The 288,358-nt window shown below is 40.6% G+C and overlaps 1 protein-coding gene, 2 long non-coding RNA genes and 1 pseudogene across 6 annotated transcripts; 3 read left to right on the forward strand and 1 right to left on the reverse strand.

Moving 5' to 3' along the window:
* Positions 1 to 10,485: 10,485 nt before the first annotated feature.
* On the forward strand, positions 10,486 to 14,691 carry LOC146443274 (uncharacterized). The gene is made up of 2 exons (XR_014846677.1): positions 10,486 to 10,694; positions 14,567 to 14,691. It is a non-coding gene; the product is annotated as an uncharacterized LOC146443274 (long non-coding RNA).
* On the reverse strand, positions 11,133 to 183,233 carry PLXNB2 (plexin B2). 2 transcript variants are annotated; one of them, XM_085041794.1, is made up of 37 exons: positions 183,062 to 183,233; positions 126,731 to 126,797; positions 88,872 to 89,982; positions 87,003 to 87,185; positions 85,678 to 85,800; positions 81,866 to 81,966; positions 79,629 to 79,755; positions 78,028 to 78,178; positions 75,380 to 75,494; positions 74,609 to 74,711; positions 74,045 to 74,146; positions 68,573 to 68,665; positions 67,290 to 67,371; positions 61,901 to 62,073; positions 60,345 to 60,493; positions 57,252 to 57,366; positions 44,443 to 44,579; positions 43,627 to 43,794; positions 41,880 to 41,988; positions 39,943 to 40,170; positions 39,278 to 39,454; positions 38,677 to 38,816; positions 37,279 to 37,379; positions 34,849 to 35,078; positions 33,647 to 33,828; positions 32,823 to 32,889; positions 32,562 to 32,708; positions 29,902 to 30,058; positions 28,778 to 28,878; positions 27,630 to 27,714; positions 21,835 to 21,989; positions 20,034 to 20,194; positions 19,298 to 19,445; positions 18,734 to 18,798; positions 17,961 to 18,036; positions 15,862 to 15,936; positions 11,133 to 13,031 (listed from the first exon to the last, which is right to left on the reverse strand). In XM_085041794.1, coding segments are annotated over exons 2-37 (5,544 nt in total). In that variant the 5' UTR covers positions 126,733 to 126,797; positions 183,062 to 183,233; the 3' UTR covers positions 11,133 to 12,926. The 2 variants fall into 2 exon arrangements, with proteins under 2 accessions (XP_084897920.1, XP_084897928.1); XM_085041802.1 differs by lacking the exons at positions 126,731 to 126,797; positions 183,062 to 183,233.
* Positions 183,234 to 214,218: 30,985 nt separating this feature from the next.
* LOC146443276 (uncharacterized) lies at positions 214,219 to 221,667 on the forward strand. 3 transcript variants are annotated; one of them, XR_014846673.1, is made up of 4 exons: positions 214,219 to 214,377; positions 216,194 to 216,316; positions 217,643 to 217,773; positions 218,341 to 221,667. It is a non-coding gene; the product is annotated as an uncharacterized LOC146443276 (long non-coding RNA). The 3 variants fall into 3 exon arrangements; XR_014846675.1 differs by having other exon boundaries at positions 217,646 to 217,773; XR_014846674.1 differs by lacking the exon at positions 216,194 to 216,316.
* A 43,978-nt stretch (positions 221,668 to 265,645) lies between these two features.
* Positions 265,646 to 270,372, forward strand: LOC146443277 (uncharacterized; annotated as a pseudogene).
* Positions 270,373 to 288,358: the final 17,986 nt, after the last annotated feature.

The raw sequence follows: 288,358 nt of genomic DNA on the forward strand, positions 1-288,358 counted from the left end.
TTTATTTTACTCTTTGGGACAAACAGACCAGGCACAGTACTTTAGGTGAGGTCCAACAACTTCTAAGTAGGGGGAGGTAATGCCTTCCTGAAGTCCTTTCCATTATGAATTTTTACATGATCCAATGAAATGATTGGCTAGCAGGGTCTAAAGGTATAAGGTAGTAAGGCTGCAGGAGGTAAACAGATTTTATATGAGTGTAGGTGGGCTGTGTAGGGTGATTGGGTGGCTGAAGGTGAAAAGATGAGGGATGTTAAAGGAGAGAAGCTGTTGTTGAGGCAGCAAGGGAAAAGTCAAAATAAACAATGCTAGAACAACTCACCTCCAGAAGTTCAGTAAAAGGATCCAAGGTTTTACTAGAAATCATGGAAATCTAAAAATGGAGCTGATGAAGTGATTAACCTTGGAATAAAATTCCTGAAACAGAGCCTGGTGATTTTAAGGCGTAAGATAGTGTAAGAACTTGAGATCTCTTTTCTATCGTTATTACTTAATTGCTCATTAAAACACTGAGAAGAAATGGATGCAAGAATGCCTTTAGACTCCTTTATTTCTGGGCATTCTTTAGTGTGGCAGTACATGGCAAAAACTTTTCCTCTTCTCTTGGCTGAAAAGGGAACATGAGATTGCAAAGGGGAGGGCAACAAGTGAAACCATCCTGCTCCTCTGAGCTGGAGATCAAGTTTGTCACATCAGACTGCATCCTAAGACTCAGGATATTTTATGTTTTCCAAAAGCTTCAGTTTCTAGAATTGAGAAGTGAGCCTTTACGATTTTAGTGAACGCCTAGGAAAAATAAAGGACATTTCAAAGTTTAGGGCCTAGAGAGCAAATACTGCCAAACACTCTGTTTCATAGTTTCCTCTTCTTTTTATTCCTTGCTCCTGGAGTAGTTAGTCAAACTGGCCACCATAACTGCACCTCTACCTCCTAGGACACTAATGATGGAATTTGCAGTTTGGAAAAACCTGTGGTGAATGTGGGACATGTTGTCTCCTGGTTTTAAACTCTCTTTTTACCTGGTGACAGTGAGGAGCTGTGGACACATGTTTGTGCATTACTCTTCTAGGAACTTATCCCTGAGAAGATGAGAAACGTGACGTGTTGCAGCTCTGAAGGATTGTTAGTGCAGCAACCTCCATGTACTGATTTCAATGACGAACATGTTAGATTTGAGTAATAGAAAATCTGCTTTAAAAATTCATATTTCCTTTTTCCTCCTGTTCCCAGTGGCTCAGTATGCTCTTTGAAAAATGACTCACTTCTCTCCAAGACCACTTGATATTCAAACAGCTAAACTACTGCTTTTAACCAATGGTTTATTGAAAGATTCCCCCTGGCCTTGCCAGCTCTTTTGGGCAAACACCTTTTCTGCCTTGCCTTGCAGATGAATTTATGTGTTCCATCAAAGAGCCCAAGCGAAAGGTTTTGAGATAATTCTTGTCAAGCAGCAGAGGTGAACTTTAGTTTGACATCAAAGTCAGGCCAGGAAGCGAAAGCCCTGGTGTGCAGAAGGTGAGGTGTCCTGGGCCAGCCCAAGCACGGTGCAGCTGTCTTTGCGCCACGTGTGCAGGAAAATCACCCAGCTAAAGAGAAGGCATGCTGATACAGGACAGCTAACGGCACTGGAGGGGCTGGGTATTTTTGCTCCTTGAGTTACATTGTTGTTTTTAATAGATGTGTAGGCAAATTTTATATTCTAAACAATGATAGGTGGAGACAAAAAGCTGTTATATGTCTGAGAGCTAGTGTGAAAAAGCTGTGATACACAAAGAGAATTTTATACCTTGTTACTCCCTAGAACAGTTAGGAGTGGACAAGGTTTATGCTGATCACAGATATCCATGGATTTTGCTGTTTTTCCTGCAATATCACTATCTACATTTGCTTCTGGAAATTATTCTGGATGCATGACAGGGAGGTTAAATTTTAACAAAGCTCTTTCTTTCATGATATAGCTGTTCTCTTTCTCATTTATGTCTTGAGTAAGTGTTGATAAATGTTCACATTTGCAGTAAAATTCAGAGGCAAAGACAGTTTCATCTTGGTTTTGCAGTGACCATATCTGAGCAGAGACTATTAATATTGATCATCACAATCTAATTCAAAGCAGAGAGCAAAACGCAGGGATGTTAAAGCCTTGGGCAATTGTCATAATTTACTGTTATGGAGAAAATTTTATGGTTAGCTGCCTGGATTAAAAATCCCTGAGAGTTTTCCACAGGAAAGTTTTATTAAAGGCATGTGGTGTAGTTAAATGTGGTTATACAACACTCCCTCCTCACATATATAGTTACATGTATATTTATGTATCTGTAAAATCAAATTTCCTTGCTTCTGTTAAACAACATTTTAGATAATTTGAAAAATGAAAAATCTTTAAATACCATATAGTTCTTTGTATCACTTACGCTGTTTTTTATAACATCAAATATTTTCTTCAACTCAACCAAATGCTTTGTCCTCCCAAAAATTCCCCCAAACCAAATCCAGAAGAACCAGTCAGCTTCACTCACTCCTGTCATCCTGTCTGCACAGAAACATTTATCCAATCATAACTAGTTTGCACCATGGCAATATTTAACTCAGCTTGAGAAAACCAGTTTGGTGTTCTCAAACACCAGTTTGGTGCTGTGAGCTGAGGTGAGGCTGCCCTTGCTGCCTGGATATCTCTCTTTGGTGCAGGCTGGCCCATGAAACAGGGACTGTCTCAGGAGAAGGAGCACAGGTTTCTCTGCTACCACATCCTAAAGCATGGCAGTGCTCAGGCTGGACAGTGGTGTGTGGTGATGAGTTTTGTCAGGGCAATGCAAGCTGGAGCACCAACCCAGTGAGCCTGAACCCTGTAAATGGGTCTGGGAGAACATAGATCACCCTTGCCAGGGAGGTTTTTCTTGTCTCAACCTTGTGTCTGAATTTTTTTTCTCTACAAACTCATGGAAAATTGTAACATGGGGATAGAAATTTAGCTGGATAAATTTTAATTTTTCTGTACTTAGCACTGCCAGCAGCTTAGATTTTGGGTCCAAGGATCTGGAATCTCAAGTTTTATTCCCAACTATGCAATTGACTTTTGCTCCTGATGCCTTTTTCTCTGGTCCTAGAATTATGAGCCAGACACAGTTAAGGGGATAAAAAGGGGTATACATTTCTAAGGATCCATAGGTGCAGAATTTGTCAAGGTTGAAAATACCAAAGATGCACACACGGCCTGATGCATATACAGTTTTTATAGACTTTGCAAATTAGCATATCTGACAAACATTCCGCAATAAGAAGCTTAATAGATGAAGTAACATGCCCCTATTCTGGCAGCTTCTAAAGTCTCACCCCTCAGATGAGGCTTGAACCCTGATTACAAAAATATGTCTCAGAGAGCTGATTTCAACCTTGATTTCTATGGAGAACCTAGATAGCATAGGGGCTTCAGGCCAGAAACTGGGAGACTTTTAGAATATTTTGTCTTGCTGCCTAGAAAGATACTGGAACTAAGTTACAATGTTAGGCTACAAAAACTATAAATATGTGTGCGAAGAATACAGAGAATATATAAAAGGTATATAAAAGAAAAGGCAAAAAAAATCACTCTAACTTAAGGCAAGCTGTTTTAGCCTTAATTTTTTTTCTTTTTTTTTGTTCCATCAACAGGAACAGGATGCAGTGCCATAGAGCTTAATTAGCATTTCTAAAACATGTCAAGGTTTTTGGATGAAGACAGGAGTCATTCCATATGATTATCATGATGTCTAATGGCCAGGCTCAGGGAATGCCAACCTTCTGTGTGCAGAGCAGGCACTTGGACAATTGTATCAACCTTATAAACGGCCTGCTTGGCTCCCTCCTCTCCTTACCTCAGCCACCTGCGTCAACCTCCAGTTTCCTCTCTGGTGTTGATCATGTTAAGGCACTAGCTGTATTGACTTTAGAGCAAATACAATTGATTTTAGAGTTTATCTCCTAGAGATTGCAGTAGAGATTCAGAGTCCATTTAAATCACTAGGGACCCCTGATATGCTTCATTAGATCCAGGGTGATCAGGGGCAACATCTGCAGCATAGTAATAACCAGATCAAAGCTCCAGCTTTATTAATAATAAGGCCATATTGAAAAGAGAATGCAGATGGACCTGATCCCATCCATTCACCAGCTTCTTTATTGCTTAGTAATTTGGGTGTATTTGTTTTCTCATAACAGGCATGGGTGATATGGTTGATAGCTATGTTGTGTGATATGACAGCTGTGTTTGTGTCACATTCTTGGATCTTAGATCCAAGCCAAACACCCAGTAGTTTGAATGAAAATATAATTCAACTCCATTTGCAGGGATAAAATACTCAGGGTTGCAAGGCTAGAATGTTCTTAGTAATTTCCTGTAGTGAAAAAAAACCCCAACAAACCAAAAAGAGTCATGGAGAAGTGACCCAAAAAATTAAAGTATCTGGGTTTGTTATCAAGGACTGCAGATGTCTGGGATTTTTTTTGTTCAGATAGCCCATAACAGAACCCAGCTATACACTGCTGGAATAACAGATGTGTCTACATCAGCCTCTGTGGAGAAACTTGTTAACAGAGGAGAGTCACTGGGAATTTTGGAAAAAATAACCATAACATTCAGCTCTTGTGGAGCATAGTATGACTGTGAATGTGATATAGCTCTGTGGTGCAGCCATTCATCGGTGAAGCTAAAAAGGTCTCATAGCTCTAGGAAAAGAAGAGAAAAAGGACAGGAAGCATATTTCCTTAAAATTTTAACATGTCCTTTTTCAATATTTCTGCAACACAATGGTAAAAGCTTTAAAAGATACTTCACAGATGATCCACTTATGTGCCACAGACTTTCTAATACAGTTCTTGACATACAGGCTAGTGTTTCCCAGAGCTGTTGGTAACCGCAAAAACTAGGTGTGAACTGGGTTGTTTCTAAAAGGCCTTTTAGATTAGGTTCTGTTTATACCTCCAGAGTTCAGAGCTTACTCTGAGCTTTGAGGTTTCTTTCTTCCTCTTAGCATTGTTTTGCATTGTTCTGATTTTCTGTACTCCAAATTAGCATTTCAACAACCTGTGTTTCATCTGGATGCTCCTAGGAACTGGACCTGTAAGCCACTCATGTCTCTAGACCCATCCCCAGGAGCTGAGAGCACTGTGAGGGGTGTCTGGGCATGGCAGTGACACTTGGTGGCAGTTGTACTGCGCAGCACTGGACATAGAGAGCGGGACCATGCTTGACCAAGGTCTCCTTATTGTGCCATGTGCATGACCAGCCATACAGATGCAGTTTTGCTGTGTCAGTGCTGCAGAAAACTCAGTGGAATAATGCTGTCCACACCAGGCCCTGGTGCAGTTCATATCAGCCTCAGATCCTTGGCAATTGAAAAAAAGATGGAGATCTTGAAGGCATCTAATGACTGTCCCTCCTGAGAGTCAGCCTGCCTTATGGCTTCCTTTCATGGCAGCAAGGCAGAAAATGGTGCATTCACAGTGATCCCAACTGAGGAGAGCATCCTGCAGGTTACTCTTGCAGCAGCCAGTGTTCAGAGCAGCTCCTGGTCCTGAGGGCTACATGCCTGTCAAGGCAACTCAAAGCTTGGCAAGGCTCAGAGATCTGATCCACTCCCTGGTCTTTTGGTTCAGGCTTCATAGTGAATTTACTTGTCTTTGGATTTGCCACTTGCTGGCAAGAGGCTAAAATTAGCATCCTTTCCCAGCAGATAGTTAACAGAAAGTTTCTGGATGTGGACATGCCACTTGGGTCATCAGTAGTGGAGCAAATACTTTGATGAGACTCTTAAATCACCTGTCAGAGAGCAATTTGACTTAAACAAGAGCTAACCAAATCGCAGCATGGAATTTGTTAGACTCAATCAGTTGCCTAGAAAGCCACAAGAGCCATTAGCACAAATAGTTCCCAGCCCTTAGCTGGCCCAGCAAGTGGGGAAAAGGCTGTGGCTGACAGACCAGGGCAAGGGCATTGTGTGCAGGGCAGAGCCTCCAGCCCCACTGGCAATCCCCATCTTACCCCAAGCAGCACATAGGTGCAGGCCCACAAGGAGAAATTGGTTAAAAGTTTAAAATTAATAATTCAGCACTCCTTTGATTTGACTACTGCAGAATGTGTGTCCTGCCATATTACTTCAACCTTGGAATGAAGTACAAATAGATGTGATTCAGACTCTAAATATTTAAAGCTAGAATCTAATCTTAGATACATTGTGTATGCTGTCATCTCAAAAATCCGCTAAAGAGAGGCAATGATGGACAGCACAGATTGAAATTAAATTGAAGCTCTGTATTAAAAAACTTGGCCTGCTAATTCACATGAATGATTTACCACAAAGAAACTTATGTCTGCCAGTGACAGCAGTGCTGAAGTGTTCTTTGTCGTCACTGTCTTGGTTAACTTCAGAAAAGAATAGTCCAAAACCACCTCACAGGGAAAGGATGTCACCTCCCCTTTCTCCCTATTTTCGTGCAGAAATGCAGTAAAACTATTAAAATTTTCCAGTTAAATGGCAAACAAAACACTTCTAATCTTCCTTTCACTGAAAAGAGATAAAATCACAACCGTAACTTAAATCAAAAGCTAGAATAGTACTCGGGCAGTTACAGGCTCTTACTATAGTTGGGCAGGTCAAAGCAATCAGCATATGAATCTTCACACACAGCGAGCAAAGCCATAACTTGACACAGCTCTCTATCCAATATTATTGTAAGAGGAGTAAGCACACCAGGGCATGACCCTATGAAATACCAAACCTGTAGCTCCAAAACAGCACAAAACCTAGATGGATGATCTCATTTCCAGCCATAATGTGCCAGAATACAATAGAGGATTGTCACTGCTTCAAGTGCACAAGGAAACAAAATAAGACCATGTTAAAATAAAGGGTGGAATATACATTGACAGCTGAGCGGAAGAAGAACCTGCTGCTGCTGAAAGTGATGGTGATATTTCTGTTCCCTTTGCTGGACATTAAGGCCTCATTATGGGACTTCTGGATATCATAACCATACAACAGCCTCACAAGACAAAATTTAGTCCATTTAAAGAAGCAATGAGACTAAACATCCACACCAAGTAAGTGAGCTGTGGGTATTTAGCCTTATCTAAAGGCTAAATCATGTCAATAACTGTGTCACTTTCTAGTTTAGGGCTAGCATAGTGCAGCCACCAGTGAAGGGTATAGTGCTGCAGACTTTAGGAGGAGTTCAGGTCAACTAAGAAGGGCCATTCATGCGTCAGATGTGAATGTATGTGCATCAGGTATGAATAGTAATGTACATGTATTTTGTTTATTAACAAAACAAATGCGTCTTACCTTAGACAGATGGAAATGTTCTATGTTTCAGTAAGGCTGTCTGCTCAAGCACAAAAAAATCCACTTCTATAATTTTCCAGTGAGCTGAGCCTGGGAGGGTCTGAGTGCCCATGGGGTGCTTTGGGGATGAAAAGTGCATGACTAATCCAGGCAGTGATTGTTTCCTTCCTTGGGCTTTCAGAGGAATGTAGTGCTGTGGTTGGGAAAGTGGCACAGAGACACAAGGTGAAAACCCACACGAAGAAGGATCACATGAAGGAAGATGAAGAAAGCAGCCAGACCCACGATAATAAAATTCCACATAACATCCTGGAGGCAGTTTTACAATTGTGAGCATTGCCATGGACCTGGATGTAGCTGCAGGGAACATGGATTTGGGTTTGTTTTAAATCCCATGGGTTGGCATCCAGGCTCTGCAGCTAGCGAGTATGATCTCTTACTGAATAGAAGCATAGCCACAGGAGAGGAAAGATTAAGGGTATCAAAGGAATACATTTTTTCATTTCACTCCTTTCTTATTACAGTAGATTAAAAGAAAAAAGTGAGTTTTGTTCAACATTCAATTTTGAGGACAATTAAATAAGCCAAAAACATTGTTCAGAATTAGAGCACTGAATAAAGGATTTCAAAAACACAGTGTGGGGTTCATGGTGGGATTTTTATTTCCTTTTAAGATGAGCCATATACAGCTGTATGAGATCTATTGTGCTCTGCCCCACTGTAGAAATAGTTTCTTTCTGAAGCATCCAATCTGTTAAGACACATAGGTGCTTTAAAAGCTTAAAAAAAGAAGGAAAGCACTCAAACTCTCTTCTGGTTCAAATGGCAATTATCTGAGAAGCAGCAAAGAAACAGGAACACATGGGTAAATGAAATAGCTTTTGATTGCCTGGCTACGAATGATAGTAGGATTTGTCCTCTTTGGTAATGACATGCAGCAGCAAGCAGTATGCACTGGAAAGACAGAAGTCAGCGCTGACTGTCTGGTACAACAGCAGTGATCTTTCACAGCATAGATGGTTATTACAAGCCTTCATGGGGAAGCCACTTTCTTCTCTAATGGATGATGGAGAAATGTTCTTTGATGCTGAGGCAAAAGAGGACATGATTTCAAGAAAACAAAACCTTTGAAAACTTCATTGTAACCCTGGGTCTGGAAAGTCTCTTTTCCTCCTGTTCTGCAGGAACTGTCAAACAGCAAGAATTCCACCATCACTTTTGGGCCCCATCAAGACAAAGGCTAACAAAAGACATAGGCTAAAAGACAAACTCTAGTTTATAATTCCACCTTTCAAACTCATCATTCATCAACTGAAGGAGGGTTTCTTAAAATAAAAAAAACACAGACTAGGTATGTAGAGTCTGAGAAAAAAATCACTGATCATTGTAGTTTGTGTGTTGCTGTCATTCATTCTCCAGGGAATCCTGTGCTCCAGGCAGATCTGGAAAGACAGACTACTAAGAGAGGAACTTTTATGATGGAGAACCTGGAAAGCTTCAGGTGCAGAGTTTGACTGTATAGAGCTTGGAATGAGGGATGAAAGGAAGTCATAAAGACAATGGTGCTTACATTTCCAGTGCATTAACTCTAGTGACTTGAAGTGCCAAATTTCAACTCCTCTGAGTGTAAAGCTGAATAACACAAGACTCAAGTCAGTGGAGGCAGACATCTTCCTTTAAACGTCTGAAGTTGACTGTCCCACTGCTCTGAAGGGTATCCCTAGACAGATAAAAAAGGAAAAAAACCCAAACAACTTCCCCTGTAAGTTTTTCCTAAGAGAAGACAACAGACTTGGGAAAAGTTTTAAGCAATCTTTGCTCAAGATCAAATTCTTTAGAAAGGAACTCCTTAGAGAACTGTTACACCACATGCTTAGGTGCAAATGGAAAACCTGACCAGAACTATTTTCAGGATAAATAGAGGTGTTGCAACCCTTTGAAGCATCTAAAAGAGGGGTTTCCTTATCATATTCAGAGATTGGGGTTTTTTAGGACATGTAGGTACATACCATCAAGGGCTTACTATGGCTGAAAATGGTTCTGTTACTAATAAGGCTGGAGAACCTACAACGGTACAAGGACTGGCCACAAAATCGCATCAGTGCTGGTTAGTCAGGGACAGCTGCATTTCAAGCTCAGAGCCATTTTAAGTTTTTATGCAGCTGGCTAAAAATCCTCCCATGTTATGACAGTTTGTGAATTTGGGAATTCCAGTTTGAATTTCTGAATTCCCTGTATGGTTTTGTTTATAGTGATGGCTCTGTTTATTTTCAAAAGGTTACCAGAAAGGCCAGCTTTAGAGAGTGCATGTAAAAATACAGCTCAGACTCAGCAGGCTGAGAAATGTGTCCAACACAGCAGGGTGCAGTAGGGGGAGGCTCGAGTAAGCAGTAACAGACTGATCAGAGGAGTCATCTTGAGAAGACATTATGAATGCCTCACATATGTGAGCTACCCATCACCTATAACCCCTTGCTTATAAATCTATAGCATATAGAGAGCAGCAAAAAGATCAAGTAAGGTGTCGGGGGAAACCTGGCACTACAGAATAGAGTGGCCTGAGTGTCCTGGCCAGAGACAAAATACCCCATTCCCATTCAGCTGGGTGAGTTATCAAACAAGCAGGTGCAGGGACTGTGTCCCATCGTATGATATCTCTACTTGTGTGTTTGCTGGTGAGGAGGCAAGCAAACCCTTGGGGAGGCTGCTGTCAGCAATGGAATTCAGACCTGCTGGTGGTGGTTGAATGCCTGTACCAGCCTCCAATCTGTATCTGGGAGATATCCAAGCAAGGGAACTTTGCTCACAGCTGCTGCTATGGAGTAAAGTGGATCCTATTATGCAGAGAGAAGGTTCTTGTGGTTAAAGAACTGCCCCTTAAAGGGGTTGCACAAGGGGTGAAAAGGACGGAGACCCCCAGTGAGCTTTTTCCTTTTATCTTGTAGATGAACCAGATGGCAGGAGTAGCAGAAACCAAAGGAAGAACATGAAGGTTCTAAGAATCAGATTGCTAAAATGTAATGAAAACTGAAGCCAAAAACTAGGCCTGGACAAAACAGAGCACCAGAGTGGAAAAACAATCACTGGAGGAGCTTAGCCAAAAGGGGAAATAATAAAATAAATGAGCTCAGTTCTTCAATTCAAATTCCAACTCTCTGCTTTCAGGACAGGAGACTTGGAAAAAGTGAAGAACTGGCATTAAGTCTCCTCTGTAGCTGCAGCTGCTCACAGTTATCTGCCTCTGTGTTCCCTGGCAGGCAACACTGCAGCACCGATAGCCTGCAAATTTCCCAGGATGTGAGAAAAGGGCACCAAAAATGACTAAAGGATCCATCATGAGCTCGCACATGCCAGCAGACAAACATGCCTATCTTACAGGTAAGATCCAGCTAGAGCACTGCTGCATCCCACAGCTGCAGACTGAAGCTGCTCTGTGTCGAGCCACTGGTGATGGGGGACATATAATGTTCCCTCTGAATGCCCTACTTGCTCGAGCAGAGCTTTCTGGTCTCTCTGGAGAGATGCTGCTGAGCCTGTGTTTTAATTGGCTTTCAGGTCCCAAGATGGATCAGGCAAGAATGCCTCACTCTGGGATGTTGCACTACGTCCTTGCTTCTCCAGAGTGCTGTCATTTTTCAGAGCAAATGCCGATAAAAAGGGTATGATGTCAGGCATTCCATCTGCAGGATGAGCTGTGCTCCTCTGTTTCCAACCACAGACTGATGGACACTGCTGCTCCATCACCCCCAGAGGATGCATTACAAATTCTTTCAACACCCATCCTCCCAATTTCAGTAAAGATCCACTGACACTTGGTGGAAAAAACAACATTGTATTTGATTTACAATTAACAGGATTTACAAATAATGAAAAAGAAAGAGATTAGCCATGAAATTAGGATGCCTTTGTTCATGAAAGAGTAACTGGCAAAACACCTTCCTGTAGAAGTCATAATAGCTCAGTCCTAAACAGTATAAAATAACTTACAGCCCAGGCAGGTTCAGGAATGATTATAGACAAATGCAAGAAGTTGAGTACAAAACAAACGAACAACTGCTCACAGCCTACTAGGCAGGAAACCAGTTCTGATGAGGCTTTTGATTTTCAAAAACTGACAGAAAGGCCCACTGACAAATACTAGGAAATTTTCAAAATGGGAGAAAAAAAAAATAAAAATCAACAGATAGTAAAAGTCAGTGTGTGACAACCTACCAGGCAGGGAGAGCAGGCAGCAGACACTGCATTAGCTTGCTGAGAGTCAGCAGAGTCCGGGTGCTTGGCAGGACAATGAACGAAGGAGTACAGATGGCAGCACTTCATTAAAATGCTACTTTACTGCCAAAAACTTGCAAGACAAAGAGAAGTAAAGTTCTCTGATGTGCAATACAGCAATTTAAGAAGACGTACCTAACTTTTTGATTTGTATGGAGCTTACCTATATTGTAAACACACACTTTCTGACAAGTTATTTCAATTTTCTTTGCTATGGATTATAGTGTGTATTCAATCAAATGCAGCATTCCAAGGCTCAAAACTGACCGAGTGGTTTTCAATAGACGGGTATATGATTTTTCCAATATCATACTAGTATTTTACATCACAGATACAATAAAAACAAGTGATGGTATTTCTAGGACAGTTCCAAGATTCAAATAAAAAATCATCAGAACCATTCTAAAATAGGATATTATACATAATCAAATCATGTTAAACAGCACACTCTCGGCAAGCAGCTAATTACAAGCATTCTGCTGGTCATGTTTTTCACACAAAAGTCATTCAATAGCACATAAATACTTATTTTTCTGATCTGCTTCTTTTTACAAAACCATTCATCAGATTCACAGAATTAGTACAAGTAAGGCACATTAGCATATATCATAAAACTCACAATAATAACAGAGAGTTTTAAAGTTTTAAGGACTAATTCCTTCTTTGCGGTGATTTCTGAACTGAACAAGACTTCATCAGACTCTCCTACACTGACATTTCTTGTATTTCTCTCACAGCCAACTGTGGTGGGTGCAATACTGTGCATCACCATTGAGATAAATAATTAAATTTAGAACCGTTTGTGGTAGCAAATCCCATTTTTAGATCTTGCAGAGAAATCGGACACTTTGTTCACTAAGTTCATTATGAGCACAGAGCAAGTTTTAGAGCTCTGTGGAAGTCGATTTCCAGTTATCAAAAATAAAAGGGGATATTGCATGTGTCTCTGAGTATGTTATTGTTTTCCTAGTACAAATATTGCTTAAGGTAGAAAGGATGCTATAGTATTGAATTTACTTGTGTAATGAATCCTAAATGCTGATGTCTCAGATTCTACTAAGTCAAATGAACTATAGGTTTTTCTTCTTCCACCCCCCACCCTGCTCCCAACCAAAGGACTCTCTTTCCCACAGAAGATTCATTTACACACAACACAGCTTTTAATTAGAAGCATAATTTACAGTAAAAATTCTTTACATTACACCTCTGCTATCAAAAAACCATGAAATCTTTCATTTAAAGTTGTAATTATACATTAAAAAATAGAACACTATTTCCTTAACAGGAAGAATGAATTTGAACATCTTCAGATCAGATTTCTTTATTGCGGCTTTTGAGTCAAAGGTCAGTCACTTTATTCTCTAGCGCAGCTGCTATTTGCTGTAAACGGAAGGCAAGCTGCATTTTTTGTGCAGCTGGATCCTCTTCAAGTGCATTTATAATCTGGAAGATATAAACACAGAAAGTTTAGAATCATTTAGTTTAAAATATATGACATAGTTCCGAGACCAAGTGTTTGATACTACTTTGGTTAAAAAGAGTCTTTTGCATTCACTCTGTACCAAAGTCCATCTATTAGGCTACATGTTCTATTTTTACACAAAGACAGCAAAAATAATTGTTTCTGTTACTTTATCTAACTTGCTGTAATGTTTCCCATTATGTTGAGATACAAGCAAATTAATAGATAGTACTTTATCTTGTAAAATATTACATTCCAAGGTGGAGCAGGCAGGGGAAAAATTTCTTTAGAGCTATTTAAGAAACAATGCTTTTACTTACAGTGCACCCTACAAGGCTTAAGGGTCATTTACCATCAATAATTACATCCCATCCCCATGAGCTTTAGTTATGAGAAGCTCCTGGGTGGTCCATGCCCAGGCATATGGTAGGACAACGCAAGGTCTCCTGTGTCTGTAGGCAATATGAGGAATAAAGCCAGCAGCTCCCCTTTGGCTCTTGCCAAGAAGTACTGAGACTGACCCAGCACCACAATATTCAGGAAAGCAAAGAGCTCGTCAGAGGAGCCCCCAGCATCCTACAGCCTCTGCTGTACAGAATATATATAAGAGGATATGACTCTTAAGACACAAGGGATTTGAAAACAAGAACTAGAAAAGGTCAGCTGTTATGAGAAGGCTTTTCTTCAAATAGAGTTTTTTAGGGCTTCCCAGATCAAATTCAAAAGGTTTCAAAAGGTTTTCATTTGCAACGTCCTTTAGGAAAACTTTCCCACCAGCTATTAGATTTCTCCATTAGAAGAATGTGTTACATGACAAAACCATTCCTTTTCTAGAACTGGCTTTATTAATATAAGTCTGACAGTGTAATCAAGCAGAAACCTTTAGCACTGTTTAAATACTATATAAACTTGCAAGTACAAGGACTGGAAAAATGGAGTTTGCCTGCCACTACCTGTGGTTCTTATTACTTCTTGAACACCACTGACAAGAGAGATTAATGCAGTCAGAATCAATCTAGCTGATAATTTCACTTTGAAGGGCTGGTATAGAATTTGCGTTTCCAACATTGGAGCAAATTTGTTTAGAAATAATTATTTTAATGAATTCGTTTTTAAAGTGTGAAAATATTTTTACAAGACAGACTTAATAAACACTTATTGCAGTATTTAAACTGGGCCTAGTTTAATTTGATATTGTTCCCTTAATTTAAACAATTACGTCTAGCTGTAACTCCTCAAATCTAGACTAAATAATTCATGATTATCTCTACTGGTGAATATATCCGTCATATAAATGTGGACAATTAGAATGTACCCACTTAGTCATTGTCAAGCCCTGCAGAGATGCAGAAGGTACAGCACATGCTGGGAACCACTGTGTCAGTAATAAAGACAAGGGCAGCTGCAAAATGTTCCAATTTATGCAAATTAAAACATTTTCATGGAAAATAAATAAGCTTGATTAATTTTACTGAATGGTCCTTGACAGATTATCTCCACAATTCTGAATTAGCAGCCTTTTCATCAGATGCACCTCATTGTTACACAATGATGTACATGGAAGGGAAGAGCTGCAGCTACATACTGGGGTGTGCTGGCCTGCCACTGATGAAATCCCAGAGGCTGGTGACTCTGCCTGAGGTATGGATGAATCAGGGATTTACAGTTCATCTGTCATTCAGGGTCCCTGAGTGTTTTTGTAAGAGGTCAAACTACAGACACATTTGGGAAGGTGCTGAAAGCCAGCTTAGCACTGGGGATGAGGGGTGAGGGAATGCCATCAGGCTGGCCTACATTCCTCCGTCTGCTTCCCCCACTGACCATCACTGCAAGACTTCTCAGGGTGATTTGATTCTCCCTGCTTGCATCTGTTTAAAAGCTGTGACAGGCTGACTGCTCCTGTAAAAAGCAGCTGCAGTGAAGGATGAGACTCACTGTCGGTAGTGCTAAATATAAGTGAAAACATGAACTGTGTTGAGGTGCAAGACTAACCGAATAGAACTCACATGTGCTGTGCTCCTTTTTTGATTCAGCATCTGTTCTTCCTTGCTTTGATTCTGAGTGTTTTCTGGAGGCATTCATTTCCATGGAAACCTTTGAATAAAAGTTTCCTTCTCTCTTTTTGTTTTCAGATTAAGTTTGGAGAGCCATAGCCACAGCCCAGCTACACTGGGATATTCTTTGTCCCCCTTTCCACAGGGTGTGAAAAACCTCAGAAACTTTTTAAACTGAAGCTGTGAGCCTGCTTTTGAATCAGGCTACATTCAACAGTTATACTACTTTGGTTTACCTTAGGCAGGCACTCACTTGGCATGGCAAAACAGGGATGGTACCATGCATGGAAGTTTCAATCACATTTTAACTAGTAAAAAGGATATGGCTCCAGTTCCTACAAGCAAAACAAGTTTAATGGATTGTTCCTAACAAAGAGGCACACTGTCTTGAAACCTGATATAACTCTGATGACCTTTCACTTGGTGACATTCTTATAAACTTATTAGGATGGCAGAACTGAAGAAAAATGATTTTTAAATCTATTTCTCTTTCAGATCTTGTTAAACTATCAGTTAAACTATGCTTTAAACTATCTGTACCAAAACCATATAGCCCATAATGAAATTGTTCATTTATAAGGACTTTCCCTTGATCAGTGTAATTGCCAAGCAGGGTATATAACTGCAAGGTTTTTGTTCAGCATTGCTTTTACCTGATTATTCAGTGAACTCCAGAAGTCACCCCTTTGGACTAACGTTAGCCTTCATAACATTTTACCATTGATATTAAAGCATTAAAACAAAAGCCGTAACTTACCTCATCATAGTATTTGTTAGTGTACTGGTAGAGTTGGTGTAGAGCCACAAGCGTGTTTAAGGAATCAGTATGTGCCTGTTAACAGAAGCAGGCAGCAAACATGTCAAAATAGGATCACACAGCTGAAAGTTATGCACATGCACAACTGTTGGGTACAACTGACAAGATTTCCAAACGCAAGCTCTGGATTTAACTTTTGTTAAATGACACTTGGGGCAGAGAAAAGGAGTGAGAAAACTTTTGTTTGGTGATTTTCAGATCAAGATTTTCCATCTGGTATTTTTCCAGCCTGCCCACAACTCTTAACATTGGAAGTGGAAAATATTTTGAACTCTGAACGTCAAACCACAGGTTACAGCTCAAGCATCTGTTAGCAGCATGGATATAAAAAGCTAAAGCATTTACTCAGTACAATCTACAAATTGTTGAGATATTAAGCACTGGTTCTGACATAGTCATGGTTGTTTGAAAACCTTTCTCCAGCTCATTTTATATCTTGGAAATTATTCACACTTCACTAAAGCAAAGGTGTAACTCATCAGTATCATGAGCACATGTACATTTGGAAAAAAGCTACCTGAATCATGAAGATAGAAAAGAGAGAAAAGAGAGTGGTGAGAAGAGAGAGAGAGAGAGAGAGAGAGAGAAAGGGCTTTAAATGAAGCAGGAAATAACCCTTCCATTATCTCATCTTCCTCCCACCCCCCACACATATAACTTATTTAGTGAATGTGCTCTGAAGAGATGAACCTGTCTGAACAGATGTTCTTCATTCAAATGTGTAGGATTCAAGTCTCTAGCTATGCCTTTAGTTTTTTAACGTTAGTTAAGAAAATGAAGAATTGCAAAATATTGCTACTGGCATAAATGATTACCCAAGGGATAAAGCAGCAGAGAAACATCCATCTTTCCTTGCTCTATAAAAGTCATTTTTAGAGCTGGTCAAAATTTGCAGTGTTCAATCTCTCCTTCCATATTAATTTTTATCATAATTTATAATGAAAATAGAAAGGAACAACATATTCTGCTGATGTTAAAACACTATATTGAATTTACTTTTAATCACCAAACGTTTTAATTTTATATACATCTCAATTTATGCAATAAATAAAATGAACTGTAAAATGAAATGTCACTGCAGATGAGTTTTGTAGTGAATGACTGAAAATAGAAATGCTCTCATGAGGATGTTGATCTGCAAAATGTTAGGTCCTCAGGGCACTGAAATAAACAAACCGCAAAAAATTCCCCAAACATCCTCCTTACGCTAGAACTCTTCAACTAAATTAAGCAAATGAGCAAACCAGCCGGTAAGTACACTGCCTGCTTGCTCAGGCTAAACAACATCTTAACACTGGCGAGGGACTCTCCTGGTTTCCAAGTTAAACTGAGTGCTTCAGAGGCAAGAGCCTGCTCTAGCTGAGCTGAGCTGCAGAGCAGACAGGCTCTTTCAAGATTGAAGCAGGTTTTGCAATGTCTTTGCTCCACCAGTCTCCAACCAAAGTCCCAGACAGCAACCACCCTTCTCTGCTCTTCTCCATGTGAGGTAACCCAACCAACCTAAAATGCAAAGAGTGCCACTGAGCAAGCACATGATGAACTTCTCACATGTAGCATAAAGCAGAAGCCTTGCCCCTGTATAGACAGTTCTAAAATATGCTATACTTAATGTGCATGCTTCTTCTTTAATTTCTGGAGTCTAATTTTTGCTGTGGTGGCACTGTGAATTCAGTCACTACTTGTTATCAGTGTGATCAATGCTAAAAATCCTCTATATGGTGCAGAGAGAAAACACAATTTAGAGTGCTATAATTTTTCCACAATGGAAGTGAAAAATCCAAACACTGTGGTCTAGCCCCTGCATAACTCAGATAGATCAGTGACAATAAAGATTCTTCATTGCATTCAATAATCAACATTTCAAAGGTCTAACAGGCATGACTACTATAAACAGGAACGTTTCAGAGATTTATAAAATTGCTCATCTGATAATTGCACATACAAAAACTCCCATTTGTTGAGATAGAAAGAGAAGACAACAAAAAACAGTTCTACACTTGGGTCTAATTTCAGTACAAGAAAATGGATTATATTCTCACCCTAGAAATCTCTGCTAGATGGGTATTCATGTCTTGGTCACTCACTGGCACCATCTGACGAATACCTTTGTAGTAACTGCAAAAGATTAAAAAATATTTTCAGTTAGGTGAAATAAACTATCTTTCTGGAATTCTGTCTTTAAATTTTGCCATTATTTCAAACATGCTTCCTTACTAACACAGGAGATACTCTACCACAACAGACCAATGATTCCTTTAGTAATCCTGCCTTCCAACCTCTGCAGAAGAGGCAAATCATACCTGATTGTACAGGAACCTACTGCAGGGAAAAAAATCTATAATTGCAGATAATGATTATTTTATGTCTTAAAACTGGCAAGGGTTTTGTTCTGTGGCAGATCTTCCATGATATTAACAGAATTTCCCATTAGTAAATTAATAAAGTCAGAGACAGAATAGAAAAAAAATGTTTCTGAAAATGTTTTCAGCATTTGGTCTCTCCTGAGTTATGGAAGTGCAGCTTTTGTTAGACAGATCGTGTGGGTAACAACTATAACTGCAGAAAACAGTCACAGTTTTTTTTTTCTGAATAAATCTATTAATCTGACTGTACAGACAAGAATATGCACTGGCTCATAATGGAGCTCCATTTCCACCCTGCCAATGCCATCACCAAGGGGATGTTTAAACATTTGGGTATAAAATTTTTAATATTTGACAGTTGACTTTGACTATATCAGAATTCCCTTTTCCTCTTACGCAGGCTTAAAAATCCTAACAACCAAATAAGCATGAAAGGGATTGATACTTACTCTTCCACCATTTTCTTATAGTTAGAGATTTCTTTCGCATAAAGTAATTTATTACTCGGAGAATCCTGAAAAATTTAGAATACAGAAAAATGTGGTTGATTTATGAACATTTCTAGAAAGCAAAAGAAAGTCAAGAATGTAAGACTGAGCCTTAATATTCACATACATTTGAGCTTTACGGATATTAACATTTGGATACTTATTAACATTTGTGGGATTATTTAATAGAAAGATGAAGTTTACACATGGCATTACTGCTAAGTTTTACAAGTATATCAGTGCAAGGTGATAACAAATTATTGGTGGACCTGAAATAATCAATTCTTAATTGTGCTTGTTATAAAAGGAGTTGCTATTTTCTCTTTTTTCTAAGTATCAATTGGCAGACTATACAGTAATACTGACAGTTCACCAACCTGTTAAGTGGTGAAATGTTAACTTCATTATAAAACTAAAAAGAAACGATCAAGGCTGCATCTCCTCAGAGAATGGGTATTGTCTGTGAGGATGCCCTTTGTCTCGTCAGGCATGAGCTAGTCAGGATGTAGAATGCAAATCACTTACTCTGCTTAATTTGTGCTCTGTTCTTGTGCAAGCATCCATGAAAGTCTGTGCAATGACTGACAAGGAAGCATCCACTACTTCATGAACATGAACATCAAAGATGAAATGGGGATTTTTCAATATGTTTACCCAGAATCTAAGAGGCAGGCTGCAAAGCAAGGAAGAGGATAAATAATCCTTTTTACACAATAAATATTCTACAACAAGAAAATCACATTAAATTAAGTACAGGCTTTGCATTTTGATCTCCTCACAACAGTGATGTTTAATTTTATATTTCAATGTTTATACAAACTGGTCTGGTTTCTATGTCTGAAAACCAAGTCTTTACATCTCTCACAGAAAAACTCATACGAGAAGGATCTTGAGTGCCCCAAAACAGCAAGTGATGATGTCTGCTTGGTCAGAGAAACTATCAAGTACTGTGTATTAGATTTTGTGATTTCACAGGTAAATCTAGTCCCATTTGCCTCTTGCTTTCCTTTTCTCTGAGGAAAGACCACAAGCAAAATATGGTAAATCTGCCGACAATCCCATAGATAAGCTGGTTTCATTTTTTGCAGCTTCTAGGTTTACAGGGAATCTTTTTAATCATACAAACATATTATCTCAATTGAAACGATTCTGAGGATTATAAATGAAATTTACTTTGATTTGTGTTAAGAGTGCTAGTGTATACCAGGGAATTATACTCTTATTTCTCTGCAATACAAGTATGACTCTGTTCATACCGTACCTGTTTGTTTTCCAGATGTGAATTGTATCTTCATCCTTGATATCATGTTTTTCTGCTTGCTCATCAAGAAAGTCAAAGAAGTACTTCACAGCTGGTGGCACCACATGGTTTGAGTTGAGCACACTGTGGAAGAAGTCATCTACAAACTGCTGAAGTGTCCCCTAAAAGCAAATTTTAAAAAATCAGTTACATTTGTGTTACAAGCTGAATTCAGCCTCTTTCATTCCTAGCATCTTTCATTCCTATTGACACTAAGAGCCCATAATCCAGTTGCTGTCACTGGTGGCCTTCATCCTGAGCTCTAAGAGCGACAAAAAGCATGCGACTTCTTAGAGCAGTGACTTTGTGAACTGCAAACACAGTAAAGACCTTCTGGAGCACAATTTTATGTTCTGAAAGGTTGTTACTTCACCAGAGAGCCTATGGTTTGCACAGAAAGGTATGCCTTCTGCTTGACAGAAGAAGCAAAAACTGGTTGTTACATTTGCACTTCAGGGTTGTTGTGCCCATAAAATAATTTTTAGCCACTTTTTAATGGTTTTGCAGCTTTCCACATCCAGTTTCTCTGACACCACAGCACCATGCAATTTGCAGAAATAGACTGAGAGGAAAAAATACCAGTGAGCATTTGCCCTTTTTGTTTAAGGGCAAGCACTTGGGCCTTATCAGACACCCAGTCTGACTCAGCTCCATGAGATCCACTGAGCCCAAGGAGTGAAGTGTTCAGAAGGGCTGTGTTCTCAGTTGGACTCCTGCATCTGCCTGGATCTTGGTAATGGCAACCTCAGAAACTGTCCCCTTGTTTTACAGATGACCCTGCTGAGGCCTCATTGAGTTCATCCCCAGTCAGCTGACTGGCCCTACGGATACCTTTGAAGGGCTGCATCCTCTTTCCAAGCATGACTCCAGCTGACAGCCTCCAAACAGGGCAGGGACCCAGATGAAAAGGAGCCCTAAGACATTCTACTGTCAGCAAGAACACATTGACAGTTTCTAGGTACTAGGGGTAGCTGTGATCCCAGCCATAACATCTCACCAACACTTTATGTGTCAGTAAAGCTCCAGATTGGTAATAATCTATAAACTGGCTATTGGGAATATAAAAGCAGTGGTTTTATTAACAGAAAAAGGGGATACAAGCATCTTTCTGGCTCTTTGTCCCGAGTCTATGTCATATATCCACAGACTTTCCTTCATATCCACTTCCACACTTGGACAAGTAGCCTTAGCTGGAGCCAGACTGCCTTAATTTTCACAAAAGGAGCCTGGCTTTGTGGTCATTAAACATAATATTCTAAATCCTTTCTCCAAGGAGAAATGTTTAAAAAAATTATTTTGCTCATGATCAATTCTGCACTATAGGCATAAAAAATATTCTAAAAGGACTATTATTTGGAATTTTTTTTTTAGGTTTTACTGCAGCATTGATCACATACAAGAACAGGGAAATATAAGGTTCTGTAGGAGTTTATAAAGCAGTCCATTCAGAAGAAAACCCAACAAAATATTTTCTAAACAGGTGGCACAGAGCAGAATATCCATCTTGGTCTTGCAAGGAAAATCCTTATTTAACGATCATGTAATCATGGTTCTCAGCTTTTATGAAGATGTGCTTTATCTCTTTCCCAGTAATGTTCCTCAGGGCATATTAACCACTTGAAACCTTGAACACCAGCTTGTATGTACATGACACATATTCCAAACTGCAGCCAAAGACATGAGTAACATTTGCATCTTTTTCTTCAGTTGTATCTCAAAAGCTGTAAAAGTAAGGTGTAACTATAGCACATCTGAGCCCTACCTTCACAGAAAGAAGTCTGGTCAGGTAGATTTCTGTAATAGCTTTGGTCCTCTCTTTTTCTTTCACGCTGCCCCGCTTTGATTTACCTTCATCCATTTCATCCACTGGCCGGACTAGATGCCAGACCTTATTTTCATCTTCCAGTAGTGCATGCCCTAGAAACAGTAATTGCAATAATTATAAAAAACACCCAACCCCAAAATAGCAACCAAAAATACACATATGTATGTACACATTCCCTATCCTTAACATACCTGTTCTCTTGCCAAGGGGATCTAGATTACTTTGTTCCTGTCCAACATATACAATTCAAGTACTAAATATTGAGTGACACAGAGCTGAAAAAGCTTGCTTTTGTCAAGACCAAAAGGAGAGGAAGGAATCACACAATAAGAAAAACTCCTGTTTGGTCATTGTTCTGGTTCAACCCAGGACAGGGATAATTATTGCAGGAGGGGTCATGGCTCAACTCATGATTTTTACATTTTGTACCTCCAATTGTCTTCTCCATCCTGCTGCAGGGAAGGGAGAGCTGGAGGGGGAAGTGAGCAAATGGTGTATGGCTTGGCGTGGTAGAAGACTAACCTGGAGAATACCATTCCTAAATAATGACAGTCATGTAAACACAGTATGTGCAATTTTTCAGGTCTACACAATCAAGTTCCCTACTTCTCTGTGAATTCTCAAATACATGATCAAGTTATAGAATCTTTGCTAGATCTGACCCCATAGCCACCACAGAAATACCAATTGCAGCCTGCTCCTGGGACAACCTTTTTTCTAGGTAACACCATTGCAATTCACATCTTTACCCAAATTGCTGAGGTCGAAGTACGGTGCCTCAATTCAAACCTTCCTTTTACCAGCATTTGATAAGCACCACTTCACTTTGTAGCTGAGTGGAGGAAAAATGCATCCCGTCACTGAGGTGACATGAACTCCAGCAAGCAGAGATTGCTGAAGGAAACTGAAGGAAATTCATATCCATTATAATAAGATTTAAAATTTTTTTTTGTCAGTTTTCATAGTTTAAACCAGAGGGAGAGACTCATATCAGGTCTGTTACAATAAAGCAGAAACAGGAGTGAGCACTTGGATGCTAATGACAGCTGGTCTGGTTACAGTGCCTCAGTGTGCTACCCTGGGCTTGGCCATGCAACGATTACACATCACATAAAAGCAGATTTGCATTTCAGCATCAATATTACTGTTCAGACAAACTCTATGCCTGAGAATCTTCTGTTACAAACAGTTCTAAAAGAGATTATAAAATTGTTTTAGCTTGCAATTAATATTCCTTGAAAAGAGTTTCTGTGTCACTTTCAAATCTTCTGGTTTTGTTTGTAGTTCCTTTAATTCCTGAACTTTTGTATCTACTTGGCATAGTCCCTAAAATCAATGGCACTTTTCCAGTGGAAGTTATTGAATCAGTACATTTAAAATCATTGGCATCTTAAAAAGACGAAAGTTACTCTTCCCATAGAAATTGTAATTCAGCCCCAGTGTACAAATTATTTTGCATTCTGCTGTTTTATGCTTTAATATATATCTCTAATATAACTGAATCCCAGTTACAGCACAGTTTTTAATTGCATTAACTTTGACCGTAATAGTTTATTTACTAAGTTCCTCAACAGCTACATTGAATTTCCCAGCTTGCATGTACATTCAATATTTTTCATCACAGGGGAAAATAACATTTATGTGTAATCTGGCTAAGCCAACACTTTTGCTTGAATCTACTTTATATATCCTCATGAAATGCATTAGTTATGCAGTCTTCTGGGACGTTTACTTCTTTTTAACAAGGTAGGGAAAAAATATAAATCCCACATTAAATCACATTGTCCTTTGAGAGTCCTTAATTCAACTCGGAAGTTCATGTGAATGAAGCCAGCAAAAAGAATAGCTATCACTTCATTTTGAAGCAGTTGTGATTTCACAATTGATGCCGATCACGGCAATCATTTGCCAGAACAGTAAGAACCATTGCTGGGCATGACGTATGGAATTTCTTTTGCAATCCCTGTTATTTACTTTTGGAAATTAACAGATTAAATCATGCAGTTAGAGCAGAAACTATATTCCAGCCTTATGTCAGTTGTTTGGTACACTCCTATTCCTCCTCTGATTCAAAGGAATTTATTCTCTCTTTGCCCTCCTGATGGTATATGGTCCAGTTTAACTTGGAGAGATGAGGAAACAACTAAAGGAGTTTCCACTGAGATTACTGGCTCTCACATGCAGCTGAGTTTGTTCCTGTGTTTGTTTAGCAACAGCAGAATTGGCCACTAGTGGAAGAGTAGTTATTTCATAGGAAAGTAAGGATTAAGAGACTACAGCTCAACCAGATGAACTTTTGCAACACAAAGATCTCACTTCATTGCTATAAATGGCAGGAAGAAAGAGACAGAAAAATTCAAAACATGGAGCAACAAAATATGTTAGCAATATGGTTGCTAAGAGAAAATAACAGTTCTATGAGATTATATTTTCCTCAGTGTGAAAGTAGGAAATGAAGAAAATAAAAGATAGGGGGACATACCTCCTTTTTATCTCCATAGCCACACTATGCATTAAGCTGTAAGCAGGGAGAAGATTGTGTCCAGGGGGTCAAATGCTTCCCCCTGAGCTCTTTGTCTTGGCCCTTGGGCATTCTTTTGCCAATAGAAAATAATTCAGGGTGGGTTAATGGCAAAAATATACTGCACTGACTAATTATAGTGGTAGGAGCCATGATGTAAACATCAGGCAATGCAGCCCCTTTCCCCTTGTGCGACCTGCAGCAAATTATCTTCCTTCCAGTCTCCCCCACCCCATGAACACTGCTCCATGGAGATGAAAGAAGAGCTATCCTGGAAGATCTGCTAATTAGTATTTCTGATCTGCAACCCTGTGTCTATTTTATTCAGAATTTAAAAAGGGGAAAAACCCAACAAAACAAAATCAAATATCAGAAAAAACACCTAAAATAACAGAATGTGTTGTTTTGGTTTATAGTTCAGTTCAGAAATACTAGCCTGAAATCACTGAAACCATTCTCCTTCTTGGTACAAATTAGTAATTGCATTTATTGTCTCCAGAAGCAAAAGATGCTGCATTTAATTTGTCACAATCTCCAGCTTCTAATGTCTTCCTGTTAGGAGCTGTGAATAAAAGCAGCAAGGAAGCAAAGCCAGGTTTTAGAGCAACATCTCTGAACATGGTTTTACATTTTCTGTCTATGGAAAGCCTCCTACTTTGGCCGACAGTCAATGGCTTCAGCTGACACTTCTCAATGCAGAAGGTGCAAGTTAATGAGACTCTGAATAAAAGAAAATCCACTTCGTCACAAGCCTCATTCATAGTCAGGATAGGATTTCTGTTTATTCCAACCCTGTAAATCCCTGTGTTTTATAAATGTGAATGTGTGGGAGGGGAAGCCTCTGATCCTCTCCTCTCCCTTTTATACACAGTGTCTCACAAATCACAGTCACGGCAGGCTCTCACTTTGTACCAGCTTTGTAACATTTTATAGCTTTCCAACAGAACAAGCTGGCACCAGATAGCTCGGAGGACCTTTCGGTGCTAAACAAAGCAGGGTAGCTTGGCATGAAACATGGTCGTCCCAAATTTGTTCACTACCATGGTGCAAGACAAGGTGTGGAGAAGAAACATGGTGGAAGCTGTTTTCACTTGAGACTTTGGGATCTGAATTCTCTGCAGACTTTTCTCTCATGTACAAGCCCTCTCATGTGACAGCACTGTCCCCAGAAGTCTGCTTTTCCTTTACAATTTAGTATGCCACACAGATAAGTAAGGGATTCACTTTGCAGTACAAATCATGCTTGTTCAAAGAGCTTCATCATAGCTAATGATATAATTGCAGAGAAGGAGGAAAGGAAAAAAACCTAACCCAAGGAGAAAAAAACCAAAACCATGTGATCTGGTCCTCTACTGCCTGCCACAAGGGTAGAGAGGTGAGGAGGATGAATACTGGGAGTCTGGAACAGAAGGCTGACCACTATTCTACATTAAGAAAGCAAAGCAAGTTAAGGGCACCATCAGGCTCCATTCACAGTCCACTCCACTGCTTTAGAGGTGAGGTGGCTATAGCCCCAGCCATCAGTGCAACCAAACTGACCAGGGACTAGGAAACAGCTCCTTGCGTGGCTGCACTCCACTGCCTTCTACATTAAACTGGATGGCTTTTTAAGTTAACATGCTGGGTTGGCTCCTGCTGTGACAGAACAGTCACTGCTTGGCCAGCTGTGCCAGGCACTTGCAGTAAAGGCATGAGAGGATAGCAGCAGCGATGTAGACATGACCATTAGAAGACTCCTCTTTCTGCTGGAAAAAGTCCCAAAAGAAAGAATACAGGGGGACAGAGTAAAAAGTAAACAACAAGTAATTCTGCCCATCTTGATTTTCTGTCCACCACTCAAAACAAATGAAATGAAAGTCTGAACATTTCTGCTAAATAGCGATATATGACAGAGCTATCAACTGAGACCCATTTTCTTGAAAAATGTACATTTCTAGCATATTATTTCCAACCTGTTTGATTGCCCAGCCCTTGAAACCTATTAAATCTGGGATCAGTAAATGTGTTTAAAGGAGTGAAACTATTAGGTGAAGTAATGGCCTTTGCAATCAGTGCTAGACAGAAAAGCATATCAAACGAGTTCATGGGAGGAAGAATGATCTCAACAATATTGTTCCATAAATCTAACTTCTACCTCATATAAAATAACTGAATATAAGGATAAAAAAACACCAGGGAAACCGAACACCTAAAGTCAGCAAAGGAAATCCATGTGACAAAGAACATACTTTCACAAGTAAATATTTTCATAAAAATCTGAATGCATTCAAGGCTGTAATGGATATTGTGTCTCAAGATATTTTGAGACAGAGAAAAGTGGTCTAGACTGAACACTAACGTGTAAAATAAAAGCTTTTAAGATGGGTTGCAAGCTAACAGGTTGTCTCCTGTGTTGCGAAGTCAAGCATAATGTAGCAGTTAGCAATACAAGAATTATGCAGCAGATGCTATTAGTGATATGAAAGAGAAGAAAATTTACAAGGAAATGCCTGACATTAACTTAAAGAGGATTGCAAACCTCAAAAAGAACAAAGGCATTGTGAAAAATGCTGCATCTAGAGAGACAAAATGGAACAAACAAAACCAACTAAAAAGCCCTGGGAAAAGACAAGTTAGCATAGCTGGAGAAACATCACTCAAAGGGAGGGAAACACAAAATCAGAGATTGTGTACAGAGATGAGTTTGCAAGGCAACACAGTTGTAAGAAATGCTATAAAAAATTATATCAGTTTTATTATGTCACAGAGAGGGGAGCTAGTCTCCACCATGGTTAATCTAGAACACTGAATTTAATTCTCAGTCTAATAAGAAGTGAAAGAAATTTGAAGAGGAAAATGTGTAAAGGCTGGAGAAAGGGAAAAAAAGACATAAAGCTCTGGGAAGATGAAATGTACAGTTTGCTATAGATGGAGTGTGATTAAAAAACAAAATATGGAAGGAAATGTTTAATAAGAGTGCTTCCTATTAAGTTTGGGTATGGATTCACAGCAATTATGGTTAAAGTATCAACATTTAAGACTTTTACAATGAAGGCAAAGAAAACCATTGCAAGTGTACAGTGAGTAACACACAATAAATAAACCCTATATAGTCTGGTGGGGACTATCTAGCTCCATGGAAGTGCTTGATAAACAAAATCAAGACAGCAGCATCACTGTGGGTTTTGACTTCTAGTCATCTTGGGAGGTAAGGAAGCCACAAGATACTCACTTTCCCCTGGGACATCTTGCTGATTATCCTCTGGCTGCTGGGAAATTCCCATTTTTGATAAGATGAGTGTGGCACCATCTCGAACCTTTGAAAATACAAACACAGAGATATTCTTCAAAAGAACCATGCACTACTGAACCTCTTTCTTAAACCGTAAACTGCTGTTTCTGTAATCTGTTGCAGGGAATCTATGACAAATGCTAACCCTCCAAGGCTTTGACAACATGGCTCTGCAATTCAGAACAGACTTTCCCCCCCTCTGTTAGTAAGGGATCCCATCAACACCTCCTCTGAGATTACTGAAATATTAGGAGCATCTTCAAGGCTTAAGTGGTTGCTCAGTCTGGTGTGGGTGCCCTTTGGACAAAAATGGGGTTTATAATGAAGAATCAGACCTGTCTGCTTTCTGAGGGAAAACTAACCAGCTTTTCTCTTTTCTAATCAGGATTAACTGTTGTTACACAGCAATAAATAGCATAAAAAGGAAAGATGAGGGGATTGCAAGTGTGTGGTAGAATGCACAGTATGAAACCTAAAACATACGGCACAAAAACATCAACATATGCTCTCTTGACTGGGCTGTTGAACAAACCAGGCCAGCTCAAAATCTATTTAGCAGCACAGAAAGGACAAAAACAATTCTCAGGGGTAGGAAGTGGTGGAGAAAAGAAAAGATGAATATGAGACCTGGCAAAAAGAGCTTTCGAATGTTCTAAGTGGAATTTGGATTTGGATACTTCAGTGATGAGGAAGCCAAAGCACTGGCATTTAGGTTTTTTGTTTCTACATAAGATGTTTACGCAGTATGTCTAGACCCTGCCTTTCACAGTCCAAAGCTTTTACTGACTAGAGTCAGATCCCATGTGTTTCTTTTGATTCTTCATCATAGGATCATAGAATGGTTTGGGTTGGAAGGGACCTTCAAGATCATCTATTTCCAATTCCCCTGCCATGGGCAGGGACACCTTCCACTAGACCAGGTTTCTCAGAGCCCCATCTAGCCTGGCCTTGAACACTGCCAGGGATGGGGCATCCACAACTTCTCTGGGCAACCTGCATGTAGCACTGAAGTTTCTCTAAAAACAAAAATTTTGTTTATTACAAGAAAACAGATAACAGGCACGAAAAACTGTTTTGAAACACCTTACATTATAATGCATTAGGGTGTTGATACGTTTCCATCTGCCATCTCTTTGGGATGTTAAATCCAAGTCTGAGAGGATCTGTGCAGTAGAACCTGGACGCCACTCTAAGAGGTAATTAAAGTGAGAACAAATAGTTTTTAACCATGTGCAGAAATAACTACTCCAAGAATGTTTTATAGACCCACTGACACATTGTGGAACATCAAAAGAAGTAATGTAGCACATGCCCCAGTGTATGTTTTTTATTGCCTAATCATCAGGTCTTTATTACAGAAGTTTGCATGAACTATTCCTGACCATGCATATGACTTCTTCCATATTCCATAAAAAGTTAAATTCCTTCACATAGAATTTGACAAATATACATGAGAACTGCTATTGGTTCAATCTAGAGTAAGATTTCATGGAATAGAAAATACATTTTTAGGTGATTTACTAGGATATTCTGAAGAGCAAGAATTTCATCTTCTACTTTCACATTAATACAGTAATGAAAATACTGAAAAAAAAATATTAATTGGAACTTTTATTCTGAGATTATTAGGCCTTTTAAGGAACACCACTCTTTTTTTTTGTCAAGAAGAGAATAGCTCTTTTAAAAGTCTTCAAAGGAGGATAATTTTCAGAGACTAGGTGGTACATCATCTAAAAGTGCAGTTCCTATAAGTTATAACTCTTTTGAATAACCATTAGAAAGGCAACTAAAAATCAGTACCAGTTTCTGAAATTGCATCATTACTTCTCCATCAGTTAATTATCCATGCTGTCATTATCACATTAATTAGTACCTGAGATACTGACTCTGTCAGACATGAATTCATTTCTGCTAACAGCCATTAACAGGTTCTTGCAATGCTAATGACAGTATACCAAAATTTAAGAGTCAAGAAAACCAACTCTGTAAGAAAACATTAATTTTTAAGGCATATTAAGAATGCTGCAAAATGCTCTATTTTTGCATTTAGCTGAACATGAATTCAGCTTTTTTGAAAAAATCCAAACTCATCAAACAAACAGCAAACCAACCATAAACAAGCAATAAAATCCTCTCATAGACTTTTTTTGAGAAAATAGAGTCACACAACATGTGTTGTCTGTTCAACATAGTATCAGAAAAAGCTACATACCAAGAACTACACTGTCAGCTTTTGGCCACTGAGAACATGGCAGATTTCGATAGACTTGGTCTATTATCTTTTCCTTTACTTGTGATATAGTATCACAGTTCAGCACTTTCACAGGTATGGAATCGTTTCCTCCCTCTTGCACATACACATTAACTGTCTGTGAAGAAAAGAATGTACAAGGTTATTAAGGCAAATCAGTGCTGAATTACCTCTGAATCTGTTTTTCTGGGTGATTTAAATGCAAACAGTATCTGAAATTCACCATGCAATGATTATTGCACAGCAACATATATTTGCAATGGGAGTATGGATTATTTGAGGGATTATTTGAAGGATCCTTTGCTGTTATGCAGCCAACCAGCTATCATAAATTCCAGTTAATTTCACCCACAATGACAAAACAGAAAAGATACGGAATAGATTTAGTCATGTCTAATATGCTAATATTATTGTGTCTTGGGAGTTTATTAAAAGAAACCCAGAAGAACAAAGCAGCTGGACCACTGACTCGTTACATGCTTCTCATTTAACCTGATAATCCTAAACATAAAAAAGCCCAACTATTGCAGTGTCCAAATTTCATGAGTTCCCAATAATTATTTGAACTGCAATTCATTGAACTGCTATAATATTATGTGCTTTTGCCTTCCTTTATGCTGTCTTCATGTCTGTGGCTTTAAAGATGAGCAGACTACTTCTGTACATATGGAGATTTAACATGGCTTAACTGATGAACAGTGAGTTGTTCAGCTCTCCAAACGTTACCTTCTGTGACCAGCTGTTCACCAAATATGCACACACATACACATATATATGTACATAGAAAAGTAATTTCTATAATCTTATGTGTTTGAAAACCTCATTTACTGCTTACTATTGTCATAATGACTCTAATAGCTCCAGGGAATACACCTAAGTAGCTTATGCTAGTTCTAAAATATTACTGTTTTCTGATACTATTGATGTGGTTTTTTTTAATGTTAAAGAAAATTTCTTGAAAGCCTGTAATTTGCTAAATCTAGAGTGATTTTTCTGAAAGTAGCTTTGCTATGTAAGTGTCAGTTTCAATATAGACAAAATCAAATAAGAAAACCGTGGTGAGAAAACCCCCCCGGGGGAAAGAAAAAAAAAATTAAAAACTCCAAATAGATATTATGAAAAGCCTCTTTCTTTCACTAGCTGAATCAGTACAACAGCTCAGAGCCCTCGTGGATCTTCTGCCAGTCAGGTAACTTAGGAGGCCAGGCACATGTGAAGCACTGCAGCTCTCAGATACATATGGTCCTGCCAACCACAGTGCCTGAATTTATTACATCAGACCTCAGAAATAAACTTGCATAGCTGGTATTTTTAAGCAGTGAAGAAAAGCTGTGCCATACGGCAGTCAAATTAAACATGATTGCACTGTCCCTTGACAGAACTCTCAAACTAATCATGAGATTTCACCTTCCTTTTCCTATTAGCTTTATGGTAATTAGACATGATTTTGCTGCTGGTTCAGTATGCAGCACGTCAGTGTAACCAGTGATGCAAAACAGATTCATCTTTTAAATAAGAACAATTAGAGAGCAGACAACTCTTCTATGCTGTACATACCCACCTTGTCTCACATTCAGGCAGAAGTGAAGGAATTAGCTCATGCTTTAACCTACATTGGTGCACGAATGCTCCCTAACTGTTCAGAGTTATCACAACATCATCATTGTGCCAAAGGTCTCAAAAACTTATGGCAATAGTACCCCCTTCCTAATCTTTTATCACACATATATACACATATACATATATCTCATCAACTTCCACGCATGCACACACATAAAATATTTGTTGGATACTTGCAGATATCTGTAACTCTGGACCAAATACTGCTCCTGTACAATCTTATAATGGTTAATATCTAGCTAATATGCGTGTGGTGCCCACATCTGATTGCATATGCAAATTTTCTGCTTTCACACTGATTCATTTAGCTTAATTGCAGGCATTTTTTTAAATGAAAAGAAACAGACTGAATAAAGAATTACTGCCTTTAAGTCCTACATGATGTACAGTGCAAATAAATTTTGTTCTCCATACACAACAGAAATTATAGTCAGCATTGCCAATCAGTGTGTTTTCTGTGGGTGGCACCTTTGGCTCAGATACAAACATGGTAACTCAACTAATCCCCCAAATATCTGTTGAGCATAAAATGTTTCTTCTGGCCCAGCACACTTCCTCCAGGCACTCTAGGTCACAGTCTGGTGACTCTGTGAGTGAAAATCCTACAGCACTCTCCCCAAATCAGCCCTCCCATCAGCATCACTCGAGAATACATAAAATTGTGATTTTTTCCTCCCAAACTGGGACTTAAACTGGATGGGAAAAGGGGAGGAGCCAAACATCTTGACCACTTTTCAGACAGACTGAAAATTATGAAAGGGATTTACTGAAATGGATTCCACAGTGTCAGGATTTGAATTTCATCTTAGAAGATACTTTATAATTCTGTTTTCCTGCTTGGAGACTTGTTTTGGTCAAACTGCTGACAATCCTGCCCACAACCAGAATTTCTATGCAGTTCACAGTCGTCTAGAAAAAGTGTGCAGACTTAACGCTATAACAATTTATTTTAAAATTTAAAAAAAAAGGATTTTATTATCTATTTATCATGCTTCGCTTACCAACTGTGTGTACTCTACATCATCTCCCAGCAAGCCAGTGTCATTCAATGTATATTTGGCTTTCTTTAGTACAGCATCCACTGGGCCTTTTTCTACCTGGTGTTTGATAGCCTTGAACAATTTATAAAGAGGCTCCCCAGCATTGTCCTATGTAAAGGAAAGGAAATCAAATAAAGCAAAACCGAAAGACATACTCAGTGCAGCTTTTTAAAGTATTACTGATTAAAAGAAAGCCCACAGGCAACAGACTTCAACTCTTACCTTGAGGTACTGATATAAACAAATAGACATCCAGTTAGACAACATTCTCTCAACAACCGTTTCAGATCTGAAAAAAAAACCAACCCCGAATCTGGTAAGGGCACTTAATGACAAGGTTTTAAAGAAAAACATTGCTTGCTTGAAATATAATATTTTTACATGCTTAACTGCATGCAGTCTCCTAATGCAATGATTTCCCTATAGAGTCTTGAAAGCATAGACTTGCTTTAGGATAAGTGCTTTGTATTGCTCATCATTCCTGGGTAGGAACCTTCATCTCATTGCTGAAAAGCACACATCCTTTATTCAAAATCTTAAATTGGGTCTACACTGTGAGAGCTAAAAAATTAACCCAGTTGTGCAGTTACTGGGAAACAACCTACAGATTACAGAGCTACAACATATACAGAACAAGGTAATAAATCGTAATGTATTGGGGACAACAGCTGGGTTAAAACACTAGTGCAAGCCCTCACTGAATGCACAATGCAGCTGATTATGTGTGCTCATTATGGAGGTGATGTGTGGTATAAATGCTAGATCATTTGGAATAAAGTTAGATTAAAAAGTAAATGAAATGTTCAGAGTGGTATTTTGAAGAAAGGTAGGTGTTTCTACACCACAGTATTTGAATAAGCAGACCTGCCCAATAGTCCTGCATGTGCCTCCCACAGCTGCTCCAGGTGGGCTTGCCTGGCTAACATGCTTGGGCCAAGCTATTTCTGACTTTTATGGATAGCTGGCATTTCAATACAGTCACATTGCAAAAGAAACTCATTTACAGAAAGCCAGAGACATACAGAAAATATGACAATCATTCAAACCTTCTTAGCATCAGCTTTGGGTTTTTGGCCACAACATATTGCTCCATCAGTTCTAAGAACAGCGTCCTCATGATGTCAGTGTAGTATTCTAGTTTTCCATGTAAAGCGACTGTCAGTAAAGATGCAAAATACACTTTAGCTCGAGCAGAGAACTCCCTTTGGTTTTCCAGCGTGTGAATAAACTGAAAGAGAAGACAAATGTAAAGTCAAGTCAGATGACAGGTTTCTGAGGAACCTCAACACTTGTCTGCACTAAGAAGACAAGCAATATTATTTTAATATTAAATCTCCTGAGGACAGAATCAAAACGTTTTCAGGAGTTTGAAAAAACTTCTTATAAGAAAATGTTGCCTAAAATTTGGTTTTAGATACACACACAGTGTACTGGACTGACCCAAAGAATGCTTATATACTTAACTAAAACCTGATCTAAAAAGGATGTTTTAATTAAATGTGAAACAGTGCTCAGTGACAATTTTAAAGGAGAAAATCAACTCCCCTCCCTCCCAAATTCCCAGTCCTTTCACATCAAATTACAGACACTAATGTAAGTACACCTGCAAATGTGCTCTCATCTGCCATAAACTTTAATACTAGCATTAACTAGCTCAGCTCTGGATTCTCATTAGTAAAAAAAAATTAAAAAAAAAAAAAAAGATAAAAAGCTAGAAGCCTAAATCTATATTTAGGAGTCTGACAATGAGCCTCAGCTTTTGAGAGTGAACAATTATAAGTCTCTTCAGAGCAGCTGTGAGCACTCATCAGTCTTGATGAATAGGCCACTTGAGGAGCCTCTGCCGTCGCTGGGGCACAGATTCTGGTAGATGGCTGTCTGCAGGTGACTCCTGTGAGGAGCCAGGATGGAATCAACACTCTCTGATCACATTTCTTAAAAAGCTAAACCAAACTTGTAACACCAGTTTTTATGCCAGATTGGGCAACACCTGCTTTTTACAGCCACTGCAGTGTTGACTAACTCCATATTACATCACCTGGCAGAGAAATAGAATTTTGCCTATCTGTCCCACCAGAAAGCTCTGGCTGTAATGCCACATATATGCAGTGGTTACTGTGAAATCAGAACCATAAGCAAATAATTTATATTTATTAATTTTGGTTCAGTTGTGCTTGCAAAATCTCTTGCACACATACACACAGGGACGCTTAGCTAAGAGACAAGGTGAATCTACTTCAGTACTCACATTAATGAGGAAGGATTTGCTATTGAGGAGGTTGGAGAATTGGTACAAAGCCTGCTCCACAGTCTGGCGCCTGGCCTCAGGAATATCCAGCTTTCCTGTAATCATCACATCTTTCTCTCCATCTTTGGAGGGCAAGAAGAAGACTCTGTCCGTGTATGTTTTGTAGTCCAGCACTGGAATTCCAGCTTCATTGATATCATTTGTCTGATCCTCCATCTCTATCATTAGATCTGCAATATGCAATTTAGTTCAAAGGTTCCGTTTAAAAAGTCTGCAGGTTTTTTAGGCAACACAAGCTCTTTGAATGCCATGTAAGAGTGAAAAAGCAACTCAGCAGCAAAACTTTTTATTTCATCTCACATTTTCTCTTGCTATTTTTAACAATTATCCTATTAACTATAACCACAGCTAATCCTATGGTGACATGAGGATAACTGCCTTTAGCACTGATGATTTCCTTGTTATTGCCTATCTGTAAAAGGGCCTTTATGGCATCTGAGTTCATGTATACAAATGCAGGATTATAGTACAGAACCAAAAAAAGACATTGCAATATTTTTTGGTTTGGTTTGGTTTGGTTTTATTTCTCCTTTTTCCCAATCCACGTTCTATACCCTCTGAGTCTAGTAAGTAAGGAAAGTTCCTTTAAAAACATAGCAATCCAGGAAAGAGAGGTTTAAAGTGTAAAGCAAGCTAATATAATTGGAAGGAAGGGGATGGCAGGAAGGAAGAAGGTTAAATGGTTCACTGAAATTGATGGAAACATTTCTGTGGGACTAAAAAGCTCTGAAGTTTTTAAAAGGGACAAAAATTAGGGAATCATCCTTTGGAGCAGCTACTACAGCTGAAGGCTTTTCAATTACCCAGTATTGCTGATTGACTAGAATACCATGTTAATTAATATTGTGACCTATTGTCTCAGAGTTTTAGTGCTCTTACACCTTAATTTACCTCTTTATTTTATAGTATTCATCAAAGCTGAGCGAGAAAGAATCTCCTGATTTCCCTTTCTGTGGTATTAGTTCTTCCTTCCTGCTGTCCCTTTCCCTGGCTGTCTTTGGTCCCATGTATTGTATATTGTCTGCACTCTGTGCTGTTGACGTGACAGTTTCATACCATGGAACCAGAAAGTGTTTTGACTTCAGTGTTTCATTTAATAGTAAGTCAAGGTGGATGTAGTTTAGGAATTGGATTCCTTGGATGTGCATTCTACTTCCCCAGTGCTTGTACTTTGTGGAGCAGAGTGGAAACCTTCAACCCAATAGGCAGCAGGAATCTGTAACCCTGTACTCTTGCCCCAGTAAGAGAAATGGGTATGAAGTGCCCTGGGAGAGGTGGAGAGAGAGAGAGAGGAGCTTGAAAGATCCTCTCACACTTCAAAATGCAGTTTGAAATGAAGCCCATTTGGGATGGATACAAATATTTGCTTCTAGTTGTGTTCAGAACCTGGAAGGAGTTGGTTTTCCAGAGAAAGAAAGCTAGTACAAGAGAAGAACATCCAGTCCCAGAAATGCCAAAAAAACCCCAAGACTGAGGGAGGCTTCCAGCATGGCTGAAATCTTTGAAATATCCTGAGCTTCTCAAATTGATTTCAAACTCTAACCTGAAACTGCTGTTTTATTCAATCCTGCTTTTTAGCCACTGTCAACATGAAACAAGGATTTCTCTTTACCAATAAAGCATGGGGGTATTTTATTTTAATAGAGATTATTTCAACATGACCCAACAGCAAGTATAATTCAGATAATGAGGTGGCATTTCATGGTAATCATTTAGGCCAATATTTGCAATGTTTGCACTCAGATGCCTAATTTAAGCACTGCAATGAGTAGTTCAACATGTAAAAATGCTGAGCCTTCACACCTCCTGCTGCCTTCCCCAGGATGATGCCTCTACATTTACACAGAACAATTAGCTAGCTCCACTAATCAAGCTTAAGATTTTCCCACGATAAACAGGGTAGAATGCTATTTCTTTCCTGTGAGCTTATAAAATTATCCTTTTGTATGCTGATGGCTGCAAATAATTTTGCAGCTCTGAAAACAGTTTTTAATGTGCATGCATCGCACATTAAAAATATTAAGTGCACTGTTAGTCACTCTAAAACATTCTTATGTTTGTGTTAATGGCCAATCACATTAATGGCTATAAGTAACCCCAATACCAATAAGTTTCTACTTCCAGTTTCTAACTCTGTGCTTCCTTTAGACTAAAATTATCCATTTCTTTTAAAAACCTCAGCTACCTATTTTATTTACTTGTCTCATATATAATAGCAAAATTTCTGCTCTATGTCAATATCAGTAATGAAGACAACTAAGATGTATTGATTATTTGTTCCCAGAAGACAGTTTTAGTGAGCTAGCACCATTCCTCCAGCCTGTCTCGATTGCTCAAGAGGACTCACAGCAGTGAAAATATCTGTCATACCTGTGAATTCCTTCTTGCACCGGTCTCTGACACTCTCCTCCAGCCCTTCAAGCTGTGATTTAATTTTTTCATACTCTCGCTCTGCTTGCTGGCTCTTGCGTCTTTATGGAACAGAAGCAAGATTTAAAAAAAAGTTATAAATTACAAAAGTAAAGAATTTGCAACAGCTCTGAGAGGGAAGTCCAAGGACTGAAATAAATTTTCCTGGCTTTGATTTTTTAAAATACAGCAGAAAAAGAATGCAGAAAAACAGAAACAGTGGCCAAAATCTTCATTCTGTGTAAAGCAACTTGGCACCATCATGGGCTGGTGTGGCTAGCACAGGTTTTTCCCATGAGAAATTTTCTTGTGTTTTATAAATAAAGATAAAGTTTGGATGTTGTTGGAACAGTGTCCCAGAACTTGGGCAGTGCAGGCCTGGCCAATCAGGCCTGGGGGAAGGCTTCTGACTGACCAATCTGGGTGACTTTTGAGAACTCTATATATGTGATGAAATCAAAACAATAAAGGTCATTCCTTCTTGCCACTAAGAACTGATGCCTTCATTACTCTGCTAGCTGCTCAACAGCGACAGGCTGGTTGCGTCCAAGCAGACTTGGGCCAGTAATTTAAAATCCAGTAAGAAGTAGCTACAAATGCTTTTAATCATATATCAAGTACAGAAATTCAGTTTGTATGTCTGAGCAGGATTGCTTGCAACATGTCCTGTACTTGCTCTAAACAACCCAGGAGTGTGTCTGGGATCAAACTCAGAAGGTTGATGGAGGTTCACAAGAACATATGGGCTGTACAGCACATGCTTCAGCTGTACTGATATGTACCATAACAGTGAAATCCACCCCTTCCTGAGGGACAGTATGAGGCCCTCATTACTAAACTTAAAATTGGACTAAGTAGGTTTTAAATGAAATACAGACATATATTCTGGCCCTTTATGAAGCATGAATTCCAACATTAACCATGCAGTTTGTGTGTAACTTAGCTGAAAAGACAAAAATTACTCCTTATCCAAATCCATCCAGCTCAGACTTACAGTGCTGACTGAGGCAGCATATATGCTGATGGGTATGTACACAGAACAAGTTATCTACTTCACAGGTGCCACCTTAGCTGCCATTTCAAAAGAGTATGTGTGCAACTTAGTCTGCAATTGTTTACTTGGGAAGCCTGGTGTTGTGTTTATATATAATGGGGGGACTGGGCTGACTGACACCAAGGAATTTGGTGTGTGTGAGAGGAATAAATCGGTGCTCATACGTATTTCCAGCTGTAACTCCTTTTCTTAACTCTGCAGCTCATAAAAAACATGAATATAGTTTCTGTAGACTGAGCTGAAAACAATCAGGTAATACCTTGAAAGCTTTAGGAAAACAAAAGCACCAAATTAGAAGAACTTACCTGTAACAGATGACAGAAATGATGATGATGACTATCATAGGAATAAGTACCAGTGGCAAAATAAGACTCAGTGGGATATCAGTCACACGGGTATCATATTCCACCCTTCCAAGGATCCATTCCCGGAGTCCAAATTTCACCTAATTAGATAAAAACAGACATTTGTCTCAACAAGTGCAAATGTAAGGTGGTCAGCTTCTCAGTTGCACTCTAAATTCTTAGTAATTTCTACAAGTGAATTTCTAACTCAAACTGCCAAACAAAGGAAATGCTTCTGAATATTTCAAACTGAATTGGGTCACTGGCACTTTATTCCATGAAGTAATTTAATTTTGCTCAGCAGAGGAAGAAAAATCCCCAGTCTGTCTAGCGAGAGTTTTACAGTCCTATGTAATGAAGGTAGAAGGCATTTGGCAGCTTGGAACTGCTCTTTACATGTGACATCTTTTATGCAGCAAACAGAAGCTGGAGGAAGAAAGAACTGCAAGGAGTTTCTTTCACAGTACTACAATAACTCTGGAGAACAAATTACTTCAGTTAAGAGTCACTGTATCAGCATTATTGACACATGATACTAAATTCTACAGAAAAAGTAACCTACAATGAATTCAGGAAGGTTATTGATGGTATCTCTCTTCTGCCGTTTCTTTGGTTGAGGCTGTACTTCTGGTGGCTCACAGTATAAGTCCGTTTCAGTTAGAGTTTTTATGTTGCAAGGCTCATCACCCACAAAAGCCTGGGCCTCATCTATCGTCATGGCTTTGTTCAGGTTACTGCCCTAGACAGAAAATAAAAGGCTAAGTTATCACTGCAAAGTCTTGGGACACAAGAAACCCTGAGTTGCAACTTTCCATTTGGATCACTTTTAGCAGCAGATGTGATTTGCACTGCAGCCTACAGAACAGCAAAGTGATTGGGAATGATGTGATTCCTCTCCTTTCCTTCCTGATGTGAGATGAGAGGTCCCTTCCAGTTCCTGGGAGCTCTACTGGGAGAGGGCATTTCCAAATGCAAATGCCAGGCTCAGCAGGAGGGGGCATCCTCGGCAAACCCAAAGTATGGCTGGAAAGATAGGAACTCTCTCTGAAAAGGGGTGTAGGCAGGAAAGGGGAGCTGTCAACGTTCATCATCTAGCAGAGGTCAGGCACTCTACCAAGCATTTGGGGTATGGCACCAAACATCTATTAAGGCTTTGAGAAAGGAAGGGAAAATTCCATACATGCTTCAAGGACAAAATGAGCAACCACCAATTCTTGACAAGTTTACCTTTGCATTAATAAGTTTGTTGACTTGTTTTTTGATGCCATCTGTGAAGTTTTCAAAGGTTGGGTCTGCAACATAGGCAAAGGAGTGGCTCTCATTTTTTACAACCAACTTATGATGATCCATTAGAATAATAGTGGTAATGTTATAGTTTTCTGGGTCTTCCAGTATTGGTGGAGAAGAAAAAATCACTGTGGTTTCATTAAGTCTTGTAACAAGCTTTCCATAAAACTGTAAGAAACAAGACAAGAAGAAGAACATGCGCATTTTAGAGTCTGACTCCTTTCTGAACATAACTGTTGATAACTTTAGACCATAGAAATAAAACCATGGAATTTATATCCTATCCATACAGCAGAAATACCATAGTATGAGAAAATGAAATAAATTTGTTGATGGGAATAAATCATCAATTCACTATATTCTAGCAGTTGCCTGCAGAAAAAGCTTGGGCTATGGATCAGTTTCCATTGTCTCCAATTTTGACAGCTCTTTACCACTGGACTGATACTATCAAGTTCCTTTCAGGTTAGGAAACTAACATTTCACCCTTAATCTTGATCATCTTATGTACCATTGAGTAGCTTGGGTCAATTCTTTTCTGCTCACACGATAAAATCACTTATTGAAATTCAATACAATTATTAAGTGAAACTGTGGACTAAAATTCAACAGTTGTCACTCAACTACTCAAGGTAACAACTCAGTTCACCTGTCCCCCATCCCCAATTCAACAAATTATTTTACTGCAACACTTTCAGTCATTCAGTAACATCAACCACAGGCAACAACACTAATAGGAACCCTCAACATTTATTCTATCACCACCTGTTTCTCACTTCACAATACCATGCAATTTGGTAGCTTCTCCCCAACATTTCTGATATTGTCCTCTAAGTGAAAGCGAACCAAAAAATTAGAAAAGCTCTTAGTCTTAAGGAAGAATGTGTGCAATATGTAATGCTGACTTAAGCTAACATGTTGAGTGTACATAAGAGAAGGTGTAAGAAATGTTGATAAACATTGTCAAGAATGCTAAATAGACTTTTAGATTGTCCAGGAGTCAAGGTTATCAAGACAATTACTTGTTGCAGTTCATGGCCTAACAAATGTAGGAAGCTTTCCCCTCAAAAATCTTTAGGGATGGGGCTCTAATGGATCGAAATCCAGCTGGCTTTGACATACTCAAAAAGTTGAATCATGCATATAATACAAAGCATGAACATTACCAAATCTTTATGGATCACAAGAAAGTCTTAAACTGAAGAGCCAGCCTTTGAAAAAGTCTTACAATATTCTTACTGGAAGATCACTTTTAAGTCTAAATCTTGTCATTAAATTGTGATCTTCACAATAAGAATGGAAAATTGAGACTATTGGTAATGTCAGTTCCTTTTAACAGGAGGTGCAAGAAGGGTTTTATTTTAATGTTATTTTTCACAACTTTACAAGTTTTTGTGACCTGTTACAGGTGGAATATTAATATATACAGATGGAAGCAAGAAAGAAAAGAAGACTTGGTTCATTAAGATGTGAGTAAATAAAAGGCACTGATGGTGCAAAGCTGAGTAGTTTGCACTGTCTAGATTTAGATCCTGTTTCAGGCAAATCACTAATGCTTGCAGGGAGAGAAGAATGAGAAAGATAAAGAAAAAACAAACAATTCCAAATTCTGTAATACATCTTTTATCCTTATTGATATTGAATAAAATAAATTTTAAAGCAGAAGATGGCAAAGTACAAGTGAATGTAAGTCAAGGTGGTAGGAAAATCAAGATCTTCTTCCACTGGAAAACCCTGAGCAGACCCAGAAATCTGTTCAAATCTTATTTCAGTCCAAACTCAGTGAAGTCCAGTGGGAAAGCTTATGTGCAGTTTTTGAACAGATTATATGTTGTGCACTCACTGTTATGCCTTTGGGAGAAAAGAAAGAAAATTACCCTTTTTTGATTAATCTTCCCTGCTTCTGGACGCTCTGCATATACCACCAATGAGAAAGTCTGGATGAGCTCAAAACCGGTTCCAGTTACTGTAATATTTCTCCCTCCACTGCAAGGTAGAATTAAAAAAGAAGTCAAGTCATTGGCAGACTACCACAACTATACACTGCTGCATCCTGCACTGCTATTGCTTCAACTGAAAAAACCCTGTGTACAATGCATACATGCCAATTAGATGCCCTGCCAAAAGAACTTCTGTTAAAGCTACTGATGACCAAAGCATTTAAAAACATCAATGTTTTAACTTAAAACTCGTTCTAAAACAGCAGAATTAAAAGAAGTACCAATTGCTTTGCCAGAATTCTTGGCTGTTCATTGATGCCAATCTTTGTGTGCTTTACTTCCCCATTGTTATTATTAAAATCACTCTGCCTAAAATACACACATAGAGACACAGAGACAAAAGTGAGAGTGTATTTTCCACAGGTCTGTAGGGACCTGGCTTCTCTATTCCCTTTTATTTGCAGCACATTGTTTACAAAATAATACATTCACATGAGAAGAAGAATGCATGCAAGTTTCAGTGGGAATTAGAGTCATTGACGTAGCATGGATTTAGAGTGATAGTAAACCTCAAAGCAATCCATAAAAGTAGGCTTTAGTTTATATAAAAGAAAAAAGAAGTAATTTAAATTCAATGGGGTAAATCATTATTGATCTACCAAAGAAAAACTTGAGGTCCTAAAATCACCCAAACCAAAAATGAAAAGGAAACATTAAAAACAAATCCTATTTTATACAAGTGATTACTCAATATTCAAGGACATAGATACTGATATCTCCAAGAGAAGTCACAGCCAAATTTATTTTCAATGTTCTCTGTGTTAGGTCCTGATGTTACACTTTTTACCTGACCTCCCTCTGCCAGCTGTACCCCACTATGCAGAAAGACCAGAATATTGGGTAACAGCAGACACCAACATGAATCAGGGTCGTGTTTGTCCCTGTATTGGCCACAGAATGACTTTCAAAACCAGAGATATGCTACAAGGGCTTTTATACAATGACTTCCCATATTGCTACATATATAAGAGTGGCATACATTTCTTTGCTTTCCCAGTTGGTACTGGGTGAGCTTTTTTCCAGGAGGAACAGCTACCAGATGGGGTGGTAGTGAGTACCACCAGAGAACAGACCATACCTTCTAAAAGCATTATTGAACCCTGGTCTAGATTTTCTATAAAGGTACTTTTTTTCCTCATGAGACAAAGAAAGAGATGACAAGACACAACTTTTCCTCTGTTTCCAGCATACTTATTAAAAGCTGAATAGAAGAAGGGTTAGAAACCTCTCCATTAGAAAATTTTTATATTGGTTATCCTAGTAGCATAAAGATTTGTAAGTAATGCAAAGATCATGTTGTCTGGCATCATGATGAACTTCTTCCAACCTCTTTGAGACATCTCCATTTAAAAAAAGCTTTTTGCCTTTTCTGGCTTCAGGACTGACCTTTAAAATGGGATGAAAATTTGGAAGTAAACAGAATACTTTCAAACATCAGTTTGAAAGTTAAGACATCAAAGTTAAACATCAGTTTGAAGTTAAGACCACAAACACTATGTACCTAAATGTGTGATTTGCTAGACTACAGGAGTTTATTTGAAAGAGTTCTATATGTAATATTTTTATCACATATTACACATATTTAAATCAGTTGTAAAAAAAGTTATGACAAACATTTCATTACCTGCTGAAGCTATTTACCGGCAGGAATTTGGTGACAGTAGGATTCTCACTGTATGTAAACTGCTGTGGTACAGTAATTGTTGTGCCCCCATAGTTCATTATGACTTGAACAGGTTCAACCTTGTTATTACGTCCTGTAATGCAAATGATCTCGTCTCCAAATTCAGTACTAGATTGGAGAAGAAAAACAAGAGGAAACATCTTCTGTTACAAACATTATGGAGTTTTGTATTCTTTTAGTGTATACTACAGAACAACAAAACCAGGACTCTATTTTTCCAGGGCACCAAGTGGTTATGAGAGGAGATAATACTTTCTTCAGATCACTTAAGCTTTTTAAAAAAAGACACATAGGATATAACAATGAGCAGGGTACAAACACAGGAACAATGCAATGTCAGCACACTTAGGGTCCTTCCTTTATTTTGAGAAAAGAGAAGGGCAGCAACTGATAAAAGGAAAAAAAAGGGAGAAGAACAAGCCATGGGGGACTAGAAGATTAATATTTTACACAGATCCACTGAGGAGATACTGAATGAAAGCATGGGTGGGTTTGAAGCAGCCAGTCTAGGAGAGAAAGCCAAAATTGGAGAAATCTTTGGATATCTAAATTCTCCCACTTAAGGTGTTTTTACAGCTGTTCCTTCCAGCTGAAACCTCTGAGTGAGTTTCTGTCTGAATGTTACATGCAGAACTCCATTGCATGGGAGGAGTCACACAGACATAGACAATGGATTTGTTTAATTTATAAAGGGCAGAAAATGTTGGTGCTTTTTTAGGACACAGCTCTGTATTGTTAGTTACTCAGGCTACGTACACATTGCAAGGCTGGCTACCAACAAAAACTTGAACATCCTTCTTGGAACCAGTGGCCAGGTTTATACCAGAGATGGTAAGTGAGGTTCCACCTGCTTGTGGACCACTGTCAGGTCTTATTCGGGAAGGATGAGGTTCCTGCAAAGAGAAGATGGTCAAACTAAGTGAGAAAATTAAAACAAAATTTATTCCAGTATTATTTGGTTTAACAGGTAATAGAAGTTTAATATTACTACCTGAAAAAGAAAAAAATTAAAGCAATGACAGACAAATCTTCTAAAATAAGAAAAAAATCTTTTACCATCCATGCTGAAAGAAGTAACAGGTAATGCGAATGCACTTTTCTCCTTTAGTGTATTTTATGAGGCTTTATACAACTTTCAATTCCCTATCACAAAATGTAGAGTTAGCCGACATTAAGTTTGTGAGAGCTTACTGTTGGATTTCCTGGTTTCATACTTATTTTAAGATTTGTCTCTTCTTTATGGCTGAGTCTACCTTCATCTTTCCTTACCCTTTCCTACTTTCTTTGTCAGCTACAGGAGACAAAGAACAAGGTTTTCAAAACTTACACTAAACAGAAAGAATATAAAGATTCCCTTTATCTCATAAGGCTCTTAACTGTGGTAAAACTGTCCCCCTATTCTTGACCAATAAACTTGCAAAGGGTAAAACTGTTACCCTATCCTTGAGCAATAAACTTGCAAAGAAAGAAAATCAGAAATTCTCAAACTGTCTCCATGTACCTAGAACCTTGGAGCAGGTTCCTTAAAACCAATTAAATCAAGGAGATATGCTTCAAAGTGTTATAGAATTTGTTTGATATTTAAATTTCTCAAGAAGTTCCCTCCTTTTGTTCTCAATTCAGTCTTTGTTTCCATGATTGTGTTCTGGGAGCTCCAACAAATACCATAAATTAACAGTGAGGGCTTTTCATGAGCTGTGTGACTTAATTACTTCGTCTCTAAGTAGTTTGTGCTTCCAGTTGAGAAAAGCATCCTTATTCAGGAGCAAGCTGAAGCTGCTGGATCGAGAGGATGACCGAAGCCGAGCGAGCCGCGTGACACGGGCTGCCAGCCGGCTCCGGGTGACACTGCCTGCTGACCCCACGCCTCACCACGCCTGCAGACGTGCCACAGCCCTCGTGCCCGTGGGGCTGCAGCTGCTGTGCCTGCAGCCAGCACCATACCCTTGGCTGGCAGCTCCGTGGTCACTGGGCTGGCAGCATTGTGGTCCCAGGGCTGGCAGAACTGTGGCCCCTGGGCTGGCAGAACCGTGGTCCCTGGGCTGGCAGCATTGTGGTCCCTGGGCTGGCAGAACCGTGGTCCCTGGGCTGGCAGCATTGTGGTCCCTGGGCTGGCAGAACTGTGGCCTCTGGGCTGGCAGCATTGTGGTCTCTGGGCAGGTAACACCATGGATGCTGCACACACAGACAGGATGCCAGGTCTAAGCGTGTGGCTGGGGCTGCCATTAGAGCATTGCTACGAGGGATCCTGATCCTGCATTTTCTGAAGCATACTAGATTAAGACCTTAAGGGAAGCTGTGAATAGGTGATGCCTTTTCTGATGTGTAACTCTGCTGCTTCATCCATATTGAAACACAGGCTTTACTTAAATGAGTCAAAAAAATAAGAAGCGTATTTCCCAGACTTATGTATATTTTTTAATGACAGCTGTTCTCCTCTTGCATAATCTTGCTAAAATGGTTGACTGATAATAAAGTCTAGGCTTGGGGCTATTCCATATGAAGCACACGCAAATAAAGAAAAACCAAAGAAGTTTGAAAACTTCCCTTTCTGATGAGGATTTCCCTGATCACCCTCACACAGCACTGATCTGCCACTTGAAGGAGGAAAAGCCCTTCTCAGAAACAAAGAGCAACATGGCCACCTCTTCCTAGTCATGCAACAAACCCCTTTCTGTCACATCATTGTGCTCAGGCACAGACCATCTCTGTGACAGCCTACGGCTACGAACCAAGGGCCCACAGTGGCAGGGAGGAAGGGACTGTTATACTGCTTTTCAGTTCAAAGCCTGGTAAGTCATCAACAGGTTTTTAACAAGCAGCAGGAATCCATAAAAATGCATCCAGTTGACTTCATGGTTACTTTAAAAATTTGTTTTATTGAAGCTCAGATATTATAGAAGCATGGAGAACTCTTACGTGCTCTGCTTGTTTTATACTTTCATGTCTAAGCAACTTCCCTCTGAAGGAATGCATCATGGTTCAGCACACTTCACAAATCCACAATGACAACTGTAATTTGCTCTCGAGTCATTGAGCTTTAGGAATATGCTTTAACTAATTGGGTGTCAATTGCTTTTCTTCCCTGAGAGAAATCTGTTTGTAAACCCTTCACTCCTCAAGAGCGAGCATATGACTGCTCTCATGCACTAACCTTTGATTTAGCTTTAATTTAATACATCACTCAGGTTACAAGATTTTATATAGGGAAGTCACTCAAAGTAATTTTAAAGCATTTTAAAAGCTCATTTAGGACTATATAACCCTGTCTGTGCATCCTCACATTTGGATTTAATTGCTTGCTGATTAAAGATAGATTGAAACAAGTCACACCAGGATAAATAAAAAGTTTTAGGGGGTCAGTTTTTAAAATCACATTTGAAGTTTAAATTAGAATAAGTCTAGGTGTACACTTTATAGGAAAATGTAATTTGGGATTTTTTATAACAATTTTGTTACTAAAAAGATTACAATCAAAACTGTATATAAAATACACAGTCAATAAATATTTCATAAAAATGGGTCAAATACTTTAAGCACAACCTTACCACATGGACAGAAAGCCATATCTTTGATTAACTTCAAATTAAATCTTAATTGCTATAAATTGTTAATCATGCTGGACTTCTGTATTATTCACAGTAATGGATAATACTAAGCTGCATAGCATGCTTAGGATAGCTTTCAGATTAAAGTATTCCTTAAGAACCACTAAAGAATCAGTATGGACAAATTCTTTCTTCCTGAACCTCTGAAAAAATCTATTTAAAATTTGTAGCCTTTTCCCCAAATATTACCTCCCTTGGAAGGCTAGGTTCCAAGGACAGGCTTAGGAAGGAAATGAACAAGAAACCACATAAAGCAAGCCTTTAAACATAGACTTAGGAAACAAAAAAGAAAAGGTTTCTGAAGCATCACACACACTATTCTCTGTGACCTCAGCATAACAAATGAAAGGAAGCTCACTAAGAACTCCAGCTAGACAGCCATATTCCTTTCCCTTAGCAAAAATGTGAAATAATTGCCCTGTTACAACTCTGTCTGGTTACCTGATGGGTCCCTTTGGCAGGGCTCAGCTGTCTGTTGCCAACAATCAGTAAATACAGAGTGAGCCACAAACCTGAAGTTGAACCACTCAGCATCATTGTCTTTGGGGACCTCTTAGTGGTGGCCTACATCTGTCTCCCTAGGAATAGGGATGTAGGGGTAACCATCTAGCAAAGTTATCTCTGAAAAACACAGCTCTAGGGGGGAAGTGAAACAAGTATCTCTTCTGTTTTCCACAGAAACTGTTTTCTTCCCTTTTTTTCTTAGAACGACTCCACCTCTTGGAATTAAAGCCCAGCTACACCAGACAGGAGAACTCACCACCCACTCCTCGTGCATCCATTGCGCAGACACATCTCAGCTGCACTTCAGGCTGAATGGAAAACTGGGGCCAAGAAGCACTCTGGGAGCTAACACAGGGAGCAGCCAAAGAGGAGGTGGAATGGTTACAGTTAACCCTTATTTTGTCTTTAATTGCTGATCTTACAGCTGTCCCTCAAAGGACTATTTTTAAAGCACTTAAAATATTCATATTTAACGCATTTAAAGTAATTCTGCAAATATCAGGAGCTCTCCAGAGAACAAATAATGTGGACGCCTCATAAAGATGATCTAATAAGGAGAAGCTGAATGATGTTTTGTGTGCAGAGGAATTCTTCAGCATGACTGCTAACACTTTGTTACCGTAAACTTGGCAGGAATATTATTTGATTAATTTTAACTTGCTATTTGCTGTTTCACATTTTCCCTCTTTCCCTTCCTCTTAAGGATGTGCCAGAGAAAATAAACTGATAGAGTAAATAATCAAGAATTTTAATAATTTTAATAATAATTTTATTGCAAAACCAATGTGCTGTGAGTAAGTTTTATTGCTCCTCTAAAATATTCATGGATGGCTGAAAGACCAAAGCTCCATTGGCCCACCTAGCCTTCTCAAGAATACCAATAAAGAAAAAAAGTTGGGTCCGACAAATGCTCAACCAGAAAGCAATTTTCAAAACTGCAATTAGGTAGATAGGATCAGGAGGAGAACGATATTTCACTGAATGCCAGGGTAAATTGAAAAAGTGCCATCAGTGGTGATACAAGACTTTAACAAGAACTGTGTTAGCTTAGGAGAAGGTAGCCCTTGCTATAGTACTCACCAGTCAGACAGACACATACAGACCCTTCAAGTGCCAGGTCTGGTCTTATCTTATCTTGCACAGTGCGGCAAAGCTGCACCTGACCCACAGCTCTATGTTGCTTACTAAAGTCCTACATGAGATTCCTTCTCCTTGCAGGGGAAAATGAAGGGGAGATGGTAAACCAGTCAGTGCAAATCTTGTTTGAGGGATAATAAAAGTGCTGCTTTAACCAAAAGGCAAAGCCCTTTAATTTGAACTCAACCCTGAGCAATACCAAATGTTCAGGTGTTACAAATGGGACTGATAAGCCCCCAACCTCAAGTGCTGCAGTATCAGTGATGCTATTTTTTTCCAAATCCCCTCAAGGATTTCTTCTCTCTTCTTTCTGCCCTTTTGTCATTTCAATCTCTGAATCAGTAGTACACCTGCTGTCATGATAAATACTCTTCTTTCTTTTTCAGCCCTCTGCACCTTGAGATCTTTGTTGGCTCTGTCAGAAGACACCCGGGGGAACTCACACTTTCTATAGCATAGCTATAACATCACACTGCAGTGCTCAGTGCACTTATGATGTTAAACAGAACATTTGATAATGTGTCCTGTATGGAATTTGTAGCAGTCCTGTAATAACTCTTCTGGAAAACACCAGCCCTTGTGAGGACTTGGCAATACTTCATTTCTCATAGACGTAGTAAAATTTAAACAACCCTGCAAATGCTGATTTAACCCTTGTTTTTTAATTCTTTAAAGTGCAGAGAATAATTCAAACATATTTCAGGTTTTTTTTAAATTTTGCTTGAAATAGAGGAATGTTCTTTCATGTCTATACTTCTTTTGTCACCTTTGTGGGAGTATATTGTTCATGTCTTCCAGGTAGATTAATATTTGAGCATAAACACTTTCTGCAATAACAGGCTACCTCGTTATGTGGGCTTTTTGATACTCTAGTTTGAAAAAGCCTATTCCAATGTGTGTCAGCTGTTCAGTGGCCTGGTTTTTGCTGAGTCTGGTAAGCCATCTCCCAGCAGAGGGACTTTGTGCCACCAGGACTCCCCACTGCCTTTCACTCTCACGATCATGCCCTGTGTTTGTAGAAAGTGGATTTGCAGTTTTCATAAAACCTATGCAAATCCACAACTATGCTATTCAGAATAAAACTCAATACAATAGCTCAGTTGGGAGTGATCTTCAATCGTCTTTTAGTCCAACTTGTCACCAGGTGTAACTTGCTCCCTACTGCACAATTTAGACTGAAAAAATAATTTAATCTGGACATGATTTCTTGCTTGTAGGTTCGAGCAGACTGTAGCCTGTTTGTCATGGGAAATTTGAACACTTTACATACTTTCCACATAAACCTTCCTTAAATCCTACCTAGATGCAATAATGTTCAGTTAAAGATCCCAAAGTCCACCTGCAACCCAACTTCTCCATGTTGTACCAGACTACTCGATAAGTATTCCTGAACTGATAAATGGTTTTCCCAATGCTTTGATAACAACAAGGCATCTTTGTTGGAGGGATAATAATGCTACAAATAAGTCACCTGTGGTTAGCACCCATCCTGTTGCTATGGTTTACCTGAAAGCAGTGGTTATCTGCTCCAAGCAGTGAGACACAACACTTGTACATTGCTTTTGGTACCTAATGTTCAAATAATGTTAGTATGTTTAGTATCAAATTCATTTTTTCTCTTTGTAATACCAATGTAATACTTATGTGGCATTTGCATTCCTGTGCACCACTGTCTTATCTTTGCTTCATCAGCGCGGAAGTACTGCAAAAAACCCCAAAGAAAAATATTGACAAAAAAACTCCAACTGGCCCAAGTATGTATATGACTTCACATTCAGGCCATTTTCCAGAGTCCTGTTTTCTTCATCACAGCCAGAAATCTCTTCTTTGCTTCCTTTGTTTGTATCTTTTACCCCCTACTTAAAAATCTGTTCACAGAAATGCGGCTATATTTTTCATTGTCGTTTCGTGCTTTCTGTGTGCTAGAGGGTAAATTATCTCCATGTCTGTTCCACTTATAATCACATTTAGACATGAACTTGCTTATTAGCAGTGTACATGACTGCTGCTCTTACACAGCTACTGTAGATGTTTTGAGCATTCACATTTAGCTCTTACATTTTTCATCCTGTTTATTAATCTAGAATGAACTTTTTTATCTTTAATACTTTATGAGTAGCAATTAGTCTTTTTGCAGAGTTAGGAAGGTGATATCTTATTTCTTCAGTTTTTTAAACTTATATTTTAGTAAAAATAGTACCTTTTGTAGTCTGAAAATTCTTTCAGAGATCTCCTAGCATTTTAGAGCTCTATGGTCTGCTGGTGTCAAATCAAAGCCCAGCTTTTACCTGGCTGGCAGTGAGGTTATTCCTATTCTTTTTTTTTTTTTCTCTTTCCTCGTTCTTCACAATTTTCTTTGCATATAAAAAGATAAGGAGGTGTAAAAGAGAACCATTCCCCCAACCTCTTTTTCACTCACCCATCTTACATCTGGGATTGGATGTTCAGATGGATTCATGTTTTTTTCACTCATTTTGTTTGCTCTGCAGTTTTCCTGGTTTGCACTGTCATGTCCAGCCAACTCACTTCTGAGCCCTTGCACAGTATCCAAGAATAAGAGGAGTGCACACCCATGGAGCATCACCAAAATTCTGCATGTCTTTTTTTCCATTTCTGTAGTTTTCCATTTGTCTGTCATGAAGCACAACCCTACCTATACAAAGTTTCCTTTTCCCAGAAGAATTCCTGGACATGACTCTGTAAATAAGGATACTATCCACTATAGCATCCATCTGTGGTAAGCAGTTTCTAGCCCATGAACTATACCACTGAGATAAAATTGGTTGCCCTTTATCCTTCACTAATGCAGAAAATCAGAGAGAAACAATGAACCACCTAGGAGGCTAGTGGTGGACCACAGGAGGGGCCAGAAATTCAAGAACAGTTGGACAGCAACAGAGGAGAGGAGCCTAACAGAGATGCATGGAAACCTTGGCATGAAGTTTATGCTTCAGAGGGGGATGCTGGAAAAAACCTCAACTGTGCCAGATCACAAGCAGAGAGACAACTGGGAAGGGAAAGGAGGATGGTGTCAGAGTACATCCCCATGATGCTGTGAGAGGTGCCAGCTGCAGCACGAGGGGAAGCCAGCAACAGATGGATGTGTTCAAACAGACATGATGGGCAGCAAATGGCAAAGCCACCTAAGCTCTCTTCTGTTGGCTCCTGTAGACACTGACCTCCAGTTGGGGGTTTGCCTTTGATGCAAGTGCACTTCTCCACAAGTAGGAATGGGCTCCTGTGTTTCCACACAAGCAGAGAACAGAGATGCTGTTTCAAAGACCTGATGACCGTGCACACTGATGTGGATAAGATTTTCACAAATATACAGGCCACGTTGTTGCTCTGCCTTTATCACATCCATCTTTCCTTCACTAAGGAAAGTCTTCCCTCTCCTCATCCCGGTTCCAGCTGCAGTAAGTTCTGGCTCTTGAAGCAGAAGTAATTTTTTACCAAAATTATCTGAAATTATCTGCCTCACACTGAAAGCCAAATTATTCTGCCAACTCTTGCATATTATGCACATGAAAATGAAAGGCATAGCCCATGAAGTGCTGGAGACACCAGCCAGCCTCTTGGAGGTCAGAATGTCATTTCATGGACTGCAAAGGTAACCACAGGAGCTATATTAAACCTCTGAACAGGGAACTCAAGCCATTAGGAACTGTTCTTTCCCCCTCCGCTTCCCTCTTGTCTCAGACTCAAGGGAGCCTGTTTCTTGTTTTTTCAGACAAGCCACCCACTCACAGGATATTCAACCAAAGAATTTCCACTGTGCATTCTTGGCAGCCTGGTGTTCACCGCAGTGGCTGACCTAACCCACCAGCTCATCTTGTCACAGCATCCATAACACAAGTCAGTTCCTGGCTTATTTCTGCAACAGCAGAGAAATAGACTGAGTCCTGCCTTTCTGGGGCTGCTTTGTCCAACCTCACCTCATGTAAGCTGATCAAACACTTCCAGACACTCCAGGTGCCCAGGCAGGACATTTGCCTGGCAATGCACATTGTGTGTTGGCTGCTGTGGATGGGACACTTATGCAAAGGGCTGGTATGTTAAACAACTTATTTTTTGGAATGAAAGTAGCATCTTTTTATCTTGAGGCATGCACCACATGATTTTCTGAAAAGAGCTTTGCTGACAGGTTTGTTGGAGAAATGGAAGTGTGCATGGCTGGAAAGTCTGCACTATCATACATCCAGTGTTTACTGGCAGCTCTTGAGCAGAATCATGAGCACTGGATGGTGGGATATGTATTTCAATGCATGGCTCAGATGATAGAGAGTTAAGACTAATAATATCCCCATAAGGGTCAAGTTCACTAAAACTCTCAGCCATCCAGGAGTTCCCCTGTCTCCTGTGCAGACTGACACAAAAACATGATGTACTGCAGGACTTAAGAATAAAATAAGATCCTCTGGAAGCAATTCCAGAGTTCTGCGGATGTGTGGTTTATCACAATCAATCATAATGGCAACAAGCATATAATTTCCCCCACAAAAAACCCCACCCAAAGCCCCCAGCTACAGTGTAAAATGAATGTATTGAGGCAAAGACTTAGAGGGAAAAATTAAGGACTGAGCTGAAACCCTCCACAAAATCCTTGAGGCATTGATCTGGTTAGAGCTCTCAGAGCAATTGCTTCAACCATCAAGAAGAAAAACAGAGGATGGATGCAGGTAAGACGAAACTCCCAAGTTTGGGAGTGGATTAAGGTGGGAGAGTGCACCTTGTTAAATGTAACTGTGCTGTTCATTTCACATTCAAACTTCCAGTATGGTGAACAGTCATGTTCATGTTTGTTTTCAGGTCAGACTACATTATCCTCCCTTCCTCATCTTTTTGGTTACTCATCTTGTTTAGGTAAACAGACTCCCTGGTTTACAAGCAGTCAGTTTTATGACTGTTCCCAAATTACCTTCAGTATCTCAGAAATGTATTACACTTTTGCAAAATTCTACCACTAACTTCACTATCTTGGATTTATTTGAGCTTTCTGAAATAATATAGAATTTTTAACCTGCACAGCCTAAAACTCACAAAATCGTTCTGCCAAACAGATGCTGGAGATGCCAGAACCAGCTGCAATTTCTCATCCTGGTGCCTTGAGTCTAAAGAAGAGGTTTTCTGAGAAAGGAATCGGCACTTATGTGGGATCAGCAATTCTGAGCCATAAACTTTGGAAAAGCTTAACTCCTTCCTTTGAGACTGCTTCTCACTGCCATAGTAACAAGCAAATCAGATAAAGTTAACAACAAATTAAAAAGCAGGACTGGCCTTTAGCCATGTTACTGCTCCACCTGCTCAGAGACCAGCCAAGCTGTCAGTGCTCCAGATGTACTGCATAGCTGGATATTAAAATTTAGCATAAGTTTATTTCTATTTCACTAAACAGGAGAATGGTTATTGCCTGATCCTGCTTATAGGGAAACAATAGAAATATCAGCAGAAGATGACTGGGTTATCAGAATTTAATTTCACTGGGACTGTACTTGACCTGCACTCAGGTTGCATAGAGAAATTGTGATGAGTATGGAGACATAAAGCTTTCTTCTCCAGCAAATATAAGTATTTACTGCACAGCACAGACACTCATGGACTAGGGACTTTTTGTTCAGAAATAACTTTAAACTGAAACCATGGCTTCCCTTTTAACTGGATTTTTGACCCATTTCATGGAGGTCTCATGCATTTGTCAGTTCTGAAATGCTCTGTGCTGGCAGATAGAGAAGAAACATGAGTCTGAGCCCCAAGTTGTTCTGACTATTGATTCTCATCAATCCACCTTTAAAAATAAATCACACTGTTCACACTGGGTGTCAACAAGAGACAAAAATAGTACAACTTATAGAATCACTGAATGGTTTGGGATGGAAGGCACCTTCAGTGCTCACCTAGTCCAACCCCTCTGCCATAGGCAGGGACAACGTTTGATCAGGTTGTTCAAAGCCCCATCCAACCTGGCCTTCAACATTTTCAATAATGGGGCAGATACAGCTTTTCTGGGCAACTTCTCTTAGTGACTTACCACTCTCATCACATGAAAAGTTCTTCCCTATATCTGATCTACTTGACAAGTTACTATGTGCTTTTGGGGGTAGATCCTAATCACACGTACAGGGCTGAGACAGTGGGGCATGTGGTGATACCTCTAGTGTACACAGACACACCAGCATGAGCATCTCCAGTGTCTCCTTGTGCACTTCTGCACCATGATGCCACACACTGCATTTAGAGCAGCCACTGCTACAGCTGAAGCTATTCTGCTTCAAATGGTCAGAGCTCACAGTAAGAACAGTGGTAGTTACCAGCAGAAGGGTAGCCATCCAATGTGCCAAAGAAATGGGGAAATACATCAGAGAAAATTTATTTTAGAAGGGCTCTTGGAAAGAAGATCATTTTCATTCCTTTGTATATACTCAGTAGAAGAGGTTTTACACAAAGCACAGATTTTGCATGTCTGCTGAAAGAAGTCACCAATGAACTGTCTGAAAACAGCACTGAAACAAGATTGCAGCTTTTAAGCCAACATTAGCTGATGCAACTGTCTGCTTTGATTTGCTCTGACTGTCTGTTCTCACCCCAAAACATTTGTGTCACACTTGCAGAGGTGCGTATCAATGTGATGCCCCTGTACTGACTTCAATCTTACTGCAATCCAAAGTTGGCTTCATTTTCTTGTGGAATAAAGAGAAATAAAACTAGAAACCAGTATCACCAGTCTTAAGGTGAGAATTGTATTACTTGCTCTTCATATTGTAAATAGGGTCTGCATGGAACAATTTTTGCAGTAAATAAAAATGCTCTTCATCACCAGTTGGCTTAGGCATCTGATTTTTCAGTAACCTTAATGCAGGCAGAGACTGACAGACAGGGAGTCTTGGACTTGCAGGAAAACATCCACTTGGCTGATGCTTATGCATAGCTACTTCTCCTAGCACCTCACTGATAGGCAATTGAGAATCTTTCCCTGAAGTGGCCAAAACTAGTGGATCCTTATGTCCCTCTCAGATGGGCTGAGAAGGGAATCACACCAAAACAAGTCCACAGACAGGCTTTGAAACCTACATGGTTCAGGTCACATTTCAGCCCACTCCGTAATAGCTTCATGTACTTTTCATAAAAATCGTCTTTATACACAGAAGGATCAGAGAACTGGTGCAAAACACATCCAACAGATTCATGTCAAAATCTCGTGTAGGGCTTACTGTCATAGTCTCTGTCCTAGAGACCACAAACACATGCATGGCAGATTATGTCGTTGTTCTCTGGTTAAGATCATAACCTACATTTCCACAAAGGAACAGATGACATATTCAAGCAAAAAGGGTAGGGTTTTTTTGCAGATGTATCACCAGAGAGAGGAGGTATTTGCTTGGAAATTATAGGAAACCCACTTCTAACCTGTTTTGTGAAAACAAGAATATCCTCTTCTCAGTTAAATGTCATTCTTGACTTATTCCACTGCCTACTGCTGACTCCTTTCCTTCTCACAAGGCATCAAGAATTAATGAGACAGAAGTTTAAATAAGGGAGAAGATAAAAGCCCAACACATAAGTTATGTTTTATAGTTTTATAGTTTATAGGTGTAATTTTAAGTATCAGTGTGGGGACTGATATTATTTAAACCTCTCAACTATGACGTGATCTTATAAAATTTGAAGACCTCATAGATACACATAAAGCTACTTGCTGCTAAAACCACAGGCTAGGCCAGCTATAAGCTAGGGCCACATTTAGAGCAAAGTAATTAAGACAGAAATGAAATTCTCTTTCATAGTCACACTGAAAACAAAGCACATAAGTAATATGAACACACGTCATGCTGTCTGTGGCTCTGCATGCCATACTTTTGAATGAAATAAATTATTAAAGAAATTAATGTACCTTCATTACTTATTCTTCAGCTGCTCTGCATCCATTCTTCTAATTAAGAATATTGCCTAGACTAAATATCATGATTAAAATAGTGCTCCGTGTGTCTAGAGAATACCTAATTTTTTGCAGTACTGACTTTTATTTTATTCAGGAGTGATACTTAAGAGATATTATATCACAAGTGGGTAAGTTTATTCCAGTTGCTTTCCCACCACAGCTTTTTAACTTGAATGGCAAACAACATAATCCGATTTTAAGACTCTGGATCTATTGATCAGAATTGATTTTCAGTACAGAAATGCTGAAGTTAAGTGTTCACTAACATTCTTGCATGGCAGTGCTATTGGTGAAACAGTAACACAAACACAACCAATTTGGTGCTTAACTTTAAGTCATGCACAAAGCACAAAACAGGTCTCAGAAAAAAATGCACTTACCTGGTATGTGAACAACACTTCACTTGGTGATCTACCTAATTTTCCATTGATGTTAACTTCAATTTGACCTTGCTGTGGTCCAACTTCATTCATTGGTCCAACTTGACACACAATCCTAAAAAGAAAGAATGTAAGCTTATCTTTTAGAAGTGACAGCTGCCGTACCAATGCAATGTATGTGACCTACCACACACACTGCCAGCAAAAGTAACAGCTCTGCTTTATCCTATACAATGTAATCCAATGCTGACTCAGATTCCCAGCAAAACCACCCAAGAATAGTTTGTTCTATGTAAAGGCTGGTAAAACTGAAACCTGAGCACTGTACACAGCAGCTACTTTAGCAGTGTGTTAGTAGAAGTGCCTTCTACAGAAGACTCACATTCAGCCCTTAAGTCAGGTGAAACTGCAACCCAACACAAGGTTTACAGTGCATTTTGTGATGTCAAAAAAAAGCACAAAAACCCACAAAGGAGCCCCTACCTCCTTGATGCAAACACCAGATCATTAGCTATCTTATAATTTAGTGTGTTTTAGCTGCCAATAATTTTGTTGTGCACCTTGCTATCTTTCAGCTTCAAACTACTGCCTTTTCACACCTATGATCAAAATCCCGTCAGAATTACTGTTCTCTGAAAATAAATTCACAGATAACACATGCAAAATCAGAGTTCAAGGAAGACTGGCTGACAGAACACTGCCTTAGAACTAACAGTGCTGCTGAGTGATAGCTAGGATGTTTAAACTTTTATTTCAAACAGGTAAACCACAGAACAAAAGCATGAAAAGGCAATAAGGATTCGACACACTCGAAAACTGGGACAAATGCTTAATGGAGAGCTGATAATACAGCTAGATAAGGAGGTATATAGTGCCTGCAGCCTGCTCAGTCAGACAGTCTCATATAGGACACACCCTGAGGATCACTGCTCATTTGTGTTGCTCTTTCCCTCCGGGATTATTGCTATTTTTCCTTAAGCAGTGCACAACTGCTTAAAAAATCCCAAAGTAGAAAAAAATCCTCAATGACTCCAAATTACTGGGTATTATGTACTTAAACTGGGACTTATAATAAAAGGATTGTCAAGTCCCTCTGCAGATCACTCCAGACTTTTTTTCTGGGTACTGGCAAATGGACAAAATTCTCTGAATTCTTGCATGCCCTGGCATGTGTATGGCTGCCTGAGCCTGTTCCTCATCATCTCTCTACTGTAGTCTTGGAAGTTGTATCTTCATGTCAGGGAGAAACAGGAAACAGTGCCTTTGGAGGAATTTTTACCATATGTCAAGCAAGGGAAAGCAGTCAGGGCCAGGGGCCAGGGGGGTGTGGGGGGAAACACCGTAGCAGGGATTTTAATTGGAAAAGTTCCCTCCCCTCCCCAGCACTGGCACTGCCTCCCTTCCCCCACTTTACTAATGGAAAACTACAAAGAATGAGAACAGACTTCTCAAAGGCCAACAATTAAATCACCACAGAGCCAGAAAGCACCCTTAAGTGTCTTAAATCTTGCTGTGCATGGGAGCAGCTGTCTCCTAAAAACACCAGCTTTTAACTGCAGAAGGTTAGGGGAGCAAGGAAAGGCACTCTCTATTATTTTTTAATTAAATTTTATAAAAGGAAGTAATAATAAAACAAAAGAATGGAGGAAGACAAAGACAGAAAATTATAGATATCTCTTTGAAGATTTTGATAACTTCTTTTTAAATGCTTCCCTAGTGGAGAACATCCTTTAAAACCCACTAATTTGTTGATAAATGACATGATGCAAGTTGCATTTGTTCTCACCCATTACTATGCTGCCAGAACTTAGGAAACCAGTAATGTTGCTATGATACAAGGAACCAGTCATCTCAGTTCTGGCTCCTTTCCATGCATTTAAAAATATCAAAAAGCTTTAGAAAAAGCCAAGAGGATGGGGAAATTCTTGCAAGGCTATGTTGCAATCCAGTGCAGCTTTTGCAAACACTGAAAATAGGGAATGGGAAAAGATAACTGTAAAAAAGTTTGTAATTCTGCGGATAGTAAGTACATGTAAATGCAGGAGTGATGTCAATAAAATTGGGATGCAGTAAGAAATAAACAGCTATTCTTTACCTTCTTCAGTCCTAGAGGCCTGGGAAGCTTCTAAATGCCTGATCCACAAATTCAGTAAAGCTAAATATTTTTCAAAAGCTAAAAAAAATAATTCAGGTATCTTCAAAATCCTTTTCAAAACATGCCATAGGAATAGCAAAAAGTTGCTGTGTTACATTTTAAATGATAGGAAGGGAAAGAAAGCCAAGGTTTCAATTGCAACTTCAAAAGTGAATGAAAGAAAAATCACACCGCTTAAAATATGTCATTATTCTTAATATTACTACTGAACTTTCCTGCTTTTATTAGCTTTTCATTAGCTAATATCAGAAGGGTATTTCCCTCTTGAAATTAGACACTTGATATAACCTGTAATAAACACCTAGATACCTACCTAGAAGAATTTAGGCACTCTGTTTTAATTTTTGGCACTGCTTAAGAGTGTGACAAGTAATCCACAAAACATCTACCAACCTGCTTAGGCAATTCAGCACCCATGGACTTGTTGGTTTTGAGATGAAAATTAGTCATCTACAGCTAAACCTAAACTCTGGGCTCCCTCCCTGCCCCCAGGAAAGAAACTCTGTGGCTGGACTAAAAAGATTTAAGCTTCCTCTTGCTTTGCCTACTTTCCCATAAATCGCATATGCTTGGCTTCACTGTGCTTCAGATTTAGCAACATTTTAATGGCTAGGTGCATATGCAGAATGCCTTTAATTTAAAAACAAATAGTCTTGATGTATCTGCAGTAATAGTCTATGAAAGCTTTTGAAGCAAGTAAGAAAAAAAATTCTGTCAGAAGCAGGATGGTAGCACTCCATTGTAAATTTGTTGCTGTATTATAATCTACAACACTTTTAAATACAGAGTCAAACGTTACTCTGAAATATTGCAGGTATATATCACACTAGTTCTTTCTTCTAATGGCAACCTTTTGTAACAACAAGATATCTTTTCTTGAAAATGCACAGAAGTTCCTTTTTTCTTCTAAAATCTTGTGGAAAACATCCATCAATTACCTTGTGGAAACAGAGTAGAACTCCTCTTTAAAAAGACATTCCTTGTCTGCCACCGTTATATTTTTTACATCTTCTGCTTTTATTCCCAAATTAGATCCCATTATGGTCAAAAGAATTCCTCCACTTAGTGGTCCAGTTTTTGGCTCAATCTGTGTTTATGAGGGACAGGGAAAAAAAAAAAAAAGCAAAATTAAATACTGCAGTGACTATGTTGCTCTTCTATATTATTTAAAGCTACTTTTACTTACCCACATTTGAAATGCAGATGTTTCTTGTAGGACATACACAAAAACATGCTATGCAACTTTTGAATGTTAATTAATCATCTGTTAGCTCAGAATTGGTAATCATCAGCTGCAGATTTCATGTCTCCTGTGGCAGACCGTTATGTACAAAATTCTTGCCTGGTGTTTGTTCTAAGTTTTCTTCCTCCACTAAAGTACTGTGATTTTGAAAAGCAAATGGATTGCAGTCTTCTCACAATCCTTCCATAGAGCTTTTCCAGGATTTTGTTGTTGTGATTTTATCCCTTTAGGTTTACATCAGAGCAGTGCACCTTCCTAACACACACCACTGCCCCACACAGCGTCTTCAAAAGTTCCTCCAGTCCCTTGATTTTCCTAACTGCATCGCACAGTAGGGTGCTGCAGCACATGGGCTGATGCTAATTGAGTAATTTGCAAATAAAATGAGGACAGAGAAGATCTTGCAGTTGCAGTGGACTCCTCTGACTGAAATATGGCCCTAACAGGCACTTAAATTCGGAGTATTTGTTGGGAGGCTAACCTTTTTTCCTACATACTGCTTGGAGCACCTCCAGCAAGACCTTTTCAGGTCTTCAGCTCTGGAGGGTTGCAAATTTGCCATCAAGAGAGGGAGGTTGCCCTTCAATGTCTGCTCCATCAAAATCAGTCTCAGGTGCAAGCTAGTCTGAGCAGAGACATGGCTGCCTCTGCTGGCTGCCTAGCCAGCTCTAGAATCACTTGCTCCATTTTCCCACTGGTTCAACTTCCTAGAACTTCTGCCCACTGGCTGTCCATCTGCACTCAACCCATAAACAAACCAGCTGAAAAATTACTCAACTGTTTGTCTAGATATTTCCAAATATTATATTCATATCTAAAGCCAACGTAAGCTCTGAATGCCCAATATATTTTAGTATCTTGCATTTAATATCCAATAATGTAGAAGCAGTATTCCAGATGGAACCTTTCTTACAGACTCATTTCAGGTAGAAAGGACTTCAGGAAAGAAAAATCCATGCTAAGAATGTAAGAATCAAGTGCCATGTCTTAAGCATGCATTGCTAGGCTAGCTTCTGACACAGCAGGGACAAAGCTTGAAAAACAAGGAGGCTCAAAGACTCCATTCAGTCCCTTATTTTGAGTCTTTACAAATCTCTCACACACATCACTACTGACATTACTTCTTTTCAGCTATTTCAGAGGCGTATTTAACACCCCAGGAAAAAAAACCTGCATTTCAGTACGAGCTTGCTTGCTTGCTTTCTCCTGAAAAATATTACACTGGTAGGGAGAGAAAAAAAGCAATCTTACGCGAGTGATTTCTGGAGGAGGACACGTGTCGGTGGGGGGAGTGTGACAGAGTTTTTCATAAACGCACTTGCTGGGCTTGCCATCTTCTTCACACCAGACACACTTATAGTCAGGAGGGGCAGCAAGGCATAAACTGCAGTCACTTCGTCCGTAGGAGCAGTTGTACAGAGTCACTGAAAAATGAACGGCAAACCCACTTAGATATTTCTCTCTGTTTTAAGGATATTCAGTGTTCTTTAGGAAGAAAAACTTACCCTGTGTATAAAGTTTTGTGGAGTCATGTGAGTCATATGTGCAGTCTGTACTTAACCTCTAACTGATGCTGAGAGAAAAATGTATTTTTCCTCTATGGAAAAACCTGACATGTATCCATGTGCAGAGTATGAATAATATCAAGTAAGCCCCAAATATATTTTTGTCACTCAGGCACTGTCAAAACATTCAAATATGAAGTCTTTACTTTGGCTAACCTCAATAACATATACAACTGTTCAAAGATTAATTAAAAAATCAGGTCCTCCTGGAACATCTCAAGTCAGATATGGAAGGTATAGACCCTGCATGGGTGTCCACAGGGGCAGACATCAGCTGGCATGGGACCTCTGCCAGCTGCAGAATTAAAGGAAGAGAGCTGCCTTTGTAGTCCATTCAAGGGACATTTGGGACTTTCCATAATCATCACTAATGCCTGAACCAAATAGAAAGTAAACATTTAATGAAGTGTTAACCTTTGTTCAAGTTAATAGCTCTGCATTTCTTCATTCTTCTCTGTTTTCTTGCTTTTGTTTTCCCTTTGGTCTTGAGCTGTCATCCTGATGTATTCCTTATTCCTTCTGTGGTGGGGTTTAGCTCTAGCTTTTCTGAGCCAAGAAATCACATCTGACAGTCATGCCTCTCTTACTGATGAAGCAGAGACCAACCGTCCCAGACACTAAGCTTGTTTTGGCCCACATCAATCCCTAGCATGATGCACAGTCACTGAATAAAATTAATAGATGCAAAGCCTTGAGACACAGCTCGGTGGTTCAACACCATACGGAGAGCCTGGGCTTGCAAAAAAACATGGAGATGCACTCGAGAACCAGCCCAGAAGAAAACAGACTGAAAAGATGCCACATCTTCTCTAGGGAAAGTGTGTAAGTTGCACAGATTACCCAGCATGTGGGTACTGTGCCTCCCTGGACAGGTGAGATGATTATTGCAAACAGAAAAATATCTTGCTCCCTACTTTTCTGCTCCTTCTTTTTTCCCTGCTTCTCTACTTTTTGCTGCTCTGTATTTCTGGCCACACAGCCTCTCACCCCCTGCCACTGATGCTCTGGCACTTTTTGTGAGTCTTGTAAATCAACTTAACTTACCAGAACAGCGGAAAGCTTTTCAGGTTTCCTCCTGTGATCTTTCAAGAGTTAAATGTGCTTACAGATGGGAATGGGGTATACAAGACAGAGACTCAACATCTTCCCTTTCCCCTTCCCTTCATTAAGTCTCAAGAAACTGTAGCCTTAGCGACACTGGATTTTTTTCAAATGAGGTTCATACTTAAAGATGCAGGAAATAAAGGAAAGTAAACAGATATGGACAAGGGTAAATCCCTTTGAGATGCATATGGTAGAGGCCATTTAAAAAGTCTATTTAAAACAAGCTTTTACTCTCAGAGGAGCAGGACTGGTAAAACCACCTTCCAGTCACTAACATTTCAATACACTTGGTATCTGCCTAGATAACAGCAGCAGCAGTATGAAATCTAATTCCAGGAGACTACCATGTCAGATTTCTACTGAAATTAAAAAGTAAATGGGAATGCTAGCTTTCCATTATTTTTTTCAGGGGTGGCCTTATTCCTCTGCTAGGCATGAACAATATTGCAGATGCCCAAATCTTGGATAGTCTCTGCCACTTGCAGGAGAACATGTAACCTTATACAGGCATTTTTTCTCTAAATGCTGTATATTTAAAACCCTCAGCATTCAGTTTCACAGCTAGTCTTTAATATAATAACAGGCTTTCATTCTTTCCCTTACAATGAAGAGTTAATGCAATGATAAACCCTGATTTTAACCCTTCCTACCTCTAGTCAACATATCCACTTGATTTGAAGTACCTTTACCAGCACAAAAACAGCTGAAGTACTATTAGAGGTGCATGCAAAACTGAGGGACTTTGGCATTTGTAATAAAGAATCAATGGGAAAGAGCATCCATTTGATTCAATCTCTATCTTGAATTTCCAAGGGATTGATGAGCACAAAGCAGAAGTAGCATCATTTGCTTCACAAACTGAGCATATCAATATGGAAGTCACAGAGCAACAAACATAAACCAAGCAATATTTCCTGCAGTCTGTGTGTCAGCTATCCACTCTGTATGTCGGATGTAGGCATAGTGCTGGGGAAAAGCACCAGACTGACAGCCCTGGTATGCTGCTCTTTGCTTTGTGGAAATTTGCTGTGTGCAAATTGCTTTTGTAGGAATCAGATTGCTTTCTTATTCCAGCACTCTGAAAGATTGCTTCTGCACAGACAGTTGAACAGGAAATATTGTTGAGCAAATCTTCCCCTTGGCTTCCTAAACCTGGCATTTCCCACCCACACCACCACATGGCCACCAGGTACAGCATGGGAATATATTTACTGAACTACTTTATTATCCTTCATTGGCTGCACAGGGATTCTTACTCCATCCCTCAGTAAACAATGCCAGCACTGCAAAGTCTTGATGTCTGCCACATCCAGTTGCATAAATGCAGTGGAGAAAGCCATGGCCTTAAAGCACTAACCATTCCCCTTCTTCACTGATCAGCTCATTATATGTACCAGCAGCAAGCCACTCATTAGATTCAGACTCTTATCCATCACCTTGAGATACCAGCTGTGATATCATTGATAAAAAGGACAAAGGATAAAAGGGATATATTGGATTTCACACTGTTCAGAACCCCTGATGGCTTGAGATGTAAAACACTGTCATAACTTAGTATTCACTAAGTGTTATACAAAGAAAGGGTTCTTTTACTGGCAGGTTCAAAGGTGCTTCTCAGCAGCATCCATATACCCAAAGCCAAATCTTTTCAAGATGCATAAAAACACATTACGCTCTGGATTTCATACCGCAAGGGAGTCTGAAAGTCAGAAAGAATTTTGATTTTATAAAATCCCTTTTATACAAAAAAGAGACATTTGTTGATAATTTTTCAATTCCGCTCTTGCAAGGGTTCTATATTTCAATTTGAATGATAACAGTTCTTTAATAATTTAGCTAACTTTTTTTTTTTTTAATGTTTTCCCCTGACTTGGAAAAAAGACATTGGGAATATTTGGTCAAAATTTTGCAGTTTTAAACATGACAGCCTCTGGAAGGGAAATTAAAGACAGTGTGAGATTGTAATACGACCTCCCTGTAACATTCATGCCAGGTACTCTTTTAAGTCTTTTAACACTGCACACAGAGCCATAAGGAAAATCTTCTAAAAACATAGTTCATACTGCCAGTATGAAAGGGAATAAATTTAAATATTGTACAGTAGGAAAAATAGGGTCTGCAGATTTAATCTGCGGAGGAAATTACTTGGGGTACTAGTATTTTCCTGACGTTGACTCATCATGCAAGTAACAAGAGGGTTGCCTCATAATTTTTGCAATATTCTGCCTTAAATTTCGGTCCAAAGAAGTGTAAGATAGGTCTCAGCTCCTGGATACTGCTCCATTGATTGTGAAGGAGTTTCCTTACCTCAGCTCAAAACTAGACTTACAGACATAATTGCTGCATTACTGTATGTTGAAAGAGATGAAATTTATAGTCATAAAGAGATTTTTATCAGAGATCAAATATTTATGCTACAATTTAAAATTTATTTTTAATAGAAATAAATGAATACAGTAATGAGCTGAAAACATTCTGAATGCTTCTGTGTATTGCTGATTGCCAGTAGACATTGAGACTACAGAAGCTGTCTGAACTGAGACACAGCTAAAATTTGAGATTTCAGGTGAAGTCTGTTATGAGTGGCTGTGAGAAGGATCCTCTTTCTGCTGCTTGATGAGGAAAGTTCATGGAGGAAAGGAAAAGATCATTGAAAAAAATAATCATCGAAATACTTTAAGTTTGAACTGTGAAGCTTTGCTATTAGGATTGTTCTTCAGAGCAAAAGCAATCTTTAAAATCACAGAATCATAGAGTCAGAATAGTTTGGGTTGGACGAGACCTTTAAAGGTCATCTAGTCCAAATCTCTGCAATGAGCATGGACATCTTCAACTAGATCAAGTGATTTTTGAGATTGTCCTGTGTACAGCCAGGAGTTGGCCTTGATCATCCTTGTGGGTCCCTTACAACTCAGGATATTCTATGATTCTGTGATTCTACACAGAGGCCCATCCAGCCTGAACCTCAATGTTTCCAGGCATGGGGCATCTACTGTCTGTCTGGTACACAAAACATAGACCCACAGTAGCCACTGTGAAGAAAATTAACTCTACCCTGGCTGAAACCAGCACAGCAGCCTGAGCCGGAGTTTGACCGGCCTCATTGTAAAAACGTTCTTCCTTTTTTAGTCTAAATCTGCCCTCTTTCAGTGTAAAAACATTACCCTTTGTCTTATCACAACAGTCTCTGGAAAATGTTTTTCCCATCCATTTTATAAGCCACCTTTAAGTACTGAAAGGCTGTAATAAGGCCTCCCTGGAACCTTCTCTTCTTCAAGCTGAATAACCCCAACTCTCTCAGCCATTTGCCATAAGAGAGGTGCTCCAGCCCTCTGATCATCTTTGTGGCTCTCCCTACTCTGTACTCATTTCAACACGTCACAACCTTCTTATGTGGCAGGCCCAGAGCTGGATGCAGCACTCCAGATGGGGTGCCATGAGAGTGCAGTAGAGGGAGAGAATCCCCTCCCTTACCCTGCTGGCCATGCTGCTTTTGATCCACCCCAGGATCAAAATTGGCTTTCTGGGCTGCACCCACACTTTGCTGGGTCCAGCTTTTCACCCCAAGTCCTGCTCTGCAACATTGCTCTCAATCCCTTCATATCCCAGCTTCCATTTCTTTTTGGGATTTCCCCAACCCGTGTGCAGGACCCTGAACTTGGCCTTGTTGATTCTCATGAGGGTTGCACAGCCCCACCTTTCATGCCCATCAAAGTCTCTCTGGATGCCATCCCTTCCCTCCAGCATGCCAGCTGCACCACACAGCTTGGTGTCACTTGGCAAACTTGCTGACAGCTCAGATGTTTAATGCATTAGTTTAGTATTAATAACTTTTGATCTGTCAGATTTAATTGTTTTACCCAAACCAATAAAACCTACAAACATTCTTTTTAACAAGACTCCAAATTATGAAGGAACAGATTTTTGTTTACTGTAATTAATCTCCCTTTTATATCATATTTCATACTTACCCATCAGTTTGCTGTCAATCTTGACCTTATCTGTTTTTATGGATAAGTTAAGTTGTAGGGTCTCATTTGAACTATAGGAGAACTGGAAAAGATGACATAATAGAGATATTTATACCTTCATTTGGCAAGGGTAATTTCATGCATTTTCTATGATTCTCAGTAATCAGACCTGTGAAGGTTTTAGACTCTCCCAAGCCTTATGGCCTTTTTTTCATCTTGGCCAAATACCTTTATAGAAAAATGTTTTAATGAACCTAATCCTTCACAATCAGAATTTTCAAGTACCAAGGGATAGGAATATCTGAATACTTGCTTTTCATTAATTTAATTTACATTTGGTTGTAAGTATCAAAGCAGCAAAAGTACTGTTCAGAGGCAGTAAGTATAGCTGCTGACCCTGCTGAGTTCTTCCTTCCCACACCATCTGGCCCCATTACTTCTGTGGGCACAGCAGACTCACACCGCATGGAGGGGAAATCTCTTGCATCTTTTGCAGTGCAACCTCCTCATTTTACAGCCAAATCACGAGGTTCACATGCTCCAAGACATGAGCTTCTGCTCATGCTGAAAGACAGCAGCAATGAGAATTGTTGGGAAACAAGAAGAGCAAATAAAAATATGGAGGCTTTATAAAGCAAATGCTTTGTGCTAGGCACAGATGATGCATAAATGCTCATTAATTCTAAAAACTACTGTTAGTGAGCTTGTAAGACATACAATTTAAAGTCAGCATAACATTTGTGAGTCAAACTTTGAGCTTAGAAAAGACTATTTTTTGAATATTATTTTCTTTCTCAGTAAAACAAGCCAGAATGAAAGAAGCGTAACTACTAGGTAGCCAAGCAACAACGTATTGGTACCATTCTTACCATTCCCATTTTTACAGATGCAAAATGGGAAAGATAATGAATTTGAATGTGGAGAGGGAGAGCACAGAAATTCTTGCATTTTATCTGCAATGATTTCACTAGATTGCATAAAAAGTGAAGAATAAAACAGTAATGGTCTTGAACTCCTCCAAAGACAGTTCAATAATTCCATGGGTTACATGGGTAGAGAAATCAAGGAGAAAGATTGAGGGCTTTGAGAGGAGACTTCAGGAGCTCTGAGCCAAAACTGTTGACTTTGACTACTACTGCCAAAGGAGAATCTCCATCAGAGGTGCTTTCCTTTTCTGAGGGAAACACATATTACCTGTATGATTCTGGACACATGTAGCTACTGGGACAGTTTAGAAGAAGAACTGAGAGTATTTGGTAGGTGAATCATATTTTCACATTTACCTCTTTACTCACGAATGAAAATTTTCCTTCATCTGACTCATCAACAGAGGCTTCGAATTCAAATTGGCTGTTTCCAACCACAAATTTTTTACCCTGAGGATGAGAAAGTTTCAGTTTAGAATTTGTATAGCATCACCAAGCTAGTAAAATATCACCAGGCGATATCCTGTTTAGCACTGGAAGTAATTTCATCCAAATGCAGAAGGCTAACCAGTCGCAGTCATCTTCTAAAGCAGTACTAGTGAAACAGTGAGCCAGAGCAATCTGCAACTTTGCTGCACTCCTCCAACATTCATTCATGGTAGGCACACCAAGGAGTTCAAGGACAGCAAGATCATACATAGCACTCTGTTTTAGGGACCAATAAAAAGCTAAGAGATGTGAATACTGGATGGCTTCACACATCAGATGTGTTACTAACAGAGCTGTGTGAGTTCTGCCCTTAAAAGTTTTCTCCATAGGGATTACGGGCAGAGCATCAAATGCCTCCTAGACATCTTCTTCCCCTCTCTTCTCCCTAGATTCTAAATCTATTAATTCTTGTCTTAAGGCCATAGCACACACTGACCTTCACTGCCCTGACAAGACTCTCAGCTTGGCCGTTCTGTGATTCAGTAGAACTTAGTTGGCTAAAAACCTCACCCCATGACACTGTTTCTGTGCTGGGTCACTTTCCTGCCCATAGGACAGATGTGCAAACAGCTTTGCCAGAAGAATATTAGAAAGAAATGAGCAGCAAGGATATTTTCAGACAGTTATGTTGGTAAAGACTAATGAAATGAGAACTCACTGGGGGACAAGACAACCTTCACCTTTACAGAATCAGAAAATGGTTTGGGTTGGAAGTGACCTTCAAAGATCATCTAGTCCAACCACCCTGACACAGGGAGGGACATCTTTCCCTAGACCAGGTTGTTCAAAGCCCCATCCAACCACACAAGTTTCTTGGGCAACCTGTTCCAGTCCCTCATCATCCTGACTGAAAAAGATTTCTTCCCTATCTATCTAAACCTACCCTCTTTCAGTTTAAAAAGTGTTGCCCCTTTTTCTGACCCTACAGGCCCTGGAAAAATGTCTCTCTCCATCTTTCTTATAAGCCCCCTTTATACACTGAAAGTCCATAAAAATGTCTCTCAGGAGCCTGCTCCAGGCTGAATCACCTCAAGTCCTTCAGTTTTTCTTCACAGGAGAGGTGCTCCAGCTCTCACCCTGTCTCTGATCATTTCCGTATCTCTTCTCTGGACCCATTCCAACAGGCCCACATCTTTCTTGTATTGGGAACTCCAGAGCTGGATGCTGTACTCCATCTGAGGTTTCAGGAGAGTGGATTGGAGGAAGATAAATCACTTTAAAACTGCTAGCCTCACTTCTTTTGATCTAGCCCAGGATACCACTGGTTTTTTGGGCTGCAAGTGCACATTGCCAGCTCACATCGAATGTTTCATTCCCAAGTCCTTCTCCACAGGGCTACTCTCAATCCACTCAACCCCCACTTTGCATTGATATTGGGGATTACCCTGACCCAGCTGCAGGACCTTGTCAGTGGCCATGCTGGACTTCATGACAACTTTACATCCATTTTGGATGTAAAGGACTAGTCCCTGGTTTTGACCAGACCCATTTGAGTCTTAGAGCACATGGCAACAAAATAATGGTCATCCCATTCCTCTCTTCTGCTCCAAAGGTTAAGTACATTGTCTCCTGCTATCAACAAAGTTTTGTGTATGAGTATCTTATCCCTTTTACTTGTAACTACTTCTTCAATGTTGGAACCACAGGTAACTCATGGGTCACTAGGTTTATCTAATTAGTGTAGTGGAAAGCTTTCCTACTGCACCTTCCCTGGGACAGGTTGGGCAGTGGACATGAGCCCACCAAGGTTTGGGGCTGAGGAGGACAGCATGTTTTGTCCAGGTAAAGGACCTGACTCGAGTCTTTGGGTGGTTATGTTATAGAAGGAAACAAACCTTTTACTTCTTTCTTCTAGAAGCTACATATAGAAAATAAGCTATGGACTGAGCTCTGAAAAGCCTTGGCTGAGACTTTTACAGCTCATTCTGCCTTACAGAAAACATATACATAGTCCAAGTTTTAAAGCATCTCCTTACAAATATTTTTTTTAGGAATGCTGCCTTGTTTTCCCTGCTCCACATATTTTAATATAACATGTATTTTTCAAAATTCTGCTGCTGCTGTGTAAGGCTTTCCCACAAGTTTAACAGCAGGCTGTGGGTGAGGAGGGGAGCTTCCATGTGTGTGACAGCTGATACCTGGAGTGCATTGAAATCAGGAGCTGCTATACCAGGCTCTTGAGCAGAAGGCCACAGAGCTCACAGTCAGTAGTTTTGGTGTAAAAGATGTGTAGCAAACACTAGGAAGCAGGTTACACATCAGACACATATGACAAAGACAAATCCAAATGGGAAATTACTTTTAACGAAAATCTTTGGCGGGCTAATAAGGTTATCTTGATGCTGGTACATCTGTCTCTCCTACTGTGCCAATCTTTCAAGGACTCAGCTGGAGAATTCCTCTTAGAAATTGCATGCAATATGACTAAACTTCCCTCCCTCTGCCTGTCTTGGATGGGGCTATTCCCAGAAGAACAACAGCTTGGATTTATCTCTCCTTCCCACTAAAATTCTTTCAGTGGAAGGAGGGGCAGAAAAACAGTCAACAGCTTCTCCTCTTTAGTTTATTTCCCTCCAGTGGAAGCTATTATGAGGTGATCGTTCCTTGTGCTTTAAGCATTTGCAAGTTAAGAGACGCATACAAAATGTGTCAGTGAGCTTATACTTCCACCCCCAGTGGAAGTACAAAAGTTTCTATACTTCCAGTATAGAAATAGTTCTGGATATAGTTCTGCAATCTCAGTTTTTTAAGCCATTTACCTCTCCTACTCACTAGGTAAGGCCTCACTCTTCGTCTCCACCTAGAAATGAAGATGCTTATACACACAATGTTAGATAGTGCACTTAATCACCCATGGTAAGGCTGAGTGGGCATTGCCCTTTTAACTAAAGCACAGATTAAACCAAGATAATAGAACTAGTAATTCAAAGTGACAACAAAACATTAACTTTTTTTTTCTTTTTCTAAGCAAGAATTTAGGCAAGGAAAATGGATGTATCAGTGTTCTAATCAATAAAGATGTTAAATGTGCTCATAGCTGCATGACTACTAGCTTCAAAGATGCTGTAATGCCCATCATATCTTGTGGCAAAATTGTTCCACATGAGAAGACAGATGCTATTTTGCATTTGGGCTGTGGGCCAACCCCTACAAAATATCGTTCCATGGATTCTCCTGAGCTATCCTGTTTTCCATGAGATGTTTACCAAAGGCTGAGTGTAAGTTATGCCCTTACTCAAATGAACTCTTTCAGTCATCAAAGTTACTGCTTCTAATAGCACAATTCCACAGGCATGAGTGCCTGTATGATTACAACTATTTCATGCCTTATTTGTCTGTTATCACATATATTAGAGATCTGTGCATACAGCTGTAGTTACTCTGTGTGTCTATTCAAGTCCTGTCACTGAAGGCATTTTCGTTTTGACTTAAAAACACCTGGCAACTCTGTACCAGGAAACATGGACCTGAACCCATGACAGAGATGACATTTTCACATGGTTCTCACCCAAGAAAAATTACTCTGACATTATTTGACACTCATTGCTTTCCAGCATCTTTCCAGTTTTGGGACTCTGCATTCACCTTGACTTCTTACAGAGACTTGAACTCCTCATAAGCCTTCCCATTTCCAAGTTAAATAAATACATTCTGTAAGTAAATTGTTAAACACTGGTACCCATGACAAAGCATTCAATCTGCAGGATGTGTCTCTGCATTTGTTAAATGCAATTGATATCTCACAGAATTAAAAAAAACCCATCAGCCTTTATTCCATTTCCTTTTTGTTACTAGTAGTTCAGAGAGACTAAAGTGCTTATTCATAGAATGATAAACTAGACAAAGGAGTTTTTGCATTCCTGCTGCTCTTTCTCCTTGGAGGATAAGGGTCCACTAGAAGTCAAATTCAGCACGTCTAGATTATGCATCTGCCCTGAATTTGTTCTGGAGAGAGAATGGGTTCTTCCAGTTATACCAAGGGAGCAGGAAACGATTTTCCTCTTGGGAAGAAAAGCAGCTCTTCACAATGTTAAACAAAAGAAATATGAGTATAATCTCTGAAATACTTTTCAATTTTTAGGAGAGAGCTGTGGGTTTAGGAGAGGTGTTGGGTGCCACATGCTGCACACAGCCAGACATCCTACCAGGGACCACTTTCGGCATCTTGGAGAACAAACCAAATTTGCCAAATTTGCATTTTGTTGTCTGCATATCTTTTAAGGTCTTCAAACAAAAATGTTTATTTTTGAACATATGTTTGTATAGCATAGTTTTCATATATGTCTATAGTAGTGATACACATCATGGTCTTCATATGATTATAGTGCTTAAAGGCAGCTTTTTACACTTCTCTGAATACCCTTTTTACATTGTTACTCTTCAGGCCTGTTGACCCTTTTCCATCCCTTGGCAGGAGCAGCAGAGGTGATAGAAGGAATTTAGAAGCTATACAGTACATTAATTTGAAAAAGGAAAAAAAAAACCCTCAAAAATCAAGAGCATTCTTTCCCTTGATAGATAACCAGTAGATAATGAAATTGATGCACTCCCCAGTGCATTTATCATCAATTCACATTTACACAAAGACAACACAGAAACAAGGAATAGAAACTGATAACAATACTTGAGTTATCACCCAAAAACTGGTTTTTAAGTTTCATTTTAATCCAACTAACAATAACATTTTATGCATTGTCTAGGCTATAAAGCCATTAAAACCTTGGGGTCTATATGACGTAGAAGCTTTGTAATTTATTTTCTGGAAGTAAGTACTAAGAAAGAGAAGCCTTTGATATGGTTGAGAAAATACCTGATCTTCTGGTTTGATGGTCACACACACACACACACACACACACACACACACACACACACAAGCAGAAGTTTGTTTTATCCAAACTAAGAAACATTTAATGTCTGAGTGCATTTTTGTGTTTGAATGGTGAAAAGTGAATTAAGCACACTGAATGATGTCATTCTAGGACAATAGCAACAAAACCCACCAAGTATTTAATTAGAAAAGAACGTGAAACATGCATAAATCCTACATCTCCTCTCATATCATTAGATGAAAAATAATTATCCAGTGTTTTAGTAGGTCCAACTTACATTCTTGAAAACCACCTCTCCATTTTAGTAGAGTATTTTCTCCAGCTCTGAGTCTCTCTTGGTGGTGACACTACCAGTAACCAATATTATATCAAACTTGAATGTGTAGCTCTTTTCTTTCTTTAAATTACAAGCATGAGCTCCAAGGCACATGAACTTGTCCTTTAGTTTAGGGGTGTGGATGCAGTTTACGAGGCATTCAAATGACAGCTAGCTTTGAATTAATCTGCTTACCTGGTAATAATCTAGATGTTTTCCCTCAAAATACACAGTTGTTTGGTACTCCATAGGTATTATTGGAGGGTCAGGGTTTAGAAACTGTGGGCATTCTTCTTCCTGGGGAGAAAAAAATTGTATATGTTATTACAAATAAAAAGTCTTATCACAACAAGCTCCAATGGCCTTTGGACAATAGAATGATTGTTCTGAAGAACTTCATGCTTAAAATACAGTGACAGATTTGATTACACCCTTTCAAATTAGACACGCTAAAAATGACTGCAGCGTATGTCAAAGCTGTGGGTGATTATCTCTCCCTGCCTTGAAATCTGGTTCCTCCCATCAAAGCAAAATAGTAAAAGGAACAGAAATATCCTTTCAGGAGTTATTCAGTCTCACTGCCCCTCCTCAATCACACCCTTAAATTCCCACCCCCGCATTGTCACTAAAAAAACCACCTTAAACTTCTGGAGTTAACTTTAGAATCATTTTCAAATACCAACTGGTATGAGAGATATAGCAAACAAAATATTGAAGTGTTCTATTAAAAAACCTAATAACCTTATTTTTAAACATTACCATATTTTGTTTAATCACATCCGGTATTGAAGAGGACTCTTCACAGATATGTCTCTTCCAGTCCCACTGGCAATTCCATTTATTGCTTGCACAAGAATAGCATCTACAAATATAACACGGTAGTCATGACAAATTGTCAGGCTTTTTCCCCCACTAACAAGAAAATTAAATGAAATTCCATATTTATTCATGGAGGGTAGACCAGTCTCTTATAGTGTCCTTACTATATTAAGCTGAAAACTTCTTAAGAACAGTTCAAGTACCCAAAAAAGCTATTTTATCCCTAAAATAAATATTTGAGCAAGGATAAGAAAACCATAGTATTTGCATAAACTTTGAGATCAAGCCTGAGAAGACTGGAAATTATTTTTATCAACCCTCATGCATAAGGATGAACAAAAGGCTTGGGCTGGCTGCACCTGCCCTATTTGAATACACTGCAACCCAAAGCACCAAACTATCATTATTAATAGGCACACAGATGTCCATGTTCTCACCTGCAGACACATTAGCAGCTACAGAAATGGCAACACAATGAACTGGCCTTAATTATATGTGCCGTGAACATTTCTGTTCTGTGCTTTATGTTGCTGGCTCACCAGGTGCCCTTCAACCATTTTTAAACTCCATTAAAATGTAAGAAGAAGGATTTGGACACTGGCAAATTTTGAGAGTGCCAAAGGCTTAATTATTAAATGACTGAGTAACTCAGGTGCCAGTTACCTAAGACACCAAGCTACAGGATCTAAACACTTAAAGTGAAATACTTACGGCTGATTTTCAATAAGATTCATAGCTTCTTCACAGTCATAAAAAGGGTAAGTATGCGATGCAAAAAAAATCTTGTTCTTTTCAAAGGTTAACTGAAGTGGAACTGAAACATGATCTATCACAAAAGAAAAAAAATCCAAGTGGTTGTTGAATTCTTCAGCTCTTGAGCTGAATGATACAATGATAACAGTTTTATTATTTTACAGGACATAAGCAAATATTTAACTATGCTGTTGACACTCTGGATCTCATGACTTTAAGTCTGTAAGTTCTGTTTTGTCTTTTTAAACTTTACAAAAATTTTCAGCACACAGTTCTCAAAAGAAAAGCAGAGGCAGGAGAAAGAGAAGAAGTAAAATTAAAGAATAGCTTTGTTTTATGGAAGTGTTTTTCAGCAGTGCTATCATTATGCTAGAATTTTAAGGAGTCTAGAAGAACAAGGAAAACTGAGTAAGGACATAATTGAGCATAGATGAAAACTGGCACAAGAACAGTCATTTAAAATAAAACATTTTCTTGAATATGAATATGTCTGCATGTAAAATTACTTCTTTCATTTGTGAATTAAGACTGTTGTCATGTGAATTCAAGCAAGTGATCTTTGTGGTTAATGCCTAAGATTGCCTGCAACACTGTTACCACAGGCACTTGTGAGCTTCAGTTTATTGTACATGATTTCTTCACAAATGTACTTCTTTTCCGTGTTATTACTAGAGTGAAACTGTTTGAAATACCTTTTGCAGAAATCATTAAACCCTTATGACAAGCTATTTCACAAGCTATTGAGCAATTTCAAACTCTGCTTTCCTTGAACAGGTTCTTGGAAGACCACCAGCTGCTTGGCTGGAAGTTACCTCAGCTTGCACTGGGTCCACTTGAATATTTCAGACTCAAAGGAATGACAGGGGATTTCCCAACAACAGGACTGAGAAAAGGCATCCTTCCTAGAAATTTCTTTTGGAACCAACCACAACCAGAGTAACCCAGACTTTTCCAGCATCAATAGGGCTTCTTAACAGTAACTGGATAGCTCTGGACTTTCTGTCACATGCTGCCAGGAACACACAAAACACCATGCATACAAATATCTTAAGGGCAGGTCTCAAAAGGATGGGGCCAGAAGCTGTCAGACAGAGCAAGGAGCAATAGCAACAAACGGACACAGGAGAGTCCATCTGAATAGGAAGACAAACATCTTTACTTTGAGGGTAACAAAGCACTGGAACTGGCTGCCCAGAGAGCTTGTGAAGTCTCCTTCTCTGAAGCCATTCAAAACCCACCTGGATGTGATGCTGTGCGACCTGCTCTAGGTGAACCTGCTTTAGCAGGAGGGTTAGACTAGGTAATCTCCACAGTTGCTTCTGACCCTAAAAACTCTGTGGTTCTGTGAATATTTGTAGCTGCCTGCCTTCTGCTGGTGTCTGCTGACTTTCTGAGGACCCTTGTATTACTTTGGAATAGGCTTTCAGATGTGAAACCAACTCAGAGAATTGTATTATTTCTAGGTGACTTGCTTACTTTAATGCCTTCTCTGACAGGCTTCTAATCTTACATTTAATGCTGGGTGACATCAAGAGATCACATATATCAACCCCATTGCTTTATGTCCTGCTTTACAAAATATTTAGGGATTGTGAATTGGCCCTAGATAACAGAGTACTGCTTTAACACTCAGCAGAATCTGATACCATGACATACCCCAGCTAGCGTAAAACTCAGTGATGAGATTTTAACATAATTACCCTCCCTGCAACTAAAACTAGATTTTTACCTGTTTCAGCCTTAAGAGAACTGAAACTTATCTTCAAAAGTGTTTCTATGTACCACTCTGACAGTTCTTGACTGCTATGATACATATAAAAGACTTATCCTCAGGGGTATGTCTGTGAGCTGTAAGAGCACCTGTTTTTTGCTTGATATTTCCCTTCAGATTTTTTAACTTGATACATAATAAACAGTGTTGTGTAACGAGTTTCATGCCATGTGTTTATGCATCAAGATGTAGAATTAAAGCATGAACAAAGCACTATCTAGGAAATTGCACAGAATTATGGCTGGCAACAGACCTTAGGCCTATAATCAATGGTTCAGAACAATGATGCAGTCTTTAATTATATGATCAAGTATTTTTCCTCCAGGACTACTGCTGCAGAAATTGGAGGACAAACAGAAAAAGAGGCAGAAGGCTGTATGATAGAACGGATAGCTTTGTGACATGAACCAGAGAAAAAGCCACACAAGTATTGTTGACTAGAGCAAAATTAAGAACTCAGTCATGAACTCCTTCACAGCTGAAGCAGGTATGCATGTCTTCTGTCCCCACAAGTCAGAGTGCTTAGGCTTGGATTAGAGTAACTTGGTTTTGTTTGTTTGGGACACAGAATAGCACCTCTCTGGCTCCATGTCTATGTCTCTACCAAGCTACTGTTTCAGGTTCCTGGCAGAAACATTGGGGATGCTACAGCTTGTAAATATATCAACAGAAAGTTTGAGCAAATTGACACAGCAGCAGCAGACCATCAGGAGAAAGGGACTGGAAGAGGAAAAAACTCCACCTTGAATGCACCTCTTATAAGAGCATCACCTTAGAAACAGCAGCCTACATTCCTTTCTCTTATTATCCATGTAGGGTAGCAATATTTCTTTACCTTGATGTTTTGGTGTTGGTGGAATTATATCAGGTGGATCACAGATAATAACCCCTTCTTTCAGCTGAGCAGAATGCACTGTTTCACCAAATGTACAGCAAACCTTGTCACTCTCAGTCAAAGTTGGCAGTGGACTTACAGTCAGTTCCACCTGGAAATAAAATTTAAAAAGGGTAAAATATTTGAAAGAAATGAGCCAAGACCCAGTAACACTTATAATCAGAGAATTTCAATTTCAAAGGTGATACTTCAGCTAGCATCACATAACTTGGCTCTCCTTTTCAACTTTTATTTCTTCCCATCTCATAATTTTTTCTTCTTACACCTCTACCAATTTTTGCAGGCTGGATCTTCGTTGAACTAGTCTGATACAAAAACCTCTGGCCATTCATTAGATCAAAACAAAATTGTCTGTACAGACACACCCAATGCCTTTTATTCTTGTCCTCAGCATCCAGTTTAGCAACAGTAAACAGAGTGGTTAACACTTAAACCCTGACACAATTAATTAATATTACATTAACCTTAGGTGTTATTAGTGAATAACAAAAACAGAGCTGGATAGGCTGGAAATGCTGGAGTTTGAAAGGAATGAACAAAAAAGTGGCTTCCTCAAGACTCCATGTAGATGCAAAAAATCCAATGGTGAAAAGGGATTTTTGAGTGGTGGTGAGACCTTAACCCCCTCAGGGAAAAAAAAGCACTTGAGAAACTAAAAGTAAAATGAGATGGGAAAACTTAACAAGGAGAGAGAAAAGAATTGAAATGAATTTTGGGATGCTGTCCTTGACTTAATGTTTCAATTGTGTTAATTATACAGTTTAACTTTTTCCATTTTGTATTGCCAGTAGAAAAGACAATTATCCCTTTCTCACCGAAACCAGTTACAGTCTACTAATATTTATATTTAACATACAAATTGCCTTAACACAATGCTGTTTACATCATTTAGAAAGGGAATTAAAGTTGCTTGAATGAAAGTTTCTTTATTTCTGATTAAGAGGAATGAAAAGCCATTTTATTCATTTTACGTGGTGAACACCCCAGAAAGCACTCAGTCTGCACTGGCATGCTCCATTTGGAATTAGAGCAAGCTATGACACCCAGGTCACACTCCAGAAACTCAGTTTTGTTGCCACAGACTTGTTTTGCATGCTGAATTTACCTGCTCCATGGACCCAGACAGACTTCGCTGTGTAGGCAAACCTACTGCTGATTTTAATTCAACAGCTTATGGCTTCACTGCTTGCTTAAGTTCATGCTCAAGTAAGCTGAAAGGGCAGCATGAAATCTCCCCTACTATTTACTTTTTATGGGTTATACAACACTGTGCAACACTTCCATAATATTCAGATAAGTGTAAGTGCTTTATCATCCATACTAGTGAATCACTTTGGTTTACAGAGGTCAAAAATGTGAACTGCAACCGGCAAGAACAGCAGGCAAAAAAGAGCACTATGAGAAATGACAGAGACTGAGATACCAAAACACTCTGCTATTCCTAGTCTCAACTGTGCATAAAGAAATGCACATATTCATCTCTCTGGTAGTCACATCAATATGCTTTAAGAATGTTTAAGGAAAGCATTTTCCTGCTATACCTTAGCAGGAGCTCTGCGACTCATATTCATAGGGTCTGCGCTAATGATAGTCACACATGTGCCACTTGGACTCCACAGCCAGTGGTTCTCCTTATCAGCTGTTCCACAGTCTGCCTTCTTTGTGCACCTGAAAAAAAAAGGAACAAACCCCAAAGCAGTATTATAGCTGGACTCTGCCTTCTCTGAATTATGCAACATTTGCATGATTAGAGATTGAAATTACAACATAAGATGACTACAAATTTTCTTTAATATTGACTAGTGGGGTTGCTATTAGAGAATTTTTAAAAGAATAAGTGGTGTAATTACTATCGATGGTTTGACATGTCAAAAGCAAGTGCTCATACGATTTTGAGCAGTGCCTTGAATTAGACAACCCAAATCCATACAGAGGCAGTGATAGCACAGGAACCATTGGGCAATGGAGCCGCCTGAAATCAAGCTGACAATCTTCAGTGCAATATATAACAACACCCTGAATGAGTGGGCACAGACTGGTTTTTTCCTGCAGGTCAAATGGCAGACACCTATGTGCTGCCACTGGTAAGACAACACCCAGGGGAGAAAAATGCTACAGAATTTTTGCTGGGGGCACACAAGCTTGTGGAGAACTTCTGTGAAAACCCTAAAAATGTTACTTTCGTAGCAAATGCTTTCATTAACTCCTGCCCGTTTAAGACGTCTCCCTGCCAAGGCACTGTTACACTTACAGGAAGACAAGAGCTGTCGTGCAGCCTCACCAAAAACGCTGGGAGATTTTCCCAGCTCAAGTACAGGCAGAAATGCTGCAGTACAGAAGCTGCATATGTGGCTAAAAAAGCTTGTTGAAGTGGGGAGAGTCTCATGTGTATTCTTTCTATTCTGTGCAAAGTTTAAGAGAAAATGCTGTAGGATCTCTGGCTGCTGTAGCAGAAAGTCAACTATTAACTCATCAGGGGCTTTAACACAGTGCAATTGTTGCACAGCTCTGTCAAACCTCTTTTAAACAAATCATTTACATAGAGTCTACATTCACATAACATATCCCTAAACACACGGCTAAGTGCTGCGTGTGATCATGAAACCCAGAAATGAAACACTTTGTTCTTGCCATTGGAAACAAATACTAACAAATGTGAAAATTCACGTTTGCCTGTTCTCAGAAACCATTAATATTTTGAGATATTGAGGTCAGTGGTCATATCAGAAACCTGAAGGGAAATCTGAGAAAAATTGCCTTTTTTATGATATATGACATGGCCTTGAACTCCCGGCAGCCCAGGAGGAGTTTGAGGCTATATTCCAAATTCTCAGGTTTCATCCACAGCAACTGAGACTCTGGGCTGGAAGAGTTACAGTATATTACATAAACCTGCACACTCCACGTAAGTTTCTCTGCAGTGCTCCATATTATGCTACATCAGGCTGATAGGTAACCTAATGCTATAGTTCACATTTTCAGGCAGGAAAGTAGAAGCCTGAAATTCATCTGCATATTATAATTAAACAGCCCCTTTGTTCCAACAGCAAGAAGTTAGAATCACGAATTCCCAACCACTCATGCCAAGGGGTTAATTAACTTAGTAGTCAAAAAGAGAGTCTTAGGACTGCTCTTCCCTCTCGGCACTCCAATCAATGCAGAGTGTAAAGAAGAGGCATTCCAGGGCTGTTCAGAGCTGTCCTAGTTTACATGTGCTTGAATACTCATTCAGTGAACCTCTGCAGATAGTCAGCAAAATGTCACTTTCTGCTCTCCTACAGGTAGGTGAGGGTTCCCTGCAGCTACATATCTTAATAGATGATGTTTACATAAAACCAGCATTTGAGCTATACACTGTATTTTAGACATGGAACAGTTTTTTCTTTTATGCTCTTTTTTACACTTTCCTGATATACTTAAAATATATACTATATTTTCTGAATTTGAAAAAAGGAGCACTTTTTTATTTTCTAGGAGAACACTTGACTGTACAGTTCAAAGAGTGATAAAACATACATTTAGAAGGCACATAATCATTCTCAGTACCAGCAGAAAAGCATCTATTTTCCCAAACTAATCAAATCTGAAGAAGTCAACGAGGACTTTTTTGCGCACACAGAATATTGATATCAATGTCTGCATGATAAAATTAAATGACTGTCAGGAGAGTAAGGCTGAGCACAAAGAGCTGGGATCACCACACCGAGCAGACACCCACAGCACATGTCAAACCTGGAGCAGGTGCACTGCCTGCAAGGAGCAAGCCCGGCACACTCACCTGCCCTCCCTCACGCACCAGCCGCAGTACGGATCCCTCGCTTGGGCACACTTCTCACAGTCCGAGTATTTGTGGCAGTCCTGCACAGGCAATCGGTACACCTGCAAAGCCAAAAGCAAGGCAAACTAACGACTGAAGAAGGCACAAGGAGACAGAAACATATGGACTTAGCTGTACAGTGTCATTGCCTGTGGCAGCAGAAGACTCGATGCTGTATCATTATACTCAGAGCTCAGCCTAATTTTAACAAAATATATATAAAACCAGTCTGTTATTTCCCCCTTAACAAAGTCTAAATTCATACACTTTTTCCTGCTTTTTTTTGCACTCCAATATTATCTAATCTGCCTTCAAAGTGTTGTAGGACATCGTTATAATCAAGAATTATGAGCAAGTCTGACAAAAATTGAGCTTTTCAGTACCTCCAGTTATATTACTTGTGGAAATTTGCACCTCAGGACAGAAACTGCATCACCAATGCTCTGAATTCAAGAAACAGCTACTGCAGGATGGATACTTCCAAAAGGCTAACTTGGTATTAGCTAGATCAGTTTTTAAACAGAACGTTCTCCCCTCCATATCACTAGCATGGAGGTGAAATAGTTTGGAAATGCACTTCTCACCAGAAGGCATTTCAGAAATCCTGCAATCATGAGAGAACCAGGGTGCTTTGGGTTACTGCACTTCTCCATGCATAACCTTCCGCCATGGAATACATTCACAAAATAAAATGCAAATAATTATGACAGGAAGCAGCGGGGAAAAGAATATCATCAGTTCTCATGTCTCTTTCCCCCAGTAAATATACAGTTCCTGGTTTTGATTTCCTTTGGTGCGGAGAATAAACAGCTTTTTCTTTGGTGCACAGAAAGAAGAGCCATTCCTTTTAGCTATGCTGCTGAAATGATTCAAGAGGAAAACAGGACATCATCCAGTTTATGACTACGTTCTACTTTTAAAGAGTGCAAAAAGTGTAGAAACAGTAAGTCTGAGAGGTAGGCTTTCTTATAGTTTCATTTTATACAACTGGCAATTACAAAGCTACTTTGACAGTCTGAATTTGGCTTTTTCTTCACATTTGGAGAGTTACAGAAAATGACTTAGTTAAGGAAAATGTCAGTATTTTGCAATTTTCTTGCATTTATTAATACAGGGGTTTACCTTTTCAGCATTCTCTTTTTTTAGCTAACTGGAGCTGAGTTACTGGCACTCTTTCTCTAACTGGTACCCATAAGTAATTTAATATCCAGTGAATGACCTTTTTTTTTTAATGACAACATATGTCTTTCACAATTCTTGCAAGCATAAACAAGCCCTAGAGATCGCCGTCTCTGCAAATTTTATGTGACCTTAACGACAAAAAAAACTAAACAAAACCAAACCCAAAAAACCAGTTCTTTAAACAGCCAGTTTCAAAATGCAAAGCAACTAATTTTAGAGCTTTTCTAGTTGGCACTCTAAATCAAAAAGTGTTGAAAACTAAAACAAGCAAACAAGCTACTGATCATGGTAAGTGACTGCCAGAGTCTTCTGCTTTCCTCCCAGTACAGTAAATACCTTAAGGAATCTGGGATTCTACCAGTGATGTACACTTGTAATGAACCAGTGTGAGCAGCACAGGGGTGCTAAGCTCCTTTCCAAGTCCCCCAAAGAGCTGCAAGGGGTTTCTCCTGCTCTCTGACCAAGCTTTGAGAGCAGAGAGGACTGACTTTTGAAAGCATTTGCTCCAAACCCCCCACTGCTCTTGGCACCATAGCAGAAGCTGGGAGAAGAAAATGGGAGAAAGTGAAACAGGAAAGGAAGAGCTTGATTCTCACTATGGGTCTTAACCTCTGTATTGTTCTTCCCTGTGTTTCTCTTGATCTGATTTCTTTTTAAAGAAGCCATCACCTACCACATCACCACTTTTTGTTCAAGTGCTTACAGAGCCCAAGCAATTAATTTCTAAATGCTGAGGCAGTCTGCATCTGCCAGGTAGCTCAGCAGCATGCATGCCTATCAGTGCAGCCAGCTGTCCTTTATTGTTTAACCATTTCACCTCACAAATTAGAGTTCTGATATCTCTATTCCCACAACCCACAGCCATGCCTAACCCAGAAGTGCATGGTTCATCATTTATTCTTCTCCCCTTGCTTATGTCACTTTGTTTCTCCCAGCTCCGAGGCCTCCATTCTCCTCCTGTCTATCTGCTTCTAAAAGTGGGTGGGACTGCTCACTGTAATTAACTCCTGGAGATGACAGTAATGTAATGCCATTACAGAGCTCCCAACTTTAGCTATTCATATTTAAGCTAACCAGGCTTTGTAAAAGAAAGCTATTATTCACATTATTCAGAAACTGCAGTGTCTACGAGAGCCACTTGGAAAAGACTTAGGTAAAATCCTTTCTTTGGCTGCATTCTAAATTTAAATGTTTTGTAGTGATTGAATGATTTTTTTACAGGTTTTGTCTGAATAAAAGGTTGTCTGTGGTCTTTCTAAATTCTACCATTTCAAGCTGACTGTCATCAGAAAGCTTGTCTTCCTTCAGGATTGCTGCTATCCCTCACACTGCCCAGCAGCACACATAGTAGCCTGATGGGGACCTCAGGGCTTTTACATAATGTGCCAGCTTCTCAAATGGGGTGCCAGGCCACCCAGAGTTTTGTGGACAATGTTGAAGCCTGGAGTTGTGTTCCAAATCTGAACAGAAGCCAAATGAGAATTACCAACTACTCAAAAAGACAAAAAAAGTAATCTCCCTCACACAGAGTCATATTATTAAATGCTTTATCAGTTGTTTTTCTGGCTTTTTTTTTCCAATGTAGTTTCTAGCCTGAAAACCTTCAGCTAGACTATAACATTGCAGCAGGAATTTATATTAATCCTTTTATAAAGCAGGCAGAAAATATTCTCCTTGTGCTGTTTTTCCAAATACTCTCCTTTCACAGCCCCCTCATTCTCCCTGTGTTACCGGTGTGGAGCATTTCCCATGCTGCATTCCATGTCACTGGCAGGGCTGCAGATGGTCACAGCCTGTCACCCACCCACCTTGTCCTGGAGAGCTGCTGAACCAAGCATTTGAGGCTGGCAGCTCCAGCCTCCACAAAGAAAAGTGCCAGAAGAGGGTTACTGCTGGGGGTGGAGGAGAAATCTGGCATCCCTCTCATTTCCTACTTACTTGTTTTTCTCCCTTTCTTTACAGACCTCTCTTGTGCCTTCACCTGACAGCAAAGAGAAGGGGAGCCTAGAAGAGGGTGCCTGTGCCTTTCTTACTGAAGCTGGACTTTTCCTGCTCCACTAAGTTCTAGCAGAAGCTTAATGAAAGTTTTTCCCAAATATGTAATTTTCTCCATTGCTTCTTAGTTTTTGACAGTAAGACCCACAGAAACTGCTGGGGGCTTTACAGATGTGTCAGTGTGAGTATGTCAGCCACCAGCAGTCCTGAAGTGCCCTGGAAAAGAACTGATGGCAGCTACAGCATCCTCTGGTACCCCACGCATCCCACACTGAGCTCTAGGGCTGCCTGACCCTGAGGTGTGCTGGTGCCAAATATCTCCACTTCATCCTTCCCACAGACCCTGTATGACAGCTTCAGAGGGGAACTCCCTTCCCATTCCCAATCGCTAAGCTTCGTGGATACTACAGCTCTCCAAGTCACAACAAACAAGTCCATCAGCTTAGACTTGAGAAAGGGTTTCATACACATCAAGTAGGTGAAGTCCCACCAAACAGGGCAACTTCTAGGAACAACTGGTAAATATATAAATCTCACGTAAAGTTGCAGAGAAAGGGAAAGAGGGCCTGGTCTTAAATGCAAGCAGGACACATTACCTTGTCTGTGGTCATCACATATAGATTTTCTTGGGTTTGGTCGAGGACCAGGTCCTTCTTTATGGGTTTGTTTAGTTCAATTGTAAGAGAGCTGTACTCAGTTGCAGTGGATGACAGAAACACCTATTTTGTGGAAGCAAAAAAGGTGGTTAATATTGCTTTTTCCCCCAAATATCACTATATCTGGCTACTGCCTTAAAAGACAATAAAAATATTTCTAAAAATATATTAAGAAAAAAAGGAAGGCTAAAGAGAATCTTCAATAAAGACATTGAGGTGCTGGGGGTTATTCAGAGAAACGCAATGGAGTGAAGAGGCTGGAGCACAAGTCTGATGAGGAGCAGCTGAGGGAGCTGGGGTTGCTCACTCTGGAGAAAAACAGGCACAGGGAACACCTCATTGCTCTCTACAACTACCTGAAAGGAGGTTGTAGTGGGGTGGGGGTTGGTCTCTTCTCACAATTAGCAAGCAAGGAGGAGAGAGGAAATGGCCTGAAGTTGTGCCAGGGGAGGTTTAGACTGCATATTGGGAAATACTTCTTTGCAGAAATGTTTGTCAAGCACTGGAACAGGCTGCCCAGGCAACTGGTTAAGTCACCTGGAGATTTTTAAAAAACGTATGGATGTGTCACTTAGGGACACAGAATTATAGAATCACTAAGATTGGAAAATACTTCCAAGACCAACTACTAAATGGAGTCCAACTACTAAAAAAGCACCACCATATTCATTACTAAATCATGTCTCTAAGCACCACATCCACTTGCCTTTTGAACCATGTGGTTTGGTAGAACTTGGCAGTGCTAAGTTTTAGGCTGAACATGGCCATCACTTTTCTTCAAGCTAAAGAAGGTATTTGGTGTTGCAGTCTTGATATTTTAACACCACAAAAATATCAAGCCTTGAGCACCACACAACCAGAATTTATCAGTTTCAGCTTGGGCTTTGTATTGCTACCTCTATTCACTGAATGGCCAGAATGACTGCAAAATGAAAAGTTGCTCTTAAACTAGTATGAGCTTGAAGAGAGATAAAGCTAAAGCAGTTGTTAGATTACCAAAGGCTGTTTATATAAGGCTTTCAGTAGGTAGATAATCCTGCGGGAAAAGTGTCATTCAGGCAACGCTAATTCAATCTGTGTATCAGATAGCCAAGGTACATCAGAAATAATGCATTTTTTCTTTGAGATGAAAAATACCATGTTCCAAGAGAATTTGCTCCTAGTATGAGATCTTATAAATCCCATTTACTTTTAGAGTGGCAGTATGCTATCACTGCAGTTCATAACCTTTAAATACCTTTCAGTCTTTTAATCCGGTTTGTTACCTTAAGAATTTTACCATCCGACGTTCCCAGAAAGGCCACGGTGTGCCCGTTCTCCACAGCCACAGTGACAGCCGTGAGATTCATCCCTTCTTTTTGCAGTACTGGCTTCTCTACAACACCATTCCTACTTCCCAAAAGGTACGGCAAGTGTTCGGAGCCACAGGGGAAATTTTTGCTTGCATTCTAATAAGGAATAGCAATACAGAGTGATGTTAAACATTCAGATCACCAATTCCTAGCTAAGAATGAAGTGCAGCCCTATTACCAGACAATATAATACCCCTCAGATGTCGAAGAGTGGAAAGAGAGAAATAGATTGTCTGGGCATTTGCCTTCAGCCAGTAGACAGAAATCAGACAGCAGCCTGCTAATTGAGAACTGCTTCTATGCTTTCACTTTCCAGAAGACACATGGAGAGCATTTTTTTTTGTTTCTATTTCATCATAGCAGCAGTTTAAAAATTAACCAGTTGGTTTAATTAAAAAGGACATGCCATAGAGACTGGGTAAACCAACCTTTTTGTGACGAGTGGCTTTTTTTATTGCTGTTTTGTTTCTTATCTCACTGCAATCCATAGAAAAGCAACTCCCTGGCAACTGTCTCATGAACTTCAACACATTCTCTCTTCACTGTGCTTTAATCCTGAGCTGCAGCAAGAGCCACCAGAAGGAAGTTCATTCACACCTTGCCTTTCCTGCTATATTTGGTAACAAAACCATCTTTCTGACCTGAAATCCACAGCTCCTTTTTGTCAGAAGCCATGGCCACTCCACTTGTCACATCCAGGATTTCTGTGTTTGATGCTCACCCCATATGCAGGGCATTGCAGCAACTAACACTAGTGGTTTGAAGCAAAAAGTGTTCTTTTGGCTTATCAGTGATAGTGCCTTACTGTGTGGGAGATGGCTTCGGTCTCACAAGGTGAAAAATTATGGGTCAATTCCAGCAAAAGGCGTTCCCATGCCCCATCTCTTCAGCTGTTCACTCCACTCCCGGGACTATAGCACACCACTTCTCAAGTTGTGCTCAAACAGCTGCTTATGCAAGTGTGTACCTTGCTTGGGCTGGGAAATTAAGACATCCTCCTAAAAGCTGGCTGAGTTATTTTTAAGATGATTCAATTTCTCAGCCCAATTTAGGGTTGGCTGCAGTAGTGAGTGGCATGTACAAGTGGGGCTTGGGAATAGAGTGATGTGGGCAAAACAATCATCAAGCCAACAGAGATGCCGAAAATTGCCTCTTGGAGACAGTCATAAATTGAAGGACCATGTCTGAATTAACAGTACCCTCCAAAAGCCTTATAGCCAAGAGAATGACAAGCCATAAAAAGGAGATGGCTTTCATACTATGCAAGTATTTTGAGCCACAGCAAAATATGAACACCATCTGAATAAAAGAAATCTGGGTATTTCAGTTGTCTAAATGTACAAGTGAGAAAAAGCACTGAATTACAGATACCATCTAAAAGATTCTTAATACCATTTAAGAGCATTGTAAAAACACACTGACTGAAACTACAATTGTCTATAGTAATCACCCAGAAGCTGATAATGGGCATAAAAAATCCCTGCATTTGACTCAGTAACTTCCATGCCAGAAGGAACCCTTTAAAAGAAATGTATTCAGGAAAGCAACACTCATCTTTGAGAAAATATCAAATCCTTTTTAAAAGACTCAAAATTTAGTCATTTCTTACTTGACCTGTTCCACAACCCCCCCAACCACATTCCATTTCTGTAGTGAATCCATCTATTGAGTTTTCAGTCACCGTAATGTAGTTTAGCTCAAAGCCACCCTAAAACATGTAGTTGTATTTTCCACAAACTCCAACACAGGTTCTAAAACTAATATTTATATTACTCATATTACCAGTCCATGTAATGCACACGGGTTTTCTGCTGAAAAAAGTTTGTAAAACGAGCTGGTATTCTTTTTAGTGTAGCAATCATTCCGGTTTTTTTCCATCTTTTCATTGATTTGCCGCAAGGAAAACACACACATGGCGGATTTTAGAGAGCCGTCATCTTTGTTTACTTTGCTGAAGAGTGCAAGAAGAACTTTGTCATCTGAGGGAGTATCTGCAGGCTGTCCCTGCTGAGCCATGCTCTCAGCCAGTTCTTCTCCTGGGGTAGTGACGTAAGCAGAATGGCAGTGGTCATAGGCACCATCATCATCTTTGCAACCCAAGTCCATTTCAAAGTAGGAATAATAATGGGCATCATCTTTGCACAGACGTGCAATCAGTGTGCGGTTGTTGACAGGCTGTTTCTCTTGTTGATTAAAAATAAAATAAACATAATTTTTATCCTCAAAAACTGCCACAAATTGTTGTGTGCTTGATGAGTGATAAGCTGACTTAACAGCTGCTGAGTCTGTATACATTTCAAAAATGTCTTTACCATCCCTTGCGTAAAGCTGCCGAGTGCTGATTATGATCCCATTGTCATTTGGTCCATTCCCTTTCCCAACAAATAGCACTCGGTCGTTATTCAAGGAGGTGATCAGTCCCACAGTTGAAACATTCTCATCATTGCTTGCTACAAAGGACTTTTCTCCACTACTGTCTACATAATACTTCTCATTGCTAATGTTTTGTAGATCTCTGATGGCACAGATTCCCTTAAAAAGGCTTCCACATACCACAGTTGTATTATCTGCCTTGTTCAGCAACAGTAATTTGTTATAATTGTCAGTCAGTACAGCCTCTTTACATTGATTTTCATCAATGGGAGGTGTGCATTTTTTGTTGTCCTTTCTTGGACCTGTTTCTACAGATCTGATTACTTCCAGGTTTTCTGTAAGCTGATACAGTGCATTTACCACTCCCAAATAGATTATCCCAGTGTCATTATCCACTGTTAGATGATTTAGCTCTGTAGCACTCTGAAAAGACTTCAGTTCCTCATTTCTGGATAAGGTGACGCAGAAACAGCTCAAAGTGGTCAGTGTCCAGATCCATAAAGCCATTTCTATGTAATACCTAAAAAGGGAAAGAAAATAATATCATGAAACATATTGAAAAATACAGTTTACACAAAACTGAGAAATGTGGAAGTTTTTCTCTTTCATGACTCAAATACACTTGTGCAGGTGCAGACAGCATGAAGATTATGGAAAGCCTCAAATCCTGTTAATTGCCTAGCAATTTAATCTGTTGGGGAAGGATTTAACAAGGTCATATATCTGAATGATTATCATATAACCAATTAGATAACTGATCCTGTGCTAAAGCACAATGAGAACAACAGCCAATTTGGAACAACATGGAGTGAAAAAATGTGGTAGTGCTTGTGCAGACAGGCATCATACTGTGTCAATTATTTACTGCAGAAATTTCAAAAAGAAGTTGGAGAAACCTAATGTTTTAAGTAGCTCCTCCTTAACAGGTATGGGGGAATTTACATAAAAGTGTTTGAAACATTTGGTTTTGTGGGACTTTCCCCAGAAATGAAAAAAAAAAAGACTTCCACTGAGTACAAGCAAATCTGGATCTAGCTGCTGATGCTTTTTGAGAAAGCATTACTCTAACCCTTCATCAGTGTGAAGCCAGAAGATGGTAGACCCCTAAAACGCAACTTTGCCTTTGACTGCATTAAGGTCCAACACTTCATTCACTAGACTACAGCATCTTAATAGTTTCAAATCTCTCTTAAGGACATAATTTAAGATTTTTTTGGGATTGTGACTCTGTAATATTTTTTTTTCCTTTCAGAATTGTTACTTCCCAAGCAGATTGCCTGGCTGTTTAGAATTAGTCAAAGACTTTCTGAAACTTGTAAGCAGGGATCTAATTTTAATTTGAAGAGTTAAATGAGGAGTCTCAGATGGCTTCCTAAACCCAGACCCTTTTGTCAGTGTTTTCTTCAAGTATTTAGTCCTGACAGCAGAAAACAAAAGGTGGCATGCTTGGACACACTGATATTAGAGGGAAAAGATGAATACTGTTTGGAGCAAGATCAAATATGATCCACCATCTTATAATTTTCAAAGTTAGCCATGAGATTTCTAAATCTGATGAAGCAAGAACCTGTAAGCGTACAGGGAATGTCGGTGTTGAGCCGCTAGCAGAGAAAAGAACCCAGTTCTCAGTGGCAAGAAGGAAAAGACCTTTATTGTTTTGATTTCATCATATATATAGAGTTTTCAAAGGTCACCCAGATTGGTCAGTCAGAAACCTCCCCCTAGGCCTGATTGGCCACGCCTGCACTGTCCAGATCTTGGGACACTGTTTTTAATAACATCCAAACTTTATCTTTATTTATAAAACACAAAAGGAATTCTCATGGGAAAGACCTGTGCTAGCCACACAGGGAATCTCAAATTAAATCTGAAAATATCTGGAAGTCTAAATAAAAAGGAAACAAGAGAAAAGACGAAGGAAACATCTAAGAAAGCAATCTAACAGGCAAAAGTCTCATAGGAGAAGGAAAAGAGCAAGAAGTGCTGAAACCAGAAACTGAAAAAATAAAACTTAAAAAAATAATAATAAAGGAACCACGCTCCTGTGTCAGCTATTACTTCTGTTTTAGCAAGAGCTGTAAACTCAGGTGGGATGTGAAAGAGAATGGCTGAATCATCATTTGTACCAGATAACTAAATGTTAACAACATGGATGCAAAAGTTTGAACAGGGAAGGAAATTATTTTGTTGTGAGCACAAGCCATCTGTGAGCTTCCCAAACCACCTCAACACTGCCAGCAATGTGGAAAGACAATGCCTGCCCTCCAGTATCTGAGTGTGTTTTGCTCCTCTGTAGAGAAAATGAATGTGCAATGGTGAGAACTGTCTTAAAAGCAGAGTTAACTGAACCTCTAAATCCCCCAAAACCTACTAAATGTAACTAGGATGGTAATGAAAAATAGATAAGAGGCTAAATTCAACCTTGTTTTGCTGAAGCTCCTATCATGTACCTAACTGAGGGGATAGCTATAAAATGATGCCAAAGACAAGAGAGTACATCACTGACAGCACAAGCCAGACTTTTTAATGATAGATTGAGCTCCTATGACAGTGACGAAGAAAAGGCTAATAATTAAAACCATTTCTCCAGACACACAGACTTTAGTACATGCTTTGTAATGTAATGAAGTGTTGGATCTCTTTACAACAGTTGACCTGCTCTAAGGAACCCAGAATTCTTCTGAATTCGTCTCTTCTTTTCTTACTGCTCCCAAGGACTTCAATTTTCCAAATAAGCCTTGATCCCACCTTACTTCTCCATGGCTAAATGATATGTGATAATTCTTGTAATCTACTTTCAAATATTATCACTTACAGTTATCTGCAATGAAATAAGAAAACAGCTTGACACTCTACTGTAGTGTTGTTTCATACCAGTTTTATCACTCTATTATCTATTGCGCAAGGATCAAATGCAGAATTGATATTCATTTGTTCCTGCTTTTCTCACAAGGTAATTGTTTTTAGATTATTATAGTCTCTGCTCTCAGTCAAAGAAACCCCCATAAATAGCTCTACTTACAAAATATGCCTTAAAGGAATGGCAAGTAATTTATTGTACCCTAATTTCTGTACTCAGTTCACCTCCATGCTCATTTATTTCAGTGGATTGAAAAATCTTATTTTGTCCATTGGTGGCAGCCGGGACAAAAAGGCTGAATTTGCAATATTCCTGCCTTTGTCCCAGAATGAAGAGTCTTGCTGGTTCATGCCAGAGCCAGGATTTGAGAAAAAGTACATTTTGCATCTGTAAACCAGACTCTTAGAGGAGTAATTAATTCTCTGTATAAAAATGGGTAATGCTTCCTCCCTGCTATTTGTTGCTTTGTTTACTTATAAAATTTTTTACTTAAATTATTCAGAACTACATGCACTCTCCATTAATTTTGCCTTATCTTTGTTTGCTTATTTGTTTGTTTTTGTTATTTACTCCCTGCCACTCCTGTCTCATGCCAACTCCCATCAGATTAGCTCAGATCTCTATGCAAGGTAACAATTCATCATTCTCCCTACTTATTAGTTTCACTTTCCATCTGACTTCCAAAGCAAATAGTAAACAAAAATTAAATATGCTATGACGAGATTCAGATTTAAACTCTCATTCACTTCTCAAATAGCAGGCTTACGAAAAGAAAAAAAGCAAATAGAATGAAATGAGATGCACTACAACCATGGGTCATTTTCACCTGATCTTAACTTAATTGGGAAGAAGCAGCTGGAAGAATCCTTCTATGACCAGCTGATGTCATAAGAATGACAGCGCTGCAATTAACACAGATGCTGTACTAAATTAGGTGCTCTGGAAATGCATCAAGAAGCAGCTTCCTGTTTTGAAAAGCCTCCATTTTAAATGAACAAGTCACAGAAACACAAGAGAAAAGGTGTAAGAAGCACAGGCTGGAGTGTAGAATCCATGATGTTCTGCACAGGAAGGTGTTTCCAATGGTTTAATCCCATACTGTATTTACACAGGCTTGGGTGGCTTACTTGGAGTCATGACAGCTGCCTTACACCCTCCACCCTCAGTTTGTGCTTGGTTTTAAGCCCTTAGCAGGCGAAGGATAAAAGAACAACAGAGCATTTGACCACGTCATTTTTTATCTCTCTCAAAGTCTTATCTCCACCCTGCTTCTTGCCCTCCCTACCACTTCCTACAAGAAACATGAAACTCTAGAAATTATGTGCAGGAAACACAGGGCACTCAGGAGAACACTTCATACAGAGGAACTACCATAAAGTGACAAATGTGTTGGACTCACACAACTACCAGGACTATGCCCCACAGCAAGACCAATTTTAAAGTTAGTACCCATAACTTTATATCTTGCTGTGGCTAGCACAGGTTTTTCCCATGAGAATTTTTCTTGTGTTTTATAAATAAAGATAAAGTTTGGATGTTATTGGAACAGTGTCCCAGAACTTGGACAGTGCAAGCCTGGCCAATCAGGCCTGGGGGAAGGCTTCTGACCGACCAATCTGGGTGACTTTGGAATACTCTATATATATGATGAAATCAAAACAATAAAGGTCATTCCTTCTTGCCACTGAGAACTGGTGCCTTCATTACTCTGCTAGCTGCTCAACAGTGACATCTTTCTTCTCATGCAAGATCAATAACCTTAAATAACACCCAATTCTTCAAAAGGCATGCAGAAAAAAGGGGCAATTATAATCTATAAGCAAAAGTGAGCTTCAAACTGACTTCACATTATTATAAACAACACTAAAAATTAGCAGTAGCCACCATGCTGCCAAGGATTTGGCAGCTGCCCTCCTCCTTTACTGTAAAGTGATCCACCATGCCTGTACAAAGGAACCTTCAGCTTTTCAGCCATCCCCAGTCACTTTAGACTTTGATATATCTTTAGCTTTATGCTAATTAATTTCTTACATTTGCTTCAGCTGAAGTGAAAGAACAGAAATTTTGCCTGAAACTGGAATAACTGAGAACTAGAACAAGTGTTATTCCCAAAAAACAATAGACAAAATCTTCGGTGAAGGAATAATGTCACCAGTTTAGCTTCTGGGGTGTTTTTGCAGAGTATTTCTTCATTAACCACATATATACTTAATGAAACCCTATTACATCCTCTCATCCAAACAAAATTTTTTACTTGAAATTCTGGTCTAGAGACAAGCACTTCTGCCAAGCAAGGCAAATACTAATACGCTTTGACAACAAGTGATGCAGAAAACTGTGGTTCTCCCTTCAAACTTTCCCCTAATCAGAGAGACTCCAAAAGATGCAAAAGACACCTAAATTGGAAAAAGAATTGGAAAATAAAACTCAAAAATTACAAAATAAAAAAGGTAAAATACAAAGAATGCACCCCAATAGCACAGTTATTTGGGGAAAGATGAATGAAAATTCTCTCTCATTTTGAGTAATTTTTAGCTTTTATTAACTGTGCCAGAAGTTGAATAGAACTCAGTTTTCATTTTTAGCCTCAAAGGAAGTGAGAACAGAAACTGGAGAATGCATGAGAAGCAGGGGATGAGCAGATTTTCAGTCTGGATTTCAAAGCTGATACTTCTGCGAGAACTGTAGGTAAGCGTAAACTCTTCCTCAGTTACAACTTTTACTACTATTTGCTAAAACAAATGAGTGATGGAGCTCCCTGGTTCAGAGAATGAATAACCTGAAACAACATTCTGAAGGATTCCAACCCATTTCCCAAAAGCATGGCAACATAGAAAGGTTTTGATAGAGAGGAACAACTTTTTCTGTGTACTACGCCACACACCCAAAATTACTAGGACCAGTGAGAAGAGTGATGGCTGTGATGGTGTCTGTCCCTGTAGTTGTAACAGTTTGCTGTTTGCAGATGGGACCTGTGGGTCAGAAAACTGTGGGAGGTCATGCTGTGGAGAATGAGAAACCAATATCCAATTCATTAGATGTTGTGATAGCCCGTGCTGCTCAAAAGGAGTCATTTTCCTTCTCTTTCACTTCTCCTCAGAACACAATTTCCTAAGATATATTGAACATCTTCACATGGGACAAACAATCCCATCAGGTCAAACTGCCTGTAAAGTAGCAAAAAATGGACAAACCTTTTAATACTGATTCTATTCCTGATCTGGAAGAGAAAAGTTTTGCTTGTTTTCACTGGACAAATTTCAAATGTATTTTTTTCTTTCTCTATTTTTATGAGTAATTTTCAATAATATAAGGGGTTTTTTTTTCAATATGTGTAACAGTCATATTGTCATGGATCTTCTTTTACAGGTTGAAAATTATGGATTTGCCAAGGAAATAACAAATGTTATGCCCTCGGTCCGTGTGCATTCTGTTGGTGTTTTTCTGCATTCCCTGGGAAAACGAATGGAAGAGACATGGAATCACAAATTCAGATTACTGAAAACCAGGGTTTCTTATACCAAGAATAAGGTGGTGCCCACCAAATCACTCTGTCACTCCCTTTCTCAGCTAAACAGGATGAGAAAAATATTATGAATGGCTTGGGGGTTGAGATAAGGACAGGGAGAGATCACTCATCAATTACTGTCACAGGTAAAACAGCTGCAACTTAGGGAAATGATTTTAATTTGTTGCAAATCAAAATCAGAGTAGGATAATGAGACCTGAGACTAAACTTAAAAAATCCTTTTCCCCACATCCTCCCTTTTCTCTCAACTTTACTCCCAAGTTCTCTACTTTCTCACTGTAGGCAGCGCAGGGAGGTGGGGAATAGGACCTGCAGTCAGTCCATCACACGTAATTTCTGCCACTTCCTCCTAGTCACACTCTTCCCCTGGTCCAGCATGTGGTCTGTCCCACATGAGACTGTCCTTCATGGTCTTCTCCAAAGTGATTCCTTGCCATGGGCTGAAGTTCTTAACGGAATTTTCCAGAGTGAGTCTCTTCCATAAGGTGCAGTTCTTCAGGAACAAACTGCTCCAGTGTGGATTCCCCACAGAGTTAAAAGTCCTGCCAGCAAACCTGCTCCACTGTGGCTCCTCTCTCCACAGACCACAGATCCTGCTAGGATCCTGAGCTTCCTACAGGATCACAGTCTCCTTTGGTGTGGGCTCTTCGAGGGGCTGCAGGTGGATCCCTGCTCCACTGTGGTCCTCCATTGTCCTGCAGGGGCACAGCTGCCTCACCATGGTCTGCACCCTGGGCTGCAGGGGAATCTCAGCTCTGGTGCCTGGACCTGCTCCTCCCTCCCCATCTCTCGTCACAGAAGCTACCCTTACAGCCCCCACTACCAAACACTTGCTGTGCAAACTCAATACACCTATGCCATGGTTTAATCTGTCAAGAACGAGTTTACTTTGCTCCAAAGAGGAGTAAATCCATATCTCGTGCCAACAGCATCAGTAGAGGCCAGCAGTGTCTGGGAGGGGAGAGCATGCATTGGATGCTGGGAAAGGGGCAGGAGCAAGAAGATGTTCCCATTGCTCTGGAGACTCTCATCTTTCAGAAGATCTGAGATATCAGCAGCAAAAAGAGCTCAGATAACTTACTGCCTGAGATAGCCCACTAACCCAGCCGGGCACTGCGGCATCCCACAGCCTGGTTAGCTGGAACCTCAAGGGCAAAGGGATGTATTTGAAAGGATCAGCAAATGATGTATGAGCAATATGATCCAAAGGGGATTTTAGGACTTTTTCTGACTTTTGCTTACAAAGTCATCCCTATCAATTTTTACACAAGTTAAAAAGATGAGTTCTGGGAACCTGTACCACCAATCAAAGATCATCTTCTCCTGTCTCACAGTCTTGGAAGAGGTAGGGAGAGGATTAAACAGGGTATCTAATCCAGCTCCAGTATCCCTGGCAATTACAGTAAAACAGTATTGCTGCATACCACCAACCCAAACAGAGATGTTTTCATGTCCCACCATAGAAAAGGTTTTCCCAGGCACTGCAATTGAATTAGCATCTCAGGAACACATTTGCCTTTTACGGTAAGTTCTGTTCCACCAGCATCCCAGCATGCCCATGACAAGGACTCTCACGAACTTGGTCCAAAATTGGTAGGATTGTGTCAGAAGTTTAAGAGAGGCAAACAGCTCACAAATTCAGAGTTCGTATTAATAATTATGTTATTAGCTTCAAGCTAAATTAATAACACTATTAGTAGTCTGAATCAAAACCTTTCATCCATACACACCTGAACTCTGAAGTATTTAATATTCTGATGCAGATCCAAATTCAGAGCAAGAGGGAGCCACATGAGTCTTAATTTTTCAACTAGGAGTCACTCAAAAGAGCATTAACAACAGGTAATGAGACTCAGAAAATGCATACTTACAAATTTTGCTATTGCACTCTAGAACTTCCAATAATGTGCTGTCTCTGCAACATCAGCAGGTAAACAAAAAGAGAAGAGTAGCACTTTGCAGATTTATATGCTCTCTTCGAAGCAGAGACTCTAATGAATTCCCCAGTTCATTCCACTCAGACCTGGCAGTGTTTTGATTCTGAAAACCTTTTACACCATGGATTCTGCCAGAGTCCAAGGATAGGTTTTTTGGCTGCTCTTATGAATAAAATTTATTTTAAGTGAAAATACTTTCAAGATTTTACTGTGCCAAGCAGCTTAAAAAAAAAGTAAATAAAAATAACTGCTGTGGAGAAACCTCATTCAACAGTATTCACTACCAGCAGTTACAGATTATAAACCACTCTGAGACACGATTAGCTTATACCAGAAAGGTCTCTTCAAATCCTGTTTTTTGTTTGACAAAACAAAATGAACGTTTTGACAAATGTTCATGTTATCATCCCAAATAAGAGGGCTGCACATTCACAATCCAGCCCCACTGTGCAGGCAGGAGCACACACAGACAAGAGAAACACTGCAGAAGCAGACCTGCATTCATGCCTTCCTGGACCACACCTCCCCGTCAGTTTGGGCTTCTACATTCATCCCTCCGTCTTTTCTCCATTCTCTCAGTAGCCATGAAGCACTCATTTTAACGAGGCTTCACTTTCTCAAGTGTTACAAAGATGTAGTTGATCTGCAAGAAAAGCAGCTGAGTGACACGTTTAATAGCAAGCAGCTGATTGTCAGGAATCTGAGCCCACAGAATCTCCTCTTTGACCTGCTTTGTGATTTTGTTGAAACCATGAGATCTCGTAACAAACAAAAATTAAGATTTCATTTTTTTTACAATCTCATTGAGCACTAGGCCCAGTGATGCTCTATGAACCAACACCCAGCTGAATCACTCTGCAGTCAGCACAGGGCCACAGGCTACTCCAGACACTCCCAAAGTCACTTCCACTTTTATGCTACCTGAACCTGCAAATGGCCAAATCTAATTTGGCCCCAAGTGTAAACGCCTGCTGCAGCTGCCTGAGCTTCGAGGGGGGATGACTTCCTGCAGCCACTGCTATACAAGGCGGCCACAGAACCCTGGCAGAAAGCGGGGATGCCTCATGCACACTCACCAGCTCCATGCAAGCCCCAGGTTATTTCACCCCTTCTGCAACCCTGGAAAAAAAAATCTTTTCTTTTAGCTGGTGAACTTGCAGAAAATGAGAGTCTGGAGCATGGGAAGGAAAGCCCAGGGAGTTAGGATAGTGCTGATTTGCTGGCTTTTCTTCCACTAATAAGGGTATTACAGCACAAGGAAAAAAATGCATTTATACTGATAGTAAAAGGAGACTCTGTCACCAGCTCCATGCTACAACAACGAATTGCTTGTTTTCAGTGCTATAAGGTCATCTTCAAGGACTGGTTTTGGACTTCCTCTGGAAGAAGCCAGAAAGGAGGCGGATTTTCTTCCAGCGTGGGGGAATCTGAGCATGACCATGTGGAAACAAACACAAAGTATTCCGGCTCCTTCCTTGCCAGAACCAGTTCTTCCTTGTAATTAACCATTTATCACATGCACAAAGAAATATTCAAGTCAAAAGGACACTTCCAGCATGTGTGAATTCAAACTGTAAAAATGTGCCTTGGGAGGTCACAGGCAGGCAATCAGTCTCACCCTCCTCCTCAAAGCAGAAGCTCTGAACCATGCTCCGATGTCCAGTGCAGCCTTTTGCAGCTGCCCCAGCCCCCTTCATCAGCAGCTTCAACCTGCATGTACCCCTTGCTGACCTGAGCACAGTGAGAGGAGAGCAGGAAAGAGCCAAGGATTTCCTTGCTAAGATATGACTGTACAGAACAGCACACAGACATTTAAAGCTATGCAGAATTTTGGCACGATGCAGAGCCAACATTTTTGTCTTCCTGTCATATTACAGTGTTATAGGACTTAATAGAAGAATCATGTATAAACTGCAATGATAATGCCATATGAAATGTATCCCATAAATCAGTGGGGTAAATCAATTTTACCCATAAATAAATGAAATGCAAATATGGTGTGTAATTAATTAAGCCACATGCAACAAAATCTTTCCTTCCAATTCTACCTCTCACTTGGTGGTGTGTTTGCTGTGTGAGTCCCTGTCTCATCACCATGCTGTCTTCTTATTCTCCTCTCTTTATTTTGTTTTTGTATTTGGATTTAACAGATTCCTGCATTCTTAATTTTCATGTCTTTATCTGTCTGTGCCAGCGATTTATCCAGGACTTCTGAGATGTGGGACAAAAGCTCTATGAAAAGGAGAAGCTATTGACTGCACTCAATGGAGTACTACAACAGATATTGTACTTAGGCAGCTGATAATGCAAGCCACAAAGAGAGAGGTAGAGGAGGATGAGGAAAACTCTTGAAATTGAAAGTTTATTGATTGTCAGGCGCTAAGAAACACATAGATGAGGAATAGAGAATTTTCCTGGCTTCTGCTACTGGAGATTAATCCCAGGTGTTTATCTGGTTTGTTTTTCTTGAAATTTTTTAAACTTTCATTTGGACCATTTTTGTGCTCACATTGGTGTTGCTCATTTTGATTGCTCTAAGACTAAAGTGAAGTTTTTTCTCCCTGTCCTTCAAATTAATGTCCATGACAGTTTTTAAAAAGCCCTTTTTTTTTTCTTGCTTTACACATCTTTTTTTATCTTCTTATAGCTCCTCCTCCCCCCACCTTCTTATTTTCTTTTCTTCTTAGGCACAGCCTCCATTTTCCTCTCTTACAGCTGGTGCTCCAACAGCCTGAATACTCTTGTGTAAAGTTTTGGATGACAAAGCAGGAGGGAGAAGAAAAAAAAAATGGAGGAAAATAAAGGAACAAGAGCATCAGGTGATTTTCAGATCTCAGTGGGGATCTCAGACATACTGCCTCATTGACTTCCTATCTCTTTTCAAATCTTACCTGGAAACACCTCTTGTTTCTTGACTGCTTTCTCAGAAGCAAGGAAAACACAGTGAGACATGCTTAACTTGATGGCACCTGCTGATACCCTCCATATTTAATGTTCACCCCAGCTTGGGCAATAGGAGGGAATGTTTGTGCAGAAGAGATGCTGCTGGGTGAACTGGTGTCCTGCCTCAGGGAGCTGTGAAGAGGCAGTGGTACATGGTGCAGATGGAACCACCCAGCAGAAACAACAAACTGGGGAGGCTGCTTCTGCTCATAGGAGGATAACTCCTGCAGCTGAGAGAGGAGCTGGGAGAAGATGGGGAGACACATGACAACAGGGCAGAAGGAGCTTGGAGAAGCAGAAGAAAAGCAAGAAAGGGCACATGGTAAACATTTGGTAAAGCTTTTAAGGGGAGATGAGTCAAATAGAATCCACAAGAAAGGTGCTTGCAGGAAATTGAACATGCTAAAATAAATACCATACACGGTATAAAGGGTTAAGGACAAATATAGAGCAGGCTGTATGTTCCAAGTCACATTTGATTGCAGTTATTAATTTATTTATTGTGGCTTTTGGCTGCCACAAGCAGAAAAAAAAGATAATTGCAGCATTTTGACTTGTGTTTAGTTTTTTCTGGTGTTTTGTTTTTGTTGTTTTGTTTTGGTTTTGTTTAATAAACACATGAGGCTCATCTAAATGAATGGAGTGTCCCTGGCTCTAACAGCCACAGTGCTGACTTGTGCTGATCCAATCTGCCTGGACAGACACTGTGTGCACTTCTATGTTTCTATCTATTGTATTTCTCTCCAAATTTATATAGCTGGTTAACCAGTAATTTGCAGGAACCTGACAGCAGTACCTATCCGTGCCTATCTACTTAAGGGCCTGTCAGAAAGAGCATTGTAAAATCCCCTTTTTATGGATGCATAACACAGTCATAAAATGTGTTTTCCTTATGTCCAACACAGGAACACTTATTTCAAAAAAGAAGCATGATACAGTGCATGACGAAAATGTATTGCTGCCTATTTCACACCAGTCTCTGCCTAACCCCTCCAAGACAGAGGTCCTTCTTTTAAAATTACAAGTCATCAGTCATGCTGAACACAACCCTACAATCTCCACAGAACAGCTCTAATGCATGTGCGACTGTAGTGAATAAAATCAGTCAGTTGTCACAGGTGAACTCAGAACCCACTCCAGTTGAACTTGCCAGCTGGGCCAGGACCTGTCATAGCCTTCATTGAGGACTCTAGGAGGATTTAGGTGATGCATAAACTTACTGAGAATCAAAGGATGGTTTGAGATGGAAGAGGCTTTCCAAGATCATCCAGTCCAGCTTCCCTGCTCTGGGGCAGGGACACCTTCCAAAAGACCAGGCTGCTCAAAACTCCTTCCAACCTGGCCTGGAACACTTCCACAGGTGGGGCATCCACAACTACTCTGGGTAATACATTCCTATTTCTCACCAGTCCCATCATAAAGAATTTCATTCTTATGTCTAATCTAAACCTATTCTCTTTCAGTTTAAAACCACTGCCCTTTACCACTACAGGTCCTGGTAAAAAGTCTCTCCATTTTTCTTGTGAGCATTTTTCTCCATTAAGCACTAAACAGGCCTCTCCATCCCTACACAGCTCAATCTTTACTTGGAAATGCTGCTCAGTAATATGCACTTACTGTATATGCTCAGTAAGTGCATATACATGCATGATCTTTTCCTTTCTGCCCTGAAAATATCATAGATCTAAGTCTCAGAATTTGTCAGTATAATTACTGGTCCCAGATTTACAATTTTCTCTTGTTTCCTCAAAGGCTTTCAAGAATGACAAATCATGCTTCTAAAGAGCAGAAGATGCAATTTGAGATGCATGGAAGTAAATAGTAACAGAAGAGTAGACTAGCCCTCCACTCCTACCATTAACAACCCACTGGTTAGGGGATTAATTATCTGCTTGCTGATTTTATGATCAAACCATTTTCAAATAGTATTTTAACCTAAACACTGCAAGACTCAGAAAGGTGTCTTTAAAGGAAAAAACTCCTTGTTTGTGCTGTACATAGAGCATCTGGTTTTAGTTTCCTAACACTCACAGTTGACTCTTCCTAAGAAGAGTCACTCTAAACCCTTTGTCCTTGATTGAGGAGCTGGGCTAACCATGCCCACATAAAGGAGCAGCAATTTCCAAACTTCTGGCAGCACAGTGCATCTTTAACCTATTGTTTAAATAGGTGTTGCCAAGGCATCCCTGTGAAAAAACATATGCAAAATATGCAAACCCACAAGTAAAGCCATGCAAACTCTTGCTACTTTCTTAGCAGAGGACCTGCAGGACAAATTGGGCACAGCGCTTGCTTCACACAAAGTGCTGCCTATCATGACCTCACTTTCAGACCCCATTGTGTTTGGATGTTTGAATAAATGCAAAAGCATACATTGTGAAACAGCCAATGCTAACAAGGGGAAAAGAGTTCTCCACCAAAACTGCTGCTGCAGACCACAGTGGAATTCTCATATGAGTTGAAACTCATAACAAGATGAGTTTCTTCTATGTGTTTGTACTAGGATGGAGAGGTCACTGCAAAGGCTGCTCAGCAGCTGATGGGAACATTTTTCTTCTCACTGCTAAGCACATTTGGATATATGAGTTAGCAGAGCCAATAAGGGCCAGCTATATGAGGGAAATAGAGAGCAGTGTAAATCCTCCTCCTTGCATGACCAATTTCATCCCACAAGAGTAATTATTCAAGCAGCCTCCAAAGACTTCTGTTGGGCATCTTTCATCATGCATCTTTGGAGCTCTTAGGCTAAATATTTCTTTTATAGCACCCAGTGATGTGGTTAAAAGGTCTAAACCAAGTGTATTTTACAATGTTTGCTTTGTACATTAGGTACTTCAGTATATATATATATATGTATTTCAAATTTTAATCTACAGTATCTGCTCTATGTATTTAGAAATTTTGTACAGTAGATAAACTCTAAATTCAGACACAGCCTAAACTTTCTATCAGAGATTATATATCTAGGAAAGTCTTCAAACACAATTACCATATATAAACACTTTCAACTGTTTAAAAGCAAATAAGCTGAAAATTTATAGGGGTTTATTAAGACATAAAGTTTATTTGTGCTGATGTGTAAGGATAATAGGAAATATGCCACAGAGCACGATGTCATTGAAAACAGAATCTGCATTCACCCCCAAATGACTGAAGGGCAGTCAGAATTCCAGTATTTAATATATATGTTCTGAAACATTTATTTGGATAGTCTTATTTCCAAGGAACCAGAATACATAGCTCAGTTGCTCCAGGTGCACTTCCAAATTTATGTATGGTGCATCAGGAAAGAACAAACTATTATTGCAGTAGCTGAAAACTGCAAGTTTTTGTTCAGGCTGCATATTTCACAAGAAAAGTCCATCTACAGACCCAAGTAAAAAGGAACAATTTTATGGGCTAGTTTACCCTGTAAAATATTCTCCCTAATCCTTGTAAAAATATACTTCATGCTAATCCTTCTGCCTGAAAGCATTTTTGCAGACAACTTAGAACATTTCTATCACATTTTATTAGCTTTAAGCTGATCTAATTTCTCTGATTTTCATCAGGTTTATTAGGATCTGTCTAGATATCAGATTTTTATAGTTGATCTGGTCTCATATAAAATGCTCAAACAGGTATATTTTAATTTCCCAAGTGGACATCTGTCTTCATCTGTGTCTTGTAAAGTACTAAGCACCTTCCTGGCCCTTAATTAATTAGGAGCAATGACCTACGCATCAGGTAGTAATAGCATCCAATTAATGGAAATGTATAATGTAAAGTATTATCAATCACATCACAGTAGAGAGGTATTTGCCTGTTTGTGCTGCATGCCCTGGATGTGTTGTACCAGTGATCTGTAGCCACCACAGAGTGCTAGCACAAGATTAAATTCTCCTTGGCCCAGGCTTCTCAATGTGAATTTCTAAAGACATATTAGAGACATTTTTAAAGACAATATTCTGTGCATTTATGACTGCCATCAGGAACATCGTATCTCCAAGCTCTAAACATGCCTACCGTTGAGCTCAAGGCTGTAGGATAACCATGGAGGCTCCCTGAGGCTAGAATCTGCTGGACCCAGGAAAGCTTTGAAGCACTGGTAACTCCCCTGTTGAATACTCTGCCTTTCCAAAACAGAAACCAGTCTCAGAGGACAGAAATCCCTTTTCAACATCTGGAAATTTCAGAACGTCTGAGTCTCAGCAAGAGACAAATTTCCAACAAGTTTTTGCTGCATGTGTACAGAGCCTGTGGAGTCACACACAGAAGAAGCTTCAAGGCATAAATGACTTGTATATACTATTTTGCTCTGCAGATGATTTTTAATACAATCTACCATCAAATAACTACACAACATTCCCCACAAGAAACAACAGAAGTTGTACATGAGCATCAGAACACAGATTTTTCTCACTAGCATTCTATAGTACTTGAATGATGACATAGAGAAATGACAGTAGGAAACTCAAACTCTACTATTCTCCATTTGATGGCAGAAGAGCAGGCATGAACTGCAACTGGCAGAGAGATTAAGAAATTAGCTACTAAAGCACTGAAATGTAAGGATATCTGAGATTACGAAAATAATTCTTTGAGTATGTCTGGAATCTGTGTTTGCTTGCTCAGAGAAGTCAAGTAACAGCAATTCACCAAGGCTTTGTCTCTGGACCAGTTCTGTGTCAGCATCCATAAAATACTAAAGTTCATTCATGCTGAGTATACTGCAATTTGATATAATTGAGATAACTGGCAAGAGATCTCCTATTATTGATTCAAAGAAAGATTGCACAGAGAGGGGTTGGTGCCAAAAGGTGGAAGCATGCTGGACAAGGGGCTCCAGCAAGGAGGCTACTGCACCATGAAGCTGAGCTACAGTCTCCAGGCAGCAGTTCCAGAGTACAGGGACTTTATTCCTTTGCAAAGGATGTTGTCCTAGGTTACACTATAGATGTATTTAAGTATTCTATTACCTCCAGCTGTGGGGCATTAGCTGTATCTCCTGCTATGACTCACCCCTGATAACAGACAATGAGCCATCAAGACTCCACCCCATGACTCATGGAATTATCTCATCCTATTGTGAGATGCTCCACCCAGGAGGGAGGAGCCAAGCATTCCCACCTGGATATAAACTGCCCAAGTCAGCCCTGTCTACTGGGTTCCCAGAGGACAAGAGCTACCACTGGACCTTCAGGTGGAGACCAGACCTTCCACAGGATCACTGCTTCAACTGAACTGCTTCACTTGGACTGCTACCACCACCCTAACAGGGTATCAGGTTGTATCTGACTCTGTCAGTGCTTTTCCTTGTATTATTGCACTTATTTTTGTAAATTTTCCTGTTAAATTACAATCCTGACTTGTGATCTCCCCCTAGTTTGTTTTCAAACTAATACCTATTTGAGACACGTGGGTGAAAAACTTTATGTAAAATGAGAACTTATCTCATGGCAAGATCCAAAAAACCAAAACAAGCACCCAGAAAGCTCCAGTGCATGGCTAAAATCAGCTGCAGTATTATTCTTTCCTCAAAGTTTTGGGTAAGTATCTTCAGGCAGAAAAATCACAAGCATTTCAGACATAAATGTGTCTTTCCACTTAGTTTTCAAACTGGAGTCTCTATAAAGGACAACCACTGCCCTTTGGCTGGTCCCTGCTTACAGCAACTAGAAGGCCTGAAGTCCCCCACCACCTCCAGCTCTTCTACCTTGCAGGGAGGATGACAGAGCCAGGACTCTACCTCTTGTTCTGGTTTTCATCACCATAAGGGTTTAAACAGTGGCCTCTTGGCTTCAGGTCTAACAATACAAGGCCATTATAAAGGGCATGTAAGAGCACTACTTCCATGCTTTTAGAAAGAACTATGGTTATGCAGTAGGGAAACTGCTGTGCAAATTAGACCACATTACCCAGTATATGGCCAGCCACACTACTCTTCCTGCTCACTTGATGTTTGAAAGGACCCTCTGCACCAAAATGACAAGAAATTCTCATACAGTTTCACCCACTGATTTTATGAAAGCACTGAACTACCTCTGGGGAAAAAAAAGCCCTAACTTTTTTTTTGCCTCAACGTTCATAGATTTTTCACTGCTTTTCCTATGATGTGATGTGTAGCAGTCTGTAAAGGTACAATTAGATGAGCATGCTTTCTGAAGTTTCAACTTTACCTGTACTTATTTGGCTCATTTGGTTTTTAAATAAGGTTTTGAAATAAGGCACTTAAATACTTTAAAGCCAATACTTAACATTTAGATTTGTTTAGACTGAATATAAATATTTATTTAGACAGAGTTAGGCTTATGTCAAACAAGAGCATTCAGCTAAATTGATATAATCATTCAGTAGTATTAAACCAACTTGGGAATTCAGATAAGCCTTTGAAAAGTAAAGGCATTAACAGTGCACAAAGATTTGCAGAAAAAATGAAATGAGAACATGGTAAGTGTAAGCAATTTACTTTTTAGCTCTCTAGAGAAACTGTCCTAACCTCTGGGACATCTCACGGTTCAGTACAACCACCCAGAAGACAGAGCTATAGGGAAACTGTCTACAAAGTTGAATGGGGATAAGAATTGCCTGTGTTGGGTACATCTGTTACTTCTTTGAAATAATTGACCCCTGATGCTAAAGAGAGCAACACTGGTGGGATTCAAACACCCCAGACATTTATGAAGTACTTCTCCCTTCCTGGCAAAGGATTTAAACTCTCCCACTTGTACTGTACAGTGCCTTCAGCAGGAGAGGCAGTGGTTTAATATTAAAGAACTGCAAGTATTCAAACTGAGGAGGTTGTAATTCAAAGAGCAAAGGAAGGTCACTGCTCAGCCTCACTAGTATGTACAGCATACTCACTGCCAAAGGAAGTGCTAGGGGAGGGGGATGGATCCTTACCTCCTCACAAAAAAGAAAAGAAATAAACCAGCAAGACAGCTACAGCACTGATTTTAGAGGCCACAGCTCCATCTGAATGCACCTGGGAAAAGCCACACCAGTCTCCATTAAGTGATTAAACAAACATCTACCCCTTCAAAAATAGCTGCTCAGCAAGACTGTTTACTTATTTGACAAGGTTCCTCAACTTGTAATGTCTTTCTCGTTTCCTTCCAGTCTCGGACCACTGACAAAGCAGTCTCCTACACTTTGTGTTAGACAGCTGATTTCACTGTACCAGGCACCAGAAACACTGAGGTCTCAATCCAGCACCTGCAGCCCTGGTCCCTTTTGCACAGCAAGCACAGTTCACAGAGCTTGAGGAAGCGCACTGGCTATCTTATGGATTTCACAAATGTAACATTTTATCAAGGTTTGTATTAGCCTCTAAGCAGAAGTGTGACAAGGAAAAACCCTCTACTTGAAAGAGCCAACCACCTTTGTCCAGATGAATCAATGGTCCTTACTCCCTCCATCACTACATCCCTATGGGATGGCCATAAACCTGTTGTGGATGCATATGGAGAAACTCCATTTCTAGTACAAGTCAGGATTCTCTTACACATTCTGGAGTCCTATAACAATATTCATATAATATTCCCATGGGGATCTAGGTAGGCTGACAAGGATCAGCACTTTTATTAATAATGCTTTATTTCAATTTACTAGAACTGCTATTTGATTTATGAAGTCCTTTGCAAGCTTCAGAGTGATTAGCACAAAATCACTATGATCTGCACTGAATAAGTTGGGTGACATAGTACCTATTGTCCTAGCATCACCAACCCTACCCAACACATCTTTTGACATATGACCTTGTCCAATTAAATAAACAGAGCAATTTAGATAGGCAGTAGGCAATTATTAGGGTTGGATGCTGGCCAGCTAACTGAATCAGGAGTTCCATTTGTTAAAAAAAGCTTTATGTTGTTTAGCAGATTTAATGACTGGAAGCTTTCAAGAGTTTTGGACTGTACTACATCCAGCTATGAAACAACCAAGTGTGTGGTGCTCCCTTCATACCACAGCAGATGACATTTGTGAGGTCTTGGGCAAGACTGCTTCTTTTAAAGAGATGCCTGGAAATAAATAGCTTTCTAACCTGCTCCTTTCTATTCCTACTTGTCTATATCTTAGCTGGACCCTATTTATTTGAACAAGGAATAGGTAAATAAGGAATCAGAACTGTGCTATTTTCACAACCTATTTTTTTTATTCATCCTGGGGAATTGTCCTTCCATTTCTTATGGAAGGATTTAAATTGTTTTTCACTATCCCTAACTTATTTGTCAGGGCTTCTAGTTTTTTAATGGAAGATAGAAGAAAGAGGACAGTGAATAATAGCATAGTAACTTATAAATAAGTCCCTTCTTAATTGGTCCTTGACAATTACTAGAAAAACTACATTGCTGCATGGTAAAGCTTGATGATAGAGCCCAGTGAACCACAGAGAGAAGTAAAAGGTCTTGGCTTTTCTGTGCAATGCTGGATACTTACAGACATTTCTTTTTGTGTATTTTAACTAACCTTTTTTCTGTATAAACACGAGATCTATCACATGGTCATTTCCCACTGAGGTTCTCAAGTGAGCCTGTGCCAGTGCTTCCCTATCCCAGCCACCCAAAGGACTTCACCGCAAAAAATCCCTGACCTCTTCCAGAGAGAACAGGATGCAGCAAGAATGAATGAAATGTTTGTAAGGCACTCATCTTATCTGAGCATCCTTTCAAATCCCAGCCACCAGTTGGCCCTACACTGAGCTTTTTGTTCCTGGCATGTCTGAAAGGGTCTGAGTTTTAGTTTAGCCTACTCTGGTAAGTCATTCTTCAAAAGCCTTTTTTAGCCTGCTTAATTGCATTGAAACTTTTATACTAAACCTGCCAGTGCTAAAAATCTCCCATAATGTTTATTTTGGACGGGTTGCCAGCTTTACGAAGTCATTGAATGGTCTGGGTTGGAAGGGACCTTCAAAGACCACCTAGTCCAGCCCCTCTGCCAAGGGTAGAGACATCATCCAACAGACCATGCTGCTCAAAGCCTCATTCAACATAGCCTAGGACACTTGCAGGGATGAAGCATCCACAGCTACTCTGGGCAACCTCTTCCAATCTCACCTCTCTCAGAAAAATATTTCTTTTTCATATCTCCAATCTACACCTACCTTCTTTTACTTTAAAACCATTTCCCCTTGTCCTGTCACTACAGAACACGCTAAAATGTGCTCCTCTGGCTTTCCTACGACCCCCTTTATGTACTGGAAGGCTGCTATAGACTGCCCTTAAAGCCTTCTTTCCTTCAGGCTGAACAATCCAAACTTTATCAGCCTATCTTTCCAGCAGAGGTGTTCCAGTGCTCTGACCATTTCTGTGGACCTGTTCTCTGGATGTGTTGTAAAGGGTTCATGTCTCTCTGTACTGGAGATCCCAGAGCTGGACACAGAACTCCAGGCAAGCTGCATTTTGAATGCTGTTTCCTTGTTTCCAATAGCCTCCCTGACCCAGTGCACATATGCTCCACCTGTCTTTCCTACCCCTGGCCATTTGAAAAACCACTCACTGATCCTATGCTTTCAGTCTCTCAGTTGCCTCCAGAGGCTTAACTCTCCCTGCCCCCTCTAATGACCTTCTTCCTTGTACACTGAACAAAAATAGATGAGATTTTAAATTTTTGTACCCCATGGTGTGGGAAAAAAAAGGCAAAGAAAAGCTGGAAGCTGCTGCAGCCCTGGCTTCAGCTGGGTGCTGGCCTTCACTCTGGCCCTGGGCTATGCACCTTCAGAAATCTACTCTTTTTATCTTGTGATAAGGCCCAAGGGCCCAAGTAGGATCCAGAACGCAGACAGACACAGCCCAAGGTCGATGTGCAGACAAACAGCTTGCTCATGTCTGACAAGCAAATGCCACATCCCTCGTCCCTTTGAAACACCCCTCAACACAAGCCTTCCCCAAACACACACTCCATTTACACATTATTTAGTAACACCCCAATGTAAATGAACAGCTACCGCAAGAAAGTATCCAGTTCTGACTCCTGAAATGATTTTGGTAAAGTTCTCTTTCCCCCCACTCAAGAATGGTTTGGACTAATTAAAGAGAAGCTAGCTTCCTGTTCAAAGAAGTGGCCCTTCCATGTCCATTGGCACACCTCAGTGTGAACAGTATTTAAGCCATGTAGGCACCATTAAGATTTGAGATTCCACCCAATTAAACATTGATAAAAGAGGAAAATTAGCCTTTTAGCAGATTACTAACAGCACACTGGCTTCTGTTGTCCACATGGGATCTTGAAAACTGACTGCCTGCATGGAGCTCAACATTTTACACTACTGCAGAAATGGAGCAGAATTAGGAAACAATTATTGATAAGTATGAAACTGTGGCACCATAAAAGCCCCATGTGTAAGACCAATCTAAGGAGAAAGAAATAAAAAAACCTACCAGCTTTCAATTTTTTCCTTTTTTTTCCCTTGTTTGCACAGTAGGAAATTAATTCCCTGCTGTTTCATATTTCCTATACTGATTAAAAGTGTTGCCTACTGCATTATTCTCTCCAAGGCTTGTATTTTCTAGGTGAAAGCATCATTAGAAACAACAGGGCTGAGGTAGGGGAAATAGGGCTGAATTGAAGAATTCTTATCCAATAAGAGCAGTAAAATGTATTTTTCCCAGTAACATTTTATGCATGGCAGAAATTGCTTTTCCACATCAAAGTCAAGACACATTCAAATAATGAGTTAGTGCAAGAACCTCAAGGTTAAGACATTTACATTTTTAGGAACAAACAGACTTGCAACAGGCAATACTGGGTATTAATCTTGATTAACATCGAAACATTGTTTTCTCGGAAAGCTTCTGAAGATCTTTTTGCCCTCCTTTCTCTGCCCTCAGGAGCTGGCAGAATCAAGTATTGCCCATGTCAAGAGAACTATACATATTAGCACAGGAAAGGAATCAGAAGCTTCTCTGAGCTAAACCTCTCATTTTCTCATCTAGGAGAAACTGTAAAGTATCAATAGTCTCACCATTATTCTAAGAAATGCATTTTCGATATGAAAGGCGCCTGCTGGTTTTCTACTAACATTTTTTCTGCCTAGTGGAGGTAAGCAGTAAATAAATGTGCCATTAGCTTGTGCAAAAATGTAAGCAATCTAATTTTAGTGAGAATGGCACAGGAAGATAAGTACACTGGATTCAAATAATGCTGATGCTAGAAGTTGTAGTAGGAAGTCAGCATTTCTTAAAACTTTGTTCATACTGAGATTCCATGAGCTCCCGGTTGTTTTATCCTGTTTACGTTAAATACTCTGGCAGAGTGGTGACCCCCATAACCTCCACGTTTTCCTCTTACAGTTAAAAAATAGGCCTCAGGTACAAGACATTTTTACTTATAGCATCCCTGTCAACCCCTGCATTTGGTTTTCAGGGGTTGCTTAAAACCATATCATCCCCAGTAAGTACTTTTTTTAACTAAGTTTAAAAAAGCCTTATCTTGATGAAATCTTGGGAATGAGATTTTTCCAAAATGCATAAATATGCTTTTCTGTCCTGTTTTTAAGTATTAAATTTAAATAGACAAAGAGGAAATTAAAATAATTAATGAACTTTCTCTTTAGTCTGTCTTAAAGACTGCTGGACTCAGCATTTACAGGAATGTTTCAACACCTCTTGATCTGCTGAAGCTCTGCTTTCTATAAATGGGTTAAAATATAAGACATCACTTAAAATATTATTCTTCCAGAACTTATTTAATTAATTAGAAAGAAACTGGCCAATTTAATGCTAACAGTTACATGTCGAAAAAAGCCATTCTTAGCCCTATAATGACAAAAAATTAAAGTAGCACTCCTAAGGTTTTTTTTGTCATACCAGAGTGCCCTTCTTGTAGCTTCTGACTATGTATACCATTAGTTTTCTCTTTTGTTTCCCTCCAAATTAAAAAAAAATCTGGATACACAGAAGTTGAACTACTTTCACCTTGTCAGCACTCAGAGGCTCTGCACTTTTTCTCAAGGTCAAGCCTGACTGGGGAGCTCAGACTAAACATTATTATACTTATCTCCAGTAGAAACGCAATCCAGATTTCAAGCGCTTGAACACAGCAGTGGGGATCTCTGAACTTAGATGTCAGAGCTACCTACATTCCAAAAGAAACACACACTCTTGGCTGGTGGGAGTGAGGACACGAGCATGAGGTGCTGTGGTGTTTGCACTGTAGCTCTGTAGTGGGAACTTTTTTTTTAGGAATTGGGAAATTTCACTTCAGGCTGTTAAGTGTATCTGCACCCATCCCTGATGCTTTGCTACCAGATGCCTTTTCCTGAAGAGGAGCTCTTAGATTCGGGTCTAGCAGTAAAAAAAAAAAAGGATTTTTACGTTTATAGAAACAGAGTGAAGAAAACCTGACTTCTAGGGCACTGAGTTGCATGGGTGATCTGGGCTCTTGGAGCAGGACCGCCTTGTGCATTTTTCCCAGCGATGAATGCAAAATGTGTAACCCATTTCAGAGTGGGTATATGAGCTCTCCTTAGTTTAACATGGGTATTGACCTCTATCCAGCCACAAATGGGACTGGAAAAAACCCTAGAAAGGAAGGTTTCAAATACATTTTTCTCTCAAACATTTCTTGCCAACAGTTTTGGGTATCCCTGCTCTGCATCCTACTTGTTCATGAATTTTTGCTTTCATGAGCTTAGCACTCCCCATGCAATAAATTGAAGTGTAGGCACCTTATTCAAGGCTGCTGATCACAACTGAATTAGTCACTGCTCTGAGCATTACAAGGCCTCATCCTCGTGGTGCTCTAGTCTTACAGCAGCTGGGCTGATATAGTGCTTAAAAAAAAAATCCTACTAAAGAAAATCTCCGTGTACTGGGAAATGGTATGCTTCTTACTTCAGTAATAGAAAACAAAACTCCCATGTCACACTTACACTGTCAGAATACAACCTGCAGCCTCTAATTCTTGTCTTGGAAGGCAATACACTTTTATCCAGTTATTTCCTGCTGCTGGAGAGAACCTATTCTCTCCTACCACTGCCATGAAATACTCACCTATAAAATAATTCTTCCTTGAATGTTTGTTTTTTTCCTGAAAAAGGCTTTGTGAACAGCAGGGATATGAGCTCTCTCTCCTCTTTCAAACTCTGCATTATCTTTATGACATGTTTATCAAAACAATCATCTCTAAGTTTTGATCAGTATAACAACTTTGCCTTTGCAATGGCTCCCGCATTAGTCCTGACTGAAAATGTGGAGAGCTAAGACCTAGCAGCCTAATATGAGAATTATGTGGAATAGAAAAAGAGGGTTTTACAGTCTGCTAAGGGAAATCTCTGCAGTAAGCTATGAAAATGCTGGATGTTAGTGCTGCACATCAGCAAACAATCTCCAGAGTTCCTCAATTTACATAGGGAAACATTTTTAATAGGCACTGTACAACCAGCTCTCAGACACTAACTCCTTCCCTCTCACTCCTGAGTAAGTCTGCAAGTCCACAAATCATCAGAGCTCTCACAGGGATAACAGCAGCAAATCCTGGCGCCTGCAGTGTGCATTTTTCGGAGTGTTGCCATGGTGATCTCCAGTACGCTTTTCCCCTGAGAGCTCAGCTCAAAATTCAGAGGGAACCAAAGCAGGACAAAGAAATGACACCCGAGCAAAAGCAACAGGGAAATTATGTGTAATTAGCACATGAACATACTTTCACAGGGAAGATTTCAGAAAAAGAGTTATTCTTAGAACTGAGTGGTCTTTAGGAAAGAACTGCAGTTTTCCTAGGCCCAACTCTAAACCAGTAACTATGGAATAAACCCAAGAATTTCTAACCCTGTTTCTGTGAATGGATCACTATTTGGCACAGGGTAAATTCTCAACCTCTGTATTGCAAAAATCGAGATTCCCACAGTCAGGACACAGCAAAAGTGATAATTAAGCAGATAAAAAGTGACAGATGCCTTTAATAATGTAACATTGTAGACACACACAGTAAACACACAGCAACAGATCACTACATAACCAGAATGCGACATTCACTTTTTATAAATATTGTATTTTTATAAATATTATATTGTATTTCCCTATTTCATTAAAAGAGTTAATACAACAATTCCTAAGTATTAGAGCAATTTATTTTTTTGCCAATTACTTTACATCATCTGTTGGTATTTATGGCAGTTCTACTCTCTTATTGCACTTTCAACAAAAGGAAATTACATTTGTGCAAACATGAAAGCAACACTCATGCCAAGTGATGTATGATCTTGGTATATAGCTGAGAAACCTGTTGTATGGTCTTAGACTTCTTCCTTACAAAAGTCCTGTGTTTTAGTGGCCATACACATAAAAATAAACCATCAAGAAGAGACACCAAAATTAAACATCTGGGCCATGTCAGATGTGTCAGTCCAGAAAAAATACTAAATAAGAGTCAATCAATGTTTTGTCATTAAGGCAGCATGTTTCAGAGTTTATTATCAGATATCAACAGACCCTTTTGTGCCTAAATGGGCTTGGAGATTAGTAATCCTACATAGTTTGATGCTCAGCCACTTGTGTATGGCAGTTTCTTTCCCCAAAATTATATTCTTTTTATGCTTATCTGGGTTTCTTATTACTGTTACAATGGACTTTGTTAGTCCTTTCCACATCATCATCTATTAGATCGTAGAATACTTAATCACGCTATGAAAGGCTGCCTCCTCCTTAATCAGCATGGAGCTTTTCAGTCAGATCTGCTTTACTTTCCACAAAACCTTTTGGGGTTGGTATAGCACTAATCACTGCAGATCTTTGCTCCACCCCCACTCACAAAATCTGGTGTGCAGTCTGTTGCTCATGACCATGGGCAGCACTTGACCTGCTGCCTTTGCACTAATGCCTGATGCTCATCACTGTGGAAGGTGACCTGGTGAGATGTTCATGGAAGTTTGGTTTCTTCACCATATTCAGGTTCTCACAATCCCATTGACAATGGACATAGAAAGGGTTGTGTAGTGTAAACTACCTAAATAGCCATTTGTATGATGCACAAGTGTTTACTCAATACATGTGTCTCTCCTCTCTTGTAGCCCTTGGGTCTCTTGGTTAATTTTTCTTTGCTATCCACCCATTGAGCGAATTCTCTGTGCTTTCCCAGGCTATAACCTCCCTGGTTTTCAAATAATTACAGGTCCAACTGCTGTTGACTGGAGGAAGGGCTGAGGGAGAGACCCAGCTACAATCTTTGGTATTTATAACTTTATCTTTAGCTCCTCTTCCAAAGAGTGCTGACACTCCCCTTGAGCAGCTTCCCTGTATTTTAAGCTTTTTCAATCCCCTTTAACAGTGACTGATTTATTTCCAGCATACATTGGTATTTCTGCTTAGTTGCAGGGAAAGAACCTGAACTTTAACAAGATCCCTATAAAATCACTCATTGCAGTAGACATAATGCTATGGCTCTTACCTTGATCCCTTCGGGGAACAGGTTTTATTTACCATGAATAACGATGAAGACTGACAGGCAGCTTTCAAATTAAAGCAAAAGCTAGAGAATCTCTGATTACTGATGGAACCAGCATTTAACAGCTTAACATACTCTTTATTTAGATATTATGCTGTGTATCTTACTCATAATGAAAGCAAACTTGTTGTGAATTAAATAATCAAGATCACTCACTGACAGAAATGAATTTAAATAAAATTTGCTCTTATGAGATCAATTTGTACTAATTTCCATCTCTTAGATGCTTATGACTTTTCCAGGGCTGGTGAATGGAATTCCAACCACTTCCAGAAAACACAGTTGTATGCCGTAGTGTGCTTAGGGAATTTACTTAAAAAGCTCTACTTTACTTACTGTAACAGCATGCACTCTTCCACCCACTACTTATATGACAATATTTTACAAGGATACTGCAAATCTTTAAAGCATGGGGACAACTTAAGCATTCAGGGGCTGTCAAACATTTACCTTGCCCAAGAATATTAGACAGATTAATACCAAAGATGATAAATGCAGTTCAACTTCAGTATAGGAGTTGGCAGAGCAAGACAAGAAGCATCACTGCAGAGATTCTTGCCTCAAAACCATGTGTTGCAAAACATCAGATATGCCTCCTCCTTCCCCCTCATCTGCGTTTCCTCTCCTCTGCTAGTCAGCAATTGGAGTCACAGGCCAGGCTCCTGTCAGCTGCTTAACAGATGCATAAGGAAGATCATATCATACCAAACACATCACTTGGGAAACCTTCTTTTCTCTCTACTGTCCCACAAGGTCAGAGTTTCAGTTTGTCTAGTGAATATTAAAGTAAGCAGCTTGCCCCTCTCTCCACACCTTGTTCTGCCATTCATTTCTAAGGAAGACCTTGGGTGAATGTTATGCTTTGCCTCACATTGGAGCAGAAGAGTTGAAATCTAGTTCATCATTACAGAGAATTTATGTGACCTCTAAATGCAGTAGTCCCTTGCTCTGAAAGGTACATCTCTGCTTTGGGCTGCTAGTGGCATGCAAAAGGTGGTGAGAAGACACTCATTGAGCTGTTCTAGCAGGAACAACCCATTTTTTGACTTCTGGCCAGTTTAGTTTTCAGCTCTTGCTCAGGCTTGAGTTTTGGTTGCAGCCATGCTTATGGCACTGACAGAAGTACCAGGGTGGACTGGTGCCTAAAAAAGTGGGGGGGTGTATAAACACATCCTGACACAATTTAAGTAAAAAACTTTCAGTTGGTTTACTGCATCTGCAGAAAAAAACGCTCCCTGTCATCTTGTCAAAGACAACAGACAGGCTTGCTGGGAGCTCTGCTCCTCTTCTTTTATGAGAACAAACACCTGATTTTCTGTAAGATTACTATTTTCAGGGTACCTAATTTATTTCCAATAATGTTAGCACATTCAATTTTGCTCAAGTTGTGCAAAATAGATATATTTGGAACATTTTCCTTTATATTTTTTTTTGTTTCCATTCCCCATCTACATCATTTACTTGTTCTTTTCCTTCTGGTCCTATATATACTTCAAAGACACATTTTCAAAGAACAATTTCTCTCAGCGTAGCCTGTCCCCCAGCTGCAAAAGTTTTGCTCACATATACATCCCTTAGGAGAGATAACTTTTTTGCATAATGCTCCTTTAGGCAAAATCTGTAATCATGCAAACAGGTAGAACATTCCCCTGTGGGGCAACTCAAGAAGGAAGCATACACATCCTGCAAAGCAATCCCAGGGTAGCACCACAAATATTTACACCCCAGATAAGATCTATATCCTGCAGATTGGACCACTATAAACAAATGTTATCCAATGTATCTTTCAAGGCAATCAACCAAAGAATTCACATATGGATGGATGGCCTGATTTGAGTTCATGCAAGGGTGTGAAAAGCCTGGCAATGCAATGAATCAGCTCAATTGACCACATACACCTTTTCTTCCTGGTGTATCCCAGCCTTAGAAAAGGATTTTCTTGGCTTTGCAACAGAGGAGTTTTCTACAGCCATTCAATTTCTGGATATTTCTGGTGATGCACTGGCAACCAATGCTACTGAAGAACAGAGACCAAACTCTCCCAGAGTCTTCTATACAGAATCATACAGCTCGTGTTTTGTAAAGATGTTGGCTGTAAGAAGTACAGGAGGACTTGAGGAATCTGCTCCACCACCCCTGACATCAGCTGTACAGTTTATTTCTGCTCATTACAATGGAAATGGTATTGTGACCCTTTTTTTCTTCTCTGAATATCCTGAAGAGCCAAATGGCCACTAGCCTATGACTTTTGGGCGTAAACTGATGCAGAGGATGCCAGGGCCAAAACTGTGGCCTGGCAACCTCAAGATAAAAAAAAAAAAAGGGGAAAAAAGAAAGAAAGAAAGAAAAATCCCCCAAACCTCAAGCACCATAACCCATGCTTCTTAAAAACCACGGCAGGACCATTCATTATCTGGAAATTTCCAGACACATTTTAAAGAAAACACTGTGTGTGTACAAACAAGGGTTGCAATGCTTCACAGCGTTGTAAATTCCCAGGAACTGTAATTTGACATGATTCAGTTAACTAGTAACAAATTAAAGTAATGCAGGTTTAAGGAAAACCAGCAAAGATAAACAAGACTTTTGTTTACAGTCATTGGACTACTGACTGACAATGAGAAATTTCATACCTAAACATAGAAATATTGACATTATTTCATGACATTGTGCTTTATCAAATTGAGTGCTGAAGTAACAGTACACAAGCATATTACCTGGCTTTCCAAAGGAATGGCTACTTTAAAATATGTCTTTTGCACTGCATTAATTGAATTAAATATGGTTGAGGCTAGCCTTGAATTTAGCCCAAAAATTATTAGGCAGGCAAGTATTTAATTGTTACTTTTATCCTTGTTAAATCCCTTCATTAAATATAACATTAAATATAATATTAATTGAAGTAAAGATTATTATGAAGATTCAAGTAATATATTTAAATGCATTAAAGAAGGGAGAAAACCAAAACAAGAACACAGGCTAGGCTTACAAACAGATTTCATATAAATTAAAAATTTAGACTTAAAAAAGTAACATTCTGAACGCACAGGGCATTTTTTCATGTTTGCTAGCACAAAAGTAACAGCAAAGGTTAAGAGCAGTGGAGGTGGTGTATTCTATACAAAACAGTGCATTAATCAAACTATTTTCATTTAGCAAAGTGACAGACCTGTTTACCCAAGACAACTGCTTAAACAGCATCATTGTTATGATGAAGTGAGAGGATGCACTGCAGGACTGGAGCAGAAATCCTGTGCTATGAAGAGACCTGTAACACACCTGCAGCCAGGCTGCCCTGGCACCAAACCCAGAGGGACCAGCAGCATGAAGTTTTCAAATGCTCTTTTGCAGAAGCCCTGGTCTGACAGCCACGTGAAGGAGTGAAAGGCAGGTGGAAGAGTGAAAAGCCCTGTGCAGGGAGGTGGGAGCACCAGGGGCTGCTGCTCCAGCCTGCGAGGCAGAAGGCAGCTGGGGTGAAGGGGTGGCACTAGCCTGCCTCCCCCAAGGAGTTCCCCTCAAAGCCCTGCTCCCTGGGTTCTGTAGGCTCAGAGTGTGTCTCAAAAATTAACTAGACATGAAATGAATGGAGCCTCCTGAAAAGTGTTTGTTAGTAATTGCACTGTTGCTACAGGCATAGCATTCAGATGCTCCCCCTCTACAGACAAGCAAACAGCAGCAAGATCATCACCAAGAAAGCAGCAGAACAGTGACCTAATCTGTGCCTGCTCATGCTGATATTGTTCACTCACCTGAAATTAAGAAGTGAGGTGAGGAAGCTGATTTCACCTACTCAATGTCAGCAGCCTCATAAAAGGGCTTACTTTATCCAGGAATCAAAGGTTCATGGAGACAAAGGCAAAGCAGCATCTAAGAATGACACTAAAAATGATATTCAAGCTGCACAATCAATGCTAAAGTCAATGCTGACAACAGATTTGCAACAGTTCCCTCTAAGTCTATAATGCATTTCCTTTTCTAAGCAGGGACAATTCTCAATTTTTGTTGCCAGACACAACAAGAAACTTGATGCCAATATTCTCACTTCCTTAAGAGTATAGAATAATAACCCAAATGGACAACTCAGCCTGCTTATTCTGTAAATACCATGGGCTAACACATTGATTTGAGAGTGTTACATGTTACCTCCCATTCCCATAGCACATTAGAAGAAGGAAGAAACCTGTTAAAGTGAGGGTGATAACCATGCAGTTGTATTCACCAGCCTTTACAGCAAGAAAAGGACAAGTTTAGGCTGGTACCTTCAACAGAAATTTTTCCATGAATCTCCTCTTTGCACCCCCCAAAACTTCAAATTTGGCTTTAATATGACAAAGAGCCGATGCAAAGCCCTATTTTACTGCACCCAGCTTTCCTACCTGGTTTTGCTAGACTTGGGTAAAATGCTTTTTGCCTACTCTTGATCTCCCCAGGATGCAGCAGCCCTTGCCAAAAATAATTTTCCTTCACAATTCCCTTGCAGAGGTTTGCACTGTTTTTATGCTGTAGCATCACATATCCTTTTAATCCCTGCCTACACATTTTAACATTTCAAACACATGATTATTTATAAGCGAAATGCCACCAGGGCTTTGGTGAGGTAAAGTGGTTTAGTGGGGACTGAAACTGAGGAAGGGGGAGAGGGGAGGGTGAGTCATCATTTTGTGTTTTTAATCCTTCACTCCTCCTCTACTGGTCTTTGTTATTAGCAGTAGCACTTATTCACTTTGAGCAGGGCCAAGACAGCAAACAAGTCCTCTGAATTTGAAAGCCAAACAATTCTAACTCCTAATTCAGCCATGCACGCCTGCTCCAGGCTGTTCAATCCCTTGAGACCCCTTTTTGTAGCCTAGCCTTTTCCCTCCTTTAAGTGCCAACCCATCGACAGCCTTTGGTTAGGGTTTTGTGCATTCCCACCTGCTCCTGCAAGAGGGAGAACAGACTGGGATGGAGTGACGCCATCCTTAGGTTTTGTGTTGCATTCAGGGCTGGGCATTGCCACAGTGAACAGAGCAAACAGGTTACAAAAACTGTTTGCACAGACAAAGCAAGGCACTTGACAATCACCACCACTCCAACTAAAACACCATTTGGAAACAAGTTGCACTGCACACTGAAGGGGAGACAGCACTTGCTCAAAATCTCCTCTCCCTTTCAGTTGTTGCTCAATAGAGCAGGAAAAAATTTGTCCTCCAGCTCAATTATACCACTCTGCTGATGCTGTAACAAAAGGAGAGAGAGCCATGACAGAAATAATAAGATAACCTGCATCTCTAATGGAAGCAACAGCAAGACGTAGAAGAATTAATTTCTATCACACACCATTTTTCTTTCAACTTCAAGCACCCTGTCCCTCTATAAAAACTCCTATACACACCTCCCTAAAAAAAAAAGTCTCAAAAGACTGATCCTCCCAAGCCTACCTATACCTCATATTTTTCAGCTCCACTGAGAAACAAGTCTGCCTTAAGGTATGAGAGCTGGGCTGTGCAGGGGCCTGAGCCCAGCCTGGGAATTGACAGTATGTAGGTTTGAGCTCTAGGCTTTTTAGGGCTGCTTAAGTTTGGAAAAAGCCTTTTAAGTGTGGTTGCCTCAGGTTCAGCTGCCATACATATACCCATGTTTCTGCACCAAAGTAGTTGCACTCGGTTTCAAAAGAGTGAGTTCTCTGGAGTTCTAAGTATAATTTAGGACAACTAAGAATATGAAGAACCTTTGAGAATTACACTACTTATTTCAGTAAATTAACTGGGTAGCAACTGTGAAAATGCTGATGTTAGTCAGTATTTAGCTTCCTGGACTATAAATGGATGTAATTTTTACTTACCTGTCAGGTGTGTCATGAGAATTAGCTAATATTGACACTTTGATCTTTAAAATGCTTTGCCAAGTATTAATTAAGGAAGGATCATTTTGCATTTAAAATACCAAGTGTTTTGAAGTTGAATTTGTCTCCATCCCTCTCCTAAAATGGTAAAGAATCTACTGTTTGTTTTTCTACATATTCCCCAGGAGATCAGTTCAGAGAAACATGAGAAAGGAAGACTGACATGCTGTGTCTGTGTTTCAAGGAGGATGAATGAACACCTCTAAATAAATAGCTCTGTTTTGTTGCAAGAATCTTCTCTCCTGTGGGTCTTGTAGCCAAACCTGTAGACTTGGTCAGGTGTTACTGAATTAGGGAGAAAGGTCACTTATACCCTCCAATAAACTACATTTCTATAACTAATCTCCTATTTTGTTTTACAAGGCAGGTCTCAAAATGAAGTATGAGAAGTACGTAACATGTTTCAGATATTCAAGTACTGCAACTACTGGTAAAGCGTGGCCTCATTTCTCTGTAGAGGAAAAGGTGCCAACATATGGGCAAAACTCTATTACAGTTAATCTGCAGCTAGTGATATGAAATATGTACGAAGCTGTGCAATGCTTTTGTTAGATGGGTCACCCTGTTGGCTTCTGACAGAGAGAAATGGAGAGCCAAGGCTTGTCAGTGGAGCCAGCTCTCTCCCAGTGACTCTGTGCTCAATAATAAGGGCAGGATAAGGGCAGGACTTTCACCATGGGCACTCTCATTGCAAAGATCTAGCAGCAAAGGCATGACATTTGGCCTTTACATGACCCAGTGAATATAAACCCAGATTAGAGGGAAATAAAAGATTGTATTTGATAGCATGTGAGAAAACAACAGCCTAAGTAAGTCTCCAAATAAGCTGTTCTACACACCCTGGAGAGATGATTATGCAGGGCTTTCCTGTGGTTGCTACTGCAGCTGGTTACAGCCTGACCTGGTATCACAGGCTACTCATGCTGATAGAGATGTCATCTCTCCTGGAGCTGAAGTATTCTCCTTAAAGTTAGCCAGGCACCACGGTGAAGACAGAGATGGAGGGAAAGAAAAAGAGACAGGGCATAGGTACTGTAAGAGATGCCAGAAATCACATGCATGAAGAGAGATGCAACCCATGTGTAGTGCCCTTAAACGCCCTTTAGGGTCTCAGTGTGACAGCAGCAGAAATTCTGTGGGAACATTTTGCAGTGTCATGTTCTTGACCACTGCCCAAAGCATGCAGAAGATATGGAAAAATTTTTACCTGTTTTGGTGACTTAAGTCATATGGATCCAAAGAGCTGTCTTAGAGGTGATTCTGGGGACTTAAGTCTGATTGATTGTCATATCTCGAATTCAAGTTTCTTATGTGACTTCATGATTGTCTCTATAATGGCAGACTTTTTCCCCTGTTTCCCTGCCTCATTTCACGCACAGCACAGACATTACTTAATGAACTAGTAACTCCTCAATACTTATTTTTCTCCTTATTATCAAGTGTGCCTCTACGCTTTATTTACCATGTTGTCCAAATGTTGCTGAGAATTATTTATAGCATTCACAATATAGGAGCCAAGCTCTTATAAACGATACTTTTTTGAGATGGACACTGGTGTTGAGAAAATATTTTGTAATTCTAGAAGTCTAAAAAGCATCTCTGTAGACCTTCCAGGAGGAGCCTGCCTACCAGCCAGCAGAACTTAGTGATAGCACATGACATGATGTGGTCCTCACCCTTCACAAGGGTGTTTGAATCAGGCTATTTATGATGCCAGTGCACACATTTTACATAAGCAATACTGCTGAGAACAGTGAAAAAACACTCAGTGCTACATTAAGAACTTGTTCCTGGGATCGCAGATTACAAAATGTGAGAACCTAATTTTGGTATCTAATCAGGACTGAGTGTTCTTCCCCTCATCCTGTGCACTCTCCTGCCTGTGCACTACTTGATGCTGACTGTTCCTGATTCCCTAAGGTACACACTCCCCTTCCTCCTCTCCTCCTTGTAGTCACTGCCTCAAGATTATTTTGATGTATCATCAGTATAATTCAACACAATTGGCTCTTCATCACCTCCTCCAGTCTGTTTTATGTTTTTCCTAGCCTTCCCTTATTTTTTAAGCAGAACAAACCCCTCACTCTCCCCGTTTCTTTTCTCCTCATCAGGTAGAGAAACACAGCAAGACAACATTTCACTGGATTCATCCAGCATCCCAGCTTGGTCTTTCATATCTTTGAAAGGTCAGACCAGAATTTCATTGGATGAGAATGAGGAAGAGCAAGTTTATTCCACTTTCTGGCTTTATGTATAACCAAAGCCAAAATCCCAACAGTTATCCTACTAAAGCATTATAATGTATTCAAGCTCAAATTTCAAATTTAATTTTCAGTTTTGACTAAACCAAAAAATTTTAATAAATATTTCTAGATGTGCTACACATCAAAATGAATGATTGCAAGAGGAGGTGCTGGACTTCACAGTTTCAGGGCTGTACCTCCTGTTTGTGAGTGGCTGCAGGTAAAGCCATTGCTCCTCTTGGCTCCCATTATGTCCTCTGAACCCTCTCTTCTGCTCTGCTGTCTTTGTACAAAAGATTATCTCCATAGACACTTTCGAGATACCAAACTAAAAGTGGATATGAAAAGCTATTCTTTTCACAAAGCCTTGTTAATTTGGTATTACTGCAAAAATCCCAGCCAATTGTGAGGCCAATTAAGTTTTGAAAATTGACATTTAGAAGGATAAATCTCTAATTTTAATGTCAGATAGCTGTAAGTGCCAGATCAAAAAGCAAGTTTACACCTAAGAACTCAGTCTACATATACACAAAATAAAAATAACAGAAAAATAACATATACTGGAGATCTTATTTATTTTTACATGAAGGACAAAATGCTACCATCCATCCCTGCAGCAGGATGTGTTTATTCCTCTGCCAGTTTCAGGATCAGCTAATAATCACATTGCCAGTATTATACTACTCAGTTTCCTGAAAAACAGCTCCGCTTCATGTCTTTTAATTGTTTTCACATAGAGACATGAAATAACATTTTAACTGGACAGATATCTTTTATAGTTCGACACATACCCAAATGGTGCTCTCCTGCTAACAGGCACTCAAAAAGTACAAACAAGAAACCCACAGCATTCTGCTTATTTCACAAAAAAATGTGAACTAAATGTAACCCTTCTTAAGTTTCCCAAGTTTCCCAGAAGTAACAGCTGAAGATTGAATGGTGAGAAAAATGGGAACGTAACTGAAGAAAAGCTTTTGCATGTACAGACTTGTCACACACACATGGGATAGTTCAAGAAGTGTTATTGGCCTGGACAGGGTCATTTGAGATGTACTTTTAGAATCTTGAAGCCACTAATGTGACTGGTGCCACTGAATTACTTCAAACTGCATTGTTTTGCTCAGTACACATCAGAAGGTATTAAGGATTTGATTTTATATCTTATAAGCCTGCATATGTTTCAAAGTGGGACAGATACTAGTAATGCAAATAGTCAATGCACAGCCTAACCTGTAAATCTTTAACTTAGGTACAATGTTGTTAAATCTGAGGATCTTCATTTCAAGCAACCCTGTATCAGTAGACAACTCTATATAAACCAGACAGCACTATGCAATACTATATGCAGTTCCTGCAGTTTTCAGTTCTGTTGGTCAGCCAGTAATTATTGAAGACAAGTTTATAAAACCTGAAAGGCTAGAATTAAAACTGTCTCAGCTTGTTAGACACTTAAGACATAATCACTGTCCTGTTTAACGTCTGAGACATTAATTCTATACTTTATTGGGCATTTGGAAAGGCTTAGTTGACTGCTTCCAAACTCATCAGTCAGGCTCTGGGAAAAGGAAGGTGAGATCGTGGGAAAAATGTAATATGAAAAAACACTGGAATGAATCCGTGGTAGCTGGAAGTTCATGACTATCACTGCCCTGCACATCAGAGCCACTCCAAGCCTCCTGGGGAATGACTTGCAGAGATACAGCTTTGCTTCATACACAAGTATATGCATACAGACACACATGTGCAGGCACACAGTAAGGGGGTTCACATTATTATGATATACAGCCAAGGAAAGCAATTACTTTAAGAAAAATAATGGGGTATTCACCAGCAAAGTAACAGTTTCAAGAGGTTCTAGAAAATGAACCAAAGCTCTTACTGTTAGAGAACTATTGACTCCAGGTTTGAAAAAGTGACCTCAAGTGAGCAATGATGCACTTAGCCTGGAACTTGCAGCTGCTGTATTTCACTCTAAATTGAATTGCCAATCCACAGTGCAATCTTTTTCTACTGTAATCTCACATCTTTGGGGCAACTATACCAAAAAATACTATATACTGGCTGCATTATTCCAAGTTAGACTAAATTCCTCTGGAAATGGAAAATATGTCTGTATTACTGAATTTAAGCATCCCTGGGGGTATTTATATGGGAGTAGGTTTTTTTTATCTTTTTAAGGTCACTTAGTGACAACTTCATGTTGTAATTTTTCTTGCAAATAGTTCTTAAGCATTCAAGTGACTAATAGCATGCAGCTCCACTAAAAGCATTTAGGTACATGTAAGCCTACAGACTCACATAACAGATATTCTATACCTCACACACATATGCACAGTGATCAGATCCTGCATTCTCACTATAATAAAACTGGCTGCCAATTTAGCATGATTTATAAAATCACCAATATCAGTGATTTGCAAACATAAATAATTGACATATGTGAAGTACTTACATTCACTTTTCCACTTAGTCTTCTTCACTATAATCAAGTTATTTTCCAGGACAGTTTAATCTTCTTACTAAATAAAAGAAGGCGACAATTAAAAATATATTCATATGCATTAAGCTATGTTAAATCACATTAAATTTATGAACTTTAAAATTTTGATTTATGATCATCTATAGTGTAATATAAACTTGTAATTTCTTTATATATAGTCACTTTTATTATATTTTAAACACAACTTTATCACACCATAACTTTCCATCCTGAAACTAAATGGGGCAATGTTCTGTATTTAAATAGCTGCTTGGATAATAAATCAGATAGACATTTGCTCACAGATGTACAACTAATTACTGAAGAACTGAGAGCTAAACTGATATATTACCAGAAAGAATATCTAGCTTTACAAATGGGTTACTGTATGAGTTGGTACTCCTCTAGCTAGAGCTTGAACACTCTCTTACCAGTGGCATTACTTGGCACCTCCCCTCACCAAACATTTAAGAATGAAAGAGAAACAGTGTCTGTGCCTTTAGGGAAGGATAAAATAACATCATATATTTTTTAACATCACTGTATGTGCTGAAAAGTGATAAAAAGGGTTCATTGTGTAGTGTAGATTGTTCAACATAAATGTGAAGATGACAACTGTCCTCAAAAAAATATCTCAGGCAACAAACACGAGTGTTGTATGCCTTGACCTGTTCCTTACACAGAGTTATTTCTCAGCTGCTTTTAGCAAAGCATGAGATGCACAATCAGTTTGCAGCAGAAATCAACACATGCACTAAAAGATCATGCATGGCAGTTCCCAGGGAAGAGAGACCTGAACAGCTGGCAAAATCTACCACCTTGTCTCCAAAGCCATCTCATCTCAACTGAACATGACTTTGAGACTCACATAACATTGGCTTCTCAGGGAAGTAAGACACAAATATCAGCAGGACTTTTATTTTCCCTCCATGTTTCTTGATGCTGCCCAGTCCTAAATCAAATTTATTTTGCTAATGTTCCATGGGATTAAATATCCTGTGTTCATACCATATATCTAGTTGCTTTGGGAAGATATTCTTTAAGACTATGTACATTCATCTCTTTGCAGGGAAAAGCTGTTTGAGGGAACAGCCCTCACTGGGTACAGGATGAACATTGATACTCAGCAAAATTGTGACATGAGAGATATGGGAGAGGAGCTGGGTGATGTATTTACACCACAGTTGCATGATACAGCCTAACCGGAGAGCATAGGATTGGACTGGACCTGAGGAAGGTTGTACGAGGGAAGTGTAAGTAAAACAGCCAACCCAAGAGACAAACAGACAAAAAAATTAGACTGTAGGAACAAGGTAAAGGGCAGATTTCTTTCTATGTCTTACCAACAACAGGAAAAATAGATCTGGTGCAACTTAAACAGGTAAAGGAAAAAAGAATTCAGAAGTAAAAGGAAGTGCAAAGGAATGTGAACCATTATGATCCTGTCAACAACAGCCAAGAAGGAAGGAGGTAGAGGTAGTTGGCAAGGAAACAAGACTTGATCCTGCTGAGAAGTTTGTTTTATATATCCATGTTGTCTCTTTCCTTACAAGCATTTTTGCAAGCATTGCTAAACAGTAATTTAGGCATGTCTTGCACAGTTGGTTCACCTCCCAGTCTTGCAGATGCCAGCACTGAAGTGCATGGGAATTAGTATTTGGCTTAGCCTGGAAAAGTAATCAAATGCTGTCAACCATGACTGTTATGTACAGCTAGCTATACCCCCAATAATAAAGGTATTGATAAAGGTACATCCCTTGCGAAAAACATAAGAAATGTGTTTATTGAAAAAACTGGTTCAGCCATAAGCCAGGACCTGGCACAGAATCATCAGACTACCTATGTGGCAGATTTCTTATCTGCCATGGATGCACCAGGCATTTCAGTCTGTAGTTGATAATCAGTTGTGCCAGAGAATGATGCTACCAAAGTGTATTCAATTTTCTCTGTTATAAAATTGGAAGCCTTTCTCATAAGAGGCTTGGGACACAAGCCAGAAATCTCACTCACTGTCTCCCTATGTATTCAGACTGAGTCATCAGATTTTCCAGGTTTCTCCACTCAAATGGCACACTGCTTTGGATGGACACAGGTGGTACCATCTGCCACAAGGCTTCTTGGGTTTGTTTGGTTGTTTCTTCCTTCTACCTCCTGCTCATAGCAAAACAGCTCTTTTTCAGTATCTTACACTGGATCTGGTCTTTCACAGTATGGGTTTGGCCAGCTGGCCAGTCAAAATGGACTAACTGAACTAAAGAGACTTCTATACATATTGCTATTACAGGTTCTCTAACAGCTGGAGGCACTCGCAGGCTGACCTGAAGCTAAAAGTACTTGGACAGCACAGGGAAATTGTTATTTAAAGCTGAAAGAAACCATGAGATCCAACAGAGCAAGTGGATAGAGGGATGCTCACTTAAACTAACTTCAGTGTAGCAGGGCTAACCTTTCTGTTTCTTCTCTCCCCACTGGCTTGACAGAGAGAGTTCTGCCATGGATCACCTTCTGGATTAGGAATTAATCTTCCCTGAACTTCTTTTCAGAGAGGATTCCCTCTCCCCTCCATAACCCATGGAGGAAAGCAAGAGGTTAGACTACTTTTAGCTCTTATCCTGTCTCAATCTGAATTAGTTTAACTGCTCCCACCTGTCACATTAGACAATTTCTGCCTTTCAAATTGAAATACACCTTTAGGAGGAAAGGATGAAGACCACCTTGTATGGGTCACATAATTAAAACCATCAGGAGGGGCCCCCAGCAGAACCAGGACAGCCACCAGCAGAAACAGGACAACCATGAACAACCTCCCCATGCTGCATGTGCCCTCTCCCTCATGAGGAAACTGCACCTCTGTATTCAAGGTCAAGGTTTGGACACCATAATTTCAAATAGATTATAAACTCAGGCTGATTGGTTGTGTCCAACTGCAAAATTTTGCAAGTAGATGCTATCCTGGCACTGCAACTGCCAGGGAAATAATGGCTTCTGAAAGCAGCAAGGAACAAAGCGTGACGCTTGTTCCGCAGTGCCTAAAGCTGATGCTGCTGTAAGTACAAGTAAGAACATATTGAGTTCTTTTTTCTTTTTTTTAAATGTTTGCTTCTAGAGCTAAAAACAGATCATAAACCACTTTTCTTTGAGGAAGGCTTTTGTTTGTTTGTTAAAAAAAGGGCAGGCACCGGGTCAAGGATAGAAAGTTGCGCTATCCGGTTCCCAGACACAAACCTTAATCCCCTGAGCCTTCAGCTATATGTAACATATGGAGCAGATACTTTTCATATAGACTTTTGCATGCCCATGGAACTTCTATCTGGCTGTTGAGCTAACAAGCACAGTGCCCTTGATAGGATGGAGCATATAGGATAAAACTACATACTGCTTTTTTGAGCTTAGTTTTGAGAATCTTCACATTTCAGTGTGGGGAAGGTGACATTACAACACAGAGACCATGTCCATATGGAAACAGGATACAGAATTTAGTATTAAAAACTTTAGGGTGATATCAAATGTCAGCCTAATACTCTAAACATTGCAGTGTATTTACATCTAATTAACTCAGTATCACAATACTACTCTCCAATATCTGGCCAATGCATTATCTTCCCTCACTTTCGATGCTCTAGCTTACTTGACTCTTGGTTATCTCCATTCTGCCCTCTCCACCATCTTGACCACAGACACTAGAATCCACTTCTGGCACACGACCTCCTCAGTTTTATTACTGACTTCCTTTCTCCTCTGCTTGGCTTACTGCTATTCTCTTAGCTGGCTCAAGACAGCACTTTTTCAGAATGTGAGGACACTGACTTTTTTTCCTGAAGCCTCCCCTTTGTTTTGAGAGCAAATGGAGCCAAGGCCAGCAACTGTGACACACTACCTCCATGCAAGGGACCTATTTGTGCAAGCTGGTGGTCTCCACCAATGCAAGATGTTCCCCATGTCATAAGCATCACCTAGCGCAGGGTCAGGAGACAGACCAGCATCAAACAGCAGAACAATGCTTACTCCTAGTTCTTCAGGAATTCAACATAATACTGGCATAGCCAAATTTTTTAATTACCCAGTGTCCTGGTTTCATCCAGGACAGAGTTAATTTTTTTTTGCCGTAGCTGTGAGGGGTCAGAACTTGGAGTTGTGTGGGTATGTCCAGGTTGTTATTCTATATCATTCACATCATCACTGGTGCGTGGGGCGGGGTGGGGGGAATGAGGGACTCCTGGGAAGAGAAGTGTGGCTTTGGGCCACACAAAAGAATGGCAGTTGGCCACTGGTCATTGTCTCAGGGTTGCACACCTTCAGGTTGGTCAGTGAGCATTTATTTGCATGCAAATCACTCTCTTTTTGCATATTTTTGTCATTAATATTGTTGCTCCGTTTGTATCTCATTGCCGTTTCCAGTAAATTGTTTCTTATCTCAGCCTGTAATTTTCCCTTATTCCCCAGTTCTCAACTTCATCTCTGGAGTGGGAAGCTGAAAGAAGGGAGGGGGGGTCAGCAAGTGAATGGTTGTTTGGTTTGGGAAGAGTCTTGGGGGCATGGAGGGAGGGGGGCATTTATTTGGGGAGTGCCATTCCCCTCCTAAACCATGACACCCAGAATTCAAAATTAACCAAATCTCACAAGTTCAGCTTTCCCTTCACTTTCCTACTCCTTCAAAGTCCTAAAACGATATTACTGTTTCCCTCTGTTCTCAGTTCTCATATAGTCCTCTTTTTCTTTGATCCTTTGGCCTCTGTGTGCCAGGGAAGAGAAGAAGCATAGAAACACACTAGAAAATGAAGCAGACTGTGATCTATGTTTGTGCTGACCCTAAAACCCAGTATGAACACAGACCAGTTAGATTAGTTTGCATTCATCAGTTTTCAAAAGTACTGAAGCAGCTTAATCATTTCAAAATATCAGTAAGCATTTCACTGACAAGAATTATTAGGAATGCTGTGTTATTCTGGTATTATGCAGACTTACAGGTAGCTCTGTGCTTGCCATGAAATATTCTACAGCTGCTGCTTTGGTTTAAAACAACCCCAGAAACACCAACCACCCCCTCTTCACAACACAGCTGTTAACTACTAACTGAAGAACACAAAAATTCACCAAAATTGTTCTACAACCATTACAGTTCAATCAAGGTAAATGGTGTGACATCCAAGGACACTGCTTCAGAGCCTCACACCTCAAAAAAGAAAATCAGTATCTGTTATATTGCATTCTCCCTTTCATCTTCATGTTGTTGAAGGCATTCCACAGGCAGTTTTACTTCTGACAGCACTGATTTTCAATCAATCTGCTCTGGCCTGGATTTGAAATAGGATACTACATGAAATTGGATCCTGGTAGCCTCAAACATGCCCAGGCTTGCACAGGAGGTTAAACAAAAAGACAAAGAAGAGGTTTTTTAAACACAGAGTGCTAGTAAAACTGATTTTAAAGTGCCCCTTCATTTGTCTCAACTGGAAATAATGTATTGCCTCTATAAAGTCTTTTATAGCACGTTCTTGAAATTCTTTATTTATACAATGCCATTGATGCACACCTCCCCTTAGAATCACACATTTTAATAGTCAACCAAAGTGATACAAACCACCAAAGTAAGTAAGACTACTTTAAAATTGGCTTCACTACCTTTTCCCATACATCTGCCAAGCTAGGGCCCAGTCCTGCATTCTCCTCATCATGCAGTCAGTACTCACACAAGAATTTGAAGGTTTACTCCCTGAATTACAGAATGCAGCCTGCCTTACTAGAGAAAGAAGCAGGCATGACTGTGGGAGTGTGAAAAAAGAGAGGAAAACATGTAAAGTATAGGAAGGTAAAAAGGAGCAAAGATTGTTAAATGGGGAATGTGGCACGGATAAGAGAGAGCAAGAGACATAAGGTGAAAGCAGTAAATGATGTGGAAAACAAGAGGAAAAGCATAAAGGAATTAAAATTTTATCCTGAGCACTGTAGGGCTTTAAATGCATCTCTATGACATTGAACAGAGAAGAAAGTACAGGAGGAAGTGGAGAGATGAGAATTTTATTTTTAATTTTGTTTAAAAAGTAAAAATCACCCAAAGTTTACTTCTCACTCCTTTGTCATCCTGCACTCAGATGTCCATCTCTCTGAAGCAGGATATGAGAGGATATGAGGATTACTGGCATGGTGAGTCAGGTAAACTTTGCCTGAGACCAACTGGATGGACCAGTGAAGTTTCCACTGACTTCTTTGATAGTGACTGATTTTTCCATGATAGACTATTGCACTGCAAATTTTATTCTTTTGTTTGTTTCTAAAAGTGCAAAGAACAAAGCCTGGTTGGAATCTTGAGTGAAATTTCATCTTCCCCACTGAGAAATGTATAAAAACCACAACCTTCTCATTAATACAACAGAGGCCTGGCTGTGCCTCTTGCTGGACAGATCAGAAAGCATCACAGCAATCCAATGTTATAACGCCAGGAATGTCTCATTTGTCCATCAAATCCAATGAACAAGGCGAATCTCTGCCTAATTACAAGCAATATAAGAAGACTCCCTTCTTCAAATCAGGCAGAAGGGCTCTTCTCATCTTCACTGCCTCTCAGAGAATCAGCCTGATTTCCTCCACACTCACCCTTGCTTTCTCTGTGACCTGTCTTCCTAATCTGGAATCCTTCAGAGCTGGGAACTGGACCCCCTGCCTTGATTCCCATCATCTGCACTGATTTGTGTTAGCAAGACAGGCCAGCTGGCTGCCTGCACACCCAGAGAGCCCATATACCCTGAGCTCTTATGTGACACTGTGCGCTTAGGAAAAAAAACAAACCAAAACCAACCCCCATCCCCAACCCCGAAAAAGCACAGCAGCCTAGCTTGGCTTTGCCTGCCAGGGTAAAACTTGCTCCCTCCTTGTGAGCTTAACCTACCTGCTGCTGGGCACAGACACTTCCCTGGGTATAGCTGCTCTTCCAGCGGGTGAGCCCCTCTTGTGCAAATATTTCAAAGGTATTTCTAGTCTGGGGAAGGGTACAGGCTACTGTTTCCACCTCACTAGGAAAGATACATATGTTGACACTTTTTAAAAAACGAAACCATTCCAAACGGCGATAGGAGCTGGCTCGGGCTGATACTGCCCTATCTTGCCGAGCAAGTCACAGCAGGCTCTGTAATCGCCGCTCTGCAAACACTGATTCATCGCCACCCCCTCCACGGGACCTGGACTGGCCCGGTGCGCCCGAGCAGAGGACGCCCGCGTCTGAAAGTATTGACACGGAGCGGCTGGGAAAACCCCCAGCTGATCCGATGGTTCAGCCAACTTCAGTTCTTCCCTTACCAACAGCCTGCTTTTTTTGTTTCCTTGGGTTTTTTTGTTTTTTTGTTTTTTTGTTTTTTTGGTGTTGTTTTTTAGGTGTGGTTGTTTTGTTGTTTTGTTTTGTTTTTTTTTTTCCCGTAAAACTTCTTTCTGTCATGCTTGCATGGGGCATGAGCTACGGGAAAAAGTGCTTGTTCAGTTCAAGCAATTTTTTTTTTCTGCCAGCAGAGGAAACCGCGTTTGGATGCACACGAAGGGAAAGGCAATATTTATAAAGGAAGTTCCCACACTTCCTCTTCAAACAAATCACTTCTGGCTGGTTTTGCAGTTACAGCCCCACCTTAAAAAGGGGGGTGAAGGAATAAAAAAACATTGGGTAATTATTTCCTTTTAAAGTCACTTGCTTCTGAAAAGCAAGCTTCCAGAGAGGAAGGAGTTAAACACTCAGGACAAACTGTCAAGTTTTCAGTAACTAATTTACTCTTCCTGTAGGCCTGGAGGAAATCCACAGCTGCCACAAATATTCCTTGCTCGTTTCAATACTACTCGTTGTGAAATGGATTTTAATGGCCAAGCAAAGCGATCCAAACCACAGATGTAATTAAAGCCACCGAAACTGGCTCCACAAAAAGCTGGGAAGTGTCCTGTGCCCTGTCTTGGGGCAGATGCCGTGGTCCAGGCAGGCAGCATGGCAGTGATACCAGGACACCTCGGCCTCATCCTTGTCCTCATCCCCATGCTTGACACAGCCCACAGCGTTGCTGCTGACAGGATGGATCCCTCTAGCTGGGAGGGCTTATAGCAGACGATGTGCAGCAGGCAATGGACAGGGAGCCAGGGCTGGCAGCTGCCTGTTCTGCAGTGAACTGTGCACACCAGCGCAGGGCCTCTGCAGGGTCCATCTGGAAGCATTTGCTCTCACCCAGTTTTCATTCCATGCCTTGCTCCCCGGGTTGTAAAGCTCTGCCACCCCAAACCAAATTGTTTGTAGTACTACAGCGTTAAAAACCTCTCTCATCCTTGGGAAAACTGAATTTGACAAGCTAATTTCCCTCCACACAGAGTGGCTAAAGTCTGCAACACTACCATAGGAAGTAAAGATTTTCCTGACAATCCATAATAAATCAGCTTCCTATTTGAACTGACATACCTTAATTTCTTCTGCAGTGAGTCAAGCTCCTAGTCTACCTGAAAGGTTGGTAATCAATCCCCTGGTATTGAAATCTGTATTAGATCCTTACCCAACAAAGGAAGAATAAAGTTTTCCCGAAACTCTTATCCAAAGTGTGGGAGAATGGAAAATAAAATCAGCATATCTTGCTGAAAATAGTTCTTGAGATAAAAGATATGATTGCTCTGGCACTAATGTCTCACTCCTCCTTCCCTCCCTCCTCAGTCAGAGTGAGGTGCAAATGCCTTAGGAAACTCCCTGTCCCTACTGCGCACTTTTTTTCATGTTTAATCTTAGATTAGAACACAATTGGATTTGGACTTGATTAACCTTTCAAGCAAAAAAAATTCCCACACCTTTGAGTTACTAATTTCATTTGATAACAGCTGCAGAAAGCTAGCTCCATATTTTTGAAGTTAAATCACTGCCAAATTCTGTTTTCGGGTGCCAGTTGCTCAGAATAAGCCTAAAAAATTTTCCAAAAAGATTATACTTAAATTATTAATTAAAACCACTTGGAATATTGTGATTAAAGTCAATTAGTTTATGCAAAGATATCTACAAACCTGAAACACCGTAACAGTGAAAGAGATTATTTAGTTGATGAATAATTAATACAGCTTTTCATTTGTTTCACCTATGTGCCAAGTAACACAAAAGGAAAGTCATTAATGCAAGTGGATCACAGAAGTGACAACAGAGATCACTGCACATTTATAGTCACTAAACTGTTTAAGTAAAAAGTTTGCAGGACCAAAAATATCCCTGCAATATCAGGTTCAGAACAAACTAAAACACAGTTTTGACAATCTGGATGAAACAACAAAGAAAATAAAAGCAGAGCTGCCTCCTCCGCTTGTTTGCTGTAGGTATGTAGCAAGATCTGTCATCAGTTTTAAGATGTTAGGTCCTCTGAAAGCTCTGTCTTCAGACCTGCAAGTAAGATTCATGAAAGTAGCTCATCTCGCTGCCCTCCCATTTCTGGAAGCAAAACACTATGGTTTGGCCAATTACCTCCACCATGAGGAGTTAATTTTACCACTTTTTACCATGAAGGCATGTGATTTTATATCCACACACATATTGTTTCCTCTCAGGCACGAAAAGAAGCATTTTTCTAGTCTGACACAATCCAGGTTTCTTGGCAAAGAACAACGCTTTTTTAAAAAACAGTGGGTTTTGGTAAACAGTGTGCAGATTTCCTGGGGATTACCAGAACTACATTCCTCTTGTTAAAATGTGCTCCAGTGACATGAGATGATGTCAATGGAAGAACAGCATAAATCATTAATTGCTGCAAAATGAAAAGCTTAGCATGTGTTAATTTATAACATTCCTTATTACTTGGGTTGGAATGGGTAGGAATCTACAAGCAGTCACCATTATGGTCTGACACTACCCTGCTTTCAACCTACTTAACCATTTATCTCCAGATAAACCTTTACACCATTTCAAAGAAAAAGTTGGATTTGTATATGTTTGTTTTTATTTTCAAAATGACTCAGAGTATCTCTCCAGAGAAATGCCAGAGATTAAAAGAGTATCTGCAGTGGAGAACATTCATTGCCATTAAAATGTTGAATTAGAGCAGAGTGCTAAGAAATAATGAAGGTGCTTGATCAAAGAGCTTCTTGCATGCTGTGTTACCTGCTCCTCTGTCAGGCAACAATGGGGATATTTTCACTGTGCAAACACTGTCTTTGCAACATATTTCTGCTCCAAATAGGAGGCTCACCTGCCTCCCTCGATACACAACATACCTTCTCCTTCCTCATTACATTACTCTTGCTGACCTTTTTTGTGCTTTTCCCCAAAGCCTCCTCTACATCCCGTCAGCTGAAAACAGAGCCAGTAAGATTAGACTTGAACTTCCTACCTCCTGACATTAGCAGACTCGAAAACTAGACAAAACAAGCTGTTCCATTTCTGCATTATCTGTGCACTGATTTCAGAATCTAAAACTTTGAGAGAATGAGAAATGATGTGGCTTCCTTCATGATAAACTATGCAACTTGCTCCAAACAAAGCTTACCAACTGTTTAACACAAAGCCTGGCTTCCCTTGCCTGGGACTGTCTTGTCCATGGAAAAAAATGCTGTAAAACTCATCTTCACCTATTTCTTAGAGCACTGGAAAGATTTTCCATTCTGTGAATGACCTGCTTTCCTTGCAGCACCTCTCCTTGCTGGGTCAAAATTTTTACACTCCTCCTAATTCCATGCCTGCAACCAATATGCACTGCCACCAACCCGTTAGCACATACTTTTCAAATCTTTCAAACAGATGGTAGTTTGGGGATGAATTACACTTGGTTTCACAGTCAACCCAATCTCAGGCACAGTGTTATCACCACAGACAAAAGAGCCCACAGATCTTCATTTGGCCATAAAGACTTGCTCTACCTTTGCACTGATAAAGTACTTAAAGGGCAAGATGTGGCTTAAATATTCCCCAGACCAGGCAGACTTTTAAAAAGCAGTACCAACTTACTCTACTTAAAGGGAAAAATGATATTTTGGCTGAGAAATGCCCTCTGTTCTGCTGCATTTGGGCCCTGTGGCTGCAGAGGTGCATGGAGGATGTGTGAACAGAAAGTGATGCCAGAAACACAATGCCATTATCTTACTGGCCCTAATGAAACCTATTATTTTGTACCCCATGCTGAAAAAAACTTTTGACGTATTATGGTCTGGCTCATGCCTGCATTATGCCTATGGCCATAAGCGGGCCAGTTTTGATTTCTGGGTATTGGCAATAGCCAAGTAACTAAGAACAAGTAGTTTTGCCTCTGCTTACAGAGTATTATAGTGAAATGAGATCCTGTGTGACTGTGACAATTTTCCCCTCTCTGCAGAGAAGCTGCAATTTTTCTCAGTATTTCTTCAGTGTAGAAATAGTGTGTTAAGAAACCACTTGCACTGTAGGACACACAGCAGCCCATGGCAAAGCTGCCCCTAATTGGCATGCCTGTCTGCCCATCTCACCCAACAAAAGGGAGCATTAATCCACATCTTCAAGAATTCAATAGTCATTTAAGTAGAAGGTCAGGTACCTAATGGGCTGTCAAGTTCAGGCTGTCTATCCCTCCATCTTCCTGGCTCCCCAAGTTCCCAGGCTTGACTGAGGGTCTTTAGGAGCTGTGTTGCTTTCCTGCTGGAGCACTATGAAGGCTAGAGCACAGGTGACTGGCTCTGCAAGTTTAAGATGGGATGACATATTCTGGCTTCATTGAAAGAGAGAGGAAAAAAAAAGCAGCCAGGAAAAGGTAAATAGCAAGGCCTGAGAAATATAGTAAGAGTGCTGTTTGTCCTGTATTACCAGCATACTTCAATACAATGTAAATATATGTTCAGTAGTCTGAATTGTGCTTTTTGATCTGAACATTACTATGACTGTTGTAGTTTTAGGATAACTCACAGCAAGGATAACTGTGTGTAAACACTGTGTGGCAAAGAGTAGTATTAAATTTTATATAGAATATATATGTATTACTATATATGTTATATATACTAATATGTTTAGCAGTACTAAAGGTGGGCAGCACGATTGTACACATTTCCCAGGTCTTCTTCAGTGCCGTGAGTTATGGAGTGAGTCTGAAGACTACAGCCTGGAATGCAGAAACATTGCTGCAGCTCCCAGAAATTTGCAGGAGGTAACAAAGAGGAGGGAGCCCCTTCCAGATTCTTTGGGACACAGCCCACTGCACATACTTGCATTTGAACAGCCTCGTAAAACCAAAACATTTTTTCCAAACAGATCACAGGTCACGCAAGCTTCCCAAGGGATATATTGGTTACAGATGTTTTCTTGTAATAAAATATTCCACTCAACTGCAGTATTTCTAACTGATAATGCTAAAACTAAATTACCCTTGTCTAATGGTTATGTCCCCAATGTACTCCTTAGGATGGTAAACACTGGCTCATTTGTTACCATTTAGCCAACATAAAATGAATTTTTTTTAATATCAGCACACCACAAAGATAAAGTATTTCAAGTTTGCAAGAAGTACTTGAACTTTTCAATAACATATACTTAACATTCACTTTTTTTGCATATTTCTGGAATAAATTATACCTCTAAGTTTCAGCATTATCATTTAAATTTGCATTTAAAAGTTATCTCATTCTTTAAACATGAGTGATTTTAATAATTTTCCAAGATTTAACTCTTGAAATTGAAATATTTTTGAGAAAAATCACTCGATTGTCTGAACAGTATGAGACTAATAATGAAACATTCAATTTGATGCCCTCCTGGCAGAGTTGTTAGGAAAGGTCACTGTAATGGTATCTTTAAAATGATCAAGTAGTTTAAAAAAAAAAAATTAAAAAAATGAAAAGGGTAGAAGGAGATAATTGCCTCTATTCAAAATATACTTACAGTATAGCAGTAACAAGGATGGCTATGAAAAAGGAAGAAAAGAAATTTGAAAAGGAAACTTAAGTAGTCTTTGACCATAGAAAGGAGCCTCCCTCAAACTAAGGAAGCTCATGTAGTTTTACGGGACTACAATTCTATGAAAACTACCACCTTGGCATTTTAATGTAAAAGACTAGATCATTAGGCTTGAGATATCCATTTGTCATTGCTCTCCTCTTTGGATCATCAAGATACTCTTACCTGGATTTCAAATATAGGTATTAAGAGCAATGGAACAAAGTGACTCTTGATACCCTATAACCGCTTCTACGTTACCACTTCACAAAGTCAACCCGGCCTAATTATGCTGCAGTAGGACTGGAAGCATAGCAGGGGCAGCATATCCTCTGTGGAGGGTGACATAAGGCCCTCTAGCACTTCTGGCATTATATCACAAGTAGGACCTGTATATTTCTAAGAAAATGTGAGAGTTAGTAAAAATTGGAAGTGGGCTGGTAAGATGAGATTAAAGAAAAAGAATGATTCAAACTCCACAATGCCATGATCCAGGTATTTACTGCTTTAATGCTAATGTTCTGTGTTTGGTAAAATATGGTATCCTTTCCAAGCTAACTGTAATCACCAACCTCAATCAGCAAATTTTGCAGTTATTCAATTCAAATGTATGGTTGTGCTTGGTAAAGTAAGACATCACTTTGCATTGCTGCAGTGGTCAGAGGCATGCTTTAATAACTTGCTATAGGGGGAAAATATGGGACCATTTCCCTCCACTTCTCCATCCCAACTGAAAGGATAATTTAATCTGCAGCAAATCACTTGAGGAAAAATTTAATTCAGATTGATGGAGATGCTTTCTAAACACAATATGGATGAACCTGACCTGAATACAGTGCTTGGAAGAGGAGGACTTTGCTTTGGCTCCAAGCAACATGCCAGGAAAACTTTACTCAGCTGACATTTTTACCACAGTCCTGTTTATCTGCCTATCACTCTACTTCTCATCATCAAATTTGATTAACTGTGTTTTTATTCTGAGGCTGATGCAGTAATTAAGATTGCTCCCATGTACAGGAGGCAACAATGGTTCTCTGATGGCTCCGGCATTCGGGAGGGAGGTTACACAGCATATGAAATGCAAAGCAACAGCCCTGTTCTCATGGCTCAAGATAACATCCAGGATAGGAACAAAGCAGCGCTTTGTGGCAAGTCATTTGCTTTCTGGAAAAAAGTACAATCCAGTTTTTCTAAGCAGATGCTCTCACACAGAAAACAGAAGCCTGATCTGATGACATATGAATTTTTTAACTGATTTAACAGTTTTTAGGGTGGTATGACTAAACAGCAGTAAGAGCAGTGATTTTCGTGCAGCAGTGACTTGAAAACACAGGAGTCTTGGAAACTCAAATATTCCTTTCCTCTTCCCTTAAAGAGCCTCTAGCATGGTAATCTGGCCTAATGGGAAAAGGACTAGCTTTCTGGTAATCAAAATCACCTGTATGCAGAAGTGGACCTGATCTGCCAGCACTGCCCCCAGGAGCCGTGTTCCTGTTGAGCAGCAGAATGCTGCTCATCGAGCTCTGGCTACCACAGCACCTTCCAAAGCCTTCCCTTTTCCCTTCTTATTTTTCCTGGCTGCCCCAAAAAACCTCAGCTAGCTGACATTACTCCCTGGGCAGAAAATCCCTATTTATTTTAGTGCATAAATAATGTGAGTAGCAGCAAAGAGCGCAAACAGAACAACCTAGAAGCTCATCTATGGGAGGTGATGTAAGCAAAACAAAACTCTTGAGAGGTTCTGCAACTCCTGACTCACATATAAAGACACAAATTGCAGGGTGAAAAGTTATTTTTTTTTGTATGTTTTGTGGTATCTTTTTCTTGCCCTAGTTGTTAAGGACAGCACCCAGAATGCATAGCTAACTAAGATGTCCAGTAGTGTCATTTGTCTATGGCTCATCTTCCTCCCTTACCCAGCCCCTTTACCTATGCAGTCAATACCATATCTAAAACCACACTCTGGCTTCCCTGAATGTTTTAGTTTTCAAATAAATGCCCAATTAACTCACCCTTTACTTTAAACCATTGCATGCAGCAAAATGCTCCAATTAAAAATGGAATGTCTATTAATTTAAGCCTGAAGATTCTGTTAAGGCAAGTTTCATGAATCCTAAAAATAGAAATGCATTCATAATTTTTTCCTCGCTTTAATTAGGCTTTTTTTTTTCTGGCTTGAATTTAAATATCCCTCTGCAGTATCTTCAACTGCAATGCAGTAGTAGGAACCCTGCACACAACACAAGAAGCACAAGATGAAAGATGACTTGTCTTTTCCATTTTTTCTTTGAAAGAGGAGTGTGAAATGGAGGCATGCATCCCACAACATAGAAGTGTTGCAATTAAATAAAGTTCAGAAAATGGGACTCCCAGAACCAAATTAAACTTCTGGTTGATTTGTGTATAGACAGATCTTGGTCCTTCTCTAATCTATACTCTGAAGTGCTATGGAAGAAAACAGCACTGTGGCAGTCAAGGTGAAGGTGATGTAACTAATGGCATAGCAGACAGACTAAGGGCAAGTCAGCTCTAAGTAAGGTGAAAAATATGCTCTGTGTAGCTCTTTGAATGACATTACTTATAGCAGTCACAGAATGCAAGGTCATGCTTCTTCAAATACAGGTTAAACTTGTAAGGTGGTGAACTAATCTGGAAAGCAGTGATTTGAAGGATGACTTAAGGGCCATGGTGAGCCACAACTAAAACTCTGGCAGGGGTGCAGTAGCTAAGATGATGAATGAGATCTTTCAATACCTGAGCTAGGGGAAGACACAAAGCAGAAAACATCATTGTAGCACTTCAGAGGAGCATTACTAGGAACAGACAAAGTTGAGGTTTTCCAGGTCAGCTGGGCAGTAAGCTGTTCTAGGTTGCAATATAGATGTAGTTAAGTATTCTATTACCACCAGCTGTGGGCCGTTAGCTGCTATCACCTGCTAATGATCCACCCCCGGATGACAGGCAATGGGCCATCAGGGACCCACCGTGTGACTCATGGACTTATCCCATTGTGGGATGCTCTGCCCAGGAGGGAGGAGCCAGGTGTTCCCACCTGGATATAACCTGGCCTTGGAAATGCCTGAGCTAGCCCTGTCTATTGGGTTCCCAGAGGTCAAGAGCTACCACTGGATCTTCAGCTGGAGACTAGACCTTCACAGGATCACCGCTTCAACTGGACTACTTCAGCTGGACTGCTACCACCACCCTAACAGGGCATCAGGTTGTATCTGACTTTGTCAGTGCTTTTCCTTGTATTATTTCACTTATTTTTAATTTCAATCTTGACTTGTGATCTCCCACTGGTTTGTTTTCAAACCAACACACAAGCAAAACAGTGCCAAGTAGCAGTCATGGACCTGCTGCCTGCTTTGCCTATGCCAGAGGGGATCTTCCTCCTGTTACTGCTGGCAGAACAGGCAATGGGAGGAAATGCTGAATCAGCTCCTCACAGTCCTGGCCACAGTCTCTATCTTGCTTCCTTCTTCCACAGTTAGACTAAGAAGCCCAGATCTTCAGAACAAACTCATTCATTCTACCCTCACTCCTGGAGCAGAAGAAACTCAGTTTCTCTTACACTGCTTAGATGCCTAGGACTGGTTCTGTCACTTCATCCAGCACTACTGAAATGATTACAAGCATATATGGCCGTGTCTGACATCCACACTGCACAAAACATGTTGACAAATTGGAAAGGATTCAGGGTGGAGCTGAAAGAAGGATTCAGAGTCAGGAAAAGATGTCCTAAAGCAAGAGCCGGAAGTAATTCAGTCTATTTATTTTCACAAAGAGAAAGTTTAGGATGGCTTGATCACAGTTCGTAAATATTTATATTACTGAGAGACATTTAATAAAGGGCATAACAAGACACAGGGCTGAAAAATGGAACTTTGAGATAAAATTCAGGCTAAAAATGAGGGGGAAGTGTTAGAAATGAATGCAATTAAGTCACTGGAACCTTTCACATTTGCATGCAGTAAAATTGCCATCAGCTAAAGTCATTCAAAAAAAGAGATTGGATGACTTTTTAAATTGGTATTATCTAATTCAGGCAGAACTTTCAGGCTAAGTGGTGAATTTGTACAAGAGTATAATACAATAGCTGACCAAACTAGAGGAATACTGTTATAAAACCCATGAGCACATATTAATTTCTTGAGTGGGCCTAAAAAATCCAATTTTTTTCTTTATCTGCTTTAAATGGATGCACCAGTTTTGCTGAACCCAATCTGAAATTTTAACGGTGAGCATTCTGCTGTGGATGTGATACACAGCCAGATTCTTTCTCTTCAGACTCTATGAAGAAGCAACTGAAATACCTGACTGTGTGCAAGTGAATGCAGTGAATTTGAAGACAAGATGCACCTGTTGGTTTTCAAGCAGCTCCTCTATTCCTGGAGCCTGGAAGCACTGGCATACTTTCCATGGTCATTTTCGAGCCACCTGGGATTGTTCCAGCATGTGGGATTAGATGGAGGGCAGTGGCTCACCACCTAGAGCTCCTTGACCCAGGCCAATGCAGTTATGCTAAGCAGGATGGTATGGGAGGTATCTCACTGTTTAAGCACTTTTTGGCCACAAGGTAAATAGTTTCACCAGGACTGTGACACAGTAGAACTGGGCAAAGCAGGATAGCCTGGATACCTCCAGGTTTAAGCTAGTTAAATTCTATACCTTTGAAATCCACTGTAAAAGTACTCTACAGTTCAGTTTACTAAAGGAATTAACATCTCAGAGTGATTTTATGTGATGGCAGCATTTCCTAGCAATCAGTGAGCTTTAGGAATGATGCGATTGTGTGGACAGGAGACAGACTTTAAAAAAACCACATTCCCTCCTCCAGTTCAGCTCCTCTGATCAATTGTTTATAAATCCATAGTCCTTTTTTCTCTTTACCACCAGGAGAGGTATTTACTGTTTTTATTATCTCAGAATGGAAAAATATTAACCAGAAACAGCAGCAACTATTCCTTTTTCTTCTCAAATCTGTGTGGCATTAAGTATAATTACATAAATAACTGGAATGGCAGAAACAGACAATTACTGGCTTTGTATGGGTATTGGAAAAGATTATACTGTTTTTATCATGTCTCTCAAATAATGGGTATCTTCCAAGTCTACTGTCAAGAATACTGCTTGCTGCTTTAATGCTGATAGGAAAATAATCTTGTAAAAATAGTGAGAGAGGGTCTTTCCACATATTTTCCACCAAGAAAGATTACTTAAATAAATGGTTTAACGTGCTATTGACCTAAAACCTAGTTGCATAAACGTTTTAAAAATTATTATCCATCCTGAGCAGATAAAAGTAATCTGGTGAAGTCAAGGATAACATAGGAAGTCCCTTAATGACAGCTGCATTCTCTGCAGCCTCTATTAGCATATGATTTTCCTACTGGCAAAGCAGATTGAAATGAACTATAAGAACACATGCATGTGATAGCTCTTCCTCTTTGTAAAAGACTGGAAAGAGACAGATACACATAAAGGAAAAGCAAAAACCTGCAAAGAGCTCTTGCAAGAAGAGCTTTGACTATTTTTGCCCAGTTTTTCCATTGTAAACAGTGTTATACCTGCCTTTTAAAACCAGTAATAAAAATTATAGAGACCATGAGGAAGTTGACTATAGAGGTTGTGCCTACCGATACCTGAGCTACCATCATCCCAAAGTCAATAAAAATACATGCATGTACCATTTGCTCCAGTTTGCTGAACAAATGCTCAAAACTAATTGAGACAATTCATTGGGTATAGTTAATCTAGCATTCACTGGAGATCCAAAGCATTACAGGCACCCCACCTCAGTCTGAGCAAAGAGGACAGTGTGCTTATCAAGCCAAACAAAGGCTATCTCAGGAAGGCTGACAGTGGCTTCACCTTCTAAAAAGTCTATTTTTAATATCCTGTGTTTGCTGGCATTGTGAGCAACCTCTCCACTCCATGGTGTGTAATGAGAAGAGTCTCTTGAATGTCTCAACTTTCCTCCCCTGCAATCAAGGCAGTGATGCCAGATGCAAGTTTGGAAGCCTTCAGCATTTTGTCTGACAGCATAAATGTTATGTTTTTTCATGAACAGCAGTCATCTGGTATGCTGCATGCTTTCACCACCTGTTTATATCAGGCACGTAGGATGGGATGCTTGTGCTTCAATGACCAAGCTGGCAAGTATCTAAAGCTTTAGCTGCTACAGGATCATCCAAACCTCTGGGTTTTTTTTTTGTTGTTTTTTTTTTTTTTTTTCTTCCTTTCCCCCAACAGATCACACTTGTGGCATTCCCCTTCCTCATTTTAAGGAAACAGCACGTTTTCTACAGACTCAAACAGTAGCCATGTGGTCCACAGCAGCATGCTGGAAATGGTTAAGATGCTGCTAACATTGTCCATGCAACTTCAAAGGGATGCAGCTGCCTGCCCAGGAGGTGTTTCCTGGCCATATACCTGCCCACATGCTGCAGCACTAAAGGCTTACACTAAAGAGAATTTTTTCCATACATGCAGATTTTTATCCCATCTACTTCCTTTGGGATAGGTCTGTTTGTTTTTTTGTTTTTTGTTAAACCATTACTAAATTCATAATCTCACAGCCACATATATTTCCACTTCCTGAAGTGTTAAAAGAAAAAAAAAAAACCAAATAAGCTCTTGATATTTCAGTCAATAAAGACACACTCAAGATCAAAGAAATGAAAATGCTAATTATGGTGCACTCTGTAACACCTCTCTCCTGAGCCAAGTGCTCTGATTAAGTTAACCATCGTGCTAATTATAATAGTGTTTAGCACAGCTGGGGCCAAAGAAAAGCCATCTTCTACTGGAGCATGGTTGCTGGCCTCAGAGTGAGATCAAGCATATGTATACTGCAATAGAAACTTGCCTATGATTCACCAAATAATGTATTTTAAATACACAAAACCACGTTCAGTTTCTTTTATACTGAAAAAAAAAAAGTGGACATATAAAAAATTGATGTGGTTTGGTTTGTTTTTTGTCATGAAAAAATGCTGGAGTCAGAAGCTTATTGTACAGGAATTAAGTTACTGTCTCCTAAGGGAACATATAGCAAGATAACACATCTTTGCAATTTAAAGGGAAGCCCACTCTTCTGCGTTTTCTAAGTCAATACCATACGGCTGTGAAGTATGCCAGTGATGAGAGAGGAAGGCCACAGTACTCTATACTTTCATTTAAAATGGAATGAAGTAGCATGCAATTACTGGCAAAGCCACCTGCCACATTTCAGCAGCACATTTGGATGGAGAATGGGGGTGATAGTACCAGTGAAAAATGTCATCGGAGTGTAAGTGAAAGTTAATCCTTCCCACCAATTCCATGGAGGAGAGAAAAATATAATAAATCAATAAATCCCTGCAGCTCAGAAAATTGTATCTTCAGTGGATGCTTACAATCCTTGTTCCACACAGCATAATTGGAAGAGATTTTTAAATGGTTATGTAGTTATAACCATATCTTTCATTCATCACTTCACTCCTTGAAAAAGTCATCAGCATTTAGTGGCAGTACCTTCCGGTGCACCTGCTTGAAGGATAAGCACTACTTACCACGAAGGAGCTAAAAGGTAAGAAAATTGCCTTAGATTCAGAATCACTCCTCAAAATGGCTGTTTTGTACTTACATACTCTCCCTGAGACTTTGAGTAGCAGCAGATGAGCAGACTGTTTTTCAACATGAATTCAATCATTAACTCTGAATTATACAAGTCATCTAAACACAATGAGGCAACTAATGCTCCTGAGTGGAAATGTACTTTCCAAATTCCAGGCGTGTTCAAAGTACTGCTGTTTCACTGCAGATACAGCAATCACTGACACCCCTATTGTGGGCCACCTTCCCATTCATTTCTCATGTATTGCATTGGCTCACTTAATTATATACACACACACATATATTTTAATAAATACAGCACTGTTTTATGCAAATTGATAATCTGAATTCCTTACTGCTTTGGTAGGGTGGTAAAGATTTAAGTGTGTTTAATCCACTCTCTGGGGAGAGAGGCTGATTATTGCTCTGGTTTGAAAGGTAGAGAGGAGAGGTTCCCCAGAGGGAAAACCCAACAAATTGGCTGAGATGTTAGAGAAGGTCAAAATCTGGGAACAGCACCCTTCACAGGTTGTAGACTATGACACAATATAGCATTATTAAACCTCCTGGGCAGGAGTGAGTGCTCTTTCAGGGGTCTGTGGATTCTCTGAGAGGGCTCATGATGCATTTAAGTCTGTCACACATATTAAAGAAATATAGCAATACAGTGAAAATTAGGGCATTTCAATCCTCTACTTTTTCACTGACATCCTTGTATGCATGACCCTCTGACAGAGTGTAATCCCATCTGCCTCCTGCCTTGCTGGGAGTCACAGATCCCTCCACATGTTGCTGCTTCTCTCCAGCACCTTGCTCTGCATTCTCTTGCATGGGTGAGGAAGATCGGTGGCAGAAAAAACAGGGAGGGAATGTAATCTCCCAGTCCCTCCCTCTCTCAGCTGCTAATTAGCAATGGCCAAGCCGTGTGGAAAGTATTACAGGATATAAGCAGAGACTACAACTGGCTAGTGAAGAGTAATGTATAAACCAGGTTATTTGGCAGTTAGGACACTACTCACTGCTGCACAGTTAGGGTGACAATGCTACTTTATTTTGTATCTATCTTCCAATGCTTAGGTAAGCTCTAACATTAATTCTTACTTAGAGTTTGCATTTTTCAGCAAATTAATTTCCACTCTATGCATGCATACATCTAGGACAGGTGGAGAAAAGATTATGCAGTAGATACTCGTGTACCATGGTGATGTGCATAATAGGAAAAAATAGTGGAATAATAGAGGAAGCAGAAGACTAAATTGCATACTATAAAATATTAAGATAGATAGTTTCCTGGGAGGACTTTATATGGGTGTTTTCATTGCCTGCACCCAAAATGCTCAGGAATTACAGGTCACATAATGCTGTTACCTCTCCTATAACCCATTCCAAAGCACTAAGAACCCATCAATAGAAAATGCAAAGCAAACAGATCTGTTTCTTTTTGCTGAGTTTTATTACAACAGTGCTTCTTGATTGAGAAAAAAATGTTGCTGTAAAAATCAACACTGTTATACACTACTTAGTTATCTCTTTTCGTAATAAAGTAATCAGAGGAGCTATTAAAAGCATGGCCACCAAAATATTTGGATTTGGCTGAGATTTAGAATGTTAGTTACACAAACTTTAACTCTTGAAATAATAATCAGCTAATGATATGTGCTTCACTTGGGAGTCAAACACTTAAAGCAGAAGCTGATGGCTGACAAATTGAAAGTAATTTCACATTGGAGTAAATTAAATGAATTTCCCAGATGTTGCTGTAAGAAGAGACTCGAGGAGGTGAAATGAAAGTCACAGCAGATGCATTCAGACAATTACCATAAAGCTCCCAAGAAGGAAATATTTTAAAATAGAACTATGGAAAGAGGGGAAATAAGAGGCAGGAAGTTTACAATCCCACCAACAGTCTTCATCAGAGTATCTTGTGGCTCTGTGTCATTTCACAGGGAGTGGTCCACATTTGTGTATGGGAAACCCTAGGCAAACTCTAGAGTGAAATCTGTCTTGTTCAAAGGGTGTTGGGTAGTCAGAAAAAGCTGCCACTCCCTTCCAAGTAAGGAGAAAGAAGATAAAAACCAAGGCCTATCTTTAATACTATTTAGTTTTCAATACCTTGCTGTGGCAGGTCTCAAAGTACACCTAGGATGTGGAAATCCCAATTTCTCTCTTTAAAGCAAGTTTTCCAGAACAGAGAAATATATATAATTGACTTGGGCAAATGTCAAAAGCTAGCAGCATCCTTGCATGAAAACCCTCTGGAATACCTTTCCTTCCCTTCTTACCCAATAACTGCCACTCCAATTGAGTAACATCTTCTACCATATCCCAAATTGACTAAAGAGCCCATAGGTCTAGGAGGACAAGGAGGGAAGGAATTTTACAGCTTGGTGGAACTGTATAACTAGATCCCACAGAGGCCTATATGCCCACCACTCTGCTGTCTGTTGCAGAGGTTCATGCACTGGGTGCACAGACAGCCCTTGCCCACAGGCCAGCCATGAGTGCTCTTCCTCCCAGGCAATCACCTATTTTACATATTCTCTGCACTTTTATCTCTCAGAAGTTTCCTCATCCAATCCTTCATCTAGATTCCTAGAGGTGCTTGGGTTACTTTTCCTTCCAAATGATGACTGTGTGAAAGAAAGAATACTCTCTCCATATTTGACTCCAGTCTCTCCAGTATCCCGCATGGATCAGGATGTTACAATATGGCTTCACCAGGCTTGCTCATATTGAAATAACAAAGCTGGCTGTGCTTACCTGTTTCATTAATGTAATATTTTCCTTCCTTTTTTTCCTCTTTGCATGTTCCACTAAATTATCATCCAATAAATTAGAAAAAATATTTTTTGAAAGTAGTGATTATGTCAAGTTTATCTTCTTATTAGGATTAAGATTTTCTACAGTTTACTTAGAAATCTGCTTTAAAGACCAGCTGATGTCAACTTTTCATGCTACCACTAAGAAGTTTCTCTATTTCATTCTCGTATGGTGACCAAGGCAGCATAGCAGAGGGGAAAACCCAAAAAGTACTTGAGAAGTGCTAGGGAGTCCAGTGTTCAGGGGAAAAAAAACACCTTGAAGTCTACAATGGAACACCATGGAAGAAGGAGTTAAAAAATCCCACACCAACAATAATCTTTGACAATCATGTAAGAAGTTTAATATTTTGGCTGGACAGTTACTGCTGCAACACTGACTTCAAATTCTTGGGACATACTGATTTTGATCTCTTAATATTTTAAAGATTGGGAATGTTCTAGATTTGGTAACTACAAATAGAACGTTATAAAACAGATTCTAAACTTCAGATGTATATTTCAAAATGTTTTGGTAGAAAAGTTGAGACACTGCTCTATAAATACTTCTCCCGTTTCACGCTATCTGTCTTTGCATAGCAGTTAGAGCTAAAGCCCAGTGCCAGAATATTACACTAACCCCCGCCTTTAACTGCAAAATAAAAATAATTCTGACCAACTCCCCTATTTTTAAATATATAAGGCAGTGAGGAAAAACTATTCCACATGAAGCCTTCACCAACACCTCCAACTCCATAAATATCAGCAGTCCTGGCTGGTATTGCAGGTCCCTCCTGTGAGACCAAACTCCTGGCCAACACTCATTTGTTTCACATTGCTCAAGCATAAATGTGAACCACTGGGCTTTGAAACAAACCGAATCATGCAGAAGTGGCTCACTTCAGTGTTCCACAAAGGGACAGAGTGAAGCAGCCAAAGCCCTCCATTGTGCTACCCCTCTTTCTTTTTTTAAGACTTCCCGAATATGCCTCAGACCAATGGATCCAGAATTTGTCCAAATTGAAATAACTGCTTTGGTCCACTTTGTAAGAAGAAAAGCTAACCAAGTTACAGTGGGTACACCAGCTCCTTCTCTGGGATCCTCTCTTAACAGGTTTTTGTCAATGAAAGAAACCACATTTTTTCCAAATATTTCATTCTAGTACACCAGTTCAGCAAAAGAGGCACAAACCATTTTCTATAATGCCACCTGAAGCTGAAAAAAAACCCCCCAATTTTAAATGGGAGGAACACACAGAAAATAAGATAGAAGACAAGAAGACTCCTAAAACATTTCACAATACTATATGAATTGTTATCTTCAAAGGATGGAATACTGGTTAGAAGTCTGATTAACCCTTAGTGGTGGTTCAAAGTGCCAATACTCAACAAAGTTAAGCCATACCTTAAAATACTCACTTTTATCATTCTAAAGCTCCTAAAAGGAAGAGACCCCACACATACCCATTTGGGATAATGATGTTATGGCACTGTGTCCTCCTCACTGTCATAATTTAAAAGGGATGAAAATAAATCCCAAAGGAGGATGTCACTGAGAAAAACTAAAACCCACAAATATGTTTTCTTTTAATAGGGAATTATTTTCTTTGGGCTGGGGAGGTGGGGCATGAAGTGGGGAGAGGATAGGGATGCTTGGGTATGGATGTATTCCCTTTCATATGGAAAAAGGGGGTCCTCTGAAAGTTCCTATGAGCACACCACTGTATATTGGATGACAAGGTGACCTTTCCTTGGTAAAGAAAAAGATGACAATTTAGTCTCTGGTACCAAGACCTATAAATGCATTTCCTTGCTTTTCCTAGGCTATAAAAAGTTCATACATGTAAAGGAAGGCTATTACTCTCAGAAAAGAGAAAGAAGAAGGAAAGCAAGAAAAAAAAAATGAAAACTTCAGTGCAAACTTTAGTCTGGACAAACAAGGGACTCATTTTTACCTCCAAAAAGGTTAAGGTCACCAGACTAGTGCTCACAGTTTCTCTCTGTGGGGACAAAAGAATACACCACAAAGCCAGTAGTGCATGTATCACAATTGGCAGCTGGCTTGAAAATGGTTGAGTTCAATTGACTATGAAGAATGAATTACCCTTATGTTTGAACAAAAAAACCCCTCAACCTGATCTCACCAGGCCAGAAGCACAACCACATTCCAGGCGCAATGTGTGACTGCGCACAGAAAGTGAATTTCAATTTATTCTGCACATTTGAGCACACACAAAAGCCTATACGGTTCTCATTAAAATAAAAGATATCTTCAGCCATCTGAAGGAGCACAGAGTGATTTAGATTCTTACTCTCATTCAGAAGAAATAACTTACCCTCCTGCTTGTGCTTCTTCCTGGATCTGCGACTTAAGTCCCCTATACCACTTTTCATATTTATAAATAACCACCAGTAGATTAAAGATCTTCTCATATTCACTGTACACTCTTTTTTAAAAATGGAAATTTCTTTGACAAAGTGCAACAAAGCATTCTCTCTGAAAGAAAGAGCACTGCAGATACACACCACTTTCAGAGAGGACATTCAGATACAACTCCCCAAAGTTTACATGGATTAGCTTAACAATTTTCTCAAAGAGGAGCTATAAACCTTGCATGAAGGGTAGCTTTAGTGGTGGCAGAGGTTTAACAAGCTTATTAATTATTGACCAGTATCTTTGGGGTGCTTTGGTGGACCTTCAAGGAGCAGGTGTTTCTGCTGCAGCTTTTCCCCCTGCCTTTCTCCATGCTTTTCACAGTGTCTGGCACATTCTCCTTGCATGCCAGGCTGGCCAGCAAGCTGGGCTCATCCACCAGACCCTGCTGCAAGGACAATTATGCACTACAAGACAGAAGGAACAGAGTATCTGACAAAAAATAGTTCACAGGATTACCTTTTTCTGCATTCACAAGCTTCCTCTTACATATTTCTGTGTGAAAAAGTGATTGCGGCATAAATACATGCAAGGCAAACATGGTGTGAGATGTTTCATCTGGACCTTATGTAGGACCAGCTCAGGCAAACACAGAAGAACAAAGAGCTTGATTGATAAATGAGGAGAATAGGTGTCCATTTAATATCAATTAAGAAAAGACCCCGGGGAATTAGAAGAGGGCTACAATTAAGAAGCTCTAATGGAACCACTTTATTTTGGTGTTTAGACCCCTAGCTATGCAAGGTTTTCCTAGCTGGAACATCAGCATGCCTTGCAGAGGCCACTGCTTGTGCTTGAGAGAGACTATCAAAGACCTTTCGAAATATTATGCAAATAAGTCAGAAGGGGCTGAGAGACAGCGGGCTTCTAAGAATACAATGAATTAAACATAACTGAAGTGCACGCAACAGAAATCAAAACCCGGTCCATTTGCATCAGCTGTAGGTGTTTATGAAAGAAAATTATGTCAGTGTTTGTCATGTCACAGGAAGCATTCTGACTTGATTTATAATTAAAAGGGAAGCTTAATGCATATAGCTACTTAAAAATGATGTAGTTAAAACTTAGGCAAACTATTGTTTTAATTTAGTTAAAAGCCAGTGATCTTATTACTTTGCACACAATCTGAATCTTGAAAAAACCCTATAAAATGAAATGAAAATTTGAGACTCTACTGCCCTCCAGCAAGCTTAATTCAAACACTATTACTAGGCTTTTGCTGACATATCATTTGAAGGAGGACAGAAAGGCTGAAAAAGAGTGCTTGACAAGAAGGATAATTAGTTTTAGTTAAGTCAGAAGCTACCAAGAATTGCTCTCCTAAATATTAAAGAGAACATTAACTTAGTAACAAATTTCAACAGGAAATATTTTAGTGTTTACAGCCTGCAACAAAATAATTAAGAACAAAACATGCTATAATAATATCAATTCTCACTGGAACTGCTTTAATGGGTACTCTTTTTTTTTTGTTTCTCTAATAAAAAGATAAATATCTTAAGTCTTTAATAGCACTTATGTGATATTTAAGATTCTGAAAAAAAGAAACCTTAAATGATAGTGAAAGGAAATGCCTAGGCAGAATTTGTCTCGCCACTTTAAACATCAATTTTTCATTAGGAGAGGCAGTAATGATGCCAGTGGCCACATTGCCTCCCATTAGGTTCAGAAAATTATTTTGCAAAGATAGAATGCCCCTGTGAGTGACAAAGATGCATTAAGTCTCTCCTCAGGAGTTACATATGAACTGTAAATACCAGTGATACTATAGGAAATCCATACTCTAAAAGACAGGCCACCATAGTTAAAGGCATGCCTTGAAGCAAAACAAAACCCAAAAAATCCAGAACAAAGTCAAAACCAGAAAACAGATCAGTAAGTGTTAACTAGCAATCAAACTACCTTAAAAGATGTAGGAGAAAAATTAAGATACCGTGCTGACCACAGCAGCACAGTTATTCCATTCTGGAGGCTGAGCCCTAGCTCTGTCATCTTTACAGCCTTCACCTCCATGTGGGTTTCTACAAAAGAGAAGTTGCATTCCAAAAGGTATTCTTTCTTTATTTTTTTTTTTTTTTTTTTTTTAATGAATGACACTGCATTGCTCTCTCTTCCCCTAGCAAATAGCTCAGACCTGGAATGCAGAATAAATGTCTCAAAGACTCTGTGCTGGAGGGCTTAGCAGAAACCCAGCCGTCTCAATATAAACCAGATGTGTCACAACAAGTTTTGGGGGGAGACGTGTTTGCTCAGGGTCTGAGAGTACTCAGGAGGGACTCTCTCTTACAATACAGGCACAGTAACAATTAAGGAAGGTGGGATTATGCTCAGCAAAAATTTCCCAGCAAGACTGATGCCTCTCTTTAAAGCACCCCCATCATTCATTCTTCAATACTTTAACAGGGCCATGATTAAATACACACAGAATTTAGCTTGGATTAAATAGAACTTTCCAAACAGAGAAGGGCCAAGAACCCCAGAGACCTTGAAGCTTTTCCACAAAGGCAAGCAGGACAAAGTATGGGACAGTTTTGCTATGAAAATCTGGAGTAATCTCAGGTTGACTATGATCTTCAAGCTGTTTTGGCCTCCCCAAAACCAGAACACAGAAGCCAAATCTAATCCTGGGTAGGTACATCTCACTAGCTCCACATAATTCAGAATTATTCTCTTATGACGTAGAAATGCAAGGCACTTAAAGAATATGTTCCTGCCCCAAGCAATCCAAGAATCTCATCTAGAAGCAATTAGGAGTAGGAAAGTACTTAGGGAAATTAGTCATTAGTTTGCAAATCCAGACTCAGAGAGTCTCAGTTAAAAGACTCACTTGGGTTTAGTTCACTGTTTTTTTAGGCTTTTTTTTTTTCCTGCCTTTTTTTTTTTTTTTTTGGTGAAAGAACATAGGGATAGTGCTGTACAGCAGCAGAAATTTGGAAGTACTTGCAAGATCATTCCACAACAATTAGTTTTGTCAGATGATGTAGAAGGAAGAAAATGTTCAAGAAAAAATATTTCTAAATGAAACAGAAGAAAGCAAAAGAGAAGCAGAATAGCAGGAACACTCAAACCCAAAAAAGCTGGAAGCCCAGGGAGTAGACAAATGTCAGGAAAGAGAAAGGAATAGAGCAGGGAAAAAGAAATAAATTTCTCATCTGCCCCTCTCCTTACAGTTTTGAATTTCGAAATAACATCAAAAGGAGCTCTCTTCCAGACAATGTAACAAGCACAAAGACCCACCTGTAGCAGGCAATCTCTGCTTCCAAAAACTCTTTGCACACATTTCAGATCCAAAGCATGGAGAGCAGGCAATTAGCAAATGAGAAGCCCTGTCTGTAGGCAGGCACATTCCAAATCCTGCTGTCATGTGATGCAAATGCACGGCTACAGTAATGCCAATCAAGATGCTAAATGAAAACCACCACTCTGCCGGCTGGCAGGAGGAACTCGACTTTCTTGCCTCACATGTGTCTATCGAGCATTACCACATCATCCTACTTCTTTTTTTTGCATAAAGAGGAAGCTTGTAAATACTCTACAGTAATGCTGGATGTATCTAGGGGAGACCTGTGGTTTTCCATGGGATCCTGAGTCTGTCTATGGGGTTCCTATGTGTCGTGGCAATGGCAACAATAGCACAAAGTTGAGCAGTACTCTGCTACTGGCCAAGATCCCTCAGCTGACACAGCCTGCAGCAGGTTGTAGAACGTGGAATAGTCCATGTGTTGTCACAGTTGGAGTTTGAAAAAGGCAGGTATGGCTGTGCTGGGTAATTGGTGGCCAAGTGGGCATGAGAGCCTGTCTGCCAGAAGGAGAAGCTCATATACTTGTGACATTCCTCATCTATTACTTCGGCAAGGAGCTGAGACCAACCCGGTGTGATCCAGGCTGTAAATGGGCCAAGGGAGCAGCTACATGGATGTTGTGGAGGGAGAAAAAATTATAGGTCTGGGAACAGGAGCCAGGAGCCCTCACTGGAGCACCAACGGTGGTGCCACCACTCTCCAAGCCATAAGTTTTGGAAATCAGACAAGAAGCAACTGATGTGCCCCGCTGGTGCCAGACATGTATGGGCACATATACTTTGACTCCAAATCAGGCTTCAAGCTAATTTCATCCTTTTCCATGTCAAACAAACTATTTGTTTGGAAGGATGATGTGGAGGGAAAATGGCAAAAGAGACTGAGGTGTTTGGCACTGTGAAGCACACAGGGATATTTCATTTCTTACAGGGCACGCTCATGCCTTGGCATGCCAGGCAGCTCACAGTGCTCACCCTGCAGAGTTGATCATGATACACACTGAAGGATGAGTGAACAAGAGCACACTCAGAGCATGGGGGCTGAGTGAGCAGGAGAGCCACACAAAACGATTTTGGAGAGGTGGTGGCATTAGGAGATGTAAAAGGTCTCCAGCAAGCAGATCATGCACCACAGCTGGGACATCCACACTCACTCGCCATGCTGAGGACATGATGGTGAAGGGAGCAGGTCGAGGGTCCTGGGTGCTTCCAAGAATTGGGAGCAGAGTGGGAGGAGCCCTTTTCAGGTCACCAGTTCAACCAAACAGCAGGGAGTGGGGGGTGTGAAAGCACCAGACAAGTCACCTCTCTGTTCTCGCTCCCCTACATATGACACCTTCTGAGAAACTCAAAAGACACTTTTGGATAACTTGTCTGTTCAGACAAATGTATTGTAGATGCCCTGTCAGCAGCCCAAGAAGACTGCCTGCTGTTATTCCTGTCTGTGGGCAGGTGACAGTGACATCATTTGGGAGACCCACTTCTGGGATCAGCTCTGGGAAATGTATTCCTAAAGAATCAGTTCAGCCAGGCAAGTAACCCTCTTAGCTGCAAGCTATTGAGAGGATAATAAACTTCCTAACTAACTTACAAGTGCACTTATTAAAAATTTCTTATCAATGAGGCTTGATGTAAAACTAAAGCTCAAACAACATGAATAATAATGAAAATTACTTGTACTCCCACACTGAGCAGGGCCCAGGGCTTTGACTGAAACTCCCTTTCTTCCCAAGACTCTGTTTCTCTCCCTTCTGCTCTGTATCCCAGTATGGGTTATATGGTTTTGCTATGCCAAAGTAGAAAACCTGTCCTTACAGCTTGTGCTGCAGTTCAGAGGAGAAGGTGGGACCATTTTGCAGAGTTTGGAAAGATGAGTGCCAGAAGACTGCATTAAAGAAATATTGCAGCAAGCCTGAAGAAATACCAGCAATTCTTTAGCAAATAATGCTACAACAGCTATAGCTTCCTGGTGCTGGAAACCCGAAACATGCACATACAAATGAATGCATAGATACACAGACACACCCTCCCAAAAGCCCATTTTAACACGTGAATCTTAGTGACTTGAACCTCTCCAGCCAGGGGGTCTGAAAAGCCAACAACAGGAAGAAATATGAACAAGTGACACAAATGTCAAGAATGCCAGTCTGAGTATCCTGCAGTCACAGTTTTCCATCTGATTTCAACTATTTTGGTAACAGAGTGTTTGACCAGTAACATTTTGTATGCAGCTTTTAAGACTAAACAGAGCTTGAAGTGGGTGGACTACTGGAGCAGAAGGAACCACCAGCAGAAGTTCAGGACAGTAAATTTGTACTAAAAAAACCTACAAACTATGTGCACTAGCTTTTGTGTTGTTTTGGGGTTTCTTTGCAAAGAGGATTTATTTGCTTATGTGACTACCATGTTCTGAGCAAGAGTAGGGCATGAAAAAAAGATTACACGAAATGTGAAATAGGAAGTTGAAAAACAGGTAAAACCAGATCTGAACAGTTTCACTTCATTACAATGGAATTCAGCCCATGGCTACAGGATAAATGTAGGCAGCACACTTGTTTTCTAAAGAAAAAAAAACCCCAAACCTGTCTTACTTAAGGAATTAACTTGTTGACTTTTCATTCAGTCATGGGAATACCTGACATTCTCTCAGTGGGACAAATGAGTTTGTACAGGGTGTTTGGAAAACTGGCAGATTCACATCTTTTCCTCTCTGTTTAAATGGAATTATTATTATCACAGACATTCAGAAAGACTCAAAAGTCCCTGCATTCTTTTTAAATTTTCCTAATATAGTTTGGGTGACAAGGGAGCAGAGGAAAGGAGGTTGAGGGACGGGTATGCTTTGTAATATTATATAAGGCCAAAAAGAGCCATTAAAAAATAATTAAACTGTCATAACAGGAGTACAAATTCTGTCCTGGTATACCATTGATCAAAGAGCTCCAGAATTCTGCTCTGAATTGTAAAATGAGGAAAATGCAGAGCTGGCACCGGTCTGCCGTTCAGACATCACATGCATAACACGTGAACGAATCCAGCCAACTTAAACGCCTTTTGAGGTGTCTCTTTTGAGCATTAAGGGCTGCAGAACAGGCATGGCACGTGTTCGCCTCCTGCAGCTTCAGGCTCCCTGCCTGCTGTAGCTGCCCTTTGCTCGGCTCCAGCGCCTGTCGCTGCCATTCCTTGGGGCAAGCCTGCTCCCGGCAGTGGGAGCGATCACGGCAGCAATAATGCCTGCACTTCGCACCGGCCCGGCCCTGACCGCTCCGGATGCTCTTTTCAAGTCAATTGCATCCCTAAAGGTCTCCAAAATTATGTCAGAGCAATACTATGCAGCTGGTTGAAGTCATGATTATCCCACTCTGACAGCTACATCGTAACTTTTCTAAGCTTCACCTGGAAGACCTCATTCTAACCCAAGCCTCTTTCAAATAGGAAAAGATGAGGTTTCCCAGATTTAATTTTTATCCTCAGAATAAATCAAATCAAACAAGTTTCTGACCAAGTAAAATGTGAACCTTTATTGCCCGAGTTGAAAATTATGGCAGATTTCTTTTTTCTGCAGCGATCACAGCAAACTCTTTCAAAAAGAGCCCTCTGTAAGAATCCTTGAATAAAACAATGTCATTGCCATTTTGTCTTCCATGTAAATGATAAACAATATTACTCAGGTTCTTAACAGCTCAAGTGAGAGGGTTTTCAAAAGAAGCTGTTTTTGTGGTTATTACTCGCCAGAGTATTTATAGAGAGGGAAAAGCCCAAAATGAAAACAATGAACTTCCAAATGAAGCTGCCTCAGAAAGAAGACAGAACTGTCAGAAAAGACCAGTTAATCACAAATATCTTCCAAAATAGAAGTGTCTACAAAACCACTGCAGTCAAGTTATTGAAGTTCAAATTATGCATCTCTATGCCAGCCACTATTAGGCAAGAAATTCAAAAAGGGCATTTTAAAACACCTTCTTTGTGTTTTTCTCATCCTTGTCTCTCCTATTGTCTAACCAAGTGAACAAACCATGAAATTATCTAGCTCCAGATCAACCCATCCATGCAATTACCTCACATTCCCCTGCAAAGTTTTATTGCCTAGCAGGACTAAAATTAAAAGCTTTACTTAAAAGATTGAAAGTTACCAAAAGCCTATTTTACAGACTAAGACAAAATAGTATTGTTCAGATTTACAGATTTCATCACTGATTGAAGTCTCTCTGCATGTTTGAAAAGGAATAAATCAAATCCACAAAGTTGTTCTGCAGGAATGCTTTAACCTAACCAACGAGGATCTACATTTCCTGAAATAAGGCTCCTTTTCTACTATTGTGTATGATACAAGCAAAACTCTAGCAGATTACTTTAGACCATCAGCAAATACAATTTACAAATGAAGAAAAAAACCCCACCATCACCACCACCAACAAAACAAAACAAAAAAATCAAACAAAAAAACCCCCAAAAAACCAAAAACCAAATCAGCCAACCAACCAACCAACCAACCCCAAAATCTTGCCAGGGTAGACCTAGGGACCTGAAAATATGTGACATACAGCATTCTTCAGCCTTTTCCTTTTTTTAAAATAAAAACGCAGTGCTAAATCACATGCAGCCAGCCAGCTGAATGAGAAGACTGTGTGTTGGTAAAAAGAGTGAGTTCCCTCAGCAATCTGGTGTCATCCAGTGAGGATGGCAGGACCAGCCCTCTGCTCCAGTGGGACTTGGCAGGCTGTAGGTACAGCCAGGCATGGCAATGAGCAGCAGCTCTACAGAGGCAAGGTCACAAGTTGATTCAAGAGGTGGAATGAGGAAACACAGGATGCAGCTAGAGGTTTTGCAATTTCATGGGTGGCTGAGATTTCCCATTGGATTCCATTCTCTCCTTGCACTGAGGAGGAGACATGGATCTCCCACCCATGTATTGCATAGCTGCTCTGATTAGAGGGTAGCTCTTTACTTCATGATCTTTATTTTCCATGGTTCTCTGGCACAAAATCTGTTGAACTGTGGATTTGTAGAAACAGAATATTCTGCTACCGTTAGAGAGAAGGAAAAAACCCCAATAAACCTCAAAAAACCACACAACCAGAATACACCCAATTCCATTTTAAGATACAAGACATGTAAGATCTAAAACATATGACACTCATTTATCAGGAGACATACTTGATTGACTCTACCTTTTTAAAAACACAAAAACAATTCTTTTGTCCTCAAGCAAAACTAACCTCCTATGTGATGCAGACTCTATGCTACAAAGGCTTTTGCTCTTAAAAATTATCTGCGAAAGTACTTTTCGGTAGCTACACAAGCTTTCAACAGAAATACAGATCAGCTTGCATTCTGGAGTTGCTGAATGATTAATGTAATTTGAAATCTAATCATAAACTCATTGCCACTTAAACATTTTAATGGAACTGACAAGTAGAACATAGTCTTTCAGGTAAAGAACTTCAATGCAGCACCTCTCTGCTGTGAAAGTCTTAGATTGCAAACAGAAAAGGTAATGCACAGAAAGAAGAGTAGATCAGGGCAAAATAGAACCTTTTAAGATGAATGATTGCAATGTTTCATACTGCTTTTTTAAATAGAGATTGTTCAGTTGACCAAAAGGAGATGTAGTTTATTTTAAATACCATGGTATATTTTGCTTTTCAATCTGTAAGTGAAATGTATCCTATGTTCTCTGCTACTATGTAATTATGATTAGATTAGAGGTCTCTTCCAGCAGTGGTTACCATCCACCACATTCTTTGGGAAACTAGTGGCAGAACTGGTTATGGGAGAATAGAGGAGTGGGGATTCTGTTGTTAAATTATAGGAAATATACCAATACGGTGTTTCCCTACTAGCTTTACACCTGAGAGATGGTAAAACTGCTCTTGAAGCTTCAGCTCTTGTGTGCTCAGCAGGCAGAGGGGTAAAAGCCACAGCATCATGGTAAGAGCACACCAAGCAAGAGGAGGAGAATGCAGCTGGTAACACACTTTTCCAGCTGCAGATGCAGAAAGGGGGAGGAATTCCTGCTAACTACACAATAAAGAGACAGACAGAAGAGTGTGAAGGTCACCTTCACACCAGGTACTCCAGTGAAGACAGGGGTTTAAAAGCTACCCAACAAGTGAAAGCAGCTTGTAAAACCACAAACAAACTTGAGATATAGTTACCACATGTCCACGTACCAGGTCTGCTGTGGAGATGACTGGTGATCTGAACTAAAAAAATGGGCAGGGAGTGTGTATTTTACACCTATATGGTCTGTCTTCCTTTCCCTTCTGCCCCACAAGGTCCTTCATCTGAGAAACCAGAGTTCTGACCACAGTCCTGCCCAAGGCTGGCCAGAGTCCTGGATACCCTATGGCATCTGACCACTTAATGCTCCACAGCATCATTTAAGGGGTAGCATGTTCAGCACAATTTGGGAGAGCAGCATTGCCTTATACAGAAAAGGAGTTCAGCATGTTTTTGCTGGTAAGGCATTTTACAAGCTTTGGTACTAAGCATTAAAGGTGCTTAACTTGACTGGGAACATACCCATCTGAACATTATCAATTAATAGTGCTACGTTGACTGAGAAAGTATGGATCTACTCCAGCAAGAGCAACTGCCAAATGAAATGAGGGATCAATTAATGTGACGCAAGGCTCCTCCCAGACGACTCAAGAGCGCTGAGGGGCCACGTGTTTCACCCAGTGTTTGAAGAGACATGAACAAGCAGGGCTGGTACTGCTGTTTTGTCCTGGTGCCTCCATGTTATTGCCCTTGAGTCACCCTGCATCTGCAGGAGCTGTAATTTCCCACTACAGGAAAATAAAAGAGAGCATTCCTGACGGGAGCATTTTGACATTGCCTCTCTGAAAAGGAATGAAGATGGTGTGGCTGCTTTATAACAACATGCTATCTGGCAGGATATGTGATTTGAAAGAAAAGAGCATAAAGATAGAAAACAGGCAGAAGAGAGGTGAGGAAGATTCAGAACAAGAGGCACTTGAGTAGTACAATGACGAGAAGCATATGAGCATCAACTAAAAAACCCCACATCAGAACACATTGGAATGAAAAAATATATGGAAAGATACTTTCAGTCAGAAAGAACAGCTTTAACTTGATTAATTAAATTAATGCCTACACTTCCCAACCCCTTTCCTTCCCAGTCACACCTGCTATGCTGTATCTACATTAGATGCCAACAGAACAAAACTATCTATTTAGAGTATTGTTTACCTATTAATTTATTTCCAGCTTCTACAAAATATGCAGGATCTAGCTAAGAAATTCAGAAGAAGGGAACAGGATAGAAGACATGTGGCTTGGCATTTTACAAAATTTGCTTCAGGCTTCTGGCAGTCTCCTGACTCACCCACCTCCCTTCCCATATATTTTACTGGAAAGGGTCCTTCTAAAGAGCTAGTTGGCATCTACAAATCTAGCTATTAGACATTACTCCAAGGAAGTGAGGCCATTTCTCTTGCAGGAAAAACATTTCTAATTTTTCCCTGGTGTGTTTTATGCCAGCAGAAATGTGGAAGACAAAATGCTTTTGCTTATTTCCCACCTCTCAACTCTCACGGGTGGACTGCTTCACAAACAATATACATGGAGTTTGTGAGCATAAGCTTTTGGTTGCACCATGGATTGGCAAGGGTCACTCTAATCTGGATAGAGCAATACACAGCTCTTCAGCCTGTGAGATAGTGAGGACTGTAGGTATAAAATTATTTAAGTGGAATATTTACTCGTCTAACCTCTGTCCCTTGATAGCTAAATATTTTCTTTGTCATCCATAAAATTAATAAAAACCCCATACCTTGATGAAAAAAGCGTACTTTGATAAAGGCTGTTCATCTAGGCAAGAATATTCTAACATATAATGTTACCATATTTTGATAGTACATCCTCATAAAAAAATCTAAATATTTCTGGACTCTGATCAAGTACAATAGACTCTTCTAATTCCACAAAGGTGAATCTGAAAGATCAACAAGTTTTTTCTACTTACTTTAATGAATGCCCATAAATAATGAAGGCAGTTTATCCCTATATGCTCTGGAGGGACTGTCATCCATCAAGCCAATAATATCTGGTCAAGCAACTTTCAGGCATTAAATTAAATTCTCTTTGGAGAGGATTCATCAGATATTTATCTCCTCTCCTGTAAGAAACACGGCATCTCCCCCACTGATCAGTGAAGGAGTTGACAGGAAAATATTCTTTCAGCCATTCAGTATCGTTAGTAGAGCAGCAGAGAGGAGAATCATGGGTTTGCATAGGCAAAAACTAGCCAGAAATCCCCTGGTAGAACTGAGATGCAAAGCAGCTGTGAAAAAGCGGGGAGATTGATACTGAGAGTACAGTTAGTGAGTTTTAGGGACAAAGCTCCCTGTTCCCCAAGGGCATTAATAAGACACTCAAATGGCATAAGTAATATATTGAGATGCTGCATAAAATCATAATATTTTCGAAAAGCAAAAAGGTGTCCTCACTCAAGGGATACTTATATAAAGATATTACACATTTCATTTAAGAAATATGCAATATGCAGGTAGTGTTCAAATATGTAGCTGACTGCCCTAAAATTAGTTTATTAACCTTGGACAAGACATTAATTTTTTACCTTCATTTTCTCAAATCTTTACTTTTGCAAATGCCCAAAAACCAAAACTAAAACCAAAACCAAGAAATACCTGCCCCTGCCTCCCACACACAATTTCTCAGTCTTTCAAGTTGTCTTGTGAAGAAGCAATATATGGCTTTCTTTTCCAGTTACCCTCTTCAGAGTCAGAAGTTTAATTTCAGGGTAATCTTCCTTTAAATTAAGATGAACCTGCACACAGCGCTGCACATAGTAGAAAAGACTGACAGGTATTTTGGTGTATTTCTTTAAAAACAGTAAAAAATAATATACAACCACCATTTTTTATTGTTGTTTATAAAGTCAAATGGCAGCACTTATATTTTAATAATATGCAATAAAGAGAACATCGTTTTCCAATGACTGGTCTAAATTAGCAACACTGCTGAACACTAAATGTATAAATATTTTATTCCAAAACACTTTCATAGCCTGTGGTTTATAGCTCAAGAAAGCTGCACATTTATAGTTGACATGTGATGATCAAACCACAGTACATTAATTCTGAAATACATTTAATACTACTTCTACTTTCAGAAATACTTATGATATTTTATAAAACAAAAAAAAAAAAATAAAAAGAAGATGTTCCATCTTAATCATACACCTGTGATCATGAGGCTGGCTTTGAAGTCCACCATTACATATTTCTCTTTCAAGTACTGTTAGAAATAATTTGTTCTTACTTTTCACATCAGCAGTTGTAGTAGGTTTCTATCAATCCTTGGATGACAAACTACAACTTAGAATTAGGACACCTGAAAGCAGGTTTGGGACACTGAATTGCAGCACAATGTTTTAGAGGCTTCTATCTCCCAGCAAAGCATAAATAATTATTAAAAAGTCCTAACTTTCATGGCATGCATTCAATGCAAGTTGGACATGAATTCAGATTACTGTTCTAAATCCAAATCAATTTGGAAAAACCATTCTACTTTCAGGTTTACACCAACATCTTGCAAATTCTCAGCCCGAGGATTAATGGGGTCACAGGAGAGTCAAGGATTTCTCAATTCTTTCAATCTTTTATGATTCCTTCTTCTCTACTGGAGCAATTCTGTGGTTTTCAGAAGAGGTAGTAAATGATTCACGAAGTCCCCAAAACAGAAACAAATACAGTAACACTAATTCAGGATGTTTTCTTTCCAGGAAGGTGGCTATTTTTTGCTACTCAGGGGTCAGTCTTACGAATGATTAACAAAGTCCTGCTCTTCTCCCTCTCACACAGTATGACAGCTTCATTACTGAAATGCCAAGAGATACCCACCTTTCCTATATGGAAGTATATATTCAAAGGTGCCCTTTCTCTGCTGAGTAGTTTTGAGCATTCATTTTGATCCACAAAGATTTGGATTCACCAAGCAAATTTTAGTAATATTATAGAAGATATGAAAAAATGAAAACACTTGCACATATTTAAGGACTGCTCATAATGTTTCTACAAGCAAGAATTTTTTAATATCCAAAAATGTGTTTCAAAGCATGATATTTAATCTCAAATGTGGAAGGGTAGGGAGGCAGGAGAAACCTCAGTTTGTGGCTTAAAATTGAACCTCAGAAAGCAGTTATAAATATATGAAAGCTGATAATTTATCAGAACACTTGTCTCCATTCCAAGGCTTCCTCAAAAAGCATCATTTCATTAATATGTTATTCTGAGGAAAAAAAGTCACTGTAAGTCTTAAAAGAAAGCTTCAGGTTTTTTTGACATTAGCTTGCTCAGCTAATGAGCTAACATTCCCTTTCAATTAATTCTCTAATTTGCCTGAGCAGTTAGCAGATATATACATCTTCATATTACCTGAGATGCCTTTCAAATTATTCCTTTCAAATTATTCCTGTGTATATACTATTTAATCCCTTTTGAGCCAGTGACTAAAAGTTGTTTTTAACCACTTCTTGCCCTTTCATCTCGTTTAAACACAACCAGCTTCAAAATAAACCTACCCAACACACCCAGCCTCCCACTTCAACAGATGCAGTTCTGAAGTTAACAAGGGCCACGGCAAATTATTAACACCAGGCTGATCACTTCATATAAAAACCAATGTAAGGCTGCGTTTACATCCATTACAGGTGGGGTTACTTAACGGCAAAGAGAAAGAGACTGAAGCACAAGGATAACAAACACTACATAAGGGCAGAAAACGCCTTAAGCCCTGGGGTGGAGGACAGTTAGGGCAGGATCAGAGAGAGGCAAATAAAAAAGAGAGAAGGGGTTGGAGATAGTAGGGCTAGGATGCAGAAAGGAGCCAGAGTAAGAAGATCCTGAGGAGGAGGTTTCAAGGAGGAATCAAGCAGCCAGAAAAGCAGAAAGCCCCATCCCAGCTGGAGGTGGCCCCTGACACTTGATGCTGTCCACACAGACTGTTCCTCTGCCCCTGGTCACGTCTGGGTTCCTCTCCCCATCTCTCCCTCCATATTCCCTGGCAGTGGAGAGGAGCCATGGGCAGTCAGGATTGTTGCTGATCTGAGGCTTGGTCTGGGGATTGGCTCACAAAGAGTCCCTGCTGACCCTGCTTGCCCCTGACCATGCATCACTCACTGTAGTGCCCCTTCCTGACCAGCCAGCTGCCTCCTATCTGCATAGATTTTTTTTTTTTTTACACCTATGCAGTTTATCCAAAATATATTTATTTGGCATTGAAGTAGTTTCCATTTCCCAGACAAGGACTGTCCTGCTCAAGGCTTGGGAGTCCTCTCCACTCCAGTGCTCTGGAGAGATTGTTGACTCTACACCATCATTATATCATACCTAGCAAGTTAAAAACAAACCCAGATGTCCCTGAAAGGCTACATGATTTATGTGCATTAACAGCCTTAGAAATACATTTTAAAAGCAGGCAGATCCCACAGATGCCTAAAAGATCCTGCCTCTCAGCTGTGCTCCAATTTTGGAGCTATGGAGCAAATGTTCAGTTGCAGCCACCCACAGGAAGCTTCACCCACGCATTCCCCCTGACAGACAGAACTGTATTCAAAACTAACACCCCAGAAGCGCAACCAGCAGGTTATGCCAGTTGTATTTATCATCCACAACTGTGCTGCCACAGCCTAAACTAATCATGCAGAAAGACACTTACTCTGTAGCTTCAAAAGTCAGCTCAGGCTCCAAATTAAAAAAAAAAGAATTTTGATCTTCCTAACTTCCCTCTCAAAGACATCCTGAATACACTGTAAAATCATTATCATATTTAGCCCAGATCCCTTTGTACTTAATTCTTAATACATGTAAGCCACAAAGAGACAAGTCCCTGGTCTGTGCCCTAACTTTTCTGGCTTCTCCAGAGGCTCAGAGGGAAGCAGCAGGTTTAAGGAGGTAGGAGACCAGTGCATGCCACTCTTAACAGGTACGTATTGCACAACCTTATCAACTAATATCTTCTGGGGATGGCTGTATAATGTGCTGCAATTTAGGTTTTACTACTGGCAAACTAATGTGCCTCAACCTGAAAACAGACTCTCTTGTTTGTACAGTATATTTTCCTCATTATGTCAATTAAAATAATCCTGACCTGACAAGAATCTCAAGGTGCCCATAAGCCCACCAACCCCAACTTTTTGGTACAATTTTCAAATGCCATTGTTAAGCTACCAACTTAACAGATGCAACAAAGTATATGCCTTGTTGATGTTAAAGGAAGAATAAAAATATGTCATCATAAAGGAAAGCTTAAAACATTAAATATATTGAGACTATCTGTTTGGTTCCTAAGATTTACTGGGGTTTTAAGAACCTTACCTTGAGTAATCACTGCCTTGGGCTGGAAATAAAAGAGTTCTCTCAAAAGGCAGATAACTTCTCTCATTCACTTATAAAAAAGAAAGATGTACGATTTGAAATGCTGAGCATCACCAGAAAGAAAAACAAGCTCAGGAAGAATTGCATCCACTTATCTTTAGAGGCCTAAAGATTTTCTGGGGCTTCACACTAACTCAAGAGATTTTTATCCTTCTTCCTTTTGTTTGCTTCCCTAACGTTCATTTTTCCTTTTCTCTTCCTGGGCCATATTCCACACTTTTGTAACTGTGCACGAGGTTGGCATCCTTTGTCTGCTCCTGCCTCTACTGCTTGCTGGATGAAGCAAACTGAGCAGCTGCCTCTGGGTGAAGATGAAAAGTAGTCTCAGCCTGTCCCACTGCCATCCACATTTTCTTTTCCTGTGCATGGAAACCCATCCGTCAGCTCATGATAGAGTGGTTTTATTTCTGTAGTGTGCAGTCACTTTAGGATTTGGGGTATGATCCCTCAGGGAGGTTTCTGCAGCAATATTTTACACAAGCCTTCTTACCGTTCCTTTTTTTATTATAATTTTTTCCTTTCATAAGCTTTCTTACCTTTTGCTGTGTAAGTAAATGAATAAACACATCAAAGATAAACAGACACTGCACAACAGTAGCTATGCAGGAGAATATTACCCCTAGATGATTACTTTGATCAAATTGAATTGGACCACCCATTACAAGAATACATGTTCTGAATTACAAATTAATAGACACAGTAAATAATCGATTTCTGGATATACGGAGAAGATATAAACAAGGTGGTCTCCAGCTCTATAAAAAATTGCTTTTCATGTAATTCTATCTATCCTCCCTTGCTCTCACTTTCCACATCCAAGCGAACAAAACAACAAGGACAGCTGAACTGAATTAGTGAGCATCCAAAAATATCCACCCCATCTTTCTTAAAAACACAGAGGGATGTTTCTAGTTTGCCAAAAAAGAAGCAGTATTTTTAATACTGCTGTCCTCAAAGAAACTGCCTCTTGACTGTCTGAATTACAAACTACTGTCTTAGGGAGATAAAACAAAGAATATGTGAAAATACAACCGTGTATAGAATGAGCAGCATGGGAATCAGTTGGCAGCCATATCTATACTGTCCCACATCATATTTTTACTAATTTTTATTCAAACCAATGGCCTGTAAAATCAAGAGAATTTTACCAGAGTAAAATATCAGTGCCTAGCATGGGGGTTGTTAATTTTATTTGTTTTGTTTTACATTAAACTTTTCCTCCTAATTGACAGTTTGGAGTCATCTGCAAGGTATTTTTACCTTCCAAGACCAAGCTGAAATTTTTCCATGGGATTAGGGGCAGAGGAATGCAAAAGAAACAAAAAATTTGGAAGCACTAGTCATGCTGGAATCCAGATATTAACAACAGAAGAAATGCTCTTGTGTGGTGTCAGGGTCCAGTGAAGACATATTTGAAATACTGGGCCTAGTAATTTATTTACAACAAAAACATAGGCAATGCCAAGTTTCAAAAAACTGCAGGAATACTAACTGTTGCAAACTATTCTCTGAGCCAGCACAGTGCGTGTTTAGGCCATATACTGAGTATTTACAGAGCAAAAATCTTTTCCATCTACTTCAAAGGGAGTTAAGACATCACATATGAGTGGTTTAAACTGGAAGAAATCCATGCATAAAGCAGTAAGAACCTTATGGTTGGCCACGATCATAGGACTTCCCTCTTGCAGGAGAGGATTAAAATAGAACCACCTAGACAAACAACTTCTACGTGTTGCATTTAGAGATACCTTCTCACGGATAATACACACACATGCAAATGAATTAAGCAAGAGACTTTGTTGTTTCTATGCTGTGATCATTTCTGCTTTTAAATACCTGGGTGGTGTTCGGAAACTATGGGCAAAAGGTAACTTGGTAGAATGACAAAATAGATTTGGATTTTGAGGTAGGGCAGGGCAGGGCATTAAAATAAAGTGGTGTCCTCCTACCATATAAATCTAGATATGTTTTGAGAGAGAAAAAACAATTACATTCGTATGGACTGAACTAAAGAAGCATTTGTCCCTCTCTTTTTTTTTTTTTTTAACAAACAAAAAAACTCCAACTATTGCATCTTCTTCTGTTTTGTTTTTTGCCTGCCCAAACACACCCTTAAAAAAGACAAGGAAGCCATAGAAGGGCCATACAAAGCTCACTGGGTAGCAAGGCAGGAAAGGTGAAACAATAGCCAGTGCTCAGAAGGCTCCCTACCAACAAATTAGCCAGGTTTATAGCTTTGAAGGACACCTCACACCGGTCCTGATGGTAGGGCTGTTTGGCAAGCCTGGGGAAAGAAGATCAAAGGACAGCAGCATTTCAAGAGAAGGGAGCACTGAGCAAGTTCAGAATCACTGCCCTGTGCCTCCAGGGAAACAAGCTGGCTGGCTTGGAGCAGCGGCATAGGAAAAGCTGTGCCATCTGATAAAAAAGCATGAGCAAGTCAGATTGGTCTGAAATGCAGGCATATACATCCCTTTTTGCTCTGCTGAAGTGCAAAATACAATTTTGCGAGTGAATCAGTGACAGTTTTTGGAAGGACTTTTCCACTCGCTCCAGCCAGCTGCTAAATGAGACTCTGAAAGAGAAAGCTGCGCAGGTAGCCACCCATCAGACCTGCCAAGCCCCCCGGGCAGAGCCCAGGCTGCTGCACTGGAGGATGCATTTGGGCAGAGATGACAAAACGCCTCACTTTATTCAGTACCCAGAAAGTGCCTGGGAGAAGGAAGGTATGCAAATGGTCCAGGAAACTGTTTCCTTTCAGAAGTGAAAGCCACAGATCAAAGCTTACTTCTTCTGCTATTACCCTGTATCAAAAAATATGCCTGCAATCATGAGTCAGAGACTTTTAAATAACGTATTATAGGCCTATCACTTTGGAAAAGTGCACTTCGGTGCTAAATGAATAAAGATATTAGCTTCATATATATAGGTATTTTTATAGATATAAATCCCCAGTAGATGTATAATGAATTAAAAAAAAAAACACATGCAATGCATCTTTGGGAAGATTCCATATGAAACACAAGTGAAAAGGCTAAGAATATTTAGTTAAGAAAGAAAATGTATAAATTAAATCATAAACAATGTAGACCCAAGCACATCAATCCACTTTGTGAAAATTCACAATAAAATTCTAATAAAAGAAAATACATTTTGAAAAGAAAATATAGTGCACGAGTTGACACTGTCATCAAGACCAGTAAATCAACACCACAGAAATGAAGACCAGACAATGATGGCAGGAATTAAACCAAAAGCACCAAACTGGCTAGAGCATTGAAACTCAGATATAACTGAGGCTTGGAACAAACTCTTTCTTCAAGGGGTAGCTGGAGTGGTACAGTATTACCACTGCACCCCAGCATTTGCCACCCTGGCCCAGCACAGCCCACAGGGGAAGGCCACTAAAGTCCTGTGCCTTTTTTCACAAGATCATTTCTTTGCTCTGTCAAACAATCTCCCATTACTGGAGATATTAAACAAAGTATCTCCTCGGGCACTGGGGTTGGTTAGACTTATCCAGTGGAGCTCACATGCCCCTGGATGGGAGCAGACCTCTCACAGAAGGGACAATTATGGCTCATTTGTTCAGCCTGGCCAGCTCTGCCTGCCCACACCAATGTCCTCCAGCAGTTCAGCTGTTCATGAAGTGGACATGGAGCTTCAGCATAATGCACACACTTTTCCCTACTGCATGTTGCATAATATAATGTATTTTCATATTAAAAAAAGTATGCAGTGCTGTGTGAGACTAAACATAGGTGGAAAACTGCACGGATTGGAGGGAAAAGTCCTCTGTAATATATTACAGATGCAGAAATTGTTACTGTCGTAAACATTTGCCTTCTGTGCAAAACTTAAGACCATCTTGAGGACAAACAACTTTTCAGAGGGTGATCAACAGCCCTAAATACAATTTATGGAAGGCAGAAATCAAAATTATTTTGACCATAAATAGTGCATCCCATTTTCTGCTTTATCATGAGTATAAAAAATATGTGAAATATAAGATGGTCTCAAAAATGTCAATTTGGACTGAGTTCTCCAGGCACAGCAGGAAAAAGGCTAATGCTAGAGAATAATAATCTGTTTACTATATGTACTGGTAAAGCTTTCCCAGCACTACTGTGCAAGAGTTCTAAGGAAAGTTCTATGAACAGCTTATTTTTAAAGTACTTCACTAGATTCAGTTTCAGTTTGAATGTTCAAACTTCAAAGAAATCTTTTTGTAGACAAGCCCGCCTCCAAGAAGAAAAAATCAAACTGGGGAGGAGAAAGGACATCACAGCTGAACTTTGCCATGTGAACTGGAGGCAAAAGCTAAATAGTTTTGGTCCCAATTTGTTTATTTGCAAATAGAAACATGGTAGAAGAGACACAGGTTCTTGCTTAGCTGTTTCATTGCTGAAAGCAAAATGCTGGAGCATATTTTTCCTAATATTCCACAGCAACAGCATTGATATAGCTCTCATAGGGAGCCAGCACTCTTTATCAGCTGAGCAAACCAGGCATTTAGACAATGCAGTTACTCTCCTCCAAGGTGGAGAGCTCAAGGGCTGCAGTGAATAACACTCCAAAGTGTTCATTTTTCCTCTGCTGATTATGAAGAAAGCCTGGATTCTTCGGTTGCTACTGTGCTTGTATTTTCACCAAGAAGCATTTCATTCCATTCATGAAGAAAAACAAGCAAAGCTCTTAGTGCTCCCAAACTGGAACATTCTTGTCAAAGAATTTAACACATTAGACTGGCAAGATTCAGGAGCCTTAATGTGAAAGAACACCACTAGGCAGTGATGACAAAAGGGTAGCTTGACAGCTTATTGACTGAGAATGGCTTTCACACCAGGAGGAAAAGAATAAACATAATTTTTTCGTGCCAGATATGAAACACACAGTAATATAAGTAACCATACAGATGGCTGACTCTACAGCAGACCTTATGGATAACTGCAGGGTAAAAAATAAGTTTTAAGCCACAAAACACTTTGTAAGAATTAGGCCATCATCTAAAGATTATGAGGAAGATGGAAGAGTTGGAGACCAAGGATAAGATTTGGAGTTCAGAGTCCAGAAAGTCAAGTCCCTCTGGAAAGGGGAGCTTCTGGAGACGTACTGCTTCTTACTTACCCAATGATGCAATTTGGCTTGACAAAACCAATTCTGTCTCCTTGAAAGCCCTGCTTCTGTCATGGCATACTACATGCCATGACATAATCAATTCTCTGTTCTGTCCTAAATTCAAAAAATAGCTTTGTGTTAGCCTATACAGTTTCCAGAAAGTTACACTAGGTCAAGCCCTACACAGCAGAAATGTTCCTAGTCTGTAGTACTCTGCTAAATTTTTATCCATCCTCTTCCTCCCTCCTTACTATTCCTGCCTTTCTGTTATGAATTGTTGTTTTCTGATGTGTCAGACTAATTGAATATATGTCATGCAGAAAGGCAGATTGCTTTTATTTGCTCTCCTGTCCAGCTGTAACCAATTTCTCTGTCACTTTTCTAAACATTCTCCTTCCATTTTAAAGCTTGCTACAGCATTTGTGTTGCTCTTAGTGATGTGTGAAATTCCCTCACTCCCTTCTCCTTACCAGCCTCTGGCTACATGCATTCATGCGAAGTAGAAATGCTGACATAAGGTACAGGATGGAGAGGACTCTGACCAGAGTCTGAGAACACCACCTCAAGCCTGTTAGTCCATGAGGAACTTAAAATACAAGATTTACAAAGGGTGCACTGATTGATCTGAGAAGATGGATGCAGCCTGCTGTTTTAAAACCCCACAAAATTACTACTTTTTTCAAGGTGTTACCAAGGGATGCATAGTCCATTTAAAGAAGAGCATAACATATCAGTAGCCCATGACCAAGGCTAAAATTAAACTAAATTAAATCTGGAACTGAATTAATATAAACTATATTGCATCAAGACTCAAGGGACTAAAATTACAAAGAAGGGATTTTTTCTTTTTAGTTTGCTGCTACTTTTTGGCAGTTATGAACAAAGAGCCACCCTGAAATAGACTGCTTGGAGAGCATCTTTAAACAGGGTCTTTAATTCCTTTTTGGGAACCTGAACAACAGCAACTGTGATAAAAGCAACTTCAAGCCACAATAAATACATTGTTCCCATTTAATTAATGTTTTCCCAATACAATCGGTGTGTAAGAGGTCAGAGGAAAAGAAATTTGTATACTACTGAGATCATGCTGTCATGTAGCACATTAAAATATTTTCTATGACCGTTCCAAAACAATAAAAGATGTGTCTATAAATACCTGAGCAACAAAAGAAGGGCCAAGGAGAACCTCCATCCTTTATTGGATGTGGGAGGAAACATAGGGACAAAAAATGAGGAAAAGGCTGAAGTATTTAATGTCTTCTTTGCCTTAGACTTTAATAGTAAGACCAGTTGTTCTCTGGGTACCCAATCCCCTGAGCTCAGAGACAGGGATGGGGAGCAGAATGAAGACTCCATAATCCAGGAGGAAATGGTCAGTGACCTACACCACTTAGACACACACAAATCTATGGGGCTGGATGGGATCTACCCAAGGGATCCACTGAGGGAGCTGGTGGAACTGCTCAGAGCCACTTTCCATCATTTATCAGCTAACCAGGGAGGTCCCAGTTGACTGGAAACTACAGATGGGCTGAGATGGGACTAGCAGAATGGGATGGGCTCCAGCCAATTAAACTGAATACCTTTTTTTAGCTTTACCTAAGCTTAGCTGCAACATTTCAATTTGCAAAACACTATCCTGAAATATCAGAGACACTCGTGTAATACACTATTCCTCTTATAATCAAACCTCTCTCTCTCATTTGCTCTCCTCTAAATTCAGTATAAAAGTCTTAGAGATGGAAGCAGTAGAGGAAACTCACAGGTGAAAGAAATCTTCCATATATATACCATAATGCTACCATCCAGAGCAGAGTAACCAGCCCTTAACATGTGTTTTTGTTCAAGATTATCAAAGCTCCAATGAATATTTCTTTTCTTTATCAGCGCTAAAAATATCCTAACATCCTCATGTCAGCAGTTACATATTTTCAAAACAGAGATCTCCCATTAGGCTTGTTTGTTTTCAGAAAAAAGACATTTTGCAATATTTTGCCTTTCAGATCCCCTCCCCCAAAGAGCAGCCACCAAGCACTGCTGATATCTTTAATTTTTTGAAATGTTTTTCTTTGTCCAAACAAACGTGGAAATCAGTTTTTATTCAAATATTCAATGAAGTCAAGGGTTAGAGTTACAAAGGTCTTTCTTCACTAAGTTGTTTTTCCTTTTCAGGTTAAAGATATCCTTTTGTATTTAAATTGGATAGCAGTCATGGTTTGCTTTGGTTTTCAAAGGATGGTTCTAATCCTATGGCTAAATTAAAAAAAAAAAAAATCAAGAACTGACCTGTAGCTAAGTGTGAGCATATGTAAAACTGAGCACAATGAGACCATGCAGGGCACTGTTGATCTTGGACACTCAAAGGAATTTAATTGAAAGTTCAGTGATCTTCAGGGGTGACTCCCTCAACATCTTAATTTTCTGTGTTATCTAAGGACACTTCATGGACTGCAAAATGGAAAAAATAGAAACAACTGAGTCTCAACTCAACTTCTTCAATACCTCCCAGATAAGTGTTTCCATTTCTTCTTTTAAACTAACAAAATTCAGTGAATTGAGGAGAAGAGCAAGACTACAGGGAAGGAATAGCTTTCTTCAGGGAAGTGTTCCAAGCTCACCGGCACTTTACTGTAGTCTTTCTTGGGACAGAAAATCCATTCAGAATGTAAATCTATTAAATATGGGAGCATATAAAGACCATGAGAGCATTGGGGGGTAAAAAAAGCAAAAAAACCCCAAAGTAGACAGTGAATGTTGCCAGCAGCCCCTATTTGCACCAGAGTGTCCTTCCTAAGGTGCTGTCACTGAAGAGGAAGGTTGGGCACCACAGACTGTCCATCACCAATATATATCAGCATCTGTGTTGCCTCTACCTGGGGCCAAACCCAAGCCTAAGACCAGTGGAGGAAGGCTCTTCACTGCAGCACCATTGTCCACAGCCCTTCCTCTTTCAAACCCAAATTTAATCAGTATGAACAGAGGTACTATCAGCCAGCTAGATTCAACGTTAACAAACGGTATGGTAATCTCCTACATCTTAAAGGGGGAAGTTGAAGCCAAGATTTTAGAGTATGATTAATGGTTTCTGGGTGTACAGTACAGTGTGAAGAAGTGCTGAGTGCAGCTTCTGGAGAAAAAAAAAAATCAGGTTCCTTTAACATCGCTCAAGCTAAGCCAGGTTTGGGTTCCCCAACCACTATTTTGGGATGCTTGCCATGAGGGCCTTGACAGCACTACCTTGGGAAATTAATTAAGCTGCAATACATCACATTTAAAACCTGGTGTCCTTGGTTCAAGTTGCACTTCGATCTTTGCTCAGCCAGCCTCTGTGGGTGGGGTAAGCGTGCATTTAGAGATGGGAAAAATAAAAGGTCTTTCCCGAGGGCGTGGACAGGTGAGTGAGTTTCCGTGAGGTAAGCAAGGGTGTGAGCCCATGGGCATGCTGCAGCGGCACCAGCGCGGCTCTTTCCCTGCGCTGCACACACGGCATCCTCTGCGAGCACACACGGTGCTGCCAGCTGCTCCCCTGCAGCTCGGCCTGCATCCCCCAGCGCCCAAATGGCCACGGCCACACGCTCAGCAGGGACAGGGGCTGGCTGCCCAGCCCAGCCCAGCTCCGGCAGCGCTGCGTGGAGTCACCTCAGCCGGGAGGGGAGCTGGCAGCACGGGAGGAGAGCTGGGGGCTCATCTGGAGCACGGTGGGCTTGGTGTGCCCGTGCTGTGTGACACCGGGCAGACACAGCCAGTGTGGGTCAGCTGATTTGCTGGTGGTGACTGAGGAGTGGGGTCCAAAGCCACCTGGCAGAGTTTGGCTTTTGGTTAGGTCACTGTATGCCTCTCACATACATGATCATCCAAACCTCAATAAACTATTGTTCACTCTGTGACACAACAGCTACAGCTTGGTCTTCACACAGGTCTCCCTGCTCTCCATCTCTGCTTCCCAAACCTGAGACTGTCCTTTGCTCCCAATCAGAGCAGCCACTCCTCTCCAAGCCATGCACTGTGGTGGCCACCAGGCTGAACCCTCAGTACAGCAGCTGCCCTCCAGAAACAATGCAGTGATACCAAGTGCCCACTTGGGCACTGCACTGACCTCCACTACCTTTGCTTCCTTGATGAACTGGGACTCTGAAAGAGCTGATGAGCACCCTGGCTGGGCTTGTGGAAGGTGCAGAGATAAGATCAGGTCAATTTTCATACAGCTGCTAAAAGATAAATCAGAGAAAGGACAGAGACAATCTGGACACTGTGATGGGTCTCTGTTCAAAGGCTGCTGAATGAATCCCTGCTGAAAGGGGATTTAAGGGAGCATATGACAGCAAGGAATAGTTGCCTCAGTCCACCGAGCTTCAAGTGTCCCCCTCTCCTGACATCTAATTTCCCCCCAAATTGATCTCTGTGTGTAGGGACCATATGAGATAACTACACTGTTTAGCTGCTTCTGGGGATATTCCTGCACCAAAACTATGCTGACAGCCGGAAACTCAGATCACCTCTGTTCTGGCATTGCCTAAATACCAGAAGGCAGCTGGTAGGATGCTTCATCTTAATATTTAATTGCTTGTAGATCTTTGATCTGAAACACCTGAAAATGTCTGTGTACCAGGCACACTGGATTCATTCAGCAGAGCCCATTTTTACAAGTGAGACAAAGCTCAGCCTTCTTTCTACATTTGCAGAAGACACATTCAGGCTTAAATAAAAGCAATCCTTCCTTTGCTAACCAAAGATGTAAATCAAATGGCACTGGCAGACTGTTTTCTTTTCTTGGTTCTATAAAATTTTCTATGCAGAAAGTATTATATGTGCCTGGTGAATTCTTTCGTCCGCAGTATTCTATTAAACTTTTGATTAGAAAACAAAATAAAAAATACAGTACTCTTGCACTAGCTGTTTCTATGTACTCATGGGTCAAGAATCTTCCTCGTAGCCACAATACCTACAGTGCAACTATCCACCAAAGAGAAACATAAATTCCATGGAATTACTGCAGCAGCATTTAAGTGCATTAGCTGCCAAACCATACAGAAATTTAATAGATTTGTTTATGGACTAGACAAGGTTTAATTAAACCAGGCAGCTCTGAAGAACAGTAAATCCTCTCTTTTTGTCTTCCCTTCCCCCTCCTTTTTTTTTCCTAGAGTATCTTTCTCCTAGTGGCTTTCCTCTTCCTAATAATCCCATCACAAATGACAGATATGTTATCAGTCATCACTGGGATTTGACACATTCTTAATACCTGTCATGACAGCTCTGTAGTCTGTATGCTACTCCATTGTATTCCAAAGCATTTGCAGGAGGTAATGGACACATCAAATACAAGTCAATGGCTCTGCTTTATTGAACTGCTGAAGGCTTGCAATATAGAAATAGATGCTTTAAAAAGCCTAATTGTGATTATTCAAAATTACACACATAGTAATTAAATATAAAACAGTATATCATGTGGCAGTGGATTGCTGTGCCCAAATACGATATCTCCTGGTTCCTTGGGTCTCTGTTTTCCTTTAAGAGAGAACCTAAAGCAGAAGTGAGGTTCAAGTCATGGTCAGAACCAAAGTCAACATCAAAGGTGGACACTTGAATTGATATGAAGACAGTGGGATTGTGAAGTGTCACTCACATCAACTCTCAATACTACATGAGAGTAAATGCGAGTGTAGCACAATGTGAGTTTGAAGAGTGTCTCCCTGATGGGGACTCAAGGAAAAGATTGCTTATCACTGAGCAATAAGGACAAGGAACACCAATGAACAGGTTTTGTATGAGTCCATTGCTAATGTCTATTGATTTCTGTGGACCTGTATATACAGGTAGTTTTGTTTTCCTTTGTTCAAGCCCTCAAAAGAGCTGTAATGGATACAGCACCATACAGAAAATATTCAATACAGAGCTCTCCAAGCAGATACATTTTCTTTTGATCAAATTCTAATATTACTTCAGATGACTCTGGTCATCTGTGTGTAATACTTTTCAGGCACAAAAATAAAATAATTTTTTACTGTAACATTTCTTCCAAGCCTTAAACTTGCAAAAGGCTTGCTCTCAGTTGAGCCCAGCTGCTGCAAAGCATCATACAGCTACAGTCTCTGCCAACAGCATATGAGCTGCATGACAGCAGTGTGCTTTGCTATTAGTAAATGCAATTGCTTGTTGTTCTCAATGCATTTACAATTTTGCACAAAAGCAGAAAAAACCACCCCCAACAAAAACAAAAACCCCACACAGATTAGAGACAAAGCAGTCCTGTGTAACTCAAGGCCCTTTCAGCAAGGCAATAAAGCCAAGGCAGAATAGTGAGCTGGAATAAAAAGGAAGTGTCCCATTGACATAATGAGCTTTGGAGCAGGTCTGGAGGGAAGATGACAGGCAAAACACAGTCAGCCACCTAAGTGATTTCATGTCCATTGGACAAAATTTGTTAACAAGTATGTAATGGTTTCAAAGTTTTGAGGCATTGTTTGCATCGACAAGCAAAGGATGAGCAAACTGGGATTCCTTAAAGTGCAATTTTATTTAGGAGAGATGCAAGAGTAAGTTTTACACCTGTCAAGCACAAGGAACAAAGTGATGACATTTAGGGGGTGGGAATATTGTTCTCAGGCTGCAGCAAATCCTATTCCAGGGACCTAAACCACTGCAATAACAGCACTGGTTTTGCATAAACTCATCCTGCCAGCTGAAGCACTTTCAAATAAGCTGAAAGGTGAAGATTGCACCAGAATCTCACCAGATCAGATACTGCCCATTCTTGAGCAGCCAGCATAAAAACACACCACAAACAAACATGGTATCATATTTGCTGGTCATGATCTTATACCAGGGCCTATTCCAGATCAAATTTGTACTGTCAGATGAGCTTGGGCTGCATGGAGGCAAGATCATGGCAGCACAGCTCCACTGAGAAGTCTTCCCAGCAAACATTCCTTCTGGCTTCAGTCCAAGGAGCATTACTACTTCTCCTGCTGCCTACACTCCCCAGTTATTCCTTTTATATACCCTCTCAGCTGTAAGCAAATCAACATGCCAATCCCTTGGGACACATGGCTTAGCTTATACTTAAGACTTGCCATTCTGCTTTGTGCTTTGGACATTGATTTCCATTGTCTCAGCTATCACGCAACAAAAGGGCATTTAATTGCTGTCTCATTTAGTCTGGGGGAGAAGAGGAGAACCAACTTTTTCCAGCCCTGATTGATGGCAGCCATTAGCACCTCCCAGCACAATACTGACTTACTAGAAGAATGATTTACATGTGAAGTTCAGTGCCACACAAGTGAATCAGATTTGCAGCTATGCTTACTTGAACAAGTTCAGAGACAAAAATCTTCACATGAAATAAATTTGCAGAAATGCTTACTGCTGGCCACCCATTTAAAGAGAAAACTTCAAAGATTAAGGAGGTTTGTTGAAACCTCCTAGAAACAAAAGAACATTTAGCAGAGATCTTGTAGTTTTTGTTTCACTTGTCAAGTGCACTACCACCATGTAGGTGCTTTAACGGTTGTAAAAGAAAACAAAAGAAAAGAAAAAACACCCAACAAACACGATTTATACTTATTTACATACATTTAACATTAGGAAACACTTCATATCCACTAGGCATAAAAATTCCCCAATTGGATACTACGAAAAGCAAAGCTGAAGAATCCCATAAACTCTTTCCCCTTTCTTGTGTGAGCATCCCTATTCTCTTTGTGATGGAGGAAAGAAGAAAATTAATATCCACATTTAATATCCTCCATGTTCTGGAGAGCAATAAGCCACATGCCTTGGAGTTCAAGAGAAACTGCTGATAGTGGATTTTTAGTACTTGTCTCGTTTTATTAAAAAGCAAAAGGATGCAAATCTCCCTTTCAAAAGAACAGAGCTCAAGAAACAACTAGATTAGTGAAGCCTTCTTGAAATAGCACCTTTAATCAGTCCTGTCATGTGAAACTTGCAGTAATTTCAGTAAAATTTGATGTAGTTTGATGCAGCTTATCAAAACATTTAATAATTGCAAAATACAAGACCAAGCACCTTTTGAACACCAGACTTTCCAGTCAGACACAGAAACAAGCTTAGGCACTGGGTATTATGAGACACACCTTTGTCTATTTTTTAGAAGATTTACCATGAGGGAGGCAGATTGAGAAAAGCTGAGTTTCAGCAAGGCAATGATGTACAGCCAAACATGCAAGCACTCACGTTTTCTCAGCTGTGGGAGCACTAACCCTGGCCAGGCAGAGGCTTCCTGAAACCATGTTAGCTATACCCACAAAAAAACACTTCTAAATACTTTCAGAACATATGCTCTGTTATTCACATAATTGGTTTAAAATTCCACAGCAAAATTACTCTGCAATTACTTGCTTTCAGTGAGTCCACTCCTTACATTCGCATCCCCCACAGGACCCACCTTTGTTCCTCAGTGAAACTCATCTTTCCTGATGTGCATTTCTAAGTAAGCTTAAATAGGGGCTATTTCTGTGTGATTTCATGCTTTTTCCTACATTTAAAAAATCATGATTTTAGGTACATAAATGAGCGTGCAAAGGCAGAATGTGCATTTTTGGTTTAGAACAGCTGTCTTTATGTTTATTCATTCTGCAGCAGACATGCATGGAAAACTGTATTTTGATCCTTCTCTTCCCCATTTGTTTTTAAGGGAAAATAAAACTTAAAATACAGAAGCATCCAAAACAACCAACCAACCCCCCCCCGAAAATAAAAAAAACCAAAACCAACCCAAAAAAACCAAACCAAAAAGCTACAAAAAAATCTAAACAGAACTCCTCCCAAGCTGGCATTCTGCCAGGTACTAGTTAAACACTAGAATACACTTGTTTCCTTAACTTGGCTCTTCGGAAATTTTGTTTTCCCCTCCCAGTGTTTCCCTTCTCTTTGGTGTCAGGCAGGAGACACGTGTTTCTCTTGCTGGAAAGGCTAAGTGTTATCTTCCCATAAGTTCTGTGGATGGACAATTATTACTGGCAGCTGTGAGGAAGGTGGCACACAGGATTCCAGCCTTTCTCCTTCCCCTCCAGGCTCGTGCCAGGCCGGAACCACAGCTCTCAGCGGCAGCACCTCCAGGAATGTCACCAGCACCAAGAAAGCTGCCAAAATGGACTTAAACCACTTTGCAGCTAAAGAACAGACCGAGAGCCATGTTTGTGCAACCCCTCTATCAATTTCACTTCAGATCTCTTTGGCCACTTGAGAATAAAGAAGGTTTTACAAGCTGGTTTCTGAGAGCCCTGCCAAGCCAACGCATGCTAATCAATGTGAACAGGTCCTGGAAAAGAAGTTGATCGAATCTCTCCGATCATCTTCAGAGTCACAGTCAAGCCCACACACCTTGGAGATTCAGGTCAGCCACACAGCTGCTCAGCATCCCCTGGGAGACTCAGAATGTAAGTGCAAAATTAGGGCAAGCACTAGCACAGCAGTAGGCTGCAGCATGTTGCTGGCAGAGGCACAAACCTGCTCCTCTACCCAGCACACCATCTATAAATAGGTTTATGAATACAGAACCTCTGCCAAGCTATTCTTGCTTTTTTTTTCCTTTGCTAATTCTTACTGCCTCTTGCAAGACTGGCTCCTAGAAGTTTTATCTCCATTAGTAATAATAAACACTTATTAAATGCTCCGGCAATGTCTGAAAGTCTTGATGAATAGCAACAAATTTGTCTAGAAAATCAGAATATAATTTTGAATTTACAAGACTTTATTGTATTTAAAAAAGAAGGAAAAAATGAACTTACCTGAAAACAGAAAATCCACATGAAAAATCTGTGTGCACACCACAGTCTGGGAAACAAAACCCCACTTCTTCTGGGACTTCAGGAGGAGACAAGGCGGTGTCAGTGCTTACTCTTGTTCAGCTGTGCTCTTGGGGATACCAGATGAGCCTTGGGCTGTCCCCCTCACTCTTCACCTGGAACAACAAAACAGGTGCTCAGCTCCCTCCAATGCAACACTGCACACCCCAGGCACAGTGCTGGATGCTCACACTGCCTGACTGCTGGAGACTCAGCACAGCTTAGAGCAGGGGAAGGTCATTACAGCTGCCAGTATTGATAAGCATGGCTCCCTGCTCTGCTCTACTGCAGGTGCCCTCTCAAGATACCCTGGGGACATGCAAAACACTAGAAAGCTGTCTACAGAGCATCCCAACTCTCTCTTAGAGGGATCACTTCTCTAGAAGCTAACAGCAGCCCCATAAGAAACCTGCTAAAGCCCAGCCTATGGCAAGAACAGTTTATTCTAAGAATTTTATTTTGAGCTGCCTCGTTTCGGGTGACCAAACCAACCAGAACTAATTTCAAATAGGGACATTAACCAAGGACTTAAATTACATTGTATTTTCATCTGGTATTATTCTCTTGTATCTCTGTTTTTCCCCTTTTCCTCTCAACCCTTACATATTTCACCATCCATTTTCAAGGATGGATGACTAAATGAAGCCCTTTATTAAAGCTCAATTTTCAAAAGCAATGTCACCTTCCAGTTTCCTTTTGCTTCAGAAATTAGCTTCTAGGGGCATATTCTTGAAAAGCCTACATCTATACTTATTTAAACTTTCTGGGGAATAATTGAATATGGAAAGTAAGGTTTAGCCTGATTAAATTTTTATTTCCATCTAAAAATAAAAGGAAATGCATAGTAAAGAACTAGGAAAGCTTGGACCTCCCTCTTTTTTTTAAACATCTGAAAGGTGAAGACAAAGGACACATATTACAATAAATTTCCTTTCCTTTCAGAAATTCCAAGAAACTTACCACCATATTCTTAAATTTTGAGCTATGTAGAATCAACTGCTAAATACTTTATATTTTCTGAGCTAGCTGATCTCACTGGCTCTGATTTGAGCCATAGAACTACATGACCTCCTGTGGTCCCTTCCAAACCAAGTTATCCTATGATTTTTTCCAAAGGGAACAAAGACTAGTTTGTGCTTTTCAGAAACAGAAACCAACCTTTTTCTCTTCATGTTTGCCACCACTTTTACTGTATGCATCTTCCCCAACATGGAATCTTTAAACTGTCCAAATCTATAAGCACTTTATATATGAAAACTCTTTAGAAGTTATTTCAATCTCAAATTATGAGAAATATCTTTTCACATGTTACAAACTGAAAGGATTTAATGCATTTAGGTTAAACTAGTCTGGTAAGAAAACTAAGAGAATGCATCCTTAGTCCTCCACTAGGTAACACTAAAGAAGGAACTGGGGGAAGAAACTCCAATTTTACATGAATACGTTTTCTACCTGTGATTCTGAAGGCAGGACACTATTTTTAAAACCAGCTCTCAAGTCACACGGCTGTCAGACCTGTCTGCAGTGAAAGCAGAGGGATCCATTGCACACTCCACACCTCTCCCTGCCAGCACCATCCTCCAGAAACACCTTCTCCCTCTGCCAAGGCGCAAGGTCACACACAAACCCACATCTCTTGTGGTTCATCGCACAGCCACTTTCCAGCCATGAACCCCAGCTGCCTCCATCATGTCCATGCATCAAACCTGTTAGCTGGCTGACAGGTTTATTCCATGTAAAAAGCTGACTTTTCAAAGAGACTCTTGGGAGATAAACTTTCTGAGCCTTTTTTTCCCCAAAAAATTCTTAAGCAAGTGTGTTTCTTGATTAATACTAAACACAAAAAAACCTTGTGCAATGCAGAGAGATCTTTTTCTGTTTCGTTGTGTACTTGCTCTAGGCAGAGAGGTATAGCGACATCATTTAATAGATAAGATATCTAGGGAATGAAGCAGAGGAATTCCAGTCCTAAAATACCATGAAGACAAGATATTAAAATAAAAAATAAACAGACTTTTCCCATCATTAAAGAGAATGAATACCATACAGGGTAAGAAATTTCTCCTCAAATCCAACCAAACCTTATTCCTGTTGCTCTGACACCTCTGTCATCACTATCTTCTCCCTTCCCCCTTCTCTAAGAACTGCAGATAATTCTTTCTTAACCCCAGCAACACACTGGCCATCAGAATCTATTGCTGCCATAGGTGCAAGGGAACACTGAGATAGGAAAGGGGTAAACCTCTCAGAAAACTACTCATATGGGTCTACCCAGCAAGTGGATACATATTCTTTCTTCTCTTATTTTTCAAGAATCACAGGTACTTCTTTATTTTAATAAAATTATTTCAAATAAATTAACACCATGACCACTTTTAAAGTTGAGCATTAGCTTCAAGCACAGTCTAAAAGAGACTGCTGTTAGACATGAAGAGCTTTTTCTTCAGCATGCCCATTGTTTGTTTCAAAGCTCATTTTTTAAATAGGAACAGTTGAAATGCAATGTCAAATTTAAGGATCATGGGAATAGCTGTGCATGACGGGCAGCTGGCAGGCAGGTCTACTGAAAGGATGCAGTTCTGCACATGGAGTCACAAGAGTGAGAATCCTAATTATATGCGGTAACCAAGGCATGGAAGAGAAACCAGCTCATGAGTTAGCATCCAGCAGCACAGCGAGGAAGCTTTGTTCTCTTCTCTGGAAAGAGGACAGTCGATACTGCTCATATCAAAGCCTGGATCCACAGCCCTCCAGGCTTAATTAGAAAATCATGAAGAGTACAAAATGGCATTGAACACAAAAAATAATAATTTTTCAAGTAAATTTAGTGGAGTGAGCACTCTCACACTTACAATCCACACTCTCTCATCCACCCTTTTTTCCCCGTTAATGATACAGAGTTGGCTGCAGATGCAACAAAACCTGTCAGCAACTGCAGGGTGTCCTAAAGCAAGTCTTGCCTATTATTCCAGCTGTATAGATGAAGGTCGCTGACACTGCTAACACCTCTGACATTTTATAATCAATTGCAAACGTTTACAGAGGAGAAAATACCACTAGTTTTAGACACACTCAGAGAGAAAGGAATTCTTCTCAATTAGTTTTAAGCTTGCTTTATCTGATAGCCAAAACATGAAACATGAGGCAACATAACAAGTCAAATATTAGTGAGATTAGTTTCTGGCAGCCAATGCCACATTCTGTTTGTATATAAACAATTGTAGTTTATCCATTTCTTCAAAATAACTGCAGTGTGAATCATCATAAAGACAGCATCAGAGCAAACTGCCAAATACTTGTGGCCAAAGAAAAATAATAATTTAATTTTAAGAGTAACTATGAATATCAGATTATCAGCATGTTGCTAACACCAAATACCTACTTGAGAAATCTAGTATTTTGTGGGTTAGACTCTTGGAAAATGAAAGGGGCTGACCTTCACCTTTACCTTCAGAGCTGGTAAAGAATGATGAAGCTCTTGCAGAACACTGCACATTCACCTCGTGCCTGCTTTTCAGAACAGGAACAGAGATTGCTGCCTTTCAAACTAGTCTTACGTTGATTTTTAGCCAGCTGCAGTATTCCACTGCTATAGTTGAGGATGGAGGGTTAAGGAAGAGATTTTCAAACAATTATTTATAAAAGATCCACATGTCCTGTCTGATTTATAAACTGTCAATGTGCTCGCCAGTTCAGCAGCTGGGAAGCCCTGGATTTGACATTGCTGCCCTTACCTGATAGTTCAAAGCAACCATTTTGAGTTAATACAGGGCCTCAGAGAACACGGGGATCTCTAACTTAAGACCTCCTAAAGACCTATATTTTGGTCAAAATTCACGTTCCTGACAGTCTGTCTCATCCTCCAGCTCCTAATTCAAATGATCAGTCGCCTTGCTTTTCACAAGAGCTCGTTGCTGTATGTTGTAATGTTTGCATCAAATACAATTGCCACAGGCACGCCAATTTTCACTAATAATTATCATTAGGAGAAAAAAAAAAGGCTGTATTTTTGTCCAAAAAGAACCCTTTCCTGACGTTTAGCATAGGCAGAATAACGGTCACAGGCAGCATCTTGGCTCAGCAGGCCAAACTAGTAGGTGGTAAATGAGAGTGCTGTGGAGGGGACAGATCTTTTTCCAGGGGGGAGAGGGGGCAGTGTCTGCTAAAGGAGGCACCCTGATGGCAGGAGATTTATGCATCTACTCTTGTCAGTCTAGGAGGAGGGAATCATTATGCAGGGCCAGCTGCAGGGGTGTGCTCTGCTGTCGGGAAAAATTAGAAGTCTAGCAATGAACTATAAAGAAGGGAGAAATGACAGAGTGAATGAAAACTCCATGATAAACCCATTTAGGCTCTCTTTTTGCTGGGATGAAAGATGAAGCATAATCTCTTTGGCATATATGCTGGTGGAGACTCAAACAAATATGCCTAGGTAGGCTCAGGCACATGGACCAGAATGTGCAATGACAGTGTCCAACCAAAGGATTTGTAACTGCACAGAGTATGGAGCAAGAGTCCTTTCTCAGCATGTTTATCTAAGTTCTGGGGAAGGATCATAGGAAAGTAAGATGCTTTGGATCAGAAAAAATCTCATTTTCTGCCGAATGCCTTCTTTGTGTAAATACCTTAGAAAGAAAGCTTTTCCATCTGAATACCTTGGGGGAGTGTGGGGGGTAGGGGTGGGCAGAGAGAAGAGATGACCGGACTATAAAACAGTGAAAAGCAGCCAAACTAAGGCTCTGGTATTTCACTCTTGTTTGAGAAAATGATAACTTTCCAATTTCATGTGGCATTCCTTCCCCTAGGAGAATTTCTGTCTGAGATGGGCAGGTCTGCATAACTTCTTATCCTGCTTGAAGCAAAGGTGGGGTTTTTTTCTCCTTTGTTAATAAATTCAGAGATATGAAATAGTCAAAATATTTCTTCATTGTGCTTTGTTATAAAAACAGTAAGGATCTTTGGTCATACTGGTATCAGAAAACAAGGGAATAGGGAAAGAGTAGGCAAGGAAAGCTGTGCTTTTTAATACACTTCCAAAAGCCATTGGTTACAATTCAAGCCCCCAGCCTAAGAGGGGAAGTATTTGGTAGTTTTTCCTTCTGCTTGTCCTGGCCACAGTTAAAGCCTAGGGGCTGATGAAACTCTTTCTGGAATGCTAATGCCTTGCTGAAAGCCAGAAGACACAAAATGGGAGCTGTTTGGAGAACACTTTCCTGGGGGAAAAAGGGAGGGAGGGAGGGAGGGATATCAATATCTTATTTCAAGTTACACATAGGGACCCATAGTGTTAGGCGTATTTTTACCAGGAACAGAAGAAATATATTTTGCTCAGCATGCTAACATTGTAAATTCTGCCATTGTACGTCCTTCAGTGTAAGCTGAGATACAGTTTGATGAGAAAGGTTTGTCCAATTAAGAGTGTGAGACTCAGGGAAAACAAAAGCAAACCACAAGTAGTTGTACTGTAAAACTTCTTTCTACTATTTCTGCTTCTTTCTACTATTCATGCACATTCAGAAACATAGGTATTCATTTTAATTCTGTGTAAAATACTTTGAATCCATCAGCCTTTTTTAAGGCAGCTCTCCTATAATATTCTTCCTGGTGGCATCACCTATCAAGAGTGAAAAAGAGTTATGCTATCAGGTGTCAGATTAAGACACCACTGACCACATTGTAACTACCTGGTGTGTTTTACAAGCATTTATGCCTGCACAGTGTAAGTCTAACAGCTTAAAAAACTACAAACATTCAAAAATATATTAAAAAAGCACTCCAAAACAATGTTGAGACATTGTTTCATTAACACTGTGAAGATTAAATGGGGTACTGAAGACAGGGGTTTTCTGATGAATTAAAGTAAATGGAAGATATCTATATGCATGAAGTCTCAAAGAACATAACCCTGAAGGCCACTGTTTGATCAAAGCTTTATGAGAAAACACAGAAATAAACCACAAGCTGTTACAGTGAGCAACAGAAATAAAACTGGCAAATTCCTAAACTACAAAACTATATAACTGTCAAAGTGCAAACAATACTTCTTACAGCTACATGGTTATGTTTCACTTTTTTTTCCTAAGGAAAGTAAGGACAGGCAAATGTATAATTTTTATATCAATTCAGGAAAAGCTTTCATAGTAAGATATCAAATATATTATGGGAAAGGCAAAAGGAACACACTTATTTATCTGACTTAAAAACAGCACAGTGTCAAGTTAATTTAAAATTCAATTTCAGTTTAAAGCATTACAAGGAAGAAAGAATCCTATGTATCACAGGTTCTAAATTGAAATCCTAGCAAGGCTTTTGTCTGCCAACTAGCTGTGTATCAGCTATAAAGCCAGATTGCAGGTGCTTCTTTTAGGAGATTGGGCTGCAAGGCTCACATTCACAGAAGTTTGTCATTTACTATTCCCAAAGGCATTTTATTTAAATTTTTTTTGATAGTCTGTTAGTTAATGGAAAGCTGGCATTGCAATAACCCAGAGGTAATTTCTGCAAGGTACAGAATGTGATGTGAAAGCACAGAGCATCCTACCCTGTGGAAGTCACCAAGAAGATGTACATTCATAGAAACATCTTTTACAAAAGCAAATATGCAAAAGCAGGTTGTCTGCAAAAACAGATTCCAGGGTGACATGAACTCAATAAATAAATAAAGAACTGTAAGAGTTTGTTCCCCTTTCTAGAAAATATACCTGCACAAACCTACTTCATCTAAACTCCAAACAAAACCCTAAACACGATGGTTTGAGGGAAGAGGCAGGATATTCTTCCCAGGTTTCTGAGCTGAGGGATAAATAAATCTGATCTAAAGGACATTTCATTCACCCCTAGACTAAAAACTAGGAATAGTCTACTCAGATTTGGTAAAGATTCTAAAAAAGATTCAAGGACAACAGCTGAATTTCCAGCTTCAGAAGTTTCCTGCAAAGTGCAAAAGCCAGTCAGCCTGATCAGAAAGGCAAATTCTGCTCAGAAAGGCAGATTCTGCTCCTCAGCCACCAGCCACTAAAAACCCAGCTGGCCAGCAGACAGGAACAGGGCTGGAAGGGCATGGAAAACCTGCACCAACAAAGAAAATAAATGTATACCCCTGACCTCCGCTCCTCCAAAAGGAAGGCAAAGAAAAGCTGCCATTTACAGCAGCTGGGCTACTTTTATTTAGTCACATAGGCCTTGAACCTCCTTGTACAAACACTATGAAACCTCAGAATCTTGCTGAGGGAGCAGATGAACACCTTGGAAAGGTTTGGTTTTGTCAAAGTGGAATTTAAGGTGTGTGCAAATTGGTACTCAGGAAAGGGTAATATCTGAGGACATGAATTTATCTCCACTGACATATCCACAGCTGGGAGCCAGTATGAACAGCTTCCTCATGCTGATCCATTTCACTTCTTTCTCAAATGGAAATATGTGGAAAACATTAGAGGTGATAGAAAAGTGTTTTCTTACTGCTGTAATAGCTTTTATCCTATCTTTGAAAATGACATGATTTTGTGTAAATTTATAATATGTGCCCATTATATATAGTTACATTTTTCATAAAACAATAATTTCTAAAATGATGGAAGATTAACAAAAGCTAAGGAGGGCGGAATTTGATATAGCTTGAGAAATAAAGCCTCTTGCCTTCATATGTTTTTTTTTTAAATACATCTGGGCCCCTTCCTGCTCCCACAGCAATACATGAGACTGTGGTTATGCCCCCCTCCCTGCTCCCCTTCAACTCCCCCCTTAAACCCTCACCATTTAAATGTTTTTTTCACCTTTTTGCCTTACTATGCATTTTTCGACCTACAGCTCTGAGGTAGATTTCAAAAAAAACTTGCTGGCATTTAATATGGAAACTACTACTACTACTGCACCAATATTTATACATGTGGTATTACAAAAATATACCATTTGCTTTAATGCACTGCTCTTTCCCTGCTTCCTACTCTAGCAGAAAACACAAACAGGTTTAGCAGCAATAAGAAAGTGATGGTTATCTTCGCTATGCAGTGCCATAGTGAAAAGGCTGAAGTCTGAATTATGCAGTGTCCCTTACAGAGTGGCCAAAACAAGCCTCAGTGTTGCTTAAATTTCTGTGCAAACTAAGAATCACTATATAAAAAAAAACAAAACACCACCAAAATAATCCAAATTTAAAACCAAGCTGCATCTTTTACTTGGAAAACCAGGCCACAGCATAGGGATGTTGCACACAAGAGGATACAATACTTGCTTTCTTTCCAAGCTGTCCCTGACACAGCATGTGACTCTATTCTAATGGTACTTTTTAGTAGAACTTTTTTTGGTTGCCAGATGTTGCACAACACAAAGAAGGAGGACTGGAAGCTGGAAATGCCAGCTGCTCCCAGGGATAACCTGCCTTGGATTAAAGCAGACTGGGATTGGAATGTTTCTCACATGATGGAGGGAGACTTCTGTGCAGGACTTGAGGCTTCAGGTTTTTGCCAGTTTGATGGAATTTGGGAATTTGAGATCTACTGGGCTCTGTAGCACTGTCTGATACCGTTTGATTGCGATAGGGGCGAAAATGTCTTGCAAAGGTGATCAGAGGTGATTGGCCACAGACACAACCACAGTGTTTTCATAGGAAGGCTCGCAATACGCCAAGGGTTGGGTAACAGGATTAAATGCTGCATCAAAATCCATCTCACCGCACATGTGAGAAAAAACAGCGGTGCAGCAGAAGAGCAAAAGCAGCCTAAGACTTTACATTTAATTTTCAATCCTTTCATCTCTAAAAACTAAAAAAATTGTTTTAAAATATTTTAAACATTTCAATTCTTCCCCTTACATTTGGTTTGCACACCAAAGTGATGAAAAAAGCTTCGAATTTTCTAGTATTATGCAAAAAAATGTTTTAGAAGTTGTCTTCAAATTGGCAGTACTTCAGAAAAAAAGAATAAAATACATATATCAGAAACCCCAAATATATAATCAAGTTCTTTGAAGTCACTTTTTCTTCCACTAGGACATTTATACTAATTGCTGAGCTCCTCATTTAATCTTTTCAGGTACAGATCCTTTCTAAATGTCTAATGTCTAATGACTGAGATTTAGGATACACTATTTTAATACTGATGGTGTACCTAATGAGATCAGATTTTTAATAAGATTCTAGGCATTTATATTAGAGAAAGGCTTTTACTTGGAGGTATGTTTTTACAAAAAAATAGGAAGGTAGCTGTATATCATTAAGAGTGAGCCTGTTCAGGTCATTATAATCACATTTGCTATTCTATTTAATATACCATTATATGGTATAGGTGAAAATCACAAAAATAGATAAATCCCTGATGCTAACACAAAATGCCTGCAGGTCCATTGATTTTCCATTATCACTATACACACAAAATTTTCAGTAAAGAGATGCTATGGAGGATAAACACATGCAACATGTGATTAACTTAACCAGATATAATTTGGCCAGCAAAAACCTTAGCTACTTTCTTTTTTGTTTATTGACCACTATCAGAAAAACAATTCAACACCCATGTCAGGTCTGATATTCTAATTTTAGTATTATCACTTTTTATTCCATACCCTGCCTGTGAAATATATAATTATCAAAAGCAATGATGATTATATATGAATAGGTGTCAATAACTACTACTAAAATTCTGCTGCTTCATTTTTGTACAGAAGTATAAATAGAGCTACTGCAGGTTGCCAGTAACACTGCAGTGTGTCCATATGTTAGACTATACATATCCTAAGCAAACGCCGAGGCACATAATCTTTTGCTAGTAAAGCAGTTTCAGGCTTGAGCTGATTTTCCTACAGAAATACAACTAATTAGTATTCAATTTTGAGCCATACCAGAAACAGTCCCTCAATAGATGCATGTGCCTTGATCATTTGCAGCAGCTCTTTTAAAGTGGCTAACCGGAAAAAATTAAATAGACGAGAATGCTTTATTTCTGTACATTCCTGAGTTTATTGCAACTCCTGTTTCTGTACACTTCCCTCTTCCAATTGGTTACTGTCCAAGCCATCCAGGCCTCCCACGACAGTGAGGAATCCTTGACCCACATTTGGAGGAGGAATTCATGGTGGGCTTCTGGGGTTTAGTGCAGCCAGCACAAAATCACCTGCACTGCTGCTCTCTCCAGGCTGACAACACTGAGGTCTATGTATGAAGTAGTTTATTCAGAAACACAACAATGTGAAGAAAAGCCTTGCCATATCAGGGAGTTAAGAGATCTGCATGGTTTACAAGGAGTCATGTGCTTCCTGCATAAAAGCCCTGGAAGAATTTCCCTGCCTGCTCAGCTGAGTATTGAGACTGTGTTTGCAAGCTGTCATTTGCTGCACCCTGAAGTACTTTTACCACAGTTTACATAGAAGTATGAAATATCTGTGGTTCCTCTCTAGGAAACTGTCATCAGAACCAACAGAGGTAGGTAGTTCAGAGGTATTTTATCACTTCACCTATTCAGCCTGGAGCACAAAACTCAAGAGATCTCAGAGAAAGAGATGCACATGCAGTCAGTCAACACAATCCCGGCTGATGCTGTGTATCTCCAAACATCTGCTACTGTCCATATTGATTTGCCTGCTACCCTGGCTGAGGGAACCCACATTCTACACCTAAAACCCTACTGTTCCTGCAGAGACAACTGAAATATAAATGTAGACAGAGCTCTGTATGTTTCCATCAGTCTTTCAAGTATTTTCCATAGATTTAGCCAATTGAGTATCTATTTAACTTGCTATCTCCATCTTAAACTTATAAATAAATCAAGAAGGATAAGAAGTTTTGATCCCACCAGAAAACATTTGTATCCAGAGCTTGTGTTGGTGCTAGTTACCATTAAATCTTACAACACTTTAAATCAACCTGAAGAGAAGGTGTCCTTCTATTGCCAGGTATTAGTCGGTTCACAAATATTGTGTGCCCAGGAATAAGAAAGTTAAGGTACAGGATCAGTGCCAGGATACAAACATATTATGTCTACGCATTGTTATTCCAGTTGAAACACTCTCACCTAATCTAGTTCTGAAATGTATTAGCTTCAGTTACGAGTAAATACAACTGTAATGAATACTAATAAATAGACTCCAAATAAATAATAATGACGTGGTTTGTTGTTTTTTTTTTTGTCTTTGATGGGAAACTATTACAGAAAACTTACATGCAGACAGAATGGCCATTTCCTGATACAGAATCCATCACTGTCACTTAACATATGACTCTCTTGTAATGCTGTGTTATGAGACAGAAAGTCAAATAATCTCTTTTGCTTTGATGAAAGCATGAGGAAGTTGACTCAGATAAAAGTAGGGAGTAATCTGTTTAAACAGCTTGGGTCCAAAGTTGAAAACAAAACAAAAACAATCACAAATACAGACCTGCTGAAGGAGAATCTGCCTTGAGTATCACATAAAAAAAGGATGAAATGCTACTACAAAAATATTTCATGCCAGAATATTCTATACGTGAAGTCCGTGAAGATCCTCACCTGTTTGAATTTATGTGTGTTTATTCATGCGTAAATTGATATAACACCCACTATTTGTTAGTAATTATGTAGATTAAGAAGGTTTTGGCTAATCTAGAGGTTATGAAGAACATCAGGGTAAACTGATATTTATTAGAAAAACAAAGAAAGAAAAAAGTGAAAGCTGTCAATATGTTCCCACTATTTAGGCTACAGTCTTTGGTGATACATTTCTGGCACATATTTATTCAGGTCAGGTTTTTATCTGAGCTAACGATGTGTTCAGAGGGAGCAAAAAAAATGCCTGCATCCTGGGTCACAAAACTATTTTTAAGGAACTGGCCATTCAGATCTTTGGGGAGAGGTATTCATTAAGTCCTCTCTGGGTTTTTAGGAGAGAAATCAAAAATGTGCAACTTATGTTTACAAGGTAAGAGAGTTAATTCCAACCCTCTCCATGCTTGGAAGATTTTGCATAAATATCTACACAGAAGACAACAGAAATGTTGAAAAAACAGCCTAAAATTGTCTTTGAATTTGGATCACTCTAACTCATCCTTTCTGTACCTCAGTAGTCAAAGGTGTTGAAGAGAGCTGCAAAGAGACTAAGTGTGGTGTCTTTAATTGATAAATTCAAGTATTAATGAAAGAAGTCAGAACCTAAAATCACCACTGCAGGCTTCTGAGAAAAGTTATTAAATGTGCATGAACATCTTCTACATGGACAACCTGCAAAAACCTCCCCATTACCTGGCCTGAGCTCTTCTGAAGTAAAAACAAACCCAAAACCCCCTAAAGCACCTTTCAATGTTCAAAACTATTTTTCCATAATAGTCAGAGAGAAAGACCAGTAACAGCTCATGCTACCTGAGCGAGAACAGGCAAGTGGTTAGAAACATAACATCCAAATTTAAAGTGTGCCTGTGAACAGTTTATTAAATTCTCTTAAAATGCAGAATTGTTGTAATCATAAGAGCAAGAAGCATGTAGCACAAATCACCAACTTTATAACTGACTTCCTTTTAACATCTGAGAGAGAATAGCTTTGCATATTTTTGCTTCTCTTCTCAGCAGTCCAAAATAATGCTCCTCAAGGAATTGAACTAGCAAAAAGGCCAAAATTTTCCAGAAGGAAGATGGAGGATGACAACATATTAGGCAAGCCAAAATAAATAGCTTCAGATTCTGATTCATCAAATAGAATTGTATTGTTATCATTCTGTACCAAAAAAACCCCAACACAAAATCACATTCCTTGAACAATGTTTGGTCTCCCTAAATATTTAGAGAGGCTCATGTTGATCTGCAGTCCTCTGAACTGAGTAACTTTAGGTCTCGTGATTCTATTTGTCTCAGAACTCAAAGTGTTTGAACAAAACCCATGACAACCACCTGGCCAAGGGTTAAAGCAACCTTTAACAAGGAAGAAATCAGCTTTTGTGGTTCTTGGGATGGCTTCAGGCCCATAAAGAAACAATTGCATCACGCCCTAATTACTCCAGCTGACTCAATGCACAAACTGGGATCCCTCTGCAAGCGCTTCAGAACATTTTGTAATACAGAAAATTAAGGTGTTGCATTATGTTTCCCAGACTTGAGAGCAAGTTTTATGCAGAGCTCATTTAAAATAGAACCACTATAAAGAGAGGGGATCAATAGGCATGGCAAAATTATGCAGAGGACAGGACACACAGAGAACAACTTTCAGCTATAACAATGGACTGCCATGTATGACTCTCAAAAATGGTAGCACTATGCTCCTACTGCTCTATTTTCCCCTTGAAATTAATCTAAGTAAATTTCAGTGAAAAAAAGGTTTGTTATTTACCCTCACTAGGTAACACCACAGTTATTCTTGCCTCGTTGTAAAAGGGAGCAACATCTGCAGCAGATGATCTATAAAGTTTCCCAACTTTCCTGTGAGGAACAGTATTTTATTGTTCAAGTTGGTTTCACCATAATATGTATTTCCATCTTCCATAGTGATGGATAAGGAACTTTGATCAAGCTATTTAATAACTGGGGAAAGGAACTTGTATTTTATAGGGAATACATGCATATAAGGGACAGAAACATACAATACAGGAATATAAGGAAAAGCTGCAGTTTCCTAGATTCATACGTATCTCTTTCTGTGTATTTTTCCTGTGTGTGTACATGTACATTACAGATATGCTAGAAGTAGTAACACTAACTCTACAGGGTTGTATCTCTTTCTCTCAGTATATATTCTTGGAATTCAATCAGTTACAAGGACGACCAAACACCTACAACACTGGCAGGTAGCTGCTCATCTTTCAGGGTAGGCATATATATCACTGGCTAATTTAATGCCAAAATAAAATCATAAGGTCTATATATTAATTCAATATAAAATGAGGTTGGGAAGCACAATGAAGTGACACACTGTAACATAAACCACTGTTTTCATTTCCACACCAGCCTGCAAAGCGAAGCAGCTGAGGAGCAGGGATGTGCTCTCAGCAGCCCTGGCTAGATCTCCATTTCCCACATAGGGAAAGAGTTGCTGCCAGGGAGGGGCAAATGCTGCAGCTCACCCCACTGCCTCTACGAGTCTGGGAGTCAGACCCTTATGTAGGAAAACCAGAATCAGGACTTCAGCAAAAAGCAAAGGCAAAAAGCACTGATGCACATTTCCAACCTCAACTGCTGGCTCTGCATCTGCAACAATATAATCCCTTCTCCCTATTCCCAGACCACTATCTGGGGGACTTGTCTGTGTTTTGGCATTCACTGCAAAGTTTTAATTCCAGTTCTGTACACAAAGACCTTCCCATTATGTACTTGCTTTCTTTACACTCTAAAATGATATCACATCTACTTTGCTCTTTTCAAACCACCTTCTCCTCATCTACAGCCCAATGCCACAGCAAGCTCTGGGCAAGCACACTGTGCTTATACCTTAGAGATGTTCCTCCTTGGCAAGCATTTTTTATTTACGGATTGCAATGCAATCCTGTAGCATGGAAGTAAACAAATGAACAACCCACTCCCTCCCACAAAGACACTTGAAGACTTAAATTTAGTTCCCTGTCATGAGAACCCATCAGCAGTTAAATTATCCATCTTCATCCCCATAACTTAACAGCAGGCTTCCTTTTGTACAATAGCATGAAAATAAAGCCACTAGTAACTATTATTTTGATGTATCTGGCAGATAGAGCAAAGTGTATTCATTCAGCCAGTGCACCAAACTCGGTATTCCTGTGGTCAGAAGCCCTTTGACTTGTCTCAACCTCTACCTTGGTTAAATTTCTCTTTTGGTTTCTCCATCATGACTGTGGGTCAGACAGCAAATGCATTTGCTTCCCCAGGGAGGTATAGAGCACAGCTGGCTCCTTGGTGATGTGCAGGAGAAAAATTCAACTTTTTTTTTTCTTCTCTGTTCAATCTCAGGCCAGACATACAGGTCATCCTATGTACACAGGATTTTAAGTGGAGGTCATCAGCTTGTCTGATGCACGTAATTAAATTTGTTTTACAAGCTTGTCTAGGCAGTAAGTAATTAAATATCACTTCTCAAACTGAGATTTTAATTGTCTTGAGTTGCCTGACAATAGCATTTTTCTCAGTCTGGTTTATTCCCAAATAAATGTGAAATTTCAAAGGAGCTGCCACTGGTAATTCTACAAGAACTACAAAGCAACAAATAGTGTTTGACTATCAATAGCTTAAAGACAATAATTATTAAGTATTCCTAATGTAAGTTCCTAAAGTGTATCCCAATTTTCATCAGCTTGTTGGCAATGGAAATGTTAAAACACAAACACAGAGCATTCTGCCTTTGTTTTTATGATACCCACAATAAATCCTGAGGCAGATCTGAACCACAGCTTTAATTTCTAATCCATTTTTTCAAGTCAGAACTACATCAAAATTACCATAAGAGTATCTGTAGATACTTTCTTAATTTGGAAAACTCATTAACTGTTTGATTATGTAAAATCATGAAGCCTTAATTCTAAGTATTATTTTTAATTATTCTTACTATTTCACAATATACTAAGAAGCATCTTGAATTCACAAAAAGCTACAAACTCCCTGGAGGAGCCAGTTCCACACAAACTTGTCAGATGTGGGACAGAACTATTTTCAGGATCTGAAATGCAGAACACAAACTAGCCAGGTATGTACCTGCCTCCACTGCAATGACACTCACACAGCCACACCCTTGCAAGGTCCAGTTAAAGGACATAACCATGTTTTCAACACTTTAAAATGCAGTCTATTTTTCTCTGCAGCTGTCTGTATTTTACCATAAATAGCAGACAATCCACATTAGATGTGAGAGAAAAGAGCTTGCTTTTGTGCACTCAGATACAGGAGAGAGATGTGGATATGGCTTCCTACTGATAAACAGGGTCAGGGCTGTACTCTAAGCAAGTAGATTCTCCTACTCATTTGTACAACTGCCCCAAATTTCTATGAAGCCATGGTAACTGTTCCCAAGCTCCTAAGCCAAAGGGGAGGACGAAAGAACTGCTCACTGTGCAGTTACCCCATATTAGATAGGTGGGGATATAAACAGGCATCACCTTTGAGAGTCCCTTGGGGAGAGCATTAGAGTGATCCCTTCAAGAAGCTTTGGGAATATATTTTCTTGCCTTTGACCTGGAAAGCTGTTAGAAACAGGATTATGTTGCAATGACAGGGAGTGCTTCCTCACAGATTTACACCAGAACAACCAGACCAGTGCAAATTTGCAGAAGACAAAGGCAGAGTTAGAGGGGCAGCTTAGGATCTACAAGTGAGACAGAAACTAACTTAGAAGCTATATAATTACCTTGCTCCTTCTCAAAATATCCATGTCCTGAAAAAGGCCACAGAATTAAAAAATCTACATAAGCAAACAAGAGCGGTTAGATTTGTATCAACAAAACCTTAGACACTAGACTAAATAGCTTAGCAGTTGAGCATGCAAAAAAACATGCAGAAGGATGTAATCAATCAAGGCCAAGCACCATCTCAAAATATTAAAAACTACAAGGTCATCTGAAGTCAATCGTGCAGATAGTAGCTATCCATGTAGCTACAATCTGTGTCACAAGTTGAAAGTTAAGAAGAGCTCACCAGAATCCTAGAATCCTAGACTGTTTTGGGTTGGAAGGGGACCTTGAAATCCATCAAGTTCCAACCCACCTGCCATGGGCAGGGACGCCTTCCACTAGATCAGGTTGCTCAGAGCTCCATCCAGCCTTGTCTTGAACGCTTCCAGAGATGGGGCATCCCCAACTTCCCTGGGCAACCAGTTCCAGTGCCTCTCTACCCTCCCAGTAAAGAATTTTCTCCTAATAGCTAATTTAAGCCTACTTTCCATCAATTTGAACAGATTCCCACTTGTCCTGTCACTGCATGCTCTTGTAAATAGTCTTGCCCCATCTTTCCTGTAAGTTTACTTCAGGTACTGGAAGGACTCAATTAGCTCCCCCCAAAGGCTTCTGTTTTCCAGGCTGAACAATCCTAATTCTCTCAGTCTTTCCTCACAGGAGAGGTGCTCCATCCCTCTGGTCAACTGAATCACAAACTGACTTTTTGAAAGAAAAATGTATACTTAAATACAGAACAGGCACGTGGGTTGTTCAATTTAGATGTTTGGTTTGAGGTTTGAGGGGGGTGGGAATGTGATTAATTAATTAATTTCAATTTAAAAAAAAATATCATTATGAGTATATCCTTCAAAACTACACTATTCTCACAATGTCTGTTAAATATTTTGCATTTCTTCCATGAGATTAGATGATGATATATAATTTAACTCCCACTTGATGTGACAGAGGGAGATGCTATGTATTTCTCTTTCCTTATTCTTTTCTATCTAGTTTTGGATGTTTGACCAGTTATGCACTGTCTTGCTCTTAGTCTCAGCATTTACAGCACCCTGACCTGGAGATCATATTCATAGAAGGGAACTGCTAAAACTGCAATTGCTTTAAGTACACAGGGGAGGAAAAAAATCCCACCTTAAATAATCTATTGAAACCCCACCACAAACTCCTGAACCAGCATCACCAATATCTCCCAAGCACCTGCCACTTATTTAACAGAGACTCTATTTAATTAGAGACAGTTTATCCTATACCAATTACTCAAACTACCTTCTGTTCTACAGTGGATCTTAGCAATTGTGATGGGTGGTAGAGTTAAGAACCCAAAAATTAAATTCACATAATACCTCAGAAAAAAGTGACAAATCTGCATGGACACTGTTAAGCTGCAACAAGTTATTCCAATAATGAGTGTATGTTTAGCATGTAATTATTGTCTTTCTGAATCCCAAGGGACTAGTACGTGAAGTAAAGTATTATGTAAAGTATTAATTCAGTTTAAAAAAAAATTATCTGCATGCCTACTGAGTTTTGAGCCCCTAAAAATTCGTACTTACAGTTCAAATATGTGTATTTGAGTTAACCAGCTTATAATGCAAAAAACCAAATCATTATGGATTGCTTACCATTAAAAAAAAAAGTAATCTGTTAAATTATTTTTATTATGACAATTACAGTAATTTCTTTCATGGGGCATGCTACCAGTTGTGCTGGCTATGAATTGAATAAGAAACAGCATCGGTTGAAATGTGGATGCAACAACATTTATCTGCAATTCCTCACACATGCACTCTGGGCTTCAGGTATTGTACAAAATACCTTTGAAGCTGAAGCCCTGAAGATGGTTCAAGCACACCATCAGCTTAAGTGATTTATTCATGATTATTAAGTATTCACTGTGATAAATACAAACACCCCCAGCAAGGTTTTCTATTTGCCAAACCCCACACATGGCTTCTGCAGTTTCATATTTATAACTGCTTCTCTTTGAAGATCCTCTGAGATGGCCTGAGATCTCTGTAAAACTTTTGGAAACTTTTGAGAACCTACTCATCCTCTGCTGCTTTTCTGGACTTATAATGATAATTAAGAGATTTCTAAGCACTCTCAGAAAGAGAACAGCCATGACACCTCTTCTCCCTTGTCTAATCGCTAGAGAGAAAAAATGTATAGAATGTACTTAAATAATGCAGTTGAACTTTTTTATGAGCAAAACCCCCTTCATCATCTTGAATTACTTATTTGTAATGAGTTACTTGTTCAACACTAGCCAAAATAAAGTTTATCCACTTACAAAGAACTGATCGAATCAGAACTCTTAGAATTCTGTTGCAATGCTGTTAATCTCTTATTGTTAATTCAGCATGTTAAGAGAAAGGAAGCTGATTTTTATTCACTTAACAGAACCCCAAAGACAAGATTGTTCTGTTATGAACAAATGCTTCAAGGATTTTCTGCCAGTGCTGTTTCCTCTCCAGCTGGGAAAAAAGTTTTCTTCCCAATTAATACAAGTCAATCATTCTCTGCCTCAAATTCATCTTTGAAGTTTCCAGTGATCTCAATGTTCCTTTTATGAACATGTATTTCTTTTCAGTACATATCCTTCTTATTAAAGGGTATTTTAATTCATATTTGTTGGTTAAGGTTAGAAAAGTTGAACTGTAAGTTTCATATGGCAAGTACAAAAAATATTGGCAATTATATATGATACCTATACACACATGGTCAGAGGATGTTGTCCTGGTACTTTCAAGACAGCCATGTTCTGCAGCTGCAAAATACCTTCTTATCTTGGAATTTGGGTACTGTACACTGTTGTGAGGTGATGTGTGATATTTTCACAAAAATCCTCTGAAAGGAGGTGGCTGCAAGGAAAGTTGTCTGATACCAGTAACAGAGAACAACAGTCAGCTATTCCACGCAACAATCATTTAACCTCACAAATTAGAGCAACAAAGTAATTAATTTCCATTACGCTAAGCACTGAAGGTCTAGCAGTAATCTTGTCTCTGGAATTCAATTTTAATGTGAGAAATTGGAAGAGTGCCAGTATTTTGGCTTATACTACAAAGGTGGTAACAGAGATACTTTTTGTCATAAACAACCAATTTGATTAACAGTGTAACAGGACAGACTGTCCTCACTGTGTCTCGTATCATCACCTTGAGTCCTTACACACTCTTTCCAAACTCTCCTCTGGGAAGACCAAGTTTGCTATATTTTAATCTGATATTAGTCTTCAAGCATAAATAATACATGGAGATGAGCTAAAATGTCTCATTGATTAAAATTCTACACTGTGAGCTTGTCACATTTCAATGTGCAAATTGCTTCTGTCTGGCCCGCATTCAGAAGTCAGTCATCTAAATATATATATACACACTTGCTTGATTTTAAGTTTAGTATCACAGCTGAACCACAGATTAGAATCAGAAGAGATTTTTCTCTACAATGAATTTTTAAGTAATGATGTATCTGGTCAACTGATTACCTAACGAGATGACTGTATTACATGATGTGGCTGTCTTCACACAACTGTGAAGAGCTCAGGCAAGTCAGGGTTGAAAGCTGCACCTTAGGTTTTTACCATGGTTTGCAGCACTTTAACTATAGCTATAGTCCTCGGAGAGCCCAAGAAACCAGCAAAATGGAAAGGCTGTGGATACCAAATTTGCATAGTAATAGCTTTTTACATGTTTACAAGCAATTCTTAAACACCAAATGCATCTAGGTAGTTTCCTCGGGAAGCAAACACAAAAGTCAGCCCCAGTAAGAGCAAGGATTAATTATTTGTCCTCACATATTAATGATTAGTACTGCAGAGACTGTACATTAAGTGCAAAGGTGGTCAGGGAATTATGCTGTGTGTTACCCTGCCACATGCTCAAAAAGTTTGGATTTCAAAGTCATATAAATAATGTTCAAAGACTGAAATGCTTCCCTTGAAAGCAGCGGTCATACTTGCACAGGCACCTTCAGAGAAAAGGGATGTTAGAGAATCCATACATTTGTCCTGGTGTGGGAACTTGTTTCTTAAAACCACGTCAGAAGGAGAAATTATTTCAAAGTGATTTCTGCTATTTGAAAGCAGTATGTCCATAAAAGCTCTTTTTTTAGGGGTTTGATTTTATTTGCAGATCAGATAACAAGATTATTTTCTAGATTCAGAAAGTATCCAATAAACTCAATAATTCAGCATATTGAGCCAAAAGCTCAACAGAAAAAGTACAATCCTGCCTTGACCAGAATCATCTTCAAATATACTGCTATGTGAAGAAGACGTTTCTCTCAGGAAGGCACACTGATTGAAACAGGGTAATGGAAGTAACAGAGTTAATGGCCACCAGCAAAAGAAATGGGTGGGAAAAAATGCATATAAACCACTGTCATGCTTTCTGCCAAGAGCTGAAGAAAAGGAATGCAAAAACATTGATTTCTCACCAGAATATTTTTCAGTTTACTAGCGCTGGGACCAAGTATTTTCTTCCTTAGCATATTATAACTTAGGAGCAACTGATATTATCTGTAACTGGTGACCATAAGACAGAGACTGGTAAGGTTTCCATGCTTACCTTGTAAAAAATTTTAAAACACCACACAATCATATTGCAATAGCAAAAAACTACAAGATGTAATTCTTTTAAGAATGAAGGCTGTTAAAATGAAATTATTCTTGAAGTATTATTTTCTATTAATCAATCTTTAAAAAATGCATACTTTTACTTTTTAAATTTTACTTCATGCTGCCAATTGACAGTTTTAAAGAAAAATATGGCACCTGCAGAGACATCTTTCCAAATAAGAAGTTTTAAAAAATTTATTTGACTTGTTAGAAAATTTGTTCTTTAGTTATCATTACATGGAGGGATGAGAAGCTAGCAATAACAGAATTAATACATTGCACTAGATCTGTTTATGAAAAAATCTAACATATACACAGAAATCCATAAACAAACAAGGGCAGATAAATGTCTGCTGGTAATTTGAGATTATGCATGACACATTCTGGCATGTGCATCATATTTATACGCACAACAATTTCATGTTTATCCATTTAGCTGCATGCAGCGGGTGACGGTGCAGAAAGCAAGAACCATTTCAGAGAGGCAAATTGCATGGAAATAAAGTCTTTTTCAATTGCCCAGCATTTTCTGAGGGTCGAGGCCATGCACCCTGACAGACAGCTATGAGGAAGGTAGGACTGATCTGTAGCAGTGCACGCATGCTGCATTGACCCAGGTTATTAAGATAATGATAGAGTAGCTATTTCAACATTTTCAATGAATGAATAACCTGAATTTTCCACACTAGCAGAAAACACTAAGAAGTTCCCAGAAAACCAAATCAGTAAAATGATGAGTAACCTCACAGTAAACTGACAAACCATATAGCTATAAAGGGATTTTGGCAGCCAGTTGTCACCTCCATAACTTTGTCTGCGTTGCCCCTCATCAAGACACAAATCAAAGATACCTAAAAAGCATTAGAGTAATTTGCAGGAGATAAGTGCATGCCTCTGTTGGAGTTCATAGGAATGACTTGAATCCATCATGCTTTATAGGAAATGGCAAATCTTGAAAAACATAATAATTTGATTTTAATTTGTAAATCCTTCTTACATGTTGCACTGTTTCCACTAAGTTTAAAAAATACTTTGTTTCATGAAAGCTATATACTATACTTACACCTCTTCAAAACACTAAATGGTATCTAGCCTGCAAAATTATCAGTTTATTCCCAGGGATCAGATCCCAAGGGCAAAACCATTAATGACCGACAGCAGTGCATGCAGAGCTCCAATGAAACTAGTCTTTTAACAGCAACACATTCCTCTAGTTTTCTAGAAGCTTCAAAACTTGTCTGACCTGAATTTATTTTATGGACCTGACAGAAAAGACTTCCCCTCCCTCCACTTCTGTGAATAAGCAGAATACCTTCAATAATACAAGTATTTTAAACCCTGCTTTACATGTGAAGAAAGGTTAACATCACCAGAAAGCCCAGCTGTGAAACAGGGCTTGAAACAGGGAACGCAGCATACTATAAAGAAAGGAAAGAAAAACAAAATCTCGGATGTCTTCTTTCAAAATAAAAGAAAGTACTTCAAAGGCTCTTTCAAGAGGTGAGTTAAAACATGCCCTTGCCCTTCCTAAAGTTGTGAGGGAAGTCCATGGCAGTGTGGCCAGACACGTGCACATGTGTGTTTGCCTCCAGAGGCAATTGCATCTGCTATAGGATGCAATTTCTGATAAGCAGTGTGCTCTCTGTTGATGTGAAAATACAATCTAAATATTTTTGGTGAAGTTGCTGGTGAGATACCAGAAACACCAGTTTCCATTAACATAATGGAGTGTGGGAATATGAGTCCAAGTAGTTCATGCCTGGTGGCAGATGCCACCCTATACTGTCAATCCTACCCCTCTGCTGGAGGTTGCAATCTCTGGAAAAGGATGGCCAGCATATTTCAGTATAAGTTAGCATACCAGACTGTGAACTGTGATGAGGGGGAAGTCGACTTTCATTTCCTTCAACCATCCCTGCTAAAGAAACATAGCTGACAGCTGGAACAGTAACTTCTTAAATCAATTCAGCGTGAAATTCCAGAGCCTTTTCTTGGTGCCCTCTGAAACTAGCTGGCTTTAATCACCAGCTAGCTGAGTTACTGTAAGTAGATAGGCAAGGTGGCATGCTTGGTGTTCCCTCTTGTTATCTCTTTATATAGCAGCATCTGTAGGAGACGAAGTAGTCATTAACTCCTGCCACACTTAGTCAACAAATGCTTCCTGCAAGGGGCTGGCTAGCTCTTTAATCTTCACTAGGAAGGAGGGATGATTAACAAAACACCCTGTAAACATACACAATTCAAACCTTTTTGTCATTGCCAGGTGAATACTAGAAGTTTAGTCTAATTCTTCGGCAGCACACAGCTAACACTGCTGCAGAATTTAGCATCTTTCCCATAAAATACCTGGAAAGGTTTTCAGGCATTCAGATTGAGCTGCTGTATGCTAGAATAGCATGCAACCCTACTAGAGTCTGAAACACTGTCTCTGTGAAATATTTTTCAGCATTGGAGGTTCTGCCAAAGAAACAAACTATGACATCCCTGAAGTGATACACTTTCATTTTTCCTTCTCCCATAGAGTTATAGCAGTTTTACATTTTCCTTGAAATAATTTTTCAAAGTTTTGTTGACTTTAATTAACCAAATGAGGTAAAAGAATGTTTTTTAAAATCTATTTTACTGTGAGACATGGGCATTTACTGCAGTGGCTTGTGGAAGCTGCTACTGTGAGATACAGAATTACTGAGCTGAAGAATAATACTTGTCACAGCCCCAGCTTGAATATTTGAGGCTGAGGGATCACCTGCACTGAGAGTGGCTACAATCACCATGACTAGGAAATAGGAATAGCTTCTCTGGCATCCATTCATTTTTACAGGTTATAACATAAATGCTTTTATGAGCACTGGGATAAATGAAATTTGTTTTCTAAACCAATTTGTCCTCTTGAGCTTGACTGTCTCTTTCAACAGAATTGCATAATAGTAAAGAATATTCCTCAAAGAACCCACATTGAAAAAACACGTGAGAGAGGCACAAAGAGATTAGTGTGGTCTCTCTACAGGATGAGCTTCACTGAGTTTGTATGTTGGTGGATACCCAAGAAGGTATGCTTTGGGCATGGTTTTGAGACAGCTGACCCAGTGATCCCCAACACCAGGCAGGGCGAACCTTCTCCCTTCCTTAAACTGCACTGTGCAGTCCCAGATCCTCCATGCAGCTGGCCCTCAGGAATAAACTGATTTGACCCCCTAATCCAGCAAAAACCTCATTTTCTTTGGTTTGGTGCAGTTTGGCTGTGTAACAGCTGAGCTGGCTCTCTGTAGAGACAGGCAATTAGCAGAGGTGATAAAGAGAAGAATGTGGACAGGACCACATTTGGGCAGTAGGAGTCAGCAAGAGATGGTGGCTGAGAGGACGAAACTAACATGGAGATCCCCAAGCTTTCCTGACCACACAAAAAAAGATCTAATAAAACATGTATTATGAGTATCTGAGGCAAGCTTATAATGTACTTTTCAACTCCACCCCCCAAATCAGGAAACCCTCAATGGTTCAGCTGAGGTTGATCATCCTCCTTTCAGTTCTCTCTCATCTCCACCTTCCTGCTGCAGCCAGAGGGGGAGAGGACAGCCTACTCCATGCACTGCAAAACGGCTTTCTCAGCCCTCAGCACTGATGAACAAGCAGTCAGTCCCAGCAATGGGCTCTCCAGACATCTTCCAGGAACATTTTCCTCTCAGACAGGTCAGTCTCAGGGCTGACAAACCCCTGGCAAACATGAAGCCAGTTTTCGACTGGATTCTGCTGAGTAATCTGTCTAGGGAGAATGTGCAGGGCCTCGCTATGGGAGTGGCTTGGGGGTGGGAACCCTACAAAAACCCAGATGTGGTGAACAGCTGTAGGATCCAGCTCACAGCTTATGGTTTTGCTTCCAACTTAAGCTGGATTGAAACCAAGTCATTTGTCAGCAAAATGTAAACCACTGTCTCGCCACATTTGTGGGCATGTTCTCACCAATCACCACGCTGTTCCCGTGCCTTCCTCCACAGCATTGCACAGGGCTTCTTAACCTATGCAGGGACAAAAAAGCTTTCCCTCCTTTCCTTTGACCCCCAGCTTTGCAGAAGCTAATGTGGGAGGATTGGCTCAAGCATGAAACCTCAGGGCGAGGGCTGCACTTCCAGTGGGCAGCTGGACTGTGTGATTTTGGGTAATGCCATCTCCTGTGCTATAAAAGGATCACATCAACCCACCATGTTGAGGGACTATATGACTACATTTAACCACTGGCTTTTAAAACACTCACCCAAAACCTTCTCAAAGGGCTTTTTGGAATACTAAAAAGACCTAAAGAATCATCTTACATGTTGTTCTAGATCATTACCTCCTTTTGTGAGTCTGAATTAGACCCAAAATTATTTTATTTATTTATTTTGTAAATTGTTATGGGGATAGAAGCCTTCTGTTATCCACACTTTTAAAATTAGAGATGCCATGGATAAATGAAACAGGTATGAAGTTTTAAAAGTTTTTTGGTTTTTTTTTTAAAAAGCAGGTATTGACACATTAAAACTTAATAGCTCTTTTCAAGACATTGCATTTCATAATCAAAACCTCCTTAAAATTTTCATTTAAAAATGAAATCGCTGATCCAACAAACCATAACAGCCGCAAAGTTGGTCTAGAAATAAATACTTATTCATGAAAACCTATTTATTAATATTCTGATGAGGCTGAGATGTGTATTTGAATAAAGAAAAGGCACTCCACAAATTAAAAAACCATCCAATAAAACCAGAAAAAACTATTGACTTTTCATGCGAGAATACTCAAGTGGCTTAAAAGGTTATCTCAAAGGTGGCTATTAATGGCAAAGGTGGCATCAAAATTGGATAACTTGTTTCTTTTTGGCACTGAGGTGGGGAAAAAATTTAGAAAAAAATAGATTCTAGGAAAGGTATCGCTACACCCTGTAGGGAAAAAACACACACACACAAAAAGCAAACCCACAGTTTTTTATACTCTTGAAATTGAGATCTTCACTGCAGCAAACCTGTTAATAGGATACCTGGAGACAAGAAAGCAAGAAATATTTTCTCACTCTTGTCAGGACCAGCCTTTTAAACACTCTTTACGAAAAGTCAAGCTTGGCTACCCAGGAGGGTTCTCCTCTCAGGATCCCTCTAGCCCAGCACAGTTCCCTGTGCTGGAGAGCTACACCACATCCTCCCGTCCCAATGAGACTGTGGTAAAACATTGTGCCTCAGGGAATCTGCAGGAATTAATTTTCTTTCCTCCTTCTACAAGATGCCATGGGCTGTTATGCACTTCAGCCTTCCCACCTGAATTAGCAGGTTCTGGATCTGTAGCAGTGGCTGGAAATAGCACCATAGCAAATCAGCAGACACAGCCAAGAGGGAGGTGCTGACCTCCTCCATGGTCTCTCCCAGGGAAGTGCAGCACCATGGGGCACTGGGCACTCACCTAAGGGGGCTGTGGGAGGAAAAGAGTAGAGGATAAACAGGAGAAAGCAGGATTTTCATGGTCTTGCAAATGCAAGAGCCCAGGCTACACAAGGCGAAGAAGAAGGGACGTTGAGAGGCTAAGTTGTGTGATGGATGTAGATTCCCAAGCAGCTGGCAGCTTGGGATTTCTGGGGCAGGACAGCGACTCTTTCTCTGCCCTCAGGTCTGAATGCACAGGACTGGTACTGTCGCATAATAGCCCAGGATGAGGAGCAAACTCCATCAAGTGGGGTTTTAAGACCCACAAACCCTTAATGAAGTAAGAACACCATGAAGAGGGGCTGGATAACAGTGGCTGGAGATTCCTTTCCGTCGGGGTCAAAGGCTCCCTCCCATCTACTGATGAAAGATGCTGTCATAGGAGATGGTTTACTTGTGGGGTGCCAAATTTGGGATGATGAGGAACAGAAGCTCACTATCCTACAGCCACAACTATCACATGTTATTGCTCATCCATGTAGGCAGTGATGATATTGCCACGATAGACCTGGATTACATTAAGAATCACTACAGAGCTGTATGTGTAAAGGCTGGAGTCCAGGCAATACACTCCTTGATCCTAAATGCAAAGTGGAAAAGCCCAGATAGGACTGCATAATTCCTGCTAATACATGTCTGGCTGCATGACTGGTATCTCAAGAAGAGATGTGGCTTTTATGACCATGGCACTCTCTTGAGTAATAGAAACTATGAGAGAGATCCACCTAATAAAACAGAACAATGCAGAATTGTTGTCCTTTACATGAAAGGGACACTCAAATGTGTGGAGCTCATTTATGGGATGGACAATAGCCTGGGTGAATGCTTGTGGGCTGGCATTAAAAGAGAGATCAATAAGGATGGCACTGATGGGAGGTTATTGCAGACCACACAGAGAAGTTGAAGTCTTGTATAAACAGCCCTAGGAAGTCTCCAGACCACAGACCCTAGTTCTCAGGGAAGACTTCAACCTCTCTGAACTCAAAGACAGAAAGGCAGCCTCTGGAAGGTGGCAGGGACAACTTCTAAACACAAATGCTAGATGGGCCACAAGGAATGACACTCTTATATTGGTTCTTAAGGATGTTGTAGTATGTCTTAGTGAGATGAATTAGCATTCAGTAATACACATATATAAAAAAACCCGCAAATATATATACACACACATGGTTAGATCTACAACATTATATTTCACATACACACGACTTGCTTCTGGCTTCAAATAACTTCCACATGTGTTCCAGAAATGTGGTTTAAATCATATGCACACAGAGAGGAAGAGATTCTTAAACTGAGTCTGAAATCCAAGCACTTCCTTTTTAAAAAAGCTGCCATCTTATCTACCAGTTATCTGTTTCAAGGCCAACAAATCAGACAATGTCATACAGCAAAAGGAAAACCTCTATTTAATATTCAGTCATGTAACTTCAGTTTGGAATACAATTAGCAAAACTATCCCCTCTTCAAAGGCTTTAAACAAGTCATTAGTGCAAGCATTACTTTAAAATGAGAGAAGGTCACAAACAGCAAACTACGTCTTCTGTAACATATTGAGCCCTCATTGTTAGAAAACACAGCTGTTAAGCATTACCTGAAGTAATTTAGCTGTGGAACTCAAGTAGTTTAAATTAGCCAAGTCCTCAAATAGACTTGCACACCCTCTAATCATGACACTGAGTATCAGAGGCTTCTCAGGGTTGGTAATCTGCATAATTTCCCACTTGTACTCAAGAAATTCAGACCTTATTTGAAGTAGTTTTTATTATTATTGGCATTTCTTTAAAAGAACACCTTTCTGCCAACAGGCATAAGAAAACCCTAGCTAATGTTTTCATATGTTAAGCCAAATAACACATGTTCATTGGACAGCAACTGCCTCTCTTTTGAGGTATCTTCACAAACTAGAGTGACTTGCCTCTGGAGAATGAGGCAAGAAACAGATCCAAAACACACAACCATGTGCAGCGTCAGCAGTTACCTGGTGGGAACCAGTGCAGACCCTGCAACAGCAGCCTTGTACAGGCTGTTCAGGCAATGCACCAATAACAGCTGTGCCATACTGCCAGAAACCATCCACTACTCTATCTGAAGGCTCTGCTACCTCTTGCTTTTAAGCAGCTCCTAAGAAGAGGCAGTATGTTATCAGGAGATTTAATTTCACTATACTGGTGTCCAGGTTTGCATTAGAAACTTTGATGGTGTCACAAGGCAACAGGAGATTGTATGGTCAGACAGACAATGCTGGGACAGACAAGGCCAATTTCAAATACTGGAATTCCATGGATATTATTAAATACACATCAGACTGGACTACATGCCTTCCACTACCTAAAATGCCATCCAAAAGCAAGCCACTGGATGACAGTGGCTCTGATTTAAAATATTTTTTTTATGGAGGCCAAAGCTGTGCTGATCATAACTTCAAAGTCTACACGTTATTTTGACAGAAAATGAACGTGCAGAAATGGTACCAAAATTCAACCTTCTGAAATATTTCTCCAAAATTAAGGGATCTATTGGCTGACCATAATGCAAGAGATGAAGCAGATCTGAAAATGGTCATAAGAACATACCAGAAGTGAATTAATTATGGCTTTACTTGGGAGAGAAAGAAAATACTTGAAGAGCTCATTTTCATACTAAGTTAGTCGGGAGATGTGCATATTGCAGTGGGAATCCATTTTTCTCCTGTTGATAGAGTGTCAGTCAAAGTCCCACCACATTCTTGGTACACACCACCATCAATAAAGGAAGGAACAAGCCCACAGTTTCACTTGTTCAAAGGGTTTTTTTGTTGTTGCTGCTGAGTCTGATGGCAAGCTTCAAGGAAAATGAAGACGTAATGAATTTTTTTTTCGAAATAGACAGATACCTTTTGAAGCAAGATAGGCAAATTAAGCTAGGGCCCACAGGGAAACTTAGCTCCTTCAGCACTAAAGGGAACAATGCATCTTTGTGCAATGGAAACAGATTTTATCAGTCTGCTTTGGAGGAGCACACAGTTATCTCTTAACACCATGGCACTGAGAGGATAGGCAGCAGAGCTTTAGAGCCTAACCCCATGGAAGGGATCCTCCGAACACAGTGCTGCCTGGAGGCATTTTTGTTCCTTCCTCTTCTTCTACAGGGATTAGTTCCCACACCCTCTACACCTCTGCTAGAAATGACCACTCTTGCCATGGATGTGCTTTTTGCAGTACTTCACAGATGCTAGAGCAAAGGCATACAGGCAGCTCAACAGACACAGATGAGGCTGAAGATACACAGCAGGGTCCTGGCAGCACTCTCTGCTTACACTGCTGATGTGTCCTTGCTCCACAGCTCATCATCAGCTGTGTTGCATGGAAGCAACTCAACTCATGAAAAGGCTGCCAAAAAATAGGGGTGGGGGAAAGCCCAGGCTGGTTCAGTTCTGTGAAAAACTATTAAAAGAGTACAAAGGAAGGATATGTGTCTGTATGGTTTTGTCTCACACATAGACAAACACACATAGACAAACAGACACAGGACAAAAATTTTGGCCCACAGAAAAGCAGTTTGAGTTGGTGGTGAACTTCAATGGCTTCAAGAGAAGCCAGAGAAGCTGAAAATTCTCCCTCTGGTTTTGCTGATGGATACCGAAGGTTGTCAAATTCCTCCTTCTGCAAGTACCACCAGCCTTCCAGCTTACAATGCTTCATGAATCATAGAATTTTTAAGGTTGGGAAAAACCACTAAGATCACTGAGTGCAACCATTTACCCAGCACCATCATGTCCACCACTAAACTGTAAACCCAAGTGCCACATCCACATGCCTTTTGAATACCTCCAGGGATGGTGATTTCCCTGGGTCATCTGTAGCAATACCTGATCACACTTTCAGTAAATAAATTATTCCTAATATCCAATCTAAACCTTCTCTGGTGCCATTTGAGGTAATTTCCTCTCATCCTGGCACTTGTTACCTGGCAGAAGAGACTGAATCCAAGGAATTATCTCCTCTTCTGAGTCCAGATTCATGCATGCCTGTACCATGCTGGAAGAGCACTCTAGTCTAACTAGACTATAAGAATGCCAACAGATCCTTTTGCATCATTTCCCTGACCTGTTGACGACAGTACTTGCTGTATCTTGAAGTTCTGCAGAAAGCACCACCTGGATGTTTTGTGGATTAACTTCTCACAGCACCAAGTTTTGTTTTCAGGCACAACCACATGCTTGCTGTGCTCCACCCACCAAGGTCTAAACTGCGGTGAGGTCAGTGTTCACCTTCTCTAAAATAACCTGTTCTCTGAATATTCAGAGAGCAAATCATGCCACCAGCTGAGACAAATACTCTTGGATTCCATGGCCACATACGAGGGCTAAGAATGCACATGACAACACAACCCTCAGTTTGAAGTACACACTTCCTTCTTGAGTAATTTGGGTAACTATGTTGTTACCCAAATTATTCAAGAACAGGCCAGGAGAAAAGATTTGACATAATGCAAGTCACAGGCACTAGTCACAGCTTGTAGCCAGACGCCATCTCCCAGCTTCAGTTTCACCACCTGGAGAAGTGGCTGTCTTCAGCACAGTGCTTGTCCAGACTCCTGTGGATATTACCAACCTTCAAAGCTTCCAGCAGAGCTATTTGGATAATGCTTCCTCCCTTGCCTGTATCCACCTAAAACAGCCAGGTGTGTGAAGACCTATTATTTAAACTGTTCAAACTATCCCTGCTAATTCTGACCAGCTGACAGAGCTGTGGTCAGAAGAGGAGCTGTGATCTGCCCAACAGCTCTTGATGTCAACACTTGTGTCTTCGGAGGAGGAGACGAGTAAAAGCAAAGCTAGATGTTCACCTATGTGACCAAAGGGGAGCACCTCTGATCACCACCCAGGGAATGCTGTCAGCACAAGGTATGTTATATCTTCAAGCAGTAATGGAAGGGAACAACTGCAAAATCAATGAACTGAGGTACAAGAAAGCTCTGAATTGCCTGTGTGTTCAGACAGAGCAACTGAGGCATGACACCTTCCCTAGGGCAGCATGAGGAGGCTGTGGAAGAACTTAACTTTATAACAGCTTCCTCAGGTAGACCACAAATACACGGGTGGTTGTGGAACCTACCCTTTCTAATTGGAAGGGTTGTGGGGGGAAAACAGTGTGGGGAAGGCAGAGGGTAGAGAAAAAAAGAATTTATTAATTGGGAAAAGGAGTAGAAGCTGAGTAGTCCTGTATACTAGTAGTCCTATCATAAGCAACTTCCCCCCAAAATCCCCCAAATCCCCCAAAACTGCTCCTAGGGCAATCCCATTCTCTCTCCAAATACTTGTATTTCATAAAGCAATGCCTCTAGACCCTGTAAGAGGAAAAACTGCTGATGCCACAAAACACAGAAGTGGTGGTGAGGAACCAATTAAAACCAGAACAAGTGTATGTAGTTGGAGAGAAGGCATTCACTGCTTACAGCCTGGAGAAGGTCATAAGGGACAGTGGCACATAACCGAAGAAATGATAAATGGATTTGGCATCTGCATTAACTTCTTCTCAGTAAAATCCCATGAAGACTTTTGCTGGCTTTTATTACCATGTGTGCACAAATCCAAAACACACATGCTGTGTTGATTTAATCCACAACTACAGTGTTTTTATGTGCCTGCTTTTGCTCAGTTCTGAGGCCTCAGTGTTTCCTCATTTTTCCTGCAGATGTAAAAATCTTCTCCCTTTCTTGCAAGCAAAACTCTTCCTGAAAAATAATTCTGTTTACCCAAAAATGCTTCCAGGGCTTTACACCTGGTGAGCAGGAAGCAGTAAGTTCTGTGAAGGAGTTAGGCTGAGTGAGAGTTTTGGGGAGAGAGCATTACAATGCTTAGGCTGGCTTCTTACACACCATTACAACAGTCAGTCCACACAGCATGATGAGTATGTGCAGGGCTCCTCTGCTTCCCTTCTCTGTGGTTTCAGTTCCTAAATGGATGACTATAACTATAAATGTATAATGGGTTTGAAAAATAATCTTATCCAGGGCAAATGGAAAACCAAAATCATCAACTTTGGAAAATGAAGGGTTCAGCTAAAAATAACTGTGGTATTTCTGGTTTTGCGAAAACCAGTATTTTCAAATAAGCTGGGGACAAATGTATCTCAGTGGCCACTTCCTGAGCTTGAAGACAGATAGCAACAGTCTTCTGCTCATTACAATCAAAAACCAGCAGGATGAAATCACTAAGTGCAGACAATTTAACTGTTCCATGTTAAGTTTACCAATGGCACTAACAAAACAGGCAAGAATCACACCAAATAGAGACTGCTGTCTTTTGGAAGACCCGTAAAGAACAGCTGAGAAATGGAAGAGGAGAAGGACTGTAAAAGACTGAAGAGGGGACCAGAGTAGCAGAGACTTTCTTTTCTGAAGCCTAAGGGGAAGTGCTAGAGGGATAGGGAATTTAAAGCTCCTCAACTGTTAGGAGATTATAGCAACAGAAGTAATAGTTTTCCCCTCTGAGCACTTGGAATGAGAGGGAATAATAAAACTTTTAGGCATCTCCTGGCAAAGCAAAATTCACTGGGAATAGGCAGAATTTAGTCCTCAGACATGGGCCAGGAATGACGGCACAGCATTACCGCCCTGAACATCTGCCTCCTGGGAGAGTTGATGGTGTACCACCCGCTTTTTCAGAGGCGGGAAAACTGCTGATTTCCTCCTTGTCTGTTTTTTATTTTACTCCATAGTTTTGTCAAACTCAGAAACTGCCAAAACCCCAAGAACTTTCAAAATGGAACTCAGAAGCTTAAGAAAAACAAAGGAAAGGTTTGGTCTCCACAGCACAACTGTTACGCAAAATTGCATTTTAGGTAATTAAAAAAAAATTACTAGCTCCAGAAGGGTGAGTTAAAAATGAAACCTCATAGCTTAATAGTTGAAGTACGACAGTTTGGCTATTACTGTAACAGAAAAAAATGCCTTCCTCAAAGCATTTGTTCTATGGGTCATATGAAAAGAAAGAGCAAATACTGGTTTTTATAAGTAGTATTTGGTAGCATATGTTAAAAAAAGTCAAATACCTAATTATCTTATTTGAAGAGAAGAGCAGCTGGTATGTTTTAGTGAAGATAAACATCCAGAGTCTATCCTTGCTCTTTGAGAGTTGATCTTTTTTATTCATAAGCTTTTCTGCAATTACCCAATGCCTTACTCGGCAGCAGAAGAGGAAGCTGCTGCTAAGCATCAAGTAATTAATTCTTAAGTTCCAAGAAAGGTAATATTAAATATGCTTATCTATATATTTTTGCGAATTACATATGCATGGAAAGGATAGGAATTGTGATGAAGCTGTTGGGGAAAGGGAAGGGAACAGTGCAAGATTCCTCTATTTTAGGGCTTTTTTTCAGAAAAATGTTAAACAACGCAAATTAAAAAAAAAAAAAAGCCCTGCTCATAAGATGAGCTGTCACACCTTCTGGAGAAGAGTTTAAATGAGCATTTTAAAGCAGAGGACTTTGTAGACACAGATTGTGTTTTCCACATCAACTGCAACTTTTCCTTTTGTAATTTATACTGTAGTTTGAAAATGCCAATTGAAGGGTTATGCAAGCTTCTGCTGTGAAACAAAAACTGGGAGGTGTTTCCACATTTCTCTCTAAATTAAGATGAAGCAAAGAGATGAAAAATATTCTAATTAATGGAATTTTTTTAAGCCTTCTTTTCAATGAAACTGTTGTACAGTGGCTTCTTTCTGTGATCAGCTTTATATTCTTGACTGAATATCTTAGCTTGTTTTTTCCTACTGATCAAAAACCATACCCACAAATGTCCCCCATGTTCATGAACCAATCTTCCAGACGCCAGTCTTCAGTGCCCATATGAAAGTTGTTATCATGAGCAGTTCCTATGCTCTACTTGGCTGAATGAAGATGGCTGAATGAATCTCGCTCATTCACTGTGTTCCTTTGGAGGTTATGCATGCCTCTGTTACAGGAATGCTGGAATATTCCCCGTGCTTTCCTGTAATGTCCACCCTAGGTAGCCAGCAGTAGGGACCCCAGTGGCAAAGGTCCTCCCTTACCCCCTCACTCATGCCACAAGCCCAGATCTTGCACATCTGCACACCAAGAGCCAAGCAGAGGTCCCTGCTTGCCTTGTCTTCCTTGTTCTTTCCACCATCTCTCCTGTTTCTACAGAAGGCTGTCGCAGGTGGGTTCACATCCGTGCTTCATGGCTCCTGCTGGAAAGCACAGGGCCTAGTGAAGAGTGTAATGCAACTGGTAGTGTGAGCAGCTGCTTTCCACCACAGGCCTGCCAGCAAAGAGAGGTGAGGAAGCCAAGACTGTGTGTGTAGAGAGGCACATATGGTACCACTCTCCTTCCTATTGTCCTCCCTGGCCAGCTAGGTCAGCAGTCAGCAGCAGGGGTGCCAGCAGGCTTTGAATGGGGTACAGCAGGACCGAGGGCTTGGGGCCAAGGGATCTGCAAGAGGGCAGCATTTCCTGGCTCCCATGGGGTTTGCCTAGAGACAGGGCATGATGGCCTCCAACAGCAGGATGTCTCATCAAGGGACAAGATTTCTCAACTCTTGAGTTTACAGGCATAGCCTTTATGGGTCAGCCTCTCATTTGAGAAAGCAAAACCTGGCATAGCCCTCTGAAGAGACTGCCAACCTACAGCTGCTAATTTATGAATTACTAATTCATAAATGTAGAGCTTTGGGGAGGTCTCTTTGTCAGAAAAGCAGCACAGACTGTCTCTTTCTGACAAGCAGAAACAGTACAACAGGGAGTTAGAGGGGTTATGAGACACACCCTGCTCCCTGGTCTTCAGCACTCATATGTGTGGGTTCTAAATCTTTTTTTTTTGGGTTTTTTTTTCTGCAATGATTCAGAGGCACCACTCAGCTGCCTGCCCTGCCAGACTTAGGACTACTGCAGCACCTCATGAATATCAATCCTCTGCCACCCTACTCACCTTCATCAAATGAACATCAAAGACTCTCCTGAAGTACTTGGGAGGGAAAGTTAACATTTACTATGTATTAAATGTGAACTGGATACACCTCGGTTCACCTTTGCTTTTACATGCAAGTCAGAAGGTTGAATCATACTGGGACAGGACTGACCTACTCAGGTTTTGCTCAAGTTATTGAGGTTGCCTGGTTATTCCTTTTAAGCAGACTCTTTAAAAGTCTGGCACACAAGGCTGCAGGAGCCTCAACGTTTCTGAAAATCTCATTAGGCATCTAGCTGTAATCTGAACCCACAGCCTTAGCATACAAATATTTGACCTTTCATTACTAGACCCATGTTCTGCAGAGGAGATGCTATTGTGAGAGCTCTGCCCTGTCTCCTGTGAACATTCTCAAATAGCTACACTGCATATCCTGTCATGCTGAGAAACTCCCGCACTGCAAGGGAGGGAGGACAAGGTATAAGATTTAAAGAGGGCTCCTTTCAGCTTCTAATACCTGGGATTAGACATGCAACCGTTCTGAGTTCAGAAAAAATTGGACATTTCCTGAAGCTTAGACCCCTTTATTCAGAATTAACTGCATGTCTCTGTCAACAACTGAGGCATCTTCTGCATAGCCAGTCCCTCTGCCAGCAGCGGACTAAGCCTTGAGGATGGAAGGAAAGAAGAGAGAAAGAAGCAGGCTGGATTTTTGCCTTGTCTGACAGACTTGTCCCTAAAATTGAAAACTTGACTTGCACGGAATGAGTTTCCTCACAAGAACATTTTTAAGGCAGAGTACAGCAAATGCTAGTCCCCAGCCCTCCAGCAGCAGCTTCTGCTAGGGCACATGTACGGATCATTAAACCAAGGGAGGGCAAAAAGTAAATAAGAATCTTGATTCCTTACATTCTTGATTCCTAAAAGGCAGTGAAACAGCAAAACAGGATACTGAACCACATATCTGTATTTTTCGTGCTAAAGGCAAATAAATCACCCTAGACACTAAGTCCCTAAACAGGACAGATTATAAGCACAACTCGCTCATCACTGGCACAACCCCCCAACTTTTAACAGTCAGTTTATTTAAAACGTGCAAGCTAGATTTGAGCCTTCTGCACAGAGAGGTCTAGTATGCCAAGTTGCAACCCAAAGTGACTCTTACTACCAGACTATAAACCCCAGAAAATAGGGCTAAGAGTTCATTATGAAGCTGGTGACAGACTCCTAATTATAGTGGTGCTATCAAGCATGATGAAGGCTGGTTGGTTTTATTATAGTCTCATCCAAAGACTTGTTGGATGCTGGATTAGCTCATCTTTTCACTCCTGTTGAACTACCATATGTTTCTTTTTCTCCTTTATGTAGCATTTGGCAGGAGTTATTTGTCAGCATTTAGAAAAAGAAAACATGTCTGCAGAAACTTCATTTCTAGTTCTTTCCATGGAGTTTCTTGTTTTACCTGATAAAGCCTTAGAAATTGCATTTTCATGTCTAAAGCAAAACTGGATACGAAAAAGTTACTACTAAAACATGAAATATTGACACTCTTAAACTGTCATGATCACAATACTGCAGTATAACATTTCAGTATACTTTAAAGAAACAGATACCTCCATAAAAAGCTGTCTCTTTCTCCCTCCCCTTCCACATCAATTCTGCCCGATTTCATATCCACTTCAAATATCTGCAAGTAAATCAGAGCAAAATGCAGCATTTTACTAACAGATTTGATTATTTATTCATTGCTACCATCTACCAGCATTGTTGCAAAGATCCAAGTTACACAGAATAAATCACAGGAATAAAAACAATATTAAGACAAAGGCTTTTAAAAAAGCCTCTTGTTTGGCAGCTATAAACCCACTGAATGTCACAAGCTTAGCTAATACACCATAGGAGAAAGGATTTAATTGCTTCTAGTCCCAGATATCAGAGAGTTGGGAAGAACTAAGCAGCACCTGTATGGAGACAAACCTGTAAACCAGAGCAGTACCTCTGCTGGACAGAAAAGAAAGCCCCAACAGTAATTTCTTGACTTCATAGACTTTGGAGAAAAACTGAAGCAATGGCAGAGCTTCCCAGACGTAGCCAGAGGAGAGGCAGATTATTTCAGCAGTTCACCAAAACATGCTCAGAGGAAGTGGGGCAGGTGGCACCATCAGCTTCAAATATGGAGCAGAATTTGGCAACAGATGAAGATTGTACTGCCCTGTGTGATTTGAATCAGATACACTTAGGGCATCACTTCCCACTGCCCTTCCTCCCCTCCCTCAGCTTCCTCTTCCGTGAGAGCACTTCTGCTATGGCAAACAAAGTATTCTTCTGTAGGCATCTCCCGTGAGTGACATACTCCCCCAACAAATGTCATGGGTTCATCTCCAGATGGAAAGAAACACTGTTTATTTCAAAGGAAAAAAAAAAAAAACGGCCTTGAAAGGCCACAAAAAGTGACCTAGGGGCAAGATAATGAGAACTAATAGAGCACTTGTGAGAAAAGGAAGGTCACCTGTCAGAGCTGCTATTCAGCTCTGCTAAGTGGTTTTACTGATGGGTCATTAAAGGATTCTCATCTACCTTCAGACTGAGAATGGTTTTCTAAAACAAGCAATAAGAAAAAAACCAAACAAAATTGCCTTAGGTTTAAAGTGTCTTAGCCTGATAGCATTATGCACCAAGAAGTGCATAATGAAGGTATGAGTTTTAATTAAAACTTATTTTTAAACTTAAGTGCAGTCTTCCTGCAGCCATGCCTCATCACCAACTGAAAGTTCATGTGTTTGGATAGCTGAACTTCACCATAACACAGTTTGCCTGAAAATAAGTAGTATAATGATTCTCTCAGCCCTTTGGTGTGGGCTTTCGGCTGTCCTACCATTTGCAGGTGTAGATATGTAGTAGATAAAGATTAATGCTTGTGTGCCAACCCAGAGATGCTGAGCCTGCCAATTTTAGGAGCTCTGCAAAACAAGCCATGAGATGCTCCCACAATTTCGATGTAAGTAGGCCAGTAGAAAACTGAATGAATAAAGCAATTCTGATAGCTAGCCTGTAGCTGCTGTAAGCAGTGGACTGGCAGCATAGTTAAAAGCAGACAGATTTCCTTGCTTTCCCTTTTTCCCTTTCAGACACTGGCAGTGACTCTCTGCAGGGAGGGACTGAAATCTCACCAGCACCTGCAGTAACATGCAGGCATGAGTAGCATACAGCTTCAACAATGTCTTTATGGAATACCAAAGAATAACTAAAGAGACACATGTTACTGGTCAGAAACAAGAGTGTACAGTGAACAAGAGCAAAAATAATTTCAGTGTTGATTGCCTGTAGTGTTCTACAATAAATAATCTGATTTCTGCCATTATACCCAGAAAAAAAAAAGCTATTGACAAGCACTATTAATAAATTTGATTTTTGGCTTGCATTTTGTAGCTTAACAGCTGACAGTTACAAGGAATGTATTAAGCTAATTGCTACAGTGAGCAGTGTATAGGTGCATAGACATCTGTTCCCTATAGGGACCTCTTCCTAGATTATACACACCTCAGAACTCCCAAAAGCACCCAAAAATTGTTTGGCAGACATTATTGCATTCTGCTCAATTTAAACCTTTCATTCCCCTCTTCATGGCCCAGGCTCAGTCAAGGGGAAGATGGGCACAGATGTCCCAAGTGTCCATGCACAGAGCCAGGCTCCTGGGCCTGGGTAGGAACCACTTTCCCCTGAGAAGACCAGACTTGCACAGCCCACAGACATCACCTCTATGGGCAAATTAGCTGCTATCAATTAAAGAGCTGCTAGCTGGTGTTAACTGAAATGTTTTGAGAACTTGCATTTCAACCTGTTTTTGTCAATATTCATAGAAAAAGCACAAGCGCGTCTGACAGCAACTCCCCTCTCTTGCCAAATCCTGCCTCTGAGCTGTTAAAAGAAAAGGTCACCTAAATTTAACAGGACTAACAAGATATTTTCTCAGACCTCTTTCTTAGAAACAGCTGAGTTGCTCTGGCTAAATGATGTTTTTTCTTTTTAAACAATAACAACAGAATATTCAGCAAGAGGCAGACACTGAGTTAAAGAAATCTCAATGCAAGCTGTTAGAATCTGGCAAACTTGTAAGCGGCTGAAAATAGTCTTATAATGGGAAGTGTCAAACAACCTTGATAATAGGCAGCATTACCAGTCTGCTCTGTAATTCTAAATTATGTTTTATTACAGTGTTAAATATGCCTAAGCTCCGTTTACCAGTTCCACCACTGCCAGCCCAAGAGCAGCTGCTGGCCGATGGCAAATTAACAAGTTGTAGTTTTCCTGGTGTAGACAAGAGGGTAGTTGTTTCTGGCTTTCAGCAGTTGGAGCAGGTTCATCTCAGTAGTTTTTATAGAGCTGAGCATGTTGGCATATAGCCATTAACACATTTCTCAGGTGGCTCCCTGTAGTAATAAGGTGGTCTGAACATATGAAAAGTAAGATCAAGTTAGGTTTTTCCAGAAGATGGTGTAAATGTAGTCAGCAGGTGATCTTGAAGAAATTACTACCAAGTACACACATTCCAGAATTTTTGCTATTTTGGAAAATAAATTAAAACTCAAGTTGACACTCAGCAAGCCTAGGGACTTTACTGCATCACATGATAAGATTTATATGCTCAAATTCAGAAAGGGGTCCAGGGACCTTTCTTCTGAGACAGAGTAAAAAGTGGTCTGCTTCTCTACTTTCCTCAGGAGAACCAAGAGCCAAACCTTGAAGACCATCAATCTTTTTCCTGCAAAAGATGAGCCATACAATTTCCCAGCCTAAAAGACTGTCACTTTTCAAAAGTTCAGAAGTTCTTAACAGTCTCCAAGAAACTCTTCCAATAAATCATGCAAAAAGGCACTTTTTTAAGGTGCCAGAATCTCATGACACCAACCAACCTTTCACCACACAGGCCCAGTCAGTCTGTAAGAAAGGCTGCCAGTTCTAAGATAGTATAAAATTAAAACTACTGCTCACATTGCTCCTACAGAATAAAAAAAGGAAGGGATGGACAGGACACCCTTCCCAGGCTGCATGCACTGGGGAAGCCAGATTTTGGCCATCACAACAACCCTGGAAGCAAACCACTACCTTGGGTGTGCCAGAGAGCAGCTGCCCAGCAGCAGCAGTACAGAGGATAAAGCTTCACATGCGGATAGATCTAGAGAGCATGAAAGATAAGTAGTTGCCTGTCAGCACTGGGCTGGGCACCCACTGGCATCTCTCCCGGACAAGTTGCAGCAGGGAGCTGAGGCAGTTGCTGGCACAGCATCACAGTGACACAAACATGGCCATATCCCCTTCTTCTTGTACCCCAGTTAACTCCCTCAGCCACTTTCACACTTTATTCTTCCCTCCACAAATCAAATGGCTCCTCCTGGGGGCTAAGGTCAAGGCATGGTGGTGATTTGGAGCTGTCACACACGAGATCCAGAGGAACCAGGGCTGGACCTTTCCATTTCTGTGTCTCCAAAGTGAGACTAGCAGTCCTCACAGGCATAGGGTTAAAATGATACATTTTTGAATCCTCAAAGCACCCACATATAACAGTAAAGGATCCAGAGAAAGATTCTGCTAGCAGTCTATAAAAGCAAGAATGGATTCAGATCAACAGCACTGCTCGGTGCAGTTCAGTCAACTGTGCCTTTCACCCTGGTGATCTCAGGGAGTGCATCCCTGGGTAGTGGGACAGAAACCACTGCAAACACAGGCAGGTGCTGCCCCAAAGGTGGTGAGCATGTGTTTCATCATGCTGGCACCCAGGGCCAGGGGCTAGTTTCCAACTACTGGTAGTGCTGGCTCCTTCTTTTCCTGGTACATGCACAAGTTGAAATGCAAAGTGGGCACTGGACGTTTTTCAGAGAGACTAAATAATCTTTTGATCCCAAGAACAGAGGACAGCATCTTCAGAGGCTGCATGTGCATGTTTTTCTGATGATCAAGTCCCTTTGAGGTATCTTTGAGAGGACATGTTCAAAACACCTCAAGTCTCAGGCTGTTTGGCTAATGTAGACTCGAGAAGCCTTGTCTATAATCAGCAAAAATATATTTTGTTTCTTCATCATGTCTTACAGCCTCTCAGCTTTGATCAACATTTTCCCCATCCCCATCTGATTTTCGTAGAGCTATATTGACTATTTTCCTGAGGAATCTGCATCTTAATTTTGTAAGAAGCAAAACTCCTTTCTCCAATTCTTTCCATATATCTTCCAAATGCAGAATCCTCTGCTGGCCAATTCATGTGCCAGTGGTACCAAGGGACCAGCTCAATATATCTGTGGCTTCAAATCCACTTCTTGTGGGACTCCTGTTGCCCATGAACAAAGCATACTCTGAAAAGCATCAGGGCATCCAAAACAGCTGAGTTTTTAATTCTGAGACCACCAGGGCCAATGTGAGAATCTGCTGAACTCTCAAGAGCGAGGAGAATGGGAGAAACAAGTTATTTTTTCATAGGAGGTAATGGGGATAATGAAATAGATCCAACTTGGGCTAAAACCAAGACTACCTTTACCACAAGTAGGAAGCAGTAGAAAATAATTTTTACAAATTGTACCATTATGATAATAGGACAGAGACTCACTGGACTATTGCTTCTCAGGGACCGAGACGCAGCAGGCTGGATTTCTCTTTTAGAGTCCAGGTAACTCTTCCATGTGCAGTGACTGATGGCTACCATTTAGTTCTGAAATTCTTACTTCTACCCTTCAGAAAACAATCTCATTAGAAAAATAGCCTTATGAGGCAGAGAAGCAAAGAACTTCACTCCTTCTAAAGAAAGACTCTAATAAGTATCAACTGCTGTGACTGAAGGAATAGCTATACACTAAGTCTTTTTAAGCAGCAAACACAGCTTAAGAAATTCCCACCTATGCCTCTGTATACTTCTACCTCAGCTGTGCCCGTTCTTGTACTACACATTGTTAACTGGCAGATGAGGCAACATGGATTAAAAAAAAAAAGACAAAACTAAAAGATTGTTTATATTTTAAAGTAAAATAATATTTCAGTTGTCTCTGGTCATGCGAGCACTGAGAGCAACAGAACAAAGAGACATTCTCCTCGGGATGCCCAGTAGAAAGGCACTTAGGGGAAAGCTTAAGATACTCAAGATGTGTCAAGACCACAAAGAGATGTGAAGTTTGGAAAGCTACTGGAACCTGGTACACCTGTGTCCTAGTTCTGCCTCTCTTCCTATAGCACTGGTGCAGAGATGGCAGAGCAGTCATTTACAAAAACATCTTGCAGTGCTTCAATATAAAAGTATTCCTGGTAACTATGTCAGTCCAAGCTAAAAATAAAATATAGCTGTTAGTCATTTGATCCCTGTCCAAAAGCTTGGACAAATCATTGCAGGAAGTTTTTCTGTGAAGAAAGGACAATAGTAATAATACCCAACAGCTCTTGAAGCTATGACTGCTGAGATGGGATTTCTTTCTTACATAACCTTCTCTCCGATAATAGGAATTGTAACATATATATGTATATATATACACCCATACCTCAGCTTCACAATATTGATAAGGATTTTTCCTTATCAATAGCAAAATACTGTTTATTTCAAAGGAGCACTGTCATCAGTGGAGAAGCAACTTGTTCATGCAGGAAGGTGTAAGAGAAAATTATTGTTCTGCATGCAAGGAAGAGAAATAACTACTCTGTCCCAGTTCTCTCACTAAAGAAGTACACTTCAAATTGAGAGAGCTCTTACTTATAAGATAAAAATATGCATGTTGCCACAGTGTGCTTTCTATTTGAAATGGAAGAAGATTTAGGGGTCAGAGTGGGAGACAGAGGGACATATTTCAATCCTCTGGCTGTTTTAGGGAAGAGCCCAGCTATAGCTAGGAAACTGAATACACTTAACAAGGGAGTGAAATAAAATGCTGCAGCAAAACCTTGATAGAGCATACCAGGAAATTCAGGCTATTTTTCTGCCTGAGGAGAAAAATAAGCAGAGGTAGAACAAGCAGCAGCTCCCATGTTTCCTCCAGGCTGGGGAGAGCATGGCCACCTCCCAGCTCCCTCCATCCCTCCCCAAACCACAAGCTCCTTTCCCAGCCTGCAATCTCTATTCGCATTGCTCTGGCAAGGACACATCTTTCTATTTCCTTTCTTTGCCTTTGCTCCAAGTTGCCAAGCAGGTAAAAAAAAAAACAACCAGAAAAGAGTTGAACATGTCCACAGAAGGATGTGGGGTTTTGGGAGATCCTGTGTCATGTTAACAGGCCACAAGTGTTTAGTGCAAGAATCACCTTTCTGATACCGTTGGGAAAATTATTAATTATTTTTGAAAATATAGATGGATAGATACCTATTTTCCTCAGATAACATTCTACTGTGTTTCTTTTCTCTCCAGCATACACATAGTTAAATAAAACAATCACTTATTAGCAGTGCAAGAACATTAAGATTCAAATAAAATAGGAAGCAGAAGAGCAACGTTAATATGCAAAGCAAAATATCACAGAGCCAAGTGAATTAGCACCACTACTCATCTTTCTTTATGTCTAGCTGAAATCTGTTTCAAGATTGAAAGCTTTCAACAAGACTAAGTGATGCTAAGAGCAGGAGGGAAGAGCTTCAAAGAATTCGCTTCATAAATATCCCCTAAAATTGTAGGCTATTACTCTCAAATTAAGTTGAAGCAAGCCATATCTGTAAGATTAGACTATGCTTGAATTGTAGGTACTAATAGCAATAGCAAGCAAATCATGCCATCCTGACTGTGACTAGGTCACCCTTATATTCTCATCATACACCTTTCAGAAAAATGGAGGAGCAAATATTCCCTAAAGCTGCCATTAGCATGGCACAGGCTGCTGGGTATGTCTGGCTCAGGCGCCCCAACCTTAGCAGTGGCTTTCCACTCACCAGCCTTCTGCAGGAAAACCTTTCAGGCATACTGAAATGGAGACTCAGGCACCCTCCCAACCTGCCACAGCAGTATTTCACCCGAGTTTTAGAAGTCAGCAGGTACCATTTTCTGAGAAACTCACAGAAGATATTACACAGCATTTTTTAAAGTTAAAATATTGAGCGGTCAGCCCGAATCATTTGCTCCCACAAGTTTAGAAGTGTGAGCCAATAAGCTACTGAGGTTGAAGACTTGTTAAATACCACATTATAAGAATGTTTTAGAGATCAAAACACGAAGTATTTTAGCAATATTTAGGGACTGAAAATAAGTTCACTGTGGAAACTGCAGACCATTTAAGGCATTGATCTTGAGCAACAGAACCTAAATGTTCATAGAAAATGAACATACAAAATTAAGATGCAGATTCCTCAGGAAAATAGTCAATATAGCTCTACGAAAATCAGACCTATAATTCTACTCAGAAAATGTCCCCAGCCTGACAAATTTAGTTGAAGAAGGCACATGATGTCTTTCAGCAAACTAGGCATCTTATAACTAAGGTCATCTTATAACTAAAGTCTTATAACTAAACAGTTCTATTTAAAACCAGATGCCACACAAGTTAATGAAGCAGATTAAATAGCTCATAATTCTCAACAATTATCATTTAATCCTTGGTATACCAGCTCTCCTAGTCTTTATAAGAAACAAAACCTGAAGCAAAAGTCTTCCAGGAATGTGGAAGTCCTAGTCAAGAAAGATAGTGCTGGTATAAATCCATCATTCCATCAATTTTCATGCAACCTGAACAAAAGGATAGGTCAAATTCAAAGATATGATGACATGGATCACAAGGTACAATAAACTCAATTGAACAGCAGCATTATTACTGTAACCAAACAGGATTGCATGGAAAGCAGACCCAAAATGTAGTTCAGTGTGTCAGAATGTAATTTGGAAGACAGTAATGCAAAAGATCATTAGGGTCACCTGTTAGCACAATCACTCCAGGGAAGTGGAGAGAGAGAGCAAACACGATACTACAACACACACAGTGACAAAGCACCATGTTGAAACTGTGAAACATAATTACATCATTTAACACTGGATATCCTAAAATGTATCTGCTTCTGAATCGACTGCTCAAATTTAAAGTCATTAAATTGGTAAGGGCTCAGATGGGAGATATACACTCCATTTAAGAACTAGACTTAAAGACAGACACTATAGCCAATCCATTTAATGTAGTTGAGAGGAGGTAAAGAGAGGATGATGAAGAGGTGATGAGCATTGTCTGTGTCAGCTTATAGATGTTAAGCCTTTTTCTTGCAGTTGATTTGACCAGAGAATGCCAATCCACTGGATCTAAGCTGTTCTTAGGAACTTGGCAGATTTCAAAAGCACTCCCACACCTCATAGATGAAATCCTTGAGGAAAGACCACCGGCTACTCCAGAATCAATTTTCTTCTCAAAAAACCAAGGCAAACTGACATTATGGGCACACCTGCACCTGAGCTGAGGAAAGAATACAAACTGCATTTTCAGCTCAGAATTAACCACTGCAGACTACTTGATTTTTCCTGTGTTTTTTTTCAGGTCAGCCTCTCTCTCACCTCTCAGTCAGGGATAAACTGTTTCCATAGGTCCCCTCTGACCTTCAAAGCAACAAGTTCAGGAGCTCATTTGCATCAAGATCTGACCCCAGCCTCTTTCAGAGCCAAACCATGATTCCCCTTGTTGGATGGACAATCTTTGCTGCTCTGACATTCCTTCCCTCACCATGTTTACTCATACTCAAGACACACAAGGAAAAATGAAAATGTGTCTTGAGCTCAGGAATAATTGAGGATCATTTAGAAACCATTTAACAGACATGGTAGAGTAATACAGTGAAACTAACGTCTCTAAAGCCATGTCTTTAGCTTCCAAGCTTGATCCTTACTGAAATACGGCACAGAATTTTTAATTATACTGCTACTATGAAGTGGTAATGAGCATTAGCTGGTGACTCAGAATAATAATTACTAGGTGGTGCTATCATGAAGGTACAATTTTAGAAGCCAAGCAGGTGTTACTTTCCTGAATGATTCAAAAATCACAAGCAGCCAATCCTCTGGCTAATTGCACACGGAAGCTCTGCACATCTGAAATGCCTTTTTTCACATGTCCAAAGGAGGAGAAGGAAGCTTTTCCTTAATGCCGCTAAGCTGATTGGTTGTCAGTGCTCAGAAATAATTCCCCAAGTACAAGGTTTGGCATTTTCATCATGTGTCAAGCAACTCTCTATTAAAAAGGTTAGGTTGCCTTCTCTTGTAGAAAGAAATATTTCAGGCTTGCTTCCACCTAAACCTCCCACAGCCCCCAGTTCAGTGCATCAGTCATTTTGCATCGGTGGCGGCAGCAGCAGTAAATGCCTACTTGTAATTACAGCATAAAGGTTTTTACATTAGAGGGTCTGTAAAAAATTAATAAATATATATAAAACTATGTAAAAAAACATTTAAAAGGGGCTATTTTTAAGTAGTGGAATACATATTTGAAAACAGTAAGTAACCCTGGGACACTCCACAGGACAGTCTTACAGCTCTGAATTCTGGTAATTTGTTGGAAAATACCTGTTTTAAAAGGCTTCCCTTTACCCCTGAATCTCCAGGTCACCCCACTGCATCATAAATTGAATCACAAGACTTCAGTCTCTATTTCTAATGAAAAGCCAGCTGACTGGGGATATATCTATGACATTTGTACTACAGAGTATTTCAACATGAGATTGTTTGTGACAGCAATTGAAAAGTACTGAATCTCACAACTCCCTTCTCTCCTGGGTGCTTCAGCAGTTCTTTTTTCAATCACTCTTGAAATAGCTGTATGATGGAGTTACATGGGACTTGTTATGGGAACGATACATAGCTGATTAAGTGTGTTTTTTAAAAAACAGGTTGTTTTTTAAAAAGCTTTTCATTTTGCATATCTTAAATCCTCTCCCACAGCATTGCTACTCAAACAATTCAATTAAAATTTTGTGCACTAGCATGCTCCTTATTTCTTTATCGATTACCTAGTGTGCAAAAAGAGGATGATTGGAAAGTCTTTTGCCATGTTATGGTGAATTTTTTTAAGGGGTTTGGAGGTAGTTAGTGATAGAGGGAAGAAACAACAAAACCCTGGGCGTGTTGGGCCATCAGTTGTGACGTGGGCTGGTGGAGGAATCCTGTCTTCCACCGCAAGCATGCCCAGGGTGACTAATGCCTTCACACCCTGCAGCATGGGATCACACTCACCCCGTGGTTATGTCATTTTTAAAGCATCTGGTGGTAATTCAGAAACACAAACCTAAAAACCAGACAGGCATGTACTTGGTAGGTCTACTATACAGAAAAGCAGTCATGCAGTCACAGGTAAAACAAATAAATATTGATGTTCACCCTTTTTATATTTGAACTGGGGAGTTTACCTGTTTACTACCTTGCTTTGATCACCAAGGAAAGATGAATTGTCCACCTGTTACAACTGGCAGTTGAGCAACACAGAAGAGATGTTTGCAGGGGTAGATAGATGAGCTTCATTGCTTTGGAACTAGTCTCTTGTACAGAGATGCTGTACCCATTTTAGGCCCTTACTAAAGCAGATTACTTTATCTATTATCACTGCAAGCAATCTCCACTATCAGACATATATTTAAGTTATCACATCAGGCAAGCTGCCCCCATGGATGGTATACACCCAATTAACCTGCTGCAAGCACAAAGAAAATTCCTCTCTGACCTCTTCCAGCTCCCTCATGTGCTCACACTGCCTCAGAGCTCCTTGGTGGGCTCCTCCACTGGCTCATGCCACCAAATCCATGTCTCAGTGCTCAGCTCTGGATCCCCCAGCACAGAACTGCAGAGCTATTTATTATTGCATGTAGTGTAAAGGTAGCAACTTTTAATGAAGTTAATCACATTTTATTCTCTTGGGCACCAATGGAATGTAGTGAAGTGAACTCAGTGTAGGGTGTAATTCAGGAAATGTAGCTACATTTATTGAAGATATTTAAATGTTAATCTATAAATATATTTGTCCCTTATTCCATCAGGATTTGTTTCCATTTCTTTGGGCCCTTGAGCCCCTCATCAGACAACACCATCTCCCGTAGAAGGCTGGAAGCAAAAGATGACACTACTGAACCTGCACATTTCAACTGGAGCCCATCTTCACACCCACGATCATCCAGACCCACCCCTTGCCACCCACTGCTGAATGAGCTCAAGTCACACTGAAAAACAGTCCAACATACCCACTGTGATTGTGCTAAGCCATTTTGAATTAAGGCCCCTGATACCATCTACCTTTGATGCACAGCTTTTTGTGTTTAGAAACCTGAGAGCTGTCCTGATAGGACAGAGGAAACATCCTCTAATCCAACATGCTTCCCTGAGAACAGACTTCATCTCACTTTCTTCAGAGCAGCCCAAACTAGTCATTAGGTTATTTCTGTTTTCAAGGAGACTGAGCCCTCCCAGGGGCAATTCAGCTTTCCTAGTTTAGGTGCTTCTCTCAGGCTCACATGAATCACTTCAGCCTCCCCTCTTCCCATCCCCTGATGATTGTTTGCTGTAAATAAATGTACAGAGCTAAAAATTAGGTGTCCTGCTGAAGACAGTCAGAGAAAATGAACCACATTTTAACAGTAGCCAGCAGCAGCAACTGAAGACCATTCATTTTTCATGCCAAATATCTTCCCAGACTCCTAAGAAAAATGAGTTTCAGGACTTTCTAAATTGAAAGTTTCATCAAGGCTTTAAAGTTACCAAAAGTCTTATTTTCTAGGTATGTGCCTAATCTCTTCTCCATATCACTGGCATCTGAAAGCTTCCTGCAGCAATTCTATGATTTAGTTTTCCCTCAAACAGGAAATACTGATAATTTTATTGTTACTAGTCAGTACTTTTAAATTACATCGTATTTTCTCTCTCACGCCATTTTCACCCTCAACTGAAGAGTTTTTCTTCTAAGAAAAGGTGCCCCAACCTTCAGGTGAAATGATCAGAACCCTCCAGGGTATCTAAGATTCAAAAGTTTATGGATATATAGAATCACAGGGATAATTCTGATTTTGCTCTCTACTCCTCTCTCAGTATTTATTTTTTATTTACTTTACTGAGCACCACTGCACATTGAACTGACATTTACAAAGAATTATCCACTGCACCTCCAATAGTGTGTTTCGGCTTTTTAACCCCTCAGCAAGAAGAGGATTACTTTCTTTCCCCCTCCATACATTATTTTGTATTCCTTGACACTGAATAGCATTTGCCTGTATTTCCAGCTCTGTGTTGAAAGAGTCTCTGCAAGTAATTTCAGGCAACTTCAGGTCAGATTATTGTAAATAATTTTGTAAATAATATTGTAAATAATTTTGTAAATAATATTGTAAATAATTTTGGTATCTTTACAAGTTCTGTCATCTACTTAAAATCAGATCATTGATAAATATGTTGAACAGTTCTAACAACAGAACAGATCTTTGAAGGACTCACCCCAATAATAGCTGCTATAGAACAAGTATGCTGATTAGGTATTCCATTTCCTTGTTTCTTATTTTTAATCACTTAGCACTTTTTCTTTCATTGGCTGATAACTGTGGTTCTAAAATATTTCTGTGAAATATAGCTTGTACTTTTATTTTCAAAGAGTTTTTTTTACAAAGTACCAGCTAGGTTTTCTGTATCCATACAGTAGCTTCCTTCCAAAACTTGCACAGAATCATAAGAAGCCAACAGCCTTTACAGAAGACGTGCTATCTCCTCTCTGGTTCATTATATTTTGGTTATTTACTGCGTCTATTCCTATTCTGATTTCTACCAAATTACATAATACAGGACCAAGATTTACTGATAATCTCCTTCCATGACCCTCTGAAGCCCTCACTAGACTGGCGTATTATTGGTTTATTTAAGCAGACAGCAAACTAGGAGCCATTTCTTATTTTTATTCCTCTAGAGCTCTGCAGGAACAACATCCAGCTCCAGTACTTTGTTACCAGGATTTTCTTTCTTTTTTTTTTTTTTTTTTGAAAAGCCTGTTAGAACTGACATTTCAAAAAGAGCCAGGCAACTATCAAAGAGACATGTCTGGTCCAGTGAAGGCAAGTCCCTGCAATCCTGCTGCCTTGAAGATACCAACAGCAGTTTTAGCAAAGCTAAGGATCTGTAGCCTAAGAGCACCAAAGGCATGAGAAAAGAGGGAGTACAAAGTAAAAGGATAAGGGATGAGTCACACTATTTAAAATAACTGACATCTAAGCTTCCCTTCATTTTGGCACCTAATAACATGTGTGTCCTCAGCCCACTCCAACTGGAGGATGGGGGTGTAGGCAGGAGCTCTGTTATGAACTGCTGCATGAAGGTGCCACCCTTGGCCCCTGGGGTGGGATGTCCTTGTGCACAGTAAATCAGGCTGCAGTAACACCTTGGCCAGCCCGGGTGCATCACTTCCCACCTGTAGCAGGGACTTGCAGTACTGGGGATCCCACGCCACTCTAACAAGGAGAGGAGGAAAGACAAGCTTTCCCTTTGACTTCAGCCAAAATGGACCTGTCCTGCATCTAGGGTGGTGACAGCTGTAGCTTAGGCCCATCAGAAAATGATGAAGGAAGTGATCAGAGTGGGATTTGAGCAGATTACCATTATTTGCTTTGGTGAATGGTACTGTAGTTTGCAGCAGTTATGCCAACCCCAAATATTTCCAGAAAAATGATTCAGATTATTCTCTTCCCATGCCAAAAAAACCCCCAACAACAACATAAAGCCAAATACACATGGGGCATTCCCTTCCCCTTCCATATGGCTTTATTTACATCGTGTGATTTTTGAGCAGCAACGCACTTTGTTTTTGTCTTTTGCTACAGTTTTTGAAATAATAGGAATTCAATTGAAAGCTAGAATTATTTATAATGTGACCCCGGGGAACCATGCTTAAATAAAAAATACCCCATGAAATATTGCAAGGTTCATGGAAGAAGCTGGACTTTAGACAATAGTTTAATGATGCAGCAACAGTGGAAATTTAACATGTGTATCTGCAGGTAGATAATTAAATAGGTTTGCAGCTTTCAATCATGTAATTTCATAAATGCACTTTCCCAAGCATTGCTCAACATCACATTGATCATCCTGGCAAAGAGGCCAGGATTTCTAAGGTTGGATTGGTTTTACAGTCCCTCTCAGAAAACCTATAATTCCGGAAAGCCTAAATGCTTAGAATTTATTTTATTTTTTTGGAACAAAAGGTCCAACCAGAACATAGCTTTACAGTTTTAAACGCTATCAACATAAAATATAAGTACTGCAGTTATAGCCTCATATTTAGAATAAATAGCTTCAAAAAGCTAGGAAAATTATTATTACACTCAGATGATTGTTAATTCTTCCCTCTTGAAGGAAAAAAAAACAGGTTTAAGAAGCTAAATTAGTAGCATATGACACAAATAAACAGATTTTTTAAGAAGCTGTGTGAATTCTTCAAATTCATTTCTGCCAAGAGCCCATCTGGGACTGACTTCTATCACCACACTATGAGAGCTTCATTAGAAAGGTGTTATAACAATATTCCAGAAACAGCAGCAGAACATAGGTTTTCTTTTCTCTCTTGAACACAGCTTGCAACTTTTCACACGCAGACATGAGCAGGAAGGACAGTGTCTTCCTATAAAAAGCCTACCTGCAATTTTCTTCTTCAGCTTCATACAGATGTAGAAGACAAAACAGATTACCCCATGAAAGAACAAGCAAACTAGTTGCCAGTCAGACCAGGCAATCTCAGTACAAATAAAGGAAGATTACTGAAAAATACATAGTTTGACATGGTGACAGAAATCACTCTTGTCAACTTGTATTAATACACAGTGACTTGCAGGCTACTTTGGGTGCGTTACTTCTCCAAACTTCTTTTTTTTCTCATGACTGTAAATGCTGAACTGCATTTTTCTTATGTCCCCAGTACAGGGTGGTTGGATTGTTTTTGGTATGATTCATAATCAACTGCTTTGAAATCTTGTTTTTCCCCCCATGACTTAAGTGAATGTGTCATTGTCACTTGGGAACAAGCAACAAAAAGCATGAACAGGAGCATGTTCAGCACAGTGAGTAAGGCCAAATATTTTTGGATTTCTGTCTTCCAGCATAACTAGAATAATTTCAAAGTTTCTCCCCTAGACCTTGCTGCAAACTCCTACCCCTCGCTGAGAATTCAGAAGTAGCTGTGCCAATTCAGTCTTCATTTTAATTAAATCTAAAAATCAGGAGTTATTTAACATTATTTTATACTGCTTAGAGCCAGTAATTGGACTCCATGTGCCTTTTCTTTTTGCAGCCAAGGGCATAATTCTGGCAGGTTCACATAGCTTTTGCTCACAAGCGCCGAGTACAGAGATCCTTCAAGCCAATTGGGACACAGATAACAGATGCTCAGAGAGGATGTTATGGGTGGTTTTTATAAGGGCTAGGCTCTCTCTGGCTGCTAGACAGGATTCCTCACAGAGGTGAGCCAGCAAAAACTAATACCGAAGTAGAAGCTGCTTAGCAAGGCAATTACAACGCAGCTAATGCCCGTGTCTTTTCCAGGGCTTTGACAAACCCAGCTACCAGTGCAGGAAAAAATGAGGTTACTGGAGAGGAACCCAGGCACAGGCACTGCAGGTCTCATTCAGAGTACAAGAACCTTCAGCCTGAGCCCCTCTCCAGCGCCACTGTGGCACAACCATTTCTACTGATCTTGTGACTCATTCTGCATGATAAGACTTGCTGTATTTGTAGATACAGCCCAATTTTGATCACTTTGTTTTGGACTAGAACAAGATTAGAGCGATTTAGCTATAGCAATGTGAACAAGGTGGACAAGGGACACCTGGCTCAGCACTGCTGACGCTCTGTGGGAAAATGTCACCAGCTCCTCTCTAGCCTGGTCAAGCTCTGTCAGTACATGTGGTAGATGGGGCTATGCCTTCAGCCCTGTCACCAAGAACTTGAGGTAAAGGTCTCATTAGCTCCCAGGGAGTTCCTTGGACTCTGTTTTACCAGCTTTTAGCAAGTGGGAAGCAACTTTGGGGAAGGGTGGGAAGTGCAGAAGCACCTGGGGAAGGATGTTGCTGCACAGTGCCAATCCTCTGGCAGTGGCAAAGCTGGTTTGGGGAGCTGCCTGCTTCCAACTGCCACCACCCTTATATCTCCCTGCCTGCACAGGAGAGCTACCACACCTTTTCCCTGTGCTAGTTCAGCTCCTTACCTAACCACAAGCAAGCTGGGTGCACGTTCACACATAGAGTTTAAAAATAAAACTTCCAAAAGGGTACTGTGTTCTTTAAAAAACCCCAAACAAATCACCCCCAAATCAAAACACCTCACAGGTCTGGCACAAAGCACAGCCGTGCCAGAAGCTGAATCAGCTGGGGAGGAAGCAGCACCCACCAGCTGCAAAGAATGAGAAAGAGGCACAAGGAACCGGGGGCAGGATGGAAACCACCAAACTCCACCCCTCCCCATAAAGAAAGGGGAAGAACACTCAGCCTGAAAGCTACTTTTGCAGACAAAGGATGACTACAAACATATTAAAGTCTCTCGGAGGTAGCCCAATCAGCATGACACAGGTTTCAACATAATGTGTATGTGCTGCCAGCAGCCAGCTTTCATGGTGGAGCACATGCAGTCCCACAGTACCTGAGCCACCTGGCTATGCAGGCTGCAAAGCTGTCTGGGCCCTGGCCATACTGATGGCCTCAGGACCACTGGTGCCCAACAAGGCACGTTTTTATTTACCTTTCATTTTTAAGCATTTAGATTTAAATTGCTCTACCTTCTCAAGTTAATACCAGTAACAGGGAGATTAATACCCTATTAAGAAAATGCTTACATCCCCTCAGTCATATGACTCCAGAAGCTGGGGGTTTAAGCTGGCAATAAACTATTTCCAAGAGTAGTGATAAAATTGTACAAATTGGCATTAACCTACAAGACAAACACACATCTCCCTCTGAAACCTCCCCTCCACACCTGTCAAACAAAATCTCTTGCAAATACTGCCATGTCTCCCTGTGCCTCTGCATCTTGCTCACACAGGCTTCCTTCAGCTCCCAGCAGGAGCCAGCCAAGGGACTTTTTAATCCCACCTCCCTGCTGCTCAGACTCTGACACTAGAAAACTCATACCCATCACCAGCTCAAAGCTCCAGCCAGTGACTAGCAGTGTACTCCAGGGGAAAATACTGGGTCCAGTCCTGTTCAAGATCATCATCACCCATCTGGATGAAGGGGCAGTGTACCCACAGCAAGCTTGCAGATGACACACAACCAAGGGGAGTGGCTGATACACCAAAGCTGTGCTGCCATATAAAGGAACCTTGACTGACTGGGGAAAAGGACCACCATGAACTTCATGAACAATGAGAAGTGCAAAGTCCTGCAGCAGTGGGAAACAACCCCAGACATCAGTACATGCTGAGGGCCATCCAGCTGGGAAGCAGTTTGGCAGAAAAGGAGCTGGGAGTCCTGGTGGACACCAGGTTCAACATAAGTGAGACATGCCCTTGGTGCAAAGAAGGCCTATGGTGTCTTGGGCTGCATTAGACAGAGTGTTACCAGTAGGCTGAGGAGGTGAGGCCACACCTGCAGTACTATGTACAGTCCTGGGCTGAGTACAAGAGAGACACTGACATACTGGAGAGAGTTCAACAAAGAGCCACAAATACAATTGAGGGACTGGAACACCTCTCCTGCAAAGAAAACCTGACAGAGCAGTGACTGTTCAGTCTGGAGAAGAGAAAGCTCATGGGGAATCTTGTCAACATATATAAATACCTGAAGGGAGAGTGCAAGGAGCACGAACCCTGCTGCTTTACAGTGGTGCCCAGTGACAGGACCAGAGGCAACGGGCACAAACTGAAACATAGGAGCTTCCTTCTGAACATCAGGAGACACTTTTTCACTGTGATGATGACCGAACACTGGCACAGGTTGCCCAGAAAAATTGTAGAGACTCTATTCTTGAAGATATTCAAAACCTGTCCACACATAGTCCTGAACAGCTGGCTTTAGGAGCAGCTACTTGAGGAGGAATGTTGATGACCTCCAGACGTCCCTTCCAAATCTCAACCATTTTTTGATCCTGTGATCTCAGGTAAAAAAGGCCACACCAATCTGTCCCCAAAGGTTACCATCAGTGGTGACTAGTATGAGCCAATACCTAAGCTAGGTTTCCCACACACAGTGAGACCTCTTCTTGAAGGTGGAAAATCAGCAGTGCCCTTTGATAGTTGTGTAAGAGTTTGCAAGTCCAGCAGGACTAGGGCAGCGATTCTCAGACTGTGGTCAGATATTGGGTGCCATGGGAAATGACACTCAGTTGATGGCAAAACAATAAGCAGTTTGCCATAGCCATGCCCAGAGAGCATCACCTGTCAACTGTTCATCCATGCAGCAGCATGACAGAGAAGTGAGAGAGATTAAGAGGTAACAATATGTACTGGTTCAAAAAGGTTGGAGGCTGACAGGATAGGGAGGTGAGAGGGGAAAGAAGAGTCTGTATCTTCAGCACAGGAGAAAATGTCCAGGGTTACAAAAACTACCAGCACAACACACCTTATACTTCAGTTTTTCCTGAAATCTAACCTTTTTTGCATCTCTGAGGAGCTGTTTTATCTAGAAGAGTTTTAAATGCCATAATTGTCTTTAAGTTCCATATTATTGGAAAAATGAATAGTAGAGATGTCCTCATTCAGCATTCAACCCTACATATCCATTCCTATGAAAGAAAAGGTTAAATGCAATATTCAAATATGCCCTTTTACCAAATATGCAGAAAAGCACCACTGCTTTACTAGTTTGACTAAAGCCTATGTGCAGCCTGAACTGGCAAATGGCTTAAATAGTCCTATGGACACTCACAGATAGGAAGGTTGTGGGCGATCAGAACATACAAGAATATATATTACTTACTACTGAATCAGCTTCCAAAAACACAGCCCAAAACCACCCAGTGCCTGCCAGAGCATCTCAGAACTAATCATTACTGGAGGTCCCAGGAGATCTTTACTTGTGGGAAACTGAGCTGCTGAGCCCTGTGACCAACCCTCCTGGGGCCAAGGGCATCAGTACCAAATGCTGAACCTGGTCCACCAGAATGAGGAGCTTTGCCTGTGCTGAAAAAGGAAGATCTGTTCAGTCAGATCCATCATACACCTCTCATCATGCCACTGCTACCCATTTTTCTCCACCATCTTCTCATTTGCGGCTTGTCTGTGCTTAAAGGCAGAACACTCATCCGGCCTGAGCAGAAAAGAAAGATGTGAAAGCTATAAACTTCCTAAACATCCCTCCTGCCAACACCTGTCATTTGTTTCTACATTTCCTATTTGCTCTGTTTTCATTTAAGGTATTATATGACTCAGATGAGGCCTCAACAACTTCAAAAGAATTCCTGTGTCTGACTGTCTCAGCTTTATTAAAAGTAACTGAGCCATTGATCATCATCAGAAGATGTAGTCTCAGGAGAAACGATATCATTTGTAAACAAATGATCCTGTGAACACAAACACTCCACCAGCTGTGAATAATAGGGAAACAAATACGTGGTCGGGGAGGCGAGAAGCCCTCCCAGCACACCAGCAGATCATCTTAGGGATAACAGAGAGAGTCGCACCTTTACAAGCAGCCCAGCTAACAAGAAAATGCTCTTCCAAAGGCAGGGTGAGGGGGAGAAGCAATTTTCTATTCCTGTTTTCAAGTATCTAAAGGCAATTTCATGCTGCTGGCTTAGGATGCAAGCAAGCAAGGATGTTCATCCCTAATACAACCAACTGCCGACGTTCAGAGGGTGTTTTTTTAGTTTTAAGTTTTAGACAGGTTCCATACCCTCACATGCTGCATTTCATGGCTGACCAAAGAGTGAAGTCTGGAGAAGGGAATGCATGACTGCACAGCAACACCTGTGAAAAATCAAGCTATTTTCCTTCCCTTACCTCCAGCTAGCTACAAACATTATCAGCCTGCCTGGGATGTGAAACTTCTTTCTACAGAAACAAATTAATGAAGATCAGCACCATGGATTAGAGCACATAAAGTGTGAATGATGCTATATAAAAGTCCACTGAAGCATCTGCCAGGTGCAGTCACTCATTCTTCAAGAGTAGTGGACCAAATACCCGTAAAAATGGACTTTTTAAAATAAATGCCTTCATATGAAAGGTCAATGTTTCACATTGGAAAATGTAATAGACAACTCCTGGTAAACATTTAACTTGAATACAGTGCAGGTTCAAAAGCTGCTGCTGGAATGGAATAGCTATTGTGCAATTCTGGTTTTTGGATGGAAAAGGATGCCAAAATCTGCACCAGATGCCTCACATTACCCAACTAAAAGTATGCTTAGCATATTCAGTTCAGTGCCACACAAACCATATGGAAGCAATCAAGAATCTGAAGAGATTTGTCAAACAGAAAGTAGGCATCTAACCAAGAATAGCCACAGCAAAGCAGACATAGGCAAGGTCCATTTGGTCTGCAGCCAGAGTCCTCAGTACCTAGAAATAATGACTTGGTAAGAGAATGTCCCTGAATCATCTGGGGCAAGTTCCCACCTTTCCAGAAAACCACTTGGGAAAGTCTTTGAAGAAATCATTGTGCATGGAGGGGGAAAAAAAGAAACAACCTCATATTATCCTCACTGCTGGGCAAATACATCATGAAATCTAAAGCGTGTCAGCTAGCCACCAAAAAGCCCAGCTCAGCTGATGCCTTGAAGTGAAATTCAGTTTGCTTAAGTTCATACAGAGTACACCTATCAGCAGCTCACTTGCTTTGGGGACTAAGGGTGTTCATCAGTGTGTAAAGGTGCTGAAGGAAAGAAACAGCAGCACTGCCATGTGGTTCTTCAAAAGAAATGCTGTAGCAGTCGGCAAATTCAGGCCTCAACTAAACTCAAACAGCTTCTCCAGGCAGTCTAGAATTTCCTTTGAAGTATATATCTACGAGCACATATGGTCCTGGAGCACATCCACACACATTCACCAGAAGGGAATGAGAGTGGGTGGAATACATAAGACTATCCCTAAGAAAGGGAGAAGGAAGAGAGAGAATAAAAATTCTGGCATAAACAAACAGTTGCTATTTCTAGCCCTCCCGGTACCCTCTCCTCCAGCCCAATGTCACTCTGCAAGATGCCTTGTTCAACTTAAGAGACAAACAGAATTAAAAGCATAGGAGCATGCACTTTTACAGCGCAATTATGACCACTTACAAACATGCTGTAAATCTATTCACTGCTTAACACACCAGGTACGTCCAGCAAATGCATTTGCTCAGTGTGTACTCAATGTAGCTTGATATTCTCCATGTATCTTGAGCATGCACATTCAAGCAATAAAAAAATTAAATAAACCAAGTCTGGATTAGAGTCAGTCCACAATAGCAGGGAAAAAAGAGTAATTATTGACAGTGGCTTGGTTAAGCTTACAAAAGCTAATGGAAAAAGATTTTTCCATAATTGCCATCTCTAACCTTTTATCCAAGCTCAGTGGGTACATTACCTAAGTCAGCAGGAAGTTTAGCCACTCCACATGAAATTAATAACATCTATGGGCTGACCCATAGCCCACAGCTTTTAAAACAAGAGCTATGAAGAAGTTTCTGTCCTTCCATCAAGGAACAGCAAATACCACACTTAGTCGCTCAAAACAAAACAAAACAAAACAACCCCCTGCTCCTCCATGCAGCTTTAGTCCCTGAAGACTGAGCCTCCCTCCTTCACATACTCAAGAGATAATTAACCTTAGATACTAATTACAGAAACAAAAACAAGCATCTCTAGAGCAGTACACCCCATCTGCTGACCTGCCAGTACCTTGTGGGGCAGCAGCTTCCACATCATCAGGGTACTCCTCTCCCCTCATCCAAATGCCCTGAGAAGTGCTCCATGCCCTGAATCAGGAGCATCCCTGCTGGCCATGGCACCCCTACCCCTGTGCTGGCAGGCACAAGCCAGCCCTTACATTCCTCTGTCCCTTCCATTCATCCACCCAAAGAAAAGATCTCACCAATGTTGAGAGGATGTGTTCCAAGCTTGGGTGCCTATAAAATGGCTGTGAGTGAACCTGCACACCAAACAAGAGCTTTCAGCTGGCTTTGTACTCACATATACAGAGAACAAGATAAACTAGTTTAAGTAATGCTGACCCAGTTATTTTCATTTTACAGTGGAAAAATCCAAAACAGATATGAGAAGTTAAAATATATTCCTGAAGATATACTGTTCATCTGTTTTGAAGTGGCAAGCATGAAATATTTGAGTATCTGTGATAAAATTCTAGGTGATGACCGAAGAGAGCAAAAACAGGTCAGCAACCTGACTTAACAAAATTGTGTTGAAAACCATTAACAGGAATACAGCACACATGCTTTATAAGAAGGTGCTTTTCAGTGTCATGGACCAAGAAGAGAGCAGGAAAAATCAAGAGAAGGATAAACAAGGCTGGCTGGGAATTGATTGCCACCTTTGAAATTTTAGTGGAACAGTTGGAGTAAGAAGCTGGCTGCAGCTGAACTGAAAAATCAGTATCTGTAGCTAGATTACTCATCTACTGTTAAATGAAATTAAAGTGTTCTTCCCACAGGCAAGGCTGAAGATTTCAGAAAAGTCATAATTTATAATTCAGGAAAAGTTTAGAGGAAAGCTCTGCAAAACCAAAATGAATTTTGTACTTAATGGGCAGGAAAACAAAGGACAGATGGAACTTCATGTCGCTTGGTACAACAGTAAATACTACACAGCACGCAGGATGCGACTGAGCCAAGTGGCTGATGAGCTGCATTAAAGAAGAGTTCACCTTACTCATGTCCCAGCCTTCCTTGCTCTGCAAATCACCATTTTAAGATGTTACAAGTAGCAGAAGCAGAAAAAATAAATAGAGCTTCAGCAAACCCGGCCTCTATTGCAACCAACATTAGGAACCACTATCAATACAGTTCGAATTGGCAATTCTCCCTAACCTTTTTGATAATTAGGTAGCAAACTCATTTACAGGAAGTGCAAAGAGCGAGCATGCAAGGCACAGAAAAGCACCACAGTATTTCTGTCCAATTTGTTTTGCAGGAGTGATCATGCCTTGGATGGAAGCCTATTTCTAACAATTTATTTTTCATGTCTGGACAAGGCAATATAACTTCTTCACCATTTAATCTCTTTGCTAATAGACTTAGCTGTTATAGCTGAAATACTCAAGCTTAACAATAAGGCTAAAATACCCAGAATACTTAAATCCAAGAAATGTGTTTGCTGGCTTCAGTTCAGGACAAGTAGAAGCAATCAGCTAAGGCACTGTGGTCTGGGCAACCACGACAACACCTGACAAGAGGCTCTATTGGACTCTGCACAACTGGCGACAGGAGAACAACTGCTCTGAGCAGGGCACAAAAACCATCTACAAAAAGTCTTTAATTGCCACCGAAGCTCCTCCAAACGACCAGGAAGCACCTGGGCACCCCAACAGCTCGCCTTGGCTCCCTGGGTCAGCACTACCCTAAAATTACAGGGACGCTGGGCCAAAACCCTCCCGAGAATCATTTGCCTGTCACGTTTCCCCCGCGGTCCTTTCGTTCTGCTTTCAAGCTGCAGTTCAGTGAACAGGCTGCAATTTACCTCTTCACCCTCACCCTCAAATTTGTTTGGATAAACAGGCTCTCCTTTGTTCCAGACTGCTACTACATTTACACATTGTATTGTAAATCAGCTGGTACAAAGCAAGGCAGGCCTTTGAATGAAGACACTAGCAGTTTTGTTCACACCAAAATTAAACAAGTAAGACGCACAGAACCCCATTTATAACCCCAGTCTGGAAACAATTGGGTTTTAAAAGGTGAGAGGTTTTAAAAAGTTTACTAAACAAACCTATCCAGTTACAGAGTCTATAGTCAGCTCACAAACAAGTTCAAGGCTGTATAAGTTGCCAAAACAGTGTTATTTCTAAAGAGAACCCTAATCAGTTTAAAAGCTTGCTTTCTTGCTATTTCAAGCACCCAAGAATTATTGGCAAATGATTTAGCTTTCACTGAGTACACAACTAGGGAGAAATTAGTCACAGAGGAAGGGAATGAACTGTTCACCATGTCTATTAAAGACAAGAGAAGAGACCTAAATAGCATCCAGGAGTTGCAGGATAAATACGAGGAAAAACTCCACAGTAATAACAGTTGAGCAGAGAGGAATGATAGCTACCAAGTCTTTTCCGTCAGAGGAGGAGGTTCAATGAATGGCTTAACCACAGTTGATTCGCTGCCTTATGACAGAGCATGGACTCTGTCTGTATATGGCTCCATCCCTCCTCAAATCTATTTTCCATTATTTTAAATGTTCTTTTAAATAAATTGAGTTTGCTGAGACATCTCCCATGGGTTGATATTACAGTAGAGCCCGGCAGAAAAGAGATCAAAACTAAACATTATTTGATAGCTGCCCAGGTTTCCCAGGAAGCTATCAGCTCAGTCCCATAACTCAGTAGGTATTCAGAATAAAAAAAAAAATAAACTAAAAGAAACCAACTGGCTGAGCCAAGGGCCAAGAATAAATTGCATCTGATGGTGTTTGCAGTCCAGAATTGAGGCCCTCTGATGGGATCCTATGGAGAAACTTCAGCTGGACCTAAGCAGGATGTCATTCACTGCTGCAGACAGCACTGCATCCTTCATAAACAACAAGCTTAAAAAAATTAATCCCAAGTCTGAACCATAAGCTTGAGTGCCAACAATATTTTTATTCCTTTGATTACTTTAAGATGGAGAGGGAGAGAAACATGATAGATTTGGGTTTAAAAACATTTTGCCCTAATTATAAGAAGTAAGTTACAACGAGAAGTGTTCTACAGACTCATTTTGGTACATCTACCATTACTAGAACAAGAAATCCCCACCTTACAGTCATTTCAGGTCAAAACCAAAGAAAATTCAGGAGATAGAGAGCATACCTCCATCTGACATTTTAGAAGCCAGGGCATCACTGTCCATGTTGTAATTCTGACATGATCCCATGGCCAAAAAGCACATGCCAAGCAAGATGAAGGGAAGCTCAGCCTCTTCTTTGCCACCAGCCACAGCAACACTGCCCAAGCACAACCGCCATGACTGAGGTAATTGCAGAAAATGTTGCCCTTGGCCACAAAAAATAAAAACGTCTGATATAATTGTGAGCATGGCAACTTCCCCTTGAGACTCTTGTGCTGCTGGCTCCCACTGGAGTGAGGCCTGCCCTGTCCTCTGTCAGGGAAGGAGGCACAGTGGCACTGCAGCTGCTGGGAGCACTGGGCACACCACAGCCAAACCCTTCTCCCAAGCACTGCAAGGCTGCCAGAGGTGCACACTGGGGTGACACAATTCCTCCCACAAGCTGAATTCAACCCCAGGCCCCAGCCAGTTCATGTCACCCCCTGTGCCCTGCCCCATGCTTCCAGCCCTGCTAAATTATTCACCTTTTATCCAACTTCTCTCCATGATTAGCAGACTAATTGGCACTGGAGTGCTTCAGCTGCCACCAAGCATCACTTGAAGCATGACCTGAGTTTTACACACTCTCCCCCCTCTCCTGACCTGCCCTTCCCTTCCCTCTAGGATCAGTGTTTCACAAGGCCCTCTTCAATTTCATCCCTTTCACCTGAAAATCATGGAGGGAGCACTTCATGGAACAAGCAACACGGTCACCTGAAGCTGGATCCCCTTCTGTCCTGAATCAACAGAGGTGTATGGAAATGGTGTTCCAGGGAGTGGAAAGAAGCCGACAATCCACAAGCATGTGAAGGTCTGGAAACCCTGTAATTTGTGCCCTAAAGAGAGATTACAGCCCATCTGTCCCAGCTGGAGTACAATAGAATTCAGAGTGATTTATGCTCCACATTCTCACCTCCCCTGGCTCCCTGTTTGGTGAAATAACTAAAGCAAATACATATAGTTATGCCACTTACTCATTGAAGTAACCTGCCCCTTTGTCACTGCTGCAGCCCATGTGAGGGCAATATTTCCCTGTGCTTGGAAAATCACAGGTTATCCGAAATTGTCTCCTGGAACCTGGTGTGACACAGGCTTATCCTACGGCTTGCTCTGAACCTGCACTGCTGGGCTCCAAGTGCTCCATCACCAAGATTTACTATCCTGCTTGGAGATAATGCTGCTGAGACATCCGTAAAAACAAATCCATTCACTTTAATGTTAAGCCCTTGCACTAAGTATTGAAGTAACACTGCCAGATTAAAGGGACTGTAATATATTTTTTAATAACCCATTTTAAACTGTTCCTCAGAGTATTACCCATGAAAGAGCTTTTAGTATCTCTTCTTTTACTGAGGTGTGTGACACCTGTCTGTCCTCCATTTCTGCCTCATATTTGCTCCAGGTACACAGCACTTACCAAGGCATTTTACTAAGCTCTGTTCCAAAGAAAGCAGTAGTGGAGGTTGGGGGAACCCACATGTCACCTGCATGTCACCCACAAACCAAGGGCAGGAATAACACGGGCCCACAGCCTCCCCAAACACATGGTGAAGGAGCACCGTGGGGCAGATGTTGGGAACATGCTGCCATCCTGATGGCAGCACCTGCCCAGCCTTCCTCTGCTGGAGCAGCCCTCGATCGCAGACACCAGCTGCTCTTCTGGCAGGCACCTGGGCACGGCTGCTCTCTGCCAGCACAGGATGGGAAGAGGTATTTAAATTTTATAACGATAAGAAACTCACCCTGTCACTTCTCACTTTAATAATTTCTTACTCTGACAAGCAGGGGCAAGTTTGACCAAAAAACTACCAATAGGAATCACAGAATCACAGAATTGTTAGGGTTGGAAGGGACCTCTGGAGATTATCTAGTCCAATCCCTGCCAAGGCAGGGCCACCAGAAGCAGGTTACACATGAACACATGCAGGTGGGTTTTGAATGTCTCCTGAAAGGGAGACTCCACAGCTTCCCCGGATAGCCTGTTCCAGTGCTGCCACCCTCAATGTAAAGTTCCTTACATTCTTCTTTCTCATATTGAGGTGGAACTTCTTGTGGTTTAGGAAGACCATACTGAGTCCTGAACAAAGAAAAATGTTCTTAAAAGCTCTCAGTATTCGCTGTGGTGCACACAGACAATAAGAAGCTATAAGGAGCTTTTTTGTTTTATCTGTCTTTGACTGCAGGGTGAGCAAAAACAAAAACAAAATCATTTAGCAGAGCACCCTCAAAATCAAAAGAAACATTCCCCAGCAATATCCCTCCAAAGACACACATGCAAAAAAAAATATCGGTTCCTTTTTTGTTCTTAAAGGCAGGCAAGAAGATATTGTGGCTGCCCCAGAAGTGTTGCAAGTGGGAACTTCCAGAAGACAGGACAATACAGAAGGCACCCGGGATGTCACCGTCTCAGCCCTGTGTCCAACAAGTTCCTTCAACTACTCTGGGTCTTGGTTTCCACATCTGCAGACTGGGGATAATAACAGGTCTTTACATCACAGGGGTGTTACAAAGATCAATTAGTTAATGTCTGAAAAGCGCTTTGAAGATATAGCAGGTGGTGAGTATTATTATGCAAATGACATGATTTAAGAAAATCACAAGTGCTGGATTAATACTAATCCCTTTGATATTTAAAAGACACCGTTTTTTTCATATTTTAAAGCAGTGAGCGTTTATGCTATAGCTTTTCACGGCTGCTGCAACAACAATTTTTAACCTTTTCTTTTCATACAGCTTCATACATAAAACTCCTTTGCAGACATCTTCACAAAATCCAATCTCGACTCAAAGCTAGGAGTAGTAGAAGAAATTAGGCATGTTGATGAACTGAATAACTAGATTCTACACAGGAATATTTCTCAGAGGATAGAATGACACAGGCCTAGCTTACTGTAACAAACGCTGCAGAGTCTTTCAGTTTTAGGGCTTTTTTTGGAAGCACACTAATTTCACGCATAGAGGCATTTGTTAAACAATATAGCTGCTATTTAATTATGCCATTTTATGTGGTGGAAAAAGTGGAGAAAGAAAGGAAGCTATGGTTCATTCACTTCTTCCAAGGCTGCATGTCTGAATTGTAAAAAAAAATAAATGTAATGTCTAATGACCTCATTTGGTGGTTTCACAGGGGATCAGGCATTGCAATGTTTCCTCCAACTTCCAGCAAGTGACTGCACAACCACTTCTGCTTTAGGTGGGATGCAGGGAGTGGAGTGGATGACCACAACCCAGCCCAGAAACACAGCCTTCCTGAAAGCTTGTCACTCACAATGAGAGAGAAACGCAGAGAAAAGAGAGGCAAGGTGGGATCAGAGCAAAGAGCCTGAGGTGAGCAGCAACATTGGAAACCAAGGCAAGAGCACAGCCAAGACTAGATGTCCCTCTGGTTTTCAGCATTGCCCTTGCCAGACCTCTCTGTGAAAGCAACACATCCTGTCCAGTGCTTGAAACCTCCCCATGCTTCCAGGACTTACACTGCCACATTCCCTTTCTGTGAGGAAACCTGTTTCTTGTCTCCTGCACTGTAAAATTTAGTGCAAACCAGCTGGTGCATTTTATCTAGGAATCTGGAAAATATGGCTGTGATTAAAACCAGCTTAATATTAACCCCCTCTGGAATGCAGGCCTGAAATGGATATAAATGAAATAAGATCATATATTAATATTCTGTACAGCCAGTTCCTCAAGCTGTGCTGTAGTGTCAAATCAAATCTTTTCCCAAATCAACATACAAAATACAAACAAAGGATGGCAGGTAACATGGACGTGGGAGGAAGCAGAAGGAGCATTTTAAAACTTTAGAAGCTATTATATTTGCAGCCATAGGCAGCCATGCTTCCCTTCCTGCCCCATCTCCCACAGCAGCCATATTCATAGCTGCTCAATACAGTAATAGGATTCAAGCTATACACTTAGTTGTTGGGCCTTTTTTAATTTCCAGGTCAATATTAAAAGCATTTGGATGCTCTTTAGGAAGGAGGAATGATTTTGCACTCCAGGAACAGTGAAACATTTGCAGCATTCCCTAGGAATGCTAGCAAAGGATTTCCTTCACATGTCTCTGCTTAGGACTGATGTGGTAATATTTTATTTTAACTGGACCCAGTAGTACAGATCCACAGTTAGATTTTCTTGCATAAATATGCACTCTGTATAACATCTGTGTGATTTCGTTAGCTGAATTTATACAATTTATGTACAAAATGGATCGAAAACACCACCTGAGGGTCACTCTTCAGCCAGAAGGAGACCCTGGAGGTCTCCAAAAAAAGTCCTTTGGACACATGATTTGTAATCCTGGATATGCAGGCCTGGGGAACAGATCTGCAGTTCTGATCCTGGGCAAGTAAGTACAGACCCATCCTTCACTTTGCTCTCCTGTAAAATGGCAGTCACCTCATTTCCTGAAAAAGATCTAATGATAGACCTCTCCATTGAAGAACAACGCCCAAGTGCGAAGATGAGTCAGCATGGTTCTTCCTCCACCTTCACAAAGGAGAAAGCAAATTTCCCTCTCAAGAGTGCCCTTCAGGTAGCTTGAGGTTTGGTGTACTCCATCTCCACACTTTCAGTTAATTCACCTTTTCTGAATGTTTTGACTATGCCAACTGCTCACTTGAAGAAAGCAATCTGATTTTCTTGTAATTTGCTATTCAGTTTGAAGTACACAGGTTAATCTTATTTAAGTAGGCCACAGATATTTATAGCTAAAGTAGGAAACAAGTAAAATATTCCAGCATTCTCAAACTTTCACACCAGAAAGATAAAACCTAACTTAGATGACACCAAGTTTTTTTGGATTTTTTTCTCTGCTTGAAACAGCCAAATAATATGAAGCTACTGGAAGGACTGCTCCCATTCGCCAACCTTCCCATCACTCAGCAATCTGTTGCCAGGTTTCTCCAGATGAACAGATGAAAGCTAAACTATCCCCAGTATACTTAACATGCACAGTTTGAAGAAAAAGCAAGGTTATTGTAACCGTGACAGAGAAGTAGATAAGACAACACCTTTTGTCAGCCCATGGAGCAAGAGGAAAGCCATTCAAACAGCCACTAAATGACAAAAAAAAACCAACTGTACTCCAATCTAGTTTGCTGATCTTTGCACCGAGCAGAGGCAGGAAGGCACAGTCTCTCCCACTGACTACGACTGCCTTTTCTTCCCCAGGAGATGGGCAGAGAATGGAAATGGGTATGTACTGAAGAGAAGGTTACCCTGATGATTTGTAGTTCATACACAAAGCTTCTGGGCTGACAATCTCCTGGCTTTGGTACAATTTGCATCACATTTATAATTGTATTACCTGGACAGCTTTAACCTCATTAAGGACTCACAGGTAAAAAGTAGATCCTGAATCAAATCCTATAAACTGATGTCTGCTTTAAAGGGGCTACACTAAGGAGAATCTAATTGAACACCCTCTCTCTCTTTGGTTTGTAAAGAGGATATTCATGCTTTCACTTAGGAAAAGAAATATATATGTCAATTGAGGTGAGGTTTATTTGAACTAAAGAGAAAAAAAAAGTGTGGTTTGGGATGTTTGAGCTCATGGTCTACTGAAGCAGAGCTATTTAAAAAGAAATAATTCCAGGAACATATCATCCTTACCTTTTGGCTAATATATATATAAATGACTAAAAAAAATTATTCAAACTGTAATATTTCCTCTCCCTCCAATAAATATAAGAGCTTAGCATTAAAGCTGTATAAAAAAAAATCTTTTTATACATTCTAGGGACTACAAGTACAGCCAAACTAGGCCCTTGCAGCTGAGTTTGCTGCTCTGCTTTTGGCACAAGTACAAATGAAATATTCCAGAAGACAGATATGTTACATTCTTTCAGGTGTTTTGAATTAATGTTTATGGTACTCAAGGAATTTCTACAAAAAAACCCCATCTTCAGTGAATTTCATTACCTTCAGTTGGGAAACATGAAAGGAAAGTTTCCATAAGATAGAGCATACTTTCCTTTAAAACACATAGATTTTAACTATAAAATATATTTTACATATTGTATATAATAAATTTAATTTTATATATTTTTAACAGAGATCCTGTTTCTGAAAAGGAGTAGAGCACACTCCATGCATAGAGCTACTTTTATGAGGTGGATAGAAATGTGTGAAGGAACACCACTCTGGGTTATTACGATACTGCCCTTTGAGGCATACCAAGGGAGTAAAATTGATAATAAAGGATCTTCTTTTGGCACCAGGAGGGCTCCAGCTTCCTACTTGTGCTGCCACATGCATGAGTTTAAAACTGAAGCTGTGTTTGTGCTCACAGCCTCAGATTATAACTCGACTGTTGATTTGAATTCCTGCAGGCCTTGTACTCTTGGGACCTGCCCTATCTCATTTGGAGGAGATCACATAAAGTTTTTTCCCCTTTACAGCCTCACCATCACCTTGCAGCTAAGCTTCAGGGTTGATAATCTTAAGCAGATTTCACATTTAACAAATTTTCCTATAGCTCAATTAGTAAAGGTTGTTCAATACCTAGGCTGGAGCTAAATATATTAAACATTAACCATTTATTTGTCAACTTTTTCAAAGTCACATTTTTTAATAGTTGCCTAGACTTGCCTCCTTTTAATAAATACATCACAATGGCATCTGCATATCCTGCTATAGGTGTTGCACCCTGTAACTGCTGCATACCCTCCATTACAGCATCCAGAGCCACAGTTTTCAAATCAAACTTATAAACATCATGGTAGCACTGGGAAATCCTTCTAAGCTTCCTCAAAGAACCTACCAGAGGTCAGAATCTTCCTCATATTTAGGTACAGTCTGCTTCAAAGTTATTTTTCACATGTGAAGAAAATTCTCTCTATTTCTTTTAGCCCACCTAGGTATTTTGGTTTTCTTTGCTGCAAGCAACAAAACATTTTTATGTCCAATATACGAATAGTAGAGATTTTTTTAAAGCTTAACACTTTACAAGGTATTCCTAAAGCTTGTAAAATATGAATGATCTGTGCAATGGCTCCATACATTGCAACTCGGGCATACCAGTTCTCCATCTCTCCCTGTATTCATTACTTAAAGGACTAGGAACCATCCTGGGATGCCTTGCACTAGGAGGGAAAGTACATAACTAATTTCCTAACTGCTCTGTTTACTTTGCATACCTTGTGGGCAAAAGTTGGCAAGAAAGGACTGGAAGCTGTTTGCTTTGAAATTATCACCCCATTTACAAGATTCAAGAGCAAAGTCTCTTAAACTGAAGTAAGAGGGAAAACGAAGTGACTGTGAATGGTTAATGCTACAGGAGAGTTCTAGCAGTGCACTGGAGGTCATCAGCTGAGAAAGAAAACCAAAAACTACCAAAAAAAGTTCCCTTACCAAGTGCACATGGACATGATATTTAGAGCACCCAGAGAGAATAAATGCACTAGCCAGATCTATGTAAAACGGCTGCATTTAGTTAAAAGCCACCTCATCTTATTCCAAATGAAAGAACAGCTACACAGGAGCATAGCTGCTATTGAAAGTACAAACTCAACACCCTAACTCTGATTGCAAAAGCCTCTTCTTCCCTGACTAATAGGGCCACCCAGGATGGGACTGGCAAGAAGGGAAGAGAGCTACAGACACAGGCGGGGCTTGATAACACAATGAACTTGGCAACAAAATTACTTTAAGCAGGTCTTGAATCCCTTTTTTTTTTTTTTTTTTTGGATGGGGCTGTGTGTGGGGGTTGATTTCCAGCCTCTCAGTCCAACATTGCAAATTACATGTGGTTGCAGGGCCATGCTGTGAAACACAGAGATGAAGGGAAACTTCTGAATACTTTTTTTCAAAGCCATATAACAACTACGTAAAATACAGTCTAAGCTAACTCAGTTCTCCAGTTCAGTCCACAGCAAAGCTCCACAAAATAGTCATGGTAGCACAACCAAGCAGGTACTGGCCAGTGAATGGCAGGAACTACCGGCAGCAGAGCTGCCACTGAAGATTTCATATCACTGAATGATGGTCTGTGCTCGCTGCTAACCCACTTGGAACAAAAACGCTCCCTCGTGTGCCAAGTCATCTCATGGGTACAGAGAGCACGATGTGAAAGTGCTTTGTAGGAGGCTTTGTTCAAGCCAGGAAATCTGGGGATGCAAGGTCTGCTTTTGCACAGGGGCTTTGGGGAGGCAACATGGGATAACTTAGAAGAATTAGCAGGTCCCCATTCTTTCTGGTCAAGAAGGAACGCTGCAGCATCTACTTGCCCTACTTATACTTCACAAAAATACCACCAAATTGTACTTTTCACCTACAGATTTCCCAAACCCCCCCAAAACAAAGCAATGGGAAAAAACCCAACAGCAACAAAACCAACTTCCCCCCCACCCCCAACAAAACAAAAAACAAAACACACCACAAAATCACAGAGAAATTAAATTACTTGCTAAAGACAGAAACAAAACCACCATGATGAAGTCCCCAGTCAAGAAACCCACAGGACCCCACTGCATGCAGTGGATTGCACAGATGGCACTCTGGACACCAAACCTACACACAAAGCACCCCAGACTTCTGGTATTCCAGGAAATATTCAGTTTTTATCTGACTGATGCCACTGAATTATTAGCACAGTGTTGGAGCATCTGAGCTGGGACAGAGACCTGTCTATCCATGCCAAATTATTATACATGAAAGGTCTGAGAAAACAGAAAAGTCTGTGAAAGGTAAGGAAGGGAGGCAAGTATGTAGCCATTTCTGGCCACGAGTTTACAAACATCTTTTTCCAGCAAGCCAAGTAATAACAAAGTAACTCTTCAACGCTGCCTCATTCATAAACTCCTAATTTCCAAGGTTGCTAAACCCTCTTCTGATATCAGAGTTCTGCTCAAGTATAATTCAAGTCGATTAATTAAGCCGCAGACAACAGAAAACACAGTCTGCCTCTTCAAATTATCAGTAGGAGAAAATAGCATTAAGAGTTTAGTTTCAAGAATGCTGTTTACATTTACTCATTTTACAGGCCTCAGGATCAAAATTAAAAGAGAATAACTAATCGCTACACTGGGAAAAGGAAATAGGCATTAATAATTTGAACAGGGGCAACAAGCATCATGGATTGCAGAAGTGAAGTGGAAAGTGTTACTCTGAGCAATTGAGATACTATGTTTTGATAACTAAGTTAACTTGGAGATGATTCACACCTGCAAGTTGCTTAATATCCTTTTACACTATAGGTCCAGGAGATACAAAGCTACACATGAAAATCACTGTTGAATCAGACAGTATCCAGGACAATTACAAAGCAAATACATTTTCATGCCAGATTATCACACTAAATTTGAGGCTGTAATATTTCAACCTAAACCCTAAAGCACATAAATTCCACACAATCTCTTGTCTCGGTGCACCAAGCCAACTGCACTGCAGTGCTCTACACGAGGAACTCCTCCTCCTCAGGCAAGCAGCATGACACTTTGGAAGAAGAAATGGAGGTTAAAAAAGCCCCCTCAGTCCAAATGAGTTCTTAGCCCACCTGAGCTGCACAACCGTCGCTAGTGAAAGAGAATTCTTGGGGTTCAGGCTTCTGTGCAAATAGCGACCGGGATGAAGTGCCTTTTGTGTACTTGCTCCTGCTGGAACAGACACAGAAAAGATGCTTCAGAGAACACAGGAGACAAGGGACTAGGCAATATGCACAATCAAAGGCAAAGAGCTTGCTCAGGATGTCTACAGGCACCCTAAGCAAGGAATCATTTTGGACCTAGCACTTCAAGATGTTGTAGAAAGTTCCTCAATTTCATCTTTATAAATGCAAAAGGAGTAAGACTAAGGAATGTGAAATCTACTGATTTTGCATCACATACAGCAACTGAAAGCTTAAAGATGTAACTTAAGCAACAAGTATCAAATTATCAGGATTTTTAAAACAGAGTATCAAAATATAGAGGCCAAACATGTAAAAATTAGTTAAAGATCTCAAAAAAGCTGTCATTTGTGAGTAATATCACCATGCAACTGCAGTGCTTCTTTTGCAGTTCAAAATTACTGGAATTATGCTCTACATTACCTAAGTGTTTTATTAGCTACCTGGAAATAAGCAAGAACTTGATGTTAAAATGAACAGATTACATGGTTTAATAGCACGAGAAATAAAAACAGAAAGCAAATCACAGAGTTAACACAATTACTCATCATGTTGTGCTCATTCCAACCAAAACAATCTTAAGAAGTCTGAATGCAGATACATATATTAAGTAACAAGAGATGAAGGTAAGGTTTGCAAATCAGAGGACTGTGACTTAAAGAAGCACGGAAAACAAAAGGGATGAGGTCAGCACAGCCTCACAGCTAAGCATCACATTCAGAGTTTCTGTTGTTACTAGAAGGGCTAATGTGGCTCCTGGGTTCAAAGATATGAGAGCGAATGGAAACACTGAATGGGGTGGTATGGGCCATGCAATGGTAAAGAGTGACACTGAAATACTGAGCCCAGTACAATGGCTGTTGTTCAAAAATAGATGTTGAAAATTACAGAACATGCAGAGTAGAGCTGCAAAAGCAATTAGCATCTGGGGGGGGTAAAAAGCATTATGTATAATCAGATTTAAAGATTCAGTCCTTCTGATAGGCCATCCAAACAATTGACAGCTTACTCGATCATCTTTAAGGAAAAAAAAATATCAGCCAAAAAAAGTCTTTAATACAGCCACAGGAAAACTTAAAAGGCATGAGCAGATGCAATCCAAAAGCACAGAAGGCTCTTGTAAGGAACAAGATGAAATTCTGAACAGGTAAAACCAAACAGGTACAACATTTTAAAAGCTGGATTATTTTTTTCTCAGAATTTTCAAGATAAGATACATTTTAGTCCAAGAATTTGTTTGGCCCATGAGCAATAGCCAAGTGAGATGTTCAAACAATTGTGGGACTTGACAGATTCACTGACCCTAAGCTCTAGATAAATCTCAAAAAAGCCCTAACAAAACCCGAAACCAAAGAAAAATCCCTCAATCAAATAATTAAAAAAACCCACAAGGATATTGCCCTGCATTTTCATCAGTGCTACCCAACACTGAATTAAATGCACAATGGACTGTGAAATGCTTGCAGATCTTCCCCCAGTTAAATGTCAAACCAAGAAACCATCTGTTAATAAACAGAGACGTCACCTCTCTGGAGTTTTATCCAACCTACTAATACACAAACTCATACCACCACTTAGGACTCAGAATTGCCAAGGCAAATGAAGTCTTTGGGTTTTTCATCTCAACAGCTTGGGTAGGCAGAAGGTGACAACACCTGGAGCACGTGCATAATCCAAGTCACGAAGCCAGCTTCATTGCTGCAGAGTTACTGACTCTTGAAAAACTTCTTAAAAGTACTCACAAAGACACTTTCTGGCTGTGTAAAAGCCTTTCAGAAAAAAACACTGCCATTTCACATGTGTGTGGAAAAAACCCTATCCTCAAAGTCGCCTACTTCAGCTGGGTTTTTTTAGGTTTATAAGTTACACCCATTATGGGAGATGTGCACACATCTTAACCACAACCGCAGTTTACATGAGGCATTACTTAGTTAATGAGGGAAAAGGTCCAGTTGCTGATGATTCGTGTCAAAACTACGCAGAAAAACTTTTTACAGCTTTCAAGCTACTTATTCCCACAAGACTGGAAGTAGAAGAGGTCAAACTACTGCTTTCATTGCCTTAGAATTCAACAGGACCAGCATAAAGTTTATATCAATTTGTCGCATAATGATTAAATGAACCTAGCATGTAAGTTCAACACACACTGTGACAACACACTAAGGAAGGACAAACGAATGTTTTTCTGATGTATTTGAGAGTGATATTGCATATTTTGGACTTCCAGCTGCAACGAGCATAATCAGGTCCATTAAACTAATACGAGCTGAAGGAAATCATAGCCTACTACTATTAACCATTCCAAGAGCCATGCATCTTCAGGAAAGAAGCTTTTATTTGCTTTACATGCCTTGTTTAGGCCCAAGCAAAAGATTACTAACTTGTCCTGATTCAGGTTTGTAAACCTCACATCATATTTCAGTTGCACCCTTATTACCAGATTAGTGTGGTTTTATATTTTCTGCCCTCTGCTTTCTCCCTGTGGTTGAAGATAGTTGACTAATCACTGTTTTCCTACTGGGCAAACACTGGTTAAAAAACTGGTCCTTCATAAATTCTAAACAGTGATGCCACTAGGAATGTAAGAGCTAGATCTTTATATACAGCTCTTAGACGTCAGAAAGAGATACTATCTCTTCTTAAACATCTAGAAGATAAACAAGAGCCCTGAGGGAAAAGATGTGAGGAGCTCACTCCTCAACTTTTTACATATTTAAAACAGTCAGTAACATTAGGCTTTTTACATCCTTCACTGAGACACTGATCTATCACTTTAATAATTCCTCTAGATATAGCAAGATTAGTGTCAGGTTTATGAGAGCTTCCTTCAGTCCAAGTCAACATGCAGACCTAATGTCCTAGGTTGCAATATTGATGTAGTTAAGTATTCTATTACCACCAGCTGTGGGCCATTAGCTGCTATCACCCACTCCGGATGACAGGCAATGGGCCATCCGTTAGCTATTATCACTTGCTAATGACCCACCCCGCATGACAGGCAATGGGCCATCAGGGACCCACCGTGTGACTCATGGACTTATCTCATCCCATTGTGAGATGCTCTGCCCAGGAGGGAGGAGCCAGGTGTTCCCACCTGGATATAACCTGGCCTTAGAACTGCCTGAGCTAGCCCTGTCTACTGGGTTTCCAGAGGACCAGAGCTACTACTGGATCTTCAGCTGGAGACTAGACCTTCACAGGATCACCGCTTCAACTGGACTACTTCAGTTAGACTGCTACTACCACCCTAACAGGGTGTTAGGTTGTATCTGACTTTGTCAGTGCTTTTCCTTGTATTATTTCACTTATTTTTAATTTCAGTCTTGACTTGTGATCTCCTACTGGTTTGTTTCCAAACCAAGACATATTTTGGCGCCCAACGTGGGGCACGACCTGGGGAAACTCAGAAATCCTATCACCATGATGCTCGGCTTATCTATATGGGTGCTGTACCTCGCTCTCTATATTTTTCCTCAAATGGGATACTATCTGCCCGTTGTATTGCTCCTGTTGCGACCAGGAAATGGCATGAGAATTGCTCTATTGGTTTATTATGCCTATAGCATGGTTACCTGTGAGGCAATGAACACCATTCGTTATATATACTCGACTTTGTCTGCCTGGCCTAACCTGAGCTGCTTCGTCTGGGACCTCCTCAGCAATCGCACCCACCCTCTGGGGCTAGGAGGAGAGAGTGGTTTCTTCCAGCATTTCAGGCCAGGCACAGCCATCTTTGACAACATTGAGTTCTCTCTGGATGCTAAGGATGGCATAATCTTCCTGTTAGTTCTGTTTTCTTTCTTCTCTGCGACCAGCACAGTGTACCTCATGCTGAGAAACAGAACAATACTTGGTGTTGTACAGCGTCTTCTCGAAGAAGAAGAGAAAAGAAACAAGTCAGCAGGCACCACATCCACGCAAACTGCCACCAAGAGGAAAGGAACCAAACGAGCAGTCAATGTGTCAACACAGACCATTGCCGAATCAGAACAGCCAAAGCCAGTAGCGGTTGCCCCTGTCCAGAAAAAGAAATCCAAGAGCAAGTCAGTCCGCACAGCGACTGATGAGGATGCGGCAGGACCATCTCACCAAGCAGAAGAGACAGAGCCAGAGATCATCACTCGCTCTCTATCCCTGGGGGAGCTGCGTGACCTACGGAGGGAATTCACCCGGCAGGCGAATGAGTCCATCTTGACCTGGCTGCTCCGTATCTGAGACGCCGCAGCTAATGACACTATTCTGGATGGAAGTGAGGCCAGACAACTGGGATCCCTGTCTCAGGATGTAGTCATTGACCAGGGGATTGGGAAAACCCAGAAAACTCTCAGCCTCTGGCGACGATTGCTGCTGAGTGTACGGGACAGATACCTGTGCAAAGAAGACCTCCAGATGCACCAAAAGAAATGGAACACAATAGAACAAGGTATCCGATGCCTGAGGGAATTGGCCGTGCTAGAGATCATTTTCTCAGACAACGAGAGATTCCCCAAGAGCCCAGATAATGTCCGGTGCACTTCACAAATGTGGCTAAGATTCGCGCGGCTCGGACCAGAGATATACTCTCGTTACCTGGCAACACTGCAGTGGAGGGAAGGCGAAGACCAGGTGGGCGTGTTAGCAAACAAACTGAAAATTTATGAGGACACTGTCACCGCCCCACTACGCACCCAGGTCTCATCGGTAGAAACAAACCTGGCCGAGCAAGTCCAGAGATTGATTGAAGAGAGCCATCAGAAACTAAGGAAAGAGCTCACAGAAAGATTTTTCCATGCCACACCAAAACCAACCCGAGTCTCTGCCATCAGAAGCAGACGTACTCCAGTCAGGGAAAGAAAACAAACTCCACGACGTAACCTCTGGTTTTTCCTTCAAGAGCATGAGGAAGACATGAAGAAGTGAGATAGGAAACCTCCCTCTACCTTAGCAGCCTGGGTACGTGAATTGAAAACAGAAACATCCACTTCAGGAGGCTCATCTAGGTACAACACTGCCCCAGTCGCTTGTGGACAGAACCCCCGACAGAATGGAAAGGATAATATGACTGATCCTCTTGAAGGAACCTCAGGAACACATTTACAGGAGAAGAACATCGTGCACCAAAAACAGGATTAGAGGAGCCCTGCCTCTAGCCAGGTAGAGGAAAGGGATAATCAGATCTATTGGACTGTGTGGATCCGATGGCCTGGCACGTCTGACCCACAAAGATACACGGCTTTGGTTGACACCGGCGCTCAGTGCACCCTGATGCCATCCAGGTATGTGGGGACCGAATCCATTTCTATTTCTGGGGTGACAGGAGGATCCCAGCAGCTGACTGTACTGGAAGCTGAAGTGAGTTTAACTGGGAATGAGTGGCAGAAACACCCCATTGTGACTGGTCCAGACGCCCCATGCATCCTCGGCATAGATTATCTCAGGAGTGGATATTTCAAGGACCCGAAGGGACATCGCTGGGCTTTTGGGATAGCAGCCGTAGAGACAGAAGACATAAGACAGCTGAATAGCCTGCCTGGTCTCTCAGATAACCCGTCTGCTGTAGGACTACTGAGAATTGAAGAACAGCGGGTACCAATTGCTACAGCAACAGTGCACCGCCGGCAATACCGCACTGACAGAGACTCTGTGGCCCCCATCCATAAGATGATTCGAGATCTGAAGAGCCAAGGGGTGGTCAGCAAGGCTCACTCACCCTTTAACAGCCTTATATAGCCGGTGCGTAAGTCCAGTAAAGAATGGAGACTGACGGTGGATTACCGTGGCCTGAATGAAGTCACACCACCACTGAGTGCTGCTGTACCGGACATGCTGAAACTCCAGTACGAGCTGGAATCCAAGGTAGCAAAGTGGTATGCGACCATTAATATTGCCAATGCCTTTTTCTCCATTCCTCTGGCAGCAGAGTGCAGGCCTCAGTTTGCTTTCACCTGGAGAGGTGTGCAGTACACATAGAACCGACTGCCCCAGGGGTAGAAGCACAGTCCCACCATCTGCCATGGACTGATCCAGGCTGCACTAGAAAAGGGTGAGGCTCCAGAACATCTACAGTATATTGATAACATCATTGTGTGGGGAGACACAGCAACGGAAGTATTTGGGAAAGGAGAGAAAATCATCAAAATTCTCCTGGAAGCTGGTTTCGCCATCAAGAAGAGTAAAGTCAAGAGACCTGCCCGAAAGATCCAGTTCCTGAGAGTAAAGTGGCAAGACGGACGGCGTCAGATTCCTTCTGAAGTCATCAATAAGATCATCGCGATGTCTCCACCAACCAACAAGAAGGAGACGCAAGCCTTCCTAGGCGCCATAGGCTTTTGGAGAATGCACATCCCTGAGTACAGCCAGATCGTGAGTCCTCTCTACCTCATAACCCGCAAGAAAAACGATTTCCACTGGGGCCCTGAACAGCAGCAAGCTTTCACCCAGATCAAACAAGAAATCGCTCATGCGGTAGCCCTTAGACCAGTCAGGACAAGACCAGAGGTAAAGAATGTGCTTTACTCTGCAGCCGGGAGCCATGGTCTGTCCTGGAGCCTTTGGCAGAAGGTGCCTGGTGAGACCCGAGGTCGACCACTAAGATTCTGGAGTCGAAGTTACAGAGGGTCTGAAGTCAACTACACTCCCACCGAGAAAGAAATCTTGGCAGCTTACGAAGGAGTCCAAGCCGCCTCAGAGGTGATCGGCACAAAAACACAACTTCTCCTTGCACCCCGATTGCCAGTGCTGGGGTGGATGTTCAAGAGAAGGGTTCCCTCTACTCACCATGCCACTGATGCCACGTGGAGCAAATAGATTGCTCTCATCACACAGCGCGCCCGTATTAGAAACCCAAATCGCCCTGAGATTCTAAAAATCATAACAAACTGGCCTGAAGGTGAGACTTTTAAATTATCTTCAGAAGAAGTAGAGAAGCAAGTAGCACGTGCCGAGGAAGCACCCCCGTATAACGAGCTGCCGGAGAGTGAAAGACGCTATGCCCTCTTCACCGATGGTTCCTGCCGAATTGTAGGCGCAGATCGAAAATGGAAAGCTGCAGTATGGAGCCCCACACGACAAGCTGTACAGGCTACCGAAGGACAAGGTGGATCGAGTGAGGTCGCAGAGCTTAAAGCCATCCAACTGACTTTAGATATTGCCGAACGAGAGAAATGGCCAAGGCTCTATCTCTACACTGACTCCTGGATGGTAGCCAACGCGCTATGGGGATGGTTAGATCGCTGGAAAAAGGCTAACTGGCAGCGCAGAGGAAAACCCATCTGAGCCGCTGAAATTTGGCAGGACATCGCCGCCCGGGCAGAAAAGCTGACCGTGAAAGTTCGACACGTGAATGCACATGTACCTAAGAGTCGGGCTAATGAAGAGCATCGTAACAACGAACAGGTAGACCGAGCTGCCAAGGTGGAAGTGTCACAGGTAGATCTAAACTGGCAGCACAAAGGAGAATTATTTCTAGCTCGTTAGGCCCATGATGCCTCTGGTCATCAAGGGAGAGATGCGACATACAGGTGAGCTCGTGACCGAGGGGTGGACTTGACCATGGACAACATCTCACAGGTCATCCACAGCTGTGAGACTTGCGCTGCAATCAAACAAGCCAAGCGGGTAAAACCTCTGTAGTATGGTAGACGATAGTCAAAGTACAGGTATGGGGAAGTATGGCAAGTTGACTACATCACACTTCCCCAAACCCGCCAAGGAAAGCGCTACGTGCTGACCATGGTGGAAGCAACCACGGGATGATTAGAAACCTACCCTGTGCCTCATGCTACTGCCCGGAACACCATCTTAGGTCTAAAAAAGCAAGTCCTATAGAGACATATTACCCCTGAAAGAATCGAGTCTGACAATGAAACCCATTTCAAGAATGGCCTCATAAACACCTGGGCTAGAGAACACGGAATTGAATGGATATACCACATCCCCTATCATGCACCAGCTGCCGAGAAAGTTGAACGGTACAACAGACTACTTAAGACAACTTTGAAGGCACTTGGCGGGGGAACCTTCAAAAATTGGAAACTGAACTTAGCAAAGGCCACCTAGATAGTTAACACAAGGGGTTCTATCAATCGAGCCGATCCTGCCGAGTCCGAACCTTTGCACACAGTGGATGGAGATAAAGTCCCTGTGGTACACGTAAGAGGTTTTTTAGGAAAGACTGTTTGGATTAGTCCCACCTCAGGGAAAGGCAAACCCATCCGTGGAGTGGTTTTTGCCCAAAGACCTGGTTATACTTGGTGGGTGATGCAGGCAGATGGAGAAACCTGTTGTATCCCACAAGGAAACCTTATCTTAAGTGAGAACTGTGTAGATAGTAATAGAATAAGGGGTGGATAATGTCCTAGGTTGCAATATTGATGTAGTTAAGTATTCTATTACCACCAGCTGTGGGCCATTAGCTGCTATCACCCACTCCTGATGACAAGCAATGAGCCATCCGTTAGCTGTTACCAGCTGCTAACGACCCACCCCGCATGACAGGCAATGGGCCATCAGTAACCCACCGTGTGACTCATGGACTTATCTCATCCCATTGTGAGATGCTCTGCCCAGGAGAGAAGAGCCAGGTGTTCCCACCTGGATATAACCTGACCTTAGAACTGCCTGAGCTAGCCCTGTCTACTGAGTTCCCAGAGGACGAGAGCTACCACTAAATTTTCAGCTAGAGACCAGACCTTCACAGAATCACCGCCTCAACTGGACTACTTCAGTTAGACTGCTACTACCACCATAACAGGGTGTTAGGTTGTATCTGACTTTGTCAGTGCTTTTCTTTGTATTATTTCACTTATTTTTAATTTCAATCTTGACTTGTGATCTCCCACTGGTTTGTTTCCAAACCAAGACACCTAATCCAGTTTAACTAGAAATATGCTTGTTGTGAAAGAGTAATTTCTGGAACAATTCATTTTAAGTGCTAAACATTTCATGGATTTTTATTTAAAATCATGGTGTTCACAGGCAGTTCCCATGTACTTAATCTGGCAGAGTGGTTCTGATGAGGTTTGTTTGAAGGTCCAGCACAGAATAAGGACAATTTAGGGGCAAAGTTTTTCTAGAGCTTCCTGGATTGTTGTAGGATTGAGAAGGCTTTTAAAAAACAAAGACAGAAAGAATGACATCTGCAACATGAAGAAAACTGTCGTTGTCAAGTAATATCAAAATAATTCACTGCAAATTGTGTAAACCATAGAATCATAGAAAGGTTTGGGTTGGAAGGGACCTCAAAGATCATCTTGTTCCAGGACCTCTGGATACCTTCCACTAGACCAAGCTGCTCAGAGACCAATCCAACCTGGCCTTGAACATGTCCAGGGATGGGTCACCCACTACTTCCCTGGGAAACCAGCTCCAGTGCCTCACCACCTTCACAGCAAAGAATTTTTACCTAATATCTAATCTAAACCTACTCTCTTTCAATTTGAACCCATGCCCCCTTGTCCTGTCTCTACATGTTTTTGTAAATAGTCTTGCCCTGTCTTTCCTGTAAGTTCTCTTCTGGTACTGGAAAGCCAGTTAGATCACCCTGAAGCTTTCTCTTTTCTAGGCAGAACAACCCTAATCCTCCCAGCCTGTCTTCATAGGCGAGGTACTTCAGCACACTCATCATCTTCATGGCCCTTCTCTGGACTAGCTCCAACAATTCCACAACCTTATGTTGCTGCCAACCTGCTGGCCACACTTCTTTGATGCAGCCCAGCATACTGTTGGCTTTTTGGCCTGTGAGTGTGCATTGTTGGGTCATGGTGACTTTCTTGTTAACCAACACCCCCAAAGTCCTTCTCCTCAGGGCTGCTCTCAGTTCATTCTCCATCCAGCCTGTACTTGTGCTTGGAATTGCCCCAACCCAGGTGCAGGGCTCTGCACTTGGCCTTATTGAACTCCATGAGGTTTGCACAGGCACACCTCTCAAGCCTGTCCAGGTCCCTCAGGGTGGCATTATTTCCCTCCAGTGTGTCAACTGCACCACACAGCTTGGTGTCACTGGAAAACTTGCTGAGGGTGCACTCAATCCCGCTGTCCATGCCACCAACAAAGATGTTAAAATGTGCTGGTTCCAATACCAATCCCTGAGGAACACTGTCTTCACTTGGACATCATGCCACTCACTGCAACTCTTTGAGTGCAACCATCCAGCCAATTCCTTATCCAGTGTGTGGTCCATCTGTCAAATCTGTATCTCTCCAGTTTAGACAACTATGCCTTCGTGGGACAATGTCAAATGCTTGGCACAAGTCCAGGTAGACAACACTGGCTGCTCTTCCTTTATCCACCAACACTGTAACCCCAGTCATAGAAGGCCATCAAATTTGTCAGGCACAGTTGCCCATGTTGAAGCCATTTTGCCCGTCACAAACCACCTCCTTCTTCTCCACATGCTTTCACATAGCTCCCAGAGGGATCTGTGCCATGATCTTGCTGGGGCCAGAGGTAAGTCAGTAAGACTGCCTTCACTCTTTACTCATGGCCTTAAAGTAGTGATGACAGTTAATAAGAAAACAAGTGAAACCCTAGGAATAAGGTTTTAATTAGGTAGCTACCTTCTTGAAGACACACTTTGATTGAATAAATCACAACTACTAAATTCACTTGTTTTCAGGATCACAAAGCTTTTTGACCAGGGGCACATCGAAAGTGAAGCTAAAAATGCAGAAATGTGGAAGCTAACAACAAAGGTAGAGCAAGGTCAGAAGTGTTTCAGAAGGCGCCAGGTGGACTCTGTCCTCTGATGAGTGCTGAGGCTGCCGAGCCTGGGGAACTCGGCATGGTGCTAATCATCAATCCGTGCTGGCGCCAGCTCCCAGAAGCTGAATTCCAAAGAGAAACCAAGCGTCCCAACAAGCACGTGGCTGGTGACCACAGCTCTGCTGACACATTCCTGGGGGCAAGCTCTGTCCCGTGTTATGGTGGTGTCAGGCTGAGCAGTTGAGCAGGGGCTGACCATCACGTTGATTTCAAGATTTTTTTAATAATCATTAGTAACATTTATTAAGCACAGACACTTTTAGACATTATGACATGTAAGTCTTCCCTCAATCACCTGAGATGGAAACTCAGAGAGATCCAAAAGTTATGTATTTCCAGAGATTCAATTGCAGAGACACAAACCACTAGTACCTGATTTTAACAGATAACTAAATTACTATCTGCCTAAAGAAAGTAAGCCCCAGCTCCACAAGATCCCCCAAACAGTTTTCCAGTCTGTCTGGTTGCTCCAGGGCCTGGGCAAACATGTGTCCTCTCCCTCCTCCATCCATCCTCTGCTGCCTCCAGGGGCAAGAACTCCATGGCCTCTTTTTGTAGCCACATTTGAGCAGTTTTGTAGACAGTTAGAGTGCTTTTTGTATCATTAAGCCACTGATGGTTAAATAAAATGTCTGTTTTCAACTCCTTATTCCTACATGTGTTTGACCAATTAAAGAATAAGCAGCTAAACCACTTACTATCCAAATACTGTTTTTTATTGCAACAGACACCCCCTCAATTACTTACTCAGGCTGTGATTTTATTTTATTTTAAACAAGGATTAACTGACCAATGTCAAATCCAACTTAGACTCATACTTAAAACTCTTGAAGTAATATTCCACTAATCCTAGTTACCCCTGGCCTTATTACAGTTCATAATACTCTTTTTTTTGTTGAGTGGGGGGGTGGGAGGGTGGATGTGAGTCCTAATATTAGGCATTTAAATAGACCCTCCACAATAAGCTGAGCTTTACAATTTTCTATGGTGCGTAAGAAAACCTGCAAGAAAAGCCAAAATAAATATCCACTACTGAGATGAACAAAAAGACAAAGGTGAAGAAGTAGGAGGAACACCACATTGAGGTTGTTTGTTTACTTAATTTCGTCTTAATTATTTAGACTCTCATCTCACTAACAGCTGTGCAGGTGCTAACTTTACTTCAAGAAGGACCTAGAGTTTTTGTTTGCATAAATCAAGTATATTTAATCAAGTGCACATTAGCTCATCAACACATTGGATCTGATGAGAAATTGCATAAGTGACAATGCCAAGCTATTTCGGTGAATATTCATGATATCTCAGCAGAACAGGCTGACTGGAGGAGAGTGAGAACAAAATGACAGTAAAAGAACGGTAGCAATTACTTTTCTAGCAGTTAATGTTGCCATTAACTGCTTGCTGGCAAGAGCTTAAAGTTGCAAACCCCAATTTAAGCTCGTTACCTTAATTTTACAATTGTAATTCAATATTCTGAATGCGACACTAGTGTAACAAATATCTTCATTCAGTGCTTCATACAATAAATAATTTAAAAGTATATGAAAATTTCCAGATTACAGCCATTACAGAAATACAAACACTTAGTATTACATCTCATAAAAATAAATAAATAAATGTGCGAACCATTTTCTCAAAACTGAGCCAGAATCCAAATACGCTAGCAACAAGTAAGTGGGACTTTTTTTGTTCTTAATAGGCATTCATGAAGAGGTCTCCCTTCAAAATGTAATTTGTCCTTAGGGAGCTTCTTCATGCAAGGCAAACAGCTCCCAGTTTTGTAAACCTATACAAAGCCTTTATCAACTTCCAACATCATCTGTAGAAAATTCAGGCGGAATAAAGGCTGTGCCCTTAGTGAGGATATTTTACATAAAAAGTGTTCAAGCCAGATGGACAAAGCAAGACAGATAACAGAAGAAAAAACTTGGATCACTTTCTAATTCCTAGAATGGATGAAGGAGGAGAGGAAGAGAGGGCTGTTCAGGTGCACGATCTACTCCATCCTCCTGAAACCCAGAATCCTGAGTGCTGTGACCAACCTACAAAGGTCACACAGCCTCTCCTTGTGCAGAGCTGCCTCCCTGCTACCCTTGCCCAACAAGTCCTGGTACGAGGTTGCTCACTGGACTCACATTTGCCATTTCAGAATAATGTAGGTGCTTATGGGCCATGGCTCCCAGCTGCAGCTCAATTCAGCTGACCCCAGCTGTTTGCCTTATCCCTCTGTCATGAGAGATATACAGGAGATTCATGTTATCAGACTTCACAACATCACACATTAACATGAACAGCCATAAAATACAGTTTACATTCATATGCCTGTCTGTAAACTCTGGCAGATTCAAAGTTCAATAGAAAACAACAGTGAATGGAAGAGTAACCTCTGGCAAAGAGACAGGATGAACAGCTGAATGCGTCAGCTTCTGGAGCATAAGTCAGAGTCACAAGTGTATTTACTGTGCTTTCCTTCCCATGTCATTGACAGTCCAGGAGTATGAAAGAAGCCTGGTTATCAACACTGTTCTAGCAGACTATCACAAGCAAGCAAAGCTTCAGTTGCACATTTTGGGGGTTCATGTTACTACAAAGTACAGTATCACATTTTGATGGGTTGACCCTAGCTTCTTACAATCATCTCAGATGATTTAAACAGTTTTTGGTACCAGAAGCCACCATTCAAACTCCTTTCCCAAACACTGACACCATTTACTTTCTGTATTTGTTTAAGCCATTTATTTTAAGAAAGACTATTTTCTACTTCACAGGCAATTGGACTAGGAATTAGATCTACCAGTGTTCTAGGTAAGGAGGACAAGCCATGCTAGGCTTGGAAGTAGACTTCCTCCCTTTTGTTTTGGCTGGAAGAATGCTCTATTCTGGTATACCAATCACAGGCAGCAGCCCCCGTACCCAAGAGTGCTGGATCTGTCTCACAACCCAGAGGCAGGCGGGGCATTGAGCATCAGCCCACCATGCATGTATAATCTCACTCCCCAGCAAACAGTGAACAGTTCTCCCAAATGATTTGCCTACAGCATGGTGAACAATCCTACTCCTGCAAGACCAGTTGCATATTTCAAGCTTTGGGGCGGGGGGGGGGCGGGGGGGAAGGGAAGATTTTGCAGCCCAAATTCAGGGTTGACATCTGAAAAGAACTGTAAAGAAAACTGAAGTCAATCCTAGGTACATACCAGCGGCCTATTACTTACCAACCTTTGCTTCCTCCTAAATTCCATTGTAATGAGAACATAAATAGTAAAATAAGCTTATATCGCCCTCGAATGAATTACCTATTCAGAGTTCCCTCTGGTGTTCAATAAGGTAATCATCACATTCAAGATAACAGCCTTAGTTACAAGTGCCCTGACAAGCAAGTTATCATTCGATGATGAGCTCAGCGACAGGGACAGGACCGTAGTGTTGTAACTCATGGACAACAGAAATGCTGTTTTCCATCAAATTTCAGAGAGGTGATAAATTTACACTTCCTTCTTTGTATATTCAACCGAATGTCTGATTAATCCCTAAAGGACCCAATTGTTACAGATCTTTTCTGCCTCCCAGTGTCACCAAGAACACGAAGTCTCGGAGTAGGCAAAGTCACAAATTACAGGTACAGCCCATCTGAACGCGGCACGCAAAGATCTTCTGCACCTCCCGAATAACTATGCCTTGAGTCACAAGCCTTTCCAGCCTCGCACTCCCATTCGCCTGCACGGAACATGAGCAAAGTACAGTGTATCTAATTAACAGTTTGGAAAGAAAGTTTAAAGCTGCGTCTGCAAAGAGACAAAACGCGTTTGCAGGAAAATCCCAAACGAGCTCCCGAGTCGGCGGTGCGCAGGCGGAGCGCGGGGTCGGCGCCGGGCCAGGGCCAGCCGCGACACCGGGGCTGCTGACCCCGGCCGCGCCGCGGGGTTGCGAAACTCCCAGGAAGAGCAGCCAGCCTCCATCGAGCCGGGCGGAGGGAGCTCGCCGGGCACCGGCGCTCCCCAGCTGCCCGTCAGGAGGAGCCGACTCCCCGCGCCTCCCCCACCTCCCCGCCCTGCACGGCGGCTGGAAAAGGCGCTCCGAGTCCGGAGCCGCCGCCCGGGAGCCCCTTAACCAAAACCATCTGGTCGCGGGCAGCGCAGTAGAAAGCCCCTCCGCCCCGGCCCCGCCGCCTACCCCCGGCCCCGGCCCGGCAGCCGAGGAGCTGCTCTACCCGCGACTCAGCAGCTCCCGAGCTGGGGGAGACAGAGAAGTCTCCGCGGAATCCGCCTTGCCCCCTCCCCTCCGCGCCCCATCCCGCGGCGCGGCGGCAGGGCTGGGGCTGCGTTACCTTCAACAGGTGCAGGCGCCGGCGGCACGGAGCCCGCGGGCACGGACCGTCCGAGTTGCCCGAGCGGGAGCGGCGGCCCCGGCGGCCCGGGGCTGGTGGCGGTGGGCTGGACAGAGGCGCTACGGCAGCCCCCGGCGGCCGCCCATGCTCCCGGCGGGCCCCGCCGCCGCCACCGCAGCCGGAGTCAGCGCGAAGGCGGCAGCGGCTGCGGCCACCTCCGAGAGGAAGGACGAGAGCGGCGGGGAGCGAGGGAGGGGGAGGCAGAGAGCGAGAGGAGAGAGAAACAGCCCCAAGAGAAATAATCATCACATGGCGGTCACGATCCGCCGCCGCCCCCCCGACAGCCAGAGCCTACGCTTGGGAGCCGGGGAAAAGCTGCGAGGAGGGGACACACCTGTAGGCGCAGCACATATCCGCTGTGAGCACAATGCGAGACAGGAAACTGAAAAAACAGCCCAGGGAAGGAGAGAGGCTCCCGTTCGTCCCTCCTTCCCTCCCTCCCTCCTTCCCTTTCCCCCTCCCTCCCTCTGTCCGTCCTCCTCCTCCTCCTCTCTCCACCCCCTGCCCCCGGTCAGGATCCGCTTGCAGCGCTGTCTCATGCAGGGAGATCCAGGCAGAGGGCTGGGAGGCGGCAGGAGCCGCACTTTCTCCCCGTTTTTCCTTTCCCTGTCTCCGCTTTGTTTTGCCCGCCAGCCAGGCAGAGCCGGCTTGGCGAAGCGGGGCCGCCCGCGGGGCCGAGAGCTCCCAGAGAACCGGGGGCGCTCCGAGCCCCGCTGGGAGACTGGGGCGGGCCGGGGGCGGCATCTCCAGCCCTGGGGGCGCCGAGCCCCAGCCGCCTGTGGGCCCTTGGGGTGAGGAGCGGGGAGCGGCTGGACTGCCGGGAGCTGGTCTGGGCAGGCTCTGCCCGCGGCCAGGGTCGGCGCTTGGCCTCCGCGGTGCTCTTCAGCCGGGCGGCGGCACCGCTGGGAAAGGGTCTGCTTGCTGGTCTGTACCCAACGGCCTTGGGGTACCTGTCGTAGCCCGCTGGTGTTTTGGGGACGCTCCTGAACATGTAGGAACAGTGTAATTCCCGCCTCTCATCCCCTCAGTAGAGTCTCTGAGCGCTCAAATATTGCCTCTCTTCTTGCACACCCTTGTCGTTGAGGGGCCCAGAATATGTCACTGGCATCACTTTTACTGAACTTGAAGTACTCTGGGGTTTATCCCTGTTAGGTAAATTCACTGTAATTGCAATTTCTGCCGCTTATTTCTCTGCCTCGAGCACTCTGCTAAAAAGCCTGTGTGCAAATTTTTCGTGCCTTCTCCCCAAAACAGATCAACGGAGTTACTGCAGAGCCCACTTCCCACCTGTTGTGAGCACAGCATCGCCTTGCTTTAGCATCATCATCTCCACATTCAGATGTTATACTTGTTTCAACTATAGCTAATGTAGGTATAATCTATTGAAAAGAGGGTCTTCTGAGAAGAACAGCTCAGGCAAGATTTGGTCAGGTTGTTTAGACTATGTAACTTTCCATCAGTGGAATGTGGAGCAGCAATGTTTCAAGGAGCAATTAATTTACTTCTCTGGGCACTTTGAGTGCAGCTTCATTAAATGCTGTGGGCATTGTGCTCCCTACTGAAACAACTGGAGAAAGCTGGTCCAAGCACCATGCTTCGCAAACTGGGAATTGCTGAAAAGTTGCTTTTGCATCTCAAAACAGCAACAAATACCAAACAAATAAAAATCAACTCCAAAAACCTGGGCAAGAATAAAATTATGGTTTTGGAGGAGATTTTAAAACCTGCTTTCAAACCCTGGCTGTGTAAACTGCGACCGCAGACTTAGCAGTGGGTTGGGACCATTCAAACATAATATAGGGTTATGTGGGGTTTTCCCTTTGGGATCGCACAGGGGAGGCAGATTGTGTTGGCTGGGTTTTGCCAGTCTGGCCCAGTTTTTGTGCTAACCAGAAGGCCCTTTTCCTTGTTTATTGGCTTCATTCCTGCTCTTCACCTGACTGGGCTGAGTCACTGTAAGATGAGAAAGAACAGCTCTGGAATAATTATAGTGTTTCAGAAGATCTGGATTCCCCTCTGTACCCCTTCACTTACTGGAATAGAGAAGGGGAATCTGAAGAGAGACATGGGACTTCCCTAGGAAAGTTTGGTTAGTTGCTTCCTGCAATCCTTGTGAGGAATCCAGTAAGGAGAAACTCACAGGCTGCTAATGGGCTTGGTAACACCTGACTTTCCAGGCTGCTTTCTCAACATCTGGGCTTCTGGCCAGGTTGTACCCAAAGTTTTGGCAGAATGCCCTGGAATTACCAGCCTGGCAGCCTTCTTTGTGCCCTGGGCTGTGAATCCCTGCCTTCCATCACATTCTGCCCCAGGGCCTTTTGCTGGGGTCTCTGTCACTCATCATCCTATCCTGCCTGCTCGGAACCTAATGATCTGCCCTCCCTGCTCTGGGGAGGAGCCCACATCTGCTCCATCTGATGACCACCGACCAGGACTGTACTTGCCATACTTCTGCTGACTCAAGGTGGCTCTACCCAGGTTAAATCTAAGCCTTGGCCCCCTCCCAACTCACAACACAGTTTGCTCTGGCTGGAACAGTTTCCTCCAGCTCCTGTTTAGCTCCTGTTGCTCTGGCCTCATGACAACTTTTTTTTTTTTTAAGAAGTCTGCTTGCAGACATATACAAAGCCAGAGCAATGGTGACAGTTTATTTAATTCAAAAATAGAGCTGGTGAATTGAAACTGTGCTGAATCCCCACCCAGTCCGTAACAATCCCTTGCTGTAACAACCCCTGAGTGTGACAGGGATTATGATGCTGAACTGGAGCTTGAGGTGGCCACACAGCATCCCACCCCAGGACAGCCATCTTCTCTGCCAAGCCTCCATAAGTTGCTGTTCTGCCAGGCACATGTGGCTGTGCTAAAGCAGCAGCATGGCATATTGGCCCGTGCTTCTGCCAGCTGGGAGACAAATGTGTGCAACAGCATTTTGGTTACTGAATGCTGTGCTGAATTTGGCACTTGGCCCACTTGCACAGGTGAAAAGTGTTCACAAGGTGGTCTCTTGCTCTTTCTTGCCTTGGAACCATCACACTGTCCTTCTGACCCATGGAGAAGAGATACAGGGAGATATTCCCCAGTGAACCCAGGCAAACAGATGCACATCAAAACCTGTTATTTGTGGCCAAAGGATTATTTCCCTCCCTTATCATCATCCGCCAAAAAAGAAAAAGAAGAAAAGAGGTCAAATCAAATCCTAAATGCAGAGATGCTTAGAAAAGGGCAACAAGTAAAGGACTGAATGATTAAGAGCTTCCCAGACTCCTGGGGATCTTCACTGCAGTCATGCTCACGCACAGGGTGTGGCTGAGGGCAGAAAGCTTTGTTCCCTCCCTCTCTGGCATCGGGACACAGATGACGGGACTGTGTGTGAATAGAACTCTAGTCCACATTTCAGCTTCCTCTTTATTTCCTCCCTCTTCATTCCCTCTTCCTCTCTTCACCTTGTTATCACCCATTCGTTGTTATGTGTATCCTCCTGATTTTTTTTTCTCTGCACATTATTTTCTTTTACACTGAATGTAACACCTGTGCCTCTTCCCTGCCTGCTTCTCTTCTCAGTGCCATCAATTCTGAGTTTTGTCCAAGATGCAGCCATAAACAGTATCGTTCCTACTGCTGAGACCTTCACGGCCTGTAGAAAAGAGCCGAGTTTCAGCTGTTATTAAAAACACCTTGTTCCACGATCAACAGAACTAATGAAGCCAGGTTTCCTGCGGTTTCGTCTCTGACTCAGTCATTGCTATAACCTCGTCTCCCAGTCCTGTTTCCCGTCCGATGAGACATGTCAGCTCGGTGGCGAGCGGCGGGCGCTGCTGCAGGTCCCGAGCGCCGCGTGCTGCCCGCGCTGCGCGCTGCCTGCGCCGCCGGGGCCGCGGGGCTGCCGAGCACGGCCCGCCCCAGCCCAGCTCCCGCTTCATCTCTCGCTGCTGGAAAACTCATTTGAGTCTCTAGCCACTGATGTTCACAAATCCCTGGGAACTTAATTATCTTTGAGGTTTCTACCTCTTTTATTCATTTGTTTGCAACCAGCCAATGTGTTCTGACATTTTTATGAGGGGCTGATGGGCAGATAAACAGTCAGATGATTGATTATCAGTGTTGAGGAAGGAAGGTTGTTGCCCTGTGGTCATGGAGATAACCTGAGAGCAACCCAAACAACTAAAAAAGAACATAAAATCCTTTGTAAAATTTTGAAAATTGCACTTTCTGTGTGCAGACAATTTTGATTGTCTACATGCCCACATGTCTGATCAACCTTCTTACATCCTGCTTGGGGATGTCTCATATCTCAACTCTCTTCTGAGGAGTGGGGAGGGGGAAGAAAGGAAAAGGATTATTCCTCATTAAGCAGCAATTAATCAGCTGTACTGGGCAAACACTGAGATTCAGCCTGCCCTAGCACTGGTGCTACCACCATCCTTTATAAGAAATTTATATCAATAATGGAAAAGCAAAAAGCACAAGAAGTAGGATACTACCTGAATGGGTTTAGCCTCATGGCAAACATATAAACAAAGCATCTATAAGTCTTTTTCACTCTCCGTTTGATGTTTCTGGTTTGGATAGGGCACTGCATCATCTTCTGCTAGTGACTGAAATTACCCAAATATATGTATTTATATTTTTACAGTCCCTAAATCACCCTGCGATCTACTTTCCTGTATAAAAAGTCCCAGATAAATCTAAGGTGTTATTATTAGATTTGTGAAATGTCACTGTGCACATCCTGGTTTTCATGTCCTTTGCACCAAACTCACATGGCAGATCAATTTGTATACATTTGGGGTTGTTCTTTGCTTGATGGATTTCTCAGTGTCCATTTTCCAGCAATCCAGAAAAGAAAATGTTTAAGGGTAAAATAACCTAAGGTTAATCATACAATTCCCTTCATTTTTTTTCCCCTTTGATGTTAGAAAATATTTGATCCACCCAGAGAAAGTAGGTTTTGGTATTTCCTAACCAACCCCTACTCGATACATTTGTTTACCCCTGTGAAAAATGCTACCCAGTCAGAATTTTTCTTTTGTTTAGTTTAACAAACATTTTGCATATGCTTTTTTACAGGTATAAATTGCTGCACAAAGGCATGAGATAAAAAACCCAGTAGGCTCTGGAAACAGTGTCCGTGTGGTATGCACAGAAAGCCTTATATGGATGTGTGTGATATCTATATGCATATGCATAACTACTACAATTAGCAGCCTTTGCAGTCAAGACCTGAAGTTCTGACATTGCCCTGGTTGCACCTGGTTGTGTGCAAATCTGGTTAAGAGAGCCTTGGTTAATGAAGAGGTTCATGTAGGCAATGCTTGCATTTTTAAAGCTATCTTGAATTTTCTGAGGAATTTAATTTAAAAAACTTATAAGAATTTTCATCAGGAAGTTTAGTGGTGTTTCAAAATGTAGGTAAAATGAAAATTAATATAAAATATTGACAATGAATATTTGGCCCTGCCCACTTTTTCCTCCGCCTTTTGTTTTTTAAATAAGCCCTCCACAAACACACATACACACACACACCTCTCTATATATAAACCAGACAAACCAGCATTTCCAACGTTAAGGCAGCTCTCTAGCAAAGCACTGAAACTGTTGCTCTGCCATTTATTTTAACCACAGCCAATATACTTACACTTGGTGGTATAACTAATTCTACAACTGGTTGAAGAATTGACTAATGGAATCAGCTAACTGCTATGCATGCTTCTATAAATATATCTATATTGTAGAAAAAAAGAATAGAATCTCATTATCTATTAATATTTGAACTCATTCTATTATGGAGAGGTAGGATATGGGAAGACAATTACAAATAAGAGCTCATGATTACAGTGTTCTGTTCAGAAGCGGAAAATCAGATTTACTTATTCTGTGTTGGGAATAATGCATCTTTTTACATCAGTAACCTCAGATACTGTGTGATTAGTATTTTCCAAATATGTATTGCAGAAATTTTGTGTTTATACTATTGAAGTGTATCTGAACTGTATAGTAGTTTAGAATGCAGCTTAAATAATAGGAGTTTGAGATGGTACAACAGCATTAAAGAAGCATTTATCATTTTAAAATACTTAGACCACTCAGAATTCATCAATGACACTTCATGTAAGAAGGAAAAATAAAGTATTGCCTATTACCAGAGAAGTTGTATTTTACCTTTTTATTCAAAGGAAGATTTTCAAGACAATACGTGTATTTTAAATGACTAGCTGAGCTTCCATCATGTAATGGCAACTAATCAATAAATCATGTGCCATTGTTGTAGTTCAGCATGTCAAATAGCTGCATTTCAGTGTCCATACTTTAAGGTGTTGAGCAATTTTTTTTGTTCTTGTACATTTCTAGCTCATTAGCCCTGATTCTAAGAGTGGTTATTTTCATGTCAATGAAATCGGTAGAAAAATCACGTCCTACCTGCTTCTGCCAAAGGGAGGAGAAAGAATGGGGTAATGAAGGGGAAACTTCTGTTCCTTAACACTGCTTGCCACCCCATGTGGGTTTGCTAAAGCAGCTTTTCCTCGTGAGCAACATGGAAAATAGATACATGGCATCCTGCTAGACATACTGGATGTTTTGATGCTCATGGGAGATGGTAAAAGGATGGATGTTTTTGAAAGCAGCTTTTGGCATACATAAATCATGAGGTTTGTACTGAGGCCTGGGACATCCGACTCGAAGGATTTTGGTTAGATAACAGCATGAAGATGGACTAGTAAACTTCCAATTACCCTGCATATCTCTTTTACATTTGCTTACCAGAACTCCAGTGCAACCTTCATCTGCCATACCAAAACTGCCCTGCATGAGTAGGTGAAATAGGTAGCCAGTATGCATCCAAATCTGGTTTAAGAACAATGGCAAACTGCTGAAAAAGCATTAACCTTTGGTGTGATTTCCCACTGCCATTAATCACATTTGGAGTGCCTTTGCCACTCTGTCAGAGTATCTAAAAATGTTCTTGATGAAAGCAGTTGGTTCACTTGGACTCAAGCCAGAATAAAGTGGTGTTTGTCCTCAGAGAGAGATGCAACAAAGAACTAGCCAAAGTGCAGTTGCTGTCTTTTGTCTGCAGTAAACAGCTCTAGTTCATCAGGATATTGCAAAATCGCAATGTTCTCTGTGCATCAGTCTTAAAAATGCCTGGTTTTTTGTGTTTTAATTTATTAGAAGATTAAGTTATTTTCTTGTGGACAATAACTCAGGATGTAATAAACCCCATGTTTATCACAGGCACATCACATAACTGAAACTCATGCAATCTGAGGTGAATTGTGAGGGTTTGTGTAGGTTTCTGAAAGTACAAAATACAGATACTCAGTTTTTCTATGGCTCTGGTTTATGTGTGTGTATGTGTGTACATATATATATATATATATGTGTGTGTGCATGTATATATATATATACATATATATATATGTGTGTGTGTGCATATATATATATATATACATATATATATATATATATATATGTGTGCATATATATATATATATACATATATATATATATATATGTGCATCAAGTCTGTGCTTGCACTCCTTTCCTGGATACAATGCAAGAAAGCCTGGGTTTTCATTTCCAAAGTGATTAACAGTTAAGACTGCAGCTGTACTTCATTCTAGTAATTCTTGCATAAACTGTGCTCCTCTGAGAAAGCAGATTGCAAAACCTGATATAAAATTTGTGAGAGCTGGACAAAATTCAGTCACATTGTGTCAACTAAGCAACTATCCTGCACAGTGGCTCAGGCAAATCAGGATTTTGGTCACCTTTTAGGTAGTTCTGAATGCTTCTTTCCTTCAAGAAAGCTCTTCATCCAGGATGGTGCCTCCTCCCAAGGCTTGTCACACAGAGGGTTGCCATTGGTCCCCTACCTGTGGCCCTCTGCAACTGTGATTTTTCTGCTGGGACTACATCTATTATGTGACCTCATGCATGGAGGTTCACAGACCCAGGCAGCTGGAAAGGACCTCTGCATTATTTAGAACATACCCCTGACTTGGAGCAATATCACATACACCTGCAGGTAAATTTTGACTTGTTTGTCCAGAGGAGGAAGTTGATCAGAGGGCTGGAGCACCTTTCCCATGAGGAAAGGCTGAGAGAGTCAGGGTTGTTCAGCCTGGAGAAGAGATGGCCCCAGGGAGAATGTACTGCGGCCTTTCAGTACCTGAAGGAGGCCTATAAGAAAGATGGGGAGAAACATTTTAACTGGGCTTGATACAGTAGAACAAGAGGTAATGGTTTTAAATTTCAAGAGGGTCAATTTGGATTAGATATAAGAGAATTTTTTACAGTGAGGTGGTGAAACTGTGGTACAGGATACCCAGAGAGGTGGTCAGTGCCCCATCCCTGGAAATACTCAAGGTCAGGCTGGACAGGGTTCTCAGCTTCTCTCTGATCTAGTTGTAGACATCCCTGTTCACTACAGGGAGTTGGACTAGGTGAGCTTTACAAGGTACCTTCCAACCCAAAGTATTCCAAAATTCTATGATTCTATGTTCTCCTAAAAATCTTCATTGATGGAGGTCTGAGCATTTTGCAGACCATCTGTCTGTCTCTTAACTGTTACTGTAATCATAATATCCCGTCTGAATCTTCCTTATTGCTAATGAAACAGTTTTCCCCTTATGTTAACAAGGATGTTAAAGCAGATAGGTTGTTCTTGTCTCTTCACAAAAACCCTTTATGTATTTGAAAATTGTGATAATATTTTATAAAAGCCTTCATTCTTTACACTTCCCCACCATCATTCATTTGAACTTCTCATGTAGGCTGAATTTTCTAGGTCTCTAATTATTTTCTGGGCTTGTGTAAGTGGGCAGCTTCATCCCTGAAATGCAGTTCCTTAACAGCGGCTGTGATCCTTCAGCTGAGCCCTTGCCAGTGGTGAATGCAGTGAAAAGATTGCCTCAGTTGCTCTGCAAGCTGTACTGCTATTATGTGAAACTTGGAAGTCATAGGAAAATGGTGTACTGAAATGGAGAAGAATTAAACCATACTGACAAGGGGAGTGTGGAGCATGTTAGTAGATGGGTTTCCATAATAAGTATGCAATGTTTCTAGTGAGGGTAAAGTCTACAATGATTAGATGACCTATGCAGATGTTATAGTACCCCAAAGATGTTATTTAGTCTTGCTGGATTTGTTTTGGTTTGCATTTAGCCTCCTTTTTTAGCTGACTGAGAAAGAAAAGTATATAAAAGTAATAAAATATAACTTAAATTAACTATCATAATAAGTGTCCAGGAGGATAAACTTCACTGTCATTAGAGAAAATACCCAAACATAGAGATATAACTAGAGAAATAGGTATACTCCTTTTACATGCTGGAATTAAGCCAAGTCCTGCCTAGCTTCCCAGTGCCCAAATTAAAACACTATCAGTGCAACCCTAACCCAACGATGTGACTCCTGGGGCAGCCATCTCTCCCCCAACAGCATGGAGCCTGAGCAGGGGATTGAGTCTGAGGACTTTTCATCTGGAGGCATACTAAAGCAGCAACTGGAGCTTGTAGCTGGAAACTCCTGTCTCCCAAATCTTCTCTCTAACTACATTTCTGCTGCCTTTGGCACCTCTCCCAAGCAGTTCTCTCAGCATGGTGATACATGGAAGTGAGGAAATGAATGCTGAAAGTAGCAAATGATGATTAATGAACACCTAATCCCTCTGTTTTACTGTCCTTCCCCTAGTAACATGTCCTTGATAATTAATTTCTTCAAGAGGGGTTTCACATTATAACTAAGTTGGTCTAAGGTCCTCTTCAATGATTGATGGTCCCCATTCCCCTCTCTGATTCTGGCCAGATAATTCCCCAGCATCTTGGTCTAGCTTTGGTAGATATCTGACCCCATAAAATAAGCTTCCTTTGGGAGTAAGCAATCAGAAAACAACAAGAAAAAGGGATATATTTTTTCTGCTTCCAGAATGCCTGATGATATTGCTCCCTAAGCTGGTTAACCACCATGTTGGGTTAGTGCTAACAGTGGCACATTGGAATGGGATTGGAATGGGATGAGAGAATGGAACATGCAGGCAGCAGACCCCTAGATCAACCACTGGGTAAGCGTCAACATCCCTTTTTGCTGTTACAAGGGGAAAAAAGTCATGGGAAGCAATTGCCAGGTGCTTCATTTTTGTCTTCTCTTCTGAAATCTGTGGTTTTAACAATACTTAAGTTTCAGCTTCTACCTCCCACTGAAGTTGCAGCTGTCTGTACTTGAAGTAGGTGAGAGGCTTAAGAATGAGGCTGTTACAAAAAGGCAATGCAGTTTTAATCCTTCTTTGATCATCTGTTTTTCTATTTTTCTGCAAGATTCCACTCCCTGGCGCAGTCTCAGAGCAGAAGTCAATAGGGCAGTAGGAACATTCACATATTAAGCTTTCTGCACACCAGTTACATGGGGCATGAGAGTGCTGTGAGTGTGAGCTCCTGCTGCCACCTGCCTCTCCTGCCTCCATTGCTTGCAGAAGGATGGAGGCAGCAGGAGAGGCAGCACAAGCCAGAAATCAAGCAACATGAGAAATGGCTGGACAATTGGAACTGACAAGAAAGGGACTTGTAAAAGGCAAAATTTAAAGCTTCATTTCAGTTTTCCTTGTTAGGATGCTGTTAGGCCTCCTACAACAATGACAAGCCTGATACAATCTAAGCAATATTGTATAGCTGAGAGCTGAATGAGACACTATCAGACATTAGAATCTCTCCCTAATGTTTTGCTTCTGATACTCAGGAAATTTTGTTCTGCACTTGGAACAGAAGAGAAATCATCATTTGAATAAGACAAAGAAAAACAACCAAACATTTGGCAAATACATTATTTTAATTGTAAATGTGGTAACTATTTGGAAATGTTGATATTTTTTGGCAAGCGCAGCGCACACATGTATGTTATTAGTCACCCAACACATTAGATTTGTGATAAATATACTTCTTAAAATAGATTTGCTCAGTATTTAGAATTTTTGTTTTCTTTATTCAATGAATCTCCAAAACTGTAGCAGATGGATAGGGGAAAAACATTTTTGACCTCAGAATGGAATAGTTTGATGGAATTGCAATAGACAGATGACTTCTGTGTGTTAATAGCTTCTTATTCCAAATGGTTACTGCCATGGATCACAGTGCTCTATTACAGGCTTATGATAAGTATTGCTGTAGAACACATTTAAATCTAGTTTGGCAAAGAAGGGTAGAAAAAATAATTTCATATACTACGTGTGGTCCTCATTCCTTTAGCAGTTTTTGTAGTTTGATACATTCTTATTTTTGCCATGTTTTCCTAAGAAAATAAGGCTTATAAACTGATGGTTTGGATTTTTATCTCTTCCCCCATAACAAATTTGGAACTATTTGCTCCCACAAGAACGAAATCTTGTTTCTCTCTGAATGTTTGAGAAATGTGACCCACTGAGAACTTCTGCAGCCTTGGTCCCCTGAGGTGGCTGGTGGACTCCTGTCTTGCTCTCATGATCACATTTGCAACCCCTTGTTAGCTCCATGTGTATTGATAGCCCAAATGGGAGTTTTTTCATATGTTTAAAACGAAGCACATGTATAACTGTTGGCAGGGTCAGTTCCCACGAGCTCCGTGTTTCTAATGGAGCAGCTCTCTTAACTCAGGTGAGGTTGACATGGGTGCCTTACAGAAGGTTTAATTCTCACTGACAGCTCATGTTAGCAGCTAAGTGTTCTCATTGCTTCTTTGTTTTTCTGTGGTGTTTTGACTAGTTCTGAATACCTTTAAGTGGTGCATGCCTGCAGTTACATGTGAAAGCAATATTCATTGTCTTTCCAAAACATGTGCTGCAGGAGTCCAAGAGAGAAAACCAAATAAAAGGTCTTTTTAGGTGTGAACAACATATCAATTTGTGCTAACAGCTGATTTCAGCAGCCTCTTCTGTCATACTCCTGTGGCTGGGAAAAGTTCTTTCATTCCTCAGAGAAAATTGCCCCCCTAACGTTACTCTGAGGCAGGGTGAGGAGAGTGAAGAGGAAATTATTGTTTCTTCTTTTTTGGTAATTTTGTTCCACTCAAAGACGGTTAGCAGCCGATGAAAGCAGTTGTGCTCCTGTTGGCTGCCTTCTTTGTGTATTAGGCAGAGGGAAATGGCAGCCTGCTGTAAAAGAAGGGCCCTTTTCTCCAGAAATCATGGAAATGCCCTTTTCCTGGTCTGGAATAAGCAAGAAAGGAAACAACCGCAGGAGATAGTGCAGTGTGTTGGCAATCAAGGGGAACAGCCACAGAACAATTGATGTGAAAGCCTTCAGCTGAAATCAGCATGTGGCCCACACAGCTAGCCAGCCTGGCTGCCTGTAGCTGCAGTGAAGTATTTACACCTTGGACAAAGTAAGAGGATCGCTAAAAAAAACCAGGAGAGAATCATTAGACTGTGTTTATTAACAACACAGTGCTTTATCTTCAAAGTGTTGTGCACAATTAGTCAATATATTCAGCAAGCACAGTAAATGGATAGCATTCATTATCACCCAGTCACTATCTTACAAACAGATTTAAAGTGATGAGAAGAAGATGCACTTGAAACCTTGGGAAGGAACATTTTTAACCTTCTGTTTGAACTGGTGCAACCCCATTTTGAACTACTTTATACCACCTTGTCCTTCTAATCCCTGTTTCATCAGGCAAGCACTGCCCACAGGTGTGAGAGGGCATTTTAGTGCTCTCTCTTATCACTTTGGTATCTGCCTGTTAGGAGCTAGAAAGAAGCCTGTTCACTTCATAGAAAGATGTGATTATTCTTGGAGGATAGTCATCACTTTCAGTCATTAGCAGAAGTAGCCCTGAACCAATAGTTTATGTGAGCATCCTCATCAAGTGTGCACCTTGCCTCTGGGTACAGGGAAAGCTGGACTGGAGTTGTGCTCGGTTTGAACCTAAAACATGTTGCCTTCTCCAGCTTCTGAGAGAGTGGATATTCAGTGGCATTTTTATCAGTGCCTAACTCCTGGGCTGAATTTAAGCTACTGGCAGCAGCAAAATAAAACTACAGTCAGTCCCTGAAGGCAGGCCGATTCCAGTTAATATCTGACTAGCTACAGAAATGATATATAAAGTCAGACATTCCTACATGCTCTCACACAGTAACACATAGGGTCAGGCTCTATACATAGAGCATAAGTCTTACAAAGAGAGGCTGAGGGAGCTGAGGTTGTTTAACCTGGAGAAAAGAAGGCTCCAGGGAGACCTTATCTCACTCTGTGACTCCCTGAAAGGAGGTTTTGCTCAAGTGGGGGTCAGTTTCTCCTCCTAAATAAAAAGTGATAGGATGAGGGAAAATGGCCTCGAGTTACACCAGGGGAGATTTAGATTGGATAGCTGAGAAAATTTCTTCATAGAAAGGGTTGTCAAGCATTGGAACAGGCTGCCCAGGAAAGTGGTTGAGTCACCATTAAGGTCTTTATAAGATGTGTAGATGTGGTGCTTAGGGACATGGTTTAGTGGTGGACTTGGCAGCTCTGGGTTAAGGGTTGGACATGATCTTAGCAGTATTTTCCAACCTAAATGGTTCTCTGATTCTATACACTAGAAGATGAAATCAAGCCCAGAAAGAGAATTCAGATAATGGAGAGCTCTTCTAACATAAAACAATACAGCAGTGATGGTAATTTTCTGATTATTGTCATTTAGTGAATAGCAAACCTTTTCAAAGTTATCTTGTCATTCATAGGACAAATTCACTTCAATATGGATGTACAAGTACAAGTTCCAAGAAGTACTGTCAATCTTTTCATTAAAGTTTTTCCCTACTTTTCTCTCTCCCTCCTACCATCACTTTTTTTTTCCCCAAAGAGAGCATTGCACAATGGCAGTAAGAGGAAAAATCTGTGAAACTCCAGGTCAACAAGGTCTCATTTCTATTGGATTTGCTTGGAACCTTTAGTTTTTTGGTTTTTTTAAAGAGTGGCTTGTAGTGCTGCTTGCTTCTGTAGAGCCTTTGTAATTTTAGACCTTTTGAAATTAGTCTAGAAATCCTTCAGCTGTTTTTTAGTGCTTTTAAAAGAAAATTTACTCCTTATAAACATCACTAGCTCCAGTAAAAATGGAGCTCAGGCAGTAGTTCCAAGGTATTTCTTCCTATTCCTATTATGTTTAGTTTAACGCTTGAGAGATTATATGTTCAGATAGGATTTTATTTGTTTCAGGTAGGATAACAGCCTGATAGAAAAACTGAGTGATTAATTCATGTTGTTATTAAACTATCAGGGCTCCAGGTATTACAATATAAATATTGTGAATCAAAATGCAAAGAACTGAGGAAATTAAAAAAAAAAAATTAAAAGGCCTTTGATGGTACACACTTCAGTCCAATTTGTACCAAACAGTAATCTGCCCATGCAGAGATCTCAACAGGCTAAACTGCAAGTCCAAGCTGTGCCACAGATTCCTGTGCTGCCTTAGATCACCATTAGCAACTGCATTTTTAAAACAGTTTCTCATGTGCAACGTTTCTGTCTTTGTGTGCACTAATGGGAAAATAGCAGTCAGTGCAGGACTGCTCCCGAGGCCTTGGTGCTTTCCCATCTTGGCTGCCATGGGCCACACCAGGCACTCAGCCTTCTGGAAACCAGAGCAAGCCCCTCTTTGCTGCTCCTGTGCATGATGACAGGACTCATATGTGTACAGTGTGGCTGAGTTAACATGACTGAGGTAGCTGTAACATTTTACATTTCCTTCCAACCGCAGTTAACTATCCCAAAATTTATTATGTTCTAATGCCAAAACATTACTTTAGAAGTTAAAGACATGGATGGGCTAAAATACTTTGCTTTTCAATTTAGAGCTGTGATTTTCACCAAAAATCCATGGTGGGTTTAGAAATTAATGATAACCTACAATACTTGATGTACCCAGAATATCATCCCTTTGCAGACCAGAAGAAAAAATTAATAGTTTGATTCACAGCTATTGCTTCTAAAGAGCATGACAGGATAACCACAGCATTTCTGCTTTTAAATTGTGCTGCAGCCCAAACACGTATTAAGGGGCCAACTGCTGCACCTAAAACATGCAAAACTCTCGAACTATCAGCATTCAGCCTTACTTGGTAGTTTGGACACTACTAAAGACCTTGGCAAAACAAAACATTTGGGGGGCACTCTCTGTCTTCCCTAACCTTGCATAGTCTCATATGGGAGAGGCCAGCTCAGACGGCTCTGAGAGGGGAGATCTACTGCAGCCTGCTCAGAGACACCTGGGCAGGAGAGGGAAGGAGGTGCAGGCTGCCCAGCTGGGGTCTGGAGGAGAATGGCTGTTAATACCAGACAGCCCTTTAGGCAAAGAGCTTAAGACCCAACACAGATTAAAAAAAAAAGGTGTAAAGGACACATAGTGAGAACTTATCGGGACTGTTGCCAGACTGCTTTGGCTTTTGCTTGTGAAATCTTCTTAGATGTGTTGCTGAAATGTGAAGGTGTTGAACTGAAATGCCATTTCACCTGCATGGGCACATGCTCCCCTGCAGTGTGACAGCAATCCTCTTGGATGCCCCTTCTTTTGTGATGGTGGCAAACTGCCCTTTCGTGATGGGGAAGCCAAGATGCCCTGCAAGTATTATGTTTAATACTATTAAAAGTTATAGAAATTATAATCAGCCTTTGTCCCGGTGGGATTCAGTCAAGACTGTCACAGCAAGGAAGGATGGAAATGTTCTTGGCTCACTTGTCTTCACTCATTGCTTTGCTCTGCTCTACATGTGCTCACCCAGTCCATTGCTGGACTTTCCATGACCACTGTGCATTTTCACTGTTGTGCATTTTCACCATTGTGCACTGTCATAATGGCTTCTTCCCTAGAAATCTGGAAGATCCAATACCCCCACCTGACTTCAAACTGGACTGTGACGGGCAGAAGCTGTATGCAAACAGCAAGATCATAGCTGATTGCAAGAAAAAACCTATGGCTGTGGTTAATGGGGTTAATGGAGCTGGGTTTTCCCATCAGGTGCTGGACTTTACAGCAAAATCAAAATTTGCAGGTGTGATATGATGCATACTTAAGATGAATGTTCCAGTTCTAGTAAATATCCAAGGAGAGAAGAGACTGATCCCGAATTTGCATTTAAATTAAACAATAATCAAGTGGGGAAAATGGCCTTTTGCTGAAGTGAGAAGGAAGGGACAGAAAAAATGGGTAAAAGGCTTATGGGCAGCAGTGGGAAAGCCAGAGACTGCAGCATGCAAAGATAGTATCTGGCTTACAGCATCTACTCATACAATGCCACTGTTTTTTCCAAGTTGATTTGAGCCTGCTGAATAACTTTACTCTGATCCAGACATTTGCATTCTGTGGCTTCAGTGTTTTTGACCCAGCACTCAGAATCCCAGAAACTGGGCTTGTGAGTGAACAAGGCTCTCAAACAGGCAGTTAAACAGCACATGATTGCAGCTCCAATTGTTTTGTAGTGTGACTTGCAGTTGCTTTTCCACTTAATATTCCTTCAGGCAAACAGGCTTTTTAATTCCTGTGCGTTTCACAGGAAGATGTGCAGATCTGCCTTTAATGTTTTGTTTCATCTGATTGTTGTTGAGAAATACCAGGGACTTGAACTTGAATTTTCTGCCTGGAGACATTTTTGTTTGCTTAACAGATGATCAGCCCATACAGCGAAATTTGGAACAAAACTTTCTACAACTCCATATGGTATTTCCTATGACCCTTTAAAGTTAGTTTTGTACTTTCAATGATATGTGCATTATGCAGTAAATAATTTATCCTCCCACAGTGCTCTTCATCAGTGTGGAATTATTGGACTAAGACCTTTTTAGGGTTAAATTTTAGACTTGGTTTTTAGAAAGCCACATCAGTCACGATCTAATTGCACAATTTCAGCAGAGCTGACATTTAAAGTATGTGATAATTCTACCACTTCAGACAACCACTATGTCAAGGACTATCTCCTACAAACTAAATTAAGGATCATCTAGATTGAAGTAAGAAGCGCTGAAGCATTGTTTGATTAAAAAAAAAATATTCTAAAGGGAAAATAGTTGTGATTTGTTTATGCAAGTATTTGAGATCTGCATATGCAGGTGGCCAGTCTACCAGAAAGTTTTCTCTTACCAGAATTTCAAGTCTTTGTTCTAGTGACACAAATTTGTTGGTAATAAGACAACTGCACTTTGTTTCGATACTTAAAAGTTCATATTGGGGAAAATAGCCCATGGATTAAACTTAATAAATGTCACTCGCAGAGGATAGCCAGTTTCAAAATCAGTCAATCCCAGCTGCGTGTTTGTGGTTAATTCACTTTTTGTATTAGAAGTAACTTTTCACAGTAAAATGTTGGAAGCAGACGTGCTGTGGGGTCTCCACCTGGAAAACATCCTGCAAGGGGCTTACGTGGAATGACTGGGTGAACAAAGAGGAGGAGGCAGCAACTGTTCCCTTGCTCCTCCAAAAATTAATGCTGATGACAATAAAATGAAATAAAATAACATAATTGAAAACAATACATCTCTCTTCTTGGTTTTCAGCCGAGTTGTATATCAGTTACTGCAGATGTCTGCCTCCCAAAGGCATTGCCTTCGCTCTGCCTCTGAAAAAAGCAGTTCCCATATCTGTTTACTGCCTGGTTAGCTGGGAGAAGGAAAAGATGAACCAGTTAGGTGCTGGCATGAGGTCTTTCCATAAATCTGTTTGCATTTCTCTTACAGTAAACAGTTAAGGACATGTGTTTATTTTGATTGTAAAAACAACCTTCTATCTATATTCCTATTTCTTATATGGCATCATAGAATTATGATACGTTTTACACATCCTGGTGTTGCCCTTGCTTGCAGACCTTGAAATATAAAAAGCAAGTTACTCAAAGCAAACAAACACAAGGTAAAGTAGAGGACAGCAGCACAAGAAAGAGAAGAAAAGGGAATTGGTTGTTTGTCAGGGTGAAATTCAGAGTAATTTTGAAGATGACCCAGAGGATGAAGACAGGATAATTATTCAATTGCAGGGATCCATATAGACTGGAAAAATAATAAAGCAAAATGGTTAGGAAGAGCAGAGAAATCATGAGGAATGGAAAATGAAAACAACTGTAGGCAGTTTCAAATGTAATTAGTTTTAAGGACAGTTTCATACATAGTATTTAGACTGTGGAGGAAAGATGTGAACACTGACCTGATTGAATTAAGCAGCTGGTCATGGCACAAGTAACCTTCCAAACTTAACCACTGGACACAAATAGCAGAATGAAGCAAGTACTGAAACTGTGTGGGCCGTTTGGGGAAGTGCTGGCTGACCGCACTGCGAGGCAGACTGCAGTGCCCACTTGGCCTCAAGCCAGCGTGGCTGTGAACACACTGCATTTTCCCCTTGTGCCTCAGTTTC

Source organism: Lichenostomus cassidix, chromosome 1Aa (assembly GCF_008360975.1).
Source record: "Lichenostomus cassidix isolate B80296 chromosome 1Aa, HeHo_3.0, whole genome shotgun sequence".
Taxonomy (NCBI): domain Eukaryota; kingdom Metazoa; phylum Chordata; class Aves; order Passeriformes; family Meliphagidae; genus Lichenostomus; species Lichenostomus cassidix.

Coding starts and splice junctions, on each gene's coding strand:
- PLXNB2 (XM_085041794.1), bottom strand. Junction 74,147..74,608: donor ATGTGATTAAACAAAATATG/GTAATGTTTAAA, acceptor TTTTCTCCCCAG/GAAGAAGAATGCCCACAGTT. Junction 41,989..43,626: donor CCGGTAAATAGCTTCAGCAG/GTAATGAAATGT, acceptor TCTACCTTGCAG/TGGAGGGAGAAATATTACAG.